We start from the raw sequence: 235,060 nt of genomic DNA on the forward strand, positions 1-235,060 counted from the left end.
TAATTATCTATTGCAATATAACAAATACCCCCCACAAGTAGTCACTTAAAATAACACCATTTATTATTTCTCCTCATTGTGCAGTGTGGGTGGGGCTCCCCAGGGATGGTTTCTCTCTGCTCCATTCGGTTCACTGGGACAGCCTGGCTGAAGCTACAGAATCCATGTGACTTTATTCACACCTTTCATGCCTCAGCTGTATGGCTGGAATGGCCGGACACTGCCTGGGCTTCTCTCTCTCCATGTGGTCTCAAGTTATCCAGAATTCCAAGTTTCTTAAGCATGACAGTAAAACAGGAAACTGCAAGTCCTCTTAAGGTGTAGGCCTGGATTCACACGACTGTTACTTCTGCATTCCACAGGCCAAAGCAAGTCTCATGGCCATCCAGAGTCACAGGGAAGGAAAATAAACCCTATCCTCTGGTGGGAAGAATAACATGCGTACATAGAGATGAAAACAATTGTTAATGGCATCTTTCAGGCAATCTACCACAGATCAGCACTGCATATGCATTATATAGACCAAAAACACATGCCCTATTCTTATCTCCTTCAGCATCAGCAGAATCTGGAAAGAGTCCATAAAGGTGGTGAGAAGTGAAACACCTTTTTATGCTGCAGTGTTAAGTGTGGGGAATGGTAAAGCTCAAGGGGACCCAAAGGGGAGATAACATCTATCAAGGAAAAGGGAGAAAGTCTTGCTTTGAGGCACGGTTCCCGATCACCTATCTAGAACATAAATCTACTAACAGCTATTATATTCATCCATTCTGTTTGTTTATTCAAGAACATTGTTCCAGGTTCAAAGAGTTCAAAGTGGTGAAAATAACAGACAAGGTCTTAGCTCTTGTAGTACTTACTTTCTAAATGGGGAAATGTAGAACATGGTAAGGGATAGAAAGATATGTAAGAGAATATCCTGCCCTTGAGGAAATTACAATGTACAGTTGAAAGTGGGGATGATAAGTAATCATGACCTACCTAGAACCAAATAGAGAAGATGGAAAGGCAAATACCATTTTGTACAAGTGGAGGGACACAAACACAGAGTACCTGCTCTGCATAAATAGCTACAACACTAACAGGACTGACTGCAGAGGTACAAATCTGAGGAAAGGAGAGGTTCAAAGGAAAATAGAGGAAAGGAGGGATCATTGTGGCCTGGGGAAGTCAAGGAACACTGCATTATGGGAGAGAGGTATTGTAGGGACCAGAGGCTTCTTCTGTGTCTCTGATGACATACTGGCAAGTTCCAGGGGTTGTTGTGTGATTAAAGGTTCTCACCAAGATGGCTTCCCTCCAAGATGGCCTCCTACTACTTGCTGAGAGAAAGGGAAAGGCAAAATGGATTTTTTTTTGTTTATTTATTTTAAGAGAGAGAGACAGAATCCTAAGCAGGCTCCACACTGTCAATACAGAGCCTGATGCGGGGCTTGAACTCATGAACTGTGAAATCATGACCTGAGCTAAAAGCAAAAGTCGATCACATAAACGACTGAGCCCCCCAGGTGCCCCCCAAATGGGGTTTTAAAATGCAGTTCTACATAAAATATCCTATTATTCAAAGGCCAAAATTGGGAGTTCTATGACAGATGTTCAAGGCCTTGTCCTTGGCTGTCATATCTACATGTTCTCCCTTGGTGATCTCACTCAGCTACATGGCTTTACATAGTATCGAAATGCCAATGACTCACAAAAGGACATCTTCAGCTCTGACATCTTGCCATACTCACATATCAACCATTTATAATCTACATACTCATTTGGAAGTCTAATAAGCTTCACATGGCCAAAATGGAATCCTTGATTTTCCCTGGAAAAACCCTGCTCCTCCTCCAGTTTCCCTATCACTTAGTGGCACCACCAGCACCAAGTTACTTAAGCCAAAACACTGGAGTCTTTCTTGACCCCTCTCTTTTTCTAACATGCCATCTCCAACTAATCAGTTGGTCCTGGTGTTTGTTCTACCTTCAGAATGGATCTCAAATTCAACTACTCAACGCTTCTTGCCCTGCACCAAACCACCATCACCTCTCACAACCTAACCCATCTCTTGCCTCCTCTCACACTTCCCTCAGTCTATTACCTACATAGATGCCAGGGCAAACTTTTAAAAAATAAAAGTAAGGTCATATAATATCCCTCATTAAAATCCTCCAATGGCTTACCATAGCAATTTAATTAAAATTCAACCTCCTAGCCTTGGCTTACAAGGCCCAATATTATTCTAGCCCTGACTCTTGCTTCAGCCTCACCTTATGTTACACTTTACCGCCCTTACAGCTCTCCAGCCACAGTGGCTTCTTTGTTTCCAAAACATGCTGAAGTTGTGGCTTTCTTGGGAACTCTACATTGCTCTTTCCCTGCCCCTCTTCTTTGCATGACTGCAAACTCTTCATTTTTTAGGTCTCCGTTCAGATGGCACCTCCTTAGAGATACCTCTCCTGACAACCTTATTTAAAGAAGCCCACAGTTAAAATTCACTAATCGAGGCACAGAGGGCACAATGATGAATAATATAACAAAGTTCTAGCTCTTGTGATACTTAACATTTTAAATGGAGAGAATGCAGAACATGGTAAGGAATATATTGTTACATGGTAAGGGATATATTATTGTTATATTCTCCATAGCATTGATCATACTCTGAAAGATATCTTAATCATCTTCCTATTTAGGTCCACCTCCCACTCTATTCAGTATACACTGGCAAAGGGAGATAGGAAAGGGTCTGTAGCTGTCTTACTCTCCATAATATTTCCAGCTTTTATGATGGTGCTTAGCATATAGTTGGATCTCAATGAATATTTGTTAACTGTATGACTGAATGTGCTTGCATATATTAAAAATTACAGAAGTAACATTTTAGTTATAAAGGAAGAATTTGTTATAGAAGAAAAACTGTTTATATACCCTTTATTCCAATCATATCCTTCTAAATCTTGACTTCCAATCCCACCCCAACATTATGCTGATGTCAAGAATTATTGGACCCCTTCATTACATTTGCCACCAGGGAAATGCACGTCAGCCTAATTACTCCACAGTGGTATGCATTTCCTAGAGGGCAACACACCTCTTTGCTTCCTGTAAAAAATGTGTTCTTTCAGGGCTGTGTTAAACATTGGTGCTCCAGCTACGGTTTCTGATAGTACTTTCTTTGTTCTTTGACATATGCAATCATGACCTAGCTAGAACCAAATAGAGATAATGGAAAGACAAACACAACTTTGTGTTAAGTGAAGGGAAACAAACACAGATTAGGGGATCTACTCTGCACGCTGTAAGATCTAACACAAACGACAATGAACCTGACTTAACAGTCTTATGCTGGGCAAATTATATAGTCCTTCATGGTTCAATTTCCTCTTTCTGTAACATCTGGATAATAGTGCTTATTCTTCCTGACTTCCTTGTGAAATATGCATTATTTTAGATCATAGAATTATGGAATGTTAGGCCCTCAGGTATCCTGGGAATCATCTAATCCATATCCAAATGTGGAAACTGAAGCCTGGTGAGGGTAAGTGATGTACCTTACCTAAGCTCATGGCTAATTACTAGCATGACTGGAACTAGAATTCATATCTTCTGACCCTTAGACCAGTGTTTTTTGTCCTCCCCTACTGCAATGTTTGCTGTTGTTTAGCTTTTCCTGGGTGTCTGTATTATCTTCAAGTTAGTTCACACAATTCTTGGAGATAGTGATAATTTGTCTCCCCCACAGTGCTTCCTTGGTTATATATATAAATATCTATTTAAAAAAAGGGGCACCTGGGTGGCTCAGTTGGTTAAGTGTCTGACTTTGGCTCAGGTCATGGTCTCACAGTTCGGTTCATAAGTTCAAGCCCTGCATCAGGCTCACTGCTGTCAGTGCAAAGCCTGGTTTGGATCCTCGGCCCCCTCTCTCGCTGCCCCTCCCCCACTCTCGCTTTCTCTCAAAAATAAATTAAAACACATTAAAAAAAGAGTAGTTGCCATCCCTCCCTGTCATAATCAGCTGTAACTTTCCAGCTACTTCCCCTCATTCATTGAAAATTTTAGCAACTGGTTCACTATCTTTCTTTCCATGTGACTCGTTTTTCTTGGTGGTGACTTCAATAAGCTCATAAATGAACTATATGACACTCTGACCACTTAGTTTACTGAACTCTTCACCTCCAATGAGATTTTTCTCCACCCACCTCAGCCATCCATTCTCGTGGTTATGTATTGTAATTCTGAATCTTGATTTTTAAGCATTCCATTGTTTGACTACTGCCTCTTGTCTTCCAGTTCACTTATTATAATAGCCTGACTCCAACCCTTCTGCAACCCCATCAGGAGCTCTGATCCTTTGGCCCCATCAGTGTTTCAACTGTCCCTTCCTCTCCTCACTCTCTTCTTCATCCAGCCTAGAATCCCTGGTCATTCACTGCAATCAGTCCTTGGTGTACATCCACAACTCCATTGCCACTTTCTTTATCACTTGCCTGGAAAAATGCCAATCCTGGTTAAAGCCAACTCTCTATCTATCTTGTTCCTACACCTAAGCAGTGGAAAAAACCTTGTTAAAACAGTCACGACTTGTGCTGACTGTTTAAACTTATGATTATAAATTAAAGGAGGGCCCTCAACAATGCCCAGTAATCCCTCATTTCCTTAGTCAACCCACTCTCGTTCTTCTAGACTTTTTTAATTTAAATCCCACACTCTCAGGGCACCTGGGGGGCTCAGTTGGTTAAACATCCCACTTCCGTTCAGGTCATGATCTCCCAGTTCCGAGTTTGAGCCCTGCGTGGGGCTCTGTGCTGACGGCTCAGATTCTCCCTCTCTCTCTGCCCCTCCCTGACTCTTGCTCTGTCTCTCTCTCTGAAAAATAAATAAACATTAAAAAAATTAAAAAAAAATCCCACTCTCAATGCCTAATACTCATTCTTACCTGATATACTCACCCACTGATATACTGGGGGAAAAAATAAAATTAAGCAAAAGAGAGGTATCAGCATCTTTTCCAATAATCTTATCTTCCCTACTTTCCCAACCTCCATGTCCTAAAATGAATGAAGTGTCCATTCTAATAAGGCTAAACTCTCTGTTGAGAGATAGTTCTTCATGTGTCTCTCACATTTGTTTTGATTCAGGCTATCTTGTCAAGGATATTTGTAGAGTGAATAGCCTGGGAAGACAGAGATAGTATCTTCCTTTGGAGCAAAAAGCAGGAATACTTACTGTCCACTATAATAAAAATAATGTCTCTCTCTGGAGCAAAGGACACGCATGTTTACTTCCCAGTGTAAAAGATTCAGGTTCACTAAGCTCAGATTTCCTTACTTGTAATGCAACCCACTGCCAGGTACAGGCATCTCCTGGCCCTCTTCACATTGCTCTGTGGGAACTGAGGCTCAGGAAATTGATATAATAAAATTCTGATCTCTGGCTACTGCTTTTACTGTGAGAGATGAAATCCTTTGTCTCTGACCCAGGGGTCTCATGTTTTTTGTTTTTGTTTGTTTTTTTGTTTTTGTTTTTTTTTTTTTTGCCAGCACCCATGAAATTATGACAGGCTGTTAGCATGCAAGGTGGATGAAATCTCATACATTGCAGAGTTCTTGATACTTTCTACTTCTGAATGACATCTCATTTCCTCTTGCCTTTTCAAGGACTTTGTTCTACAGGTAACTGCTCTTTCTTTTGCATAGTCAATTTTTCCCTTTCATCTGTATCACACCTCAGCCTATACATGGGATGTAATATCTACCACCTTAAAAGACAAAAACAGCTTCCCTTAGGCTTCTCGTTTCCCTGCAACTACTGCTCCATTTCTCTACAGCCTTTTAGAATGAGACTCCTTTAAAAAGTTGTCTTTATTCCTTTTTCCACCTCTTCACTTTTCATTCTCTTCTAATTCATTCCAATCAGGTTTTTAATTATACCATTTTTTCTGAAACCCTTCCTAAAGTTGTCAGCAACCTCCATATGGTTTAATCCAATGGCCCTAAAAAAATCCAATTTCTCTTTTTATTGGATTTAGCAGCAATCAACCAGTTGACTACTCTTTCTTTCTTGAAATACATTCTTGGTTTCTGGTTTTTCTTATCCCACTCAATCTCCTTTGCTAACTCTTCCTGCTCTACTGAGAAGATTATGAGTTTTTTGTCCTTTATTACATTAATATAGCACATTACTTGATTGTCGGATGTTAATCTAACTTTGCATTCCTGGAATAAATCCAACTTGGCCATGATATATTATTCTTTTTTTTTTTCATGTTGCTGAACTTTATTTGGTAATATTTTGTTAAGGATTTTTGCATCTTTGTTCATAAGGGATATTGGTCTGCAGTCTTTTCTTCTTGTGATGTCTTTGACTGGCTTTGGTTTCAGGATAGTACTGGCCTCATAAAATACATTGGGGAGTATTCTCTTTGTTTTCTCAAAGAATTTGTGAAGGGTTGATCTTATTTCTTCTTTAAACATTTTTTTTTAATGTTTACTTATTTTTGAGAGAGAGACACAGCATGAGCAGGGGAGGGGCAGAGAGAGAGAGGGAGACACCAGAATCCGAAGCAGGCTCCAGGCTCTAAGCTGTCCACACAGAGCCTGACGCGGGGCTCAAATTCACGGACCATGAGATCATGACCTGAGCCAAAGTTGGATGCTTAACTAACTAAGCCACCCAGGCACCCCATTCTTATTTCTTCTTTAAAACGTTTGATTGAATTCACCAGTGACACCATCTGGGCCTGGCTTTTGTTTGTGAGATTTTAAATTACTAATGCAATATCTTTACTTGTTAAAGGTTTATGCAGATATTTTGTTTCTTCTTGAGTCAGTCTTGGTTATTTGTGTACTTATAGAAATTTTTCCATTTTATCTGTTTAATTTATTGACATTTAGCTGTTGATAATATTCCCTTATAATCCTTTTAATTTCTGCAGAGTTGGTAGCAATATCTTTCTATCTTTTATAACTTTAGTAATTAGTGCCTTTTCTCTTAGCTTCTTGGTCAGTCTAGTTAAGGGTTTGTCAATTTTATTGATTTTTTCAAAGAATCAGCTTTAAAAAATTTTCTCTATTGTTTTTCTGCTATAATAATTACTTAATTCCTTCTACTTGCTTTGTGTTTAGCTTGCTCTTTGTTTTCTAGTTTAATGCAGAATCTTAGGTTTTTAAGACTTTTTTTTCTTTTATTTAATTTTCAAGTTAGTTAACATACAGTGTAGTCTTGGGCTTCAGGAGTAGAACCTAGTGATTCATCTCTTACGTATGATACCAGTGCTTCTCCTGAAAAGTGCTCTTCTTAATGCCCGTTGGCCATTTAACCCACTCCCCCACCTCCCAGCAACCCTGTTTGTTTTCTGTACTTAAGAGTCTCTTATGGTTTGCCTCCCTCTTTGTTTTTATCTTCTTTTTCCTTCTCTTCCCCTATGTTCATCTGTTGAGTTTCTCAAATTCCACATATGAGTGAAATCATGGTATCTTTCTGACTTATTTCACTTAGCATAATATCCTCCAGTTCCATCCACGTTGTTGCAAATGGCAATATTTCACTTTTTCATCACTGCGTAGTATTCCATTGTACGTATGTGTTTATATATATACATATATATACATTTCTTGTATATATGTATATGTATATATATGTACATATATATACCACATCTTCTTTATTCATTCATCATGGGATGGGCACTTAGGCTCTTTCCACAATTAGGCTATTGCTGATAGCACCACTATAAACATTGGGGTACATGTGCCCCTTTGAATCAGCATTTTTGTATCCTTTGGATAAATTCCTAGTAGTGCAATTGCTGGGTCATAGGGTAGTTGTATTTTTAATTTTTTGAGGAATCTCCATATTGTTTTCCAGAATGGCTGCACCAGTTTGCATTCCCACCAACAGTGCAAAATGGTTCCCCTTTCTCCATATCCTTGCCAACATCTATTGTTTCCTGAGTTGTTAATTTTAGCTATTCTGACTGGTGTGAGGTGGTATCTCACTATGGTTTTGATTTGTATTTCCCTGATGATGAGTGATGTTGAGCATCTTTTCATGTGTCTGTTTGCCATCTGGATGTAAGAACTTTTTTCCTATATAGGCATCTAAAGTTACACGTTTCTCTCTAAGCACTGCTTTAGATACATGCCATGAATTTTGATTAATTTTCCTTGTGATTCTTCTTTGACTCGTTGGTTATTCAGAAGTGTTTTGCTTAATTTCCAACTATTTAGTGTTTTCTCAGATGTCTTTCTGTATAGATCTCTAATTCCATTGTGGCCAGAGGACATACTTTGTATAATTTGTCTTCTTTATTTTATTGGGACTTGTTTTAGGCTATAGTATATGGTCTAGCCTGGAGAATGTTCCATATGCATGTGAAAAGAAATGTGCATTTTGCAGCTTTTGGATGGAGTATTTTATAAATATTAGTTAAGACAAGTTGGTTGATAGTGTTGTTAAAGTCTTCTATAGTTGTTCTACTATTGAAAGTGGGATATTGAAGTCTCTATTATTATCTATTTCTCCTTTCACTTTTGCCAGTTTTTGTGTCATACATTTTGGGAGATGGTTCTTTGATGTATATATAACTATTATATCTTCTAGATGTGTTGACCATTTATCAGAAACGTCTCCAATAATATTTCTTGTCTTTCAATATGCCTGATATTAATATAGTCACTCTAGGCCTCCTATGGTTACTGTTTGTATGGTCTATCTTTTCCATCCTTTACTTTCAATATAATACCTTTAAACTCAGGTGTGTCTCTTGTAGGCCTGTGACATAGAGTCGGGTCTTGCTGTTTTATTATGTTTGATAGTATCTGCCTTTTGAGCAGCATGTTTAGTCCAATCATATTTATGTACTTATTGCTATAGTCAGAATTTCTTTTGCAATTTTGACAGTTGTTTTCTGTATGTCTCATGTGTTTTTTATTCCAGTGAAGTAATGGAACCATGAAGCACTAATATATTTGGAAACTACTTAAACAATTTCTCGCTGAACAAAATATGCAGAGTACAAAAAATAGAAGAAATGACTCCTACTTCTGTTATTTAAACATAACTTTATTTAATATTGGGGTATATTTTTTTTGCAGGCTTAAAATTTTCCCTATTCAGATTTTTGCTTTTTTTGTTTTTGTTTACATAGTTTATATCATACTCTGCACACATTTGTTTATCTTTATCCTATGTAGTCTATTATATGCGTTTTCTGTGTTTCAAACACAGAGCAGCTATCACCAGCAAAGATATTTGAAGCAGTTAAGCAGAGATCTCCTTGGAAGAGCTTTTGACCAAATGAAATGGTTCTGCATGGCCTCGCTGAAACAATTACACTTGTCAAAAACTGGGTATGTTTTTGACAAGTGTATCTGGGTGCTCAGTTGGTTGAGCTTCTGACCCTTGATTTTGGCTCAGGTCATGATCCCAGGGTCATAGGATCAAGCCTCTTATCTGGATCTTTGCTGAGCATGGAGCCCACTTAAGATTCTCTCTCCCTTTTCCCCTCTCCCCTGCTCATGCTCTCTCTCTCTCAAAAACAAGAACACAATACTGGATATGTCAGAGGGTGTTTGTAAGACAAGGTATCTGAAAAGCACTTGGTACATCAGAAGTCTTGGTTATGCACTTGGTTTTTAGCTTCCTACTTTGTGAAGTAAAACAAAGGAGAGGCATTTTCTCTTGCACATTTTGTAAAATTTACCTATAAAATGGCTGGATTAAATATCTGGAGGAATGGTATGGACTATATTTTACTACTGATTATGGGTGTGTATGTGTGTGTACGTATCTATAATCTCACATGATATCAAGTTTATTGATCCCATGGTATTCTAATCTTTTATCTGCTTGTTTATTAGTTTTTGCATTTATCAATTTCTCTATGTAGTTCTAGCAAACTTTGCTCTATGTGATTAAGTGCGCATTAGTTCATCATTGTATCATGACTGTAGGTTGTCCTGGTGGATAGTTCCTTCTGTAATTACTACATGTCACTCTTTATCTCTATCAATCTTTGTTTTAAATTCTTATGTTGGATATTAATATTATTAGATGAACAATTTTTTGGTTAGTATTTTCTTGGTAGTTTTAAAAAAAAATTGCCTTTCTCCAAATGTTTGGTAATATGTTCTAACTATATAGTTGCAAATGGCACATGGCTGTGTTTCTTCCCTTAAAAACCCTGTCTAAATGTGTTTTTGGTGTCATTTTTTAATAATACAAACCATTTATATTTATTAATACCACTTTGATTTCTCTCTAGAATCTTGTTTCCTATTTATCCTTTGCTTTTCTTTCTCTTCTTTTTTGCTTGCTAATCCAGTAACTAAGTTTTCTGTAGGTCATTTTTTTCCTCTATAGATTCGGAAGTTAGACATTCTACTTCTCTAATTTTGGTGAATACCTTTCAATGTTTAATATATATCTATATCTATATATATATCAGTAATAGACTGTCATATTCAAGGCTGCCATAATCTTTTATTTTTAATTTATTTTTTAGAAAGAGAGAGAGAGCACTAGCAGGAGAGAGGGGCAGAGGGAGACAGGGAGAGAATCTTAAGCAGGGTCCACCCTTAGTGTGGAGCCCAATGGGGGCCTTGATCCCAGGACTCTGGGATCATGGCCTGAGCCGAAATCAAGAGTTAGATGCTCAACTGACTGAGCCACCCAGGTGCCCCGCCATGATCTTTTAAATAACATTTCTATATTTAGGATAATTCCCTGGTTATAAATCTCATCTTCCCAATATAAAATTCAGAACTCTGATTTCTTGCCTCCCTTGCAACCAGGATGCAGGCCTATGACATATGCTGTGCTAGCCAGAGCACCTGTGGAAATGTGAGGAATGTGAGGATACAAGCTCTGCACACAACTTTCATTTTCCTGGTGTAGGTAAAGATTAAAACATCAAGCTTATAAAGGCGGCAGTCATTGCAAAGTCCTGATGTTGATAGCAGGAACAGGGGAAGAAAAGTTGAGTTCATGGCATTTAGTGTTTGATGGGAATAGCAGCAGTTTCTTTACCATGAAAGTTCTGCTGCATGGTTTAGGGCAATTTTTTTCTAGAACCTTAACCCAAGCTTTTCTTTTTTCTTCTTACCCAATGACCCTGGAGCTGCTGAATGTCAATTTAAGAAATTCTTGCTTGAAGTCTGTTGTTTGCAACAAAGGATTTTAACCAATATAATAACTTGTGAAAGTCTGAAGTTAAGGCATATTTCACTCCTGAGTAAAAGAAATTGAGTCTTTAATTCAGAACTCCCTTTCTGCCATCATCTATGATATTTTTAAGGGCTAATATTTTAATTTCACCTGGTTTTAAAATTCCAAAATACTGGAATACAAAAAAATAATTCTGATTTAGATTAACCAATATATTTGTTAATTTGTTTATTCTTCCTTATCCCATACTTACTTACTCCTTTTGGGTTCAGCTTTTCTTATTGGAGCAAATTCTTTAGTATGTCCTTCAATGAGCATCTGTGAGTACTAAATTTGAAAATGTGTTTATTTTGTTCTTCCTTTTGAAAGATAGTTTAGCTAGGTATAGAATACTAGATTTTCAGTTATGGACTGTCAGTACTTTGAAGATATTTTCCTTCTGTCACCTATTGCTGCTTATAAATCTGCTGACAGCTCATTCCTGTCAAAATGGTACCTTTTAACATTTTCTTATTGCATTTGGTATTCTGTAATTTCACTCCTCTATACAGGTCTTAGTTTCAAAAATTTATTCTGCTTGAGCCTCAGCATTTTCTTTTGATTTGGTAACCCATGGTTTCTTCAGGTCTGAAAAATTCTCACAATCATCTCTTTGGATATTGCCTCTCCTTCATACTCTATTTTCTCTCCTCCAGAAACTCTTTAAGATGTATACTGGCTCTCCTATATCTAACCTTCAGGTCTTTGAACTTATTTTGGCTGCTCTGGCAGCTTATTATATGCATTTTCCATGTATTTCAGTCTCTATATAAAAATCATTTATATAAGGGTCATCTGGTTCAAAATTTCCTACCACATTAATTGCTCTTCTGGCTTTCAAAGCTCTCATGCATCCAGACCCTGACGTTAGTTAGGTAACTATGGGCTCACAACATCTCTGGGCCCATTTCCCAACACAAAGAGATAACTGAGGTTATTGAAAAACGTAAATGAAGTGACACATTTAAGGTACTGACAAGTTCCCCAGACATAGCAGCACACTACATAAAATTTACTGTGACTGCCTAAATCAAAGCAGTTTCCCTGGTGGTCACATCTGTATGACACCTTTCCTTCTACCATTTTAGACATGAATTCTGAATGGAAACTGTTTTCAGTTCTAAGACCTTGCTCCTTTGGACTGAGGCCTGGTCACATGAGTCTAGCCCAACTGATTAGTCATTCCTTGAAACTTAAAATTTGACATTTCCTTTTTGACTATAGAGTACTTAAAATGTGAATAGAGCTGCTGGCTGTAGTAAAAGAGGATGAAAATGACATTTTAAGAAGTGTGTGTGGGGGTGGGGGTGAGGGAATGGGTAGGAGAGATTGCTGACCATTCAAGCTCCTGGCTTCATTAGCTTTGATGATATGGGATTTTTCAATACTATAGATTCCTTTAATATTTGAATGTTTTATAATAGGGAGGAATAACCTTATCATAAAGATTTGAAAAATTTTATCAGAATCTGAACACAAATCTTACTTCATTGTATTATTCAATCATATCAATTTTTTATTCTTACTTTCCAGAATGATTGTTATCCTCTCTCCAGCTTTGGAAATGTAGTTGTAATAACATTATATTTGAATGGTCCTGCAGAATTCCCACAGCCTTTCCTATCATTATCTTATTTGATTGTGTGAGATGAACAGGCCAGGTAATGTTAAGATTAATTTTTACAAATTGTGAAATTAAGACTCAAGTTATATGTTGTTTAGGCCAAAGAAGGGTGGAAACTGAGCTAGATATTAAGCATTCTCTACCAGAAGAGCTCAGAGCTTACCATTTGCAAGACTGTCAAAGATGACACATTATAAAATATTTTCACTAATTATTTTTCATTAGGATTTTCAGGTAACTTCTGAAAAGTTTCATTAGCTCAACTGTAAAGCCTATTAAAATGCACTCTGTCCACAACTTAAATTCATACTCTCAAATGCACTTGTGTTCTCCCAAAAGTTAATCTTTGCCGTGTTGTGAATCAAGTTCCCGTTGTGCTTTTAAATTTTAGAACTTTAACCTGGGGAAGATATTATTGAGAGGGAAGTTGGGGAGAAGGGGACATATTAATTCCTGGCTAGACATCCACAGTGCTTAACAGGTTCACGTAGGAATGAGGGTAAATTCTTACACCCCTTGACTAAGAACTATGTTGGGTATAGCCTGTGGGTAATTATTTACAAAGGTGACTTGTAATCACAAAGTAGTCTAGTAATATCATCACACTTTTGTTTTGGAAAATTCAAATGCTTTCACAACCTAACTCATTCACACTCACTGAACTGACAAGGAGTGGCTGAATGACAAATAATATCTGCTGAAGTTATTGAAGTATAGGGGAGTGAGATACTGAAAATAATACAAAGCAAGAATAGTTTAGCTTCCTTTTTAGCCTCAGCATGATTGCTACCTCTTAGGAGAATCTTTCCATTTCAAGCAGAAAATATAATTTATGATGAGGATTGTTAATTTTCGATAAGAAATTGTTTCTATGGAATCAAGGCATTGATATGTCATAGAATATTGGAAGGATCATACTATTAATCAGCAGTCTTCTTCATTTTGCACTCTGATATTTTCATTTTCTATGGGGCTAAAGATAAGCTTTTTGTTTTAAGCACAGCATTATTATAAGCTGACAGTCCTGGCATAGGTCCCCTTTTCTCCTGACTGCCACTAGACTCAAATCGATCCTCTAAATACAGTCCGTCCCAAGAGACACAATTGATGTCGGAAAAGAGGACTTTTTTAAACCGAGCCTGACGTCACACATTTGTGCTCTAACCATCTGTACCTTTTATTAACCAGGGGCTGGAGCCGCCCAGGCGGACAGACACAGGCGCACAACAGCCTTCTCCCACACAAGCCTGGAATGGCAACAGTGTGCTGCTGCCTTAGAAAGAAAAGCCGTTTCAGAACTGTGGGGTGGCGTGGGGGTGTGTGTGTGTGGCAGGGTGAGGGAATCATTTCTCTTCTTCTCCATCCAAGGATGCTATTTATTGGAAATCCAGCACATCTTTTATTTTTTTTTTCAATTGATTTCTCTCGAGTGGGAGGCAAAACCCTTCAGATGCAAGAGAAGAAAGGGGAAAAAAAAATGCAAGCCGGGCAGGAGGATTTTGGAGAACCACAGCTTTGCTTCGGATTGGGACTACAGGCAGAGAAAGACTCCAGCCAGCGTCCACAACCTGTTTGGCCTGCAAAGATGCCGCTGTTCCGCCCCGAGTGCAGCATCGCTCCCCTTCCCCTCCCCCCTCCCTCCGGCTCCGTGCTGCCCCTGGGAGGGCAGCAGCCCCCAGGAGTCACCTCTCACTCCCTGCCGTGCCCAGTCCAAGTCCGGAGGGGCGTGTGCTAGGGAAGAACACTCCTTCTCCTTCGACGCGCGAGACCCGGGGAGTTTACGCTCCCCTGTAGCCCCCTCCTTCTGGCCTTGCCCACAGTCCCCGAGAGGGCAGCAGCCTCCTGGTGAACGCCTCTCCCCCCACTCGTGTGACTCCTTCTTCCTCCCCCAGCCCAGGGGCTCATTCTCACTCTCCCTCCACGTGTGCGTCCGGTTCGCCTCTCTCCCGTCGCAGGAAGGCAGCAGCCCCCAGGTGCCCACCTCTCGCGCCCCTTCCGGCCCCTCACCCAGTTCCTTCAGCGTCCTCTAGCTTTGGGGAGCGTCCGCACTCCACCTCCACGTGCGAGCCCAGGGCCGTTACCCCGCTTCCAGATACTCCCCCCCCCCCACCCCCGCGCCACCTCTAGCCAGGGCTCCGCCCACCGCGCCCGGGGCGCGCGCCCAGGAGTACCTGGCCACCCCTCCCCCGGCTTGGCGCCGCTCCCCTCCCACCTCCCCCGCCCCGCGCGCAGTAGCTCGCAGCCCACCCCTCGCAGCTTCCTTCTCTCCGCCCCCTCCCTCTCCAGGAGGTGGGGGGGGGCACGAACGGGCGCGGTGGCGTGGCCAATGGGCGCTCGGCTTACTCTGGCCTCTCCCCCGCGCAGCCGCCAATCGCGGCGGGCGGTGGTGGTAATATTGTGGAGTGGAGTTTGGATGCCGCCGCTGCCGCGGGCTGGAGCGGCGCGGCCGCGGGGGCTGCCAGGGTATTTCGGGAAGGGGGCGTGAGGAGGCGGCGGCTGCGGCGGTGGGCGGCTGTGGCTGCGGCAGCGTGTGGAGGCAGCTGAGAGAAAGAGAAAGAAAGGAAAGAAGAGGGCGGGGGAGTACTCAGGAGGAGGCGGGACCGACCGGGCTCCTTACCTCTCGGTAGCGGCGGCGGGCGGCCCGGGAGGCGGCACCGCCCCCTGCCCGCGGACTCCTCAGCGCAGCCAGCCGCGGACCCGCTGGCTCCGGGCAGCGACCGAAGCTACGGGGGCGGAAGCGGTGGGCCGGGGCGGCGGCGGAGGCGACCGCCATGGCGTTCCTCAAACTCCGTGACCAGGTAGGTGAGGGGCGGCGGGGCGGGATCGCGCCGACCGGAGAGGAAGGAAGGGAGGGAGGGCGGCGGGCCAGCTGTGTGGGCCGCCCGGGCGCCCGCTCGGCGGGGTGGGCGCGGGGGAGGCTGGGTGCCGCCCCGGGGACTAGCGCGCTGAGGCCGGGCCGGGGACCGCGGGCGACCCGCCTGTCAGCGAAGCACCGGCCGGGTGAAGCCCACGTGCGGCTGGGGGGCTCGCCGCCGTCTCCGGTCGCCGCCGCGTGAGGGGCGGGTCCCGCGCTGGCCGCCTAGGCGCCCGCGCCCGGCGCGCTGCCGGGTGTGCACCTCCTCTCTCCTGCCAGGTGAGGCTCGGGCCTAACAGGTGGCTTTCCGCTGCCGGGCGGGAGCGGTGCTGGCGGCCGTGACCTTAGGTCACGACCTTGCTCGCCTGTTTGCTTCGCCGGATAGTTTGAGGCACGCTCTCTCCGGGTTAAAGTCGGTTGATTCTGCTTCGGGACTAGCTATTCAACCTGCAAGTTCCTAGACTTGTTTTCTTTTGACGTTTAGTGCACCATTTTGGTTACTTTTCTTGACTTACGAAGAGCTGGTCGAAGAATACCTGAAGTGCCGAAAAGAGTAGTGACTCTTTCGCACTGAAGAAAAAAATTGTGTCTAGGAACGAAATGGCAACTATATCAGAATGATTTGTACACCTGAAAATATGGAAATAAGGGTAAGAAGGCTTTCAGGCGGTGCAGAGGCTTCCAAACATTTGTGTCTCTTTAAGAAGAGGGAAATTAACGTATGAAATTTACCGAGAGGCAGTAGACGTAATAGTGCTGAGAATTTATTTTTGCCATTTGTTTTTTTTTTTTTTGAACAGAAGGTACTGGGCAGATTTGAAGGGAAAGTAACTTACATATATTGGGAAACTGTTCTTAAAGTGCGTACCCCTTTTTCAGAAACAATGAGGAAAAACTTGAGATGTCTTTTTTAATATCATCTCTTAGTGAATACTGTGCCTTAAATTCTGAATCTTGGTATCATGAATTCTCATTTCATAAATGAATTTTGTTTTCTTCTTAGGCCGTTGGCTTAACGCGTGTATCATTGGGTATCAGGAAGGTTTTAGCTGGTGTTAGCATCGTCAGGAATGATACTTTGAAAAACTCTCCTGTTCAGTGAAGTTTATACATTGTATTTCAAGTGATAGAACAGCATTGTCCATTATGATAGCTACTAGCCTACCTGTGGCAACATAAGTTTTAATTAGTTAAAATTAAATAAAATAAAAAGTTCATTATTCTTAGTCTTGGCAGCCACATTTCCAGTGCTTGGTAGCCACATGTGGTTATTGACTGTGGTATTGGACAGCACAGATACAGAACATTTATATCATCAGAAAGTTCTATGGGATAGCACTGTTGAAGAATAACAGGTAAAACATAACTAATTCCTGTATAATCAAGTCATGATATACTCTTAAAGGTGTAAAATTCAAGATCTAGATTCTCTAATCTTTACCAATCTAATGGCACTTTGTGCTTCCCTAGGTTATAGCTGAAGTAATGATTGATTTTTATTTTGTTTCTAGTCCTCCTTTTTGAAAACGTTACTTCTGCGATTTGGATCATAGCGCGCATTAGGAATTTGGTGAACTTTTAGGAGATTATCTCATTTTATTCACCATCAGGTTTAAACAGAAACAAGTTTATGTTGGGGCACCTGGGTGGCTCAGTCGGTTGAGCGTCCGACTTCGGCTCAGGTCACGATCTCACGGTTCGTGAGTTCGAGCCCCGCGTTGGGCTCTGGGCTGATGGCTCAGAGCCTGGAGCCTGCTTCCGATTCTGTGTCTCCCTCTCTCTCTGCCCCTTCCCCGTTCATGCTCTGTCTCTCTCTGTCCCAAAAATAAATAAACGTTAAAAAAAAAAAAAAAAAAAGAAACAAGATTATGTTTTCAGATTGACATAAAGTCTACTTGCACCTTTGCATTTGTGTATTTAGGAATTGGAATTATGAAATAATTGTGATGCTTCTCCAGTTTTATATAGTATCTGTTAATACTCAGTGGTAGTGATGATATGTAAAATGTCACCTGTAAACTTAAGGCTACTTGGACAAGTTAATGAAGTGACATAGCTCAGACGGGAAGAACGTTGAGGTTTACCTCTAAACTACAAAGTAATTGACTCATCTGGTCTCTCTTTTGGAAGACTTTGAGAAATGAGTTTGATTTGCCTATTTCAAAGGGAATAGCCGCTTTTATAAGTCATCTTGTATGTTGATATTTTATTGGCTATTAGAAATGAGAGTAAAAATGAAATGGAATACAAATATAATTTTAACCTACATGAAAAACAGTTCAGGTAGATGAATTATTTTATTTGGGGAAAAGGAGCTGACAGTGTAGATAAGTACACATAATTTTAAAGCTGGAAGATACTTAACCTAGCATTTAACTCCGTCCTCATTTACATTTGGGATAGGAAATAGTTCAACCTACTTTTTTTCTATTATTGCCATATTTACCTTGTATTTTGTTCTAGCTCTGCAAATACAACTATTATAAGTAGAACCTATTAATGGATAGGAGTTGTTCTTTGTGTGCATAAGCATCAGGTGGGTTCTAGATGGTTTAAATATAAAATCAGTGATTAAATAAAGCAGTTTGTTTTCATGTCTGGTAAATCTGGATAAGACAGCTTTCCCCCTTTCCATGGCAATACCTAATATGGGGGTAAGAACAGGATTGAGTTTTCAGTTGGACACCAAATCTGATTGTACCATTGCATTCATGAATTGCAATTATGAAGCAATTGGGATGCTACTCTGGTTTTATATAGTATCTGTTAATACTCACTGTAGTGATAATATGTGAAATGCCACCTGTGAACTTTAGGATATTTGGACAAGAACTTGGACTAGTGCATTATTCTTTGTTAGTAGATGAAAATAATTTTTAATTGTAAATGAGGCAAAAATTGTTTTCTCTTTGAGGACTAGAAACATGAACTGTCCCCTCGATTTTTTTCACATTAAAGTGTTTATACAGCATGAATCTCTTACAATTGTAGGATTTTATTCAACAGGTATCACTATCCAGATTTTTATCTTTGCAGTTAGCAAAAATGTAATCATATGATTATATTTAAATTAAAAAAATATATTTTTCAGCTTTATTGAAATATTGACATATAACATGTAAGTTAAAGGTGTACAGTGTGATGTTTTGATACATACCTATAATGCAAAAGGAATACATAATAAGGTTAGTTAACACCTCCGTCCCCTCCCACAATTACTTTGTGTGTGTGTGTGTGTGTGTGTGTGTGTGTGTGTGTGTGTGTAGATAAGGTCTACTTTCTTCACAGCTTTGAAGTTTGTGTGTGTGTGTGTGTGTGTGTGTGTATGCATGCATGCACATATATATAATGCAGTATTGTTAATTGTAGTTGCTTGCTGTAGTTTAGATCCCTAGAACTTCTTTATAGCTGGAAATTTGTACCTCTTGGCCAATTACATAATTACATTTTAATTTATCAGAAATGATTCATAGTCTGCCCTCATAAGAGAGAGAAGACTGTCTTTGTTCAGACTGTGTAGGGTAACAAACTCACAATTGAGAAGCTAAATGGTAACTGGCCCTGGCTTTAGCACCTAGAAGATAGTAGGGAGTGATGGCGATCATGGCAGATAGGAGCAGGTATATTAGCTGCTGCTTATTAGCTCCAGGACATTGTTACTGTGCAGGTGTGCCTACTATTTTTAAAATACCAATTTTCTTTAGGAAGTTAGAGATCAGATACTTATGAAAAAAATCTCTCTATAAGTATTGGTAGGTAAGTTGGTAGTTACCATTGATTAAAAAGTTAAAGTTGTAGTTTTACAAATAGGCTGGTAGGGGACCAGTTTGTAATCATGAGTTTAGCTTAGCTTGAGAAAACAAACTACAAAATAAGATTCTTATTTTAAAAGAGCAGTTTTCTTTCAGATAAAGTAGTTAGAATGGTCATAAACTTAAAAAAAATAAGATGTAATGCATATACCATAAAAGTCATCCTTTAAAGTGTACATTTCAACCAAAGCAATTTTGAGGGGGAAAAAAAAGGCTGGAGGTATCACAATCCCAGATTCAAGATGCACTGCACAGCTGTAATAACCAAAACAGTATGATACTGTCACAAAAGTAGATACATAGATCAATGGAACAGAATAGAGAGCCCAGAAATAAACACTTGCTTATTTGGTCAATTACCATATGACAAAGGTGGCAAGAATATACAATGGGTAAAAGACAAACAACAACAACAACAAACAAACAAAAAAACAGAAAAGGCAACCTACTGAATGGGAGAAGATATTTTCAAATGATATATCTAATAAGGGGTTAATATCTAAAATATATGGAGAATTTACACAATTCAGCATTGGGGAAAAATCATAATCTGATTAAAACATGGACAGAGGACCTAGGTAGACATTTTTCCAAAGAAATACAGATGGCCAACAGATACAAGCAAAGATACTCCACATCACTCATCATCAGGGAAATACAAATTTAAAAAAACTGAGATATCACCTAACACCTGTCAAAATGGCTAGAATCAAAAAGAAAAGAAACAAGTGTTGGTGAGGATGTGGAGAAAAAGGTGTGCTGGGAACGTAAATCGGTGTAGCTACTGTGGGAAACTGTATAGAGGCTCCTCAAACACCCCCCCTCCCACACACACACACAGAGGAATATTAGTCAGCCATAATAAAAGAACAAGATCTTGCCATTTGCAGCAACATGGGTATACCTCGAGGGTATTATGGTAAGTAAAATAAGTAGGCAAAAGACAAATACCATATGAATTTCACTTACATGTGAAATTTGAAACAACCAAGCAAACAGAAATCTGAAACAGTCCCATAAGTAATAGGTGGTTGCCTGAGGGGAATGGAGTGGGGGATGGGCTAAAGGGGATGAAGGAAGTAGGAGCTACAAGCTTCCAGTTACAGAATGCATAAACTACAGGGATTTTCATACAGCATAAGAAATACAGTCAGTAGTATATAATAGTATCATATCACAGTACCATCATTGTAATGGTAGCTGCACTTGTGACGATCATAGCATAATGAATAGAGTTGTTGAGTTGCTATGCTGTATATCTGAAACCAGTGTAACATTGTGTGTCAGCTGTACTTCAATTTTAAAAAAACATTCAATAAGTAACACCCCCAGAAAAGTGTGCAATTCAGTAGATTTTAGTATAGTTGCAAAATTGTGTAGCCATTAGCAGTTACTCCCCATTTTCCCTTACCTCTAGCCCCTGGGGCATGCTGATTTACTACTTTCTGTCTTTATGAAGTTGCCTATTCTGGATATTCATATAAATGAAATTATACACCATGTGACTTTTTATGTCTGACTTCTTTTACTTAGTATAATATCTTTAAGGTTCATCCATTCATGTAGTATGAATCAGTTCATAAAATTTGTATCATATTAAAGAGTTTCTTTTAAAAATTTCTATACTTTTATGTTGTTTTATTGCTTCTTGTAGTGTGCACATGTGTAATCTGGGATGTTTGTTTCTATTTTTTGAATTTGTTTTAAAACTGGAGTTAGACTTTGTTTGCAGTAGCACTAAAGGATAATAGTTTTTATATTTGGATTATTTTTGTGTAGGAGCCATCTTTGTGTTCTCTTTTGGGTTAATGGTCATTAGGTAAGGATTCTTGATATGTTGAAGGGTTTTTTTTTTTTTTTTTGAGCAGGGTTAGCATATATCAATAAATAGATATTGAATGGGTGAGAATAATTTGACTGCTGTTTTGGATAGTTAGTATGCTCTCACTTGATCAAGTATCTACTTAGGGTAGAGCATTTTTTGACCTTTCAGTAGAAAAAAAAGATGATCCTAAAAAAAAAATCTTATAATTAGGGGTACAGAATATGTGAAATGCATGAAAAACACTGAGTGCTTATATATCCAAGTATTCTCTATTGAGTGTTCCCTTGCATTGTGTTGGAGACTTTGGGGCACACAAAGGTACAGTAGCCACCATCTCTGCCCTTAAAAGTCTTATTGGCTAGAAAAGGAGAAATGATACATAAATGCACAGTATCTGAAACACTTCACCTGAAAGGGTTTATAGAGGTTGAAGAAAGCATATGGAGCATGTTATTTGGAAATGTATCTAACAGTTAAAAAGTAAGTGTGTCTTGTGTTTACTGGGTTTTTGATGCCTTGTATAGTAATAGAACATGTAAAGTTGTAGAACATAAAAGATGTAGATAACATGTTTCAGAATTCAGAAAGGATCAGGTGATCTGGTTGTAGGTGGAAGGAAACTTTTATGGCAAGGGAGGTATTTGAGGTTCACAGGATTTGTTGAAAGCAAATACTTGTGAAGGAAAGCAACAAGAGAGAACTATGAAGGCAGGCCAAAAAAAGAATACAGTATATCTGTCTGTGCTGGGGTACTGAGGAGATAGATCTGATTGGTGTGGATAGTTGGAAAGGATGGGAGATAGATCAGCTAAACTAACAGTGACTACATTGTGAAGTACTTTGAATACAAGATTAAGAAGTTTGGACTTGATTGGTAGTTGAGGGAAGTTCTAATAGGTGGGCTTTCTTAATCTAAGGTCTGTGAAGGGCTTCTGGAGGAATATGCATATATGTACTTAAGAGGTGTCATAACTTTTATTAGAACCTGTGAGGAGTCCACAACACCCACAAGTTAAATAGCCACTATGTTATGGGTTTTAGAAGAGTGGATTACAGAAGACAAACAGGAACACCCAAGACCAGTTAGGTGGCTACTGCTATCATTCAGAACATATGTAAAACATTTTAGTGCAAGCCAAGTACATTAAGTAATAAGCAGAAGTTTGAATGGGAATGAGTATATCTTTAAAGGATCCTCATAGCTATATTAATGACTCACTTAAGTATACAATTAAGAGTGTCTTATATTTATATGACACCTGACAGTTTTTTGTTGCATAGTTCCACTAGGGTAAATTAAATATGAAAATGCAATTAATGTTGATTATGGTAGTAAAAAAGAGCAGATAATCTAAGTGGTTAAATTTGGGTTGTATTAGGTTTTCTTTCCAGTATTGTATCTTATTTCCTTTTTATTTTTCTAGTCTAATGTAACATTTGTATTCAGTGAATACACTCAACCTGGGTTGAAGTGAGACGCTCATGGAGACAGTTTTGTGCCTGGGAAGAATACATTAGGGTAAAGTCTTTTTGTTCTGGAGATTGTATTCTGTGGACAGTTCACATCAAACACACACAGTGATACTGAATCATATAGTTATACAGTGCTTCTCATTTAAAGCAAATATTAATGAAATCTCCAGTTACTTTAACCAGTAATGTTTTAAAATGTAACGGTACGTTGGTATACAATGGTTAAATGTACTCAAGTACTTCAAGTTTAATTTCTACTCCTACTCCTTGGTCCCAGTTCTTAGTTAAGTGATTCATCCACCTTCCTTATATGATACTGATTTTTTAAAAAAGGGTTCTTCTGGGTGCACCTGGGTGGCTCAGTCGGTTGAGTATACAACTCTTGATTTTGGCTAAAGTCATGATCCCAGGGTTGGGTGATTGAGCCCCTTGTCAGGCTGAGCGTGGAGCTTGCTTGGGATTCTCTCTCTCTTCCCCTCAACCCCTCCCCCCACTTGTGTGCATGCTCACTCTCTCTTTAAAAACAAAAATTAACATTAAAATTGAAAAGAATGAAGAATTCTTCTCTGTGTATACTGATTGGCATGCAAGGCAAAGTCTGGGTAGAACTACTACTCCCACAACTTTAGTGAAAAGTTCACTTTGCCTAGTAAATTTAAGTTCAAATTCTTAATTGTGATGGTTTATTTAAATTTATTTATTATAAACTTAAAGGTATATCTTTTCTACTCTTAAGGATTTAAGAACACAGATAATATTAAAACATACAGCATGTGACAGTTAAAATATTTAAAAATGAAAATCAGAAAGCAGTTGCTTATGAAATACCTACTTGTTCAGAAGCCTAGAATGAGAATTATTATAGTTTATTACTACATTTAACTTTATTTCTTGTTACCTAAGGTACCAGCCTTCCCCCCCCCCCCCCAGCTTTGTATCTTATAATAGGAAGTATAAATTAGTCTGGAGAGGCAGCCTTTTCTCTTGCATCATTTTCTGGATTAAAAAGTTTGATAGCCTTTTCTTTTTTAAACAGTTTTACTGCAATATAATTCACACCAATTTAAGTTGTACAGTTCGGTGATTTTTAGTATATTCACAGAGCTGTATAAGCATCACCTCAATCAATTTTAGATCATTTCTAGTCATACTGAAAAGAAACCTCTTATCCCTAAACTATTATTCCCTCAACCCCCCATCCTTCGTAGCCATAGACAACTGCTAGTCTGTCTATTTTCTGTCTCTATATATTTACCTATTTTAGTTAGCATGTTTGTAAGGCTCATCTGTATTGTAGCATGTGTCAGTATTTTTATTGCTGAATAATATAATATTACATTGTATCATACCACGTTTTACCTATCCATTCAGTAGTTAATAGGCACTTGGATTATTCTCACTTTTTGGCTAGTATGAATGATACCGCGAGAACATTTGTGTACAAATGTTTTTATGTGGACAAAAGTTTTCATTTCTCTTGGTGCTTAGAATGGACTAGTTGGGTCATATGGGAACTCTATAGCCTTTCAAGGAACTGCCAGACCATTTTCCAAGAGTGGCTGCACCATTTTACATTCCCACCAGCAGTGCATGAGGGTTCCAGTTTCTCCATATCCTCAATAATGCTTATTATTGTTTATCTTCTTTCATTGTTTAGTCATTCTAGTGTGTATAAAGTGGTATCTCCTTGTGGTTTTGATTTGCATTATGGCTAATAATGTTGAGCATCTTTTCATCATAGCCTTTGCCCAGTTTTTTAAATTGGGCTATTTGTCTTTTTATTGTTGAGTTGGAGTTCTTTAAATATTTTAGATACAAGTCCCTTATCAGATATATGATTTGCAAAAAATTTCTCCCATTCTGTAGGCTGTCTTTCTGCTTGCTTGTTAGTATTCTTTGAAGCACAAAAGCTTTTAATTATGAAGTCCAATTTGTCTGATTCATAGGGTTTTGACTAGGGAGCCTACGTGGGTAGGGTATGCAAGAAGAGGAGTTGGCTTGAGGGTGAGATGAATTCAGTTTTATATACGTTTAGGTCCTAGTAGAACAGTTAATTGGAAAAGTTGTTATAGGAGGCAGTTAAATGTGAGGCTGGGCTCAGAGAAAAGTGTTTTCAGTAGTAATAGAGGTGAATGAGATCACTTAATGGGAAAACTTCATGGCCTAGGAGAGTATAATGGAGAATATGGAATGCGTGGAGGAAAGGAAGCCTGAGAAGAAGCTACCAGAGTTAGGAAGAGAGCCTTGAGAGACTGATCACAGGCCAGAGGAGGGAGGAATTTCCCAAGTTGTACCTGTGTTGTTCTCTTAGGCACAAAGTCTTGATTTTTCCATCACTTTTCAGGTTTCTTTTTATCCAGCACATTGTTGTAAACTTTCCAAGGAAGTATTTTTCCTATTTGCCCCAATTTGTTTACTTCCTAAGCCAGTAATTCCTAAGTTGGGCATACATCAAAATCAGTTGGCCAGCTTTAATACAGGATTTTAGTGTCCTACGAGACATACTGAATAAGAATCACCTGGGGTAATGTCCCAGAATCTATATTGTAAAACCTCTTAAGGTAAAAAGAGTGGTTTACTCTTCACCAAGCTTGTTTCCTTTTCTCTTGGATCCCAGCTAACTTATATTTTCCAGCCCCTCTTGGATTTGGGATGGCCATATATGATTGAGATATGGCCATAGGAAATTAAGCAGAAGTGTTGAGTGTTTCTTCAGACCTGGCAAATACAAACCTTTCTTGAACAATCCTCTCTTCTCTCTTCTCCTCTCTCCTGCTGGCTGGGTGTTGTCTGCCAAAGCAACTTTGGAATTGATGGGTCCAAGGATGCTGAACTTCTGTCAGCCTGGGTCATCTCCAGCCTCCTCATGCCCACAGCTGATCATTAACATGGATTTTTGGACTTCATGTAAGCATGAAATAAAAATAAGCTATTATGTCACACTTTGGGATTTATCTATTATAACATCCATTGTTACTTTAGTCAGTATACCTCCTTAGCTTATTAACCACAAATTCTGTTTTGGGATCCATTGCCCTTGGTTTATACTGTTTTGCATTTTAAAACTCATTTATATGGTAAGTTAGTCTTCAGCTATTGACTTCCAGACCTTATACATTAATATTGTGTTTTCTTTGTAAAAATTTTCATGGAAATGATTATAATTAACATCCTGATTATTTTATTATCTAACAAACATTTGTATGCCTGCTATCTGCTGGCCCTTGATACTAGGGATTCAGCTGTGTATAAAACATGGTCTCTGTCTTCTAGTATGGAATAAGATGGAATTAGATAAGGGCAATTATCTTACGTGTGCTTTGAGAGCATCAAGGGAGAAACGGCAGATTGAACCCAGTTGTGGAGTTGGGGGTTCTCAAAGTTATTTTAATGGGATTTTGTTTACCCATGTTCCTTTTGTAATCTTGTTCTCTCTTCTTGTTGGTAGATAAGAGCCATACATAGCCTATATAAAATATCCTTTTAGAGGAACAAATAATACAAGTCAATTTTGGTAGATTTGTGTTACATGTGGGTATTTTATTTGAGTGTATATTTTTTCTTTCCTTTTTTTTTTCAATTTTCTTTAATGTTTGTCAATTTTTGAGAGAAAGAGAGATAGAGTGTGAGCAGGGGAGGGGCAGAGAGAGGGAGACACAGAATCTGAAGCAAGCTCCAGGTTCTGAGTGGTCAGCACAGAGTCCATGCAGGGCTTGAACTCCTAAATTGCGAGATCATGACCTGAGCCAAAGTCAGATGCTTAACTGAGTGAGCCACCCACCCAGGTGCCCTTTTCTTTTCTTTTCTTTTCTTTCTTTCTTTCTTTCTTTCTTTCTTTCTTTCTTTCTTTCTTTCTTTTAATTTTTTTTTTAACGTTTATTTATTTTTGAGACAGAGAGAGACAGAGCATGAATGGGGGAGGGTCACAGAGAGAGGGAGACACAGAATCTGAAACAGGCTCCAGGCTCCATCCAAGCTGTCAGCACAGAGCCCGACGCGGGGCTTGAACCCACGGATCGTGAGATCATGACCTGAGCCGAAGTCGGACGCTTAACCGACCAAGCCACCCAGGCGCCCCTCTTTCTTTCTTTTTATTTAGTTTGAGAGAGAGAGACAGCGTGAATATGGTAGGGGCAGGGAAAGAAAGAGGGAGAGAGAGAATTCCAAGAAGCCTCCACACTGCCAGTGCAGAGCCTGACTCGGGCTTGAACCCATGAAACTGTGAGATCCTGACCTGAGCTGCGACCAAGAGCCAGATGCTTAACCTTAGACTGAGCCATCCAGGCACCCCATGTGTATATATATTTTCTTAATCTCTACCACCAGGAAAGAATAGAATACTTTATTTAGAGAACTGCAAATCTTAGTCTTGATGCAGATTATATTGTTAAACTTTTCCTGGAGTTAACTAAAGTTGTTTTTTTTGTTGTTGTTTTTTGCTTTGTCTTGTTCTTAAAGAAATACTATATGTTGTCTTTTCTTTTTGAGGGAACTTTCTGATTAGAAATGGTGAAAGTCAGAAAGGACCTACTTACTATTAGTGTTGTATTCTTATTAGTGTAAATTAGGAAAAAGTAAGATAATTCAAACAGGACTTTGAAAGATTTGTGTGTGTGTGTGTGTGTGTGTGTAAACAGGTAAACAAGAGCCTTCTATATTGACTAGTTCTCTGAATGGTGAGAGACTTCCTCCAGTTTTTGAAAGCTTACATGCTAGGCAGTGTGTAGTTCCAAAGTGTTACACTGGGTCATGCTAAGGGTGAGAAGAGTGTCTCTGGGAGAACTAAAAACAGCTAGGCAAGCAACGACCACATCCTGAAGAAAAGGAGTTGAACTTGAGGGTTGAAAACACCTGGTTTTTAAGGGATGTAAAAGCAAACTGCAGCATCAGGAGTGAGCAGTGGAGTTGAAATCAGATGAATAGATCAGAATAGCATATGTAGTATTTATCATGTAGATCCAATAAGTAGCCTAATCCAGGGTATAGGCAGGTAGTTAACAACTAGCATGTCTGTTAGAACTTGAATGATTCATACAGAGAAGATGTCTGAAATCAAAGGACTTCAATAGATGAAGCCAAAGGGCTATAACCTTTCAGACCTTCTCATTTGACACTGTAGCAGGGACAGGGAGAAGGAACCTGGTAGGAGTATTTCCCAATTTAGAAACATCAAGAGGTGTAAGTGAATACAGTATAGATGTACTATAGAAATGTTCTGGAACATTGTATACATGTTAAATAATGGTTCATCCACTCATTTAATAGTGAGCAACTTTTCAAGGCGCCTGGGTGGCTCAGTCAGTTCAGCGTCTGACTCTTGATTTTGGCTCAGGTCATGATCTCATGGTTCTTGGGTTCGAACCCCACATTGGGCTCTGCGCTGAAAGTGTGGAGCCTGCCTGGGATTCTCTGTCTCTCCCTCTCTCTCTGCCTCTCCCTGTTCACACACACACACACTCTCTCTCAAAGTAAATAAACATTAAAAAATTTTTTTAAGAGAGCAACTTTTTCTATTTTAATGAAACTTAGGGTAAATTACTTTAAATATAGAGTCTGTTAATAAAACAAATTATCCTTCAGTTTATCTTTTACCATAAAGCTGAAATTGTATATATCACCTTAAGTTTAGACATACTGGCTGTTCAACTATTATAGATGGTCAGTTACACATGGATTATTTTGGATGTCCTGGTGCATTATTGGCTTTAGAAACTCCTTTGTTTTGGCTATTGAATTACTGCTTTTAAAATGTCACTAAACAACCTATTTGTATTTTCTTTTCCTTACCAGCAATTTCTACTTTTTAAGACTTCTATTAGACTATAAGATTCCATTGTGAAGTCAAATGAACTTTTTTACCAGCTCACCTTGTAGTTTCTTCAGCATCTTGGAACCACAGTTTTGAACATGGAATTTCTTTTCTCTGACTACAGCAGCTTCTTTCGTTGTTGGTTCTCTTACTTCCTCACCCTAGTGAACCTGAGCTTTGCTGTATTGGAACCTGCTTTACCTAGTCCACTGGGTTTGCTTTGGCCACAAACTGGCCTAATGAGAAGCTTTGACCTCCTGGTTTGAGCAGTACTGGTTAGGGTAGTGTTTTCTGAAGCATGGGACAACTTTTACTTGAGATTTATTGTGGGTGACCTGTCTACTTTGATTACCAGATGTTGACTGATGCTTCCTTGGTTCCAATCCAGACTCATGAGTATTTCCTCGTATCCTGCTTCGTTCTCACTTTCCTCTTGCCTATTCGGAAATCTCCCAGCTCACTCCATTGCAGCCTTTCGTGGTAACTGTTCTGTAGGTTTCATTTTGTCCTCTTCAACACCCTTCCCTCCTCCCTTCAACTATCACCCCATTCCTAACCATCTTGCTGCTTTCATTTCTGTTTTTCCACCTCTACCTCCTTTCTTTTAATCTTTTTTGACCCAGCCTCTTGAACCTCAACTACAAACTTACAGTCTCTTGCTCTTCATCTGTTTTCTGCCTTTTACAACTTGTCCATTTTTCCCCCTCCCACACCCTTCTCAGGCTGGATCCTTTCCTCAGCAAGCCTTGTTTCTCAGTGGGAACTTTCCCTGCAGTTCCTTCCCTTAATGCTGTTATCATGTCAGTCTTATGTCTGTCCTCTAGGTTTTATACTCCTGTCTTTAGCCTCAGTGTCACCCTTTTACTTTGTAGCTCCATTCTTCCCTGCAGCTGTGTCAGGCAAGGGAAGCAAATGACTTTAAGAAAAATGTTAAGTAAATAATAGTGGATGTCATCATGCATGGATACGGCAAACACTGATGATAATCTTAATTGAATGTCTGAAATGGTAGAATACATGCTTTTAATTCTGGCTCATTAATTTATCACCTCTGTGACCTTGGGCCAGTTATTTCACTTGAATTTGAGCTTTCTCACCTAAAAAGGGAGATAATAGTGTCTGTCTCACAGAGTTAATGAATTAAGATGAGAGTGTATAAAAACTCTAATACATAGTTAGTATTTGCTAAATGGTAGCTACTATTGTACTGAAGATGACTTTGGCTTGAGTGATCTGGGCAGCTCTACCTTTGTCTTACTGTGTGATGACCTTGGGCAAAGAAGCTAAATCTGAGCCTGAGTTTGGTTGGTTGGTTGTTTTAACATCTTTTTTGAGATATAATTGACATACCACAAAATACACCCATTTAAAATATACAGAGCAGTGTTGTTGTTTTTTCTTTCTTTCTTTTTTTTTTTTTTTTCTTTTTTTTTTTTAATTTTTTTTTTTTTTTAATTTTTTTTTCAACGTTTATTCATTTTTGTGACAGAGAGAGACAGAGCATGAACGGGGCGGGGCAGAGAGAGAGGGAGACACAGAATCGGAAACAGGCTCCAGGCTCTGAGCCATCAGCCCAGAGCCCGACGCGGGGCTCGAACTCGCGGACCGCGAGATCGTGACCTGGCTGAAGTCGGACACCTAACCGACTGCGCCACCCAGGCGCCCCCCTTTCTTTTTTTTTAAGTAAATTCACAGGGTTGTGCAACCATCACTGTAGTCTTAATTTTTTAACATTTTTGTCGCCTCAGAAAGAAGCCCCATACCCAGCAGTCACCCCATTCCTCCTAAATTCCCACCTACTCCCTTCCCCCTGCCCTGCCCTTCCCTTAGTCTTAGGCAACCACTAATCTCCTTTCTGTTTATATGCATTTGCTTATTCTGGACACTTGATATAAATAGAGTCATAAAATATGTAATCTGTTATGATTGGCTTCTTTCACTTATAAGGTTTTCAAGTTCATTCATACTGTAGCATGTATCAGGAGTTCATTTCTTTTTATTGCTGTATTGGGTTGTTTCTACTTTCTGAAAGAAGTAAAATGGCATGGCGATATCTTCATTTAATTGTGAGAATTGTGGGTATGTTGATAAAGCATGTAGTATGTAGTAGCTCAATTAATGATCACTTTACCAAACAACTTAAATTCCTGTATTCCCTTGACTTTCTCAGTCAACTAATCAATTACTTCTACAATATATATTCTCTTATTTTAGCTTTGGGACCACTAAAATTGGTGAGGAAAGTAAGGAACCCAAGTTGAATACACTCCAGTTTGCTGATATCTAACTTCAGTTGCACCTTCAAAGCTGCTTAATCCTTAGCATTTCTTTTCTGTGTCCATTAATCTTCATTTCTAACTTCTCCATTTTAACACGTAGTTGTGTCTCCTAATTTACTAAGAGAAGTCTCTTTACCCATGGAAGCTTTCTTATGGATCTCCTTCCTTATTGCACATGCTTTATTTCTGCACTTTGCTTTTTCCCTCTATCTTCTTTTTCTTATTTTGGCTGAGAGAAATGAATATACGTTTTTCTTTCTCAGAGCATTTTTTTTTCTGCTGTAATCCTAATCATATTCTCATCTGTGATTTAAATGTATTATTTCTTATTTTTTCATATTTTTTCACTTTCTCTCCCTGCTCTCACACATTGCTATATATTGGTGTCTGGATGGACACTACCTGTTAATCAAGATTCTAATACTCAGATTGTGCAAAACCAGGTAAGCAATACGTCTTGCAGAATTCGGCCTTAACAAGTGTTACTTATGTTTGAGTATGCCATATGTTACAATATAACTTTTAAAATATTGCTTACTTCATTGTAAAGCAGTAAGTCAAGGTCATTTGAGTTGAAATTTTTTGATTAGAATAGTGAAAACATTTTCCTTTTCATTGTCTTTTGTTAAGGTTAATTACATGTAATATTTTAGAAAGAGTATCCTTTTATTATTATTCCTGGAGACAAATCTGACCCACCCTTCAGGTAGTCTTCTCTCTGAACCACATTGATTGTAAAATGTGCTGATTTTGTATAATTGTCATTGGTTCCACATTCCTGTGTCCCTAAGCACCCTGTTGGAAAATCTTCCTTTTTACCCAATTCAGTTCTCTCCAGCTATAATTCAGTTATTTTCTGTTCTGTTGTCTATAGTAAGGATCCTGTGTGGCTGATCAACCTTTCAAGTTGGATTCAAGGACCTGGCAATTGGTTAGACCAGTGGTTCCTTTTTTAAAAACAATTTTTAAGGTATAATTTACATACTATAAAATTCATCTGTTTTAAGAGCACAGTTCTTTTAGTAAATTTAAAGAGTTTGCACTCAGCACCACAATCCAGTTTTAGAACATTTCCATCACCCAAAAAAGATACCTGTTTTGGAAAACATCAGTTCTTCTCCTAGTGTTATTCTCTTATTCTCATACTATTACCACACTTGTCACACTAATGACACCAGATGGGTGTCCTACAATTCAACTCAATTTTGACACTGGTGACCTGGAGAAAGCATCAGGTTCCATAGGTTAAGGACTTAGTCCCACAAGACGCCCCCCCCCTTCCCCTACTGATGCCAGTTGCAAATCCAGGTTATCTATCACCTGTGCTTCTGACTGACTATAAATTGTAAGTTCCCAAGTAATTTGTTAGAGTGGCTCACAGAACTCAAAGAAACATTTTACTAGCTAGATTACTGGTTTATTACAAAAGGATATAACTAAGGAACAGCCAAATGGAAGAGATGCATAGGGCAAGGTATGTGGGAAGGGGCATGGAGCCTCTGTGCTCTCTGGGTATGCCACTCTCCCCCAATCTTAATGTGTTCACCAACCTAGAAGCTCTCTGAACCCCATCCTTTTGGCTTTTAATGGAGGCTTTGTTACATGAGCACAATTGACTAAATCATTGATGATTGAATTTCCAGCCCCTCTCTCCTCCCTAGAAGTCAGGGGTAGGGGTAGGGATGTGGGTGGACTGAAAGTTACAACCCTCTGATCACCTTGGTTGGTTATCTTGAGGTGGTTTCCAAAAGTCACTTAACATAACAAAAGACTTATAGCTCACAGCACTGGAAATTCCAAAGATTTAGGAACATTTTTTTAGAAGAGTTTGTGAAGGACTAGTATAATTTTTAATTTAAATATTTGACATAATTCAGTCATGAAGTTGTGTAGGCAAGAACTTTTCTTTGTGATAAGCTTTTATTTTATTTTTAAAAAAAATTTTTTTTTCAACGTTTATTTATTTTTGGGACAGAGAGAGACAGAGCATGAATGGGGGAGGGGCAGAGAGAGAGGGAGACACAGAATCGGAAGCAGGCTCCAGGCTCTGAGCCATCAGCCCAGAGCCTGACGCGGGGCTCGAACTCACGGACCGCGAGATCGTGACCTGGCTGAAGTCGGACGCTTAACCGACTGCGCCACCCAGGCGCCCCTGTGATAAGCTTTTAAATTACTAATTCAGTCTTGTAGGTCTATTCAGATTTTTTATTTTTAAGTTTAGGTAATTTGTGTTTTTTTAGGGAATTTGCTCATTTTATCTAATTTGGCATAAAGTTGTTCGTAGTATTACTTTATAAACTTTTTAATTTACCTGAGGTTGATAGTTTTGTACCCCTTTTCATGTCTGACTTTAGTTATTTGTCTCCATTCTTTAACTGGTCAGCCTAGCTAAAGGTTTGTTAATTTTGTTGGTCTTTTCAAAGAACCAATTTTGGGTTTTGATTTTTATCTTTTCTATGGTATTGATTTTCCTTCTAATATTTACAGTTTCTTTCCTTCTGCTTGTTTGGGTTTGGTTTGCTTTTTTTCTAATTTCTTAAGATGGAGCTGTAAACTTCCTAGGAGTTTTGATATATTTTTTTTTATTAAAATTTTTTTAATGTTTATTTTTGAGAGAGAGAGAGAGAGAGAGAGAGAGAGAGCGAGCACAAGTGGAAGAGAGGGGGAGACAGAGAGTCTGAAGCAGGCTTCAGGTTCTGAGCTGTCAACACAGACCTGACTGGGCTTGAACTCACAAGCCGAGCTGTATGATCATGACCTCAGCTGAAGTCGGATGCTTACCTGACTGAGCCACCCAGGCGCCCCTGTTTTGTTTTTGTTTTCATTTAGCTTAGAATCTTGAGATTTTTGTCTTTGACCTGTAGGTTATTTAGAAGTGTCTCATTTAGGGGTGCCTGGGAGGCTCAGTCGGTTGAGCGTCCGACTTTGGCTCAGGTCATGATCTCGCGGTACGTGAGTTTGAGCCTCGCGTCGGGCTCTGTGCTGACATCTCAGAGCCTGGAGCCTGTTTGGGATTCTGTGTCTTCCTCTCTCTCTGACCCTCCCCCGTTCATGCTGTGTCCCTCTCTGTCTCAAAAATAAATAAACGTTAAAAAAAAAAATAAAAAAAAGTCTCATTTAATATCCAGACATTTATGGATTTCCCAAGTTTCTCTCTCTCTCTTTTTTTTTCTAATTCCATTGTGATTGAGGAATATTTTTTGTATTCGTCATACCATTTTTTCCCACATTTTTATAACAATTTATTTAACTAAGAAATCCAACATCATTATTTGAATTATAATCCATACCAGAATAATGAGTAAGATAAGTTACATACTTTTTAAAAAAATTTTTATTATTGAAGTATAGTTGACATATAGTATTCTATTAATTTCAGGTATACAACATTGTGATTTAAAAATTCTATACGGGGGCGCCTGGGTGGCTCAGTTGGTTAAGCGTCCAACTTTGGCTCAGGTCATGATCTTGTGGTCCGTGAGTTCGAGCCCCACGTTGGCCTCTGTGCTGAAAGCTCAGAGTCCAGAGCCTGTTTCAGATTCTGTGTCTCCCTCTCTCTCTGACCCTCCCCCATTCATGCTCTGTCTTTCTCTGTCCCAAAAATAAATAAACATTAAAAAAATTAAAAAAAATAAATAAAAATTCTATACGTAACTCAGTGCTCACCGTGTTAAGTGTGGTCACCATCTTTCACTATACAACATTATTACAGTGTTATTGACTATTTTCCCTATGCTGCATTTTTTTATTTCTGTGACTTCTTTTATAACTGGAAGTCTGTACTTCTCAGTCCTCTTTACCTATTGTGCCCATCCCCCATTCCCTTTCCCTTTGGCATCCATCACTTTGTTCTCTGTATTCATGAGTCTGTTTCTTGTTTCTGTTTCTTTGTTTGAGATTCCACATACAATGAAATCATATAGTATTTGTCTTTGACTTATTTCACCTTGTATAACACACTCTAGATCCATCCATGTTGTCATAAATGACAAGATCTTACTCTTTTTATGGCTGAATAATATTCCATTTTGTATATATGCCACATCTTCTTTATCCTAGGTTACTTCCATATCTTGGTTACTGTAAATAATGCAGCAATAAAAACGGGTGCGTATGTCTTTTCAGGTTAGTGTTTTCATTTTGAGGGGGGTAAATACCCAGTAATGGAATTACTGGATCCTATGGTATTTCTGTTTAAATTTTTTGAGGAACTTCCATCCTCTTTTCCACAGTGGGTGCACCAATTTACATTTCTATCAGTAGTGTTCAAGAGTTCCCTTTTCCCCACATCCTTGCCCAAACTGGTTATTTCTTATCATCTTTTTTTTTTTTTATAATGTTTGTTTATTTGTGAGTGTGGGTGTGGGTGAGAGAGAGAGCCTGTATGCATGGGCTTGCAAGAGCAAGTGGGGGGGGGACGGGTAGAGTGAGAGGGGGACAGAGGATCCTAAGGGCCTCCACACTGGCCCCAGAGAGCCTGATGCGGGGCTCAAACCTGTGAACCGTGAGATCATGACCTGAGTTGAAGTCAGAAGCTTAACTGACTGAGCCACCCAGGTGTCCCTCTTGTCTTTTTGATACTGGCCTTTTCTGACTGGTATGAGATACTTCATTGTGGTTTTGATTTTCATTTCAAGTTTTTAAATTTGAGATTTGTTTTATGGACCTAGCATATGATGTATCAAAAAGAATGTTCTGTGCATGCTTTAGAAGAATGTGAATTCTGCTGTTGCTGGGTAGAGCCTTTCACATATGTTGGTAAGGTCAAGTTGGTCAATAGAGTTGTTTAAATTCAGTATTCTTCCTGATTTCCTGTTTACTTGTTCTATTGTTTAATTGCCTATTTCTTCCTTCATTTCTTTCATTTTTTGCTTACCTTATTTTGGGTTATTTTGTTAGGTGAATATGTTTACATTTACTATATCTTCCTGTTAAATTGATGCTTTTAATATTATAAAATAACCCTCTTTGGAAAAAAAATAGCCCTCTTTGTTCTCAAGCAACTTTTTTTTTTTTTTTTTTTTTTTTTTTACTGAAGTCTATTTTGTCAGATATTTTTTGAGCTACTCCAGTTCTGATGTTATTGTTTGCATGTTATATCTTTTTCCATCCTTTTAATATATTTGTGCCTTTGAATCTAAAATGTATCTTGTAGATGGCATATATTTGGGTGTTGTTTTTTTATCCATGTAACAGATATGTCTTTTTAATGGACTCTTTAATCCTTTCCTGTTTCGTATTATTTTTGAAATAGTTGGGTTTGCATCTCCCATTTTGCTTTTCGGTTTTTGTATACCTCATGTATTTTTTTTGTTTCTCTTTTATCACCTTTGTGTTTTCTTTTTAGCATTTAAATTTTATAACTTTTTAAAATTATACTTTCCTTTTTTTTCCCAATCCTTTTTTTAAAAATACTCATAATTTACATCCAGGTTAGCATATAGTGCAATAATGATTTTATACCTTTCTTAGTGTTTGTTTTAGGGATTACAGCATACCTTAGAATTTATCACAGTCTACTTCAGATTAATACTAATGATGCTCAGTATATAATAAGTTCACTTATGTAATAAAGTGGACAATACAGTGTTTTGATTATTGCTTTAAACAATATATGTCTTTTATGTTTTTATTATTTTTTAACAATGTATGTCTTTCAAGGTTTTTTTAATGTTTATTTTTGAGAGACAGAATGTGTGTGGGGGAGGAGCAGAGAGAGAAGGAGACACGATTGGAGGCAAGCTCCAGGCTCTGAGCTGTCACCATAGAACCTGACGTGGGGCTTGGGCTCAGGAGCTGTGAGATCATAACCTGAGCCAAAGTTGGACACTTAACTGAGCCACCCAGGTGCCCCAACAATGTATGTCTTTTATTTTTTTTTTTTTAATTTTTTTTTTCAACGTTTATTTATTTTTTTGGGACACAGAGAGACAGAGCATGAACGGGGGAGGGGCAGAGAGAGAGGGAGACACGGAATCGGAAACAGGCTCCAGGCTCCGAGCCATCAGCCCAGAGCCTGACGCGGGGCTCGAACTCACGGACCGCGAGATCGTGACCTGGCTGAAGTCGGACGCCCAACCGACTGCGCCACCCAGGCGCCCCTGTATGTCTTTTAAAGAAGAGAAGAAAAGAGTAAAATATTTATAGTCTTTTGTAAATGTATTTTACACATTGTGTTTACCATTTCTGATCTCTGTTTCTTCTTGTGGATTTGAGTTACCTTCTGGCGTCGTCATTTCCTTCCTCCAGTGTAGCTTCATTCCCTTTTTCCTTTTTGTGTTATTATTGTCAGAGATGCTACATCTTTATATGTTATAAGCCTAATAATACAATTTTATAATTGTTTTATACAGTTACTTTTTAAATCAATATAGTAAAACATTTATTTTTAATGTATTTATAGGCATTTTTTCCTTTACTTGTAATCATCTGTGCCAGTGTTTATTTTTCATATGGATTCTGAATTACTATCTGTTATCACTTCCTTTCATCCTGAATAACTTCCTTTAGTATTTGGCTTACATCTATATCTTTCAAAGAATACATGTAAGTATTAGTGAGCCCCTCTCCCATCTTTTCAGTTGGAGACTCATATGCCTTATCTTACACACTGGTATTAGTTGAGTGAGGATTGAGAAAGGTTGGCAGGAGATGAGGCTGGAGGGGGGAAGTATGTAGGGGTCAATTCCTGGAGTATCTTATGTTCTAAGCTATGGAACTTGAACCTTATAGCTGTGGGGAGCAACTATTGGAAGATTTTATGTAGAATTCTTACGTCATACTTGAGCCTTGAGGAAAGGACTTTGCAAAGACTGGATTCTGAATGCTTGTTTAGAGATGGCAGTGACAAACCGTGGGTTGTAAGAGGAAAGTAAATCTGCCTTTTTCTCTGGAATTCTTCTTTGTTCTTTTGAGCAATTAAATGCTGTTTATATCCAAGTAGCTACTTCCTTGCAGTCATAAAATATTTATGGATTTGTGACAGAGTAATATAGTTTGTAGAGTAGGGATCATGGGAGCAGTCTGTGAAGTTTGTGAAACAACAGTTTGAAAACCACTGTTACAGGATGAAGAGATTGCTTACCTTTTGTGTATATGGAATGGAGTGTATATTGAAACATAGAAACATCTTGTGGGATCTGACCTTTTTTTTTTCTTCTCTCTCTTTTTATTCTTAAAGCTGGGTGTACCTAAGCTGTATCTTTTAGTAGTTTTTCTATGATAGGGAAGTGTTTGATCTTTTTTTTATTTGGTGCACACACACACACACACTATATGTTTTCTTTTATATAGTACTTGTTAGGAAAAATTAAAGAGCAGAAAGTTTATTCATTCTAGGTTTTTGCTACCAGTTCTTTCCAGAAGTATAAAATGAAAGGAAAAATAAATCCCCTTCTCCAGTCTTCTCAGATTCTATTCTAAACTATCCTTGTGATTGTCAACTTGTCAATTTGTTTTCACCTTTGAATAACTTGTGCAGGAGACGACCTTGTTTCTGGACTACTCTCACTTACTGCCTGCAGTAGGTTTTAGGAATGCAGGAGCTCTTTTTCTCCTTACTCATAAAGTCAATAAACTATATTTTTCAAGAGTCGAATATACTGTTTTCATTTAACTGATGGAAGTTAGAATTGAAACTACAAGGAAACTTATCTGTTTAGTCTTGAGCTTATAATTTCCCAAAGAATAAGGGCCACAGTTTTGCCCAGCACCAATCACATAGCAAGGAGTTTAGCCATATAATTATGTCACAGGCTTTCTTAAATACTAGCATGCAAAAATAACATTTTTACCTATCACATTCAATACTTCGATAATATCTTGACTAATATTGGTGGGAATGCAGGAAATTGGTCCCATTATACTGTTTTATTTCTTTGTAGCACTTTCTGAAATAATTCTGTTTATTTGTTTACATGTTTATGGTCTGTCTCTCTCTATATTGGAATGCAAGCTTGTAGAGAGTAAGAACCATATCTGTCTGTTATTTATTGTCATATCCCCATTACCTAATAGTAATGCTTTGCATATATGGTGGACACTCAAATAATTGCTGGATTAATAATGGATTCTGATTAGGTGTATCTGGAGTGGGATGCTGGTACCTATATTTTTAAAGACAAGCATCTCCACTTATTTTGAAGTGCATTCCTAAGGTTGAGAAACACTGCCTATATCTTCGTTCTCTTATGTGCAGTAATGTGTATGAAGTACAGAAGATTTATATGTACCTTTACTAAAAGATCACTGTTAGAGGCATCCTTCACTCTTGAAATTGGAAACCTGTGACTGAGTTCCCTAGAAGGAAGAGTTTAGTTTAGAACTGTTTTCCAAGTATTGTTTGCAGGTAAGACTCAGAATGGACAGTTGCTTTCCATCATCAAACAATTAAGTTTAGAGGAGGATGAGAAGATAGAGCTAAAATGAAATTTATTCCTTTTTTTAAAAGCACGAAAAGAAGGGGCACTTGGGTGGCTCAGTCAGTTAAGCATCTGACTTTTGGTTTTGGTGCAGGTCATGATCTCATGGTTTGTGAGATCAAGCCCTGCCTCAGGCTCTGCCATGTCAGCACAGAGCCTGCTTGGGATTCTCTCTCTCCCTCTCTCTCTGCCCTTCCCCTGCTTGTGTGTGCATGTGCGAGCATGCTCTTTTTCAAAATAAATAAACATTAAAAAACGGCAAGGACACTCTTCCTAGATGATTTTCCTTTAAAAAAGTGATTCCCAGTAGGAGGGGTAGGTGTATTATACAATGACTAGAGACATTTTTGATATAACTGGGCAGGGGGAAAGGATAATACTGGCATATATTGGATAGAGGTCAGGGTACTGCTAAATGTCCAACAATGAACAGGACATCCAGTCCTAACAATGAATCGTTTGTTCTGAAATGTCAACGTTGCAGAGGTTGAGAAGCTGTTCTTTAAACAGGCTGCTTGGAGAAAACATTGGTAGTTACCTTGGAGTTTGGCAGTTAGGGAGCCCGTGGAGCTTGCATGTGCGTACATCCGCACATACACACCAGGTTTTGGCCCTGGGCAAAACTGAGTATCTTGTGTAGAAAAATCTATAGGTGTGGGCTTGACTTTTATATACTCAGGAGTTTGATTGTAACTAACCTTGTGCTAGTTTGGGAGGTCCCTAAGACCACTATCAGCTTCAGTAATTTGCTAGGAGGACTCCAAGAACTCAGCAAAGCTTTTATATTCATGGTTATGATTTATTACAGTGAAAGGATATAGATTAAAACCAGGAATGGGTAAAGGCACACAGACCAGAGTCTAGGTGAGTTCCAGATATGATCTTCTAGTTGTTCTCTCCCAGTGGAGTCATGTGGGCAGTGCTTATTTCCCCCAGCAACAATGTATGACAACCTACATGGAGTATTAGCAATTAGGAGTGTTGCCACCCTGTCGAGCCTTAGGGTCCAGGCTTTTTACTGGGGGTCAGTCACATAGTCTTCAGTCCCTTAAGAGGTCAGGCTGATACTGCATGGCCTAAATCCTTCACCATAAATCACATTATTAGACTATTTGTTGTGGCCCATGTTCTCCAGGTAAACAGAGACACTTTTGCCAAACAGGACATTCCAAGGGCTTAGAGGTTACCTTCTAGAAGCTGGGGAAAGGCCAATTCTTTTTTTGCAAGGTGAAGCCTTTACTGCACACTTTGGGCCTGCTGTTTTTTTCTTTCTTTGGAAACAGCTATCCGAGTGATTCTTAGGGGGCTAGTTTAGGATGTTCTGTTATTGATCAGTAGTTTATACCTAGATCTTATATCTTAGAGACCTGTTGGTACATATAAATCTGTGGTTCTCAAAGTGTGCTTCGTGGACCTCTGGGAGTCCCTGAGATCAAAACTGTTCTCATAGTAACAGTAAAATATCATGTGCCCCTTTTACTTTGTTAACATTTGAACTAATGGTACAAAAGTCATGGTGAGTAAAACTGCTGATAACTGTTTTAGGAATCTCACCAGTGGCACCAATCTGTCTAGTCGTCTGTATCCTTTACTGCCATGCACTCAGAGCTTACCAAAACAAAACAAAAACCGCCCATTTCCCTTAAGAATGTTTTTAAGTATAATTTAATTTTATTATGCTTGAATCTTGAACATCTGTATGGTAAAATGGGTATGTACTGCACAGGAAAAGCACTTTGGGGATGGACTTGCCAGCTGAACTAGGCATTTTCTATGAAATAAATCCCTTTTTACTTGAAAGAGGAATTGACAGACTGGTTATTCAGAGTTGGATATTTGGCAAATATTTTCTTGAAAAGGAACAAAGGAGACATCATTTCGAGGAAAGCAGTTGTCAATGTTTGTTACTATTAATAAAATTTGAGTTTTCCAGAAAGAAATCAGATGTTGAGAGAATCTGTATTGTTCACCTTGAGTTTAGCAGCTTCACAGTACTTAAAAGACTTCTGATAATGTTAGTAATGATTTTAATAAGGGTAACTTTTTGATATTGTAGATAATGAAATGTGTCAAGGGTTGGAAGACCTGAATAACTCCATGAACTAGTATTTTCTTAAGGACTGATTTGTGATGTTATAAAAACACTCATGGGTCGAAGGTACATTCAGAGTGTATGGATTTCATGTGAAAAGTATGAAAAGTTTGTGGATAATAGTTTTATATTTCACATTGCAACTAGCCTTCAATAGATCCTACTTGACAAGTTTTGATGTAAAATCAAAGGAAGATACCCATAATTATCTGAAAAGGCTTTTAAAATATGCTAACATTTTCTGTCTAGTTATGAGTACAGATTTTCTTCATATTACTTGAATCAGGATAATTTATCATGGATTGAACACAGAGCATATATGAGACTACAGCTATTTTCTATGAAGCTAGACATTAAAGTGATTTGTAAAAATGTAAAACAGTGCCACTCTTCCTACTGATTTTTAAAACTTACTTTCATACAGTTATTTGTATTGATTTGTAATGTAGTAAGTGAATTCAAATAAATATTTAAACAATTTCTCAGTTTTAATTTTGAGTATAGGAGACATCAACATAAATAGCTTTCACGGACAAAACTCTTTAGGTTCATCAGTAATTTAAAAGTGTGAAGGAGTGTTGAGGCCAAAATTTTTTGAACACATGACTTCCTGAGATTCATCCCATAGATATTGTTGAACCTAAGTTTGTGTCTCTTGTGGGGTTAGGCTACCACAGGCTAGCAGGTTTAAATTCCTTGGGCTTTGGCAGAAAGTTCTGGCTTTTTACTTTTACCTGATTATATTTTTAATGTGCAAAATACATAGAATTTATCATGGTTACATTCTGATTTCATATGGCTAGAAAAGTATTATTTCTAGATCAGATGAGTGGAGAATTCTATCTGGAAGAATGACAAAAAGAATTGCAGGAAATGGTAAATAAATTATTTTCTAGAAGTTTCTAGGCAAATGATTATAGAAAAAGCATTGTATGAGAGTCTCAGAGAAACAGGATAAGATTGAGCAAGCACTTTACATATAAGAGATTGCATGCTCATGAAAAGGGGTTATGATAGAATCATTTTAATTATCGACATGCACTATAGCTTTATCTAACCATAAAGAAATAATAGGTCATCTGTTTCTGTAAACACTGAAAATAAGCTCTGTGGGTTGAGTGAATTGTTGGTGGGTTACTATGGAATTTATTTCAGGCAACATTTGGGAGAACCTTACTGAAAGTAATTTAGAAGAAAAGAGACTTTCCATGGATTTTTTTTTTTTAATCTGTACATTAATCAGGAATACTTTGATTTAAAATCCTGGTCTGGTTAAACCTTTGTAGAGGGTTAGTTTGGCTTGTTTAGGTAAGACTTTGAGAAATATCTGTGAAGTCCGTGAATAAGTGCAGTGTGGTGTGCAAAGCTGTGGAAGATTCAGAAGAAATCAGGAAGGAAAATTTGTCAGGGGTCAAGTTAAAAACTTATAGGCAGTGGTTCCCCCCCTAGATATTAATAAACTTAATATTAATAAGTTTATTATTATAAAGTATAATAAAGTATTAATATAAAGTATTAATTATAAAGTATATAAAATATAAAAAAGTATATACTTTTTTATATGTAGTACTTTTATTTAGTTCATCGTGGGTTTATGACCCCTAATCATTTCTTAGCAGGGATTAAGAACTAGAGTATTAGGAAAAGATCATAATTTGTTTTTTTCTCAAGTCCTAGTAGAAATAATACTAACATCGATATTTGTATACTTGGATGTTTTTCACTAGTTAAATGTGAGGAAATTCTGTTTTTAAAAAAAATCTTGCCTTGGGGGCTCCTGGTTGGCTCAGTTGGTTGTGTCCAACTCTTGATTTTGGCTCAGTTCATAATATGGTTGGTCACAGGATCAAGCTCCACATTAGGCTCTGCTTGAGATTCTCTCCCCCCTGCACCGTCTCCCTCTGCCCCTACCCTACAGCGCACTTGCTGTCTCTCTCTCTCAAAAAAGCAAAACAGAAACAAACAAACAAACAAAAAAAAACCCCCCACGTTTCACCTTGGAACAAAGATTTTTTTTTCTGAAGCACCTGGGTGGCTCAGTTGGTTAAGCATCTGACTTAATTTTGGCTCAGGTCATGATCTCACAGTTTTGTTAGTTTGAGCCTGTGTCAGGCTCTGTGCTGGTAGTACGGAGCCTACTTGGGATTCTCTCTCTGCCTCCCCACACTTGCACTGTCTCTGTTTCTCTTGAAATAAAAAAAGGGGGGGAATAGATTTTTTCTAATTACTGGTGTACTTTTTGGAAACATTTAAGGAGGTACTGTTAAAAATTCCATGTTTTTTTTTCTTTTATATTCTCTACTTTCTCATTTTAGATTTATATTTTTTATTCTAACTGAACAGTGACAAGAGATTTTTAGAGGCACAGGTCTTTATAAATTTTGTGTGTGTGCAATAGAATCCATCAATACTATTTTCTTCCCTCAGGTGTTAAAAAAAATTCTTATTCTAAAATTAATCAAACAAAAATACATATTATCCTAAACTGTAAATTATTTATTTATGTAAAAACAAAACATTATTTATATTTTTTATTGTGGTAAAATATACATATATAAAATTTATCATTTAAACCATTTTAAGGTGTACAATTCATTGACATTAAATACATTCACATTGTGCAGCCGTCATTACCATCTAGCTCCTCCGCAACTTTTTAATCTTCACAAAATGAAACTCCATACACATTGAATGTTAACTTTTCATTCACTTTATCCCCCAACCCCTGAACAAAATGAGGTTTGTCAAAAAATCCCCTGTCCTTGTATCTGCATAAATAAGAACACTGGAAGGGTACAACAGGAAACCAAGAAAAGTGATTATAGAGGCAGGAGGGTGGGAGGGCAGTGGTGGGAATGAGCTTTCTCAATTTTTGCCCTTTTGTATGTGTGTGGGTTATATATTTTGAGAGAGAGAGCAAACAGAAGCAGGGGGTGGGCAGACAGAGAAGGAGAGAGAATCCCAAGTGTTGGCAGTGTGGAGCCCAATGTAGGGCTTGATCTCACAAACTGCAGGATCATGACCTGAGCGGAAATCACTAGTCGGATCCTTAACCGACTAAGCCATGCAGTTGCCACTCAATTTATGCTCTTTTAATACAGTTCTGATTATTTAAAAAGATGTGACTCTATTGCTCAATGAAAATAAAGTGATAATTGCAGAAGAAAAAAAATGCCCTATCCTTTTGTGATTGACTTATTTTACTTAACATAATGTTTTCAAGGTTTATCCATGTTGTGGAATATGTCAACATATCTTTACTTTTTTTAAAAAAATGTTTATTTTTGAGAGAGTGAGAGTGAGAGCGAGAGAGAGAGAGTGGGGGAGAGCCAGAGAGAGAGGGAGACACAGAATCCAAAGCAGGCTCCAGGCTCTGAGCTGTCAGCACAGAGCCCAAGATGCGGCTCGAACTTACGAACCGTGAGATCATGACCTGAGCCAAAGTTGGACGCTTAACCCACTGAACCACTCAGGCACCCCAAAATATCTTTACTTTTTAAGGCTGAATAATATTTCAGCGTATGTATGTGCCACATTTTGTGTGTCTGTTTAATCCATCTGTGGACACTTGGGTTATTTCCTAAGTGTCCTTTTGGCTTTTGGTGAATAATGACCTAGTACATATCAATATGTTTCAGTTCCTGCTTTCAGTTCTTTTGGGTATATCGGTAAAACTATAATTGTTGGATCGTATGGTAATTCTGTGTTTAATTTTTGAGGAGATACCGTACTGTAATCTGTGCATTAATGGCTGTACCATTTTACATTCTCACCAACAATGCATGAGAGTTTCACTTTCTCTGCATCCTTGGCAACATTTGTTATTTTCTTTTTTCTTTTTTTCTGTAATTTCCATTCTAATGTGTATGAAGTGGTATTTTGTGGTTTTCATTTGCATTTCCCTACTAGTGATATTGAGCATCTTTTCATGTGCTTATTGCCATTTGCCCATTATTTAATTGGGCTGTTACTGTTTTTGAACTGTCGGAGTTCTTTATATATTCTGGATATTAACTTCTTATCAGATACATGATTTGCAGATATGTTCTGTCTTTCAGTAGGTTTCTTTTTCACTCCATTGCTAGTGAAAATTTTACTATTTCCTGCACAAAATATTAAATTTTGATTAAGTTCAGTTTATTTTTTCTTTTGTTACCTGTGCTTTTGTCATAGCCAAATCCATTGTCATGAAGTTTTTCCCCTGTTTTCTTCTAAGGATTTTTTCATAATTTTAGCTCTTGTGTATAAGTCTTTGATCCATTTTGAATTAAATTTTGTATATGGTGTGAGGTAAGGGTCCAACTTCATTCTTTTGCTTATGGTTATGCAGTTTTCCCAACACCACTTGTTGAAAAGACTGTCCTTTCCTTCACTGAATGGTCTTGGCACCCTTGTTAGAATCATTTGATCATATATGTATGGGAAGGTTTATTTCCGGGCTCTGTTCTTTTGGTCTGCATGCCTGTCTTAATGGCCGGTTCCACACTGTTTTGATTACTGTGGCTTTTGTAAAAAGTTATGAAATCAGGACATGTGAAACTTCTAAAAAAAATTGTTTTTGAGATTGTTCTAGCTATTCAGAGTCCCTTGAGATTCCATATGGAGTCTAGGATGGATTTTTTTTTTTTTTTAAGATTTATGGATTTATTTATTTTATTTTTGAAAGAGGCAGAGAGAGAGGGAGAATGAAATCCCAAGTAGGCTCTACACTGTCACTGCAGAGCCTGACACAGGGCTGGAACCCAGGAACCTTAAGATTGTGACCTGAGCTGAAATCAAGAGTCAGACACTTCACTGACTGAACCACCCAGGAGCCCTAGGATGGATTTTTTTTTTAATCTATAAAAAACATTGTTGGGATTTTGATAGGGATTATATTCAATATATTATTTTGAATTATATTGAATCTGTAGATTTCTCTATGTAAATTTTAACAAAATTAAGTCTTCCAATTCATGAACACAGATTATGTTTCTATTTATTTGTGTTGTCTTTAATTTCTTTCAGCAGTGTTAAAGTAGTTTTCAGTGTACAGATCTTTTGCCTCCTTGGTTAAATTTATTCCCAAGTATTTCATTCTTTTTGATGCTGTTGTAAATGGAATTATTTTCTTAATTTCCTTTTTGGGTTGTTGTTATTGTATTAAAAGACAACTAATTTTTGTATGTTGATATTGCATCCTGCAACTTTGCTGCATTCACTTACTAGTTCTAATATATATAGGGTGTGTGTGTAATCTTCGGGTTTTTCTGTTTGTAAAGTCATGTTGTCTGTGAACAGGGCTAATTTTACTTCTTCCTTTCCAGTTTGGATGCCTTTTCTTTTTTCGTGTGTATTACTTTTAACTGATGGAGAAATTAAATGGGATATGATATTAGTTGATTTAGAAACCTTTTTATCCAAAGACCTACTATGGAAAATATATCTTGAAAGTTTTCTGTTTTGTTCCATTGGAAAGCTTGGGGGTTTTATTTACAGAGTGATAAAGACTGCCTGCATTGCAAAGAAAATAGATTATAGATTTAAAACGGGGTTTGTTTTGTTTTTGTTTTGCTATCTCAGAAAGCCTAATCACATAGGCAGTTAATCTTCCAGTCCCTGACTTTTTGCACATTTTTTGTGTTTTCTGCTTGCTTTTAAAGGTAACTAATTAGTATCTAATTAGCATCGAATTGTTCTTTGGAGTTTTTGTTGTTAAAGATATTTGTGTAAGAGATGCCTAAAACTGACATTATAGATATATAAAATGTAAGGTCATTAAAAGCACATTGTACACTGGAAATGAACTTTAATCATGTAGGTAAAATCTTAGATGAGAGAACTGAGGCCTAGAGACAATGTTAGCTTTACACAAGATTGTAGTGTTAATTATCAGAGCCAGGACTAAAACCTTTTTACTAATTTTTCTCTTATTCTGTCTATCTGAACCATTGATTACTGCAATAGCCTGTAACTATCTTTCTGGACTTTAGACTCATCCTTTAATTTATTCTGGCTACTGAATCCAGAGCATAATATTTCTAACATATGAATATGATTAGTCGTATCAGTGTGTCAGTTTTTCATTTACTAGCCATTATCTTCGGGATAAGATTAGCATTAAATAACAGCTAAGTCCCTTACATATGTTGTCTGATTTAATTCCTTAAATTTTTTTTTAATGTTTATTTATTTTTGAGAGAGAGACAGAGACAGAGTGTGAGTGGGGGAGGGTCAGAGAGAGAGGGAGACACAGAATCCGAAGCAGGCTCCAGGCTCCAAGCTGTCAGCACAGAGCCTGATGCAGGGCTTGAACTCACAGACTGCAAGATCATGACCTGAGCCAAAGTTGGATGCTTAACTGACTGAGCCACCCAGGCGCCCCTGATTGAATTCTTTAAATAGGCCTTGCTGTTAATTATCCCAGATTTATAGATGAGGAAGCTGAGACCGGGGCCTAAATGCAGGATTGTCTGATTTCAAACTTTATGTTCCTAGGCACTATATTATGCTACTTAAGTAGGGTATTCAAGACACCTCATATTATGATTCTTACACACTTTTCTAGTGTTTGGTTGACATTTTTTTTTTTTCAACGTTTATTTTTATTTTTGGGACAGAGAGACAGAGCATGAACGGGGGAGGGGCAGAGAGAGAGGGAGACACAGAATCGGAAACAGGCTCCAGGCTCTGAGCCATCAGCCCAGAGCCCGACGCGGGGCTCGAACTCACGGAGCGCGAGATCGTGACCTGGCTGAAGTCGGACGCTTAACAGACTGCGCCACCCAGGCGCCCCGGTTGACATTTTTAACTGTAAGTTCCTTGAGGGTAGAGATCATGTCCCAGACCAAGTAGTTGCATAATATATAGTAGGTACTAGGTAAGAGTTGAGTAGATTTTAAGCAATGAGTGACTAGCACAGGAGAGTGAAAACAGCCTAGTGTGGAAAGACATGAATATTACATTGGAAGGAAAAGATTGCTCTGATTGGCCATATGCATCAAGTTCAGTCTTTGGGTTAAAGCAAAATAGTGAGAGGTAATAGAATGAGGGAAATGAAACCCAGGGAGATGATTAAAAATAGCAATTATTTGTTCTTGATACAATTAATTATATTCTTGGATTGTAAGAATTTGAAAATGAATTCTCTAATTTAATGTTTTCAGGTCTTGTGTGGTTAAGAAAGGAAGTGCCTGAAAACTAGAGACAAGGAAAGGTTACTACATTTTTCAAAAGGGGTAAGAAGATTATAAACCTTGATGTGGCTCTCAAGTGAGATTCTAGAATAAATTATTTAAAGAGTTACTTGTTTTCAGGACAGGTGAAGCACTAATCATTAAGAATTAGCCTAAATTCATTGAGCCTAACTCTTTGTGTATGAAGCTTGCTATCTTAAATGGAATGCGAGAGATTTAAGGCATACTCCTCAAATTTGCTGATAGCACAGATATGGGAGGGATAATGAATTAGCCAGGGTGGGCTAGATTTTGCTGTAGTAATAATGCCTAAATCTCAGTAGCTTAAAAATAAGAGATTTTTTTTATGTTTGTTTGTTTGTTTATTTATTTATTTATTTTTTTACCGTTTTATTTTTGAGACAGGGAGAGACAGAGCATGAACAGGGAAGGGTCAGAGAGAGGGAGACACAGAATCTGAAACAGGCTCCAGGCTCTGAGCTGTCAGCACAGAACCCAACACGGGGCTCGAACTCAAGGACCGCGAGATCATGACCTGAGCCGAAGTCGCCGCTTAACCGACTGAGCCACCCAGGCGCCCCTTTTGTTTATTTATTTTTGAGAGAGAGAGAGAGAGAGAGAGAGAGAGAGAGAGAGTTGGGGGCCAGGGGCAGAGAGAGAGGGAGACAGAGAATCCTAAGCAAGCTCTGTGCCATCAGCGCAGAGCCCGATACGGGGCTCAGTCCCATGAACCATGAGATCATGACTTAAGCCGAAATTAAGAATTGGACACTTAAACCCACTGAGCCACCCAGTGCCCCCAAAATTAGAGATTTATTTATTGCTTGTATAACATGTCCATTCTCAGGTCAGCAGAGTACTCTGCTTTGTGTTGTCCTCATTCGGGAACCTGGTCTGGAGTTTTTAACTTGTGGAACATCAACTTGTATTTGTGGTAGGAGAAAGGGAACCTGATGAATTACTTATCAACCCTCAAAGTCTTCTGTCATATCACTTCAACTCATATTTAATTGATCAAAGCAAGTTATATGCCCACATCCAACTTGGGTGTAATTCTACCATAACTTGGAAGGAAGAGACCCAGAAATATTGCTAATATCAATATCAACTAAGATGAATAAAGATATATGATGACATATTAAGCTAAGAAGATTGATTTTTGATAGGCTGATGTGATCAGCTGAATCAAAGAGAAATTGAATAGGGAGAAATGTAAGATCCTGTGTTTCCATCCAAAAATTAATTCCAATAACATATTGTTGATGGAAGGTGGGATGTGGTGAGGTACATCTTACTGGCTTATCAACACATGTGACAAAAAGAAGCGTAGTCATTGGTGCAAGGGAAATGACAAGGAGGCCTCAATTCTGACTATTCCACACCTGAATTATCACATTTCTGGCTATAGATGCATGTTCAAAGGGGAGGTACACTTGAAATTGAGTATATGAAATGAATAAGGCAAATAGGAATGTATAGCTGGGAAAATTATCCTAGACAGGAGAATGGGAGGCATCATGACTTCCTCATATATTTGGAGGTGTGCTGTGTAGAAGCAGGAATGAATTTATCATATGTCAGACTAAGAACTAGTGGGTGAAAACTGTAGGAAGTGATTTCAGTTCACTGTAAAGAAGAATTATCCTGATTTAGAGGTGGCCTACAATACTTCTTCCTGGAGATAATCAAACATCAGATTGATTCCCCTGAATTTCTGTGATGCTAAATGAAGAATACCTGTCAATATACCAAGAACTTTCATAAACACTTTAATACAATGAGTGTGCAAACATTTAGGTAATTATTACTAAAAGTGAGATTTAGGGGCGCCTGGGTGGCTCAGTCGGTTAAGTGTCCGACTTTGGCTCAGGTCACGATCTCACGGTTCGTGGGTTCAAGCCCCGCGTCGGGCTCTGGGCTGATGGCTCAGAGCCTGGAGCCTGCTTCCGATTTTGTGTCTTCCTCTCTCTCTGCCCCTGCCCCGTTCATGCTCTGTCTCTCTCTGTCTCAAAAATAAATAAACGTTAAAAAAAAAATTAAATAAAAGTGAGATTTAATGAATTAGTGAACTAGTAAAACACATCTTTATACCTACTGTATACTGGAACTATACTAGGAATTTTGTGAATTTTTTTTCTAAATCTTACTTTAGTCTCATTTTATAGATGAGGAAACTGATTCAGAGATTGTTACTTGCCCAGGTTTATTGCTGACTAGTGGATCAAGTAAGGATTTTAACCAAGATCTCTTTGATTCCCAAGACTGCTTTTTCTACCATCCCACTACAATAGATACATTGTTTTGCATACCTACCTTATTGGTGCCTTGGGTAACAGTACCACCTTACTTTTGGATTCCATCTCTCCATCTTTCTGTACCTCACCACATAGTTCTAATGGGACTGCCCAGAGTTTTCTACTCCTTGGTCACCCCCCACCTCCCTTCCCGTAGGCCAGTCAGAATTCCCTGGGAGTTTTTAACTAAAACCAGGGAAGAGAATCATCCTTCTGTGGTGATAGATGCAGAAAGATGCTGTACTTGAGAGCTGTCCATATTTGCCACTCTTTGAAGGAAGCTGGACTGCATTGAGAGAAAATGATACCTATTGTCTGACAAATGTCTTGGCTGCGTGAATGTGTGGTTCCAGTTGTTCCTGATGCCCATCTGCAATCCTTTCCTTGCCATGATTAGTTATTCCACCCTTCTCCTATTTGAGACCTCCCTAGTAGCATTAAAAAAATTTCCCTTTTTGCAGTAGCGGAAAGAATTGATTAGGGCCTTGAACAGTCCTGGTTACTTTTGACAGATGAGAGGTGGCTGCGGGGGCTATGTGCTGGGGAAACTCTCTGATAGGGAAGAAATTAACCACTGAAGAAGACTGTCATTTCAGCGGCTCTTGAACGTGCAGGGTTTGTGTGTGTGTGTGTGTGTGTGTGTGTGTGTGTGTGTGTGTGTTGGGGAAAAGTGGAGTTGTCAGCAGTGGTGATTTTTCAGAATTAATTTGTTAAAAGCCACTGGATCCATTTAACCAAATGCAGCCTGTGGTATACTGAAATCTTAGGACAGGCAGAGCTCTTCTGGTTGAATAGTGTTTGGAGCCCTGGCCTCCTCTTCCTACCTCTTTTCTGTCCCCTTCTTGGCTACTGCTACCTGAGACATCTTGATATGATCTAGAAGGATTTTTTTTTTCCTTCCTTCCAAAGTCTGCCCTTCCATAGGTTCTTAAAGACCAGAGATATAGCAGCTACTCTGGGGATTGGTGGAGGAAAGAAAGAAAATGATAGGGAAAGAAAATGATAGAGAAGGAAAATGATAGGGATATGTTTATTAAGTACTTAAAGTGTAGCGAGTACTTTATATGAATTTGACGTAAGTGGTATTCTTATTACAGTTATGGGGATTCAGGCTCAAAAGAGATTAAATGACTTTACCAAGGTCACAGGGCTAATCCCAGATCTGTTCTAAGTCTAAAATTTGACCATTTCATATAACTACTAGAGAATAGCTGCGCAGTTGTTCATGTATGTAAGCCAAAGATCAGAGTTAGTTGCATCTGACTTAATCTTAACAAAAGACCAAGGCAGGGCAAAGGTTAGGAGCAGGAACAAGAGGAAAATGGTTCTATAAAGGACTAAAAAGAAAAGAAACATGAAAATGATGATAGTCAATAGTAATAGCTAACTGGATTATGCTCAGTGATACCCAGAAAGAGTATCTCTATCACATTTCTATACAAAATGCTGTTATCAGCTAGACAGCCAAAGTTGTAAGACCTACATCTTTGCCTTAAAAAATGAATGATTCTCAAAAGATAAGAATTTTTCTCTATTTCAAAATTAATAGGAACAAACTTTTTTCTTTTCCCAAATGAAATGAATAGATATGTGTGGAGTTTCTGAAGGGTGATGACCTTGGTATTACAAACTGAAAAGCAGCTCTTTATAAGCATTAAGTAGAGTAGAGGGTAAGGAAAGGACATTGTTTTATTTCTTCCTTCCTTTTTTTTTTTTTTTTAAGTCTCTCTTAGGCAGTTTACACGGATAAGCAGACAACCCTGAAAGAAACTAGTACTCAGTTCTAAAACTTGCATATTCTAAACTAGTACTCAGTTCTAAAACTTGAATATCCTTAATATTCAAACAAACAACAAAAAAACTATACCTATATATATAAAATGGGTGCTGAGGCTTAGCATATTTTTGTTAATTTTCTGAGAGCAGTACATTTCATATGGTGTTTCTCTGTGTCCTAGGGTCTCACTGAAGTGCTTTGTGATTGGAATTGGAGTGGTGACCTGGTGGACCTCTGGGCCTGCATTCTTTTTCTTAATCAGAGCGGGGTCTGTTTTGGTTGTCATCTGTCTATACATTCTCATGAATGTGTGGGAAGGTGAAGGCATACACACATATATTAGATGAAATCATCTGAAATCTTAGTTTTGATGAAAGGATACTCTCAGATTCAAATTATATGTATCAGAACATTGTTGTTCAGTAGGGTTAACTCATTATCTTAAGTGTTCTTACATGTCTTTTTGGAATTTGCTATGTTTTTGCCTATAAATTGTGTTTGGATCCAATGTTAATGACTGTTGCAGCCCATGTCAGTGGAATTATTTTCAGTTGATGATTAGAGATGATGAATTTTAGAGTTTGTTTATAAGCTGCCAGCTTTTGTGTGATACACAAATAGTGAAAGTGACAAGTTTGGTGCAGGTTGACAAGGATGTGTCTTTTGTACATTGTATTAGTAATACAGATAAGATAATATGGTGAATCAGATTTAGTAATAGAAATGCAGAGCTTCTGGATAGAGGCTCCTCAGGCTTTGATTTTAACTATAGAATTTTGTAGAAAGGCAGCCTAAGTTCCCTAACTAGAAGGTGGTGTAATTGAACTTGAATTAGAAGAAAGACTAAAAATCAAGCTCATATCGGAGGACTATTTTTTTTTTTTTACTGTGGTTTAATGGATATGCACAAACATTTCAACAACATGGGAGATCCTAAAGAAAATAACTCATAAGCATACCAGTCTTTCATAACTGTGTGGGTCCTAATTCCTATGTATATGTATTATAGATTTCTCTCCTTCCATGTTCATGGTCTTATCTACTTGGATTGATGTAGTAGTTCTCTGACCAATCTATCCTTTTCCAGTCTTGACCCTATTTAAGTTTTTTCTTTGTTCGTTTGCTTTGTTTCTTAAATTCCACATGAATGAAATCGTATGGTATTTGTCTTTCTCTGACTGATGTATTTCACTTAGCACTATACTCTCTATATCCATCCATGTTGTTGCAAATGGCAACAGTTCGTTCTTTTTTATGGCTGAATTAACATTCTCTTATGTATATATTACCATATCTTTATCCATTCATCAATTAGTGGACACTTGGGCTGTGTCCATAGTTTGACTATTTGTAAATAATGCTGCAACAAACATAGGTGTGTATATGTATCCCTTTGAATTAATGTTTTTGTGCTAAATACCCTGTAGTGCAAACACTGGATCATAGGATAGTTATATTTTTACTTTTTTGAGGAACCTCCATACTGTTTTCCACAGTGGCTGCACTAGTTTGCATTCCCATCAACAGTGCACGAGGGTTTCTTTTTCTTCACATCCTTGCCAACATGTTGTTTCTTGTGTTTTTGATTTTCGCTGTTCTGACAGGTGTGAGGTGATATCTCATTGCAATTTTGATTTCCATTTCCCTGATGATGGGTGATGTTGAGCATCCTTTCATGTGTCTGTTGGCCATCTGTATGTTTTCCTTGGAGAGATAATCTGTTCATGCCTTCTGCTCATTTTTAAATTATATTATTTGGGGTTTTTTTTTTGGTGTTGTGTAAGTTTTTTATATATTTTGGACACCAACCCTTTACCACATCTGACATTTGCAAATATTTCTCTCATTTAGTGGGTTGCCTTTTAGTTTTATTGATTATTGCCTTCACTGTGCATTTTGATGTACTCCCAATAGTTTATTTTTGCTTTTGTTTCCCTTGCCTCAGGAGACATATCTAGAAAAATGTTGCTACCACCAGTGTTAGAGAAATGACTGTCTGTGCTGTCTTCTAGGATTTTTATGGTTTCAAGTCTCATTTTTAGGGTTTTAATCCATTTTGAGTTTATTTTTGTGTATGGCATAAGAAAGTGGTGTGGTTTCATTCTTCTTGCATGTAGCTGTCCAGTTTTCCCAACACCATTTGTTGAAGAGACTTTTCCCCTTTGCATATTCTTGTCTCCTTTGTTGAAGATGAATTGGGTTTATTCATGGGTTTATTTCTGGGTTCTTTATTTGGTTCCATTGATCTATTTGTCTATTTTTTGTGCCAGTACCATACATAGTGTTTTGAATACTGCAGCTTTATGGTATGTCTTGAAGTCTGGGATTGTGATACCTATAATTTTGTTCTTCTTTTTCAAGATTGCTTTGGCTATTTGGGTTCTTTTGTTCCATACAAATTTTAGGATTATTTGTTCTAGTTCTGTGAAAAATGCTGTTGTTATTTTGATAGGAATTGCATTAAATCTGTAGATTGCTTTGGGTAGTATGGACATTTTAACAGTATTTGTTTTTCCAGTTCATGAACATGAAATATCTTTCCCTTTGTTTGTGTTGCCTTAATTTTCTTTCATCATTGTTCTATAGTTTTCAGAGTATACTCTGCAGAGTATACCTCCAAGAGTACTCTTACTCCAAGAGTAACCTCCTTGGTTAAGTACATTTCTAGGTATTTTATTATTTTTGGTGCAGATGTAAATGGGATTGTTTTTCTTAATTTCTCTTTCTGCTACTTCATTGATAGTGTATAGAATGCAACAGATTTCTGTGTATTGATTTTGTATCCTGTGACTTTACTGAATTCATTTTATCTGTTCCAGTAGTTTTTTGGTGGAGCCTTTAAGGTTTTCTATATATAGTATCATGTCATTTGCAAATAGTGACAGTTTTACTTATTCCTTACCAATTTGATTGCCTTTGTTGTTGTTGTTGTTGTTGTTGTTGTCTGATTGCTGTGGCTAGGACTTCCAGTACTGTGTGAATACAGGTGCTGAGAGTGGACATCCTTGTCTTGTTCCTGATCTTAGGGGAAAAGCTCTTTCACTGTTGAGGATTATGTTAGCTGTGGGTTTTTCATAGATGGCCTTTATTATGTTGAGGTATGTTCCCTCTAAACCTACTTTGTTGAGAGTTTTTATCACGAATGGATGTTGTACTTTGTCAAATGCTTTTTCTGCATCTGTAGAAATGATTGTATAGTTTTTATCCTTTCTCTTGTTGATGTGATGTATCACGTTGATTTGCAAATGTTGAACTACCCTTGTATCCCAGGAATAAATTCTGTTTGATTGTGGTGAGTAATTTGTTTAATGTATTGTGGGACTCAGTTTACTAATATTTTATTGATGGTATTGCATCTGTGTTCATCAGGGATGTTGGCCTGTAGTTCCTTTTTTTGGTAGTCTTTATCTGGTTTTGGTATCAGGGTAATGCTGGCCTCATATAAGGAGTTTGGAATCTTTTCTTCCTCTTCTATTTTTTTTTTTTTTGAAAGTTTTTGAATCTTTTATTGGAATATTAGGTTGACACTAATAGACTATCTTTTACTGGCTCTCTGGCAGCCTTTTTTAAGAAAGCTTTTAAACTTATTCCAGAGGTCCCCTGTCAGAAGAACTTTATTTTATTTTTTATTTTTTATTTTTTTTCAATATATGAAATTTATTGTCAAATTGGTTTCCATACAACACCCAGTGCTCATCCCAAAAGGAGCCCTCCTCAATACCCACCACTCACCCTCCTCTCCCTCCCACCCCCATCAACCCTCAGTTTGTTCTCAGTTTTTAAGAGTCTCTTATGCTTTGGCTCTCTCCCACTGTAACCTCTTTTTTTTTTTTTTTTTTTTCTTCCTCTTCTATTTTGGAAAAGTTTGATGTAAGTATGACTCTTTAACTAATTGGTATAATTCATCTGGTCCTAGACTTTTGTTTAAGAGTTTTTTGATTAATGATTCAATTTCATTGCTGGTAATTTTCAAATTGCCTTTCTGATTCAGTTTTGGGAGGTTATATGTTTCTAGGAATTTATCCATTTCTTCTAGGTTTGTTGGCATGTAATTTTTTCATAATCCCTTATAATCCTTTGTATTTCTGTGGTGTCAGTTGTTTCATTTCTGATTTGGTTTATTTGAGTCCTCTCTTTCACCTTCTTTCTCTCTCTCTCTTTTTTTTTTCCGATGTATGTAGGTTATGGTTTATCAATTTTGTTGGTCTTTTCAACAAACCAGCTCCTGGTTTCATCAGTCTGTAAGAATGATCTTTCTTGATGATTTTTAAGTTAGATTTCAAAATTAGATTATATTTTTTGATTTGAAATTTTCAGACACACAGGATAAAATAAAATGCGATAGAAATCTAAATATCACCAGGAATAAACACATTTCATTTGTGTTTCTATAAGAATGAAATAGTTACATCTACAGCTGGAGCCCCATTCCCATTTTTCCCTGGGTAATCGGCTTGAAGGTTTTTTTTTTTTTAACATTTATACCATATTTCATATTTATAAACAATATATGCTATCATTTTTGTGTTTTCTAAACTTTTAAATGGTATATGTATCTTTTGCAACTCTCTTTTAAGAATTTAACTGTGTTGATACATTTGTTATAATCACTATATATCTCATACAAGTAAACATTTTAATTCCTTAATACTGCAGTTAGGTAGTTTGCAGTTTTGAGCTACTAGAAAGAGTGTTGGAGTAGATGTGCTGGTGTGTCTCCTTGTGTGTGTATCACAGTTTCTCTGAGGTCCGTGTGGGGCAGTAGACTTCCTGGGTCACAGCATACATACATATTCACCTTTACTATGTGATTTTTATTTTCTCCTCCAAGTGGTTATATCAATTATATTGCCTCTTTACTCTCAAACTTGTTAATAGTTGTTTTGGTTTGACTTTGGTTTTTACAGTTTGATGGGTGTGAAGTAATATCTTGTTTTAATTTATATCCCAGGTTCCTGGTGAGATTGAATATGTTTTCATGTGTTTTGACCAATTGGAAGTTTTTGTGTGAATCACCCGTTTGTTTTCTTACAGTGTAGTTGTGTGTGTGTGTGTGTGTGTGTGTGTGTGTCCGTGTTCATTATGAATTTTGTTGGTTTTGCCAAGTAAACATCTCAGTAGATTTCTAGTCTTCACTTTGTTTATGGGGTCTTGTTCAGGGCTTTTTAATTGTGGTATAATCATACTTACCAGTATTTTATGTTCTTTTTTTCCTTTCTTATGTAAGGAACCCATCAAGGTTCTAAAAGTATTCAGTTTCTTCTTAAAATTTGCAGTTTCATTACTCACTTAGTTTTCTGATCCACCTAGAATTTTATTTTTGTATATGGTGTGAGGTTCAATTTTTTTTTTCTTTCAAAATTGACTTTTCCTTACCCTTTGTTTTTCTATAAACATTTTTAAAAATTTCAAATCCCCATGAAAATTCTTGAGCTTAACTAGTATTCCATTGAAATTACAGATTTAATTTGGAAAATTGACCTTATACAATACTGAGTCTGGAAAAAGCAGATTCTCATGCAGCAGCTACCTCAAACCTTACTCCTATTGTCTCCCCATGCATTTTTCTCACAGTTGACATCAGAGAATAATAGCTTTACCTTCTCTTCATTAAATCTTGCATGAGTGTTCCTTATTGGCAGATTCCATCCTTGAATGTTTGCGGGGTGAGGGGGTGGGGTAGTGGCCTGTGGGGGGGGAGAAGGGTTCTGGGAAATGTAGTTCCAGTGTAGTTCCAAACTTCTGCCCTGTGATGCAGAGGAGACTATAGAATAGGGTATTGATGATGCAGATTCCACAGTACACAAGCCAAGCAAGCATATACAAATATGTTCCTATTTTCTTCCCCCTTTTAACATACAAGGTGGCTTGATTGTTGTATACTTTTCCCCTTAACTGATATGTTTTGGAGATCTTTTTTTTTTTAATTTTTTTTTTCAACGTTTATTTATTTTTGGGACAGAGAGAGACAGAGCATGAACGGGGGAGGGGCAGAGAGAGAGGGAGACACAGAATCGGAAACAGGCTCCAGGCTCTGAGCCATCAGCCCAGAGCCTGACGCGGGGCTCGAACTCCCGGACCGCGAGATCGTGACCTGGCTGAAGTCGGACGCTTAACCGACTGCGCCACCCAGGCGCCCCTTGGAGATCTTTTTTAATGGGATTTACATTCATAGTTTTGCTAACTATTGTCAGCTACCCTCTGCTGAGGTTGTATCAATTTATATTTCCACCCATAGTGTGTCACTTCCATTGTTTTGCATCTTAACTTTGCATCCTGCTCTCTCCTATTACAAATGCCATTTTACCTTTATTTGGTAAACTCTTTGTTGTTTAAAGACCTTGAAGTCATCCTGGCAGAAGTGATACCCAGCAATATGCATGCACATGAATATACTTAGGTCATCTTACTCTATTGTATTAGGATAGTTGTGCTTTCTCTATGATTATATCACATGTTTTATTAATTATTTATGAACATTTTCTTTGTGCCCCTTTGTAGGCATGGGCTTTTTTAGTTGTCATTGTATATACTTCTATCATAAACACATTGGGTATGTGTTTGTCTCCTTTACTAAACTATAAATCCTTTAGAACAGTGCTGTGCTAGTTCTTTGTTGGCAGCACCTAGCACGTAACAACTCTAACTGTTGGAATGAATAATATGTAATTCTAAACAGAGGGTATATGTAGCTTTCTAAACTTTTTTCATTTAGCACAGTTCATTATGCTAGATGCTTTACATATATGAATATGACTTATTAAAATCATTGTTTAGTCTTTTTGCAAAAATTGAGTTGTGTGAATACGTTATGCATTCTGGATACTAGACTCTTTCAGATACATAATTTGTAAATAGTTTTTCATTCTTTCAGGACATCTTTCCACTTTTTTAAATAGTGTCCTTTGCACAAAAGTTTTAATTTTGGTAAAGTTCAGTTTGTCAGTTTGGTGTGATATCTAAGAAACCCTTGCCAGATCCGAGGTGGTGATTTACTCTAAAATTTCTTCTAAGAGTTTTATAGTGTTAGCTTTTACATTTAGGTCTTTGATCTTTTTTGAATGTTATAAGGTGAAGCTCCAATTTCATTCTTTTGCATGTGGATGTCCAGTTGTCTCCGCACTGATTTTTGAAGAAGCTATTCTTTCCCATTGAACAGTCTTCACACCCTTAATCCAGACTAATTGACCATAGATGTAAGGGTTTATTTTCATCCTCTCAGTTATGTTCTGTTGACCTATGTATTAGGTCTGTCCTTATGTTAGTACCACAATGTTGTGATTACCGTAGTTTTGTAATAACATTTGAAATCATGAAGTGTGAGCTTTCTGTGTTCTTGTTTTCCAAGAATGTTTGGACTGTTCTGAGTCCCTTGTATTTCTGTATGAATTTTATGATCAGTTTTTCCATTTCTGCAAAAAAAAAGGCTGTTGTGATTTTGATAGTAATGGCATTGAATCTATAGATCACTTAGGGGAATATTTCCATTTTAACAATATTAAGTCTTCTAATCCACGAACACAGGTTCATGGATTTTTTAAGTTTATTTTGAGGGAGATACAGACAGTGTGAGTGGGGGAGGGGCAGAGAGAGAGGGAGAGAGAATCCTAAGCAGGCTCCGTGCTGTCAGCACAGAGCCCAGTGCAGGGCTTAAACTCATGAAATCATGAGACCATGACCTGAGCCAAAACCAAGAGTTGGACGCTTAACTAGCTGAGCCACCCAGGTGCCCCTCTTTCTACACTGTTTTATAGTTTTTTGTGTACAAGTCTTGCACCTCCTTGGTTAAATTTATTCCAAAGTATTTTGTGGGTTTTGTTTGTTTGTTTGTTTGATGCTATTGTTGATGGAATAATGTGGGGTGTTTTTTTTTTAATGTTTATTAATTTTTGAGAGACAGAGACAGAGTGTGAGTGGGGGAGAGGCAAAGAGAGGGAGACACAGAATCCGAAACAGGCTCTAGGCTCTGAGCTGTCAGCACAGAGCCCAACATGGGGCTCAAACTCACGAGCCCGAGAGATCATGACCTGAGCCGAAGTCAGATGCTTAAACAACTGAGCCACTCAGGCACCCCAGTGGAATAATGTTTTTAATTTTGGGTTGTTCATTGCTAGTGCATAGAAAATCTGATTTTGTGACTTGATCTTATATTCTGTAACTTTGCTGAATTTGTTCATCAGTTTTGACAGGTTTTTTTTTCGGAGATTCCTTAGGATCTTCTGTATATAAGATCATATCATTGGCAAATAAGAGATAGTTTTACTTCTTCCTTTTTTTTTAATAGATTTTTTTTTGAGAGAGAGAGAGAAAGAGTGGGTGCAAGTGAGGGAGGGGCAGAGAGAGAGAGAGAGAGAGAGAGAGAGAGAGAGAGAGAGAGAGAGAGAAGCAGGGCTTGTGCTCACCCAATGTGGGGCTCGAGCTCACTGAGGCCGGGTTCAGACTCACGAAATGTGACATTATGACCTGAGCTGAAGTCAGATGCTTAACCGATTGAGCCACCCAGGTGCCCCTACTTCTTCCTTTTCAATTTGGATGCCTTTTATTAGCTTCTTCTTGCTCAGTTAATCTTGATAGAATTTCTAGCACAGTGTTGAATATAAGTGGCATAAGTGGGTGTTTTGTCTTGTTCCTGATCTTAGGAGAAAAGCTTGGAGTCTTTCAATATTAACTATGATGTTAACTGTGGGTTTTTCATAAGCACTGTGGGTTTTATCATGTCAGGGAATTTCTCTTCTAGTCTATGGAGTGCTTTTATCATGAAAGCATGTTGGATTTTGTCAAATACTTTTTCTCTGGGTCATTTGAGATTATTGTGTGGCTTTTTCCCTTCATCTATTAATTTGGTATATTATATTATATTATATTATATTATATTATATTATATTAATTTTCTTTTTAGTATTTACCATGCTTGCATTCTTGGGATAAATCCCACTTGGTCATGGTTTAGAACTCTTAATATGCTGCTGGATTTTGTTTGCTAATACTTTGTTGAGGATTTTTCATCTGTATTCGTAAGGAATATTGGTCAGTAGTTTGTTTTTCCTTGTGATGTCTTTTTCTAGGTTCGGTGTTCTAGTAATGTTGGCCTCAAAAAATGTGGATATCCATTTGTTTGAGCGCTGTGTGTTGAAGAAAGTGTGCATCTGTTGTCTCTCTTTCTGTTTTGAGAAGGATCCACGTTAACTTTCCTTTAAATGTTTGGTAAGCTTCCGTCAGTGAAGCCTTCTAGTCCTGGGCTTTTCTTTGTTGGAAAGTTTTGAATACTGAAACAATCTCTTTGTCTGTTCCAAGTCTGTTTAAAGTTTCTGTTTCTTCTTCCCTTACTTCCCTTACTATATAGCTGTATTTCCTTAATATAGGTCAATATTATTTTCTTCTTTTTTCCTGTAGATTTTATGACTGTATAAGCAAGTATCTCTCTTACTCCCCACCTTTTACACAACAGATAGTATACTAGATACACTGTTGTGCATCTTGATTGTTCACTCTACTTCCAGTATCTTGAGTTCATTCCCCATCAGTACTTAAGGAGTTTATACATTCCTCTGGCTGCTTAGTATTTTATGGTCCTATATCCTGTTCCCTGTTGACATCTAGGTTGTCTCTAATCTTTTGCTAATGCAAACAGTGCTGCAATGAATACCCACCTACTACAGTGCAGTTGTGCAGATTTCGTAGGTTAAGGTCCTCCACAGGACACTTAAGACACTATATATAGCTCCAGGGTTCCCAGGCCACCCATGGCTTCTGACCAACTGGCTGTAAATTTGGGGTTTCCCATCATCCCCTCATGTTCAATAATTTGCTAGAATGATTCCCAGAACTCAGGAAAGTGCTATACTTACGATTACAATTTTCTTATAGAGATCTGAATCAGCAAAAGAGATGCGTAAGAGGAGGTCTTAGAGGGTCCCAAAGTCATAAGTCTCTATGTCCTCTGGACATGTCACCCTCTTAGTATATGGATACTCACTTGAGCTTCAGTGTCAAGATTTTTTATGGAGGATTCACTTTATAGGTATGATAGATTGAATCATTTGTTATATGATTAAACTCAATTTTTAGCCCTGTTCCATGAGGTCAGCTGGTCAGGTTATTATGACATGGCTCACAGTCCAAGCCCTCTTATCACATGATTGTTCTTTTCAGCATGGCCAGCCCAGTATGGAACAATCTAGGGCCTACCATGAGTTACCTCATTAAGCATAAACCCTGATATGGTCTAGGGGCTCACCATGAATAACAAAGACACTTGTATCACTCAGGAAATTAATTACTAGGTTTTAGAAGCTCTCAGGTACCCAGGACAAAGGCCAGACAAATTTTTTATTATTTAACACTTACATATATTACTTTGTGTGCAGATACATCAACTATAAGATAAATTCCTCTTCCTCCTCCCCCTTTCTTTTCCCACTTTCACATGATTTAATAACCAAAACCAAGGAAAGCTATATTTGAGAAGTCTTTCTCCCACTTTGAGTCCCACAAATAAAACTTGTGCAACCCATTCCAAATGAGTATCTATGTTTTCCTTGGTATCCTTTATGTTTTTATATGCAAATAAAAGCAAATGTATAGGTCTTTTTCTCGACTGTATAGATTCTAATGTAACTTGCTGTTTTTTCTCTTAAAAATACAGAAATACATTTCCAGGACATATGAGTAGAATATGCATTCACAGTTTGATATCCAATCAAACTAGAACCTGAATAGTTTCAGACTTCTTGATCTTTGCCAGTTTGAGAGATGAACAGTGGTTGATTCGTGTAGCTTTAATATGAATTTCTGTTATGAAATTGAACATCTTTGTATGTTTGCACATTTGTGTTTTCTTTTCTATGAATTGTTTCTATTGTTTATCTAGTTTTTAGTGGAATGGTTTTTCCTTTTTAATGTTTTTAAATGGTTAAATCTATGAATTTTTTGTGGCTTTCTAAATTTTTGTGTCTTCCCTATTATTTAAAAAAATTTTTGGGGGCGCCTGGGTGGCGCAGTCAGTTAAGCGTCCGACTTCAGCCAGGTCACGATCTCACGGTCCGTGAGTTCGAGCCCCGCGTCAGGCTCTGGGCTGATGGCTCAGAGCCTGGAGCCTGTTTCCGATTCTGTGTCTCCCTCTCTCTGTCCCTCCCCCGTTCATGCTCTGTCTCTCAGTGTCCCAAAATAATAAAAAAACGTTGAAAAAAAATTTTTTTTTTAAATTTTTGGGGCGCCTGGGTGGCGCAGTCGGTTAAGCGTCCGACTTCAGCCAGGTCACGATCTCGCGGTCCGTGAGTTTGAGCCCCGCGTCGGGCTCTGGGCTGATGGCTCAGAGCCTGGAGCCTGTTTCCAATTCTGTGTCTTCCTCTCTCTCTGCCCCTCCCCCGTTCACACTCTGTCTCTCTCTGTCCCCAAAATAAGTAAAAAATGTTGAAAAAAAAATTTAAAAAAAAAATTTTTTTTAAATGTTTATTTATCTTTGAGAGACAGAGACAGAGTGGGGGCAGGGGAGGGGCAGAGAGAGAGAGAGAGAGGGAGACACAGAATCTGAAGCAAGCTCCAGGCTCTAAGCTGTTGGCACAGTCTGATGCAGGGCTCAAACTCACAGGCCATGAGATCATGACCTGAGCCGAAGTCAGCCGCTTGACTGACTGAGCCACCCAGGTGCCCCATTCCTATTAGGTTATTTTAATAAAACTATTGTGTGTCTTTTCTTTTATAGTTTTTCTCTTTTTTATTAAGATGTAATTTAGCTGTAGTAAAATTTACTTTTTGGTATACAGTTTTGTGATATCTTACAAATGCATCTAATGACTACTGAAATTGAGATATAAAACATTTCCATCATCCCTAAAAATTCAGTTGTGTCCTTTTGTATTCATCGCCTCCTAAGGTCCCCAGCTCTTGGCAACCAGTTTTCTCTGTCCTTAAGGTTTTACTTATTGTGAAATGCCATAAGAAATTGATTAATTATGTAGCCTTTCATTTAGCATACATGTTGTTGGTGTGTTCAGTTATTGACTGCTTCTTTTTCTATGACAGGTTGTTTTCTATTACATGGATTTACCACAGTTTATTTTCCTACTCTCTAGTTGAGGAATATTTGGGTTATTTCAAGGTTTTGGAGGTTATGAATAAAGCCAATATAGTGTTCGTGTATAAGATTTTTGTGAGCATAAATTTTTATTTTATTGGTTTTATATCTAGGAATAGGTTACCGAATTATGTGTTAATTATATGTATAACTTTAAGAAACTGTCCAGTCATTTTCCAAAGTGGCTGTACCATTTTGCATTCCCAACACTAATGTATGAGAATTATAATTGCTCTGCCTCTTCTCCAGCATTCTGGATTGTCAGGTTTTGTTTTTTTGTGTGTTTTGTTTTGTTTTGAGAGACTGCAAGGGCTCAATCCCACTACCCTGGGATCATGACCTGAGCCAAAGTCAAGAGTCAGATGCTCAACTGATTGAGCAATGCAGGCGCCCCAAGTCAGTTTTTTTTTTTAAGTCATTCTACTAGGTGCATAATAGTATCTCATTGTGCTTTAATTTGAATTCTGCTAGTGTTTAATGTCTGTATATCGCCTTTTGTGAAATGCCAAACTGTTTACATCTTTGCCCATTTAAAAAATTGGGCTTTTCTATTTTTTTTTAAAATGTTTATTTATTTTTGAGAGAGAGACAGACAGAGTACAAGCGGGGAAGGGCAGAGAGAGGGAGAAACAGAATCCGAAGCAGGCTCCAGGCTCTGAGTTGTCAGCACAGAGCCTGATGCGGGGCTTGAACTCACAGACTGCAAGATCATGACCTGAGCCAAAGTCATCCGCTCAACCAATTGAGCCACCTGGCACCCCATGGGCTTTTCTATTAATGAGTTATATGAGTTATTTATTTTGGATATAAATCCTTTGTTGTTTTGTTTTTTCCTTGCCAATGTCTTTTCTGGTTGTTCCAGACCATTTGTGGGGAAGATTATTTTTTCTCTGTTGAATTGCTTTTGTGCCGTTGTCAAAAATCACTTGACCATGTATGTGTGCATCTATTTCTGGACTCTTTTGTTCCATTTTATCAGATCTATATATCTGTCTATCTTGCAATATCACATTGTCTTCGTTACTATAGCTTTCTAGTAGTGTGAATCCTCAAACTTTATTCTTCTCTTTAAATATTGTTTTGGCTCTTCTCTGTAAATTTCTCCTTTCCATATAAATTTTTGAATCCATTTATTCATTTTTACAAATACCACTAGTATACTTTGATTGGGATTGTGTTGAATCTGTAGATTAAATGTGGAAAAATTGACATCTTAACAGTATTGAGTCTTTGAACCCATGAATGTGGTATCTCTTCATTTATTTAGGTCTTTGATTTCCTTCAATATTTTATAGTTTTTAGCATACAGATTCTGCATATATTTTTTAAATTCATAAACTTAAACATGTCAGTTTTTGGGGTGCTTTTATAAACGCTACTGCTTTTAAAATTTTGATTTCCACTTCATTGGTAGTATGTATAAATATAATTGTATTCCATGACTTGGCTGAACTTACTAGATATGGAAACTTTTTCAGAGATTCCATGGCATTTCCCACATAGATAATCATATGTGCTAATACAGGTAGTTTTCTTTCTTTCTAAATTGTATGCCTTTTTTTTCTTCTTTTAGCCCTATTGCAGTTCTAGGGCTTCCAATATGATACTGAATAGGATTGATGAGAGCAGGCATCCCTGTCTTGTTTTTTCCCCTCAGGGAGAAATCAGTCCATTTCCTAGTATTTTTATAGTTCTTTTAACACATACATTTCAGTATAATGACCATTTAGGAGAAGAATGCTATTAATTTTTTTCCAGATGGCTTCCAGTTTTCCTGATATCTTTCATTGACTAGTGCACCATATGTATGTATGTCCATGCCCCCCCCCCCCCATGAACTTCTGTCAGAGCACTTATTGCACTGCTTTACTGTTTACTTTTTACTTATCTTTTTTTCTTAATAGAAGATGAGCATTTTGGGGCGGAATAAGAAATGGTGCCTCCCCTCAAAGAACTTACATTGTAAATAATGGGTATTAGGTTAGACCAAATGAAATTACCATTTCTAATATTTAACCTGTAAAATCTTATGTCTAGTTGGGACCCAAACAGTAAAACAAGAAAAGAAGATGAAGATTCTCTTATGCTAACAAGGTCTAGTTATCAGTGTGAGAAATGTTAGTGCATAAGAAATTGTTCATCACTGTTGTGTGCTTATAAGCAAAGCCCAGAACTGAATATACTGATGTAAATGGGATATAACCCCTGCCCTTGAAGGAGATACTTTCTCTGTGGAAGACAGTGTCTTTACAATATTCAAATGTAGACACATATATCTGTCCATATATGTGCAGATTTACTCTCATTTTGAATATACTTGTGATCTTAGGTTCATACTTCTCAGTGTCTTGGACTATAAGACACTTTGGCAGTGATTTCTATAAGTTACTGAGAAGCTTGACATAATTTTGTGTGTGATAATTTTATGTGAAAAAATACATAAATTGTTCAGTTTAATGTGACCGTTATTTCAGTTACTTGGTATTTTGTAGATTTCCTTTTGGAATAACTTAATATTTTAAAAAAGACAGGCTTTAAAAAAATACAAAAAAAAAGGCATTAGGGAAATCATAATAGAAAAATAGAAAACTGTTTTATATTATAACATAATATGAAAATATACTCCAGTTTTTGGTGTAAATTTTTATAGTAAATTATATATGGAGGGAAACTATAATATTTTTGTGTTATATATATTTGTATAATACTTAGGCTTTCAAGCTGATCTTTTACTACTCTATAAGTCTGGAAAAAAGAATATGTGGGAGACTTTGCGTAAACTTCACGAAGTCAGAAACTACTCTTGTTTACTGTTACATTCCTTGTACTTAGCACATAAGTAGTTATTAACCAATGATTATTGATTTAGTATTGATTAGAGTAAGAGAATGTAATCTTTACATGAAATTTGTTGATTTTAGTTAATAGGAATGAAAGTTATTATAATCACATGTTGCTTGATAAGCATCAAGAGAGTTGCATAGTTTTTGAGGCAATTAAATTTTATTTATAAATCTATAGTAACAGAAGACTATTTTCAAATAATCTGGAATTTGCTCTTGGTATTGTTTTTAACTTGACTATTAACAAGATTAAAATACAACTTTTAAAACCTATAAAGCACCTTTTTTTAAAGTTGAAACTCTTCTTTAAAATACATGACTCAGAGAAGACTACCTTTGTGTTAGTAGTAATAATACAGTAGCAGTACACAGGAAATTTACTTTTCTTTGTATTTACTGCCACCAAATGGCAAATTAATAATATTACTATGTCTGTTATATTAACACTATAAAAGACCTACTAAAGGTAATGCCCCTTTTAATATTGTTTTGGCAGGGTTAATTTGTTCCAGAAAGAGTTTTGACAACGGAAGAAAAAACAAATTTTAATATGTTTAGAACTGTAGCTAGGGGCACCTGGGTGGCTCATTTGGTTCAGTGTTTGACCTTGGCTCAGGTCATGATCTCACGGTTTGTGAGTTCAAGCCCTGCTTTGGGCTCTGTGCTGACAACTTAGAGCCTGGAGCCTGCTTCAGATTCTGTCTCAGTCTCTCTGCCCCTCCCCCCGCTCATGCTCTCTCTTTCTCTTTCTCTCTCAAATATAAATAAACATTAAAAAATGGGGAAAAAAAAAAAAAAGAACTGTAGCTAACCTTTTTCTAGCCAGAGTAGATACAATGGTTTCTATAAGGCATTAGAGCAAAGCAGAAATCACTATGACAAAGATGATAAAAACTGGTAACTCAAACCTAATAAGAAATAAATTTGACAACATATTTTTATGCAGGGAATTTAATTCTGACCTTTGTTCTTTCTAGGTTATCGTATCTGAGAAAGATGGTTCCAGAATATTTTAGGCCTAATTTTATTTGAAGATAAGCCATTTCACTAAAAATGGCTATTAAGATATCCTGGAAAAATTGTTATATAAGAGTGTAAAGAAACAGAAGCAACCCAAATGTTCAGTCTTAGGAAATTGGTTAAATACTTTTTAATTTAATGTTATATAGTTATTGAAAGTGTAATAGAGGCATATTTAACGAGATGGATGAAGGTCCATGTGGTTAAATGGAGAGCAATGGGGAGAAGCAAGTTACTAAACAGTGTATTCTCACAGTTTTTTAAAAAGTACATTTACCTTTGGGAGATACTATTGTGATTTCTTAAATTTATGTATTTCTTTTTTTTTTTTTTTAATTTTTTTTTCAATGTTTATTTATTTTTGGGACAGAGAGAGACAGAGCATGAACGGGGGAGGGGCAGAGAGAGAGGGAGACACAGAATCGGAAACAGGCTCCAGGCTCTGAGCCATCAGCCCAGAGCCTGACGCGGGGCTCGAACTCCCGGACCGCGAGATCATGACCTGGCTGAAGTCGGACGCTTAACCGACTGCGCCACCCAGGCGCCCCAAATTTATGTATTTCTAAAATGAACATGTTTTTAAATGTTCAGAAATTAGATAGATTGAATATTTTATACTTCATAGACAGTTTCTTAGATTAAAACATCCCCATGGAAGCACTTATTATATATTCATTTATTATAGTGAATATATTTGAATAGTTTTGGGTTTTTTCTTTTTGAATGATGAAAATGTCTTCTTGCAGGCAATTTTGACTCAGCCCACTTTTTGAGTCTCTTCTAATTGGTTCATATATAAATGAAACCTTTATAAAAACTGCCTTGTTGGATAGTTTAATAATTTTCTTTCTTGACAGAAGGGTAAAACTTCTGAGTTAGTAGGTTTTGAATATTATCTAATAATTCAATGTTTTGTTAAGGTGCTAGTTATTTTTATAACATAGCCCTTCATTTCTAGGGTCAGCATATTCTTGCTTTTGATATCTGTTTTCTGCCACAGGCCTGAGATTGGAATTGAAGCAATACAACTACTGCTTCCACCAGAGGAAAATAGTATGGGAATTCCTATTATGGTAGGTTATTTTCCAGTAGTCTCTCTGCAGTAATATAGGCAGCTCTCTTAATGTGTTAGTTTGTTGGTATTTATGCCTCATCATAAATTAAGCATAGCTTTTCTACATAAATCCTTTGTTGTAGACATTTTGTTTAGAAGTGTGGTGGTCCCTGTATTCCTGGAAAACTTATTTATAACTTAATTTGAATAGATTTTCAGTGGAGGGGCTTAAAAATCTGATTTAAGATCTCGGTGTTGTAGTTTGAAGAAGAGAAATATGAAATAGCTGAAAATAATGGTATTGTAGTTAGTTTCTTTTTTTAAACGAGTAAATTACTAGATGTTTCATTCTTGTCAAGTTGTATGCATCCCTTTGCTCATAGCTCATTCTCTTACATGTTACATGTTTGTGGTGCACTCTGTAAACGTCAGCCATTCATTAATCACTGGGGAAGCAGTTATGTGAGTGACTCTCATGTTTTTAGTGAAAGTAGTTTAAAAATCTCACAAAACCTAGGAGTGTTAGACTTGAGGTGCTTGTGAAGACAGTAGAAACTGGTTTGGTATCATTGGCATTGTTTGTTAGGCTTCTTATTTGAAATTCAAACATACCGAAAAGTTGTGTAGAAAGGAAAAACCAATGGCCCAGTAAGTGGATTCTTTACTATTATCAAGTTTCACTTGCTGTACTTTCTGTTAAATATTTTTGCTCCTAAATGGTAGTACCATTAGATATTAAGTAGACTCAATGCAAAGTTGTTTTATGACAAAACAAATCACCCTTTCCGGGTTTTTGTTACAATTTGTTCTTAGTTAAAATTTTCTTTGTTTTTTTAAAAAAGAGGAAGTGAATAGAACGCTATTATGTTGAAAGCTGAAAGATTTTGTCCATCTGTATTCTGGTAGGAGGGGAAAGAGTATTGGGAAAACGTTAGTTTGTGTTCCTCAAATTGGAATAATTTTGATGACATTAAAGATTCATATTCTCTTGAAATTTTGAATTCTGTTTGAACTAACCAGCTGTGACTCTTTACCTGGCCTTTCAGAATTATCTACTAAATTATCACTTAAACACACACACACACACACACACACACACACAACACAACACACAACACACACAGGATGCCTCTCATTTGTTGTTACCTGGATGGCTTTTGCTGGCTAGAATTCCATTGGAAACACATCCCTTCACACACCTTATTTCTGTTGTTTATAAATCATTTTCTAACTATTAGCTCAATAAAAGCTTTGAGCCTTGAAGTACTCCTATCCTAATTCAATCAAGGATTTGAGTAATGGGTAGGCAAGACAGAAAAAGGAAAAAGTGTCAAGATAGTAAGGATAAAATTTGATTAGAAAAATGGCAACAAATAGCAGACATCATCAATATCATATGGCTCATTTTTTATTTCCTGATAATGTGTGTTAGAGATCATGCAGTCACAAATTCAACTACTTTTGCTATATGATCATTGTGTAAATTGTAATTTTCATCTTTTACCACTAGATGGTGGTTTTGCGTTGGTTTCTGCAGACTGTCTAAATTTACATATTATTTTAAAATGCATCATAAAGAACAATGAAGTTAAATTTTGATAGTGATACAGTTCTTCACATAGGCAAACTAGTTCAACATAACCATTATTTGTGATATATATATAGTAATTATTTTTAAAAAGATAAATCAGTATGTATGAAATGGTTAAGAGCTATGCCTGAGCATAATTTCTTTCTTTCTTTCTTTCTTTCTTTCTTTCTTTCTTTCTTTCTTTCTTTCTTTCTTTCTTTCTTTCTTTCTTTTTATTTAATGTTTATTTATTTTTGAGAGAGGGAGAGACAGAGTGCAAGCTGGGGAGGTCCAGAGAGAGAGGGAGACACAGAATCCGAAGCAGGCTCCAGGCTCCAAGCTGTCTGCACAGAGCCCGACGCGGGGCTTGAACTCACGAACCGGGAGATCATGACCTGAGCCGAAGTCGGACGTTCAACCAACTGAGCCACCCAGGCACCCCAGCCTGACCGTATTTTCTAATACAGTCTTCAGTCCACTACCTTAGAAACATTTTAGATGTTTTGTTTTTTTTAGATGATACTGTAATTTAAATGGCACCTAAATAAAACACCATTTCCTGATTTGTAATGTTAGAAAATACATACAGATAGCTCAGGCTTTTAAAATTGTTTTTGATGATCATTTTCTCTATCTAGTAGCCATCCATTAAAGTCTTTTATTTCACAAATAACACATTGAAATTCTCTTTTGTTGGTAGCCAAGTGACTTTTAGTTATCCTGCTTGAGCAATTTGAGTTGAGGTAGGATTGTAGAGTTTACTTGGGATTGTAACAAGGTTGTAGAGATCCCAGTTCAAGGGAATAATAATCTTATGTAATAAAGCATTTACTTATGTTTTAAAGAGCAAAGTAAGTACAGAGTCTAGAGCATCAGTGTCTCTAAACACCTTTTGCTTAGGCCTTCGTTCTCCAATTCAGTGTTATTATTTCCTTTTCTCTTCTTTAAAGGATTATTTATATGAGAACAAAATTATGAAAACAGGCATCTTAAATTACCCTTTGCATTCTGCTCTTCACTAGATATTTGATAGCTTTTGAGGTATGAATTGAGAGGCAGTTCTAGCCCAGCAAGTTTCAGGTCTCTGTAGCTCTGCTCTGCATTCAGTGCTAAGTGGTTCTAGTCCCTGGAGCTATGGGTATGGAGCTGTTAAATGGCTCTGGCTTGGGAAGTTTGCTTCTGAACAGTCAGTCAGTCTTCATTTAGGCACTCTTCAAATTTTGGTCCTAACCTCTGTTACTTTTTGGAATGTGAACTTTTGTCATTTAACCCTTGTAGAAGTTATTTTTCTTACCTCTAAAGTAGTGATCGGGTTTAGCAAATAAGAATCATGAAAGAATCATGATAAGAATCAGAAAAAAATAATTATATGCACACAGGAAGGAAAGAACAGAGTACCCATAATCCTGCCACTGAGTTTAATTAATCTGTTGTTACTTAAAAATCTTCTGATCATTATTTAGCATAATTAGAATATATTTTATATATTGTTTCACTTAATACTTTTATGAGTATTGTTTGTCCCATATTTTTAGAAATTCTTTAAAATTTTGTTACTAAATATCATTCAATTTTATTGTATGATATATACTGTGTTTTAAATCGTTTTATTCAACATAAAATTAGTTTTATTGTTTTGTCATAAATGATACTTGAGTAAAATCTTTCATGCAAAGTTTTTTAGGCCTCCCTTTTCCTTGTATTTACACTATTGTAAGAAATGCTAGCTTAAAAAATTTGAAAGACTTATCAATGCTATTGACAAGAGTTGGCAAACTTTTTTCCCAGAAAAGTCCCAAGTCCCAGTTTACTCCTTTCGTCATCCCTTGTAGTCCCTAGGTTGGACAATAACAGCAGCCTGCTTTGTTTTCTGTCTTTAATACTACCTCATTTTTAGGCCATCATTTACACTGTATGCACAGTAAGGCTTTAAGATATAATCTGATTATGTCACTTTTTGACTTAAACTTTTTTGGTGGTTTCCCCAGTACTCAGGTTAAAATGTATATACTTTAATGTGGCATCCAAGGCCCTTCATGATTTAGCCCCTGATTTTCCAGCCTTATTGTAATGCAACCCTTCTATGTAAGCAGGTAGGAAGGGAACATTCTAAGCAGGGGGAACAGCATATTCTGAGGCACAGCTACAGGAAACGACATGGTATATTTGAATTGCACCAAGTACATTTATATATGTGAAACTTAAAGACAAGATAAATGGTGGATGTCTTTAGTGTATTTTAATAAAACTTAGTGACTAAATAAAAGGCAAATAATATTTTAACTATGATTTAGAAAGTAACTGGTGATAAAGAGAATTATTAATCAAGACTCTTGGTTACGACAAAAATCCCAACTCAAAATGATTTACATGCAAAAGGAAATTTACTGGCCAGGCAGAGCTAGATCCAGGACTTGGTGACAGTAGATTCCCCATCACCACCCACCCCTTTAACATTTTGTCTTTTTTTCTCTCCTACAGGCAGTTTAGCTTACATTGTCCTTAGTTATAATTATACAAGAAAAGAGAGTATCTTTCCTGACAGCCTTGGCAGGAAAGCAAGTCCTAAGAAAGACCCTATCTGGCTTTGATCATATGTTCATCCCTGAATTAGCATGTGACTAGGAGTAAGTGGTCTTCTGGCCATTCCTGGGTCTCTTGTATATCTTTGGACCAGATGAACTCCCGAAAGGAAAGCATTCTTGTGAAAGAATCTGTGTTTACTAGAAGGATGGATAGAAGTGGAGAAAGGAGAACCAGGAATTGAGAGACCAGTTAAGAGGTTTTCCGGGGCACCTGGGTGGCTCAGTTGGTTGAGTGTCTGACTTCCGCTCGGGTCATGATCCTGCAGTTCGTGGGTTTGAGCTCTGCGTTGGGTTCTCTGCTGTCAGTGCAGAGCCTGCTTTGGATCCTCTCTCTCTCTCTCTCTCTCTCTCTCTCTCTCTCTCTCTCTCTCCCTCCCTCCCTCCCTCCCTCCCTCCCTCCCCCACTCACTCTCTGTCTCTATCAAAATAAATTAAAAAAAAAGTGGTTTTCATAACTCAGGTTGAGGACTTAAGTGGGTCTGAAATAGATCACTGTGAAGAAAGTTCAGGAGGATTTTAGGTAAAATGCCTAGGAGTGGGTGACCAATTAGAAGTGGGAGATGAAGGGGGCGCCTGGGTGGCTTAGTCAGTTGAGCGTCCGACTTCAGCTCAGGCCATGATCTCATGGTTTGTGAGTTCAAGCCCTGCTTCGGGCTCTGTGCTGAGAGCTCAGAGCCTGGAGCCTGTTTTGGATTCTGTGTCTCCCTCTCTGTTCCTCCCCTGCTCACACTCTGTCTGTCTGTCTGTCTCTCTCTCTCTTTCTCAAAAATAATAAACATTAAAAAAAAGAAAAAGAAGTGGGAGATGAAGTGAGAGTAGGCTTCTAGATAATTCTTTGTGTTCTGGGCTACTGTATATATATGGTGATGCCATTACTATTAACCAATCTGGGAAGGTTAGGAAAAGAACACTTTGGGGGAGTGGACTAGAGATGGTAAGTTGATTTTTGACATGCTGAGTCTGAGATAATCTAGAATATGGAGGGTGGAAGTTGTGTCTGGAGGTTAGGATTGGAAATAAAGACTTGAAAGTATCAAATATGATGGCTGATATTATAGATGAGATTGTCCAAGAGGAGGTTATTAGACAGGGGTAAGAAAAGTGGGCTGAAAGAAAAGCCAGTATTTAAATATGGATGGTGGAAGAAAAGTCAAGTGGAAGGGGCCAAAAAAGAAGGTTTAGAAATAGAGGTGAAAATTTTATGCAAGGGAGTTTTTTTTTTAATGTTTATTTATTAATTTTTGAGAGAATGAGAGAGAGAGCAGGGGAGGGGTAGAGAGAGAGAGAGACAGAGGGTCCGAAGCAGGCTCTGTGCTGACAGCAGAGAGCCTGACACAGGGCTCAAACTCCCGAACTATGAAATCATGACCAGAGCAGAAACCAAGAGTCAGATGCTTAACCCACTGAGCCGCCCAGGCGCCCCTGGAAGATAGTTTTAATAAAGATCATTGGTATCCAGTATTATAGACTAGTTGAGAAAAATGCAGATTTTGTAATAAGTTACCACTGGTGACCTTAGAGCAATTTCACTTGAATGGTGAGTATGGAAGTCAGATTGCAGTAGGGTGAAACAAGGGTGAAACAAGTGGCTTTGAATACTTTTTCTTCTGTGAGTATAAGCTCCTTCCCAATGACTGCAAAGTCATTAAGGTATGGTATCTGGCATGTGAGAAGTGTTTAATAAATGGCCACGAATAACTGAAAGATCAGAGAGGAAAATCAAAGGTACAAATATCTTTGAAAGTAAACCAGAAGAAAGTTGAAGGAACTCATCCTTGCTGTTCTCTTTCTCTCTCAGGTAGAAGGCCAAGACATAGTGTCTCCCTAACTTGCTTACCTTAGAGCATAGCTGTGAGGAAGCAATGTAGGAATAGATGTGAGAGCATTCTTAAACTAGGAACTGCTGAATCAAATGGAAGGGAGTAATACTTTTCATTTCTGGCATTTTAATTTTGAAATCAGGGACTTCAAATCAGATGCATTTTGGTTCTCACCAACTCAGAACCTGTTTGCTTCCTTAACAACTGCTAATTTAACGTCTCTTAGATGTGTGATTTGTAGGAGCTAGGCTTTGGAAACAAATGGTCCTGGGTTAGAGTCCGTTTTTCTCTACTTGTTAGCCATGTAATTTCCAGTGTTTTACTTTTCCACCTCAGAGTTTTATCTGTGAAATTGGAAGTAGAAATTACTTGACAGACATGTTACAACTGAGTACACATAAAGTACCTAGAATTGTCATAGGTATTCACATTACCTGGGATGTTCATCCTAGCCTCATATGTTCAGCCAGCCTTGTTCCATCTTCACATAAAATAATGCTAGGTAAAAAGTACTATCTTATATTGAACCAAATCTAATCTTGCTGCTTGTTATTATTATTCATTGATCTAGTTCTTATCTCTAGACCTGTGCACATTTGGTATCTCTTCACAGTGATAGCACTTCAGATATTTTAACACTATCATATTCTCCCTGACTCCTTTTCAGACAAAATACCTTCAGCTTCATTGACACTTATGATACGGTTTTTAGATCCACCATCATCCTGGCTTTAAATGTGTTCTTGTCTCATTACTCTAGATGTAGTTTGACCTATGTCTAGGAATTAGCCTGACCTTTCCTAGAGGAGGAAAATGAGATTAATGAGAAACTTTTTTTGAGATAAAACTTTAATTTTAATGGGTCAAAATTGAAGTGTAATTTTAATATTTCATACACTAAAATATACTCTTATTAATGGCATTTATAAAGTGATTGCCTTTAGTCTGCTTTAAGATAAATTACTTGTGACTGTTTTTTTCCCCTTTTAAAAATAAATCTCTATAGCCCTCAGTATTATCTAGCACTAGTGTGTTGTGATTCATTAACAAGAATGAGAAAATAAACTGTTTTCTTAAAGTTTATTTATTTATTTGGAAAGAGAGAGGGAGAGAGAGAATTCGATTGAGGGCCTGATCTCATGAACCATGAGATCATGACCCAAGCTGAAATCAAGAAATCAAGGGGAGCCATCCAGGCACCCCTAGTAAAGTAAACTATTGAAATAAAATGTCAAGATTCAGTTTTTCAGTGTAATACAAAGCATACTATTTGTTGTCCATTCACCAGCCATCACCCACTTCTTTCCTTGCAGGCCCCCAGTTTTGTTTGGTTGGTTACTCCTCTTGTACATGACTTGGAAAAGTCCTTAATAGTGTAAAGCTAATCCTCCTCTACCTAGTAGTGATTTGTTTAGGAAAGAACATAAGAACCAAGACTGGTCACATGTCAGGAAAAGTCAGGTTAGGTAGCTTCTAGGAAAGTCTTCCTTGCACCTAAAACGAGAGACACAGCAGGAAACTTCCCTTTCTGCTGGGCAACAATATGTGTCTGATATGATGGCCTTGAAGTATGGCAGGGTATCTGTGACTATGAAGGGAATTATCCTGAGGGCCGTACTGAGTCTGACCGAGAAGACTCAGCCAGAGCCTAGATGTCAGTCAGTTACCTTAGAACCACCATAATTTCACTTCTTGTTGTTTATGGTAAGTTTCTTTATTGTTTAAACCAGTTGACTGTAACATGCTGTTTTAGTTTAGTTTAGGGTAGCCCTAATGTTAAAGAACAAAATATTTGAAAGTCTGCTATACAGAAAAGTAGACACTTTGTGGAAGGCCCATTAAGATATAATGATGAGCGGCGCCAGGGTGACTTGGTTGGTTGAATGTCTGTCCAACTTCAGCTCAGGTCATGATTTCGCGGTTTGTGAGTTTGAGCCCCACATCAGGCTCTGTGCTGGCAGTGCAGAGCCTTCTTGGGATTCTCTCTCTCTCCTCTTTCACTCAAAAATTAAAATAAACATTAAAAAACAGAGATGTAATGATGAGTCTCATTAATTTTAAGATCACATTAGAATAATATTCGGGTCAAAAACTTCATGGGTATTCTCAACTACTGAATGTTCAGACTATGAACAAAACAGGCAAAAACATTTTTGTACTGCAGTAACTGATGCAGATTTAATTACCCAGTTGGTCATGAGTTGAGCTAATTATCAATTCTGATAGGGGCCCTTTCTTTCCATTTAAGAAGTTCAAAATTGACTACATCTAAAGGAATTGGATGTTGTCTTACTCTGAAGTAACATCAAGTTATAAGCATGGCTTTTTGCAGGTTTATCAACGGCATGTCTTATTTATCCAAAAAAATTCCATGCCTGATACACATTAGAAACACCCTTTCCTTCTTTTAACAATAGAAGCTATTTTATAAAATTTTAGATAGCACTTTTAGTAAAGGGAGCTGAAGAATATGAAAAGTGTTCTTTTCTGAGTCATCACTTGGACTTTAAAATAGTTACAAGTTTTAGTATTTTTGTCTCCACCCTTCTACAGTTTAGAAAGATGTGAATCATTTTCTTTAGTATTTCCCAAATGATAGCTGCTTTGAAAGGGAAGTGGTGTATGTGGTCCCAGTTTGTGTGTGAAATAACTAGCATACACTTTACTTACTGATTTTACTGCACTTTGTGGGAATCCCTTGGACGTCTCACGTAATTATTGGTTATAAACGTAAACATTGGGTAACCATAGCAACTTATTCTTAAATTGAAAAGTTTCTCCAGTTTTTAAAGGGATATTATTTATCCCAGTGTCACCACATTGTAGAAACCAGAATGAATTGCAAATAACCTCTCCTTAGTTTTTTTTTAAAGGAGGGCAGAAATTCAGCCTGTTTAAAAATCGTACACTCTGCTAATTTGCAATAGTGGACATAAGTTGTCTTTGATGCAGTTGCTGAGAAATAATTATGTAAATAATAACATAAAATTGTATTTCAGAGAATGTGCTTATCCTGGGCCTGGTGGGACATAAGTCATATGCCAGAGATTCTGCTAGTTAACATACATCCCAGCCAAAAAATTATACTAATAAGAGATCAAATAAGGTGTTTAGCAGTAACACAGCTTAAATAACTAGTTCATTCTATCCTTCAGTCTGATAAATACTTTTGCTTAATTTCAAACTACTTCTTGAGGTAAATCAAAATTATGAAGAAAATAATCTAACTTTTAAAAATGTTGCTTAAATACAGTACTACATACTTGACAACAGAATGGTTTCCTCCCCTTTTTCTGTTACTTTTGGCATACTGAGTGTACTCTAGAAAACAACCTAAATTGTTATATTCGTCTTGTTAAATTTTTTGCTTGCATACTTTTTGAAGGAAATAATTATTTCTTTTAAGACTCAAATCTAAAATTTTTTTAATGTTTATTTTTGGGAGGGGGGGAGAGACAGCACGAGTGGGGGAGGGGCGGAGCAAGTGGGAGAATCTGAAGCAGGCTCCAGGCTCTGAGCTGTCAGCACAGTGCCCGATGTGGGGCTCAACTCACGAGCCATGAGGACTCAAATCTAAAAACAGTCATTTAAATATTGATTTAGACCTTAACGTCTTGTGTATAACTCTTGAATCTCTACTCTTTTCAGGAAGTCCATTCCATTTCCTGTCTTAATTGAAACTGTGTTTTCATAAGTACATTCTTCTCCAGAGGTCTGCTCAAGTATTATTGTTCCTCTGCTCATAGCCAGTATATCTTGGGAATGTGTGTGTGAGTGTGTGTGTGTCTGTGTGTGTAGGAGAGAGGGAAGCGGCGTCAGCATTCTTTCAGTCGTCCACTATAGCTATTGAATGTTACAAGTCTACCTATCTATAAAAAATCTTTTGAAGCACATGCCATCTGGCTAGGTGACTCCTGTTTTTTGTTGCTATTGTCTGTCAAATCTCACTCCACAGTTCTGCATCTGGGTCAGAGTTATATCAGTTATCTACATGATTTCATTTCTTTGTAGATGACATTTTGAATATCATACTTCCCAGTGTACCAACTTCCACACCAGCGATACTCTCCACTTGGCTCTAACCATATACTCCACTAAGCACATCCCACAATTTGTTTCTTGTACTGAAACTACCTGCACTTCTGTATTTTTATTATTATCAGCCTAGACCTCATGACCCATTACTTTCAGCTGCTAAACATTCACACTTACTCCTTTTCAACTTTATACTTTCACTTCCACTTACCTACATCAACCCTTCCTTCTTGCTTCAGAAGACAAAGATCTTCTCTTCATAACTCAAGGTAATTTTCCACCTCCATACTACAACCCCCTTTTTTCTGCATCTGTGAGATCTTCCTTCCCCAGTTATTCTTTTTGTTTGTTTGTTTTTTAGTTATTCCCCGTTTTTAATCTTTTCTTTTTTGACGATACTGTCTTCTAATCTATGAACACAGGATATCTTTTTGTTTATGTCATTTTAATTTTTTCATCCATGTTTTGTAATTTTTTAATGTACAAGTCTTTTACTTTTCTAGTTAAGTTTATTACCAATTATCTTATTGTTTATGATGCTATTGTAAATGAGACTATTTTCTTAATTTCCTTTTCAGATAGTTTATTCTTAGTGTATAGAAATGCAACTGATTTGGTTAATATTTGTATCCTGCACTTTTACTGAATTAATTAATTCTAAGGTTTTTGTGTGTGCAATCTAAAGGGTTTTGTACAAAGTTTATGTCTTCTGCACACAGAATACTTCTTTCTTTCTGATTTGGATGCCATTTATTTCTTTTTCTTGCCTAATTGGTCTGGCTAGAAAATTCAGTACTATGTTAAATAGAAGTAATGAGAGAGTGCATCTTTGCCATGTTTCTGATCTTAGAGGAAAAGCTTTCAGTTTTTCACCACTGAATTTGTGGACTTTTCATATATGGTCTGTATTATGTTAAGGTACTTTCCTTCTATTCCTAGTGTGTTGCAAGTTTTTATCATGAAAAGGTGTTGAATTTTTTCAAATGTTTTTTTCTGTATCTATTGAGGTGATTGTGTCATTTTTTTAATCCTTCGTTCTGTTAATACCGTGTGTTAACTCATTTTTGTATGATGAACCATGATTTCATGTCAGGCATAAGTCCCACTTTGTCATGGCGTATGATGTTTTTAATGTAATGTTGAATTTGGTTTGCTAGTGTTTCGTTGACACTTTTTGTATCTGTGTTTGTCAGGAATTCTGTTTTCGCTTATAATTTTCTTTTTTTGTAGTGTCTTTGTCTGGTTTGGTATCGGGGTGATTCTGGCCCATAAAATGAGTTCAGAAGTGTTCGTTTTCAATTATTTTGGAAGAGTTTGAGAAGGATTGGCATTAATTATTTAAATATTTGGTATAATTCACCAGTAATGCCATTTGGTCCTGAGCTTTTCATTGTTGGAGGTGTTTGATTACTGATTCAGTCTTTTTCTATTCATGATTCAGTCTTTGGTAGGTTGTATGTTTCTAGGAATTCATCCATTTATTTTAGGTTACTCAATTTCTTGGCATTATAATTGTTCATAGTAATCCCTTATCCTTCCCACCCACCCCTCCGCCCCTTCCCCCCTTTCCTGTGGCATCAGTTATAATGTCTCATCTCCTTTTTCACTTTTGGTTTCATTTGAGTTCTCTGTTTTTCCTAGTCTAGCTAAAGTTTTGACAATTTAATATTTTCAAATAACCAATCCAGCTTTTTTCCCCTTATTTCATTTAGTTCTGCTCTAATCATTATTTTCTTCCTTCTGCTAACTTTGGGTTTAGCTGCTGCTTTTTCTAGCTCCTTCAGGTGTAAAGTTAGGTTATTTGAGGTCTTTCTTTTCTTTTTTTTTTTTAGTAGCTACCATTTTTATAGTACAAGATGTTTTAAGCCCCTTTCATGTGTTCTCAACAATCTTATGAGGCTCCATCATTATTCTCACTTAAATTTGGGGAAACAGATACAAAGAGGCTATATGACTTAATAAAGGTCACACAGCTAAAAAATATTGGTAGAAAAGGAGAGGTTTACTTTTTGCTCTTTCTACTTCCCATTGTTTGACTTTTTTCTTTTCCTGCAAAGTATCATCTGAATGATAACTTATGCAATATGGTTTCAAAGTTGGCACTTGTAACTATAATGTTATCTTTATTTTGTGTGTAATAGTTGTTCAATAAGTGTTTATTGAATGAAGAAATGAATGAAAGTATGGGTGAATGAAATGACCCCAGAAATCTGGAATAAAATTCCAGAGACCTAAGTTTAGTGCCAACCCTGTGCCTGACATTGAGGTCTTTCTTTTTTAATATAGGTGTTTATCAAAATAAACTTCCCTCTTAGTACTGCTTTTTTTACATCCCATAAGTTTTGGTATGTTGTGTTTCTGTTTTTGTCTCTAGATACTGAGATATTTCTAACTTGCCTTTTGATTTCTTCTTTGATCTGTTGGTTTTTCAAGAGTGTGTTATTTAATTTCCACACATTATTTTTCCAGTATTCCTTTTGCTATGGATTGTTAGTTTCATTCTGTTTTGGTCAGAAAAGATATTTGGTATGATTTCTTCTTAGAATTGTTGAAATTTGTTTTGTGACCTAAGATGTCAACTTATCCTGGAGAATGTTCTTTGTGTGCTTGAGAACAATGTGTATTCTGCTACTGTTGGGTGGAATGTTCTGTTAAGCCCATTTGGTCTATAGTGTTCAAGCCAACTATTTTCTTGTTGATTACCTGTCATATGTTCTATCCATTATTGAAAATGGAATATTGAAGTCTGCTACTATTATTATTATATTGCTGTCAAGTTTTCCCTTTAGTTCTGTCAGTGTTTGCTAAATCTATTTAGATGCTCTAATGTTGGTGTGTGTATTTCTCTTCCTAGTTTTGTCATTATATAGAGTCCTTTGTCCCATTTGACACTTTTTGACTTAGAGTCTATTTTGTCTGATGAAGTTTAGCCACACTGTTCTTTTTTTTTGTTACCATTTACATGGAATACCTTTTCCATCCCTTCACTTTCAGCCTACATGTGCCCTTAAATCTAAAGTTAGTCTCTTGTAGACCACATAGAGTTGGATCTTTTTTTTTAATGTTTATTTATTTATGGGGAGGGGGAGAGGGAGGGAGGGAGAGAGAGAGAGAAAGAGGAAGAGAGGAAGAGGGAGACAGAATCCCAAGCTGACAGCACAGAGCCTGATACAGGGCTCAAACTCACAAACTGTGAGATCATGACCTGAGCCGAAATTAAAGAGTCGGACACTTAACCAACTTGAGCCACCCAGGAGCCCTGGATCTTGGTTTTTTAAAATCCATTCAGTCATACCATATCTTTTGATTGGTTAGTTCTTTTTTGAAAATCAAGTTCTTTAGCCTTCTACGTGTTTATCTTGATCTTTGCCTTTTTTCCCCTTAGCCCTTTTTGGGTTAAATATTATCCAACTTACTCTTTTCTCAGAGCCAATTTTATTGAAGAAATCTAATCGATGGTCACTACCACTACTTTTGGTACCTTCCTTTCATGAATCAACCTATTCTTATCAGAAAAGGGACATAAAGTTATAAAATACCAGAACTGAAAACAACTTGATCAATTTCATTTGCTTCAACAGCAAAACAAAGGTGCCTAAAGAAATGAAGTAATGTGCTGACAGATAGCTAGTCAACTTTTGTTAACTTCAACTTATGAATTCTGTATGGAACCCTAGTGTATGTGAAGAGACCTTTGAATACTGAAGAAAATGGGACCTAAGAAGTTCATGTACTTTGTTTCATATGAAAATAATGTTGTTGCCTTCAAGCCAGGGCTAATACTGTGAAAAATTAGAGAGATGTATGTGATTTTAGGGAAGAAACAAAGGGGAAAAGAAAGAGAACTAGTGAACCATTCAAGTTATGACAGAAATATTTAGGAACAGTCAACTAAGGCTGTTGTGATTATTTTACTGTGAAGCAGTCTAACAATAACAGTGTATGTTCATATTATTGACTCCGAGCCATCATAAAAATCGATGTTCTTTTCTGTAAGACAGTGATGTAGGTAGCATATTTTAGGTTTCTGTCTAGAACAGTTAAACTTTTAAAAAATTAGTCTTTATAGGTCTAAACCAGTGTTGTGTAATACGATAGTCACTAGGCAGATATGGCTGGCTAATGTAACTGAGGAACTGAATTCTTGATTTAGTTTAATCTAAATTTTAAGAATACATGATTTAGTTACTGGAACTTAAAAAATATGTTTGTGGGGTGCCTGGGTGGCTGACAGCTCAGAACCTGGAGCCTGCTTCAGATTCTGTGTCTCTCTCTTTCTCTGCCCTTTCCCCACTCATGCTCTGTCTCTCAAAAAATGAGTAAATGTTAAAAAATATATATATGATTGTAACAACTCAGGCACATGTATTTACATTCTCAACTGTAAATTTTTTGATCTCTAAATACAGATCTGTTATTTCCAATGAAAATTTAATGTTCACATTGAGATATGCTTTAAGTATAAAATATGCAACAAATTTTGAAGGTGATAAAAAATGTAAAATATCCAATAACTATATTGATTACAAGCTGAAATGATAATATTTGGGATCTATTTAATTACATAAAATACTGCTATTATTAATTTTCACCATTTTAAAACATTTACTAGAAAATTTTAAAGTATGTGGCTTATTTTTTATTTCTGTTTGGCACTTGTCTACTCTTTGAGTAACTAAACTATTAGTCTGGCATTGTAAATAGTTTTTTTTTAATGTTTATTTATTTATTTATTTATTTATTTATTTATTTATTTATTGGGAGGGAGAGAGAGAGAGAATGTGCACACTAGTGGGGAGGGGCAGAGAGAGAGGGAGAGAGAATCCTAGGCAGAGAATCTGTGCTGTCAGCTGTCAGCACAGAGCCTATTGCAGGGCTTGATCTCCCCAACCGTGAGATCATGACCTGAGCTGAAATCAAGAGCCAGTGCTTAACTGACTGGGCCACCCAGAAGCCCCTGTAAATAGTATTAATGTTAAATAAAACTAACAAATAAAATGGTTTGAACGATTTTCTTAGAAATGTAATCGTCAAGAGGAGGTTTTGGTTAGATATTCTAGCTAGTTGACTGTTGGTTTGAGAAAGCACCCTTCCAATAAATCAGGAAAAAGTAGCAACAATGAAGTTTATGAACAGTTTCATAAAAGCCATCATTTTTTTAAGAGAATGGACAATTAGAAGATATCTTTATGTACCAATTACAATTGTTAATATGCTATACTCTTACCAATGACTTAATTAGTAGCAGGTTTTTCTTATACTTCATATTTAGGTCTCTGTATATACTACTTTTTACACTACTTTTTACTATCACTTGTGTTCTTGTACTGGTTAATTTTTCTTGTGTACCTCATTTAGGCTATATAAGGTCTCCCCCTCCCCCCCCCCCCCCCCCCGCTTTACTGAGGTATAATTGACCAGTAAAAATTGTATTACTTAAGGTGTACAATGTGATAATTTGAAATACATATCCATTGTGAAATGGTTACTACTATCAAGCTAAAAGTATGTTTATTAATACATCCGTCACCTCTCATAGTTACCTTTTTTGTTTCTTTTGTGGTAAGAACACAAGATATACTCTCAGTAGATTTGAAGTATACAGTACAGTATCGTTAACTGTAGCTGTATGTATAGATCTCCCAAAGTTACTATTCTTAAAACTGAAAGTTTGTACTCTGACCAGAGTTTCCCCATCTCTACCTTTAAGCCCCTGGCAGCCACCATTCGACTCTCTTTTTCTAGGAGTTCAAGTAAGAGGAATCATACAGTATTTGTTTTTTTGTTTCTGGCTTATTTATGCTTATTTTATTAGCATAAATGTCCTCTGTGTTCATCCATGTTGTAGGAAATGGCAGAATTTCTTTGATTTTTATGGCTGAATAATACTCCATTGTGTATACATACACATTTTTTTTTTTTTTATCCATTCATCCTTTGACAGACACTTAGGTTGTTTCCATATCTTGTCTTTGTGAATAATGTTGCAATGAACATGGGAGGGTAGATGTCTCTTTGAGATACTGGTTTCATTTTTTTTGGATGTATACCCAGAAGTGAGATTGCAGGATCTGATAGTAGTTTTATATTTAACTTTTTGAGGAAGTGCCATACTGTTTTTGATGGTGGTTGTACCAATTTACATTCAACCAACAGTGTGCAAGGGTTCCCTTTTCTCCACATCCTTATCAACACAAGAGTGCCCTTTCATGTACCTGTGGCCATTTGTATGGCCTTCTTTAAAAAAATATTTATTTAGGTTTTTTGCCCATTTAAAAAAATAAGGTTATTTATATATTTTTGCTATTGAGTTGTATGCGTTCTTTATATAGTTTGAATATTAATTTATTATTGGATATATATGGTTACAGATAAGATATTTTCTCCCATTCCCTTGATTGTCTTTTTATTTTGTTGATAGTTTCCTTTGCTGTGCAGAAGCTTTTTAGTTTGATGTAGTCCCTTTTGTTTCTGTTTGCCTTTGTTGCCTGTGCTTTTGGTGTCATGGCCAAAAAATCATTAGATTGCATAAGGTCTTTGAATGTGGAGATGATATATGGCATTTCATAATCTCTTGGTGTGTGTATAGTAGAGTGGAAATGTTAATAGGAAATATTTGTTGAATTAGTTGCTATTGTAATTTTGAATGTTTTAGATTAAGGTATTTTTGCCAAACATTTTTTAGATTATTTCAATGTACTGAATCTTGGGTAATATGGAACCCAATCTTACCATCCTTTAGGAACTTTTTTATACTCCTCTTTGAATTTAGACAGGTTCAGGATTGTTAACACTTTGTTTTCAAATCATGAGAGTAGATGTTAAGATACATATTTTGGATTAAGATTGGAACCGACTTAGAGCTTGAAGCGTCCTTAGATATGATAGAACAAGTCTTATTACTCATTTTAATACCTTTGGAAACTGAAGAAGGCCTAGATTGCTTAAAGTCTTGCAAGCACTAGTTGCTTGCATAAAACACCTAGGAGTTGTTTGTGGTTACCATCTTCTCCCTCACCCCTAAATCCGGTCTATTAGCATGTCCTATAAATCCTATTTCTAAAATATATCTCAGTCTCTGCATTTACATGCCCAGCATCCTAGTTCAGATTACCCACTCTTTGGATTATTTCAACAGTCTCCTGGATTATTTCAACTAGTCCTTTGGCTTCCTTCTTCTCCTCAAATTTGTTCTCTACACTGAAGCCACATAATCTTTTTAAAGCAAATCATCATGACTGCCTAGCTTAAAAATTTCTAATGACTTTCCAATCACTTAGGAAATACAGACTTTATAACTTGGCTTACAAAGTTCTGTATAATCTGAGTTTAACTGTTTCTCCCAACTACATCTGCTCCTCATAGTTACTCATAGTTGCTTACTGCAGCCATGTGGACCTAGTTTTTTTCCAAGAAATTTTTTCCTTCTACAGTTTATTGCAGTTTGCAGTATATAATATTTATTTGTATGTAAGCTCCATTAGAATAAGGATTGACTGTTTATTCATAATTTTGTTTCCTTAGGCTAGCAGAAAGCCTGACACATAGTAGATGATGAATAAATACAGATGAATGGATGAGTCATTGTCTGACTGGATGTTACTGAGCCTCTACTTTCCATATATAAATTGGATAATAGTATCCACAAGACGTGATTGAGGATTCAAGGAAAATATTTGTGATAAATATGTTTCCTTCTCCCTCCACGGATTAATATAGTGGATTTGTTTTTTGAGCTGTTTTCTGGTTAGTTATTTCTATTTCAGTTTGTTGCAGTTAATGTTTATAATCCATTTTAATTTTTGAAAATTTAAGTAGCTATACTGTACTGGAGTATGGATCATTGATTGATGATTGGAGGAAGAGGAAGATTACCACTTAGTGTTAGTTTCAGCTCTGAGTAAAGAGACTCAAAAATCACAAAGACTTATACGAGGTGGAACTTCTCTTTGTAACATAAGAGCTGGGAAGTGGGCAGTCTAGGGCTTTTATGGCAGTTCTGTCCCACAAAGTCCTCAGGGACCCAGATCCCCTCTAATATACTGTTCCATCACCCTAGACTCTGGTCCTTATTTGGTTTAAGATGGTGGTGAGTCATCCATGTTCCAGGAAGCAAGGTGGATATACCATTTGTCCTTGTAGGAGTAGGCAGTTTTCTGGAAGCCACACAACACCTCTACTTAAAATGCTGGTCACAACTTTGTCTTGTGGCTTCTAGCCATAAGGGAGGCTGAGAAGTATAGACATTGTTCTAGGAGGCCCTGTACTTACCTAAAAATTAAGTCTTCTGGCCAAATGGAATATGGGAAGAATGGATGCAGAATATAGATAGGTCGTAGTAGAACACATCAGAGTAATAATAGGTAACATTAATATATGTTAACAATATGCAGTATATGATAGTATTAATGGAAGGGGTAACAATTCATTATACCATTATAATATACCAGTGGGGTCAAACCACTTGAGATCATTGGATAACATTGGTTGTCAGCCATTTTGGAAGTATGGTTGGGTAAACATTTAAAAAGTGGTCTAGTTTGTAAATATATTACATGCAGAGAGTTAATTTGCATGTATTATAAGGATCTTGAATTCATCGTTTTTTAAATATGTAATGTCATTTTTTCAGTGGCTGTACTAATACTGAGGAAGCTAACCAATAACCTAACAAGAGCTATTTAAGATTTTTTCCCCCCTCCTCCTCCCCCATTTTCTTTTAAAATCTGTTCATAGGATTTTTCTAAAATATATGGACAGATGAGGCCTAGCTCAAGAAGATTGTTCAGGATTCTTGAACTATGAGAAATGTTTCTGAAACATGGTTTAAATCCATTTCTTACCATCTCTCACCACAAGCTTTTTATTTTTCAATACTAAGACACTAGCGTGCTCTGCTCTATCCACCCTGAGTAAAATTCCTATCGATGATAATCAATATGGAGGTCACAGATTTTCAAGAGATAAGATAACTTTGGATTGAATCTGTATGCAGAAAGAAAAAATCTCATGTGTCCGGAAAACTTTTGGTGTAACAAAATTAGGAACCAAAAAAAAAATCTTTTGCGATGTTAAAATATTTTATCGTTAAACAAAGGTTTAAACCAGCTTTCCATTATGTGATTCTGTGAAGAGTAGGAGTAAGCTGTTGATAGGATACATTTTAGTATAAAGAATGGAAGGATTATGAAGTTGTCAGAATTGTAATTTATTGGCTTATTAAAAACTTAATTTGGCTTAAAAAGTAAATGCCTCAAGATAAAAACCACATCCCCTTACCATTGTTCAATTGAAAAAAAAATTGTTGAACTTAAGTTTGCACTATCTTTGTCAGTAATTTTTTATCATAAATACTTTGTACATTCCTAATGTTTTAAATAGTTACCTGTTTTTTTTTTCCTTTAAGATGTGAATTCCTTGTATTAGGGGTCTGTCTCATTCAGTAGAAGATTTAAAACAGTGCTATATGGTGCTGTTAACTTAAATAATAAAAAATAGTGCAGCAATTATCTCAGTTTTTTCATCTTCCTTTGATTATATTGGATATCATGGGCCAGGAATTTTTTTTTTTAACATTTATTCATTTTCAAGAGACAGAGCGCACGAATGGGGGAGGGGCAGAGAGAGGGAGACACAGAACCAGAAGCAGGCTCAGAGCTGTCAATACAGAGCCCCATGCGGGGCTCGAACTCACGAACTGTGAGATCATGACTTGAACCTAAGTCGGACACTTAACCGACTGAGCCACCCAGGCACCCTAATGAATTTTTTTTTTTTTTTTACATTTTTTTTTAAGTAGGCTCCATGTCCAACGTGGGACTTGAACTTACCACTGTGAGATCAAGAGTCTTGTGCTATACTGACTGAGCCAGCTAGGCACCTCATGGGCCAGTTCTCTTTTCTTAGACTGTAAAGTACAGTGAATGTTTAAGAATGGCAAAACCCATACTCCTACTTCTTGCCTAAGTTTACTCCTTCCTCCCCTCCGTAATGCTTACTTAATTCTTGTTTGGTTATTCCAGTGTTAAGACAAGCTTCTAGCAGTCTCTCCAGAAGCCTGGAAAGGGTAGGGTGAGGGGAGTGTACTTAGCAACTGAATGAGATCTCTAGAGATTAGTCTGAATCATCTCACCAGTAGGGGGAGAAATCGACAGTAGTCCTCTCCTCACTACCTTCACATGGGAAATCATTCTACTCCCCTAAATATCCATAATAATAAGATTATCTACATTTTATTTTAAACTTCACTCTGAATAACACTATAAAGTAGATTCTGTTAATGTTCTTTATTAGATGTTGAAGTGAGACCGAGATTAAGTAACTTGCTCAAGGTCACGGTTAGGTTTGTTAGTGCAGAAACTGGATTAGAACACAAGCGGTTTGGCTTACAAAGCCTACATTCTCAATCACTGTGCTATTATTGTATTCCTCCTAGGTAAAAAATCTCTGAAGATTATTATTCTTATTTTATAAGTGCAAAGACATTTAGGCCCAGGGCATTTAAGTAGCTTGCCCAAGGACACAACTAATAAATAATGGAATCAGAATTTGAATTCCAGGTAGGCTGACCTCCTGAGGCCTTAATTTTAGCTGTCATCCTGTATCATTGGTTTATATCCTGTCAACTTCTGCATTTTAAGTTGCTCAACTTCTACACCTTAATGCCTCTTGTGTTTTTGGATTAAAGTAAGTGTGTATATATATATACACACACTCTTAATATATACACATGAATCCCCTGTTGTCTTTATAATTTTACCACTCTATTCCAGAGTCTTGTGACATAATAGAATTAATTTCATTGAAATTGTTTACAAGTGGGAGAAAGTAGAAGGAAACTGTGTGTGTGCGTGTGTGTGTGTGTGTGTGTGTGTGTGTGTGTGTGTGTGTGTGTGTGTAAACATAGTCTCTGCCTTCAAAGAGCTTGTTCTCTGGCTGGGAAAGACCTAAGTACGGAAGTTGACCTAGAACAAGAAATAGGATGTACCTGCTTAAGTCTAAGTAGCTGAACTTACACATTGAATACTTTGGAACGAGTTAAAAGTGTCTGTATAAGAAGAGATTTTGTTTGGGGTGCAAAAAACCCCTGAAGACAGAATATAGGATATTGTCACCGCAGTGATTTAATTTTTACATATTTCATATATCAAGATGATATTTTTGAGTTAGTCATGTGGAGATAGTTAACATCATTTTGTATGCAAAAATATTTGCATGTCTTTAATTTGGCTTAAAACCATTTTGCTTACTTTAAAATACAACTCTGCAAATTGTTAGCATATTTCAGTATCTTGGTACAATTATGTTAGGATTACAGGTTCTTTAATAGATTGATATTTAATGGTTTTTGTTCTTAAATTCTGGCATTTCTTATATTATCCATATCATGTGGATTTTTTTTTCTTTTTGTGTTTTGGTAAGTAAATTAGCTTAAACACATGAGGTAACACTAGCCCTGAAATACCCATTTAAAAATAACTTGTTTAAGAGTATTATGACAATAAATAGTATATTCTTTGTTACCTTAACTTTTCATAGCCATTATAGGTTACCTGTTTTTTAAGATTACTTTGACAATCTGGGGCGCCTGGGTGGCGCAGTCGGTTAAGCGTCCGACTTCAGCCAGGTCACGATCTCGCGGTCCGTGAGTTCGAGCCCCGCGTCGGGCTCTGGGCTGATGGCTCAGAGCCTGGAGCCTGTTTCCGATTCTGTGTCTCCCTCTCTCTGCCCCTCCCCCGTTCATGCTCTGTCTCTCTCTGTCCCAAAAATAAAAAAACGTTGAAAAAAAAAAATTTAAAAAAAAAAAAAAAAAAAGATTACTTTGACAATCTAGTATAGGTTGCGAAGATCTTGAGAGAGTAGTGGGGTGGGGGTGTGTGCACAAGTGCGTACACTCAGTGGAAGCAGACTAGATTAGAAAGAGCATGTGTTTGGAATTAGACACAAGTTTAGTAATTTGTATGACTGGATAAAATACTTAATTTTTGAGTCAGTTTTTTTCCCTCTATTATATGGAAACATAGCAAGGTTATTGTGAGTTTTAAATGAAAATGTACAACACTTATTAGCACATCGTAAATGTTCAAAAATAGCTATTATGTTCCTTAATTTAAAAAAAATGCTAGTTGATAGGAGAAAGAACAAAAATTGAAGGGAAACCATAGTATTTGTAATTTTTCTGTTAGAAAATAACTCGCATGCTTAATAAATAGAGAAAGAAGGGAAAGCTTACAATAGATTGGTTGTTTTTGACACTTCCTTGTAGCTTTGGGGAAATTAATTTTATAGAGGAAGGAACATCTGACTTTTTTATGTTACCTCGTGCCTTTTTGACATAGAGAAAATGAATACTTAGGGCATTAAACAATAGTTTTATGCCGCTATTTAACGGATTTAAGGCTTTATTCCATTTCCGGATGGGAAGGTGGAATTATTTAATTTCTTCAGTGAAATTCAGATGATCCACAGAAGCTTAGAGCTAGGATTTTTACATTATGAAATTTTTGGTTTTTTCCTTTAAAATATGACATGATTGATTAAATTCAACAACAGAAATTGTAAATCTTAAATTTCTTTGCTTAAACTTTTTTGCATTTTTGAAAATAAATGCATCTGGTATATTAAAAATGATCTTGGTAAAAAAATAAAATCTTAGATTTGTGTTTTTCTGTTATCATAAAATATTTCTCCATCTCTTTTATGGGTCCACTGCAGACATTCTTATTGCAGTTGTCATTTATAGGGTTAAACATTTGCTATATTGTAACATACGAAAGCACTTAAGCTGTTTGGAATTGTTTACTTGCTAAAACCAGTGTTAGTCAGCAGAGGCAGTACACCAGATTTCCTTGTGGCTTTTAGTGGAAAATGTTAAAAGCGCACTCATTTTTCAGTTATAGAATTTTTCAGTTTGATCTGGATTAGTCACAGAACTGGCATGAACCTTCTAATTGTGAAGGCTGTCCAAATGCACTATTTTTTTCTCCTGCTAGAGGAAGTTACATCCCCGAGCAGTAGCTCAGATCTCTGGTAAGTGTAACATGTGAGCATTACTAGGCATTTCATCCTGCGGTTCTGCAGTCTTTGCTATTCAGACTGTTGCTCAGTTGGAATGCTTCTGTGGGGCCGATCCTGAGGTTCTGTAGATATTTTTTAAGGACCTACCTATTTGGAGGTATCAGTGGCCGTTTTGCAAGATCATCTGGGGAACAGGAAAGCATCTGAAATCTACTGAAAAGGATAACTGTAGCGGTTTTCACAGTGGAAGGAAACTATATTGGCACAGAGCAGATGATTGAATAAAGTAGTTGGCTCAAAGAAGATGCACAGTCTGCTGTTTTTTCCTGTGAATGAAGACTATTTAATGGAAGCTGTATTCATGTGGAGATCAAAGGAAACACTGGAATGATAAACTACTGGGCTTTTCTCTCTCTTTTCTTAAATGAAAAGCCTGAAGCAGTAATTTGAGCTCAAATGCCTTCTAATTCCTTCGCAGCCTGCCTGTTCCGTTAGGATCCTCTGCTAACACTATTTCTGCCTGGTGCTGTGCCCTTTTGCTGGAGCAGCCACAGACAACTGCCTGATGGAGAAAGAATGAACGCTCTGCCTTGCTTATGCTATCGATGGGAATAAAGCTATCTGTGTTTCTTCTTTATATGGGATATCTGGATTAATCAAGCTGTATTCTAGTACCAAGAGTCCTATTGTCTCTTGGGGTCTGACTCATCGCATGTAAATGTACTGCAGCTTTGCTATTAATGCAGAGTGTTGTTGTTTTTTTTCTTTCCCAAACACAGAAAGAATTGTCAACCTCTGAGCTTCATTTTAAGAATTTATGCTGAGCTCTAGATATTTTTTTTTTCCTCTGGATAGTATCTGCTTTAAACCAGAAGCTGAAGAAATGAAGACAAATTAGAAGTGGAAACAGAATAGTGAGATTTTTTTTTTTTCCCAATTATAAGCAAGTCAGCTACTGGTAACTATATGACCTTGCAGGCAAGAGTGGGTATAGCTATAATCCTCTCTGTCACAGTAGTTGTTTCTCATTTCATCCTGTATTGTGTGGTGTTGTCACCCCAAACAATAATCTTTTTATGCAAGTAAATTTCTGTGAGACAGAGAGCAATATGATTATTTTGGAAAGGGAAAAATATTTTTAGATGAGCTTGTACTGGACTCCGTTTTAGTTAGTGACATGTTGATATGAAATTTCTTTTAAGTATTACAGTAACCCAACAGAAAATAACAGAATTTTGTTGTTTTTAGGAAGTTATGTTATGTAGTCATAATTTTAAACTTCAGTTTTTCTGATAGTACTTACTAACTTTAAAAAACCAGCTGCGCTGTTCAGAGAATGATCCTAAGTGTTGTACAGAAGAGGAGGAAAAACTATTTGTGCTCTTCCAACTGTGACTTTTATCACATAGCTTGGAATTTAGTGTTTTAAAAGAGCGAATGAGTCGAGTGTGTATTGTTGTTTTGGAGGAGGTAGAAGATGAATCTCCTGCATTCATTTCTAAATTGCCACAGGAAAATAAATCCCTACATTCACCACCACCTTCTGGAAGTGTATTGGTAAGATATGAGAGTTTATGTTTATTATCTTCTACTGAACTAATGGGGTAAATTTTATCTTTTAAGAATAAACATAAGGTGGCTTCCACTAGTTTTATTAAAAACCCAAATAAAAGCAGTATAGGTATGTAAATATGATGCAGTATTACTTGTGTATAAAATGGACACAATTTTGGTTTTTACTTCTTCAGATGTTTAGCTAACATTCTCAGACTTTCCTTACTATGTATTACTCTCTTACAAAGACTTTTTAAAAAATAATTTGAGAATTGTAGTTCTGGCAACCACGTTTCTGTTTTCATTTTGTGGTTTTAAAAAATGATGTAATGAGAATGAGGAACTGTATGTTTTAGGAAAGGTTTACTACTGCTAGCAACACCGAGGCACAACCTTTTCTGTAATGAATTTTATGTATTTACATGCAGCACTTTTATATGAAAAAGAATCAGACTTCCTTAACCTTATTTTTAATGCTGTTGTCAATTGGTTTGTTTGACTAGTATAATATGATACCTTATCAAAGAGACTGTTGTTGATTAAGAAATTGTTATATTTAGACATGCACGTGTTTGCCTCTTCGTGTTATTCAGGTATTTGCTATTTTTTGGTCTTTGAATAGTAGTGATTTTCATCAATTGCCAGATTTTCTTTCTTCGGATTTAAATCTGTATAACAGGTAATGCTAACCCATGCAAGTTATTGAATGCCCCAAACAGAACTTTTCAAAAAGGCCTGCCTTCATGGGCATCATTGTGGCCTGGCAATGGCTTGTTTGACAACTTATGTCCCACAAGTAGATGTTGAGATGTCACACTTGTATTTGGAAGAGACTTTGTTTTTTACCATGTATATAAACAAAAGGCTTCTACTCAGGTTTGATTGTGTTTATTGTACTACCTAATTTTGGCCATACTAAATTGATTTTTTTTTTTAATTAGGCCTTTTTTATTCAAGGAGGAATCCTGTACTTTCATACAATTTGACTCAATAAAAGTATTGGTTAATGTCAAAAACAAATTATTGTTGCTAAAGAGAAGAAAAATTTTAGGATTAAAAATTATGTGGAAATATCTTTAGAATTATCCATGCAGTGTGATTAATATTTTTATTACTGTCTTGTATTTTAGCCATCACTGGTGCAAGCTATATTTAATGGAGATCCTGATGAAGTTCGAGCACTAATATTTAAGAAAGAAGATGTTAACTTTCAGGTAAAACAATGAATTCACTGATACTGGCCTTTAAATCTACTTATAAAAACTCTTTTCTAGAATTATGATTTTGTTAAAAAAGACGTAACAGTTCTGTAACAGTTGTTTTAAATGAGGGCAGAGGGTCTTGAAGTAATTGCCTCAAAAGAAGGGGACTGGGTGTATATTCAGGGTAAAAACTAACACAAGAGGACTAGGAACCAGTGAGGGTCCTTTGTTTCCACAGCTTTTTACTTGGGAATATTTTACAGAAAAGTTGAAACAATATTCTGAATACCCACATACACTCCACGTAGATCCAGCAGTGAGAACATTTTGCCACATTTGCTTTCCCTCTCATATTTACACATATTTTATATATAGACACATACGGTTTTTTCTTTTGCTGAATCCATTTGAAAGTAAGTTGTAGACATCGTGACATTTGACTGTTAAATACTTGTATGCATTTTAGATGAGGGTTCTTTTTTGTGAACTCTAAAAGACATTTCTATTAAGTTTATAATATATCTGATTTGATTATGAGATCGAATTTGTTTTCTGTAAATAAGTATGGTAAGCATTATACAGAGACTCATCTGTTTGAGCCTCTCAGTAAAGAAAGACATATTGTTTGAAAAGTCTCCAAACTGAAAGGTGTAGTGGATTTGACATTCAGGATTGACATGAGAGACAGTTTTATACAGATTGGGCATATGGATAATTTTCTGTTTCTCTAGTGGCCAGTAGTTTCTTTAATTTACTGAATTGAGGCTAAAGATATATAATTTACTATAGTAAGATCTAATTCATTAATGTGTATATTTTTACGGGAAACATGTTGACAGTACATTCTTCATACATAATTCAGTCCTCTGAATTATTGTGGTGAGGGGGTCATGATTCATAAAGTTGCCATAGCAACACCAAAACAGATGACCTAAAATGATTGGTAGTTCTGCAAAAGCCTGCAAGGTCATCTCAAGCTCTCATCTTTCTTTCATTCTTTCATACAGTACTACTGTGATAATGTTAAGTAGATATAAAAAGTATTAATCTTTTAAAAGTTGGATTATCCAAATAAATTTAATCTTTAGCTAAAATGGTTCATTCTAACATTAGAGTGATCAAAATGCTATTACTACATTTTTTTTAAACCTTCCTAAATGAATTGCCTTTAAATTTATATTTATTGGAAACATGCACCTAATTCAGGATATATTTATTTATTTTAAATGGAGTGCCTTGTTACTTTACCTAATTGGGGTGTTCTGAAGAGTCTATTTTTTTCTTAGGACAGAAAATAGTTACAGGGGTATAGAGTTAATGAAAAGGAAAAAAATGGCTTTCTGTTCTGTTGAACTCTAGTTTTTTGGGTTTGTTTGCTAGTTTTCTTAATAGTACTAACAAATCTTATCTTGGTGAGAAAGTTTGGACTATAATGCTACTTACCATGATTAATTTCCCTGTCATTATGAAGTCTCATAGCCAACACTGTTTTCTGCTGTATTGATCAAATTATTTTAAATTTTTAAAAATTACTCAGAATCATCTTGAGCATAAGTTTATTCTACTGTGATGTCCTTGGAATCTATTGTGTATGTGTCATTAGTGTGTCACCCCCAAACATTTATGATTTTTAGCCTCTACTTATAGATTCCTTTCTTTACTTGCTTTTAACCACCACTTCTTTTTTTTTTCAATATATGAAATTTATTGTCAAATTGGTTTCCATACAACACCCAGTGCTCATCCCAAAAGGTGCCCTCCTCAATACCCATCACCCACCCTCCCCTCCCTCAGTTTGTTCTCACTTTTTAAGAGTCTCTTATGCTTTGGCTCTCTCCCACTCTAACCTCTTTTTTTTTTTTTTTTCCCTTCCCCTCCCCCATGGGTTTCTGTTAAGTTTCTCAGGATCCACATGAGAGTGAACACATATGGTATCTGTCTTTCTCTGTATAGCTTATTTCACTTAGCATCACACTCTCCAGTTCCATCCACGTTGCTACAAAGGGCCATATTTCATTCTTTCTCATTGCCACGTAGTACTCCATTGTGTATATAAACCACAATTTCTTTATCCATTCATCAGTTGATGGACATTTAGGCTCTTTCCATAATAACCACCATTTCTTAACATCTCCTAGCTGGTGCCCTTACTGTGACTTAGGGCAGAACTAAAAGGTTAGTACTTCAAATCAGTAGGCTTTTCTTGAGGGTGGGTGACTTCAGTAGTCTTCAGTGATTCATGGGTTTTTGACCAGTTATTCTACAGTTGCTTTTACGTCTTTTCTCATGTGACTCTTAGTAGTTGAGAGTATTGTCATAATTTTACAATTTGTTAAATCTGTGATCTGAGTTAAATCTGTGATTGTTGATAGGTAATAAAATATGTTTAAGTTTTATGTCAGTGTGACAGTGGTGTTTTTTTAAAAATAATTTTATTTAAATAAGTAATTGAGAATAACATCTCTTTGAAACTTACAGTTTTTGAAGTTGTTTTTATCAGTTTTTAGAATGGGTATACAAATTCAGATTTGTTTCTGTACTGTTAAATGAACATTGTATTTTTCTAGATTTATTTTAGTTTCTTCAGTCATGTCCTGAAGTTTTGGATACTGTGAATCACCAAATAGCATTTTTCTTAGTAACATACCTGAATTGATTTTTAACAAAACTCTTAATTTAAAATACATGTGTATTATTTGGTTGAGAAGGAAGTCTTCTGTTGTAGAGGCTTAGGTAAGATGATTTCACTAGAAAATGCTGGAGTTCTGGTGGCTCGGTTGCTTAAACGTCCAGCTCTTGATTTTGGCTCAGGTCATGATCTAACGGTTCCTGAGTTTGGGTCCTGTATCGGACTCTGCACTAGCAGCGTAGAGCCTGCTTGGGATTCTCTCTCCCTCCTTCTCCCCTGCTCATGCGTGTGCGCTCTCTTCTCTCTCTCTCTCTCTCTCTCTCAAATAAATTTTTAAAAATGTTGGAGTTTCATATTTGGAGGCTTTGGGCCACAAGTAATTGAGTGCCTAACTAAATACAGGTTTATTGCTTTTATAATAATTTACTCTAGAGCAAGGCAGTTTGGTTGGTTAAGATTGTACTGTCAGAGCTCTGGGTGAGTGGCTCTGTGAGGCTTTCAGCTTTCTTCTAGTAGAGATGACTGATGCATTTTGTGCTTATGACACACAGCCAAAGAAATGGAAAGGGGACTCTCCCTGTAAGTTTCCTTTTTCTTTGTATTTTTAATCAAGCAAAACTATCTTTTTCCAAATCCCCTCCAAACTCCCCCTGAGATTGGATTGGTTACTGGCTTACTCTAAACCAATCCACCAGCAAAGGTAGAATGGGATTAGCGTTTTGCTTAGATTAGTCATTGTTTTTCACCTGGTTCATCCCCTGGGACAAGAATAGAGGCTTATCATCACTGGTTATATTACCATTCCATATGTGGAGAAAATTTGCATTTTCATAGGAAGGCCTAAAGGGGAAATAGTTGTTTGGGTAGTAACCTAATAGAAGATATTTGATTGCCTAGAAGCAGTTGAAGTAGCAAACTTTTAGAAAAATAAGTTACCTGGTTATGGAAGAAACACTGTTAATCAAAAAGGTGCTACTGTCAAAAATTTATGAAAGCAGAGTGGTATGTATATATAGTGTAAAGAACAATTGGAATTTAAGTTATTAGACCTAAGTACTCCTGTTTTCTTACCTTATTGCCTATATATACTACTTGAGCAAATCCATTTAAGTTCTTTGAGGCTCTCTTTTGTTATAAAATGTATGGATTACAATAATGGCTTTCAGGGTGTTTGCCACTCCAAATTTAAGATGCTCTAAGGTGTGCCTGGGTGGCTCAGTAGATTAAGGGGTTAAGCATCCAACTTGGGCTCAGAACTCAGGTCATGATCTTACATTCATGAATTTGAGCTCCACATCAGGCTGTCTGTTAGCATAGAGCCTGCTTTGGAGCCTCTCTCTGCCCCCTCCCCTGCACGCCTCTCAAAATTAAATCAGATAAACATTTTTAAAAAAAATTTTAAGATGGTCTAAAAATTCTGAATGACCTTGAATGACCTCCTGCTTTTGCCCAGAAGGTTTCATTTGTATTTCTAAATATATGTAGCCAAAATAATAATTATTATTATTTCCTTTCCCGAGGATTTAGTAAAACTTAATGCCCTATTGTAGAGTCCAAATAATTTAGTCTAAAATATCAATAACATATTTCAGAGGAAAGGTCTGACTTTGTCAGAAAATTATTTCTACACAAAGAAATTGTTTTCCTGTGTCCAGAGTGATAGAAATTGGTGTTAATTATAGAATTTTATTTCAGAGACAGTGATATGCCTAAATCTTTTTATGTTATGATTCAGTTCATACAACAATCTTGTAATGTTGGTAGGTTAGCATTTCCATTCCACTAATAGATAACAAAACTACAATTCAGAAAGGTTAAATATCTCCAGGACCAGTAAGTATAGCAGGAACAGGAATTTGAACCCATGTCAGACTTGATAGTAACTGGGAAAATAAAGTAAATTGGAGAGAGAGAAATAGTTTTTTTCTTTTGTCAAATAGTGCCATAAAACAGTAATGGTTCAGAAGTGGATTTTCCCCCCAAAAGTTAGGTTGATTCTATGGACTCCTATCTTTTAAACTGTAATTCAAATGGATTCCTAATTTTCATGATACCAAGTGCTGTTAATGTTAGCATTGCAAATGAGTGACTACATAAGCCTCCCTGATGTCTTAATTTTTGGCTGGATAAAAATGTCATTCAAGATAATACCAAACTAGAGGTAATTATAATTTAGCCAATGCTGTTCTCAGTATTCAAAACAGGAATGCTTAGATTATGAGTGACCCTTTTTAAACACAAAAGAGTTGATTTAAGAGCTAGTCAATAAGTAGAGCTTCCCTATATCTACCATATAACTTAGTATTTTTGAAAATGCTATCTTGGATATTTTATTAGCTTCTGAATTTAGCTTTGTCATTCAAAGTATTTTGGGATTGATTTGCCAAAATAGCCTTCCAAATTATTAACATCTTTAAGCTTTCAAAAGTACTTTCTGGGATCATTGAAATGATGTTGATTTTACTTTGTCAGATGAAGTGCTCAGCAAATCTATATATACACATCATACAAACATCATTAGTTTTCGTTATTATAATAATATTGTTGGCAGTTAACACAAAGTAGTAAACCCTGAGTTTACACAGGTTGCCTGAATTCTACCCACCCCCATCCTTCACTGTGTTCTCTAGTCTTTTCTGGAAATTAACAAGAAATGCTCTAATCTTTAACCAGTCTTTCTTGTGGCCACATGTCACTTCTGCTGGCTGTCAGTATACCACACTGTTGGTGTTCTAAGTTCTTAAAACCTCTTCACTCCGTTACTTGAGGTCATGTGCACTCTCTGCCCTAAAATTGTACATGTGCACATGGTCTTTTTTAGCTACTTACAGTAATTAGTAATGGAACCTGTGACCAACCCTTCAACCCCTTCTCAAGCGTACCCACCCAACTTCTAGCTGGCTTCCATGGAACATCGAGTAGTAAGGGGGGGAGTGAAGAAGAGCAAGGAACCAACTCAGTAAACACCCAGGAGAGAATTCCTCTATAGTTTATAGGTGCCTAGAGATGGCACCTCTCCTCTATTCTTGCCAGTGCTTCTAGCATCTAGCCTCAGATTTTTAAATTTTCTTCACCAATGGTCAGTTTTCCCCCAAGATCTTAAATGAGTTTACATCCTGTCATTGTGACTATAAATGGCTTTGGAAGATTCTGAAACAAAGAAGGTATTATCTAATGAAACTAGCTGTTTTTGCAGCTAGAGACTGATGGTGACTTATTTTTATATTCCATTCATGTATTGTTTTTTATTTAGCATATACACATTCTGCATCTTTCATTTTTCATCTCCAGTATATTTGGGGAATATATATTGGGAATGTAGTATATTAGTCCATATTAGTAATGAGAACTTCTCATTTTTCTTTATAGCCACATCATTTTCTATTGTTTATAATGTAATTTATTTAACTAGTCCCCTTTTAGAGAGCATTTGGATTATTTTAAATCTTGCTAATTGGAAATAAATTGAGATCTTTTCACCAAGAAAACAAAAATTCTGCTTCAGTGGACATGCAAAATTTTTGGAATGTTTATATTTATTATAAATTATTAAATTATCATCTTTCCAAATAGACTAAATGTCCTCTTAGTTCTTTGAAGCAATTTTACTGGACATGTATAAATAAATAGATGTTGGGTAAACAGTGATATGTTTTTTTTTAAGTTTATTTATTTTGAGAGAGGGAGAGAGAGAGTGTGCACACATGCTCAGAAAGGAGCAGAAAGAGAGGGAGAGAGAGAATCCCAAGCAGGCCCCGCACTGTCAGTACAGAGCCCAGCGCGGGGCTCGAACTCAGGAACTGTGAAATCATGACCTGAGCTGAAACCAAGAGTCGGACACTTAACTGATTGAGCTACCCAGGTACCCCAACTGTGATATTTTTAATAAAGATCAGGTACTTTTACTTGCATAGTCTGAAATAATGCTGATGAGTTTTTATACTTATAACTGTATATAAGTAATATGTTAGGTAGTAAAACAAAAATGGCATAAATTCTGTCCAAAATTTTAGACAGAGCTAAATTGGTCTGTTAGTCTCAGCTAGTACCTCAGCCTTTTTTTTTTTTTTTTTTAGGTTTTAGTGAGGTATGATTGATATACAATGAATTACATATATTTAAATTACACTGTTTCATAAATTTTGACATATGCATATACCTATGAAACCTTCACCATAATCAAGGTAGCTAATGCTTCCATCACTTCCAAAAGATTCCATTTGCCTCTCCATAACCTCTGATTTGCTTTGTATCACTACAGATTAATTTGTATTTTCTAGAGCTTTATATAAATGAGATTATACAATATGTCTTCCTTTTGTCTGGCATTTTTTCACTCAGCATAATTATTTTGAATCTCACATGTTGTGGCATGGTATTAACAGTTCTTTTCTGTTGCTGAGTAGTATTCCATTGTAACTATAAACACAATTTGTTTATCCACTTAACTATCGATGGACATTTGAGTTGTTTCCCATTTTCATCTATTACGAATAAAGCTATGATGAACCTTTCTGTACAAGTCTTTGTATGAATATAGGCTTTCCTTTCTCTTGGGTAAATGTCTAGTGGTGGAAAGGTCAGACCATATGGTAGGTATCTATATGTTTAACTTTTTAAGAAATTGCCAGCTGTTTCCAAATTGGTTGTATCATTATACATTCCCACCACCAAGACATGAGAATGCCAGTTTTTCCACATTCTCACCAATATTTGGTAAGGTCAGTCTTTTCTAATCTTAAAAATTCTAATAGATGTGTATCCATCCCACAGTGTATCTCATTGTAGTTTTAATTTACATTTCTGTGATGACTAATGATATTGAACATCTTTTCATGTGCCTCTTGGCAATCTGTATATCCTCTTTGGTGAAGTGTCTTTCAAATGTTTTTGCTAGTTTCTTTGTTTTTTTTTTCCCCCTTAATTGGATTGTTTTCTTGCTCTCGAGTTTTGAGAGTTCTTTGTATGTTCTGGATACAAGTACTCAATCTGTGGTTGTGTTTTCATTCTCTTAAGAATGTATTTGAAGAGCAGAAGTTTTAAATTTTGTTGTTGTCCAGTTTATCAATTTATTCTGTTATGGATTGTGGTTTTGGTGTTGTATCTAAAAAGATCTCTATCTCCGCATCACGTAGATTTTCTTTGTATCTCCCAGAAGTTTTGTATTTTACATTTAGATCTACAGACTATTTTGAGTTAATATTTGCATATTATGCAGGGTATATGCCAAAGTTCACTTTTTTAATATGTAGATATATTCAGTTCTTAGATACTTGTGGAAAAACAAGACTATTTCACTGAATTGTCTTTGTGTCTTTATTAAGTCAGTTGTTAATGCCAGTGCCATACTGTTGTGATATGGTAGCATTTTATAATAAGTCTTGAAATCATCAACTTCTTTCTTTTTCAAAATTGTGTGAGTACTTAGTGTTTTTATATATATTTTAGAATCAGCTTGTCAGTCTCTGGGGAGAAAATTGGATTATGTTGATCTGTAGGTGAAGTTGGCAAAAATTAACATCTTAACAATATTGAGTCTTCTCACCCAGCTCTCCATTTATTTAGGTCATTTTTAATTTCTCTCAGCAGATTTTGTAATTTCACTGTGGATGGCCTTTTTACATACTTTGTTAAATTTATATTTTATAAATTTTGTTCTTACTATAAATGGTATTTAATTCAAAATATGTTAAATATCCAGTACTGCTGAGGTAAGTTTCTTTTTGAGTACTCTCTCCAGTGCTCCAGGAAACACAGGTTTTTCACCCTGGCTGGCAGGAACAGATTACTTCCCTGTATGCAATCCAGGCACTATTCCTTCAAAATCCATGTATCCTCACTGGTGATGCTATCACCTCCAACTTGGCAAAATATATTTTTTTTACTGTGTGTGTGTGTGTGTGTGTGTGTGTGTGTGTGTGTGTGTATGAGAGAGAGAGAGAGAGAGAGAGAGAGAGAGAGAGAGAGAGAATCTTGCATATTACAATGATTATGGTCTTCCAAAGGATTAAACTATAGAAATTAGATAGATACACAGTAGTAGTAAAATTTCATGAGGGCAGTTAGGAAAAATAAAGTATCAAAAACCTCCTGGATTAGGATCATAAGGAGAAAACGGTTGAGAAGCACTACTTTAATTGCTTTAGATGCTTCTTTTCACCAGACTTGGGTAGTATTTTTATACACTTGTGCTGCTCAGTACTTAGTTGAGTATACAAGTGCATAATCTGAAGATCTCTGGCATTTTCTAGCTGTACCATCCTCTCTCTGTTACTCTGTCCTGAGAATTCTAGTCCCTATTCTCCCCAAACTGTGGCATTACCTTACTTTGCCTTATTCTAATAGGACCTGGTATTGATATGTAATTTTGGGAGCACCTGGCTGGCTCACTTGGTAGAGCATGTGACTCTTGATCTCATGGTTGTGAGTTAAAGCCCCATGTTGGGCATGGAGCCTACCTAAAAAAAATAATAAAATAAAGATATGTAATTTTGGTGTTTTATTTTTTTTACTGGGAAGAACAAGTAAATCTTAGCATAGGAATATCTGTTTACTGCTAAATTTATAGAAGAGGATAAATTCAGTGTTTAAAATAGGATTCTTCCTATTGTCTTTTTAATATTACTACTGATAGAGCAATGTGTGGGTTACAACATGAATTAATACTTACATTCTAAACTTCCTAAATAGAATATGCTTGAGGGCAAGAACCATGCCTTCCATTTTGTAGGATAGGTAGCACTGGAAAGGGATCTTAGAAATTAAGTGGTTATATCATCTCTATTAAAGATGAGACAAAACTAAAGTCTTGGAGTTTATTTGATTTGGTCACTTATATTTAGCAGAGATAGCATAAGAGCCTAGTTTTCTTAATGTCCAGTTTGTTTTCTGTCCATGTTGTCTCCACTGGTTTGTCACCCCTCAATTCTGCCTAGTGGTTTCACATTACAATAAGTTTCTTAGCTTTTGTCCTATAGCTATTAAGTATGTAAAGTCTTAGTAAATACCTGCTAGCTTAATTTGGTATAACTTGGTATGTTGGTCCATTCCCTTGAAAAATTATGTGCCAGTTACTGTGCTGGGTACTGGGGAGACAAGTCTGGTTATACATACTTTTTCCCCCTATTCTTCCCTGCTCTTTCCTGACTCAGGATATCGCTTGTGCCCATGTTGTCTCCAATTCAATCTTTGCTTCATCTTCATTTTCTCTTTGTTCTTTAGGTTACCCCTGATAGTAGGCAGAATTCCTAAGATGGCCCACAAGAATCTTACTCCCCCTCCATGTACATATCCTGTATAATTTTCTGTACTGTAAATATGATAGGATAGCACTCTTGTGATTACTTTATAACGTTTGGCACAGTTGACTAGGAAGGTGAGATTAGCTGAGTAGACCTGACCTAATTACATGAACCCTTTAAATGTGGACCTAGGGGCGCCTGGGTGGCTCAGTCGGTTAAGCAGCTGACTTTGGCCCACGTCATGATCTCACAGTTCATGGGTTCAAGTCCTGCATCGGGTTCTGTGCTGACAGCGCAGAGCCTGGAGCCTGCTTTGGATTCTAGGTCTCCCTTTCTCTCTCTGCCTCTCCCTTCTGCCACTCACACTCTGTCTCTTTCAAAAATAAATATTAAAAAAAAAATTAAATGTGTATCTAGAGTCAGAAACAAAGACAGTAAGGGATTTGATGTGAGGCAGGTTCTGTGTTGCTGACTTTGAACATGGAGGGGAGCCTCATGGTAAGGATTGGGCAGTCTATAGGAACAGACAGAGGGCAACTTCTGGCTGACAGGGAGAAAACTGGAACCTCAGTCCAACAACCACAGTGAACTCAATTTTTACCTAAATGAACCTAGAGGTGGATTCTTCCTTAGGTCTCCTGGTGAGAACATTGCTCACTGACACCTTGATTTCAGCTCTAAGAGCGTCCCTGAGCAGAGAACCCAGCATACCATGCCTGGACTTGTGCCCTACAGAACTGTGAATTAATAAATGACTGCTGTCTTAAGCTCCTAAGTTTGTGGTAATTTGTTATGCAGCAATGGAGAACCAGTATTAAGACTTACATATATATCTCTTTTTCTGGAACACCTTTCTTGGTCTTCCAGGATGTGTATTATGGCAGCCTAATAGATATCCACAGCACTCTGAACTTCTTGTTTGTAGCACTCATGTTAACTGACTTGTGTCTTGTTCAGTACCTTTAACTCTCTGGATATAGGGACCTGGTTTGAATTATTCTCTGTATTTATACCCAGTCTGTGGTGAATAATAGCCATTTAAGAAGTGTCAGAAGGGAATGAATAAAAATAAGACATAGTCCCTGACTTTGACAAGCTTATGATCTAAAGGTGTTTGGCTATGTTGTGTGTGGGTATTCTTGCTTGTGTTTGTGTATGGAATGTTTTTGGGTTTTGGTGGGTAGGAACAGTCAGCTATTAGTTGCCCAAGTGCAAAGTGAGTTAAACTGGCTTCTTTCCATGGTCGTTTTGCCTTACAACTCCTTCAGTACTTATTTAGACAATTCAAATCACTTTGACATAGGAAGGGTGAGTCAAGCAAGGAAGGAAAGAAAGGGAGGGAGGGAGTGAAGAAAGGAAGGAAAGAAGAGAGAAGGAGGGAGGAAAGGAAAAAATGTGTGCTTGAAATGCATGTGGACAAAGGCACTCTTCTGTAATAACTTTATCATTTGCAGTATTCTCTTGATGATCTGTCAGAGCATTGACTTTAAAGAGACAATGAGATGGGATATTCTACCGAGTTGTCAAGGGGACTAAATCCCATCTTGCCCCCAATGCTCAGGAATAGAAGTTGGTTCTAGGGAAGGCATTTAATAAAGTTCTTAGTGTTAGTTTCCCTGACCAACTAGAAAGCAGCTTTCATATTATTGTATTAACGTCCAAATCATCATCATTAAATAAAAGTAAAGTTTGCACAATTGCTGAACACACAGCACAGAAGCAGCACAGGAAATGATGGGAACTTCATAGGTGAAGAGGAGATGCTGGAAGCTGCCAGTCATTGTTAAAAGCTGCCTCATAAGCCAAGTGTATACTTTTTGATAACATGGGGTTCACTCTTCATGTTGCCAGAGCAGTGCCACATATGAACAAATCTAAATAGCTGATATATTGGTAATTGTGCATAAACCAAGGTACCTGTAATAATCAAAAAGAAGCCCAGAAGAGAGAATTAAAGAAGAACAAAAAACAGTGCATGATGGTACGGGCTGCAGTTTTAAGGATGAAGGATCCCAAACAGATTATTTGGGACATGGAGAAATTGGATGAAATGGAGCTTAACCCAGTGCAGCAAACAGTTAAATGAGAAGGTGCTGAAGACAAACGTAAAAAGCTGCGTGAAACCTTTTAACGTATTCTACAACTCTGTGGAAGAGAATCTGGATATTTACAAAGAATTGAGAAAGCTAGAAGTAGAGTATGAACAGAAGAGGGCTCAACTTAGCCAATATTTTGATGCTGTCAAGAATGCTCAGCATGTGGAAGTGGAGAGCATTCCCTTGCCAGATATGCCACATGCTCCTTCCAACATTCTGATCCAGGACATTCCACTTCCTGGTGCCCAGCCACGCTCCATCCTTAAAAAGTCCTCGCCTATGACCTTCAACGCAGGTAGTTTCTATACTTCCTCTTCTTGGACATGGTGTTCCACATTTGCCCCCTGGCAGAAAACCTCCTGGTCCTCCCCCTGGTCCACCACCTCCTCAAGTCTTGCAAATGTATGGCTGTAAAGTAGGCTTTGCTCTAGATCTTTCCCCCTCATAGGTGGGATGAAGACATTTTATATAGTCCTGAACTTGCTCAACGGGGTCATGATGATGATGTTTCCAGCACCAGTGAAGATGATGGTATTCTGAGGACATGGATCAAGATAAGCATGATGACAGTACTGATGACAGCGACACTGATGGGTCAGATGGGAAAGTGAAGGGGCTGAATTTGTGCACTGTGATGATAATGAAAGAGACAACAATGAAGAAAAAAAGTCAGGTCTGAGTGTAAGATTTGCACATATGCCTGGAAAATCAAGGAAGAAAAAGAACATGAAGGAGCTGACTCCTCTTCAAGCCATGATGCTTCAAATGGCAGGTCAGGAAGTCCCAGAGGAGGGGCGAGCAGTAGAAGAAATTTCAGAGGATGATGATGAAGGTGATTCTGATGATTCTGAAGCAGAAAAGCAGTCACAAAAACAGCATAAAGAGGAATCTCTCTTTCTGATGGCACATTTCCCGCCTCTTCATAGCAGCAAGCTCCCACGCAGTCTGTTCCTCCTTCTCAGATACAAGCACCTCCCATGCCAGGACCACCTCCTTTTGGACCACCACCTGCTCCACCTTTACAGTCACCTGGACCACCTGCTTGGCCTTCCTTCTGGACCACTTCCAGGAGCTCCTCCATTCCTGAGACCATCTGGAATGCCAGGGCTCCAAGGGCCTTTACCTCGACTTTTACCTCCAGGCCCACCACCAGGCTGGCCCCCTGGCCCTCCCTCAGGTCCACTTCCAGGTCTGCCTCCTGGCCCTCCTCTTCAGGGACCCCCACCAAGGCTACCTCCCCCTGCACCTCCAAGTATTCCTCCACCCCGTCCTGGCATGATGTGCTCACCTTTGGTGCCTGTACTTGGACCTTCCCCACCTGGGCTTTTCCCACCAGCTCCCTTGCTGAACCCGGGGGTTTTAAGTGCTCCACCCAACTTGATTCAGCAACCCAAGGCGGATGATACAAGCGCAGCCACCATTGAGAAGAAAGCCACAGCATCCATCAGCCAAGCCACGGATCACCAATCCCTAGGCGGAGATTACTTGATTTGTGCCCACTGCAATGAGGGTACATCAAGAGAACAAAGGGACCGCTGCTGCTCCCCAGAGAAAGTCAGAGGATGATTCTGCTGTGCCTCTTGCCAAAGCAGCCCCCAAATCTGGTCCATCTGTTCCCATTTCAGGGCAAACTAAGGATGATGTTTATGAAGCTTTCATGAAAGAAATGGAAGGGCTACTGTGACAGCTTTTTTTTTTTAATTTTTTAAAATGTTTATTTTTGAGAGACAGAGCACAAGTGGGGGAGGGGCAGAGAGTGAGGGAGACACAGAATCCCAAACAGGCTCCAGGCTCTGAGCTGTCAGCACAGAGCCCAACACGGGGCTTGAACCCACAGACCATGAGATCATGACCTGAGCTGAAGTCGGATGCTCAACCCACTGAGCCACCCAGGCGCCCCTGCTGTGACAGCTTTTAATGCCAGAACGGGTTTCTATTCGCATGAGTGGTTCATGGGGAAAGAGGCTCGTATTAAACTTAGTGAAAGAGCTGCCAGGGTATTTTTAAATTTCATTTCAAGAAGTATCCTAAAATTTAGCCTTGTTCAGAATTTATTGCATATAAGAGAGAGTTATTTCATTCAGAATAGATTGGTTATTGAAGCCAGGCTGTTAACATCTATTCCCTTCTTACCACCATTTTCATCCCGTTTGTTTCCCTTCTCCAGTTCTTTGGCAACATGGTCAGGGGATCTTTGTTACTTATTTGTTTTGATTCTCTTCTTGTGTGCTATTGGCACTGGAGTAGAGATTTCTGAAAAAAGTTTATTTTACCCCATCTTGCCTTTTGTGTTTGACCTATTTTAATATTTTCTTGTAAATATTTTGTAATATTTTAGTAAAATGGGTTGCAATGTCATTTCCTATTACAAATCAAAATATGTGGGAAGAAATTGTACAGTTCTTTGATTAAAATTGTTTCCCACTGACCTAAACTTTGAGTGTTTCATGGAATAAATAAATAAATGTTTGACAAGAAAACAGCAACAGCAACAAAGTACCTGTAATAGCCAGAGTCAGATTTGGGAAAGGAAACAACTTGTCCCATCCCACCCAAATCATGTAGTCACAAAGAAAACATATTTTAATTACATAATCTTAAATTACCTAGGATGAAAGTGAGTGATTTAATTAATAATAGATTAATTACTAAATGAATAAACATTTTCCATAAAATTACAGTGACACATCTTGAGATATGTTTTTCCTTATCTTATTATAATTACTTGTTGTGTAAAACAGGTAAACAACATAAATATTTTAAACTAATAATGTACCATTATTTTCTTTGGTAGTTTTTATACAGAACTAATGATTTGAATATTAACCACAGTGATTTAAATCATGTTCTCTTGTGCAAGCTCAATAAATTAATAATAAAGTTATTTTAGAATACATTTATCTCTGCATATGAGAAAAATATGATTTGTGAAATGCTTTATGTCAAGTTTTTATCATTAGTTTGGAAGATAAATGTGTACAGTGAGGGTTTTGGGTTTTGTTTACATAGAAGCTAGATTACATTAATTTTTTTGTTTGGGTTTTTTAAGATTGCCTTACACAAATTTCTGTCAACATAATTTCTGTTTTTATTCTTAATTCCTTTGTAGACCCAAATTGGTGGTTGGGGGAAGGGCATGGGTGCAAGGGGTGAGTAGTTTTCTTTTTCAATTTTCAGGTGACTTTTTTTCGTTTTCATTTTGAACATTAGCTCAAGAGAACAAAACTTGCCCAACCAACAAAGAAAGCTACTGTTGTTCTTAAGCTGAAATACCATATTAGGTCCTGTGTCTTCTGCCAGGTTTTTATATGCTTTTCCTTTTAGTTCAGTTGTATTTTAATTGATATTTTAGACAAGTGATTGAACACTCATGTTCAGTGTTTTTTCTCCTTTCTTTTAATCTTTTAAAAATTTAAAAATTTTAAAAAAGATTCTTTGAATCTTTTAAAAAAACTTTAAAAAATCTTTTAAAAATCTTTTAATACTCAAAAATACGTAAAACAAATGTAGACTATAATGAATTATTAAATGTAACCTCTACCCAGATCAAGAAAGACAATGTTGCTATTGCTACAAAAGCTGTCTTGGTGCCCACTTTATGATCAGAAGTATTTATTCCCATCCTGCAATATAGGCATTACTATGACTTGTATGATAGTCTCTCTCTGTTTTCTTTTATAATTTTGCCATTTAATCTTTCCTCTCCAAACAATACAATTTAATTTTGCATATTTTTAAGTTAAATGAATCTTGCAACATATATTCTTTTGGATCTGGGTTCTTCTGCACGGCACTATCTTATTTCAAAACTTTACCCGTGTTATATGAACCTAAGATTATTCATAATATTCCGCTGAATGCATGCACCACAGTTTATCCATATTCTGCTGTTGATAGATAGTTGTTTCCAGCTTTTTGCCTATTATGAATAATGCACCTATTCAGAAACGTGCCTCTGTTGCACATGAGCATGCATTTCTCTAGGATATATGCCCACTCAGAATTTCTGATATATAGGCTCTGCATACGTTCATTCAGCTTAAATGAGAATGCTGTATTAAGCAATTTATACTCCCATGAAAATTGTATGAGATTTCTTTTTGCTCCACATTTTTGGACTACATCCTTTTTGTTTTGTAGTAGTTAAAACTTTGTTTTGTTATGTAGTAGTTAGTGTGTCTCATTATTTGTACAAAGTTTGAGGTTTTTTTGATGACAATGTCAAATACCTTTTTTTTATATGTTTATTAGACATTCACATAGCCTCTTTTATCAAATGCCTATTAAATCTCTTGCCCATTTTTCTTTTGAGTTCTCTTTCTTTGCTTATTAATTTACATTTCTTTATGTATGCAGAATATGAACCTTTTGTGAACTGTGTATGTTGCAGATGTCTTCTCCCAGTCCAGCTTGACTTTTCACTCTTGTGTCATTGAACATGAGGTCTTAATTTAATGTAGTCAAATTTTTCAGTATTTTCCTTTATGGTTAATGCTTTTGAGCTTTTTTTTAAATTGTTTATTTTTATTTTTGAGAGAGAGCAAGACAGAGCGTGAATGGGGGAGAGGCAGAGAGAGAGGGAGATAGAATCCAAAGCAGGCTCCAGGCTCTGAGCTGTCAGTACAGAACCTGATGTGGGGCTTGAACTCAAGAACTGAACCACAAGATCATGACCTTAGCCGAAGTTGTACGCTTAACCAGCTGAGCCACCCAGGCGCCCCTTCATAGAAATTCTTGAAATCACACTGTGTAAGACCCCCACCCCCCAACTATGTTCTTTTCACTCAAAATTGCTCTGGCTGTTCTAGTGTCTGTGCCTTTCCATGTAAATTTTAGATCATTAATATCTAAAAGGAATCCTGCTGAGATTTTGAGTAAGATTACATTGAATCCATAGATCAAATTGACATCTTAGCAATAATGAGTCTTCTAATTCATGAACATGTTATCTCTATGTAGGTTTTCTGTAAGTCTTTAATGAGTATCTTACAGTGAACGTATACGGATCCTGCAAGTTTTTATTAGATTTATACCCAAGCATTTTCCTGGCTTTTCTTTCTTTCATTCTTTTGTATTGTAAATGTAAAGTCTTTAACATTTTTAATTTCCAGTTAATTGCTAGTATGTGGAAATACATTTGCTTGTTGTATATTGACCTTGCATTCAGCAACTTTTCTAAACTCATTTTTGGATTTTTTACAAAAAATTTTCTTGGGATTTTCTCCATGAACAATATGTCATTTATAAATAGAGACAGTTTTATGTTTTCTTTCCCAATCTATATGCCTTTTGCTTCTTTTTATTCTTACTGACTTAGGACTTCCAGTATGAGAATGAATAGGAATGACGAGAGTAGACATCCTTGCCTTGTTTCTGATCTTAGAAGGAAAACATTTACTCTTTCACCATTAAATAACTGGTATATTTCTCACGCCAGTCAGAGTCGCCAAAATGAACAAATCAGGAGACTATAGATGCTGGAGAGGATGTGGAGAAACGGGAACCCTCTTGCACTGTTGGTGGGAATGCAAATTGGTGCAGCCACTCTGGAAAACAGTATGGAGGTTCCTCAGAAAATTAAAAATAGACCTACCCTATGACCCAGCAATAGCACTGCTAGGAATCTACCCAAGGGATACAGGAGTACTGATGCATAGGGGCACTTGTACCCCAATGTTTATAGCAGCACTTTTAACAATAGCCAAATTATGGAAACAGCCTAAATGTCCATCAACTGATGAATGGATAAAGAAATTGTGGTTTATATACACAATGGAGTACTACGTGGCAATGAGAAAGAACGAAATATGGCCCTTTGTAGCAACGTGGATGGAACTGGAGAGTGTGATGCTAAGTGAAATAAGCCATACAGAGAAAGACAGACTCCATATGTTTTCACTTTTACGTGGATCCTGAGAAACTTAACAGAAACCCATGGGGGAGGGGAAGGAAAAAAAAAAGGTTAGAGTGGGAGAGAGCCAAAGCATAAGAGACTCTTAAAAAGTGAGAACAAACTGAGGGTTGATGGGGGGTGGGAGGGAGGGGAGAGTGGGTGATGGGTATTGAGGAGGGCACCTTTTGGGATGAGCACTGGGTGTTGTATGGGAACCAATTTGACAATAAATTTCATATATTGAAAAATAAATAAAAAGAAAAAAGAAGTTTGCAGCACTCTCAACAATAGCTAAATTATGGAAAGAGCCTAAATGTCCATCAGCTGATGAATGGATAAAGAAATTGTGGTTTCTATACACAATGGAATACTACATGGCAATGGGAAAGAATGAAATATGGCCTTTTGTAGCAACATGGATGGAACTGGAGAGTGTTAACGCTAAGTGAAATAAGTCATACAGAGAAGGACAGACTCCATATGTTTTCACTCCTATGTGGATCCTGAGAAACTTAACAGAAGACCATGAGGGAGGGGAAGAAAAAAAACTGGTTAGAGAGGGAGGGAGCCAAAACATAAGAGACTCCTAAAAACTGAGAACAAACTGAGGGTTTATGGGGGGTGGGAGGGAGGGGAGGGTGGGTGATGGGTATTGAGGAGGGCACCTTTTGGGATGAGCACTGTGTGTTGTATGGAAACCAATTTGACAATAAATTTCATAATAAAAAAAAAAGTTAAAAAAAAAAGTTAAAAAATAAATAAATAAATAACTGGTATATTTCAAGTTCAAGATTCCCCCCCCCCTTTGATAGTAGCTGTAGAATCTGAAACTTACATGATTTTAAAGTTCTACTCTAAATTAAGTTTTAAGGTTATGAAATGTATAATTTACGAGTGTTGCATATTCAGATTACCTTTATTAAGTTGGAATATATGCTTAATTTAACAGTTAAATATCATGGTTATAGACAGTGTATGTGCATATATTTGTGACAGTCTAGATTTATTTTTCTTCAAGTTGTTCCTGTATAAAATGTTACCACTGCTGTAGATTAATACTTAAAGTTGAGTGAGGGCATGTTTGGGTAGCCTCATTCAGGTATTTGTTTATTAATGGAGTGAAATGTCCTGCCACTCCAAGGCACTAATTTAGTTTTTTAAATAGTTTGATCAAAAAAAAAAAGTTTGATCAAGAAGTGTGAGTAGTGAAGCTATTTGTTAGATGTATCTTACTTGTTTACTAGCCATAAACTGAAAGTGTTAGTAATTGGTTTAAATATATAAATCTTTCAGTTGCATGTATAGTCTTGTAGACAAGAATGTGGTATTTTTATGCTAAAATGATTTGTCTTATGGTAGGTTCACCTGTGTTCTGATTCTTTTCTAAGAAATGAAAATCTCTCACTCTTTTTCCCAGACTTTGTAAGTATTACCTACTTGTAACTAACCCAAATAGAGAGCTGTAGAAAAGAATATTAAGATTGCCATATTGTGGAAAAATTTTCTAGAGTGGGACCATACTTCTACAGTTACGTAAGGGTGAGGAATCCCTTGTTACTGGTATGATTTTTAAAAATACATTATTTTCCAGAATCTAACATATGTTCAGATATTTAGAGATAAACACATGCACATGAAAAATGACTGATTGCTTACATCACTGTTGCTGTTAACTTATTTAAACTCCAAGGAAGTGAAGAGTCCAGAATGTAAACAGCAAGAAGGACCTTGATCTGTAAATCAGGCAAACTAGACTCTAGTCTGTCTTTCAGTAGTTTAGCCTCTCTGAGCCCTGTTCTTCTCATTTGTAAAATGAGGTGATTGAACTTGCTCTCTAAGGCTATTTCTATCCCTAATATATTACTATGACAACTCATTAAACTATTATATTTGCTTTCTAAATTATATCACTTAAGTCTGGGTTATTTCACAACAATTTGGGGGGAACGGGAGGATATTTCAGCAGATTTAGTTAAGAATCAAGTTAATGGTTCCTTTTTTCTTCTGTTACCCTTTTCAGTGAGTGGTAACAATATTGATTTGAATATTTTCTCTAGGTGTCTTTCTTGTTCTACTTTTCTTACACACATCAAAGGCTATATAAAAATCACAAAGTGGCAGAAACTTTGACTATTTTGTTAGTGCCCATTTGTTTCCCATTTTCCTCTAATGCGCAGAGCTCTGATTTTGTTTGGGCATCTGATCCCCCATGTCACTGGAAAATGATCCCCTTCCTACCTCCAGGGTGTCATAATCAAGTGGTTGATGTAGGCATAGCAGGTGACACAAGACTGGACAATGAGAAGTGAGAGAAAGTTACATGGATGCCTTGGGGCAGTTTCCTCACTGATTAAAAATAGACATAAAGGACACTTCCGGTTTCTAGTTCCATATGTAAGAAACTTGGAAGTCGCCACTCTGTTCTAACAAGTACAAAGCTGAACAGACTGAAAATTTAACAGCTCTTCTTGGGTCCATAACAGCCCTTCTTGTGACCCAGGGCAAACCACTGCCCCTAAGATCGGATAGACACAAACGAACATAGAAAGCTGAGGCTTGAAGAGCAGACTCGTGAGTAGCAACTGCTCAGGAATCAGTGCTGGGAAGGAAAAACTGAACTTTAATTGACAGATTGCTGAAGGTTCAGTGTGGATAATTCTGAGAGTTGAAAACACCAGGGGATCCAGTCACAGGCCACCACAGTATTGTAAGGTTTACCTCCAGGAGCCGAATGAGGTTCTCACAGTAAATATCAGAGAAAACCCCTCATGCTTCTAGCAGGGGCCCGGGGTGGGGGGGTGGGGAGCATTTTGAAATATGATAGAGCACTCCGTCCTTTTTTATTTTTTAATGTTTTATTTATTTTTGAAAGAGTGCAAACCAGGGAGGGGTAAAGAGAGAGGGACAGAGTATCTGAAGTGGGCTCTGCGCTGATAGCAGCAAGCCTGATGTGGGGCTTGAACTCTTAAACTGTGAGATCATGACCTGAGCTGAAGTCGGATGCTCAACTGACTGAGCCATGCAGGTGCCCCCAGAGCACTCTGTTCTTAACAAGGCCTGCCCTCTGGGGGAGACTAGTTAACCAGAGGCTGACTGACTCTGGAGGAAAGGAAATACCCAACTCCAGCCCCCTCTAGCTATTCTGTCCCACCTGGAGGCGGGGGAGGGTGGCTGGGAAACACTTGTGAAGTTCACAGACCAGAGGTATAAGCTCACTAAATAAAAAACCTAATCATAGGACACTTCCCCTCCCCTCACACCTCACAACACATTAATTATGAAAGGCCTATTTACAGTGGTTCCTTTTACCCAGTATATCATGTCTGGTTATCAAGAAAAAATTAGAAGATATATAAAAGGCAAAAAGCACAGTTTGAAGAGAGATGGAAATCCTAAGAAAGAACCAAAAGGAAATGCTAGAGATCAAAAACAGTAAAAGATAAAAAAAGAAAAAGTTTTTGTTGAACTTCTTAAATAGACTGGACATAACTGAAGAAAAATCTCTGAGCTAGAAGACCTAACAATAGAATCCTCATAAACTGAGAAAGCAAAGAAAATAAAGACTTAAAATAACAGAGTATCTATGAGACAACTACAGAAGGTGTAACCAACTTGTAATAGGAATCCCAAAAGGCAAAGGAAGAAAAAGGAGCAGAATAAACATTTGAAACAATCATGACTGAGAATTTTCCCAAACTAAAGACCCTAAGCTACATATCCAGGAAGTTCAGAGAACACTAAGCAATATAAATATAAATAACACAGCTACAACAACAAACAACAGCTAGGTGTATCATTTTGCAAATTGTAGAAAACGATAGAGAAAAAATACCGTACCTATAAAAGAGCAAAGATAAGAATTATATTCAACTTATCAGAAACCATACAAGCAAGAAGAGAGTGGAGTGAAATATTTAAAAAGGTAAAGGAGAATGGTGCCTGGGTGGCTCAGTCAGTTAAGCATCTGACTCTTGATTTTAGCTCAGGTCATGATCTCATGGTTTGTGGGTTTGAGCCCTGTGTCGGGCTCTGCACTGACAGCGTGGGGCCTGCTTGGGATTCTATGTCTTGCTCTCTCTCTGCCCCTCCCCCTGCGCTAACTAGCTCTCTCTCATAAATGAATGAGTGAATGAATGAATACATAAGTGAAATAAAAAGGTAAAGGAGAATAAAGATTTTCTTAAGCAAATAAAAATTAAAGAAGTTTGTTACTGGTAGACCTGCCTTGTAAGAAATGTTAAATGAAGTTCTTACATGGAAGGAAAATAATACAGATCAAAAACTCAGATTTACATAAGGAAGAGAATTGAGTATGTCAAAGTAAAATGAAAATAGTTTTCTTATTTTTAATCTAATGTATAAGCTTGTTTAAAGTAACATTGTATTATGTGTGCTTATATATGTGTATATATATGTCCTACGTATATACAACGTGTATGTGTGTATACGCACATATATATTTTTTTCATTGTTTATACTTCTATGTAAGTGAAATGGATGACAGCAATGATACAAGGGACAGGAAGGAGAATTAGGATTAATTTGTTATTAATAAGACATTGCCTATTAAGTGGTATCGTGATATTTGAAAATAGATTTGGATTAGTTGTGAATTTCTACTGTAAACTCTAGGGCAACCATTAAAAAAATTATTTTTCAAGTATAACCAATATTCTGAGAAAAGAAAATGGAGTCATACTACAGGCTCAGTTAAAACCACAAAATGCAGAAAAAGAGTGAAGGATAAAAACAGGAACAAAAAATGAGGGAAACAAACAAAAATGTAGCAAATAATAGTAGATAATAATCCATCTGTATCACTAATGCTCTGAGTATACCAGTTAAAAGAGATTGTCATTAGTGGATCGTAAAACAAGACCCAATTATATGTTGTTTTTGAGAAACCTACTTTAAATAAAAAGAAATCTATAGATTAAAAGTAAATGGATGATGAAAAATACGCTAGCACTTATCAAAAGAAGGCAGGAGTAGCTATATATACTTCAGACAGAATAGACTTCAGAGCAAGGAAAGTTATCAGGGATAAAGAAGGGTGTTAAATAATAAAAGTGTCATTTCTTCAGGAAGAAATAACAAACTTTAATGTGTATGCACCTAACAGCAGAGTATCAAGTTATGGAGATAGTATAAACATGAAGGGTTGGTGGGGGATGGAGATGAACAGGTAGAACACAGAGGATTTTTAGGGCAGTGAAAATACTCTGATAATATAATGATAGATAAGTGTCATCATGCATTTGTCCAAACCCATAGAATTCACATCATCAAGAGTGAAACCCAAGGTAAACTTTGGATTATGATGTGTCAGTGTAGGTCCATCACCTACACTGTACATTGTAACAAATGTATCACTCTATTAGGGGCCGTTGATAATGGTGGGTGCTGTGCACGCCTGGAAGTAGGGAGTATATTGGAAATCTCTGTACTTTCCCTTCATTTTGCTGTGAATCTAAAACAATTGTCTCTTTTTTATATAGTTTTTTTCATGTTTATTTAAACATTTCTTTAATGTTTATTTATTTGGCGGGGGGGGGGGGGGGGGAGGCGGGAGGGACAGAGAGAGGAGACACAGAATCTGAAGCAGGCTCCAGGCTCTGAGCTGTCAGCACAGAGCCTGATGCGAGGCTCGAACTCACAAACTGTGAGATTGTGACCTGAGCCGAAGTTGGTTGCTTAACTGACTGAGCCACCCAGGTGCCCCAACAATTATGTTAACTAAAAAAACATTTTTTTAATATAAAAAATAAGAGCACAAGAGAGGAAGAGATGGCTTTTTTCCCCCTGCTACTGGCTGTTGTTTGGGGTGAACTAGCTTGGATGAGCCTATACATTGGTTATGTGGTTGTGGTTGGCAAAGTAGAAAGGTAGAATTTCTTACACCTGGATGATGTCTTTGAGTTGCTAAATCAACCAGTTTTGCCCCTATCCTGTATAAGAGTAAATCTTATTTTTAAACCATTTTTTTAAAATGCTTATTTTTTTTGAGAGAGAAAGAGTGTGAGCCAGGGAGGGGCACAGAGACAGGGAGAGAGAATCCCAAGCAGGTCTGTGCTGTGAGATCTGTGAGATCATGACCTAAGCCAAAATCAAGAGTTGGACACTTAACTGTCTGAGCCACCCAGATGCCCCTTAAACCATTTTTAGTTAGTGTTTTTCTTTACTTGGAAAGCTACATAGAATACAATTAAAGCACTAATTGTAAACATTAATTTTGTGTCCTGATAGTGCTGCTTTAAAAATCCCATTAATACAGAGTTGAACTAAGAGAATAATTTTCTCCCTTTTCCTGCCTCTCTTTCTCCTTCCTTATCTCTTACTCCCCTTCCCTAGCTTCCCTAGAGTATGTTGATTACAGTGTTCTTTGTAAAATAACTGAGGGGTCATGTAAAATCTCCTTGTCTACTATCATCCAAAGTGATTGTTACTGTCAAAAACTAAACTCTTGCAGTTACTTTACATTTTGAATTGTGCTTCTGTTTGACTTTAATTTTTATCTGTCTTAGGAGTTTTGACCATGAGTTTGATAAATTCAAGCTAGGAAATGTTTATTAAACATCCATTGTATTGTTCTGGGTTTCTTAAAGATTGGATTACCTTTGTTGTAGTGAAGAGATTAGGATTTATGAAGAATCCCTTGCCATGTGTAAGATATGTTATTTGAGATGAAATGTTTTTGTTTTTTAGTTTAACCAAAAGAATTAACTGATTCATTTATATTATTTAAAACATAGCTGATTATATTACATTGTTCATTGGTAAATTGTCTGGTAGAATTATTATTGCTAAATTTTCAGAAACTTAGGAGTTTAGACATACATACCTATGCAGCGTCTCTAGTATTTAAATATATACAATCCTGATCTCAATCTAGCTAATACAGCTTTTCTAAAGGGATGAAAAGAAAGGTAGTATTCTTTATTACCTGATTGTTCCTTAGCTATTCCTTTTCCTTTCTGTGTGACTATAGAAAGGGAATAGAGAAACGCATCATTTATAAGTTAGTGATAGTTCTGTCCTGTGTCTAAAAGTAATAAGCTAGATTTCAGCTTCCTTAAGGTGTGGGGAAACTCTGCCTCCAGCTTAAGGTGTGGGGAAACTCCACCTCCAGCCCAAATTGCTGAGCAGTTTACTTGGAGCAGTTTTGCTGCTTTCAAAGACTCTCAAGAGAAGCCACAACTGGTCCAGCTTCGAATAGATAGGGATTGAATGGACTGCTTACATTTAGTTGTAGTTGTTAATTATAATTGTCAATAGAACATTTTAATGAAAAGCATGAGTTTGGAGGTAGTTTCCTCATCTTTAAAAATAATATGGTAAACTATACAGTAAGTTTGCAAAATAAAACAGCTGTTTCAAGTGCTTTATGCAATGCCTACCACAAAATAAAGATCTGTAGGGTTGCCCTCATTTTCTGAGAAACTCTCCCCATTCCACATAGTTACTGTGATCAGTATGTTGATATTGTATTTTGTACATAAAATATAACTTCTTTACCTATTCTCACTTGATTGATACATGAGTAGGATCTAACCAAAATAGAGTCAATCAGAATACTATTTTAGGATTTGGAATTAAAAGACTTCTCTTTGGACTACTGAAGTTCTAAGAGTAAATCTCAGGATCTCTATGGATTTTTTTTTTTTTTTTTTTAAACTATGAGGAAAAGTGTTGTTGGTGAAGGGGGGAGAAAAAAGCCGATACATGGAAAAACAGAGACAAAAAGTGGTCCTGAATGTGTAAAGTGCTTGATTTTAGTTCTTATGGTCTAGCCGTGCCCCTTCCTTACCTAAATTTTGTTTGTTTGATACCCAATTCCATGAGGCATTTCACTCTTTTTAATAAGTCCATTTTGCCTAAACTAGTTTAATTTAGATTTCTGTCACTTGCACCCAGTAATATCTAATACCTGTATTAAATAAATAGTAACTATTAAGGGCAATTAGAGAACAAGACAATAATGTACTTAGTTGAAACACTTTTTATTTCAAGTTATATTAGTCTGCTAAATGCTAATGATTTTTCATGTCATAATCTGAAACTTTAAGTTTCCATAGAGGTTTTCATAATATTTCTTGGGAAAGAGCGATAGCATACGTTTTAGAACTGGGTTTTAATTCATTGATGAAGAGTTGTCTGTACCCAGGAATTTGGATAGCCATCTCTTAGAGGCAGTTCTAGAATGTGCTTTGTTCTAGGACCCCAAAGTCAATTATAGAAATCTTCTACAACCTATAATACATTAGAATATCATGATTCATGGCAAATTTTCTTCATTAATATTTTAATTTATTTAAACCTCTCTAGTGCCTATGAGGTATATAACTTTGAGTCAAGTACTATATGGGCATAAAATTAGACAACTTATTTTCTCTAGATATTTATTACTTAATAATGAAGCCATGACATAAACCCAAAATTGAACAATAACCAAAATGTCAGCTGTGTGGTACAGATGACAATGTCATAATAGGGAACACAGAGTGATTTGAGTGTACTCACATGGTCTTGAAGCCTTGGTAAAGGAGATAGAACTTGGGCTGTGAAGACTGGAAGGGATTTGGGTAGGGGAAAGACATTCTGGGCAAAGGGAACAAAGGTGAAAGATGACAATGTGCCATTACTCATTCTGTTAATAGAAATTAACTATTGTGGTTCCAGCTATAGGTTAGTGGCTTTTGAATATCAGGTTATAGAGGTAGAGTGGAGATGATTGGTGGTGGTCACAGTCACTACAGGGATTGAGCAGGGTAGCTAATGAATGTGAAATTGCCTTCCAGGTTTGATCTGCTAGCAGGTAAACCGGTTGGATCTCTAACGTGATTTGAGGATGAGAGGATAAGGTTGGAGGATAGTAGTGAATTTAAAAATAAAACATAATCAGGGCACCTGGGTGGCTTGGTCGGTTGAGCATCTGACTCTGATTTCAGCCCAGGTCATGGGATTGAGCCCTGCATCAGGCCCCACACTGAGTGTGGAACCTGCTTAAGATTCATTCTCCCTCTCCCTCTCCCTCTCCCTCTCCCTCTCCCTCTCCCTCTCCCTCTCTCCCTCTCCCTCTCCCTCTCCCTCTCCCTCTCCCTCTCCCTCTCCCTCTCCCTCTCCCTCTCCCTCTCCCTCTCCCTCTCCCTCTCCCTCTCCCTCTCCCTCTCCCTGATTGTACTCTGTCTCTCCCTAAAATGAAATTTTAAAAACTAAAAAAGTAAATAAAACACAATTTAAGGATTGTTCCAAACAGCTCTAAGTATACAAAGTACCACTTATGTACCAGAGTAAGCTAGAGTTTTATTTGAAGCAGCTACAGATATCCACCAGCACCCTACAGAACCATATCCCAAGGCTGAGGTTCCTTGTGTGCAGTTTTGAGAACAGCCAGGCCTTATAACTTATTTATGAAAGGGTAAGACAAGATTGGATCTGATAAAGTCCTAGGTAAGTTCAGCTGAACTCTGTGGACCACAAACAGCATTGGAAGTTAATAGCTGACTACTATACATGGGAGTTTCAGTCTGATAGTACAGATAAAAAAGAAAGGGAAAAAAATTACTAAGAAAATTTTGATTAAAATTTGGTAAGAAAAGTGAAGTCAGGCCACAGAATGTTTTGAAGGAGAATTATTAGTTTTAAGCAGACCATGGTGCTTAAAGCTCCCGTGCATAATGGAACATTACAAATAGAGGCTGTGTAAGAAGTTAGGAGCCCAACTGCCTGTGTTTGAATGTTGATTCTGCCACTGCCACATGATCTTGAGTAAGTTCCTTAAACCTTCCTGTGCCTTGATTTCTCTATCTGTAGAATAAGGAAATACATTGGTTCCTTAACCCTGCAGGGTAAAGTGCTTGGGGCAGTCCTAGCAGAAAGTAAGCACTAGATAAGTGTTGATTGTTGAGATTTTTAGGATTATTATTCTTAAGAGGTTACAACTAATATATATAAACACTTTCAGTTACTGGACAAGGACAGAATTACAGAATTGAGTCCTTGCTATGAAAGTCATGGTTGAATCCATGTAAGTGGATAAATTCTCACAGTCTCTAAGTATTTCTTGTACAAATGTTCTGTTTCACTTTCACTTTAGCATTTCTGACTTTTCACTTTTTGGTTTTCCTACCCTATATGTTTCCTCTCATTCCAACCTGATCCTGAAATCTGCTTTATATTAAAAGCTCCTACACAAAATATTGAGAATGTACAAGTACAGTTTTAGTTCCCAGATTTTACTTAAGATACTTCCCCTTAGATACAATCCTTTTCCTGACCTGTGCTTGGGATCTACCATGGATTCCCTTCTTTCTCACAGCCTCATTCCCTAGGTTGTCCAATCTTGCTTGCCTATGTTTTATAGACTCCTTTTGGAGCTCACTATAACACAACATATAAACCAAAATATAATAGGATTTTTCTGAATACTTTTTTAAAACTTTAAAGAAATTATAGATACATCAGAAATTGCAGAAGTGATACAGAGAGATCCTTTCTTTCCATCAACCAGATTCTTCAAATGTGGTGACATCATACTGTGCGTTATTAAAACCAGGAAACTGATATTGGTACAATACAACTAATTACAGAATAGACTTCTCTTGGATTTCACCAGTTTTTTTGCATTCATTTATTTATTTTGCATTCATTTATTTGGCATTGTCTTTATGAATAATCATATGACATTTTGTCACATGTGTAGATTTGTATAACTACCAACATGTTTAAGATACAGAACTGTTGCATCACTGTGAAGAACTCCTTCACGTTCCGATCACTTGCGTATCTCTTTTGTATGTACCAGCTCAGCATATTGGCCCAACCCCAAATTGTTAGCAACCCCTGATCTTCTTAACCCATCTATTGTAGGCCATCTTTTTTCAGGATTATTGTTTGTAAGAGTTATAGCTATTTTTTGTTTGTTCTTATTTGGGGAGTGTGGGCAGTTAAGTTTTGGTTGCCCTAATCATGTGCACAAAATATTTTTTCTGAGTATTTACATAAGAACTGTAAGAAAAGTGTACTTCAAAATATATGATCAAATCTATGTGATCAAAGTTAATATTTGTTGTTTGAGTCTAGTGTATATATTCAATAATTCTAGTTGGGATTATTTTAAGAATACTACATTGAGATGCAGTGGTTTCTTAAAAAACTGACTTCATATCTGAGAAACATTGTTTTTGTAATGTGTACCTGGTACTTGTGAAAACGCCTGGGATATTAAAATATTTTTAGGATTTTTAATAAATAGCTTTTCAGTTGGTATAAATGTTATTTTTAATTTTTTCCTTTTTTACTTTTTGAAACATGTACATGGTAATAACTCCAAACAATACCAAAGGCTACAAATAGTGAAAACTCTTTCTCACACTTTAAACCCTAGTCCGCCAGTTCCCGTTCACCCAGAGGTAATCACTCTATTAGTTTCTTGAGTATCCTTCCAAAGATATTTTATGCATAATCAAGCCAAAGTGGATGTAGAACCTTTTATCATACAATTGTTCTAAGCCTGCATTTTTTCATTTAACACTGTGCTTTAAAGACTTTTCCATTGATAAGGAACATTGAGGTCTGCCTGTTTTTTTTAAAATGGGGGCATGGTGTGATATTAGGATTTATAATAAAAAGTATATATTTGGTCTCTGTTCCCATTTCTGGCAGTGAGCTCCTAAAAATCCTTGGAATTTCCTGTGAGAGAGCAATGAAAGATGTCTTTTTTATGTAAATGAAGTGACTTTTGGAAAGCTTAGAATGAGGGCTCCTTGCCAGTGGAGCCAACCTTGTGATTAGAGGGTGGGGACTCTCAGTCCCCTTTTCCCCCAGTACCACTGCCTCTGGGGAGTGGATTAAGCTTAGTTGCCAGCAGGTGTTGATGTTTATCAGTCATGTCTACTAAGGAAACCTCCATAAAAGTCCCAAAGGAGGGGGTTTGGAGAACTTCCAGGTTGGTTGACCAGAAACCCTTACACCTGCCACTGTGCTGGACCTGAAACACTACCAGGATTAAAGTTCTTTGTTCAGCATCTCACTCTATGTTTCTTTTCCATCTGGCTGTTGATTCGTACCCTCTAATGTCCTTGTAATGAATTGGCAGTCTAGTGAGAAAAACTGGTTTACTGAACCCTGTGAGCACTGTAGCATGGAGGGTGTCAGGGGAACCTTTGATTAATAGCCATTTGGTTAGAAGAAGTACAGGTACACAACCTGGACTTGCTATTGGCATTTCAAGTGCAGGGGGAGGTCTTGTAAGACTGAACCTTTAGCCTATGGGATCTGATGCTCTCCCCTAGTCTGAGTTGAATGGTAACACCATTCTGTATTGGGGCTTTGCTTAGATGTGTGGAGGGAAAAAAACCTACACAATGAAACTGGATGTAGAACCCTTACATGGTATTTCACTTTATGAATGTACAACTAGAAGTTCTCTCATCTGATAGCTTTTATAACTGGTAGTTAATAAGTTTGACAGAGGGAACTATAAAAAGTGATCTTTGGGCTTTTTATTGTAATAATGTTTACTTGACAGCCATCTTTTTTTTTTTTTTTTTTTTGTAATTGAGCTGAGGCTTTTTTGTTGACAATGTGGATTCTGCTGTTCATCGTTATCTTCCTTGTATAGACCCTGCCCCCAGTGCATTATCTGTAACCCATTTTGGGTTTCTTTAAGTGGTGTGAGAATTTAGACACTTAAGAATCAAACTTAGAGGGAGCCTGGTTGGCTCAGTCAGTTAAGCTTCTGACTCTGGATTTTGACTCAGGTCATGATCTCACTCTTTGTGGGATTGATCCCCAGGTTACGCTCCGCGCTGACAGCATGGAACCTGGTTGGGATTCTCTCTCTCCCTCTCTCTACTCCTCCCCTGCTTGTTCTCTCTCTCTCTCTCTCTTTCTCTCTGTCTCTTTTTCTCAAAATAAATAAACATTAAAAAAAGAATCAAACTGGGGCGCCTGGGTGGCGCAGTCGGTTAAGCGTCCGACTTCAGCCAGGTCACGATCTCGCGGTCCGTGAGTTCGAGCCCCGCGTCAGGCTCTGGGCTGATGGCTGGGAGCCTGGAGCCTGTTTCCCATTCTGTGTCTCCCTCTCTCTCTGCCCCTCCCCCGTTCATGCTCTGTCTCTCTCTGTCCCAAAAATAATAATAAAAACGTTGAAAAAAAAAAATTAAAAAAAAAAAAAAAGAATCAAACTTAGGCCAAAACTGCCCATTTGTTGACTATTTGCCTTAGTGATTCATTTCTCAGCCACACCCAGTTCAGTAGCACTTTTTTTGATAGCTTACCTTTATTGAGTCTTTATGTGATATTCAGTCTAGTGATCATAGAAACAATTTGCTTTTCCCACTCCTATTTTATCAGCTTAAATAATACTTAAATTACATAGTTATGATTGCAATTTGGACGAACATTTGTGGTAACAAACACATCTTATCCTTGATAAATAGACACCCAGTGGTGGGAATAAAAGTGGTAGCCTAATAGTCAAAATACACCGTGTGCCAGAGTCCTCATTAGTTTTACACAGGAAAACAGAGTATCGATTAATCATGTGAGTCAGTTAAATGAAGGTTGGTTAAGAGCTTCTTGTGTTTCATTTTAGATCGCCATTCGCCTATTGGTGGGCGTTTAAATTGTTTCCAGCATTTTGCTTCCTACAATAATCAATAAATATACTTAATCATTTTGTTTGCATATACATAGGAATATCTTTATCTAAAAATTCCCTGAACTAGAATTAGTGTGTACAAGGGGATAGTCATTTTTTCATATTAGTAAATTTTGCTAGAGGGAAATCTTAAATATTGTGTAATTATCAATACTTAACTATCGTAAAGTAAAATATAGGTAGATTTATTTCTTTTAAAATTATCCAATGTGTTCCTTTTTTCCTTTAGTTTGATTTGTAGAGAGGAAAACTATGTTCATGAGTCATAAAATACATGAATAGTATTCAATGCATTGAGTCATAGAATTCCAGACATCTCTCACACATAAATGACTCACTTTGTGTGTGTGCTGTGTGTGTGGTTTATCCTTTGCAATAGATATGTTTCTCAATTTGAGTAAGTCTGATCATATTTAAACACTCTAGGGAAGTTTGCTGTGTTAATGATTAATACTGAAAAGCCTTAAACCAAGGATCCTTTTATTAAAATGACTAAATTAGGACTCAGCTTTGAATAAAGTCTGAGATTTTAGTGGCTCTAATGTTGGTTATCAACAACTATTCAGTGATTTCTGTGCAAAGAATTCTGTTTGGTGGGGTATATACTGGAATAAAAAACATGATCTTATGGAAATTAATTGTGGTTAGAGAGACATGAGCTCTTATCACTAAACAATTTTAATAGCCACTGTACCAACCTCCCGTTACTGAAGCATCTGTTAATACCTAAATGATAAAAAGCAGTATCACAAATGTATTAAAGTTATATGAAAAAGCCAATGAAGAGCAAGTGATAAATACACACATTTTTATAATACCTTTTTATATGCTACTGTTAAACCTTTTTTGGACTGCCTATTAATATTATTTTCATCTCTCTTTTGACTAGCAACTTTTTTCCCAATTTATTCTCAATTGTCCGACTATTCTTTCTTAAAGTATTTGGGGTATTGCCAAACTAGAAAATTATTGCATTGTGAAATAAACTTTTTCTTAAAATTTGAAAGCTATCATATTCTAATACGGTAAGAGACACCAAACCTCTTTAAGTGAGAAATTTATTGGGGCAGCTGGGCGGTTCAGTTGGTCGAACCTCCCAATTCATGATTGCAGCTCAGGTCACAATCCCAGCGTTTGTAGGATCAAGCCCTGCGTTGGGCTCGGCGCTGAGCATGGAGCCTGCTTAAGATTCTCTTTCTCCCTCTGCCCCTCTCCCCCACATGCATGTGCTCTCTCAAATAAATAGATAAATAAATAGGAAATTTATTTCTCCTAATAGTATAGGAGTTAGTGGTCCAGGTTTGTAGAGCAACTCTGTTCTATAGAAGATCATTCAACATCTAATTGCTTGATAGTCTTCTAGTATATTGGCCTAACCTCTGTAGAATCAAAGCTGGCTCAGTTTCACATCTGCCTTCCAGCCTGTGGGAAGTGGGAAAGTATTAGTCCTTCTCTACGGTGGTTGTCTGCTAAATTAAAGATGACCTGAAAGTTGTGTCTTTACTTCCACCTTACATACCATACTGGTCCACACTAAGTAACAAAACCTAAAGGCAGACTAGGAGTATATTCTGTTACTGCATGGGTAAATAACCAGCTACGACTTTATTCGTGTGGACAAAAGGGAAAATAAATAATGGAAAACAACTAACAGTCTATCACAAAGCTGTATCCAAAAATTTGGGTGTAAATTTCAGAATAACTCTATGTAAATAGCTTTCTTAGATGCAACCAAGTCAGCAATACCCTTGTAACTTTAGATGAGGTGTAAACATGAATTAAAAATCCCTGAATGTCACTTTACCCCACAATCTTGCTTCTGAAACTGGAGATCATTGGTGTTTGAGCAGGGGAGGTACATGATGCCTTGCATTAGTTGTAGCTTCTCTTCTTGAAGGAAGATTTGGAAGACTATGTATTTTTTAATGACAGTATAATTAAATACACTGTTACATTAGTTTCAGGTGTAAAATGTAATGGTTCAGTAGTTTTATACATTTCTCAGTGCTTATCAAGATAAATGTACTCTGAGTCCCCTTTATCTGTTCCACCCATCCCCCAACTCATCTCCTCTTTGGCAACCACCAGTTTGTTCTCTGTATTTTAGAGTGTGTGTATGTTAGAGTGTGTGTATGTTGGTTTTTGTTTTTTTTGTCTCTTTTTTTTTCTTGGTTCATTTGTTCAGTTTCATAAATTCCACATAAATTCATATGATATTTGTCTTTCTTTGCCTGACTTACTTCACTTAGCATTATTGCAAGTGGTAAGATTTTAGTCTCTTTTTTTTTTATGGCTGAGTAGTAGTCCATTGTGTATATATGCCACATCTTTATCCGTGTATCTATGGATAGACACTTGTGTTGCTTCCATGGTTGTATGTAATGCTGCAGTAAACATAAGGATGCATATATTTTTTGGAATTAGTGTTTTTCTTTTTTGGAGGTAAATATCCAATAGTGGAATTGCTGGATCATATGGTAATTCTATTTTTAATTTTTTGAGGAACTTTCTTAATGTTTTCCACAGTGGCTGCATTAATTTGCATTCCCACTATCAGTGCACAAGTGTTGCCTTTTCTCCATATCCTTGCCAATACTTGTTATTTCTTGTCTTTTTGATTTTGGTGATTCTGACAGGTGATATCTCATTGTGGTTTTAATTTACATTTCCCTGATGATTAGTGATGTTGAACAACTTTCCAAGTGTCTGGTGGGCATCTGCATGTCTTCTTTGGAAAAATGTCTATTCAGGTTCTCTGCCTATTTTTTAATTGGATTGTTTGTTTGTTTGTTTGTTTGTTTTGGTGTTGAGTCATACAGATTCTTGATATAGTTTGGCTATTAACCCCTTATAGGATAGATCAGTTACAAGTATCATTTCCCATTCAGTAGATTGCCTGTTTGTTTTTGTTGATGCTTTATTTTTTTTGCTGTGCAAAATGGAAAAGTGTATTTTTTTTTATGTTTACAAAGATAGGAATATATTTTAGAGCCACAAACAAAATTGGCAGGAATTTTAAGAAAAACCTTATGACTGTTTTAAGGGATAACTTCAAATCCCCAGAGAAATATTCTGGGGTACCTGTGGAAACATTTTGATAGGCAAAACTTTTGGTTTGTTAGGGTTTGTTTTATTTAGTTAGGTTAACAGTTCCAAACTATGTAAAATTGTGGAAATGTATTGAGGAGGAATAGGGTGAAGTAAAAGAAATTTGCATTCGTATATCAGCAGCATATAGGCATCTTTATTCAAAGAAAGCCTAAGAAGCTATTTCTCTGTTCACCTTAGGTTTTATTTTTGCTGTACTTTATATTTAAGGCCAAAATATTTTTTCAGGTCTTTCTTCTCCTAGCAAGGAAATATTTTGTTAATGGGACTTGCTGACTTAGACTAGGGTTGTGGAACTTGTAAGTTGGTAGTTCATGGTTCTTCTTCATTTAAAGTACACTGAAATCAAGTTTATATTAAAACTTAAGTTCCACATTTCCTTCTTCTCACAGGACAATGAAAAGAGAACTCCACTGCATGCTGCTGCCTATCTTGGAGATGCAGAAATCATTGAACTGCTTATTTTATCTGGTATGTAAAGCTCTATATAATAAGAGCACATGATGCATATTTTTGTCATAATTAATGTTTATCAAACCTAGTTGACTATTTCCTTATATTTGTTTCCTAAGCTGAAACTTGCTTGTTCATTCTACAGCTGACCTTCTGTCACGTGCTAGGTCCTACTGTAGTGCGTAGAGTACATCAGAGAGCAAAACAAAGATTACTGCCCTTCTGGAGTGTATACTCTAATAAGGAAAAACAGGCTATAAATACAAGTAAATAAATGTTATAGCATGTTAGAAGATGATAACTGCTATAGAAAAATAAAAAGGTAGGTGAGAATTATGGGGTGAGATGAGCAGTATATAAGCTCAGGCAGTACATCGACTATTCATAGTAGGCCTGATTCACCGTAGAGTAACTGGGAGACAATTGCAGTTCTTCAAGGGGAAGGTGATGTGGCTCAGACCAAGTGCCGTAGTGGAGATATTGAGAAGTGGTAGTAATTTGATGTATTTTGAAAGTGATGGCAGCCAGGTGTCTATCTGTCAGTAGCTTCTATCTAACTCTTTTTGAGGGCTGGTAAAATACATTTTAGGAACTTGTACTTTATTGTACAGATCAGACGGTCTGTCGTCAAACAGAGCTCAGAGTTCAGATATATTTTTGTTGTAGCCAAGTTATTATAAATTATATTTGTTGGAAAAGGATGCACGTGCTTGAATTGTGCTTGTGTTGTCAAATTGCGATATATACACAATGCAATTGGAGAAATAGTATCATTCATTTAATTTTGGGGAGTAAGACCACTGAGAGAATTTTTGAATGAAGATCCCAATTCAATAGCCTAAATAGACTTTTGCCATTTTATAAGTTTATGAAAGTTTTAAAATCTGGGTTTTATAACAAATTGTATGCTTATATAGAATTAAATAGAATTAAATATTGACCCAGCTAATATTCTTTTTTATTGAAGTATAATTAACCTACAATGTTATATTAGTTTCAGGTGTACAACAAACACATTACTCAGTGCTTCCCAGATGATATTCTTATATTAGTTTCTTCATGAGTAACTTCATCACAGATGCACTTCCTTGAAGATGTCTGTTCCTCTGTGAATGCTAGCTCCCTAGTTTCTAGCTTAAATTTACTAGAGATAAGAACGGAGGAGGTACAAGAGAAAAATCATATTTCCTCTTAATTAAGGTTTCTACTATAATAATATGAATTGATGGATATAGGTTTATATATGGAATTTTCTTTACAAACATTTTCCAAGAAACAGTTTCTTTTTTTGTTAAGAAATAGGTATGCTACAAACAGTACAATTCCTGCTAATTTAATGTCTAGGACTTTGGATAAGAACTATATTGCTAGGTTTCTAATTTTAACACAGAATTCTGTTTATTTACTTCACATTTTAATGCAAAGATGTTATGACTTAACATGGAGGGTTCTTTTTTCCCATTTTTAATTTTTAACCTAGGAGAAACTTTTCAAATGCTCAAAGTTTGACTTAATCCCTGGCTTTTAAAGTGAATGCACCAAGGATTTTTAGCTACCTATAGAAGGTTGACTTCCTTGTCTCTGTATTATATAGTCAGATGAGCCTTATGATATGATAATATCAGATAGCAGCTTCAAAATAATAAACATTTGAGAGGATGCTTAATTTCTTTTGAATAGAAATAATGTATAAAATTAACCACCATACATTTATTAAAAACTATTTCAGCTTGTCTTTGAAAAATACTTTTATTACTATGTTTTATCAGTTTCATGGGTAATAGTTCATATAGTTGTATTTATAGTTTTCAGGATAAAAAATTACATTTTTACATTAACCTCAAACTATTATTTCCTGGCTCCAAATTTCCTTTGCCTTCAGTTTCTACTACTCTCCCTTTTGCACATTCTGCTCTAATGCCACTGGCCTTCCATTCTGGGTCTTTGAACTGCTCCTTCTTTAACCTCAAACTGTCTTTTCTCAAATAGCCACGTGATCTTACCTTTTTTTATGTCCTTGCTCAGATGTTACCCCCTCGGGGAAGTGATGCCTGATCACTGCCACCACCGCCACCACCCTTTCCCTCTCCTTTGTGTTAGCTTTTTTCCTAGTACTTATTATCTGATATTCTTTTAAAATTTTGCTGCTTGTTTCCTATCATTCGCTCCTTACTAGAATGCAAACTCCAAGGCAAGGATGGATTTAGTCAGCTTTGTTTTCTAACATATTTATTCCCAATACCTACAATAGTTTTGGATACTTGTTGAGTGAATGTGTGGTTATAGCAATATAAGTTTAGGCTCTTCACATTTTGGTCTCAGTTTCCAAGGTCTTTCGTGGAAGTGAGAATGGGAGAGGTGGGAATGAGGTAGGAATGTGGGGGTGCAGGGTAAGTGGAAAGCGAAAGAACACAAATGATTTGTTTCCTATGGATGCAACTCAAGCTCTTCCTTAGACTTTGTTTCTCTTCAGACAACCATGTAGGCTCTAAGAAAAATAAATAAAAACTTACTTGGATCTGGAATAAAATGAGTTGGAATGAAATCCAAGGCTAAGTTTCTACTAAACCAGAACGTCCATTTTCTACTTACAAATGAAAAAAAAGTAAATGAACCAGGCTCTGTGTTGCCAGGAGAAGCACAGCAGATAGTATAAAGAGCATAGATTCTGTGGCCAGATAGATTTAGGTGCAAATCTTAGTCCTACCTCTTAGCACCTTTGTGAACTTTGGGAGGTTATTTAATCTCTCAGCTTTAACTTCCTCTTCTGAAGGAATTTATAAATTTATATTTATTTTTAGATTTAATATTTTTATATATATTTTAAAATTTACATTTTAAATATAAATCATTTATATTTCTAATATAAATTTTATAGGTTTGAAGCAAATGAGATGATGTTATTAAGATACCTAGAAAAAGTTCCTGGTACATCATAGATAATTAAAATTTGGGCCATTATTTTTTTAAGTTTATTTATTTATTTTGAGAGTGAAAGAGAGAGTGGGGGAGGGAAAGAGAGAAAAATCCCAAGCAGGCTCTGTACTGTCCGTGCAGAAGCCTCATGCGGGCTCGAAGTCACAAACTGTGAGATCATGACTTGAGCCGAGACCATGTTGGACACTTAACTGACTGAGCCACACAGGAGTCCCTGGGTTATTATTTTTTAAGCACTCCTTCTTTCTTTCCTCAACTTTATTTTGGTCCTGCCAAATAAATAAATAAATTCCTGATATCAGGAATTACCTTTTTTGTGACTTTTAGATATAATCTCCTAAAAATTCTCCTCTCCCCATTGTGTAATCCACTCACATTCTGAAATGATTAACTGGAGGAGTGACTTGTGTATTGGGGAAATACAGACAAGAGTTTATTTCCACAACCAAGAAAGACAAAGGTTGAAACAAAATAGACTGTACACAGAGTATTCTTACTCAATTCTAGAATCAAAAAAAGGTGGAGAGGGGGGGCTTTAAAACTATACAGAAGGGGTGTGCCATGTTACTGAACAACCAATAGGTGAAAAAAAGAAATAAAAGAGCAAAAAATATCTTGAGACAATTGAAAATGAAAATATACCAAAACTTACGAGGTATAGCAAAAGCAATTCTAAGAGGAAAGTTCATAGCAGTAATTGCCTGCATTAAGAAAAGCGAAAGAACTCAAACAGCTTGGCTTTTCACCTCAAAGAACAAGAGAAAGAAGAAAGTAAGCCCAAAGTTACTAGAAGGAAGGAAATAACAAAGATCAAAGTAGAAATAAATGAAAATCTAAAAACAATAGAAAAATTAATGAAATTAAGAACTTTTTTCCCCCCAAAAGATAGGCAAACTGTTAATGAGACTTATCGAGAAGAAAGGAGAGTTACTCAAGTTAAGTAAGATCAGAAGGAGGAATCATGCCAACTGATCCCACAGAAACAAAGGATCAGGAGCGCCTGGGTGACTCAGTCGGTTAAGCATCCGTCTTCGGCTCAGGTCATGATCTTGGGGTTCATGAGTTTGAGCCCCGCATTAGGCTATGTGCTGACAGCTGCGAGCCTGGAGCCTGCTTCCAATTCTGTGTCTCCTTCTCTGTCTGCCCCTCCCCTGCTCACACTCTGTCTCTCAAAAATAAACATTAAAAAATATATATATATGAAGGATCGTAAGCGACAATGAATAGTTATATACCAACAAATTGGACAACCAAGAAAAAATGGATAAATTTGTACAAACATACAACCTACCAAGATTGCATCATGAAGAAATAGGAAATCTGAACAGACCAATTACTAGTGAGGAGATCGAGTCTGTAGTCAAGAACCTCCTAACAAAGAAAAGTCAAGACAGATGGCTTCACTGGTAAATTCTACCAAATTTTAAGGAAGAAGAAGGAACACTTCCAGACTTCTTTTTTTATGAGGCAAGCATTGTCCTGATAACAAAACCAGACAAGGATACTACGAGAAGTGAAAATTATAGGCCAGTATTCCTGATGAACACAGATGCAGAAATCCTCAACACAATATCAGTAAATCAAATTCAATAGTACATTAAAAGGATCATACACCATTTTCAAGTGGGGTTTACTGCAGGAATGTAAGAATGGTTCAACATCTGCAAATCATTGGGAAGCACCACATTAACAAAATGAAGGATAAAAATTATATGGTCATCTCAGTGCAGTAAAAACATTTGACAGAATTCATCATCCATTCATGATAAAAACACTCAACATAGTTAGTGTTCAATCTAATGAAGGTCATATATGACAAACCCACAGCTACCATCATACTCAACAGTGAAAAGCTGAACATTTTTCCTCTAAAATCAGGAACAAGATGAAGGTACCCACTCTCTTCACTTTGATTCAACATAATCCTGGAAATCCCGGGCAGAGCAAATAGGCAAGAAAAAGAAATTAAAGACATCCAAATTGAAAAGAAATAAGTGAAACTATCTCTATTTGTAGATGACATGACATTATATATAGAAAACTGTACAGTTCACCAAAAAACTGTTAGGACTAATAAATTCAGTAAAGTTTCCGGATACAAAATTAGTATACATAAATCATTGTGTTTCTTTCTATAGATTGATAATGTACTATCAGAAAGAGAAATTAAGAAAACAGTCCCATCAAAAAGATATAAAGTGCATCAAAATGAGTAAGATAGGTAGGCATAAATTTAATCAAGGAGGTAAAAGATTTGTATACTGAAAACAAATAAGTCATTGATGAAAGAAATTGAAGAAAATAAAAATAAATGGAAAGATATTCCATGCTCATGAATTACAAGAATTAATATTGTTAAATCTCTATACTACCCAAAGCAATCTACAGCTTTAATGCTTGCAGTCTTTATCAAAATTCCAATGGCATTGTAACAGGAGTAGGAAAAACAGTACTGAAATTTGTATGGAACCACAAAGACCCCAAATAACCCAAACAGTCTTGGAAAAGAAAAACAAAGCTAAGGGCATCACATTTTCTGATTTCAAACTATATACAAAGCTGTAGTAACCAAACTAGTATGGTATTGGCATAAAAATAGACACATAGATCAGTGGAGCAAAAAGAAAGCCCAGAACTCAATCCATGTGTATATGATAATTTATGACAAAGCCAAAAATATGCAATGGGTTAAGGGCAGTTTTTTCAATAAATGGTGTTGGGAACACTGAACAGTCACATGCAGAGAATGAAACCTTACCACTGTCTCCTACCATATACAAAAATCAACTAAGAATGGGTTAAAGACTTGAAACCATAAAATTCCTAGAAGAAATTGTAGGGGGTAAGCTCTTTGACCTCAGTCTTGGCAGTGATTTTTTTGGATTTGACACCAAAAGCAGAAATAACAAGCAGGGACTACATTGAACTAAAAGGTTTCATTCAGTACAGCAAAGGAAACCAACAAAATGAAAAGGCAATGTACAGAATGGGAGAAAATATTTAAAATTATGTATCTCATAAGGGATTGATATCCAAAATATAGAAAATTCACACAAATCAATAGCAGAACAATCTGATTAAATTTTGGGCAAAGGAACTGGAAAGACATTTTTCCAAAAGAGACCTACATATGGCTGACAGATACATGAAAAGATGCTCATCATCACTATTCATCAGGGAAATGCAAAGCAAAACCACAATGACATATCATCTCACACTCATTCGAATGGTTTTTATGAAAAGGATGAGGTGGAAAGTTTTGGCAAGAATGTAAAGAAAAGGAAAGCCTTGTGTACTGTTGGTAGGAGTGTAAATTGGTAGAGCTACCGTGGAAAACAGTATGAAGGTTCCTCAAAACATTAAGAATGGAACTACCTACCATAGGATCCAACAATTCCACTTCTGAGTGTATACCCAAAGGAAATGAAATCACTATCTAGAAGAGATATCTGCACTCGCGTGTTAATGGCAGCATTATTCTCAATAAGCAAGACATGGAAACAGCCTACATGTCTGTCAATGGATGGATAAAGAAATCGTGTGTATATATACACTGGAATATTGTTCAGCCATAAAAAAGGTAACTTGTCAATGATCCAACAAGATGGATGGACCTTTAGAACATTATGCTAAATGAAATAAGTTAGAGAAAGAGAAGTAATGCATATTCTCACTTATATGTGGAATCTGAAAAAAACTGAACTCATTGAAACAGAAGAAATTGATGGTTGCCAGGTTGGGGGAAATGAGTATAGGCAGTGAAAAGGTAGGAACTACTAGTTATAAGTAAGTTCTGGGGATGTAATGTATAGCATGTTGACTATAGTAAACAATAATGTATATTTGAAAGTTATAGGAGAGTAGATCGTCAAAAAAATTTTTTTTTAACTATTTGAGGTGATGGATGTTAACTTATTGTAATTTTTTCACAATATACGTTTCAAATCATGTATATTTTAAACTAATACATTGTTATATAAGTCAATTACATCTTTTTTTAATATGAAATTTATTGTCAATAAGTCAGTTTTATCGCAATAAAACTGTGAGGAAAAGTATAAATATCACTCAATACAGTAGTCTCCAAATAGTATACTTTAAATCTGCAAAAGTAGACTTTAAGTTTGTGTAGTGGTGCTTTAAGAGTTCTACTTAAATTTGGTGTGAAAGCTGTGGTTGTTGAGGCCCAGGTTAGACTCTGATTTCCATACCCTCGATTTCAAATTCTGTGTCCATCAAACAACTTTATAATCATATTGAATGAACTTTTAATAAGTTTACTTAGGAAATTAGAATTGAAACTAGGTGTTTGACCTGATCGAGTCTCTAAACAAAGAAGAGAATGGAATACATGGAGAGGAGAAAGTAGGCAACAAAAGTAGGCTAATCTGTTCATGTTAGCGGTGAAAACTGTTAACATAGAAAGTTCAGGGCAGATTGCTCCTGCCTTTCATATTAATAATTAGTGACATTTTGGGGCGCCTGGGTGGCTCAGTCAGTTAAGTGTCTGACTTTGGTTCCGGTCATGATCTCGGGTCTGTGAGTTCAAGCCCCACATCAGGCTATGTGCTGACAGCTCAGAGCCTGGAGTCTGCTTTGGATTCTGTGTCTCCCTCTCTCTCTCTCCCCCTCCCCCACTCATGTGTGCGTGCACGCGCTCTTTCTCTCTCAAATAAACATTAAAAAATGAAAAATAACAATAATTAGTGACATTTTATCGTCATAATGATGGGGGGATGGGCATTAAAGAGGTACTTTTTGGGATGAGCACTGGGTATCATATGTAAGAGATGAATCACTGGGTTCTACCTGAAGCCAGGACTACAGTGTATGTTAACTAAATTGAATTTAAATTAAAAAAATAATAATCTTAAGAAAATTAATGTGAAACAATCCCCATTTAGCTCTTGCATTATACCAAAGTCATGATATGCTTCAATAAAAACACAATAAAGTAAATGCATTAGTTTTATATTATAAAAACTACTTTGGTGTTGATAACAAGGTTATTTGTTGCTACATATTTCTCTGAAATGAAAAATGAATAAGATAAAAAGGTTGACATCAGCCTATAGTCCTGTCCTTCCATGTTCGTGTTTGGATTTTGATTGTTTTCTGACTTCCTATGGTGGGAAGTAGGAAACCGTGTTCTCTAATTTGTTTCACTCTTGTGTTTTCATTGTCAAGAATTATGACTTTATGTTCTATTTTGTAATCAGAATTCCCACTGTTTTCACACGTACCCCCAGTCCTTATCCATTGCTTCTCTAGCCCCAGGTTTTTTTCTTTTTGTGTATCTCTTGGTTGTATAGACATCATCAAGTTGTTGGGGGCTGGGTGTTTTTTTGTTGTTGTTGTTATTTCTTTTTTTTTTAATTTTCAGTAAGAGCTCATTCTTATTTATTTATTTGGGACTGTTCTTATTTATTTATTTATTCTTATTTATTTAGGACTGTTGCCTTTTTTATTTAACTGAAAGGTAGATTGGCTACTTATAAAATTCTTGATTCATGCTTTCTACTCTCAACTTTATAGATGTTACTTCAGTATCTTCTAGCATTAAATGCAAGTCTTGGATCAGGCTCTTCTCTGCTGACCATTTCCATCTCCCCACTCTCCCCCCCTCCCCCACCCCCACCTCCACCCCCCTACCCCCCCCTGCCCCCAATACCACCTCCACCATTATGGTCACTTCTCTTTTGCCTGGATGCCTGTAGGATTCAATTCTTTATCCTTAAAATCCAGTACTAACTTACGCAGGCTAAATCTGTTGATTATTTTTGCTGGGAAATGTCAGTATGCACTTCTAGCTCTGAAATTTAGATTTTTTTTTAAAGTTTATTTTTACTTATTTTGATAGAGTGATAGAGAGTGAGCAGGGGGGTGGGGGCAGAGAGGGAAACAGAATCCCAAGCAGGCTCTGCAGTGTCAGTGCAGAGCCCAATGCAGGGCTGAAACTCACGAACCGTGAGATCATGACCTGAGCCAAAATCAAGACTAACCGACGGAGCCACTCAGATGCCCCTAAAACTTAGATTTTTATTTCATGTTTATTGTCTACTGAATCTTTGAATATTTTATTTCTGTGTTTTTCTGTCAGTAAATTTTTTCTACTGTATGTTTTTCTATGAGCTTTTCTCTGATTGTAATTTTATCTTTTCCTTTTAGTTTTAGGTTATTGTCCTTCATTCATGCATCAAATATTTAATGAGCGTGTCTGTGTATCAAGCACTATTCTAGGTGCTGTGGGTAGAGCAGTAAATAAAATAGATGGAAGTCCCAGCCTTCATGGAGTTTGTTTTGATGGAGGAGTAAGAAGTTAATACCTATAGCTTGTCTTGTAAGTGATAATTGCTATGAGAAGAGTAAAGCAATAGTATATTGGGTGGGGATCAGTTCCTGTTTTATATTAGGTTATTAGGAAAAGATTCAGTGTTATATGACATTTGAGCAGATAAATGAAGGAGATGAGGAAGCAAACCTTGTACACCATGCAGATATTTAGAGGAAATGGAGAGAACAAGACCAGACACCCTGAGGTGGTGGCATGTTTGGAGGCAAGTGCAAAAAACAGGAAAAGAAGTGGAGGAGGTAGCAAGGTTCCAGATCATGTGTGGCCTTATAGGCTTTGGCAAAGACTTGGTTTGGCCCTTAAAGTGACGTGGAAAAGCAAAGGAGAGTTTTTGAGGGAAGTGACCTGGTCTGATGTAGGTTTTTGGACTGTGGTTCAGATTCCTGGCTGTGTTTTAAATCATGTTTATTTTACCTTCTGTAATTTCTAGGCTTTTATCTATGATTGTCTTATTTTCCTTCTTTCTTGATCTCTGCCAGCTCTCATCCCTTTGCATTGTTTTTCCTCTGTCTTGGAACTCTTTAAGGTCTCTCTTCAGAGCTTACTTTCTCTGAGGTTGTGTATAGAGTAGTTTATAGATTCATCCTCTGCTTTCCTGGGATAATTTCTTTCAGATATACCTATTGACTGTTTGCTCAGTGTATTCTGTTCCCATATATATTTTCCCTAGTGTCCCATGCCGCATCTTTATGTATCTTTGAAGAATATTCTTCTCTCTGGAACAGCTATTTGCTAACAAATAGAGTAGGCAGGGGCAAAAAGTGAGCATCAGTTAGGTTTGTTCCAGTAGCTCTCACGCTAAATGGGTTTTCTCAGTCTAGCAGAGGAGCTTCCTTCAGTTCTTTGCGTACTTCATGTCATTACCTCCTTAGATCACAGGTCCTTAGGTAGTCATCTGCTGGTGTTTGGCTCTTACCCTCCATCTTCATTTGGGTCAAAAATAGTAAAGATGCCTGGTTGGTCCCTCTTTTAGAACTGCCCCACTTTGTTCTTCTGTATTTTGAAGTTAGAGTTCTGTGAATTACCCACATACTGCTGTAGATCATCTAAAAGATTGTTAGAAAGAGGTTCTGGGACACAGCAGGGAAAAAAGGACAGATGCACATACACACAAACACATTCTTTTAGAAGACTCCGTGGCCTTCCCCAAATCCAAAGAAGCTTCATTTGGTATCCTTCCTTATTTTGGTATAGATTTCACTGTATTTGGTGGAAATTTTCATAGTTTGGTTTGCAGGTGCAACTGTTTTCTTGTTGTATTAAGGATGTTATTTCCTCATATTCTCTTTTATATTTTGGTTAGGTTTTTTGTTAAGAGCAAAACTACGGACTCTCTTTAGCCTGCAGTCCAGAACTAAATTCATTGGAAATCATACATTTATACATGATGCACCTCCAAGATTTTTGGATGAGGGGTATCATTCTTTTTAAAATTTTTTTTTTTTTCAACGCCTATTTTATTTTTGGGACAGAGAGAGACAGAGCATGAACGGGGGAGGGGCAGAGAGAGAGGGAGACACAGAATGGGAAACAGGCTCCAGGCTCCGAGCCATCAGCCCAGAGCCTGACGCGGGGCTCGAACTCACGGACCGTGAGATCGTGACCTGGCTGAAGTCGGACGCTTAACCGACTGCGCCACCCAGGCGCCCCGGGGTATCATTCTTGACGTGTTATGTGTAATCAAACAAGTAAATCCTTCTGTAGAACCTATAGTAACACTGGAGTCTAGTGGAATTAACTTCACAGTTATTATTTTTTGAGGTAAAATAGTAAGAGGAAACTTTGTGCTCTTACTACCTTTCAAGTACTATTCTAAATTTACTTTTTCACTCTTAACTCTGTGAAGGTATTATTATTATAGAGAGGGAAACTAAGGTATTTAGATATAATAACTGTCCAAAAGTTACTCTGCTGTAGTCTTGCTCCCCTCTTCACTCTGCCCCCTCCACTCTGCCCACTGACTTAGCAAAATTTGTGTAGATAATTACTTTTAGTGAAGAACTTCTGTTTTAAGGACTAAATTTTCTTGGCTACAAACTATATATATACTTTTATGACAGCTATTCATTTAATGCTTGTATTTAAAATTATAGGTTTAGCAGTACCTCAGACTGTTTCTAGTGTGTGATTAACTGGTAAATGACTGTGTTGTGTAAGTCAAAAATTCATTTGGTTAGTCTGTTGTAGAAAATATAGTCCTTAATAAGGAAATACGAATATTACATTTTTGGTATTAGGAATTAGACATAAAGTATGTGGCCCTTGAAAACCTTCATTGCTGGTATATTAGCTTGCTAGGGCTGCTATAAAAAAGTACCACAAGTTGAGTGACTTAAACAGCAGAAATTTATTTTTTCATAATTCTAGAGGTTAAAAGTCTGAGATCAAGGTTTTGGTGGCATCACTTATTATGAGGCTGTGAGGGAAGGATCTGTTCTAGGCCTCTCTCCATAGCTTGTAGATGACCATTTCTTTTTGTGTCTTCTGTCTGTACATATCTGAGTCCACATTTCTTCTGCTTGAAAGGATACCACTCATATTAGATTAGGGCCCACCTTAATAACCTCATTTTAACTTATCTCTGTAGAGACCCTGTTTTCAAATAGGTTTTCATTCTGAGGTGCTGGGTTTAGGACTTCAACATATGAAATAGGGAAGAGTGGAGGGGACACAGTTCAACCACACGGTATCTGGTGTCCATAATACCATCATAAATGATACAGTTCAGCAGCTTTTGGATTTTTTGTTTGTTTGTTTTTTAGCATTGCAGGTGGAAAAGTGGAAATGTAATTGTTTTTTGCTTATTCCACTCCCAACCTGAAAACAGAATCTGAAGCTTTTACCACTGCTTATGGTAGGCAGCCAAAGGAAAGCATTATTTCCAGTTTGAGAAGAGTAATGAAAGTGTTTGGCTCCTGGTCCAGCTCACTGGATTTGGACAGTCTCCTCTGAAGCTTAGGAGTAGCAAAGAGAATTATTCTCTGTAAGGAGAAGCTTGAGAATATTATTAGTGGGAGTACTTATAATGATTATAAACACCTTGACAATAGAAATAACTTTAATAATACCTACTATCAAGTACTTAGCCTAGCTCAGAGGTCAATAGACTTTTTATGTAAAGGGCCAGACAGACACCTGGCAACTACTTTTAATTCTACTCCTCTAATGTGAAAGCCACATAGTTAACATTGTAATAGGTGTAGCTGTATTGCAGTAGAACTTTATTTACCCAGTAGGTGGTTGGCAATCTGTGGGCTGTAATTTGAAGACACCCTGGTATAGATTATGAAGATGCTACCTCATCTACCTAATGTTAAGGTAGGGCAAGGTATTTAATAAGTATGAAATAATTCATTCTGGGTACCTGTTTCAAAATGGAATAGAATGTTGTAACTAGAAATGGATCATACAGATCACTTAGCAAAACCCTTGTTTTACTAATAACTGAGTTTTCAAATCTCAGAGAATTGGCACATTTTGTTGACTGATTAGGGGAAAAAACAGATGAGTTGAGACCTAGAGTCAAGTGGGATGCTCCTGATCTGAGTTCCTGACCTGTGGAACCCACTTTGTGGAAACAGGAGCTCCCTCTGCTGTTTCAACCTGGGCCCCATCCTCCCTCGCCCTCTACCCCATCCTCCATGTACACAGCAAGGCATAGGAGACAGGGATTATGATTAACAACGTGAAGGTCTGGGTTGTGGGGAACAGCCCCCCAGGTCACACAGCCTGCTGGTTACAGAGCCATTATTAGATCACAGTTCCTGCTCCCCGGCTCCTTCCACTAACCCCTGACTGTCTCTTCATGAGTCCAGACCTCTCTTCAGCTACACTGTTGTCTAGAGCCCAGAATAGACTGATGTAAGTAAATCAGATTTTTAAAAAAATTATTTTCTTGTTTATCTTCAAATGAACTGGGCATTTGCTTAATCTTGGAAATCTTACCTTAATTTTTTTTCTTTTATAAACTGTCAGAGTACATTTTTATATATATGAATTATTAAATGAAAAGACTGTGTGAAATGAAAAGAGAAGCTGGTTATCTGAATTTTTCTATATAATCATTAACTCTGGTATCAAATGGATACAATCTGTTTTGGTTACCTTGCAGTTGTTTTTTGTTTGCTTGTTTTCTTTTTTGCTTCTAATATTGCAGAAATCTAATCACATTTCTACTCTGGGAAGATGGATCCAAATTCAGATATTTGACATGGCATATGTGCTGGCTGCTTATTTATTATCTTAAGGGAAGGCTCATAGATTTCCCTTATACGTGGATTTGTGGCGGCAGGGGGAGTCTCGTAAAGAAAGTATTTGGTATACTATTGGACATAACTGTCTTGGATTTAATGAAATGTGCTTCTTGCACTGAGAGATTTTCTGTAAATGTTGGTTTGCAGTAGTCAGTCAGTAATACCATTCTTAAATTCCTATCTTAATTTTCTTCAATTTCTCAGCAGTTCTTCCTCTTACCCGAGGGCCTCCCAGTAACCTAACTTCAACACTAGGGATGGAGCTGCTGTTATATATTCTCTTCTGTTTTGATGATTAGGAAATAGTAAAGGAATTAATTCTTTCTTGGTGATTTAGAAACCACAAATATTATACTCTGCCATGTATAGAGTATGTGGTGTAGTCACTAGAGCTGTTACATTTTGATTTTCTCTCTTTGAAGGCTGTTTTATGTTTTAAGTTGATATGATCTTTTTTCCTCTGTCTCCATCTTCATTGTTAGCCATTGTGACTGGTTTTCAGCTATTAGACTAGTAAACTTTACTCTAGAAATATATTTTCCATTAGTGGAATGACTTTGTAGTTTGTGTTTATGAATATATAGTTAATTTTGGAGCCGTCTGTGTAGAACAGAAGTCTGGTTACCTTCACAATTCTCATAAGATGATTTTTGGGAGCCTGGCCATCTGAAGTGTGCCGCCATGCTTGTTGCTGTTACTCCATTTTCATTTTATACCCACTGCTGCTCTTATAATGTGCATTGCTATGCCGTATTTGCCTGTTAATATGTAAAGCGCATACTAATTAATGGATGTGGGCAGGCGAGATATTTGTTCTGTTGGTGTCCTTAGAAGTAGTTCAACCATTTCTCCTATACTTGACTTTTAATTTCCAAGGAATTAAAACATTTGATTAATGCTATTAGAAGAAACACATGGTTTAAACAAAAGATGAGTGTCTTCTGAAAAAGATATGATCAGATGTCTAAAATTCAATGGTGCTCATCTTCCTTCAGATAACTATCTTTAGAATCTACAAAGAACAAGCCAGATTTTTTAATCAAGTTGCCTGTTACATTAATAGCAAGTAGTAGTATTTTGTATCCTCAGTAAACTATCAGTGGATTGTTACAGTCACTCATGTTTTTTGATAAATTAACTTTGAATTTGTTATTATGGGGCACCTGGGTGGCTCAGTCGATTAAGTGTCCGAATTTGCCTCTCAGGTCATGATCTCACAGTTCATGAGTTTGAGCCCCGCATCAGGATCTGTGCTGACAGCTCAGAGCCTGGAGCCTGCTTCCAATTCTGTGTCTCCCTCTCTATGCTTCTCCCCCGCTCACGTTCTCTCTCTCAAAAATAAACATTTAAAAAATAATAAAAACAATAAAATTTGTTATTAAATGTGAAGAGATGGGGCACCCGAGTGGCTCAATCAGTTAAGAGTCAGACTGGCTCAGGTCATGATCTCACAGTTTGTAGGTTCACACTCCACATCAGGCTCTGTGCTGGCAACTCAGAGCCTCCTTCAGATTCTGTGTCTCCCTCTCTCTCTGCCTCTCCCCCACTCTCTCACCCTCTCTCTCTCTCTCAAAGAGAAACATTAAATAAACATTAAAAAAAAACATTAAAAAAATAAGTGAAGAGAAAGAAAGACTACTTAATTATCATAACTTAAAGTGGAAAAATGGTACCAGCAGAGTCTTTTACTTTGGTCTGACAAATGGCCATGAAAATTGGATTTTCGTCCTTCAACTGTGTATGTGATAACTGTTCCAAAGAAAGACAAACCTATCTTTACTTTCTTCCTAGTTACTTTCCAATTTGAAGCACTTGAAGCCAAATTCTTGGAATTTTTTATGGCCATTCCTTTTATTCCTTCTTCAGTACATTTCTTTTTTTTTGTTTTTTAGTAAGTCATATTTCAATTTTATTTTAAAAATTTTAAATATATATTTAAAGGTATGTGGTACAGTGAAGTTGCCTTTCTACCCCAGTCCTCTATCACACAGTTCTCATTGTACCCCACCACCTACACAGATGTATAGGCAACCACTGTTATTAATGTCTTAGTCTTCCTCCAGAGTTTCCTTCTGCATATAAAGCAAATATGAATATAGATATTTATCTTTTCCGTAGATACTTATCTCTTCCATTTTCTACATAAAATTAAAGAATATTATTCAAACAGTTCTCACTGCTTTTTTCACTTTTTATTTCTCAGATCTTTATCAGCACATAAAGATTCTTCTCATTTTTCATGACAGCCACATTCTATTTTCCTTGTTAATTAATATCTGCAGCCAGACTTTTGACCCTTCCCATTTGCTGAAGGTCCATAATCAGGCCTCATTCTTTTCTGCCTTTGTCCAGAGTACTTGTCTTTTCTGAGTGTGTCACTACCTTTGAGGCTTTAAGGCCAATTCTTGCCTTTCAACTATGCACATAAATAAAAAATTGTAGAGAGAGGTACAAGGATAATGGAGAACAATTGAAATTCCAACCAGATAAATGGGAGAATGAAGAAGCCTAGCTTCTATATTGCCCCTTTATTGTCTCTAAGGACTCTAACCTCCTAACCAGTAAACATTTAAAATGTTTGCACTATCTACATGATGATTTTTGATGATCTTACACAAAATAAATGCTGACTTTATTGTACTCAGGCAGTCTGTGTTTTAACCATTTTGGTCTCCCAAGAGCCTAGCAGATGGTTGTTCAGATGTGTATTACATGAATATTATACTACTCTCTGTAGCTGTTCTTCATTTTGCTGAGCCCCTGTCTTTCACCCAAAGCCTAACTGAACAATCATGAAAAGCTCTCATGTTCTTGATTCTTTCAGTGTCCTCACTGTCACTGCTCAGAGTTTAGCTACTCTCAGAATTTCAACTTCTTACATTTGTGGATGGTTTTATACACTTACATTTCATTTCATTTTTCTCTCACATTCAAGACTTTTAAATCTATTCTAATATACATGTATTGTGTGTTTATCATGTTAATCTTTGTAACAAGGTATTAGGAGATCTGCTTTATAGATGAAGAAACAGGTTGAGAGGGATCACGCAGCTAGTTAGGAACCCATAGCTAGTAGTTATTAGAGCTGTAACTTCGAGTCACTTGATTATTCCCTGGAACCTCACACTCAAAACATACAGTGTAAACATTAGACATCTGAATTTAGCCTTGGTTCTACTATACTTTGATGTTAAGCTATCCGCCGTACCTGTGTTTCATCATCTAGAAAATAAGGAGTTTGGACTAGATATCTAAAGGCCTTTCTTACTAGCTAGTAATGATCTTGGATATAAATATAGGATTGTTTATAGTGTAGGACCTATTGCCAGTCCCTCTACACTTTTAAGAGCTGGGGCTGTGTGTTTTTACTTAGATATATACTGATGCTACAGTTTGGTTGCTGCTTCTGTTTGGTTGGGATTTAGGTACAAAATCAGTGGATTTTATATAGCCAATAGATTTTTCCCTCCTTTTTTTTTTTTTTTTTTTTTGGTCTCACTAAATGTATTTATATTCTATTAAGGATAATTTTTATCCATTGCCAGTGACTTTTTGTAATTTTTTTAACGTTGATTTATATTTGAGAGAGAGAAAGAGAGACAGTGTGTGAGTAGGGGAGGGGCAGAGAGGAGACAGAATCTGAAGCAGGCTCCAGGCTCTGAGCTGTCAGCACAGAACCCGACACAGGGCTCGATTGAACTCACAAACTGTGAGATCATGACCTGAAACCAAGTCTGATGCTTAACCGACTGAGCCACCCAGGTGCCCCAGCAATGATTTTTAAATAACTGTACATAGTTGATATTTTTGTAATTATTTAAACCTTTAGGTGTAACCCAGAAAGACATGTGGGTTCATTCATTTCTTTCTCAGTTTTTTTTCCTTAAGTCGGTAGCCATTGTATCCATTTTACACAGGAATACCTAATGCAGTTTTTATCCTCATTGAAGAACTATTTTGATTTTATATTGCTTTATACCATGATAGATTCTTAGTAAAGAAATGTAATGAAGACTTTGTAATGGTCTGCGTTTTACATAGGAGTATTCTTATTAAGTATTTGACTTTTTTAAGACACGATTTAAAATGGGATCTTATTTTTACTTTAATATGCTCTGTATAAAGGTGCTTTTCTAGTCTATATATAAAAGGATGTTTCTTTTATTTTTAATAAAAAGAGCTAATACCTTATTGGAGAATTTTGTTTTGTGATTTAATGGTAATTTATTAGCAGAAAGTATAAAAAAATGAAGTACTACTTTTTCAGTTGTTACTTACCCAATTTGGACTATATATAACTAATATTTCAGGAAATTTATTTAAAATATTTTATGTAAAATATTTCAATTTATTTTTTTCTTCTTGTTGCAGGAGCTAGAGTTAATGCCAAAGACAGCAAATGGTTGACACCTTTACACAGAGCAGTTGCATCTTGTAGTGAGGTATGAAATTTCTCTTAGTAAATACATCATATATAAAAACATTATAAGTAGGCCTGCCTGTGAGCCCATATTAAAATTCTGTGTTTTCACAAGTAGGAAAAAGCAACTGAAAATACCTAGATTGGTTATTTGACTTTAGAATTTGTACAAACCAAGTTAAGTGTTCCCCATTTCTCTTTTGTGACTAAGGTCTCTTGAAGAGTCTGAAATAGCAAAGAATAGAAAACCCTCCTTGTATATGTCCTACAAGAGAAATTATTTGTTATCTTATAAAATCCTCCTCAATCTTATCTCTACTGGACAGGCTGCAGAGGTTCTGCTGAGTGTAATCAAGAAATAATCTCAGCAGTATATAGCGATTCATTGAAGTATCGTTTGGTTAAATACTGAAATTAGCTTCAAAAACATTGCTCGATCTCACATTTTACCAGTTCTAAATATATAACCTAAAAATTCTAGGTGTCTTATGGGGAAGAACAGCTTCTTCTTATTTGTAACCCTATACTATTTACTCTTCAAGATAACTGACATTTTTGGAGAACATTCATTTTTATGTTTTTCATACTTCTAGTCCTCATGACATCCTTGTAGGATAGATATTTTGAGGGAATTGTAGTTCATCATTTGCCAGAAACCACTCAACTTTTGAGTAGCAGAAATGGGATCAAAACCTAGACCCTCTTTTTTCTGTCATTTTACTTTGTCTAAAATGTATTCGGTGCATTTTAAAAATGCATTGTGTCCAAAGAACTCTTATCTCTTCACTTTTCTTTGTATTTCTCATTATGAACTACATCTTGAACCCAGAACAAGAATTAAACAAGTGAAGAGAAGTAGAGGGTGAGCAGCTGGGAGGGATTTCAAACCCTGCAACGTGACTGCGGCAGTCTGTTAGCTGTAGCCTCCTAGTTGGGAGGAACGGGAGGGAGAGAACCGTGGGTGGTGCACTGGAGCACATCTTACCACATCTGGGTCTGTGATGTGCTGTAGCTGCTGGAATGTGCAACTTGGATCTGGAGAAACTGGCTACAGATCTCACTTGCCACTTTCTAGCTCTGTGATCTTAGGCAGATCTGGGGATTATCATGAAAACTAAGACATTAACCAAAATATTTTGAATTCTGAAATTCCTTGGTAATGTTAAGTTTGTGGTTAGCCCTCTTATAAAGAGTTTCTGTAAACAAGGCAGTTAAGGAAGATAAACATTACTGTCATTGGGACCTATTAATAAGTTAGTCATACCTATCCAGTTTTTAGTATGACCCTTGGGAATATGATTATTAAAATTAATGGAGTTTTGCCAAATTAAGTCATAAGGGACACTTTGCATATTTGTAGAGATTGTAAAACAGACCAGAAATTCTTAAGGTAATTAATATTAGAGGAAGGTTGCAGGTTCTGCCCAAAGACTTAACAGCTGATATTTAAAAACCATGTACTTAGCCTGAACTTACAGGCAAGCTGTAGGTTAGAAAGCAGTGATCTTAATAAGTTTCTTGAGTATGCTTTCAGCCTAAAAATTACTGGGCTGTGTAGTAGTATTCTTTTGTAGGAAACCTAGTCAAGAATACCAGTTGCACCCATGTTCTTTTCATTTTTTCTACTACATCCTGAGAGCAAAAGAGTGCTGTACTTAATTTCATTGAATAAGGAAATATAGCCACAGAAGGGTGTGGAAAAGACAAAATTTTAGGCAGCTTTGGTTTATGTTTTTGAAGTACTGTGAGAGAAGAAAGCCCTAAAGAGGGTGCCAATCCTCCAAGGCCTTTGGAAGCTAACACCATCATAGAACATAGTGGAGAAGTTAATTCGTCACAAAGAGGATGCCTTAGTGCTTAATTCCTGCACTTTACCTGGGTTGAGAAAGGCTCCTTTGGGTTACAAATCCTAAACTCCTCACTCTCCCTCGGTGACATGGCTTCCACACACCTCATCGTATTGGCTGGCTGACTCATCTCATCTCCAGTGGTGATTTGTGACTGCCATTCTTCAAGTCGGAGCATACAGTTTAGCTCTCTCAATGCTGAGTATTCTTCTGAATAAATTGATTACTGAGTATTAGGGCTTTTTGTGTGTTCTTGTTTTGGTTTTTTTAGCTTGTTTTTTTTTTAAGAAGCCACATCACACTGCTAAATCCTCTGGAAGATATACATTTACTTTTTTAACTTTAGGAATTACATCTTAGTTCTGTCAAGACCCCAAATTTATATTATCACATGAGATATTAGCAGTCCCTCCCACTATTATATTTATTTGCGAATGTGTTAGCCCTTCTTTTTCCCATGCCTGACTTAAATCAATGGTAAGAATTGCTTTTAAAAAGGCAGAGCCACAGACAGCAGTGCTGTAGAAACTCTTCTAGGTGGACCCCAAGCAATGAATAAATACTCTTTGGACAAAATTATTTAACCTTTTGTCATCACCCCATATGTCATAATTTTATTAAAATCTGTGTCATAGGATATTTAGCTGAGTTTTTTCTTAAAAAATTTTTTTTAATGTTTGTTTATTTTTGAGAGAGAGAGAGAGAGAGAGATACAGAGCATGAAAAGGGAAGGAGCAGAGAGAGAGAGACAGACAGACAGACAGACAGACAGACAGACAGAATCTAAAGCAGGCTCCAGGCTCTGAGCTGTCAGCACAGAGTCCAACACAGAGTTCAAACCCATGGACCATGAGATCATGACCTGAGCTAAAGTCGGTTGCTTAATTGACTGAGCCACCCGAGTGCCCTACTTAGCTGATTTTTTAAAGTCAAGGCACACCTGGAGTATTTCTTACACATACATAGCCTCTAATAATGGAAAAATTGGAATTAAGGTTGCTATGGTAATATTTATCATTAGTGGAACCGTATATACCTTTTATTATTCCTATATTATTTTCTAAATACTTATAATGTGCTGATAATATGATCTAGAGTTTTACTAGTTCTGACAACAGGCTTATTGATTGTAATTTCTAGAAATCCGCGTGTTTGGTTTGGTTTAATGTCTCCCTCCAGTCTGTAGAGATTTGTTTTTTTCTGAATTTTCAAAGATTATTGCTATTGTGATCTGACATCCTATTGTGAATGATAAATGGTGGATACGTTAGTCAGCTTGGGTTGCCATAACAAAATATTATTGACTGTGTGGCATAAACAACAGAAATTTGTTTTCTCATAGTCTGCAAGCTGGAAGTCCCAGATCAAGGTCCAGCAGAGTTTCTAATGAGGGCTATCTCCTGGGCTTTGCAAACTGCTACTTCTTACTGTATCTTCACATGGTAAAGAGAAAGGAGGGGGGGGATCTTTCTCACTTCCTCTTCTTCTAAAGTATCAGATCAGGTTGCCTCCCTTATGATCTCATTTAACTTCAATTACCTCCCAAAGACACTGTCTCCAAATATAGTCACACTGGGAGGTGTTAGGGCTTCAACATATGAATTGTGGGGGAACACAATTTGGTCCATAGCAATGAACCCCTTGTTCAAACTTTGGTCTGTCTTGATTCTAGGATCTTGGTAACTATGTTTATAGCGTTTCTTAGGTGCCGTCTTACCCACCCTCACCTACCATTAACTGGATTTATTCTTGCTTTTCAGCAAAACAAAAAAATAGTTTTGATTTTTCTGTTTCTTGCTAATGGAACATAAATATTCTCCATACTTTTCAGAAGTATACACTGTGAATTCCAGAGTGGGAATGAATAAGGGAAGCCTGGCACTTATTCCCACTGTTTGCCTAACTTAATCCAATTATAAATTCTTCATTTTGTTTTTAATTATTTTCTATTACATCCATCAACATATCTACTAACATTTCCCAGGATAATGTTAGTTTTATCCTCCAAATCACAGTATACCCTTCTTGAGTTGGAGAATTCTGATGGTGTGTTTGTACCACTTCCTGTCTGTATCCTTTTCTTTATACTCCTTTTTTTCATTGAAGTATAATTTACAGTAAATGAACACATGTGTAGTCGGGTTTGGACACACGTATCCACTCATGTAACCTTTTTTCCCAATCAAGATATGGAAGATTTCCATCACTCCAGCAAGTTACCTCATGTCCCTTTCTAGTCAGTCTTGCCTGTCCCCGAGGCAACCACTGTTCTGATTTCTTCCACAATAGAATAATTTTGCTTATTCTAGAGCTTTATAAAAATGGAACCATACAGTATGTACTCTTGTATCTTGACTTCTTTTGTTCAACTTAATACTTTTTTAAGTTTTGTTGTTGTTGGTTGTCTTTTGGTTTTGGGTGTTTGTTTTTTGAGAGCAGGGGAGCAGAAAGAGAGAGAAAGAGAATCTCAAGCAGTCTCTGTGCTGTCAGTGCGGAGCCCAACTCAGGGCTTGATCTCACGAACTGTTGAGATAATGACCTAAGCCAAAACCAAGAGTCAACCAGGGCCCCCAACTTAATATTTTTGAGAGTCTTCCATATTACGTGAATTGAATGTTCATTCCTTTTATTGCTGAAGAGTATTTCATTATATGGATGTACAATAGTTTATCCATTTTCCTGTTAATGGCTGTTTGCATTTCTGGTTTGTGGCTGTTATGAATAAAACTACTGTGGACATTCTTGGATGGGTCTTTTTAAATTTCTGTTGGGCAGATAACGAGTGGAATTGTGGGGTCTAGAGTAGGCCTATACATATATATACGCACATATACATGTATATGACTGGCTGACTTCCTTAGCAGATTGATAGGTTACTGGGCCTCTCTCTAGCCTTTGTCAGTCCTGTTAATAAGTATTTATGCTGTTTCCCATATTTCAGACAGTTCTGATTACTTTTTATTTGAAAGGCCTTGAAAGCTATGTGTGAATCAGAGATGATAGTATTTTGTTTAGTCTTCCTCGCTACTTACAGTTATTTGACGCTTTCGAACACTTTTCATGTACTTTTTTTTTTTTTTTAAGAAAACCAAGGGTCATTATTACTAGACTTAAATAGTTCTACCTGGTAAATGAACTGAGATGATTTCTGTTCTGGGCCTTTTTATTTCATACATAGTTCGTCATTCATCTGCCAAAGATAGGATTATTACTACAAGGAAAAACTTCTTGCTAAGTTTAGTTCTGACTATATTGCTTACTGTAGATTGCATACTGGATTCCTTAGTATCTAGCCATGAGGCCAGTTTATAGATGTGTTGTGAAGTTTTCCTTGTGTTTCTGGAAGACAAATCCCTTTGGATACTAAGCTCTTAAATTGCCTGTTAACTTTCTCACCAGTTAGCATCACAGCATCTGTTTCTTTATTTACCTGTTGGTCTGTTTCTCTCCAGATCCTAGTGATTTCTCCTTTTATAAAATACAACGTGTATATTAATTTGGGAGACAGTATGTTTTAAATTTTTATGTATTTATTGTCAAAGTAATAATTCTCTTTAAAACTATTTAGAGTATAAATTAATTGTATCTTGCCATCTAGAAAAACGAGAACTGATGAATGTTTTTAAAGAATATTTGTTAGTATTTCTTGCACATTTTAATGTTGGTATGCCTTTAATTGGACAACAGAAAAGGGCAATGTTTTATCTCATTGCATTTTATAATGGCTCTGAGTAGTACTGCCTTTAGTTCAGAATATTTTATTTTCTTGAATAAATCCGACTCATTTATAGCAGGTTCTGCCAGACTTTTTATTTCCTTAGGAAATTTTAATTCCTTATATATATTATATATATATATATATATATATATAATTCCTTATATATATTATATATATATAATTTATATATGTAGTATATAAATTATATATATGATTCCTTAATATATATAATATATGTATATATTATATATATATAATTTCTAAAACTGTTAACTCATTTGTCTTTTGTAACTTTTACCTTCATATGTTTTAGGAAGCAGTGCAGGTACTTTTGAAGCATTCTGCAGATGTTAATGCTCGAGACAAAAATTGGCAAACCCCTTTACACATCGCTGCTGCTAATAAAGCTGTAAAGTGTGCTGAAGCTTTGGTACCTCTTCTAAGTAATGTAAACGTGTCTGATCGAGCGGGGAGGACCGCATTACATCATGCAGCTTTTAGTGGACATGGTGAGGTAGGTAGTGTTCAGTTAGATAGTGATTCTCTCTCCCATCATCCTCCCACTCACCAGTCTAATTATTAATGAACTTGCCCTTTTTAGCCACTCAATCCATGGTAGCAGCAAACAGAAATATCCGTCTTGCTCATTTTTGTCTAATTTTGCCTTTAGCAAACCCTCGACTTCTTTTCATGATAAAATTTGTGATACAACATTCTCAAATTTTGAAGTTTACGTATCAGATATAGCCCTATACACTTGAATTTCATGGTCAAAGGACAACAGAAGATGAAGGAGAGCACTGCCAGCTAAACACAATGTGAAAAGTATGTTCTGGCATTGTGGAAAAAATAATCCAGAAAGATAGAGCAGTTTCATTTTGCTCCCAGAAAGATAGTAAAAAAGGAAAACAGAGATTAGAAAATATTTTCTTATCATTTATTATCAATGTTTAGTCAAGAATTCTTTGATAACAGACCATGAAAGGAAATAATTTAAGAAAATTAATATTTAGTTTTCTTTTCTTTCTCTTTTTTTCTTTTTTGAGAGAGAGAGAGAGAGAGTAAGCACAAACAGGGAAGGGGCAGAGAGAGAGGGAGACACAGAATCTGAAGCAGGCTCCAGGCTCCAAGCTGTCAGCACAGAACCCGACGCAGGGCTTGAACTCACGAACCATGAGGTCATGATGTGAGCTGAAGGTGGACACTTAGCTGACTGAGCCACCCAGGCACCCCAGTATTTAGTTATCTTCTACAACAATCATTGCTTCATGTTAGATATTGTCATGGTAAAGAGTAAGGTTTATGTGTACATAAAAGACTTAGTAAAGAAGGGAATACAGAGTAACAAAAAAACCTTTGAGGCCAGCTTGCCCATCCTTCATTTTTGTTGCAGACACAGAAACTCAGAGATAAAGTGACATTCCCAAGATTCCATGCCTGAGTGCTAGTGGCTGCAGTGTTGTTTTCACTGTTCCTCTGTTTTTGCAACATAAAGAATCCTTGCCTTCACTGCAGTTAAGGTCACAAGATACGTCCCCTTTTTTGGAACATGGAATGCCCTTTCCTGTGGGGAAACTTATCATAAATATGGTTAGACAGAATAGAAATCTATGAGGTACTACATCATGAGGTAAGTAGACTACCCAGTGACCTTTGGATCTAACCGTATTATAGATACTACATTTGTGTTTGAATTAAATTTAAGACATTTCTGGGATAAGAATGCACTTTACATCTTAACAGCACTTTGGGCTATTAAAAGAAATAAAACCTGTTGTTAAATATTCCACCTTTAGACTTCCCATATTTGTACTTCTTTGTTCATAAAATACCAGGACAGGACACAAAAGGGCATCTTTAAAAGATACTAATGTCTGACTTCAATAACGTGCATTGTAAATCTTTTTTTCATATTTTGTCCTATTATTTATTGAATTATGTTAAAGGGTCTTCACTGTTTAGTCTACAACACAAATTCAGTGCCACAGAGATTGAGATGAGTAGTCATCATAAGGGATATTCATGAACAGTTCTTCTTCTGAATTTTGATGAAACTGTGTTTATTCTTATTACAGATGGTCAAACTACTCTTGTCTAGAGGTGCCAATATTAATGCTTTTGACAAGAAAGATAGACGGGCAATTCATTGGGCAGCATATATGGGTATGTATGTTTTAAGTTTCATTTTTTGACATTATGTATTCAGGAAAATTTGTACATTTTAGTTCTTGCATTTGATATAACATCTGTTTTTAAGGATAGTGAGAAGTTACACCATATCTAAATTTGCTGCCCAAGTGGACCCAGCCTGGTAGTGGGGGACATTTCAGGTCCAGTTTTCTTAAAGCTGTTTGAAAATAATTCTGTTTACTTTTAAAGGGAGAGACATCCTAGACACAAGTCTGGGAAGCATAATCTTAGTTGGTGGTTTACTAGAAGCCCATTCTTATATCCATCCTTGTTTTCATGGGAATATTAAGATAGAAGTTATGAAGATGCCTTAAGAAGCCTATTATTTTGGGCCACTGGGTTGAATAGGCAACATCGTGTTTGATTTCTACAACAGTAATTTCACAGAAAGAAACTAAGGCTTAGAGTGTAGGCTTTTCTGCTGTGACATGTATATGTTCTTGAAAAATCTTGGGATTTGCAAAATTGCACCCCACAACCTGACAGAGCTCGTGGGAAAACAGTCTTGGGGTAGACTACCCAAAACCAGGCAACCAGAGTACTAACAGAAACATTAATTGGTTCTTAAGGTGACTTGGACAGCTAGAGTGCAGGCAGATCTTGAGCCTACCTCAAGATATTTTTAAGTGCACAAAAAGAACAGGCTTGTGGGTGCTAAAACCATGCAGGTGGAAGTAAATCTCTAAGTATAGAGGAAGTACAACCTGCCACGAACCTTGCAAGTCCTACAAGGCTAGGGTTGTACCTCTGGGAGGAAGAGCTGGATATAGACATTCATTTTTCAAGTTTCTCAAAATAAAACTGAAAGCACTCTTCCTCCCTTTGTAGCGATGGAGCCTCAGAATTTTTTCTCTTCTCTGCAAAAGGTTATAATTCTCCTTCTGCTATTTTGGCTCCTCTGGCTTAAGAAAAATCACATATGGATTGACACCTTATGTGTAATACTAGAGTCATTCCCTGATTTTCCATGCATACTACCTAATTACAAAGACATTTAGCTAGCCACCCTTCTTATAGGCATAGCTTATCCTCAGGACTCCCTGCTCTTGGTTTTGTCTTTTCCTGTTTCTGACATAAAAATAAAAAATTAAAGGAATATTTGATGGAAGATTATTAATTTTTAAAACTATATAAAATTGTAAAATATGACATTGGAAGAAAATAAATGAGCTCAAACCAGTTGTGTAGATAACCCCAAGGTCCAGCATTTTTTGCCTGTAGTAGAAAAAACCAAAAGCAGCAGAATCCATAGTGAATAGCAAGTCTGACCTTTAGTGTGAGTATAAGGAATGATCAAAAATGAAGGTTCTTGAAGGTTAATATCCTTGTCAGATGTCCCTGTTTTGAAAGCCAGATGCTGAACATTTGGGCTTCTGGTATTTCTCTCACACCAGAGATTCATGCCTCTAGTTATATCATGGGCAATTTTCTTCTGTAACTTGAACGTAAAACATCCAGAAGCCCGTCTCCTGTAGCATCTGGAAGTCCCTTCCTCACAGCCTGTCTATTTTTCATATTTTAAGTCTTGGGGACTTTTCTGAATATTCTTCTGTAGCTTATCCTTCCAGATAGTTTTAGAGCATCTATTCTGAATGATTTGGTACACCTTATGTTAAAGGGTTTAAACATGAAGCAGAATTCATCAGGCCTCTTACCTCCAAAGAATTAAGCTAAGAATTAACTAAGCAGTTGTTTTCATGAAATTGAAGGCCAGCAGATTTTGTGGGTTGCCTCTAATTGAGCTCCCAGAATAGCTGGGTGTGTATATCTCAGGAGCCCTCCTTTGATAGCTTTGTTTTCTTTGGTGCACTGAATGTCACTTTTCAGGCCAGTTGTGGATTAAAAAAGGTATTCTGTGTTTCTTGGGCCTCATTTAATTTTTGAGCATAAACATTCAGGGATTTATAATTCTCCTTTCCCTATCTCTTTCAGCATGGAAGAAGAAGAATGTTGACACATAGTTTCTAAAACTGTTCAGCTGTTCTAAGCATTCAGGATTAAAGAGAGCTAAACATGTAAAAGTAGGGAGCTATTGACTGGTCTAATAGATAAGCCCGGTGTCCAGGTCTTTGGCCCTACTAGGGTTATATTCAGAGAATCTGTCAGTATTTGTGAAAGAGACATTAAAATTACATGTAGTCTTCTTATAATCTATTTCTCACAAACTTCTTATTTGCCCTGGACTTCTATCCCCTGGTTGAAGTTCCCCTTACTCTTCTCTTAGGCTCTACCATTTATCCCTATGCTGTTACTGAATTATGTGTCAGTGTTTGGCAACAATATCTCTATCCCCGAAGAGTTCATCATATCCCCCTCCCTACCCTATGTTCACTCTGACTGTGAACCTCCATTGATATCCCTTTTATACACTCATCTTTTCTGTTGCTTTCAGTACTTTTAGCAATATTCAGCCAAGTTCTACCTCAAATCACCTTACCATGATGACTTTGACATAGAAAGTACTGAATAAATATTAATTACCTTGATTAGCAACTCATTCCCGAATTTCTTCTTAAAGCAGTGCATAATTTGAATGAATATGAAATAGTATTTTTTTCTCCTTCCTTTCCTTTTCATAAAGACTTACAAATTCTGATCACAGTTCATTTTCCTTATTTTTACACAGTCATGAACAAAAGAAAAATTCAGGGAATTTTTCAAGTAAAATCATGTATACTATACATGTCCAAAGAATGCCATTTTCTAAAACTACACCTAGACAAATTACATGAAATCTAGTCTTCCTGGTAGCATAAGTCTATAAATTGACAGGGAGGACACGTACTTGTTCTGGCCAGGGCCACAATGTAGGTAGAACAAATATCATTTATTTCATTCTGGAACTTTATTCCCTTTTTCCTTTTAAATAAGTCACCCTCAAACTGGCTGTGGAGAGGCCCCTTTTTTCATATTTTCAGTGGTTCAGTTAAAGGAATTTATCCATATTTCTGAAATGTGCTTAAATAAGTATTTGTCAGTTTTAAAATTGTAAATTTGCCTATGCGTAGCCCCTTTTCAAGTTTTATTGATGTTAGGAGAAGTTCATACTTCCTGGCATCTACTAGTTTATATGCACAATTAATACGTTCTGTGCCATTTATATGAATGATGTTTTGGTTTTGAACAGTTTTTCTAGTATGTTAGTATTATGAGCCTTTTAGTCTTAAACATCAAGAGAACTTTGTTTCTTTTTGGTGTATTAGTGAATAATATGCATTTGCCCAGTTGAAAAGCTATGTTTATGTGTGAGGCTTCTAGGTACTGATTTTCACACGTTACAATAAATGCAAGTAGCTCTCTTTCTAGAGCCATAGATCAGAAGGTAATGTGTAGTGAGTGATCTTTGGGCCAGGTGATACTCTTATGTGATAATTACATTTGATTTGGCACCTAATGATTTGATAGATATTCCTTTGGTTTTTTTCCTAAAAATATGGTAGAGATTTCTTATTGAGATGGGGCAAAAATAGCTGAAAGTATCCACTTTAGTTGGTAATTTACATATAAACAATTAAATCTACTTGATTCTTTGTGCATCTTATAACCTGGCCTAATTTTGTCAAGGAAGAGGGGCCTATGTTTGAAAGCCTCATTTTTATAGTTATTAACTTTACATATTCATTCCCTATGAAGGGATATAAAAAAATGGTGTCATGAACAATTTATTTAACAAATATTTGAGTGCCTATTTGTTTATAACACTGTTATCAGCCCTGTGGAATATACCTTTGCCTTTGAAAATATATATTTGGGAAGCTAATACATAAAAGTAATTAGAGGCAATTAAATAAATAATGATTCAAGTTTAAGAACCATCAGAAGGTATTATATACTTATTAGATAGTATTTACAGGTATGTAGTGCTTTTGGCTTATAAGGCTTCTAGGGAAGAGAGATAACGGGGTTGATCAGGGAAGATGGGAACTGATGTGGGCCTTCAAGGGTTAGTAACAATCCTTGGAAAGAGACATCCAAGCAGAACATTCCATGCAATGAAGGAATCCCATGAAAAAAGGCACAAGGATGGGAAGCATTATGGGAGGAGGAAAAAGCGCTGTATAATCTAACCTGATAAAGACCAAGGAGATATAAAAAGAGAATAGTGGTTCTCCTTCTTTCTGGATACATGTCCCCCTTCCTGGCCTCCTTGTATGGTATAGTGGGGCCTGGTACTAGTTCTGACTAGTGAATTGATAGCAGCATCACCTCTGGACCAGAGCAGTTAATTGCTGATTCAAGATAGATTCTGCAGTCTATTCCTCCTTTTGGTACTGGCTGGCCACATGCAAGGTGGTGTCAGCTATATGAACCTGGGTCCTTGAGTGACTGAGCAGAGCCCTCTGGCCAAGCAATCATGGTGATGATGAGAAATAAAACACCACTGAGATTTGGGAACTGATTTTTAACCACAGCACACATAACCTAGCCTATCCTAATTGATACAAAGGTGAATAACAAACTAAGTTGATTAAAGACATCTGGTGGAAGTAATAGGGGAGAAGAAGTCTTTAACCACATGTTCTAAAGAGTAACATTTTAAAGAAACCCAAGCCCATGTCACTCCCAGATTTTCAAGTATAAGATTCCACTAAGGCAGAGAGACATAAACTTATGTGTTATATCAGACATAAAAAGCTAACTTCAAAACTTGAATGTGTTGGGGTGCCTGGGTGGCTTAGTTGGTTAAGTGTCCGACTTCGGTTCAGGTTATGATCTCATGATTCGTGGTTTTAGCCCCACATCAGGCTCTGTGCTGACAGCTTGGAGCCTGGAGCCTGCTTTGGATTCTGTGTCTCCCTCTCTCTGCCTCTCGCCCGCTTGCGCTCTCTCTCTCTCTCTCTTTCTCTCTCTCGCACACACACACACACACACACACACAAAAGTAAATAACATTAAAAAAAAAAAAAACTCGAATGTGTTAAAACAACCTTGAAATCAAGATCTAGACAAACGGAGGGTTATAGATTGTAAGGTTGTCACCGGATAAAATACTAAATACAATAGTTTTCAATTACTTACCGCTGTCAAGATTTATTGAAATTATCTGAATACTTCTTTTTCTTCCATCCTTTCTCTGGTTATAACTTGATTTATTGGTGACTTATGCATTATTTATTAATTTGCATTTTTACCTTTTTTTAAAAGATACCCACGATTATATTTCATATTTTCCATATGCTCCTCTGCTTTTATTTTTTTCTCTTAAACACATTTTCAGGTCACATCGAAGTAGTGAAATTACTTGTGGCACATGGAGCTGAAGTGACATGCAAGGATAAGAAGTCTTATACACCTCTTCATGCAGCAGCCTCTAGTGGAATGATCAGCGTGGTCAAGTACCTTCTGGATCTTGGAGTTGATGTAGGTATATAGATTGAGCAGTATAAATGAAGGAGGCATTTTATATGTTTGTGATTACCTCGTTGGCAGAATTTATTTCAAACTTAAAAGATAATTTTATACAATAATATTTGTCTTTTAATTAGATATTTATAGTTCTTTACATAATAATAGTGCACTAATATCTGATCATGTAATTAGTCAAAGTATATTAAGAGGTAAAGTACATTCCAAAGGGGAATGGACGATGCAGGTTTTTCTGCTTCATATTTCAAGCCCTGTAGCTCCATTTTAGCCATGGAAATGAGCAGATCAGACACACCTGGATTATTTTTCCTAAATGGCTGGGTTCTACTGTTAGTCTTACTTGCTTAGTAGTTAGTCTAGTATTCCCATTAAATGACTGTAGCAGTTCACATTACAAAATAATGGCAAGAGCTAGGCAGGAAAACTCAAGGCTTCTTGCCCATCAACTATAAGTGTTCCTTACTGTATAAATCTGTTTGGTTAGGAGGGTTGTTGCTTTATCAGAATGTATTTGATTTCTGAATTGAGATAGCTAAGAATGCCTGTCACTTTCACAGGCCATCCTTTAAGCACTTGTGCTTATATACCTCTCTTAGTATATTTATTTTAGGTACAGTTTTGACAAACTCATCTGATTGTTCAAAATAGATTAAAAAGAGCAAATTAGAAGGGAGCACCTGGGTGGCTCAGTTGGTTGAGCATCTGACTTTGGGTCAGGTCATGATCTCACGTTTTGTGAATTCAAGCCCCATGTCGGGCTTGTTGCTGTCATTGTGGAGCCTGCTTCAGATCCTCTGTCCCCAGCCTCTCTCTGCCCCTCCCCTCTTTCAAGCTCTTTCTCTCTTGAAAATATATTTTTTTTTTTTAAAGAACAAATTAGAAGGAGAGAGAGGGTTAGGCTCTGCCAGAGGGAGGTATTTTATTTTTTTTATTATTATTTTTTTTAGTTTCACATAAAATTTATTTTTTTAATATTGAATATAATTTATTGTCAAAATGGTTTCCATACAACACCCAGTGCTCATCCCAACAGGTGCCCTCCTCAATGCCCATCACCCACTTTCCCCTCTCCCCCATCAACCCTCAGTTTGTTCTCAGTATTTAAGAGGGTCTTATGGTTTGCCTCAGAGGGAAGTGTTTTAGATCAATTATAAAAACAATAAAATGTAAATGGTAGTCTGGTTGGACAAAGAATGCAAGGCAGAATTGTGGAGCTGAATAGACTCAATTTAAGGATTATATGAAACACTGCCTGAAGCAAGCAAATAGTTACTAAATGTGTCAGGATTGTGAGAAGTTGCAAAAATCCTAATGTTGTTAAGTAGGGTCCTGTAGAGTATGAACAGATAGAAGTTTTATTTCAGCTCAGCAGTTCTATAGCTCTGTTTCACATCCATTCTAGTGCAGTTTTTAAAATTTCTTTTATTGACAGTAGAATAACATTTGTAAACCATGGTGACAGAGCATTCTTCAAAATAAGCGGTCAGACTTAGAGCTGTTTAGTGACATGTGGCCTCCAATTGCATAATTTATTAGTTTCCCAGGGCTGCCATAACAATTTACCATAAAGTAAGGGACTTAAAACAACAGATTCAATCTCTCAAAGTTCTGGAGACTGAGGGGAATCTATTCCATGTGTCTTAGCTTTTGGTGATGAAATCTAGGTACTTTGACCAAAGTTAAGTGTTCCTTTTTCACTTCCTTCAGTTTCTGTTCCCAGAGATTTCAGAAAAGAAAGTGTAAAATAGAGTTGTGGTAAGTTGGGGCCAACTTCAAAGTTAGAGGGCACAGTCTCCACACAAGACCACCCTTACTTCCAACCAACTACAAGTTTGGAGTGTTGCCCAGAACTACCTTCGGGTTTGATAATTCACTAGGATTCAAAAAATTTACTGAAAACTATTATACCCATGGTTTATTACACAAAAAGATACAAATTAAGATCAGCCAAAGGAACAGACACATAGGGCTGGGCCCAGGAGTATTCTAAACACAAAGCTTCCATTGTTCTCTCCTGATGAAGTTAGGACTCCCTACTCTCCTAGCATCAGTATATGAGAATATGCTCATGGTATTTGCCAACCAGGAAAGCTCACCGTAGCTTTGTTTTCAGAGATTTTATTGGGGCTCCATTACATAAGTGTGATTGGTTGATTGATCAGTTACCCACATGGTTGATTTCAGTCTCCAAGTCCACTGATAACAGCGCCAAAGCTCCCCCTTCTCCTCAAATGACACAGTTGGTTTATGTGGCATGGTCAGATCCTGCCCTTACACTATTGACTGTGGCCAAGCCTATTCTGAGATCCAGTGTAGCCAGCTCCCACCCTAAATAAAGGACCCTTCTATCAAGTATGCCATAGATTACCTCCCAGAAGACAAGGGCAAAGGCCATATATGTCTTTGGACAAAGGTCTGGTTCTTTACACAAAAGCCATATAGAGGCACCTGGGTGGCTCAGTTGGTTGAGCATCCAACTCTTGATTTCAGCTCAAGTCATGATCCCAGGGTCATGGGATTAAGCCTCCATCAGGCTCTGGGCTGAGTGTGGAGACTGCTTAAGATTCTTACTCTCTCCCTCTGCCCTTCTCCCCCACTCACATGCTTTCTATCTCACATGCTTTCTGTCTCTAAAAAACAAAAAAAAACGAAAAAAAAACTATAAAGCATTCACCTATTTTATTAGAAACAAAATGAAAAAGAAACGAGCTGCAAGAATTACTTCTCAACATTGAGCATATTCGTTTGAACACATTCATTTTATTACAACGTCAACATGTAAGGCTGGAAAATATCTAGACTCCAACTTTGTTGCAAAAATGAAGTAGAAAAAGATGCCACTCATTGTTTAAAATCTTAATCTTCATTAATAACTTCAAGTGAAAAGATTGAAAATATGCATGTTATTCAGTATATCTCAGAATTTTCAGTTTGCATTAATTTGTCATGATTCTTAGATTTAACTCTTACAACTGTCCCTTACTTTGAAAGCTTTTAGAAATACGTTTAGTTTTCGTTTTCCTAAAATCTCTCTCTCGAAATCATTGAATGTTGTCATGAAGCAGACATTGTATGTATAAATTATATTCCTTGAATGTACAAAATCTATTTCACACCAAAATGCTTTTGTGAATATTCATTATTTTAAAAGAACTTTATGATTATAAACCTTATCTGTGTATTTATCCTTGTTTCTCACTTTAATAATTTGATTGCAACCACAACAGTGCTAAAATAACCTTCATTCTTGAAGCAAGAAGCAAGACTGCTTCATAACATTGAGATTTTTTTTCTTCCAATAGATGAATGAACCAAATGCCTATGGAAATACACCTCTTCATGTAGCCTGCTATAATGGACAAGATGTTGTAGTGAATGAACTTATAGACTGTGGTGCTAATGTAAATCAAAAGAATGAAAAAGGATTTACTCCTTTGCACTTTGCTGCTGCATCAACACATGGAGCGTTGTGTTTAGAGCTTCTAGTAGGCAATGGGGCTGATGTCAATATGAAGGTATGAAATAAAATCAGAATCCATACTATAGTATTTAGGAGTTGGGTGTTTAAAACAATATCGATAACAAATACCATTCAGCAATAAAAAGGAACAAAATACTGATAGACAAAAGATCACAGGTGAATCTTAAAAATATTATGCTGAGTCAGAGCGCCTGGGTGGCTCAGTTGGTTGAGCGTCTGACTTCGTCTCAGGTCATGATCTCATGGTTTGTGAGTTCCAGCCCCACATCAGACTCTGTGCTGACAGCTCAGAGCCTGGAGCCTGCTTCGGATTCTTGTCTCCCTCTCTCTCTGCCCTTCCCCTGCTCATGCTCTGTTTCTCTCTCTCTGTCAAAAATAAATAAACATTAAAAAAAATATGCTGAGTCAAAGCTTTACACAAGACTATATATATTATTCCCATTTATATGAAGTTCTAGAACAGATGAAATTCCATCTATATTGGGTTCCAGATTCTGTAGTGGAAATAAAACAGTTGCCCCTGTGAGGAGGGATTGATGAAAAAGGGACATAGAAGAACTTTCTGGGGTGATGATAATATTCTATATTTTGACAGGCTTTATATTATATAAATAAGCATTTGTCAAAACTCATGAAATAATACATTTAAGATTTATGTGCTTCATTGCTTATAAATTTTCCCTTAGGAGGTAACACACCAAGCTGATGTTGAACCCTAATTAATGATATGCATACCAACCTATTTAGACATATCTGCGACTTTTGAAAAACATGAAATAATTGGGTGGATGGCAGGGTGGACATGCTGGTATATGATGATGCGCTTATAGTAGAATATTAGTGATAGAATTTAGGTGCTATGTATATGGGTGTTCACAGTAATCTTTCAACATTTCTGTTTTCAATTTTTTTTTCAATTTTATAAAAATTGAAAGACCAGTATCAATGTGTTACATGTAAGGAATAGCTGTTTTTTTGTTTTTTGGTTACAGTTACTTTTAGGAATGAGCATTTGAATTTTGAAATACGTGAGAATTCTGGAGCCCCGATAAATGTACTGTCAGTATATAATTCTATGAGAAGCCACATGCAGCCACAGTTTTGAACATCACTACTTTATAATGTGTAATCATCATTTTGATTTTTCCAAGATATTCTCATTGATTCTGTGTTAATTCATCAGTTCATTATTTGAGTATTTGCCAGTCCATATCTTGTGTTATGAAGAAAAGAAAAGCACAAAAAAAAATTGAACTGTTTCAGATTAGTGAAAACATTGAACCTTAAAATGTGTTTTTCAGAACTTTAATTTCTTAAGATTTCATCTTTTGTGGGTATGATGAGCCAGTGTCCTTCAGACTGGTAGAGAAAAGAATCCATTTTCTTATGTCTCTTGACTTTAGATAAGCCTTTAGTGATGCCACTGACTTCCTGTCTGACAGCTGCAATAGCAGCAAGTCCATATATAATTAGGTCTTTGCTCTATAAATTACCCTCTCAGCTACAGGACAAAATTTATGCGTACTATACTTAAGGAAGGAAAGGATATGATATAAGGTATCATAAAGAACTGTTATATATATGCTTAGGTTTATTTTTTTATTTTTATTTTTTAAATGTTTATTTTTCTATTTTTGAGAGAGAGCAGGCAGGGGTGGGGCCGGGAAAGAGGGAGAGAGAGAATCCCAAGCAGGCTCCGTGCTGTCAGCACAGAGCCGGACATGGGGCTCGAACTCATGAACCTGGAGATCATGACCTGAGCCCAAGTCAAGAGTCAGATGCTTAACCGACTGAGCCACCCAGGCGCCCCGTATATGCTTAAATTTAAAATACCTGATATATGTTTCAAGTTTCCAGTTCTCAGTCATATTACATACTAAAGTTTTTTTTAATCATCTAAAAAATTGCTAAAAATTTTTGATAATAAATTTGAACTCCTTGTTTTGGTTTGAAGAATTCCTGCTGTTTGGATAATTGGGGACCAGAACAATATCTAAACATTTGTGAAGGAAAGAAATTTGTTAATTGTTTCCTCAAAAGCCTAGTAATATTTTTTTTTTAATTTTTTTTTCAACGTTTTTTATTTATTTTGGGACAGAGAGAGACAGAGCATGAACGGGGGAGGGGCAGAGAGAGAGGGAGACACAGAATCGGAAACAGGCTCCAGGCTCCGAGCCATCAGCCCAGAGCCTGACGCGGGGCTCGAACTCACGGACCGCGAGATCGTGACCTGGCTGAAGTCGGACGCTTAACCGACTGTGCCACCCAGGCGCCCCAAGCCTAGTAATATTTTTTAATACAGATTAGGTCTTAACATTCCTCAAAAGATCACAACTGATTTTTTTTTTAAATTTTTTTAATGTTTATTTTTGAGAGAGAGAGAGCGCGCGCACACGTGCTTGCGCACAAGTTGGGGAGGGGCAGAGAGAGGGAGACACAGAATCCGAAGCAGGTTCCAGGCTCTGTGCTGTCAGCACAGAGCCCGAAGTGGGGCTCAAACTCATGAACTGTGAGATCATGACCTCGAGCCTAAATTGGATGTTTAACTGACTGAGCCACCCAAGCGCCCCACAACCAAATATTTTTAGTCTCTGTGAGATGTGTTTATGATCAAGTGACTATAGTTGAATTATCTTTTGTGTGTGAAATATTAAGGATCATGGCTTACCTATATCATTAGCTATGACACATGTTTTAGTTTCTGTTGTGCTGTCTTTAAGGAGTAAAAATTAGGCTTTTTATTTATACAATGCCATTTAGACATGAATATTGAATATAATTTGATGATAGATCACTTGATTCATATGTCATTGCCTATGTAGCTGACTCTTGTTTTAACTCTATTTGTGATTTGTTTTAACTCTGTTTTCTTTTGAAATATAGAAATGAGAATTAGTCCTACATGAGGCTCACTTACAGTGTAATGCTTAGACCAGTGGTCCTATTTGAAGCTACCTCTTTATTGATTTAGAAAAAAACCAATGGTGGATTTTATACACCACAAGGGAATTTTTTAGCAAAGCAATTGAGATGTGGTGGTTAAGTAGATTTTAAGGCAACAACCTATGATGTTGGTTTAGAAATAGATTTCATAGGGGCACCTGGGTGGCTCAGTCAGTTCATATCTGACTCTTAGTTTTGGCTCAGGTCATGATCTCACGGTTCATGTGATCAAACCCGCATGGGGCTGCACACTGACAGCACAGAGCCTGCTTGGGATTCCCTCTCTCCCTCTCTCTGTCCCTCCCCCCCCCCCCAAAATAAATAAATAAAAGTTAAAAAAGATAAAAAGAAATAGATTTCATAAAAGTTGCCTTAATCTTGCCTAGGGATGTACGACATCCCATTTAAATGCGATTGTGCAGCTATCTTCTAGCTAAGTTCCTTTGGAACACAATTCCCATGTTGTTAATGACTTCTAAGGTACCTTCCAGATCTGAAATTATATAAAAATTATTGATAGCTATATGCTTTCAACCAATAAGAATGTATATTCATTCAAGAATATATCTTCATTCCAGACACCTGTGTTTCCTATCATTGCCAAATATAGTGCCTATCAAATTGTTGCTTGATTAAGAAGCTAATAAGGCTTTGACACTTGCCTTACATTATAAAAGATTCTACTTGGTGTAGCCCTCATATTCTCTGTATCAAGTCATCTCTCTCTATTTTGGTGTTTCTGTCCCTGATCAACTTGTGGATGACTAGAAATTGGAATGTGAATTTAGGCTTGAAATTATTCAGTTATTCATTTATAAGTTTTTAAATCGGCTGTCTTTCAAAGTACTGCATAGAGATAAAGTGAATGGAGTTTAAAAAGCAATATAGGTCTGTTTTTTTTTTTTACCTTGCTTTACATGAGCCCTACTGTGTTGATTGTATCACTGAAATGTGTATCTTCCGACTTAACCTTATTCTTAAGAATAAATATTGGTCAGATAAAATACCGAAATATTTTATTTAAAACTTAAATCTAGGAAGTAGTATGTGTGGCTTACTGACTGTTGTTGCTGTTTATGGTCACCTGTGAAACCAACTCTTAGAATGTTGGTAGATCTTTATTTTTTGTTTAAAACTCCTAATTTGATTCTCAAATTAGTTAAGGTGACTTAAAAAAGAAATTTACCCATTGTCTCCCCAATTCAGAGGGAAATAAATGTGCCCTCCCCCTTCTTAACATGGCTTATGGTGGACTTTTCAGTTGGTAATCTGAATTTTTTTCTTAGTATATTTGGAATACTTTTTATAATCAGTAAGTATATAGAAAGTAAAAATGTTAATCCAGTGCCACCTATAGCCTTATAGTATATAGTAAAGGACTGCATAATAGCTATGAGACCTTGTTACATTTCTTAACCCCATGGCCTATAAAATCAGGTCAGTAGTATGTAACTCATAGGGTTTTGAGAAGTAAATGACTAATGTATATGAAATATTTTAAAACTGCCTGAAACAGGGGCGTCTGGATGGCTCAGTTGGTTAAGTGCTGGACTTAGGCTCAGGTCATGATCTCATGCTTTGTGAGTTTGAGCCCCACATCGGGCTCTGTGCTGACAGCTCAGAGCCTGGAGCCTGTTTCAGATTCTGTGTCTCCCTCTCTCTCTGTCCCTTTCCTGCTCTCACTCTCAAAAATAAATAAAGATTAAAAATAAATAAAAATAAAAAATAAAACTGCCTGGAACATAGTGCTTACTATTTATGTAAATGTTAGCTATATTTCAAAGTTCATCATTTTATGCACTCAAAATATATATTACAGTTTAGTTTGTTTTTTTTTTTTTACTTTGTTTTTTTCTTTTGTTAAAACATGTCTGTCTATAGGTAAAAATTAACATTACAAAATTAAGATATGTTGGGGTGCTTAGGTGGCTTAGTTAAGCGTCCAACTCTTGATTTGGGCTCAGGTCCTGATCCTCCCAGTTGTAAGATCAAGCTCTGCATCAAGCTTGTGCTGACAGCACGGAGTCTGCTTGGGATTCACTCTCTCCCTCTCTCTCTGTCCCTCCCCTGCTTGCACACTCTCTCTCTCTCAAAGTAAAGAAACTTTAAAAAATCAAGATATGTTATATAGGGAACATTTCGAAAAGATACTACAAACTAGAATCCCTTTATTAAAATGCTTTTGTACTTTTTGTTTTGTTCTTTTCTGGTTGAAAGAATAACAACTGGTACATTGATAAAAACACCAAACATAACAGACACTGGTATGTTATATGGGTGTTTTACAAAGATTATTCTATTTATTCTGTACCACAGACCTATGAGGGAGAGGTAATTTGTGTCCACTGTCAGTCGAGAAGTGAAGGCTCAAGATGGTAGGCAGTTTCTCCTAAATCTTGCTGTGGTAACTGGAGAACTGGGATTCAGCACAGCTCATTGTGACTCCAGAGCCTACCTTGTTTGCTTGCTTGTTTTGTTTTGTTTTCCCTCCTGTGCACACACTGCCTGCAAAGGTTTGAAAGTTCTTTGAGATAAATTGCCAATTGGATGGCTTGTTTGCTTGAAAAAATTAATATAAAATTATGGAATCAAATATATATAAGTAATTATGAAGTTCGTCTAACACTCCATTATTATGACAGGAGCATTTCTTAAGGAGATCTGCATTATACAGTTTTAGTGTAAACTTAGGACACTTGCCACATTTCAGTTTGGAAGAAAAAAAAAATATATATATATATATAAACATACATACACAGAAGGTATGCTGAGTATTGCTGAGGGATTAGGAATTGCAAAATATTTTCTTTCTTTTGTTACAGTCATATTGCATGTTTTGACAAAGTCCTTTCGAATTTCAGAACTTGAATATTAAATACATACATGCACAGCCAGTCTGATTAATTTAAGTCATTTGAGAAAAAAGCTATTTGTTATCAATAATTATGAACAAATTAATAAAGTGTTCTAAATGAATTATAGTGGTGGAGTTAATCCAGATATTCATTTTTTTCTTTATTGAGGAGGGATTTAGCATTTCTTAGAATGAAAGAATTGTAGCAATGTGAATTTTTGAAATGTGGGAAACACATCCTAGCTGTACCACTACTGATTATGTGACCTTGGTTGAATCATTTAACATCCTTGTGCTTCAGTTTACCCACCTATGAAATAGGAAAGATATTAAGATTATACCGTATCTACCATGCATAGCTTTTTATAAATGGTAGGTATTGAGGGTTTTTTGTATATTTGTGCTTTATAATATCTGTACTTTAAAAAAAAAAAAATTCTTGGGGCACCTAGATGGCTCAGTCAGTTGAGCATCTGACTTTGGCTCAGGTCATGATTTCATGGTTCAGGAGTTCGAGCCCCACGTTGGTCTCTCTCTGTTGGTGCAGAGCCCACTTCAGATCTTCTGTCCCCATCTCTGCCCCTCCCCTGTGTTGCACATGCTCGCTCATGTGCACATGCTCTCTCTCAAAAATAAATGTTTAGGGGCACCTGGGTGGCTCAGTCAGTTAAGCGTCCAACTTTGGCTCAGGTCATGATCTCACCATCCGTGAGTTCAAGCCCTGCATCAGGCTCTGTGCTGACAGCTCAGAGCCTGGAGCCTGCCTTGGATTCTGTATCTCCCTCTCTCTCTGACCCTCCCCTGTTCATGCTCCGTCTCTCTCTGTCTCAAAAATAAATAAACATTAAAAAAAAATTTTTTAATAAATGTTTAAAAATTAATTAATTAATTAAAAGTTCCTAATTTTGAACAGCTTGAACTGTTCTGCCTCCATAAGCTTGAACTAAACTTAATGTTTGAGTAATAGTTTTACAAAATAAAGATGTGAGAGGACATTCAGAATAAAACTAAGGATTACATATGACAGATGTAATAATAATTTTAAATCTCTTTTATTTGATTATTTCAGAGCAAGGATGGGAAAACCCCACTGCACATGACTGCCCTCCACGGTAGATTCTCCAGATCACAAACCATTATCCAGAGTGGTAAAAAGTATTTCTGTTTGTTTTTTTTCTTACATGTAGTAAAAACATCCACAAAATGAATGGTATTGTGGAATTGTTATAACAGTCTATATATTTTTAATATTTGATTTCAGATCTTATGAAAATCAAATAATAAAGAGTACAAAATGCCATGTATATGTATCTTTCACAATTTGTTTTTCATTTATTTTCATTTTGTTTCCCCTGAATTATAAATATAATTTCTCTAGCAGTTAGTGTGGGCTTTTTTGAAGCATTGCTGAATAGAAGACTTTGCCTTTCCATCACAGTTTGTATTACACGTTAACAAAACTCTGTTGCATGTATCTTTTTTCCCCCTTTGAATGTTTTGAACTATTTTTAGGATTTTCATTTATTTTCTGAATTTATATTCTTTTGCATTTGAAGTAGCACTAGCCAAGCTAAACCTTTAAATAAAAACTCTTCAGTACATTACTTTAGTGTTTGCCAAGCCGTGTTCCAAGCAACTGTTAGTAGTCCTCAAAATAATAGCTGTTACGGTTCTGCAAAGAAAAAGTAGTAGTTTCATGATCAAATAATTCCTGAAGCATTGCTTGCAATCTTGATGACACATGGAGTTTGCACATTAAAGCTCTGACGTCTTGCTCTAAAGAACTATGTTTACTTTTGTTTTAATACAGTGGTTTCCAAACTTACTGGACCCCAGAACCCTTTTGTCATTTTAAAATGTCAAAAACGTATGCTTAGTTTACCAAATTGTTTTAAGTGTAAGATCTATAACTGCAGTGCCTGGCCCAATAAATGTCCTATGAATGAACTCTAGTTAGATCTCTATATTCATTAGTTTATGCTTGAATAGTGTTTTATGTTACTTTCCACGTAACAGATATGACTTAATATTAGTCCACTATCTGATGGTATGCTATTTATTGCAGGAGCTGTAATCGACTGTGAGGATAAGAATGGAAACACCCCTTTGCACATAGCAGCAAGGTACGGCCATGAGCTGCTAATCAACACTCTTATTACAAGTGGTGCTGACACTGCAAAGTAAGTACTTAACACAGCGTTGATAGCTGTGATGACTGGGAAACACAGATGGCAGTGAATTGTAGTTTTCTAGATATTTCAAGTAGAAGTGTGGATTTTGTGCCCAATATGGTATTCATTGCTTGAGCTTTTTCCCCTTTGTGTTGATGATGTGCTACAATAGATGTTTAGTATGATTTCATTTGGTAAGGCAGCATAGTGTATTTTTATGTTTTTTTTTTTTTACCCCAGTTCATTCTAGATTATGAATAATAAGCAGTTTTGGTTAGAGCTCTTCATTGTTTTGATCTAATTATTTGTAATCTAAATGTAAATAAAAGACCTAAAAATGTTTATATGCTGAATGCTTTCCCTTTTCATCCAAATACTACTACCTGTAGGTCTTTTGCCCCCTCATTTGGTGGGAACAGCTCGCTTTGTTTTATAAAAGTTTCTATAAAAGATGTTGTTAGAAAGATGGATTCTCTTGCATGTTCTGCAAAAGTAAATATCCTACTGAAGTTGATGTTTATCATTCCTTTGTGTGCCTTTATATTTTTATTACATTTTATTACATTTATATATATTCATTAACATGTTTTAAGCCTCCTTGTAAACTTTCTGTAACTGTGATGCCACTGTACACTTTTTGCAACTTTTTTTGATTTAGCCACGTAGATAAAATTCAGGCTTTTTCTTCACATTTCTACAAATACCTCTAGTTCATTCATTTTATAAAATGTAATTATTTATAAAGAATTCAGTTTATTCATTCGACTTATTTGCAAACATAAGTTGCTTCCTATTTTTTATTGCTACAACAATTACTACAGTGAACATTCTTGAACGTTTTGTGTCGTGATAATGATTCTCAATAAGAGTGAGGCAGGGGGATTGAATTTCACACCCTAGGCCCATGTCCAGAGACATTTTTGGTTGTCATAATTTGGTAGAAGGATGTTACTGGCATCTGGTGTGGGTAGAGCCCAGGGGCACCCTGCTGAACATCCTGCACGCACAGGATAGCCGCCACCCCACCCTCCACCCCCCCACATCCAACAAAGTTCATCAGGACAATAATGCCCTGGTTGAAATATCCTACTCCTGGAGGAAAATTGCTAGATAATAAATAAGCTGCAGTCACCTTTAGCCTTTTGCCACACTGCTCTTCAAAGTGTAAAAGTTTGGACTCTATCTTTTCACTGTAGCTAGTTTCTTTGTCACTTATTTAAATGACTATATTATTCTTGTATTGAGGTTACTGTCCTACTTATTTTAGGCGTGGCATACATGGAATGTTCCCCCTCCATTTGGCAGCTTTAAGTGGTTTTTCAGATTGCTGCAGGAAACTTCTTTCTTCTGGTAAGTGGAACCATTGCAGACTGATTCTCCTTTTTTTTTTTTTTTTTTTTGTCTCCACGAAATCCCCCAAAATTTAATCTTTTTATCCTGCTTTCCCAAAATTACTTGTAGATATGTCCAAATGTGAATCATTTATTAAGTCCTCTTAGAAGATGTTGGGTTCTTTAATTTTAACATTCAATTTTCTCTTCAGATCTGGGAAAGGTTTTGTCTTTCAGGGATTTCCTTCTTTCTGTTAGTGGGGGAATGGGTTGTAGAATATTTCTAGAGCAGTTTCTGTTCGTTGGATGGTAGTATTGTCCCTTTATGCCTAGAAACAGAGTATCTTCATTTGCATGCTCCTTTTTTAGGAGCTGATAGCCATTCTATAATATCTCCCAGGTTTGTGAAATTATTTATACCATATCTAATTACTGTGTTAAAATACCATAATCATAGTCCGTTTGAAACAAAACAGGGTCTATAGCTTTCTATAAATATTACAAAACTATGATCCTTATTAAATGCATAGAATTACTGAATATATATGATTTCATTGATTTTAAAGGATAGTCTGTTTCTCAGAGTGTTGAAGTTGAACATATTTTGTATGTTAATACTCACGATTACCGAAAGAATTACGGGAAAGTTTCAGTGAAAATTAACATTTTGTGTGAGACAACACTTCTTTTTTCTTAGTAATTTTTTAAGTTAATTCTACTTTAAGTCTTTAAAAGTTTGTGTATTTCCACAAGTATTCACAAACCCATTTATCTATGAAAGAGAAGTCTAAAATTTCTCCTCAGTGTTAGAAATAGTCCACAGATAGCAGAGCACCTATGGCTTCTTTTAAAAACAACTTTACTAAGAGATAGTTCACATAACATACATTTCACCCATTTAAAGTATATAGTTCAGTGTTTGTTGGTATAGTCGCAGAGATGTGTGACCATCACTAGAGTCGGTTGTAGAACATTCTCATCCTCCTGTTAGCAGTCAGTCCCCATTTCCTCCTGCCTCTCCCTAAGCAATCATTGCATTCCGTCTCTATAAATTTGCCTGTTCTGGATAGTTCATAGAAATGGTCACCCAAGATGTGGTCTTTTCTTTCACTTAGCCAAATGTTCTCAAGGATCATCCATATTATAACATGTGTCAGTACTTTGTTGTTGTTGTTGTTTTATTGTTGAAGAATATTCCATTGTATCCTGTGGCGCTTTTTTTTAGTGTTTATTTATTTTGAGAGAGAGAGAATCCCAAGCAGGCTCTACGCTGTCAGCACAGAGCCTGACCTGAGGCTCAATATCATGAGCTATGAGATCATGACCTGAGCCTAAATCAAGTATTGGATGCTCAACCAACTAAGCATTGTATCCTATGGCTTTTAAACAAGTATGCCAGCACTTGTCCTAAAACTCCCAGTCCTCTAGAGGCATGTTTTGGTAGTATTAGACATTATTAAGCTATTTTCAATAATTTTGTGCCTATTTTGTAATTCAGTTTTGTTTGAGATTGTGGTGTATGTGATACTTGACATTTCTTGACTTAGAACTTTAGTATGAAGTAACATATCTATGATACTATATAAGATATATCCATTTTTACAGGATTTGACATAGATACCCCAGATGATTTTGGCAGGACCTGTCTACATGCAGCTGCAGCTGGAGGGTATGTTAACAAAATTTTTACTTTTTAAAGAAGAAGGTAGTTGGTCATGCCAGTTTTTTCTCTTCTCTTTGTTTCTCTTTATTAGTTCTGAGCTGCCTCAAAATAGAAAACAAACTGTAATAAGAGTGGTTTGGGAGAAGAAAAGTCCAGAATAGTAGAAAATGCTTTTTTTTTTAATCTTCCACCTGAGTCATAAATTGTGATTGGGAGAGATGGAGCGAAACTGTAAAAGGAACTATTGCTTTCTATCAGAGAAAAATTATTTCTGGATAAGTGAAAAGAATATATGTCTTCAAATGAGAGCCAGCAAAACATTTAGAGATGTTTTGAGTAATATTAGTGTTCTTTGGGAAAGTATTTGGGGGTTTTTGGTCATAATTTTAGGGAAAAAAGTGTTGATGGTTTGTGTATGTCTTACCTCTACTCAGGGCTAATATATAGAAAGAAGAAAATTTGAGATTGAAAGATTTTGGACAAAGTTTTAAATACTACTCTGGGAAAATAGGCTGTTGGTTTGAATAAACAAGCTTCAGTTAAAACTCTTGGTCTCTGAAGCATGCTGCTAATCTAATGTTTCTGATCGTTTAGATCCTAAATCTATAATAAGCCATTTAATTCATGATGGTTTATCAAAAACATCATTTATAAGAATTTTATTCCTGATAATAATTCCTTAATAATTCCCAGTGGTTTCAGATGACAAGTGTGCTGAACCTGCCACTAGGTCAGTCTCAGTTCCAGAGATGGATTGTGAACTATTATGACTGGGTCCTCTTGTTCTTCCAAGGTCACCAAAGAACCTTCCAGTTAAAACCTAGCTTCCATGTTACTTGCCTCCACAGAGAGGGACAAAAGAAAACATGAGTATCTGATCACTTGGCAGTCACAGTTTTTATTGTAATGTAGTAAGTTGATGTTCTGGTTTTTGAAAATGAAATTATAGAAATATCCACACATGTACTCCCCTGTAATTTTAACTAAGGAAACATCTAAGCAATTATAGTATAGGAGAAAATAAGGAAAGCATCTTGGAATGTTATCTGTGTTATCAGGTTTAATTTTTTTTTTTGCCCATTTTCATTTATTTTGGTATTAAAAACCACTTAAATTTAAACCATTCCATTAAAAGCATGTTGTTTGAAGTTTGTTTTAAAGGTTCCTAAAAACTCTCAGGAAGACTACAAATGTGAACTTTCTTTTAAATAGCGGTTAAACGTGATTCGTTTGTTATTTCCTATCAACGTGCTGATCAATATGTGTGTACCTAACTTTTAAAAATTCTAGATAAGGTGAATTTTAATGTTTTAATTTTTATAAAATATAAATCATGTTATTCACTTTACCTTCACTTGAATGAAAGCATGCTTTGATACTTACTTAAACCTACCAATTTCATTTTAAAATTATTGACAATTAAGTCTTATAACTGTATTTTCCCATCTAGGAATTTGGAGTGCCTAAACCTTCTGCTGAATACTGGTGCAGACTTCAACAAAAAGGACAAATTTGGGAGGTACAGTGTGATATAGTTCCTCTATAGAACGTAATTAATGTTATTTACTTAATGATTAGCATGATCTTCTAACTGGCTTCTGAGAATTAACTGAACAGTTCAGTATCATTTGCATTGTGATCACGATTGAGAAGCCCAAATAAGTCAGTAACTTCTAAATACTCATTTTTACTCACAGTCGTCTTCCACTTGGGCCCCTGCCACAGCCCCAGGCTACCAGGTCTACCTTATGAGCACCTCTGTATATCTTGGTATCATTCCTCCTCCTCCCATATTTATACCATGAAAATGTAAACCCCCATGGTGCCTGAGTTCCTTCAAGAAACTCATAAGACCCAGAATTCAGTAATACATTTCTCCTTCCCCATAAGTCATTTCATTGTCATTTCCCCTATGGGGAAATAGGTTATAAATATATATGAAATTTTTGTTCTCCCGTGTAAACATACACACATAACAACACATCCACACATACCCCTTCATATGACTGGTAGGAAAGCACCTGTGAAGTGACAGTCTCTTTGTAGTCTTTTTAGCTAATCCTTATTCTCACTGTGTAGCCCCAGGCCTCTTTGTGACTAGCATTTATGGTAGCAGTACTTATATCCACCACGACCTGCGAAGTTATTTAGAGTAGGAGTTGATACAGCATGTGCTAAAGCCATACAGGAAATGATGGAAGGCAGTTCACATTGGTTTAAAAAACAGAAGTGGAGGGGTGCCTGGGTGGCTCAGCCAGTTAAGTATCCGACTCTTAATCTCACAGTTCAGATCTTGATCTCAGGGTTGTGAGTTCGAGCCCCATGTGGGACTCTGTGCTGGGCATGAAGCCTACTTTAAAAAATAAAAGTGGCAGTGCAAAAAAGGTTGTGTGTCTTGAGAATTATATCAAAGTACATGACAAGAAAGTGTGTGTCAGAAGGAAATATGTGGATGTATGTCAGTGCATGTGATGGGCCAGTACAGAAGTAAACAGAATTATGTACAGTAGGGAATCAGAAATGCACAGAAGAAAAAAAACTACTTGACTCCATAATTACTTTGAGGAATAGACTGCTCTCATAGGCTTACTAATAGAAAGAACTAATGACCTGCAAAATCAAAAATCACTTTGGCTTTGCAATGCAATATTTTTACAGCCAATTTGCTTTGATAATTGTACTGTAATCCATCTTGTATTAGTTAATTTGTAGTACTTGAAGAGTTTTTTACTACAGATGCAGAGAGGGCCTCGGAAGCATATTCTGAGTTTAGAAGCTTGAAAGTAATTCAGGGTTAACTGTATTTCTTAAAATGCTATTACTACAGTATATTGTTATCCAATAAAGTAAAATAATGTTTTACTGTCATCTCACTCAGTAAATGTTTTAGAAGAAATTATACCATGAAGACTCTGGACTGTATTTACCTTCACTTTGTTTTTTTTTTTTTCCTCCTCCTCCTCCCCCTCCTTTTTTTTTTTTTTTTTTTTAATTTTTTTTTTTTTTTCAACGTTTATTTGTTTTTGGGACAGAGAGAGACAGAGCATGAACGGGGGAGGGGCAGAGAGAGAGGGAGACACAGAATCGGAAACAGGCTCCAGGCTCTGAGCCATCAGCCCAGAGCCTGACGCGGGGCTCGAACTCACGGACCGCGAGATCGTGACCTGGCTGAAGTCGGACGCTTAACCGACTGCGCCACCCAGGCGCCCCTTTTTTTTTTTTTTTTAAGTGAAAAGTCATGGGATCATCATAGAGTTGTAATCCAAAGACTAGGGACTCCTAACTTTAGTAACATTCTGTTGCATTTCAGTAACTGAGACGAAAATGGCTACAAATAAATATTCATTCTTTAGAAATTAAAAACAGTACTCTAACTCTTCTGAATAGTGAACAATGTGCATTTTTTGCTTAAGAATCCTGTTATTACTGTGCACCTTTACTGTATACTTTACAACTGGGCTTTCTTTTAAATGCTTCTATATTTCTCTTTATTCTTCTACTGAGACAGGAGTAGAAGTTTCTTCTACCTCTGTACTGCAAAACATTTTATTAGTATAAGAAAAGCCTTGTTAAAATGAAAGTTTTGAAGTTTCTGAGCAGAATATGAAGGTGTCTGTGATATACTCAAAAGACTAGAATTGTTACTGTGGGGACCATGAAATAATTTAACTGTGTTTCTGTTTTATTCCCTATTCTTAGAGGTTCTCTGCCATCTTACTTTCTTCTACTGGCTTTCTGTCCAGCCCTCCAAAAGACTTAGTATATGGCAGAAATCAATCTCAGGCTCACTATAAATACATTATTTGTAACTGGGTCAAGTAAGAGTAAGCTCTTGTTTACTGGTATATGTCCCTGGCTTTTATTTTTCTGATATTAACTTGGGCACAAAAGATCTCCACTTCACTATGCTGCTGCCAACTGCAATTACCAGTGCCTGTTTGCTCTTGTGGGATCAGGAGCAAGTGTGAATGACCTTGATGAAAGAGGATGCACACCCCTGCACTATGCAGCTACATCAGACACAGATGGCAAGTAAGTATCATGTGGTGAGAATGAAGGATTGTTTCTATAAACCAGCATCTTCCATGTGGATGGCTGTTGGTTTTTTATACAATTTTATATTTTCTTTTTGTACTTTTTTTTAGTCTCTGGTTCGGGAAATAAATTGGTTTCATAATTATTCCTAAATCATAGTTTACTACCTATTTCTACTCAGCAACCTGCCTTATTGACTGGTCTGGTAGAAGAAAGATAAAGGCCTCTTGTCGTCCTCTCTGCCAAAAGCACATCTTAATATCACCTCCGTGTTTTTTCCCTCTGACTTCTCAGAGGCAGCAGCCTTGAGTTTATTGTAGGGAAAGGGAAAGAGAAGAGAGATGGACAATGCCAACAAGAAGATGGGGCAGAGATTGGAATACCAGTATCCGTCAGAGGTTGAGATTTTATATTTGTAAGAGACCCTTATAAATTGGTATCCAATAAGGGAGTAACCAAACGCAGAATCTGACATGTAGTTGTTGCTAAATATTACTTAAATAAGTAAATGAGATAATAGGCTAACTAAATATTGGCCAAGAATGACTGAATGAGAACAAAGGATTGAGAGATGTGTAAATTATTTTTATAATTAATGTTCAGCTAAAGTTGATCAGAACTGTTTATAGTACCTTATATATATTGCCTTCTTGGAAAAACATAACCTCCTTGGAGACCGTGATCTTCAGTCTGTGGTATTCTCCATGTGTCTGGGTCAGTTAAGAGCAAAAATAACCTTAAGAAAAAATAAATAGTGATTCTTAGTGAAGGATTTTATAAAATATATGTCAAGGAAGTTTTATTTAACATAGAACTATTTCTTTGGTTTTTACTATTTGCTTTTTACCCTCAAAATAAAAAGCATAATTTGATGGTATTATTCACAAATGTTAATTTGTTATAAATTTTATAACTGATATCAAAGCCATTTCTATCAGTAGCACTTTGTTATGTTGGTTTATATCTAAAACTCTAATCTTGAAAGCACTAGTAAAATGTACTTTTTGTTTACAACAATATATCGCTTTGTACAATTTCATATATACCCAGAATAGTTAGGTACAGATAGATTTTGGGAGAAGTTAAATTATTTGACTATGTTTTTAGGTAGTGGCTCTTCAAAGAAAGAAAATCTATGGTAAAGACTTTGTAAATAAGAAAGTATTTTGGTAAATTTGGATAAAATAGATCATCCTCTGATTTATAAATTTTGTACTTTCAGGATTCGATTTATAGATTTTCTTGAAATAGGTTATGCCTAAAATGACTATATCACTACCAATAATCCTTTACCACTGCTCCCACAGACTGGTTATTGGGTGTTGCTCAGCAGAATCTACATAAATTCCACTGAGAGGTCACACACATAAACACACACACATGCACATTGAGATTACCCAAAGTTCTCCTGCCCTTAGAAAATTACATTAAATGTTAATTCTTGCACAAAAATCAAAAGAGCAACAGTGTTCAGCCCATACTGTTTAGGATTTGTGGTTTTATTTTAAGCCAATGTACTTTTTCTTTAGAGGTGTACTACTACTAAAGTGAATTAAATCATTAGTTTTCTCATGTCATATCAATGGTTTAGAGCCATAGCTACTAATATTTATTGCTTAAACGTTTTAATTCTCAGTGTCTACACCAAGCAGCCTAATGTATAGAAAGAACATGAGCTTTGGGGTCCAAAAGACCCAGTCTAAATCTTGGAGTTTCTATAGTATACCTCTTTGAGCCTGAGCAAGTAATTGCCAAGCAAAATCTTCTTTATCTGTAAGATTAGAAAGAAATGTACTTCTTAGAATTGTGGGGAAAACTGAGATCATGGGTATAAAAGAATCTAGCACTGTTTCTTAGAGCCTCTGTTTCCTTAAAGAATCAGAATCCCAGAGATCCTGTTTAATGCCATCATTTATTGACTCAGTGATTTGTTCCCTGAGAACTTTGTGGAAGCTATAAGCCACAGTAACCATTTTAGGATACCAGAGGCATCCTTTCAATAAGTGATTGTTTTGGAGGCTTAAACAGTAGCATTAAAGATTTATTTTTCTAAGTTGTGCTCATTTAATTCCCAGGTATAGGTCGAATAATAAGAGAATCTGGCATGATTTCATATATAATTCTGGCAAAGCAAGTATGAAATATTTTCTAAAAGAAAACACAAAATCCCATAGTTTCATATTACTATTATTCAGTAATATGTGTCTGTTGCTTTGTTTTTTTGATGATGACTTACTAATTTCCTATCAGCACCCCCAGGGAAAGTAATTTATATTTTGGAATTTTTGATACCTGACATTGGTTTTCTGCTATCCAAGAGCGATATAAGTATTTATAACTCTCCTCTGCCTTAATGTCCCTCTATCTTCAGTTTCAATAAATATTAGAAAAATACGTAAAATCTTTCTTGACTCATTCTACTCATTCTTTTAGTCACCCCCATTGTCCTAGTGTCTGCATTCTTTATAGACAGTCATGACTCAAATACATAGTTGCTGTCACAAGAAACATGTACTAAATATTAATTTAATGTACTAAATATTAATAAATAAAATTCTCTTTGCCAGTTGAAGAGAAATAGGGCTGTCTTTGAGCAAGATGGTTAAGGATCTCCTCCATACCCATGTGGTATGTATAAGAGAAGGAAAAGATTGGGGGGGTGGTTTTTTCTGATTATACATAAAGAAGAAATCCTCTTCATGCCTGTTCTCCTGAGATAACCACTATTAACCTGAATATTTCTGTGTGTGTATGTAGATCATTTCATGTCCATCATAGTCTAATCAAAGTTAAAGCCTTGGTATGTGCCTTTCCTTAGCCTTTTCTGTGTTCATGTAATTGTATATAAATGTTTTTATGAGTATATATATTTCACTGAGATCCACTTCTAAGGTGATAGTTGGCATTTTTCACAAAAATGGCATATTTTGACTTCTAATATCATTGTTTTGAACTTTATATAAATGGCATCATACAGTTCTTTGTGTAGAAGCTTTATAATCCTTAGATTTCTTCCCAAGTTACTTAATACTTTTATTGCCAAAATAAACCTATCTTTAAATTTCCTTTTGTTGTGGTACAGAGAAAATACATTTAGCTTTTGTACATGACTTTATATTCAGCAGGCTTGTGTAACTCATTTTGAAAATGTATGTAAGACAACATTGGGTTTGATAGTGGCTCTGCTACCTGTTGTGAGACTCGGGGCAAGTTACTTCACATCTCTCTACCCATTTTGTCTGTGAAATGGGGGAAATAGTCTGACCTAACTCAAATGGCCAAATAAGGTGTAGGATATCTGAATGCCTAGAACAGTATCTCTAATCTTCCGGTAAAGAATAGCTGTATTTTTTAAACTATGCTTGATATCTTTTTCTTTTTTCTTCTTTGATAAGAACAGACACTATTATACACCATAATGGGAGAAAATAGAGGAAGGAGGGCCTCTGGGAACAATGCCACATTCCCTGCCCTGGGCTGAGTGGGTCTTACCAAGAGCTCTGACCAGCCATGGGACTCATGGGTGGTAGGGGAAGAGTTCGAAATGTACTCTGGTTTAAATTATGTGCTTAACTGGAATGATACTTAATTTGTCTAACATATTAAATGAAGGAAACAATATGTAACAGTAAGAGCAGTTTATTACTTAGCTGTTTCACCATGAATATTGCTCCAGGTTTTGCATACAGCTTATGTTAAGGGAAAGAGAGATTAAAGAGAATATTCATCTTAAATTTTTTGACTTGTATAAAATCAGTGTGTGTGCTAATTTACAATTTCAGAAAAAGAAAAATTAGACTTTCTCCCCTCCATTTTATTTGCAAATTAAATGTGAGGTCCAGATATTCGAGATCACATAATTTGTGGTTCAGTATTTTGTAAGCACCCAGGTTAAAGTATCACTCTAATTCATTAATTCATGTGCTAAGGCATTCGGTAGCATGAAAGGAGCACTGGATAGAAAGAAAACCTAAGGTCTAGTCCTTGCTTTGCCATATGCTAGCCAAAAGATTTGGAACAAATGATTTGATTTTCGTGAGCCACAGTAATTTTTCCAGTTGTTAAAGGTAATGCTCATCTCACAAAGTAGTTAAGAAATTTTATATTGCTTAGCAAAATCTAAAAGGCATGCCAGTAGAAGGAATTTTATCATTTTGAATCAACCGTTAGCCTTTGTTTTGTTACAGGAGACCAATTATCTGAATAATGTGAATGTAAAAAATAAATAATATGATAAGAACTACCTACTGTATCTGTAACACTTAAATTATTTGAAACCATTCACTGCTTGGAAGGCAGCTACGCTCACCGCTATACCACCAACACTGCACTAATGCTGTATATTTAGACTAGTCACTATGGATAATGCCTTGAGATGTGCTTTCCTACTTCAGAAAGTAAACATGAACTTACCTACTTGTTTTGCCTTCCTTAAATAAATCTTTTTTTCAGTACTCATATATCAGCAAGTTATCTTAAAATAGTTTGTTCCACGGATAGAATCTTCCTGGTACTCAGGTCTCGGGAGAACTATTTCTGCTCTCTCGCTCTCTCTCTCTCTCTCTCTCTCTCTCTCTCACCTAGAGAACTTGATTAAAGATAGATATGCCCTTGTGTGAAATGTTTGTGCCTGCAAAGCAGTGAGACTGTCCTCCAGCCCTGCAGATCTTTTATGCATTCCAGTGAGCATTGACCTCTGAGTTGGATACCTAGGAAAACTGGATACAGTTTATGCCCTGCCTAGAACAATTTGTACAGGCTCCTCAGAGCTAATTTATGAACACCAAAAAATACCAGTCTTCTTACCTTAGAGTCAGATTGAGTTTGTTTGTTTGTTTTAATCACAATGATACCCAGTTCACCATGTTTGACTAATAATTTTAGCTGTACATAAATATAAAAATCCCACTTAAAAGCATAGACATTTGCTACCATTGAGGATAGTATAATAAATATAGATTCTGCAAGTAATTCCTAGGGGACTGAAAGGATTTTAAGCAATTCAGTATTAAAGAAATAAGGGTTGGCATTGAAAAGAATAGCCTGGGTAGATAATAGATAATATAGATAGATAAGAGATAGATGATAGTTATGTGTATGTATGATATAGTTACTGAAAGACCAATTACATTGCTTTAGAGTTTTGTTTTTGTGTAACTTCAGTATGCTTTTGGAAACTCGAATTTTTTCATAGTTTTTTTTTTTATTTTTTGTGTATATTTAACATACAGTGTTAAATTAATTTCAGGTGTACAATTTAGTGATTAAACTATTCCATACATTACCCATTGTTCATCATGACAAGTGCACTCCTTAAGGAAACTTCAATTTTTAACAAGGAATATTTGACTATAAATTGTCCCCCAGTAGTTGTATTAATATTTAGTTAATATTGCAGTCAGTATTGCAATATTAGACAAATTATCAATGAATAATTATGAACTTGGAATTTGAGCCTGAATGGAGTTTAGCTTCCTTAGTTGGATTTCTGCTCTATCCCCCATCTGTCAAATGAATAAACAGAGGCCATTTCACCATAAAGTTGAAATTTCTATTTGATTTGCTCAAGATCACTAGTATATAACAAGTTCTATGGACAGATCATTTAATTTGTAATTCAGTGCCCTTTGTTGCTGCAGTAACAATAACACGTAATAAAATTGTAACAAGTCATGAACCATATGATGCCTTTTAAAATTATTTTTCTCATGTTTTAATCGCACAGAAACGAAGTAAATCTACCATGGGAAGGTCTTTCTTGTTACCACCATACCACTTTCTACTGAGAACACCCTTCTCAGTCCTCTGATTCGAGATCATTGAAATCTGACCTTGTTTTCCTGAGATTTTTTTTTTTATATCCTTTCTTCAGCTTCCTAATGAGATCTTACACTCACTGTGTGTTCCAGATACGTCAGCAGTAATATTGCCAACATTGGATGTTCACCACCACTAAGTTTAATCCTGTCAGATATTGTTTGAGTGGAATAGGTGGTGCCATACATAGTGACTGTGTAAAAGACAGCCCGCAGGTACACTGAGCTTATTGACAGACTCTGGAGATACTCACTCTGAATGAATTTTCTTCATTCTTATGAACATTTTGCTTGTATTCTTACGATAGTTACAGTCAATGTCATTTAAAGACAAATTTATGTCGTGTAGATATATTTATGATTTTTACATTACTCAAGAAAAGAATTGTAAGAAATTGTAATTGTAAAAAAATAGTTTTTAGTTGCAGGCTGTTTTAATCCTTGGTAAAATGCAAGATTTAGAATTTTGAATGTGTTATTACTATATATAGGTGCCTGGAATACTTATTAAGAAATGATGCAAATCCAGGGATCCGTGACAAGCAAGGATACAATGCAGTTCATTATTCAGCTGCTTATGGTCACCGTCTATGTCTTCAGCTGGTAAGATTCCTGAATTCTTGTGGAAGGACTAATGTGATTTTATATTCTAATAACATATGAAAATGAGAATAAATGAATCAAGATACAAACTCTATCACTTTTTAATATTTTTAGAACCTATATACCTCTTAAATTCATACTTGCCTCAGTATCTCGCATTCCCTTTTCCCTTTCAAAAAGAAAGGAGAGAAGGGGAAAGTGGGTGATGGGCATTGAGGAGGGCACCTGTTGGGATGAGCACTGGGTGTTGTATGGAAACCAATTTGACAATAAGTTTCATACTTAAAAAAAAAAAAAAAGGAAAGAAAGGAGAAAATTAAATCTCTGGAGAGGGCTACTTATGTCCTTCCCTTATATTACCACATCACATTGGTGTAGCATTTCTCTTCCTTTAAATAAATGTTTTCTAGAAATTTCTAAAGAACTGTAACCATGTCTTCTGTGAGAGGAGGCCTTTTTTCCCACATATTTAGAGTTCTGAAAAGCCCGTTCTTTTTACAGCCTCTCCTGGTAGGGGAGACAATACTGCAAAGGAACTTTTTATTTCAGTTATGGTCTCATCCTTGAGTATATGCACCATTCACTCCATTTTGCCAAATCAAAGACAAGTTAAAAGATTCTGAAGTGTGTAACAAATGCTTCAAGTTAAAGGTTTCTTTATTTAGATTTACCTTATAAATTGTATTAAACTTCACTTCCCCTCAAAGAGAGTGAGTATTAAAGATTGAAAAAGCAGGTTGACATATTCAATATAGCACTTAAAACCTGCTATCAGAAATAACAGGTATTTTCTTAGGTTACTATGTATCTTGTAGACTAATATCTTAGACCCATGCATGTAGATTGTGGTCTGTTATACACTTGTTTATTTAAAAGACTCAATCTTGGGAGACAAAGGAAGCACAAGTTCAGAATAGAATTTAACAGAAGCCTTGTATAAATAGACCTGTAGTTAACATTTATCTCTAATATATATGAATACTTCCTAAGCTAAATATTCTTATTTTAAATTTTATTTCAGATTGCAAGCGAAACTCCTTTAGATGTTGTAAGTAATAATCAATATCCCCTTTACTATTCAGAGTATTATTTCTTTGCTCTCACTAGAGCTGAAGCCTGTTTTACACATTCCTAAGAACAAACATAGTGACAGAAATCATATGTGCAGGGGATGGGAAGGGGGTTCTTACTTGATGGTGAGTAAATAGCATTTCCCTCAAGCTAGTTTATAGCCCTCCCTCAGAGTTCTTATTCTGTGGTACTTACCACACATGCGTGATGATCTATTGTGTAAGGTTGCTGAGTGGAGTTTTTCATAATATAATGGACTAAGATTTTAAAATATAATGGTTCAAGTGTCAATTTTTACTCTAAAATTGATTTAAACTTGGGGGAGAGGGAGCAGGAATAACTGCTAGAATATATCCAAAAGTACCATTTCTGACATTTCAAATGCTTTTCCTTCCCAGTTAATGGAAACCTCGGGGACAGACATGCTGAGTGATTCAGACAATAGAGCGACAATAAGCCCTTTACATTTGGCTGTGAGTACTACCTTCACAGCCAACTTGATGGCTGGTTTACTGAAAATACCTCATATATGTTTGTTTGACTTAAACTAGTACCCATGTATGATGGTCCATGTATGATGATCATGAAATTAAAACTTAAGAATTTTTTTTAAATTCAGAGACTTCTTGAGTTCACTTTGTTATGTTTTGTTTTATTAAAAAAAAAAAATTGTGGTCTTTGGATTTCCCCCAAAGGCCTACTCTAAGGGAGAGAATATACCTGTGATGTGAATTTAAAAAAACACTGCCCTAAAGGAATGGCTTCTAACTTGCTAAACAGAACTGTATTTTCTGTGGTATTTCTACAACTTTTTGCTTACTTTTTGATCTTAGAGCACTAAGTGTGTGCTCACTGGTCCTTCAGTTACTCATGCTATAGGATTTGGGGCACCTGGATGGTTCAGTCAGTTAAGTGTCCACTCTTGGTTTTGGCTCAGGTCGTTGTCTCGCAGTTCATGAGATTGAGCACTGTGTCTGGCTCCATGATGACAGTGCAGAGCCTGCTTGGGATTCTCTGTCTCCCTCTCTGTGCCCCCCCCCCTCAAAAATAAATAAACTTATAAAAAAAAGAAACCTCTGAATTTTTCCTCTTACTGATTAGTCCCTAAGAGGAGAAGGTTAGCGAAGTATAACAATTCTTTAAATCAAATGTGGGAATGAATTACTTTAGGAAATTTCAAGTAGGGCCCAGTCTAGTTCTTTTTGTGCTACAAGAAGAGTCTATTTTTGGAACAGAGCACATTAACAGTTGCTGGGGGTGAGAAAGAGACTAAGAGTCAGGAGACTCCGATATAGTCACCGGCCTTTTGGGAGACTTCTGGTTTTAAATATAGTAAAATGCTTATAAGGAGGGTGTATACTTAAGTTAATGGATCACTACAAGTTCAGTGATCCATTTAATTGTTTCTTCTTATATATGCTATTATTTTTTATAATACTCTCCTTGCGTATTTCATAACACCAACACACGTTCATTGAATTTTCTTGCCCTTTTCCTCACTAGTACTTCCTGCCATTTCCTAAATAACTAGGGAGGCATGCTGCAGCTTCTTGCTTCCTTGCCCTGTGGATCTTTGGAAATACTATGTACTCTCCCAGACGTGCCCAGTAAATAAGTCCTGTGAAAGGGCAGAGCCAACGTGGAGAAAACAACCATTTTACTGTTGGTGGCGAGAGATGCAGTCTGAGCAGATGGCAAGGCAGTTCTTCCTGCTCCGTCACCACCATTCTTACACTAGCACTGTCCCTTCCTGAGCATCTACTAGGTGCCACACTAAGCATTTTGCCAAGTTTATGAATACGTTACTTCAGAAACTAGGTTTTTTGTTTTGGGGTGGGGGGGGGTTGCTAGGTTTTTACTCCATGGCTATTATGAATAGTGGTGCAAAATATGAACATGGCTATGCTAAATAGTGGTTTTAAGCTGAAATGGAACGAATTTTGTTAAAATTTAGTAAATTAGGCTCAGTGAACTGTGATTATATCACCACTTTCACATTATATATCTGTTCCTAGGAGGTTTTCAGAAACAACTCGAAGTGCTTTTTTACCCTTCCAAACTCACCCCATCCAACACCTTAGTGCTGTGAAAACACACCAGCTTGAGGCTTAAGGAAACTGGTCTTGGTTCTTATCTTTGTACATACTGTGTGTACAAATTCGTTGTCTCAGTCCTATACAAGGACATCCTGACGGGAGGCTCTCTGGCAACTCGTCATGGCTTCTTGTCATCCTTATTGTGTCTCTTCTTGTTATACACTCCTAGTGTCTTATACGTATGCTGTATCTCTCACATTTCTTTCTGTTAATAGCATCATCTCATTGACCAGGTTATTACGGAACAAGATTAGATGTGATCCTAGGATGGTAGAGTTCCATAATCTCCAGTTACTTTAATCTTCAAGGTGGTCAAGAAACTCTGTAGGTGGTGAGAAACATCAAAGAGACCAGTAAGGCCCAGAGCAACTTTACCTCTTTCTGGTACTTTCCGACATTTTCTGCAAGAAATAACTTTACAGCCCTTTGCTGCAGTGTGGGGCCCATTTCTGGCTAAGTGGATGTTTTCAGATTTAGCTCAAGTATGGTACAGTTTTACATTTTTCAGTTCCCAGTGAAAAGTTCACCTGTGATAACAGACTGCTAAGCTGTAGGTCTGAATGGTGTCAGAAATGACTTGTAAAAGTCCTTTAGCTACAAAGTGGTAATATGAGTGAACTAGAGACAACATTCCTTTTGTGCCAGAACTGGGTCTTGTTAATTGCTTTAGGTCTTGCTCAGCATCTAGTCCAACGAGAGTAATAGATGTTCAGTTGATATGTTGGTTTTTGAAATGAATTACCTGGAAAGCTTCTTCCTCAACTGTGATAAAGAAGAGGACTTCATTTTGACAAATCTTTAAAAATTTTCGTGTTCTCTTTGTACAGCTAAGACAGAACTTGGCACATGGCAGTTACTCAAGCCAGATTTAGTCTGTCTGTTTTTGTGCTAAAACAAATGTTTATTTTTTTAGATATAGCATGTTATGAGGTAAGGATAGTTACTTTAATTTGAGAAATCAGAAGACTTAAGTATTAACTTCAGTTGCTGGCCATCTCTATAATTTAAGTATAGTCAAATTTTATCAGGGAGTTAAGTGGAGCACTGAATTGTGATTAAGAACACAGGCTTTGAGGGGTGCCTGGGTGACTCAGTCAGTTAAGCGTGCGACTTCAGCTCAGGTCATGATCTCACAGTTCGTGAGTTTGAGCCCTGCGTCGGGCTCTGTGTTGACAGCTCAGAGCCTGGAACCTGCTTTGGATTCTGTGTCTGTCTCCCTCTGTCTCTGCCCCTCCTCCCCTGCTTGTGCTCTGTCTCTCTCTTTCTCAAAAATAAATAAACATTAAAAAAAAAAAAAAAACTTTTAAAAGAAGAAAAAAAGAACACAGGCTTTGGAATTATAGACTTAGGATGAAAGTTTTAATTGGATCTGTGTTACACTTTCATTGAATGCTATGAATCAGAAAGTTGTATACTAGTGATAAAATCACCTGTCATTTGAACATTTATTTTCTGCAGTATACCTGTTCTCTAACATATACTCTAACATTGTACTATTTGGTTATTAGAAATACTTACAGTTAAGTTTTCTGGATTCTCAATAATGCAAGTTTTGTATTATCTCAAATATAATAATAATGTGAAGACAAGTTTACTTCCTTTGTTTTCAAAGACATCTGAGAAGTCAGTCTAAATATGTATTTTTTTTAATTTATATTTTTATTTATTCCTAGGCCTATCATGGTCACCACCAAGCACTGGAAGTGTTGGTACAGTCTTTGTTAGATCTTGATGTGAGAAACAGTAGTGGAAGAACACCCTTAGATCTTGCAGCCTTTAAGGGCCATGTTGAATGTGTGGATGTACTCATTAATCAGGGAGCCTCCATTTTAGTAAAAGATTACGTTTTGAAGAGAACACCTATACATGCAGCAGGTATGTCAAATATTACGCATGATTTTATTTACCACTTTCTATCTAATATTCTTTTCTTTTTCAGTTTTTCGTATGTTATACTCCTGGTAATTATTTTAATAATCTTGACTTTGAAAGGTCGAATGATTTTTCTCTCAGGGAAAAGCCAACAGCAAGATTATAATTGCTTTAAAAAATCATTGTCTACCTTAGAAGTTGGATTTATGTAATAGTCTAACTTCTGAAGTACTTTATCAACAAAACAATACAATATTTTTTACTTCTTTTTGATGGAAATTATTTTGGATTAGTATGTGCTTTCATTTAACGGTTGACAATTTTGACTTATTGTACCAGAGTACTACATTTAACGTGTATTCACACAGGAGTTATAGAGCACCTACTTTATGCAAGATCTACTCCACGGTGTGATTTTGTGATGTTGCAAATGTGTCAGAATGCAAAATTGTGTAACCATGTCATTGTGAGGACTTGGTAGCTGTGTATCTCTAGCAGATACAGATTCCTGACTCTCCACAGGAATTACTACAAGTCAGTATTCATTTTAAATAACTAAGACTAGGGGTGTCTGGGTGGCTCAGTCGGTTAAACGTCCAACTTGAGCTCAGATCATGATCTCAGGGTTCATGAGTTCGAGCCCCGCATTGGGCTCTCTACTGACAGTGCGGAGCCTGTGTCAGATCCTCTGTCCCCCTCTCTCTACCCCTTCTCCTCTCTCTCTCTCTTTCTCTTTCTCTTTGAAAAATAAAAGCATTTAAAAAATTAAAAACTAAATACATAAATATATAAATAAATAAAACTAACTTAAAAAGGGGTAGGAGGTGCCTGGGTGGCTCAGTGGGTTAAGTGTCTGACTCTTGATTTCAGCTCAGGTCATGATCTCACAGTCCTAAGATCAAGTCCTGCCTCAGGCTCTACACTGACAGCACAGAACCTGCTTGGGATTCTCTCTCTTTCTCTTTCTCTCTCTCTTTCTCTTTCTGCCCCTCCCCTGCTTGTGCTCTCTCACATTCTCCCTCTCTCTTACTCTCTCTCTGTCTCTCTCTCTCAAAATAAATAGACTTAAAAGAATAAAACAAATAAGACTGGTCCACTGGAAGGAATCCTAGCCAAGTATTTTTTTTTCACCCCCCACTACTGAATTTTGCAGAGGATTTAACTTACCTTAAAACCTTACTATTTTCTTCTTTATGTGATTAGATACATTTCACTTAGTCTGTTTTTGTAGAGTGATTTTTAAGAACCACATTTTAATATGGGTTTTGAACTTCTAGTCCTTTAGGAAACTTGCCTTTTTGAAGACTAGGTAGGTAGGTAACACCCTCTGTTGCTCCAGAGCAGCCTTTCAGAAACTGTTAGATCTTTAAGCAGGACTCAAAAACAAAAAATTTTTAAGTGGAATAAAATGCCTATAAATGTGTGTATATTGTTATATGGTAAGAATTAAGTCAAAATGCTGCCATTTTCTGTTATCTTATTCTGAAAAAGAATGAAGTTATATATCATTCTGCAACTTGAAAAATTATGCCGTAAGCACAGATCATTTGAAGAGCTGATTTAAAGCTTTTATGGAGTGGTTTGCACTCTTTATAGATAAATATTGAACCAAGACACTAGCCAGTCCCTCAGAAGTAGCTAACCAATGTCATATAGTCTATAAATTCTATCCAGTGAAACAGCTGCAGTTTACTGTTGGTGCCAACCTATTCAGTAAACACAAGCTTTGGTTCTACACATGTCTTTCAAATTAGGAGATTGCTAGGGAGTACTGTACTCATAAGTCATGAAGAGAACACTGTGATCTTTTATTTTTTTTCTGAAAGTGAGCCAGTTTTCTCCAGTGGTACTATGCTTGATATTTTAGATATTGAACTTAGAAAACACAAAAACTCCTCAGTAGCTGCTGTGTACTGAGTGCAAGTGAGTCACTTAAAGAAACGGTGGGCTGGGACACCTGGGTGGCTCAGTTGGTTGAGCATCCAACTCTTGATTTCAGCTCAGGTGATGATCCCAGGGTTGTGGGATCGAGCTCTGAATTGGGTTCTGAGCTGAGCATGGAGCTTGCTTAAGATTCTATTCTATTCTATTCTATTCTATTCTATTCTATTCTATTCTATTCTATTCTCTCTCAAATAAATAAATAAATAGCAGTTAAAAAAAATAAAGAAATGGTGGGTCAAACAATTTCCTCCACACATCCCCAGGTGGGATGCTTCAGTGACAGCTGTTATTGATTACTATGAGAGTTGCTGGCTGAGTGTGGCATACAGATGTGGAGTGATGTTGTTACCACAAATCTTAATTGCTATTAGAATTTAATATAGCTGTTAGAAGTTACTGTAGAATATTAGGCACCTAGCTTGCTTTCACTAATTTGTCATTTCGAGGCGCTTGGGTGGCTCAGTTGTTTTAAACATCCGACTTTGACTCAGGTCATGATTTCGTGGTCTGTGAGTTTGAGCCCCATGTAAGGCTCTGTGTTGACAGCTCAGAGCCTGGAGCCTGCTTTGGATTCTGTCTCCCTTTCTCTCTTCCCCTCCTACACTCCAACGCCCACGCGCGTGCGCTTGCTCTCTCAAAAATAAACATTAAAAAATATTGTCATCTTTTAATTAGGAAGAATAGTGACAGATATTCCTTTTTGCATCATTACGTGACTTACATATTTCTTTCAACTTCAGATTTTATGATATTATGGGAAGGACCTGAATTTTGCAGAGGATTTAATTTACCTTAAAAGCTTATTATTTTCTTTTGGTTATTTCTACTTTATACCATTGCCCATTTTATGTATTTGGACATATAAATGCATTCTTTAGAGAGATCATTTTTTCTTTTATTGTATATGTATCAGTTGGAATTCTCATAGTACCCAACTAAAAGGTGGCATAAGTGACAAGAGTTTTAACCTCTTACATAAAATGTTCAGAGGTAGAGTCAGTTCCAGGATTGACTGATTCAGCAGTGGTATCAGAACTCTCTATTATTCTCTTGCCTTTGCAGTCATGGCACAGAATGGCTACTGCTTCTTTACGGTAACACCTCTGAAATCAGGAAAAGGAGGAGGACTTGTCATTATCAGGGATAAAAATATTTCCCAGAAGCCTTCAGACTTAGCATCTCAGTGGTCAGAACTGGATCAGCACTTATCTTGGAAGCTGTCATTGGCAGAGAACAGAGTTGTGATGGACTTGATCTAATCATGGTTTCATCCCTTGGCTGAAGGCATTCCCTTGACCACATTGCCACCACCAAAACCAGATAAAACGAGCGTTATAATACCAGGGCAGATGGTGAGGGATGGCTATGGCCATAATTAACCATGAGGAATTGATACCTGTAGTCAGTTTCACCAACAAAGGCAATATAAAACTTTGTATCTATATATTTTTCTCTTAGACTATTAAATTCAATGAAACTATTCCACAGTTATATCCAGAAAATGTGCTCTATGATAGAAATTTTCTATTTTATCATTATAATTACTGAAATTTTAAAATACCACTTTACAGCAACAAATGGTCATTCAGAGTGCTTACGGCTACTAATAGGAAATGCAGAACCACAGAATGCAGTTGACATTCAAGATGGAAATGGACAGTAAGTTTTAATAATTTTTAAATTATTTTCAAGATGTGTGTTAATCTTCATACTTGTAACCCTAAAAGTCTGTCATACTATGTAACTGAGTAACAACAGATACAGTTTTCTCACTTTAAGTATACTTTAGAAGTTGTATCACAAAAAGGCATATTTAGAAAACAGGAGTTTGTTTTTCATGGAGTAGTCTTAAGTTGTAACGCTGAACCTATTATTACTCTTGTTGCTCAGGACTCCTCTGATGCTGTCTGTTCTCAACGGGCACACGGACTGTGTTTACTCACTGCTGAACAAAGGAGCAAATGTAGATGCCAAAGATAAATGGGGAAGGACAGCATTGCATAGAGGGGTAAGCAAAAATATTCCCATTGCCTTTCAAAAATTTCTTAGGATCTCCTTTTGCCTAAAACTGAACTAGGCTATGTTTGTTCTTCTTCATTAAATTTCTCCCAGATAGTCTTTACTCTTTCTTTTAGTATTACAGTTTTTGAGTGCGAATTTTAAACAGCTGTAAAACACAACTTAATCCAGGAAACAGTAATGTTGGAACAAAATTTTAAAAACCTAAGACCTAAGTAGAATTAATGTCAATTTTACTTTTTCTCATCACAACTATTTTCTTACACATTTTTGTCTTTTTCACCTTTGAACCTTTCACCTTTTTACCTTGTTTTCACTGATTTATAAGTTCCTTTGTTCCTGTTTTTTGTAATATGTGTATTTTGACAAAGTTAATGCTTTTGATAAACTTTTAGGCAAATTTCAATAAAAATATTGAATTACTCAAAAAATGATAAATGCTTTGATTGATGGTAGAATATGGGAAATACGGACTTCAAAAGTTTTTAATTAGCAAAAATTGGCATGTTACCCAAGATGACATATTCAACTACCTGCAAACAATTTTTCTTTCAGGCAGTTACAGGCCATGAAGAATGTGTAGATGCATTACTTCAACATGGTGCTAAGTGCTTATTTCGAGATAGCAGGGGCCGGACACCTATACACTTATCAGCTGCCTGTGGACACATTGGTGTTCTTGGAGCCCTTTTGCAGTCAGCAGCATCTGTGGATGCAAATCCAGCCATAGCAGACAATCATGGATATACAGCACTTCATTGGGCTTGCTACAATGGTTAAGTATACACATGCAAATCTACATTAAGTACCATTAATGCACCAAGTAGAGACAAGAAACTCTAGTATATAGCACTCTGATATTCATGAATATTTGTAAGGCAAAATGTAAGATCGGTAGGAAGCATAGACATCATCTACTACATAGTTCTAGCTTACTCCTATCCCTTGTCATGCTAAAGCCAAGACATTAGTTTGTCAAAGATCTTTTGAGATAAGCTTTCATTAAGTCTGAATTTTTTCTAAATCTTTGCTTCAACAGGTATTTTGCATTTTTAACATACTTTTATAACATGTGTGATGTCTTTTGTATAGTATGCTTGTAGTTTGATTATGTTCTTTTACTTTCTAAGTGCACTTGTGTTAGGCAAAAAAAGGTGGAGAAAATGAAACTGTATCACATTCTGAACCGAAATCTGTGCATGTTTTCAGAGCATATTGCGAGATAAGATCCTTATGTCAATAGTAACATGTATGCTCAACATTTTAAGGGAATAAAATTCTAGCAGATCACAGAAGTAGAAACTTCAGAAACTTCTATTGTTAACTTCGCTGCATAGTTAGAACACACATACTTTTAGCTTCCTAGAGGCTCACAGCCAGATACTCCTTTTATAGGTAAGCTCACTTCACTCAGAGAAGTATAGAGCTATGTTTAAGGTATAAATGTTCAAAATGGAGTTTGGCTTATGAAATATCACTAAAATAAGTAATGAGGCGTGTTGAGAGAGAATGATTTTTGCCTTGTGTAGGGCCACAGATTTGATCATGTTATAAAATGCTAAGATACATGACATACATTCCAGACATCAGTTCTGTCAAATTTTGGGCTTTGGGCTTAGCCAGGGATATGAAGATTTTTATTTGTTTTGAATTTCATTGCAGCATTCAGATTACTATTAGTTGTGAGGAGCATACCTAGAAAAAACTAGTTCATAATCATAACAACTTTCCCTCAAAATGTTAAGAAAATATAAATTGCCTCTTGATATAAATGTTGACGTGCTTAAAAAAGTTAAGTATAGTATCTGTTCTAAAATTCAGCTGTCTGCTTTATGAGAGAGTTTAGGTTTCTCTCTTTCTGTACTGTGCTGCTTCATCGTTCTTCATTGGAGCCATTTTGAGGTTTTTGTTTTTGTTTGTTTTTGTTTTGTTTTTAACTTATTTTGAGAGAGATAAAGAACAAGCGGGGGAGGGAGGGAGGGAGGGAGAGAGAGAGAGAGAGAGAGAATGAATGAATGAATCCCAAGCAGGCTCTGCACTGTCAGCTCAGAGCCTGATGTGGGGCTCAAACTCACAAACTGTGAGATTATGTATGACCTGAGCTGAAACCAAGAGTCAGATGTTTAACCTACTGAGCCACCTAGGCACCCCCTACTGGAGCCATTTTGACAAATAATGTTATTGAGTTATGGTAAAAGAAGAGAAACCTGAATCTTGCAAAATTATAGTTTAAATGTTTTCATAAGTATTTTATAGATGCAGTATTTGAATGCTTATATTAATCCTTGTGCCAGAATTGAGAGTTCTAATCTTTTGCTGTGCGAAAGTTTTGATCTCTTCTTAAGGATTGTTCTGTGATTGCTGTTGGGCATCCATCATCTCTGGGTACTGATGGTACCATCAAAACTTGAATAGTTCAATGTATTACTAATTCACAAGCTTAGTTTAGTCAGTTTCATTTTTACTGCCTCAGATCCCTAGCCAGAACAGTTTTGTTGAAAATTAAAACCTTTGGGATTTTAGATTCTCTTTTTCCCTTTTAACTCAGTAAAGTTGGTATTTAATGAGTAGAGTGAAGTGGCCAAATATTCAGGCTGAAGTCCAGAGTCAAAAAAGATACTGTATTTTGCCATTGGAATTTGATTTGTTTTTATGATGTAACTTGACATCTTCGCAAGTAGAGGAAAACCAAAACCATCTAATATAGTAGGGATACACCTTATGGATGTGAATTTTATTTAAGAAATGAAAGTGTTTTGAAGCAGACTTTTATTGCTTGATTTTTTTTTTAAACATATCAGAATTAACCATTGGAAAAATCACACAGTAAGCTATCTGTCCTCAGGCAGAGTATTTAGTGTGAATACATTGCTGTAACTATCCTTTGGAGAGTTGCTGTCTAGTACATTTCTTATCAGATCTTTATGAAGAACATGGTTTCCCTAAAGTGAATTCCTGCTGTATTACTGCTGAATTTAGACTCTAAACATGTTGTGTACAAGAGACAAAATAGACAAAATTTTGCATGAGCTTCATGCCTGGTTGCCATTTAAGGATCGTAACAGATGTGTCTAATTTCCAGACTGTAGCAAAATTGTGATGATTCTGAATTGAGCTGGAATGAATTAGATGTGTATTGGCTATATGCAATAAGAGACCATACAGACAGTCTAAAATTAATACCATATTTATAGCCAAAAGCCTATTTTATAGTTTGGTGTTCTGAGAGTAGAATATATAAAATGGTTTTACTTCCGCTAGTAATTATTGTATAGCTAAAAACAAAACTGGATGCACTCCAGTAGACCAGAAAACAACCTTTGTCTAAAAATTAAAATGGAATGATGACAAAGTATTAAAAAAGAATTGGTTATACATGCTAAGTTTTAGAGTTCCAGATTTCCAGTTTATGTAGTCATTCAATCACAGGACACTCTTAAGGGTATTTATATTATCCCTTTGTTGCTTTTAAAAATTTGTAAATTTTTGTGAAGCTCTATGTATCCTCAGAATATCCCTCTGAAACATGAAGAGACCAGTTTTTTCATCCTTCCATAAACAAGGACACAAAGTGATGAGTTTTCACCTTGATATGATTGCTGGAGATAATCCATAGCCCAGAACTGTGTCTTTGCAGTATGCAGTCTGCTCAGATAGTGATTCTCAAACCTTTCAGTCTCAGGACCTGGGAGTTAGAACTATTAATATTTACTATATTGGAAATGAGAACAGAAATTTAAGAATATTTATTAATTAAAGTAATCCATCAAATGTTAATATAAATAACATTTTATAAAAAACATATTTATAATATAAATAACATTATGAAAACATTTTATAATATAAAATAACATTTTTTTTTTAATTTTTTTTTCAACGTTTATTTATTTTTGGGACAGAGAGAGACAGAGCATGAACGGGGGAGGGGCAGAGAGAGAGGGAGACACAGAATCAGAAACAGGCTCCAGGCTCTGAGCCGTCAGCCCAGAGCCTGACGCGGGGCTCGAACTCCCGGACCGCGAGATCGTGACCTGGCTGAAGTCGGACGCTCAACCGACTGCGCCACCCAGGCGCCCCTAAAATAACATTTTTATAAAAAATAACCTCTTTTCAAAACAAAAAAGAATTTTAGAAGAGTGGCAAATTTCTTTACAGGCTAATTCAGAACACTAGTTATCAGTGGTACCCCAAGGTTCCCCAGACCCACACCTTGAGAACTGCTATCTAGGAAAATAGGAAACCCTTAAATCTATAATGGACAAATTTCCATGGCTACTTCTTGGTAATGAGTTGACATTTGGAGAGAATGAAAGCAAGGCTTCTCTGGGTGCCTGGGTGGCTCAGTCAGTTAAAGCATCTGACTCTTGATTTCGACTCAGGTCAGAATCTCACAGTTCCTGATACTGAGCCCCCTACGATCCCTCCCCCCCCCCAACACACATTCCCGCCCCCCAGTGGCAGGCACTGCTGCTTGGGATTCTCTCTCTTCTTCACTCTCTGCCCCTCCCCCACTCATGCTCCCTCTCTCACTCTCAAAAATAAACATAGGGACACCTATGGGTGGCTCAGTGGGTTAAGTGTCCCACTCTTGGTTTCAGCTCAGGTCATGATCTCACGATTCATGGGTTTGAGCCCCAGGTCAGGCTCTGGGCTGACAGTGGAGAGCCTGCTTGGGATTCTCTGTCTCCTCCTCTCTGCCCCTCCCATGCTCGCCTCTCTCTCTCTCTCTCTCTCTCTCTCTCTCAAAATAAGTAAAACATTTAAATTAAATAAAATTAAAATTAAATAAAAGCCTTCTCAACCTCAGCATTATTGGCATTGTGGGCCAGATAACTCTTTGTTGTGAGGGACTAACGTGTGGATTGAAGGTGTTTAGCAGCATCCGTAGCCTCTTTCCCACTGTATGCACTCCTTTACCCCATCCTCAGTTTTGGTGAGCAAAAATGTCTCTAGACATGATTAAATGTCTCCTGAAAGGCAAAATTGCTCCAGTTGGGAATCCCTGGATTAGAGAAAAGAACTGACAGAAGATGAAACAACTACAGATTTCCTAAAACATACTTTTCCTGGTAAAAACAGTTACAAGATAAAGGAAGATCTTGGGTGCCTGGCTGGCTCAGTCGGTAGAGCATGCAACTCTTGATCTTGGGGTTGTGAGTTCGAGCCCCACATTGGATGTAGAGATTACTTAAAAATAAAAAAAATATTTTGGGGTGCCTGGGTGGCTCAGTTGGTTGAGCGTCTGACTTCAGCTCAGGTCATGATCTCACGGTTCGTAAGTTTGAGCCCTGTGTCAGGCTCTGTGCTGACAGCTCGGAGCCTGGAGCCTGCTTTGGATTCTGTGTCTCCCTCTCTCTGTTCCTCTCCCCCTCATGCTCTGTCTCTTTCTCTCAAAAATAAATAAATATTAAAAAAAATTTTTTTAATAAAAAAATAAATATTTTTTTAAAATAAAAAAGGATGCAACCTTTCATTGGCAGCAATTAGTACAGCAGTTGGGGTATTTTAAAACTAAAACCCTGCTTTGAAAATTGGGTAAAGAAAATCTGAGGTTTGGGTTTTTCCTTGTCTTCAAAGTTGCTATTAAAAGTGTGAGCCTGAAATCTAGCAGTAATCCATATACTTGTCCTTCAGCCCAGCAATATCATTTCTAGGAAATTGTCCTACAAAATTACTTGAGTTTTTTTTTTTTTTTTTAAGTACTGGAATGTTTCATTTACAGTATTGTTGGTACCATAACAAAAACAAACCAGCAGTCAAAACACATAATTAGAAATTAGATCATTTATGATAGACTTTAATACTGTGAAGTTTTTCCAAACATTGAAGAATACAATTTCTTTATATGCTACTTTGGAAGGATGTATACAATTTATTAAGTGAAAAACAAGTTGCAGAATTAAAAATTTACATAAAAGTTTTAAAAAGAAGTGCATGTTTATGTGCATGTAGTTGTATATGCCTAGAAATTTTCTGGAACTGTTAAGATAATAGTAGTTATAGTCTAGAAAGTGGAACTGGAGTTGGGGGTAGGGATAGGGGCATGTACTTTTTCCCTCCAGACACTTCTGTAGTATTTGAGATTTTATCATTAGCTCATTAGTAAAATCAGAAAATATTTAAATTTTGAAGTTAATTATGCTGTATAAGTATGTTAATTTTAAAGTTCTATTATGCTATAGAAATATGACTTTAAAAATGACTGGAACTAGTTACTATGAAAAAGATAGAGACTAATTTTTTTCCCCATAAAACAAACATTTGTTGTGTCAGTTTATTACTGCTTATAGCAGTTAATAAACTGCTATAAAATTATAAGAAGCTTCTGAATTTCAGGTCTTGAGGTTGTGCTTTGGATTTCAAACTCCTGGAAATGTGATGTTTAACATATTCATTGAACTCTAGTTATTTTAAATCCATGTAAAGTTTTTTCTTATCTGTGTTAGGGATGTGTGGGTGTATATGTGGGCACTTCAGTATCTTTTTTGGATTTTAATATCCAATTCTCATTTACTTATTTAGGTCATGAGACATGTGTAGAACTCCTTTTAGAACAGGAAGTTTTCCAGAAAATGGAGGGAAATGCTTTCAGTCCTTTGCATTGTGCCGTGTAAGTAAAGGCAGATGAATTATATTTGTTCTTAACTATTTACGAAGTGCACCATCGCTGTGAGTGACCACTGTGCTACCTTACACAGGATAAATGACAACGAAGGTGCTGCTGAAATGTTAATCGATACATTAGGTGCCAGCATCGTGAGCGCCACAGATTCAAAAGGAAGGTAGGAACTCCACTGTGTAGGAAATAGTTTGATTTGCAAAAGGAAAAAATTTTTACTAGTGTGGAAGAATTTGTAGAGAACCCTTTATTAACTAAAAGCTGATTTTTATATTTGCAAGTATTAATTATAAAATCTTAACTATGTTCTCATTATAAAAGACTTTCTTATTTTTATTATGATTTTTAGCCAGTCTTCCTCTTTAAAACTTTAAAATATAAAGATTTCCCTTTTTTTAAAGGTATGTTTATTACCCAGAGGTTATCGTTAATAAAGTTAGCAGCTTTCTAAATAGGAATAAAGACTGAAGGAAAGTCCAGTGGTTGCAATGGGTGGCAATACTGGGTCAGGATTTATTTCCTTTATTTCTTTAATGATGTAATTTTTTTAACAGTTTTATGTTATATTAGATTAAGGGCCTTTTACATTATCAGAAATACAAATTACTCTGTTAGAAATTAGTAAGCTCCATTAAACCTATTTGTATCCACGCAATGATTTTATAGCCTAATATGTAAACCCTTGAAAATTGCTTATCATAAATTCAGGAATAATTTTTTCGAGAGTATACAACCTACAGATTTAGTGAAGTCTTCCCATTTCTTTGCATTACAGAACCCCTCTCCATGCGGCCGCCTTCACAGACCACGTAGAGTGTTTACAGCTGCTGCTCAGCCATAATGCTCAAGTCAATTCTGTGGACTCTTCTGGGAAAACACCTCTCATGATGGCCGCAGAAAATGGACAGACAAATACAGTTGGTAAAGAAAGCGGTTAAGGCTTTTATTATTATAATGCTATGTTGCTTATGTATGTTTAACTTATGGAAAACTTGGATCTCAAACCTTCTGATTCTATTGAATCTGCCAGTTTTCTCCCCACCCCTGAGATTTAAACCTTTATTAACCTGCTTTCAGCCCACATTTTTATCTAGGGCCACAATGTTTTCATTTGCCCTTACTGACTGAACAGTCCACTGTGGCAAGGCAGTATAGAATAGAGGTTAAGACACTGACTCTGGAGTTAGATGGACTGCATGTGAGTCCTAGCTCTGCCAATTAAATGACCTTATGCCTCAATTTTTTAATTTTTAAAGTTGAGAAAAATAATAGGGGCCTACTTTGTAGAGTTACTGGAGAATATGAATCCAGGGCACTAAACTCTCACAGTTAGTTGCTGTTGTGTCTGTGCCTTAGACAGTAATGTGACCATATAGTGTGTACATGGTATATTACAGTATTTTTCTTGTCCTTAAACTTTCACTAGAGGGATATTTTTGCTTTGTATCTTTCTCTATAGTGAGTTTATTAGTAACCCAAGATATATGTATTCATAAACATAAGATTTGATGCAATTTTCCTCCCAGAGATGCTGGTTAGCAGTGCTAGTGCAGATCTGACTTTACAAGATAACAGTAAAAACACCGCCCTCCATTTGGCTTGCAGCAAGGTAGGTACTCATTTTAAGGATATGTTTTCATTGTTAATATCAACAATGGCATTTAAAATTTTTCCATTTCACTGAAGTGAACAGAGCTAGAGATCGAACCTCTGTAATGATCTGTAACCTCTTTAACCTCTGTAATGACTGACATCAGATTTCTTGAGAAAAAAAAGAAAATATTGTATTAGTCACCCTGATATATGAAAGTCTCCAGTGGGCCAAGTAAGTTTTGGAGTATAAGCCTAAATGTAATTATTATCTTCCTTTAATCTCTCCAATCTTAAATATTCTTGTCCTCTGCCCTAAGCCTACTCCACACAAATATTTAAGGCATAATTAGCCAAGAAAATTCATGGCATTTATATGGTGATGTACATATTGTATGGACTAGAGTTGAGGTTTACTGTATTTGTAAATTTATCTTTAATGATACCTAAGTTTTTAAGAGTTATTTGCCATAATTTTAGGGTCATGAAACTAGTGCCTTGTTAATACTGGAAAAGATAACAGATAGAAACCTCATCAATGCAACCAATGCAGCCTTGCAAACGTGAGTATTTTCATGTCTGGTATAAACCTTGTGGCCTAGAATTATAAAAATGATTAATAGTTATTTTTTTCTAACATGGGACTATTGGCATCAGTCTCAGTCACAGAAGCAGTTAAAAAGTAGAGTATCATTTTTATAATTGACAAAATTCATTTCTAAAGGCATCACAATTAAAAGGCTTATTATTTTAAAAGTTTTTGGACTGAAACTTTATAATGGAAAATACTGTGGATTTTTTTTTTTCTTGATCTGATTACCCATAATTTTATGAAGAAAAGTAATACTATTCTGTGTGTTTTGTGGAAATGAACCGGAATGATATGTTATTTGACACCAGCAGTAAATGAGGTAAAAGCTTTACATGTGTCTGTAAACTAGAGAGATTTCAGAAAGAATCAAGTTCTTAATGTGAGCAGCCATCTTTCAAGTGACTGCTTAAGTCTTAGACATACATCTCCATGTTTCTCTTCTAATTTCTGTTTGCTATTCTACTTTGAGTCTTGGTAAAAACAAAAAACAACAACAAAAAATTCACAATACTGGTTCCCATTCACATATCAGCCATATCTCTTGAGGTTCTAGAAACTAGTCATGGAACCTGTAAATTACTTTCAAAGCCTATTGGAATTTGTGCTATTGAAATTTACGACTTTTATTGTATATCTATTATATGCATTTGCCAACTTCATTTCTCAAAACAACCACTTAAGAATGCAGTTTAGTTAGTAAAATCTTTTTAAACATTGAGTCTTAGAAGGAAACAAGAGGTATTGGTAAAAGTGAATTGCTGGTGAGGCCCAGTGTTATGCACATTGGCAAGATTTGACAGTGTACTCTGCATGCTGATTTTTTGTCCCCCATTACCATCTTTATTGCTGTTAGGACTGGGTGCCTCAATTTTGTATCTCTGGGTCATCATAACTTCGCAAAAGTGCTCCTCAACAACCAGGATTGAGAGAGAGAGAGAGAAGGAGGGGGGGGGAGGGAGGGAGAGAGGGAGAATGTGCGTGCATGCACATGCAAGGCCTTGTACCTATTTGTGTGTACATATATACATTTTTTCCTCTAGACCTCTGCATGTTGCTGCCCGAAATGGGCTAACGATGGTGGTTCAGGAACTTTTGGGGAAAGGAGCAAGTGTGCTTGCAGTAGATGAAAATGGTAAGTAGGTTCTGTATTTTCTTTCCTTAAACTGTATTTTACTAGAAGCTCTTATCTTTTGATCCATATTTGAAGTAAAGTAAATGTGGATATTTTTTATTGGTCACAGAGAACAGCTGAAATTAATATTGAATAGTGCTTTGTGGCAAAGGGAATAAGGGCAAGAAAAATAAGAAAAGTCTGTCTAACAGATGAACTTCGGAATTTCACTAACTTTGGTTTAGTGTTACCACCTTTGTTCATCTTAGTATTCAAAGAATTTGTTCTGTCAACAAATACTTACCAAGGCCCTAAAGTTAATCTTCCTACTAACTCATTAGATCCTATCCCCTTTTGCCTACTTGAGACTATCACTTTAGCAATTCTTCACTTTGTGTCCTGCAATAAGGACCTTTTGTAGGAGTCTTCCTAGATTATTCCCATCAGTATATAAACATTATTTCCCTCATCTTAAAAAATCTTCCTTTAATTTACTTCTGCAGCTACTGCCATATTTGTCTTCCTCTTTGCAGCAGAATTACTCAAGTGTTGGCTTTCTGCTATCCCCATTTCTTCTCCTCTTTCATTCTCTCCTATGGGCCCTCCGGTCAGACCTTTGCCCCTACCACACCGCTAAACTGTCTCAAGATCACCAGTGACATCAGAGTTTGGCATAACTGATTATGCCTTTCTCTTTTTCTTTTCTTTTCTTTTTTTTTTTTTTATAGGAATAAGGGTTTTAATAGGGAATTAAAAATAGACAGGAATAAGGGACTAACTGGGGATGTGAAGGTTGCAATCTGCCATAGCAAGTGTCTGTGGCAAATAATCCAAAGAGTCTCCATATTTCCCTTTATACTGCACACAAAGGTACATGGATAAATAGGTACAGATTACTTTAGGTCAGGGTAAGAGGGAGATTACAGGGGTGCCTGGGTGGCTCAGTTTAGTGTCTGACTTTGGCTCAGGTCTTGATCTCATGGTTTGTGGGTTTGAGCCCCGCGTTGGGCTCTGTGCTGACAGGTCAGAGCCTGAAGTCTGCTTCGGATTCTGTTTCCCTCTCTCTCTCTCTCTCTCTCTCTCTCTCTCTGCCCCTCTCCCACTCATACTCTGTCTCTCAAATAAGTGTTAAAAAAAAAAAAAAAGGAGATTATAGTATCCTTCTTTAGGTGAACCCAGTCTGCCTTCATCCACAAATACATGGTTCCTTGAATTAATAACCAGGTGAGGGTTTGTAATTTGGTATTTTGATGGTTGGATTAAATAACCAGATTCAGTGGAACCAAAATTTTTAATTTTTTATTTTATTTTATATTGAGGCATAACTAACATGCAATATTAATGTTAATTTCAGGTATATACTTTTTTCTTAAAACTCTTCTTTACTTGGCTTTCAGGACTTCATACTTCCTTGGGGTTTGTCATATGTTACTAGCTACTCCTTCTCAATTTCTTTTGTGAAGTTTCTCCCTCTTGTGCCCAATTTCTTAATATTGGAGGGCTCTAGGACTCAGTCCTTGGTTCTTTTTCCTTTCCATATCTACCTCCAGTCATTTGGTTCTGGATACTACCTACATGCTGAGAATTTCTGGATTTGTATCTGTAGCCCAGGCCTCTCATAATCTCTGTGGAGATATGATCCATTTGCAGATCCAGCTGCCTAATTGACAGTACTGTATGGATGTCTAATAAACAGCTCAAGCCTAACCTGCTCAGAAGTTAACTGATTCTCCTTTTCCCTGCCAAGCCCCTTCTCCCCACAGCCACCTGATCTTAGTCGATGACAATTCTCATCCTTATAGATGCTCAGGACAAAAACCTGGAGTCATCCTTGACTTCTCTCTCTCTCTCTCACCTGGTGTAGTGTCCTTCATATACTATTGATCTACCTTCAAAAAAGGCCCACTTTTTTCTCTTCTATTCTTACCGCCCTGGCCTGGATCCTTTTAAAATATGTGAGAGTCTTCACTTACAATGATCTACAAGGCCCTACATGATTAGTCCGTGGCCATATTATCTCTCTGACCTCATCTCCTGCTCTTCCTTCTCTCACTCCATTCTGCCATGCCAGCCCCTCTGCACACCAGGAATGTACACGCATTGTGATCTTTGTTCTGGCTATTTTCTCTGCCTGGAACACTCTGTCCCCACTCAGTCTTTGACTAAGTCCCTCACCTGTTTCAAATCTTTACTCAAGTTTTATCTTCTCATTGAAGCCTATCCTGAACCTCATCTGTACTGCAACCTGCTATAGACAGCTACCATAGCATGCTTAGTCCTTGTTAACATGCTCTATTCTTTCCTCTTCCTTTTTTCCATAGAGCTTATCTTCTAATATATTGTATATGACTTACTTTTTTATTATGTTGACTGTGTGTCTCCCCACTAGAATGAACATAAGATAAGCTCCATGGGGACAGGGAATCTATATCATTTGCATACGTTGTTACATTTTGAGTGCTGAGGTGAGTGCCTGGATATAGTGATTATTTGTTGGGTGAGTGATTGTGCCAGGCGCTGTACTCAATTCTGAAGATAACGATGTAGAATAAGACCGTCTACTTCCTTGAATGGAGTATAAACAGGCTGTTAGAGTGCCCTGGAAGTGGTTCGTTTGGAATAAACTTAAAATGCATTGCAAACACATAAGAGAATCTTTAGAGTCTTGCAGGATCAGGGAAGGCATCCCCAAAAAGCAACTCATAAGCCAAAATCCAAAGGACAAGTAAAAAAAGTAGGGAGAGAGTGACGTGTTTAAAAATCTAACAGAAGACACTAACTATTGGAGTTACACCAGAGTCTCTTAGATCAAGTGGCAAAAAGGATCTGTGCACTAGGAAATTAGCAGTTAGTCTGCTAGATTAGAATGGGAAAACAAATTAACATTTATAGTTGAGATAAGGTAGTGACCAGAATTATGGTAGAAGCACTGGAGATGAAAAAATGTAACTGTTTCTAGAGATCTTATGATGGGACTCACAGGGACTGTGTGAGGGAAGAGGTCTCACACCACCTACCTTCAAGTGCTGTGTGGATGGAAGTGCTGTTGTTTAAGATTAGAAAGTAGGAGGAAGAGCTAGAGCTAGACTCCCAAGTGGATAATGGGACATAGGGATCTGGAGCCCAAAAGAAAGATCTAGATTGGACATAGAGATGTGGGAATCATAAGTGTATGTAGTCGTGAAATCCAAAGAAGTGAATGCTCTCACCTATAAATTCAGACCTACATAGCTTTTTTTTTTTTTCTTTATGTTAATTTATTCTTGAGAGAGACAGAGACAGAGAGAGACAGAGAGAGACAGAGCACAAACAGGAGAGGAGCAGAGCAAGACAGGGACACAGAATCCGAAGCAGGCTCCAGGCTCTGAGCTGTCAGTACAGAGCCCGATGCAGGGCACGAACCCACAAGGCATGAGATCATGACCTGAGCCGAAGTTGGATGCTCAACCGACTGAGCCACCCAGGCACCCCAGACTTACATAGCTTTAAAATAAATTTTCATTATCAGTAAATTACATTTCTGGAAACATATATAGTTATACTATATATAGTTTAAAATGAGGAGCCTAAAATGCTAACCGTATATGTTTGGCCACATTGTGAGACTCTGAATCAATAGCTAACATTCAAATCTTTGTTGATCATTTTGAAGATTTTATATATTTTTTTTCCTTATAAAGAAATACAGGGGATAATATAACATAATAATGAAGGTCACCTGTGACCACCTGGGTATCTTCTAACACACTTTGCAATGTGAAATAGTAATCATGGTCCAAAGTTGATATGTCATAGCAATATATTTCCATGGATTTTCTGGAGGAAGCGCAATGTTTTATACTTGCATGGGATAAATTAGACCCTCGTCCTCAGGCAGTTTACTTCTCTTACTTTTCTCTTTAGCTGACCATATCAACTCCATGCAGATGAGAGGAGCCTGGTTTTCATCATATTCCAGCTATAAAACACTCCTGAGATGCTCTTCTCCCCCAATCCCTACTCATCCAAGGGATCATGGCCTATCTAATGGGTCGCTCTGACTACAATACAATAGGTACCTTCAGACTTTCAGCAGAGCCCTTGAAAGAAGTATGGGCATTGAAGCACTCTCCTACACATTTTGAGTAAACAGGGTTTAATTTAAAAATGCACATGTGGGGTGCCTGGGTGGCTTAGTCAGTTAAGCTTCCAACTTTGACTCAGGTCATAATCTCAGTTTGTGGTTCAAGCCCCTCATCAGGCTCCGTGCTGACAGCTCAGAGCCTGGAGCCTGCTTTGGATACTGTGTCTCCCTCTCCCTCTGCCCCTCCCCCGCTCACACTCTGTCTCTCTCAAAAATAAATAAGTATTTAAAAAAAATTTTTTTTTTTTTTTAATTTGAAAATGCACACGCTTCAGTCACTCCTGCCAAGCTTGTAGGGGCACCAGCTGTTCCCTTCAGCCCTTGACAAAGGGAAGATTTATGAAGGGGAAAAAACAACTTTTTTTTCCTGAAGGCTAATACAGCATGGATAAAAATATATAGGAGGGAATGGGAAAACAAATTAACATTTATAGTTGAGATACCACCAGAAACCACCAAATGCCGGTAGTTAGAATGGATAACTAAACCATGGTATAATCACAATAGTGGAATGTATAACAGTGAAAATGGTATATACTATATACAATACCATGGATAAATCTCACAGACATAATGTTAAGCAAAAGAATCAAGGTATAAACTAATATATACTGTGTGATTCCATTTATATTAAGTTCAAAAAAAGTCTAAACTATAGTGTTTATGAATACAACTAGAAAGGAAAGCATAGCCATGTTTATTACCACATCAGGTGTTTATTACCAAATCAGGATAGTGGTTACCTCTGTGAAAAAGAAAAAGGGTAGTGATTAGTAAGGAACATGGGGTCTCCTGGTATGCTGAGAATATTCTTTCTTAGTCTGGATGGTGGTTACATGAATGTTTTTTTATAAATCATTTAGCTATTTAAAAAGCAAATACGAGGGGCGCCTGGGTGGCTCAGTCGGTTAGGCGTCCGACTTCGGCTCAGGTCATGATCTCACAGCTCGTGAGTTCAAGCCCCGTATCGGGCTCTGTGCTGACAGCTCAGAGCCTGGAGCCTGCTTCTCATCCTGCGTCTCCCTCTCTTTCTGCCCCTCCCCCACTTGTGCTCTGTCTCTCTCTCTCTCTCTCAAAAGTGAATAAATGTTAAAAAAAATTTTTTTAGGGGCGCCTGGGTGGCGCAGTCGGTTAAGCGTCCGACTTCAGCCAGGTCACGATCTCGCGGTCCGTGAGTTCGAGCCCCGCGTCGGGCTCTGGGCTGATGGCTCAGAGCCTGGAGCCTGTTTCCGATTCTGTGTCTCCCTCTCTCTCTGCCCCTCGCCCGTTCATGCTTTGTCTCTCTCTGTCCCAAAAATAAATAAACGTTGAAAAAAAAATTAAAAAAAAAAAATTTTTTTTAAATAAAAAAAAATAAAAAAATAAAAAACAAATACGAGTTTACAAAATATATACAGCTGGCCCTTGAACAACATAGGTTTGAACCACATGTCATTTAATAACATGGATTCTTTACAGTACTATAAATGTATTTTCTTAGGACTTTTTTCTCTAGCTTACTTTCTTATAAAAATACAGTTTATAGTACATATAACATACAAAATATGTGTTGATTAACTTATGTGTTATTGGTAAGGCTTCCAGTCAACAGTAGACTATTCAGAGTTACGTTTTGGGATGTCAAAAGTTACACACAAATTTTCAGGGTACATGGGTGGCTCAGTTGGTTAAGTGTCCGACTCTTGATTTCGGCTCAGGTCATGATCTCACAGTTCATGAGTTCCCAGCCCCGCGTCAGGCTCTGCATTGACAGCGCAGAGCCTGCTTGGAATTCTCTCTCTTCCTCTCTCTTCCCCTCCCTCGTGTTCTTGCTCTCTCTCAAAATTTTTTTAAAAAGTTACAGATTTTGAACTACGCAGGGGTCAATGCCCCTAGCTTCCCACCACATTGTTCAAGGGTCAGCTTGTACATATATGAGTGTGAAAGCTAAAACATGAGTGTATATAGTAATAGGGAAAACTGTGTCCAAATGTGCAACAAAAATGAAGCTGTATATTAAAACTTTAAGACATTTGCTGCTAAAGTTCCATATGGGGTGATCTAAACTGAGCATCATATTGTGTGCTCTCCCCATCTTCTCTTTCACTTCATCCTCAGGGTCTTGTACCAGCCGGGGTACCAAATGTTTACTTACTCAGTTTGTTGATACTTTGCAGTGCCTTAAGGCTAAGCTTAGTCAGTCTTCTAACGAAAGAAACAGTTGAAAGCAAAACATTTGTTTTGGCTTAGGAGTTTTTAAAGTTTACCTGTTTTGGGGCGCCTGGTTAGCTCAGTCATCCAACTCTTGGTTTTGACTTAGGTCATGATCTCAGTTCATGGGTTCAAGCCCTAGGTAGGGCTCCACACTGACAGCATAGGGTCTGCTTGGGATTTTCTCTCTCTTTCTCTCAAAATAAATACATTAAAAATAATAATAATAAAGTTTACCAAAAAGTTGATCGATAGCCAACTGTCTTTCATTCAATACCCATCTTTGGGTGCCTGATCAGTGCCTCATTCATGAATGTGTATACTTTTAGGTTTCTCAGCATGTAAACTCTTAAGTAACTATAAATTAATGATTAAGATTCTTCCGGCATTCTGAAGGAAGCTTTATCAGTCTGAGGTGTTTTTGTTTTTGTTTTTGTTTTTGTTTTTAAATTCTAGCTCAGTATCCTCTGTGAACTCAGGTGGATATGGTTTAAGTTTTGGGATCTTGAAGCAATCACCATCTCCGGGCCTCAGTTTCTTTCCTCTTCTGTAACATAACTAAGGTCTCCTCTCATACTAGATTTCTATGACTTTTCTCTTTTCTACTGAGTGGAAATTTTCTAAATCGTTTTAATTAAACAGTTCATTACAAACCAGGTAATTTAAAACATGTCTGAAATTGAAGGCCATTTGAGCTTATTTCCTTATATCCATGCAGTGGGTCTCAGGATGTCTAATTATTTAAATTTTATCTTTAATTCTAGGCTATACCCCAGCTTTGGCCTGTGCTCCCAATAAGGATGTGGCTGATTGCCTGGCTCTCATTTTGGCCACCATGATGCCTGTCTCATCAAGTAGCCCTTTATCATCCCTGACATTCAATGCCATTAACCGTTATACCAACACCTCAAAAACAGTCAGCTTTGAAGCCTTGCCCATCATGAGGAATGAACCTAGCTCCTATTGCAGTTTCAACAACATTGGCGGGGAACAGGAGTACTTATACACCGATGTGGACGAGCTCAATGACTCTGATTCCGAGACCTACTAAGAGGCTGAGCCAGAGGTCTAAGTGAGGAGTTCTGACGCTAACGCTTCAGATTGTGCTTTTTCAGGAAAAAGGCACTTTCTTATTCACGTACAAATTCAACCTAAAAGGAGAGATCACAGAGTGAGCAAGTATGAGAAATGTGATACATTAGGAAGAAGAGTTTTAAAGGCAAGTTTTGCAAAAGGAACTTCTAGAATCTTGAAATAGACTTGACCAGAGAAAAACACTTTGATGTCAAGTTACTTTGTGGAGTTGTTTAATTTGGTTTTGCAGTGCCAGGAATAATTTGGGACACTGTGCACCCTAATCTGCTTACACAAGCAACACTATTCTAAAAGAAGAGATAAGGACACTAGATTAAAAATTTACCAATAAAACTACAACTAAATTTAAGGGCAATAAAAGTTTGGTATAGTAGGCATTATGTGCACAGCAAATTGCCAAAGGACCAAGTAACTTAAAAGTTTTTTAATAGAATGCCATTTTGTGGAAACTGGAATAGGTGAAATGAGACATTATCTAAACCAAACTTTAATATTTCTGAAAATGAAGCTGAGATTTGGTTTTAAACGTTGATTTTTTTTTTAAGAAAACATCTGAAAGCCTTCGAATACTGTATTAAACCATGAGAGAAAGCAGATGTATTTTTACATTTTTTCTTTTACATAAAAATTTAAAAATTCCAACTTTTATAATATTAGAATTAAAAACCAGCTGACTGAGTGCAGTCAGGGTGAAAATACTGGTGATGTTGACATGAGATAGATTGGAGTCGGGCTGTTGTTGCCCACTTTTGAATGGTTTAGGTTTAAAATTGAACTATTTTTGTTTCAAAATGTAAAGAATTTCTTAGAAGAAGAAAATTTCGTGAAATCAAAAAAGTAGATTATTTTCACCCTATTGCAGCTATATGGTCCTGGGAAATGGAGTTTTCAACCTCACTACTTTGGATGGTACAGCTTTGTCTCTTATGTTACTTTTGTGCCTCCACAATGGATTGGGGGATTTTTGTTTTCACTGTTTGGTGAATAATCAAAAGAAAATCCCTTGTTATTGATACGTTAACATCATCGGGTCTCTTGGAAGGCATTTCTGTATTGGGTCCTATTCAGATTTAAACATGCTACTACTTGGGGAAGGAAGCAGTTGCCTGCCGAAATGGAAGACTGCCTTTCAAATAACAGAAAGGCTGATGTTTAGGTTTTTAAATAACCATTTATATGGTTCTGCTTTTACTGTAACTGTCACTTTCCCAGTAAGAATGATTTCACGTATGTAGGGGGTGTTACAGATCTGGGTGAAGTTCCATAAATTTTCACAGAATGATACCCAATTTCATTTTATCCTTTTTGTATTGTGCAACTGGAAACTTTATGACATTGTAAATTATCAGCTGGTTTTTCTGAATATAAAGTGTGAAAACACAGAACAGTATTTTGATCTATTTGATAATTTTGTGGGGTTTTTGAAGAATTAATGAGCATGTACATAGAAATAGTGACTGCTTGAATACTGTATTTACTTGCACTCTTTCAGTACATCAAGATACCTGTATATTTTAGAGTATAATAAAACACAGATGTGAGTTGTATTTAATGAATAATGTATTTGTATCTGTGCATATTACCTAAAAATCTATAAAGTTTCTAGGGCATTGACTACTAGATTTTAAGCATTTTTTTTCTAAAATATTTACAGAAATTATAAATGTAATCCTCCATCTTTTCTTTATAATATAAAGAAGTCATAATGGACCCTTCCTAATTGTTAGTGGTAGGAAGGTGAATATGCATTTTAAAGACAGTGGACTACATTTTCTATTGTACCTTTTGAAAAAAATGAAAAAAAACTCAAGAGGATTCTAAAAGTATACATATGTGTGCTTTCTCTTTCCTTTTAGGAATTCTCTTCTGAATTCCCTGAGGGAATTTTCTAGAATCTCAGAATTGAAAGAGACCTGAGGTTCATCCAGTCTAACCTCTTAACAAAATGCAGGAGTCCCTTCTACAAGGGTGATCTTTCCACCTTGAACACTTCCAGTGACTCTACCTCACCAAGCAGTCCATTCAGTTGTTGAGCAGCTCTAACTGTTAGAAAGGTCTTCCTTAGATGGAGTTGAAGCCTCCCTCCCGGTAACTTCTGTCCTTGTGCCCGGGTCTGTCCTCCAAGAGAACGCTGAGAACGTTGGAAGGATGAATCTTACGCCCTCTGCCATGTCTTCTCTTTTACAGGCTGTTTGACTTACCTGCTGAAGTGATTTCCAGAAGGACTCATTAAACACACTGTTAGATTTACCCATCTAATGAAATCCAAGGTGTAGCTATAAAGTAACAAGCTGTTTTTAATTTCTCCTCACACACACCAAAACTTAGATCTTGCATCACTTTATGTAAATGATGCCACTGCTGAAATTGTTTGTGAGGTGGTTATTTCAATTGCTTGCCCACTAGGAAATCTGTTTCCTTGCTTTGTGATCGCATTTTGTGATAGTCTGTCCCCAACTGATCAGCCATTTCTTTGGTCTGAACGTAATGAGGGGAAATCCCAAGCTACTGGTCCAAATAGGATTTGAGCAGCACTAGTATGGTTGGAGTACATACACGGACAGCTTCAGTGAATGAACACAGGGCCACAGTAAGTTCCTTTACAGTTACACCTTGTATGTTAAAAGCATTCAGGCCCTGCTCTGAAGTGGTTTTTATCCTCATACAGAATAGAAGAGCCTGTTTGCTTTTTTAACTTCTGCATGGAAGATGACATCTGAAATATCTGATGTGTATTATAGTAAAACCAGCTTCTGCTCTAGAACTACTTTGGGGGAAATGGTGGTAATAGCAAATGACTTCCTTTAACAAGACACTCATCTCAAACAGTGCCATTTAGTTCAGGAGATCTCTAAGTGTAGCTGTCAATTTGGGGTTTAATTTGGCTTATATTGGACCTTTTAAATGAAATAAAGTTTTTTAATGCAATAAATCAAGTGTCTTTCATTTTTACGTGCAAACTTTTTTTTTTTCAAACTTCTTTATCTTTTAATGGCTAATTAGTATTCTGACTAGTTTTTACCCTTCTTTAAAAACTTGACTTCTCACAAAAGCTGTTTTAGAATTTAGATGAGCCTAATGGGGTTTTTCAAATATTCACTCAACAAATATTTATTGCTTGCCTGCCATATACTTGAGGGTGGGGATGGGCAGAAAGTGAACCTAGAAGGCGCGGTGGTATCCTCTAGGAGTTCTCATCTCATCATGGAAAGACATATACCTGAAAATAGAAAGGACCAAAGTATAATTGAGATGAACTGCTAGGGGAGGTCAGAGAACAAAAGGAAGATCAAAACAGGCTTTCTGGGAGAGATGACCTTGAGACTGGACATGGAGGAACAGCTATATTTTGGGCAAGTGGAGAGAGGCAAATATTAGCCTAGGTGAGAAGAGCAAAATCAGTAGTTTGTAAAATGGCTGGTGAAAGGGAGAGGATGGAATAGGTGTTAGCACTTAGCACTCCAGAGCACAAAAAGACCGTGCAGACCTACAAAAGAGCTAATTATACACATGCACGGAGATGAGCTACAGAAGTGAGAACAAATAGATATAAATAGGTGACTGGAGGAGCAGGCAAAAAGGACTTTAATAACCTTGCTCAAAATCATCTTATGCTGGTAATGATAAGTCAAAATGCCTGTACAGTGTTTGTCATGTACGAGGCGAGGTTGTAAGAAACTGAAGTACATCTCTTAATCCACGAACTATCCTATGAGGTAGGTACTATTAATAGTACCATTTAACAGGTGAGGAATGAGGCAGAGAGGTGAAGTGACTTTTCCCCAGAATTGCCTGGCCAGTAATCCCTGAAGCCTAAATTTAAATCCCAGCAGTCATTTCCATTGTCTGTGCTCTTATCCAACTAATGATCTCTAACATGCTTTCTGGTCTTTGCTGAAATTGGTGACTTTCAAGTTGGACCACATTCCTGACAACTCAATTATGTAAGTTCCTTGCAGTGTTATTCTCCTCCGTCCCCAGTTTTAGAAGAAACATAAATGTGACCACGACAGATGTTTTTTGAACATCTGCTCTGTACAGAAACTGCTAGGTTCTGGGCATGTTGCACTGAAGGAAAAGGGAACAAGATTTGCCCTTGCGATGAGTCTAAGAGAATGATACGTACTTAGGTTTCAGTTGCTATTGCTGCCCCAAATCTGCTCAACTTAAAATAATCGTTCTCACTCATGCTTTTGCAGGTTGGCTGACAGGCTTGGCTGGGTGACTGCTTCAAGCTGGAGATCTGGCTGAGCTTGACTACTTGCCATGAGTTGAGCTCGGGTCTGCTCCATCTGTGTTCTTCGGACTTGGACTAGACTGCAGAAGTTGTCCAGAAGTTCTCAGTGATGATGACAAAAGCACAAGAAGGCAAGCCTAATCACACAAACACAGTTTATGCTTCTGCATGCGTCACATGTGCTAATACTCCACTGGCCAGAGCAAGTCACATGGCCAACCCCAGCCTCAGTGGGATGGGGCCATTTGGCTCTGCCCACTGGGGAGAGATAGTTTGAGTTCAGTCCCCACAATTCACTTAGCCCTGAAATGATGAGTCAACCAGTCTGTCATTGTTTGCAATTTGTCCATGGGCATTCTTGGTAGTCTTTTGTTTTCTGGCTCCTTCCTTTCTTGTGGTCCCCCTTCTGGTGGTGTAGGTGGTTCAGATATAAAACTGGGTAGCAAAACTTTATTTTGAATTGTAAAGTTTTTGACAGTGCAGAACTGATCAGTTAGGTGTTGGATTTGCCCTTTTCCAGAGGTGGAGAAGTCAACTCTTTGCCTACCTAAAACTCCAGAAGAATGTAGTACCAGTCCCCTTTTGGATCTTAACTGTGACCATCCCTTTCAAACCAGAGCCCAGTCTAATGGAAGATAGAAAGTAAAGCTTGGCTAAGTGACTTACTTTTAAGGCAAAAAAAAAAAAAAAAGCTAGTGTATAAAGTGCTCCACTCTATCTAGATCATTTCTCCATCTCACCCTCTCCAGCACTTGTGTAAGTCTCCATTTCTCCACTTCATTTTTCTTTTTTGTGTTCTCATTTCTTTATGGTTATTTTACTCTCTTGCACTTAAGATTTTTAGTGGTCTTCTCTCTTAAATTAGGACTGAAATACAGGCTCAAGTGCTATTTCCTTAATTAGAAAAGCCAGTAGTTTAATCTTAAAATATTTTCTTTACCCTTCTCTAAACTTTAAGAAAAACTGCATTTTCACTTTTTTTTAATATTTGTTTATTTTTGAGAGAGACAGAGTGTGAATGGGGGAGGGGCAGAGAGAGAGGGAGACACAGAATCCGAAGCAGGCTCCAGGCTCTGAGCTGTCAGGACAGAGCCCGACGTGGGGCTCAAACTCACGAACCGTGAGATCATGACCTGAGCCAAAGTCAGACATTGAACCGACTGAGCCACCCAGGCGCCCCACATTTTTACTTTTAAGGTCTATTTAGCCCTTTAGCAAACACTTCTTAAGTACATATACTGTGACAAATACTGTTTAAATACTGGAGCAGTACCAGGGATACAATAATAAACCTGGTGAGGTCACTGCCATCAAGAAGCTCATGTTTTAGTTGGGGAGACAGACAAGAAAGATGACAGAACGTGATTACTCTGTAAAGAAGGATTTGTGAGAATAACTGGATAGGAGGGAGAGGTCCTTGAGGATAAAGAATGCTTTGCCATTTGTGCACCAGGGGATTACACAAAAATTCTGATGTGAGACACAGATTTTGCTGAGAAAGTGGAAGAATGTTGAAGTAACAAAATAATAAAAGCAGGAAAGGATAGATTGAGAGGGTGAGCTAATCCACAAAAGTAAACCAGGGGATTCTGCTGAGGCTAACTGACCCAAAAGCATGTCATAGGTCAACCTAGGGATCGATTATCATTTGATCTGGGTTGATTGAAAGTGTTTCTTAGATGCCTGCTGGGTCAACCTTCCCCAGTCCATGGCATGTAACTTGCTTCACCTTCCAACTAAAAATGAAGATGGGCACAATGCTTAAGGTTGGACAGGTTAGCACTAAGCTCTCAAACTTGAACTCTATGCTAATGTAATAGTTGGCCACCCCCCCCACCACCACCAAAATGGGAAGTTCATTTCTGGTACCCAAAATAATAGCGGGTGCTATGAGTAACACTGTCTCAGACCTAGTAGAAATAATCAAAGTGCATTTTTTATGTTGATAGGTAAGTTTTTTACATGACCTGCTTCTTGTATAACCTGCTTTTGAGCCCTTATGTCTGCCACAAAGATGACAGGACCCAGCACACAGGAGAGAAAAGTAGCTTGTGGTTCTGATATTCATGGTAAGAAATGCTAAAATCTGAGAAAATGTGAATGAGGAGAATTCAAGGGATAGGAGATTCTGTTGAAGGCATTTGTCTCAGTCCACCTCTAGGTAGCAATAAATGTGTAGGCATGGGAAGAAGTCTGTCAATTGCCTGCAGTTAGGCAACTAATAGGATTAGACACTAAGTGGTCAAATAGCTTTTACTAACTGATGTCAGTGAAAATGGCAGAGGAAGGACCTGTAAGAACAGTGACCGTTGTGACATTTTAACTTGCTCTAATGCCATTCCTCATTCCAGCCCTGCAGTAGCAGATGGCTAACAGTCCACATTCCCAATGCAGTCTATTGGTCACCAGAGAGAACAAAACAAAGCTAGAGCTCTTTTGAAGCCTCATTCCCAAAGAGATGCCATTGTTTGGCCTGCCTGATGGTTTCCTGGAATACCTCATTTATAAGGCTGTCTGTAGTTGAACTAACTCAGAGTGGACCCAGTGTAAAAAGTACTCTCATTGGAGGGGTGTTTGTTAAAAACATTTATAGGCAAGACTCTTAATGTTGCACTTGCCTTAGGTGATTGATAAGAGCTGAGTCAAGCAAATAGACTAACCAAAGAGTTGAAAAGGAAAAGCCGAGGGAATCGATATCCACAGGAGCTTTGACAAGCTCTTACATAGTTCTAGGAATCTAAAATGTTATATGCACACACGGGCTGTTGCCACCTGTGAAAGACCTAAGGCCACCCTAAGCTCTCACCTGTGGCTAATTTTGAGGCTGTACAAACAAGTGGAAGCTAGTTTCCAACTGCTAGGCTGTTAGGAAGGCATACCTTAACACATACACACACAGCCCCTTGGCAAAAACTGGGAAATTTTATGTTGTTGTGGTTATTGTTGTTGTTGTTACGGGGGTTTGAGGAAATGTCTAATCATTAGCCAGCTGCTAAGCTGAGTAAAAAATTTCATTGACCACACATGGCAAAATATGCAGACTTTACAGAATTTGTTATTCTATTCATTCAGAATTCTGTAACAAGTAGCAATGACAGCAAATCTGGGGAGGGAGATGAATCTGATTTCCAGAACTGTGTTATATTATTTAAAATGTCTAATTTTCAACAAAAGGTTTTGATACGTACAAAAGGTATGTATGGCCCATACACAGGAAAAACAATCAGTAGAAACTGTCCTTCTTCAAGGACATAGGGCTTACCAGACAAAGACCTTAAATTATGTTCAAGGAGCTAAAGGAAGCCATGTCTAAAAAATTAAATGAAAGTATTTTTGAATGCCTCACTAAATAAAGATATCAATAAATTATTTAGAAATTATATTTTAAAAAGCAAATGGAAATCTTTGATTTGGAAAGTACAATAAATAGCTGAAATAGAGGGTCTCAATATTAGATTTCAGTAGGCAGAAGAAAAAATCAGTGAGCTTGAAAATATGTCCATTGTGAGTAGCCAGCCTAAGGAATGTGTGTTGGAGGTGGGAGAGACTCACAGAGAGACCTGTGTGACATAATCAGACATACCAGCATACACATAAGGGAAAGCCTGGAAGGAGAAGAGAAAGGGGGACAGAAAGAATATTTGAAGACCTATGACTGAAAACTGACCAAGTTTGAAAAATGTTAATGTACGAATTCAAAAAGCTCAACACCAGGGGCTGCCTGGGTGACTCAGTTAAACATCTGACTCTTGATTTCAGCTCAGGTCATGATCCCATGGTTCATGGGATCCAGCCCCGCATCGGGCTCCATGTTGAGCATGGAGCCTGCTTGAGATTCTCTCCATCTCTCTCCCCTCTCTCTGCCCCTTCGCCACTCACACTCTCTCTCTCAAAATAAATAAACTTCAAAACCAAAAACAAAACAAACAAAAAACCCCTCAACACCAGGGTGACTGGGTGGATCAGTCATTTAAGCTTCCAACTGTTGATTTCAGCTCAGGTCATGATCTCATGGTTGTGAGGTTGAACCCCATGTCGGCCCTACACTGGGCATGGAGCCTGCTTAAGATTCTCTCTCTCCCTCTTCCTCTTCCCCTCCCCCTCCCCTGCTCACACACACACTCTAAATAAATAAAATCTTTAAAAAAAAAAAAAAAGGTTCAACACCAAGGAGAATAAATTCAAAGAGATCTAATGTACGCACGTTATAAGCAAACTATCAAAAGACAAAAAAGAACCTTCAAAGCAGAAAGAAACAACTATCACCATGTACAAGGAATCCTAAATAAAATTGACAGCTAGTTTCTCATCAGAGTCCAGTGGAGATCAGAAGGTAGTAGGTTTGACCTATTCAAGGTGCTGAAAGAAAAATGATATCAATCAAGAATTCTTTATCCAGGACAATTACCCTTCAAAAATGAAGGACAAATTAAGACATTCTCTGAATAACCAAAACTGAGAGAACTTGTCACTGGCAGACCTGCCCTACAAAAAATACTAAAGGGAGTCCTTCAGACTGACGAGAGAACATTAGACAATAACTCAAATGCACATGAAGAAATAAAGAGCAGCAGTAAAGGTAACAGCAAAGTAAATTTAAAGGACAATATGTAAATGTATTTCTGTAACTCTTTTTTACTCCTGTCTGATTTAAAAGACAGCTGCATGGGGTGCCTGGGTGGCTCAGTCAGTTAAGCATCTGACTTTAGCTCAGGTCATGATCTCATAGTTTGTGGGTTCGAGCCCCACGTTGGGCTCTGTGCTGACAGCTCGGAGCCTGGAGCCTGTTTCAGATTCTGTGTCTCCCTCTCTCTCTTCGCCCCTCCCCTGCTTGTGCTTTCTCTCTCTCAGAAATAAATATTTAAAAATAAATAAAAAATAAAAGCTGCATAAAGCTGCAATTACAAATTACGTTGATAAGGACCATGTGTGCATAAAAATGTAATTTATGACAGCACAAAGGTACAGGAAATAGAGCTACATAGGAGAAAAGATTTTGTATAGCATTGAAATTTTGTTTTATTAATCTGAACTAGATTGATACAAATTAAGGTGTTAATTGTAATCCCCAGGACAAACACTGAGAAAATAACTATAAAATATAAAAGAAATGACAATGAGAATTAAAATGGTACCCTAGAAAATATCTAACACAAAATAAGCCAGGAATGGAGGACTAGAGAAATAAAAAAGATATGGCAGATAGAAAACAAACAGCAGATGTAAATTTTACCTTATCAGTAATTACATTAAATGTAAGTAGATTAACTCTATAATTACAAGATAGAGATTAATAGAATGAATATAAGATATCAATTATACGCGGCCTAGAAGAGACACGCTTTACATTCAGTGACACAAGTTGAAAGTAAGAAGATGATAAACAACCATGTAAACAGCAACCAAAAGGGCTGGTAGTGACTGTACTCCTAAATAACTAATGGGTCAAGAAATAAATTAGAAAATATCTGAGATAAATGAAAACAAAAGTACCACATTCCAAAACTTATGAGATGCAGTGAAAGCAGTGCTTAGAGGGAAATCTAGCTGTAAACAGTAAAAAGAAAGAAAGGTCTCAATTCTGTAACCTAATCTTTGACCTTAAAAAAAACTAGAAAAAAGAAGTGCAGACTAAACCCAAAGCAAGCAGAAGAAAGGAAATAATAAATATATTATAGCCGAAATAAACGAAGTAGAGATTCAAAACACATTAGAGAAAAACCAACAAAACAAAATTGTTCCTTTGAAAAGATCAACACAGTTGATAAATCTGTGGTTAGAATGACCAAGAAGAAAAAAATACTCACTGAAGTCAGGAATGAAGAGGGGGCATTCTACTGACTTCATAAAAATAAAAAGAATTATAAAAGAATAAATAACACAAATTATTACATACCAACACATTTGCTAACCTAGACAAAATGGACACATTTTTAGAAAGACAAATTATCAAAACGGTTTCAGGAAGATAACAGAAAATCTGAGTAGACCATAGCAAGTAAAGATGTCGAATTAGTAATAAAATATTTCAAAAAGAGAAGCTTAGAACCAGAAGACTTCAGTGGTGAGTTCTGCAAAACATGTAAAGAATTATCAATCTTTCTTTCAAAAACTTTTTTTTTCTTAAAGGAGTGGAAGGAACACTTCCCAGCTCACTCTATGTGGTTGATTTTAACCTGATACCAAATCAAACCAAAGTATCACAAGAAAAGAACACCACGGACCGATATCCTTTCTGATGATAGATGTAAAAAATCCTTAACAAAATCCTATCAAACTGAACCCATCACTATCTAGAAAGCATTGTACACCAGGGATATCTCTTACGAATACAGATGTAAAAATCACACACAAAATACTATCAAATAGAATCCATCAATCCATAAGAAATTATTATACACCTTGACCAAGTGGGATTTATCCAAGGAATGCCAGGTAGTTTGAACATACAAAACTAAGTCAATGAAGTACATAATATGTTATCAATATAATAAAAGCGAGGAGGCACTAGATTGTCTCTATTGATGGAAAAAATCATTTGACAAAAATTCAACTTCTCAATGGTAACAACAGAAGAATAGGGAAAACTTACCTGATAAAGAGCATCTATGAAAAACCCACAGCCAATATCATACTTCATGATGAACAACTGAAAACTTACCATCTTAGATCAGGAACAAGACCAAGATGTCCACTCTCATGACATGTATTGAACATTGGACTAGAGGTTCAGGCCAGAGCAATTAGGAAAAAAAAAGATACCCACATGGAAAAGGAAGTTAAACTATTTGTAGGTTACATGATCTTGTATATAGAAAGTCCTAAGGAGTCCACCAAAAAAGTGTTACTGCTGATAAATTTGGCAAGATTGCTGGATACAAAAATCAGTTGTGTTTGGGGGCACCTGGGTGTCTCAGTCAGTTGAGTGTCTGACTTTGGCTCAGGTCATGATCTTGTGGTTCATGTGTTCAGCCCCACATCAGGCTTGCTGCTCTCGCCCTGTCAGCACAGAGCCTGTTTCAGATTTTCTGTCCCCCGCCTCTGCCCCTCCCCTGCTCATGCCCTCTCAGAAAAATAAAACATTTTTAAAAATCAATTGCATTTTTATACACTTGGCAATGAACAATCCAAAAATGAAATGAAAATTCCATTTATAATAGCATCCACAAAAGTAAAGAATACTTGGAAATAAATTTAACAAAAGAGGTATAAGAGTTGTACCCAAAAAATATAAAACCTCACTGAAAGAAAGTAAAGAATACCTAAATAAATGGAAAGACATCCTGTATTCATGAATTGGAAGACTTAATGTTAGAATAGCAACATTCCCCAAATTGATCTATCACATGAATGCAATCCCTGTGAAAATTCCATTGTCTTTTTGGCAGATACTGGCAAGCTGACCCTAAAATTCATACGGGAGGGCAAAGGACTCATAATACCAAAACAATTTTAGTAAGAACAAAGAAGACTCACACTTCCTAATTTCAAAACTTACAACAAAGCTACAGTTATCACGACAATGTGGTACTTGCTTTAGCTTAATGATAGACATATCTAGAGATCAGTGGAATAGAATTAAGAGTCTAGAAATAAACCCATTCATCTATGGCCAATAGATTTCAATTAAGGGTACCAAAGATTCCTGCAGAAGGTGCCTTTGCTCAACCCCTCACTCACCCACAGGCACCATCTTCTGGATCCATAAACCCATACCAAAAAGGCAGCTGGGACCATCCACACCTGAGAAGGGGTGTTTATTTGAAATATAGAAAGTCCACACTCTTGCATAGTGCTTGCAATATGCTTCATTACTGATGTTAATGATTACATGAAGTTGTGATAAGAAAGAGCCTAGTTAATTCATTGATTTACCATGCACACACTGCCTGGTTTCAAAACCTGGCTCCTACAACTGAGTGGGCTTGAGCCTGTGGTTTAACCTTAATGTCTTTGTTTCCTCTTCTGTGAAATTCAGGTAATATAGATCTCTGTCTCACAGAGTTATTGGAAAGATTAATTGAGTCACTATGCCCAATAATAATAAATAAAAACTATCAATATTGCAGTCTCCTTTGAGGTAGATTTAGAATGTCACAGATTGTTTTACATTCTTCCCACCAATGGGTTGTGTCTATGTTTCTTCCCCTTGAATGCAGACGGGCTCTGTAGCAACTTTACCAATAGGATATGGTAGAAGAGCCACTGCCCCAGCCTTCAGAAACTGACAACTCCCCCTTCCTGTCTCTTCTAACAGATGTCCTGTTAGAAGTCTATTTTGAGACCACCACGCTGGAGGACCACATGGAGAGACCCAGCAGAGCCTGCCAGCTGCCCCCATCAGTGTGCCAGGCATGTGAGTGGGGGAACTATCTTGAAAGTGGGGTTGCCAGCCCTAAACCATTCCAGCTTGAGAGAGACCGGCTGCTACACACCCGAGTCCTTCCCAGATTCCTGACACACAAAGCCATGAGCAAATTGAAATGGTTATTTCAAGTCATTACATTTCGGGGTAGTTCTGTTACTTAGCAGTAATCACAACACTGATTATGAAAATCTAAACACTAAACAAATGAATGAGTTGGAAGGAGTGGGTAGTCTCTAGCCTAGGGAAACGATGACTCATGTCAAAATTAGGTCCTCATTTTAGTTGTTTTACAAAATACAAGAGTTCCTGTCATATGTGGGTGCTGTTTATGTCCTTATTTACTCCTAGAAAGGACACAGGGAAAAGAGTCTCCAAGGGTGTTTGAACTGAAATCAATGAGTTTAACCCCCTTTTACGGATGGGACCTTGGGCTTGGAAAAAGGGAGAGAAGGCGCTCCAGGTCACACAGCAAGTTAGGAGGAAGCTAGGCCTGCCTCTGCACCCTTAAGCCAGAACTTTAAAAATACTATTTTATTTCTTCGTTTATTTATATTTTTGTTGTGCTACCTTGCAGGAACAAATCTATTTTGTGACACATCCATTTTACACATTCAACAGACAGTGCCCATGTCCCTAGGAAAAGTCTGAAACAGAATGTTATCAGGGCCTGTGGAATGTAGGAGCCAATTTTGGTATACTAGTCGCAAAACAATGAAAATCTTCACCCTTTTCAGATTCATTTGTAATGCCAAAATAGTGGCTCTTATTGTATCTTTTTGTCTCTATATTCCATCAACCCACTAATTATCCTTATACATTTCACACTCACTGTATGATGATTCACTCCACCCCCCCCCCCCCCCCCCAGTACTCAGCACATTATGATTCAGAGGACACATCCTTCTTTGTTTTTTAGGTTTGGGGTGTTTTTTTTTTGTTTTTGGTTTTTTGTTTTTGTTTTTATTTTTTTTCAATGGTGGCTGAAAAATTTGGACTGCAGCCATTCTTTGATGATGTGTATTTTACTGAAAACAAATGCCTGTCTGTTATCTGTGAATACAGGGTTCTTTTTCTCCGTTTGTTTTGACATATTCAGTAGTCTTCTAAAAACTGATGCAGGATTATATTAGAAAATATCAAACTTAAAATGGATAATCCCAAATAATTACTTTTTCCCTTCAATTACTAGTTAATTTATTATAAATTTTAAACTATTTTTCAGAGCTTCTTGGTGAGTCCTCATGGGTGGTCATGAACTGTGACTGTCTCAGGAAGGAGTGGGGTTTCTGAAAACCCCATCAGCAGCCAGAGGAATCACTTAATTGACCGTGCCATTCCCCTGCTTAATACCCTCTAACTGCTTCCCATATAAACTCAAACTCCTGCCATGGCCTACCAGGGCCTGCATAACCTGAAGTTTGACAAACTTCTATGGTTGATTTAAATCATTCTGACTGTCATAGGTAACAAACCACTTCAAAATGTAATGGCTTAAAATAACCACTCATTTTGCTTATGAATCTGCAATTTGGTCAGTGCAAGGTGGAGGAAGCCAACCTCTGCTCGGCACGCTGGGGCTGTTATCTGAGGGCTGTGGGATCTGATGGTTGAGAAGCTGGCTCTGCTGTCATATGGGAACCCAACTGGGGCTGAGAGTTGAGGACCTCAATTTCTCTCCACATGAATCTCTCCATGCGGCCTTCATTTCCTTGGAGTGTGGTTAGGTGCCAAGAGTTAAATCCCCAAGAAAGAACCAGACAGGAGCCATATAAGTCGTTCACGACCTAGATTTGGAAGTCATGTCTGCCACACTGTGTCACATCTGCCACACTACATTCATGGAGGCAGTTATGAAGTCCTGCCCAGGGTCAAGGGAAGGAGCATAGATCTCATGATGGGGAATGCCAAAGTTTTGGAGGAACAAGCAGCACTGGAAATGTTGCAGCCATTTTTGGAAAATAAATTACCACAATATGCTTTACTGATTTCTTTTGGGGTGTGTGTGTGTGTGTGTGTGTGTGTGTGCGTGCACGCACACATGCGTAAATCCCATGTTTAAATGAGCCTTAGGTGGTAAGCTCTCTCTAAAGGTAATAGTCTTTTCTTATGTGTTTACAAACTGTACAATTTCTAACACAGTATTTTATGTGCAGCTAACACTTAATTTTCACACCTGATTTTATGAGCTGCAAGATATTCATAATTGAGTCAATAATTTTTAAAGACTTAGAATCCCCAAATATATCTTATCTTAAAATCACACTGTACATAATTTTATCTTTATTTGATTATTCAGGAATCATTTTAGGAACCCTACAATTCTTTGAGATCAATAGATACCACTTTCAACATTCCAGTACTCAGAGAAAATGTAAATGCTGACCATTTACAGGTTCTGTAGGAATATTTAGAGTGTGGAAATGAGAAAGGCAGTGTCTTTACTTTCAGTGTAGTAGTATCTTTAGTTATCACATCAGGACCCTATGGCAATAAACTCGGGACTCATAAGATAAACTACAAAACAAGTCTTGAAGTTAAAGGGCACAGCATCAAGAATTTCATTCTGCCAAATCAGGTGGTAATATATCAGAAATTTTAAACACTGAAAGTATTGATAAAACCAATCATCTGACTTGCATGGAAGGTTTAGTACAGGCATGTCCAGTAAGCATAAAAACAAGCAACCATCTTATATATTTTATTCAAAATGTTGAAGCACCAGATTAAAAGATTTCAAAAGCATTCCATGCCAGTTTTCTTCCATTGGAACTGAATAAAGGGATCATACTGAAAATATCTGCAGATTGGGGCTCCTGAATGGCTCAGTTGGTTAAGCGTCCAACTTTGGCTCAGGTCATGATCTCGCAGTTTGTGAGTTCGAGCCCCACATCGGGCTCTGTGCTGGAGCCTGGTTTGGGTTCTGTGTCTCCCTCATTCTCTTCCCCTCCCCCACTCACACTCTGTCTCTCTCTGTTTCTCAAAAGTGAATAAACGTTAAAAATTTTTTTTTTAATTTTTTTTTTCAACGTTTATTTATTTTTGGGACAGAGAGAGACAGAGCATGAACGGGGGAGGGGCAGAGAGAGAGGGAGACACAGAATCTGAAACAGGCTCCAGGCTCTGAGCCATCAGCCCAGAGCCTGACGCGGGGCTCGAACTCAAGGACCGCGAGATCGTGACCTGGCTGAAGTCGGACGCTTAACCGACTGCGCTACCCAGGCGCCCCTAAACGTTAAAAATTTTTTAAAAATATCTGCAGATAGTTTCCATAAGATTTCTGCATTCCCATGAAGCCTTTTGTGAACTTTCAAAGTTACACACAACCTGATGCAAGGCAATTCCTTAACTATAGATCATATTTTCCCCACACTGATTTGTCTTTGATCAAAGAAAAGTAGAGTAATGTATTTGGGTGACAAAAAAAGTCCCACAGAAAGGGGAATAATGGGTTGAAAACTAGCATGAGGATAGGAGAGAAGAGTGTTCTGAACTGGTCATTTGGAAACTAGCTATGCCTCGGTCCTGGGGTGGGGATTCCAGGCTCTAGCTCTGATGCTAGGATACTGGTTTAGCCTTGGGCAAAGCACTTCCCATCCAAGCCTCAGTTCTCTCTTCTTTAAAATGGACACACTTGCCCCTTTCAGAGAACTGATATGGGGAGCTGATTACTAAGGCGTGCACACATGCTTTGAAAAATGCACAGCACTGGAGTAATGGTCTCACACTTGATTAGGATCACCTGAAAGCTTATTAAACACAGATTGATGGGACTTGTCCCCAGAGCCCAAGAATTTGTGTTCCTAACAAGTTCCTAGGTGACGCTAGTGCTGCTGGGTTGGGACCACCCTTTGAGAACCACTGTCTGTATGATGCCAGGCTGGGGGGACGGGGCGGGTGCGGGGAGGGGGGCGGAGGGTTAGGTAATTCTGGAGACAGGAAGATTTTCCTGGCCACTCTCAGAATGCCTCTTCTAGAACTTCCAATTTCAAAGCAGCCAACATCTGCTCATTGTGGGCCCCTCTTTGTGGTTTTCTCCCTCCATTTGAGAATATTGCCCAGGTGCACTTCACTCTTCAAAACCATGAGAAAAGAAAGGTTATTTCTGAGCTAGTCCAGCAGATAATAACTACTAGTAGCACTTGTATCATATATAGTGGGAGAGAGACCTGTAAAGGGGCAGTAGTCAGGACAGCTGGAAGATGGAGCATCAGATGCATTGGAATTTTGGCAGGGGATTGAGGTGCTGTCAGGAAGATTACTGCATTCATTATCGTTGCGTAAAAAATTACCCCCAAACTTAGAGGCTTAAACCAACATTTTTTTTAATTTTCTTTTTTTTAAATTTTTTAAAATGTTTTTATTTATTTTTGAGACAGAGAGAGACAGAACATGAACAGGGAAGGGGCAGAGAGAGAGGGAGACATAGAATCTGAAGCAGGCTCCAGGCTCTGAGCTGTCAGCACAGAGCCTGACACGGGGCTCGAACTCACAGACTCTGAGATCATGACCTGAGCCAAAGTCGGATGCTCAACCGACTGAGCCACCTAGGCGCCCCTAATTTTCTTTCTTTTTAATGTTTATTTATTTTTGAGAGAGAGAGAGAGAGAGAGAAAGAGAGCATGAGTGGGGGAAGGGCAGAGAGAGAGAGGGAGACACAGAATCTGAAGCAGGCTCCAGGCTCTGAGCTGTTAGCACAGAGCCTGACCCGAGGCTCAAACTCATGAGCTGTGAGATATGACCTGAGCTGAAGTCAGATGCTTAGCTGACTGAGCCACCCAGGTACGCCTAAAACAACAAACATTTATCTGAAGGTTTCTGAGGGTTAGCAATTCGAGAGTGGCATAGCTAGGTTGTTTTGGCTGAGAGTCTCTCAGAAAGTTGTAGTCAAGACATTGGCCAGGGTGGCAGTTATCTAAAGGCTGGACTGGGGCTGGAGGATCCACTTGCAACACAGCTCACTTATGGGGCTAGCGACAGGAGGCTTCAGTTTCTTGCTAAATGGGCCTTTCCATAAGGCTCCGTGAGACATGGTAGCTGGCTTTCCCCCGAGCAAGTGATCCAACATGGAAGGTAGGCAACCAAGACAGAAGCCACAGGATCTTTGATATCTAATCTCAGAAAATAACAGGACATTGTGTCTGCCATGTTCTAGTGGTCACATAGAACAACCATGGAACAATGTGGGAAGGCACCACACAAGAGTGTCCATAGGGATCAGTGGGAGCTATGTTAAGACTGGCTACCATGGTTATGCTCATTAAGAAACCTGTTTGTCCACAGGGCTGTCTCTTCCCTGACTCCCTCTCTCAAATGAACTTGTTCATAAGCTCCCAGAATGTGTTGGGAGCATCATGTGCTGCAGTTTCCTCCCTACACACTCCCCCCTTCTCCATCCTGTTGTGTGACCGTAGCACTGACTTCTGCAGACAGCACCAGCTGCACTTTCTTGTTCTCTGCCTTGCTGTTGGGTCCAACCAATAGGAAGCAGCAGCAGGTGATGAAAGGGTAGCAGAAGAGAGAAAAGACATGGTACTTCTTGGCTGGCCTCCTTCTGTGTAAGATCACTGTAGTCTGCCTGGATCTCCCTTCTAAAGGCTGCAGCTCCTGCCGGGATGCTCTCTCCATACAGCTTCCTTCCCTCCCCTGATTCTGTAACCACTTGAGCCCTTCATACCTTCAGGCCTGGGAGGCTAATGGCTCCTGCTGTTGCTAGCCCCTGAATATTGGACTGCCCTTTGCAGGCTTCCCTATAACCCCTGCCCACACCTGTGTAAATTGCTCTGTTATTACTCCTCTGTGTTAATGGGGTGTGCAGTCTCCTTCCTGCTATGACCCTGACTGCAACAGCATGTAACTAGCGTCAGAGAGAAATTTATGCTCAGAGGAAGCAGGCCTGGTGGACATCTACTGTTTCTGCCCAAGCATATCCCACCCACCACCCTGCCTCAGCGTTCCTTTGCGGATCCAGCCCTGCCCACTTCCTGTGTCTTGTCAGAGCCATGCCCATGATCCCTCACTCTCCAGGTGGGCCTGGGATTCGCTGCTGGCCAACAGGCCAATAAGAATATCATGGCCCTCTGAACAGTGATTGGGCATGTGGCCCAAGGCAGGGCCAGGAAGGCTCAGTTCTGGGACTTTGTGAAAAGAGAAGCTCTTTCCTTAGGGGTTGCTAAAGCATCAGATGACGCCTCGGGCTGTGGTGGCCATTATCATTACCACTATATGGGGAGTCTGTCTGGGAAGGAAGCTGATAAAGAACGCCAAGTACAGACATACTACATACACCCATACACACACAGATGCTGTTCACAGACTGTTTCAGCTCCTGAATCCAGCCATGCCTGAAGAGATCTACTCTGTAGACTCTTCAGTTACATAAGTCAATAAATGATAATTTTTGCTCAAACCAAAAAAAAAAAAAAAAAAAAGTGCATGAAAGAGTTACACATACATGACTCCTAGCAGCTCATTGATCTATTGGTAATTTTATTTTTAACCGTTTGTTAGATATTTACTTCAATGCTAGAAAACTTTCAAAAGAGAAAAAAATCGTTGTTCTTTTGTTGTTTCAGCCTGTCTAAACGAAATAAGCATGCTTGGTGACTGCTCATTCATTCATTCACTCATTCATTCAGCAACCATGTATTGAGCCCAGATTTTAAAAACCACAGAGGGGTGCCAGGAGCCATACACACAAAGATTAGTAGCACATGGACTGTGTTCTCAGATGGCATCTCCATAGTCACGGTGAAGAAGATGCAGATTCCAGCACCAGCTCTAATCAGCACATGGGCAGTTCACTAGCATCTCTGTCTTATCTGCAAGATGGCCATATCAAGCCTTCTTTAAGGCTCATGGAGAAAGTTAAGGGAGCCATTTATGTGCCACATCCAGCACAAAGCTGTCACTCACTACAGGGCAGATACTCTCGGCGCAGCTCACATCCTGGCAGAGAAGACCTGGATAAGTATTATGGCCCGATGGGGAAGGGCTCTGGGAACAGGAAAAGTCAATTCGGTGGAAGAAGATTCACAAAGTGCTTGTCATGGAGTGGACCTTCAAGGATGGAGGAGTTTCCCCATCAAAAGAGGCATTTTAGCAAAGACAACATTGCTAAGGCCATGTTGTGCTCAGCATATCAGGGAATTGAGAGAATTTGGCCATGGCGGAATCAGGGAGCTGGATTCATAGTGCGGGGTCAGCGTGGGGCTCAGCACAGGCAGGGGGCAGGTTGTGTAGGGTATGAACTTCAGGGAGGTGAGGAAAAAGAGAAGCAGGATTTGGACTGAGGGGTTTGGTAACCAGCTTCAAGATGGTGCCCAGTATCCTCACCTCCTGGCCTGTGTCCTGTCCCCTCCTTCAATGACCAAGGCTGATCTGGGTAAGCCAAGAAGATAGTATGGAATGATAAAGTGTGACTTCTGAGCGTGGGTCATAATAGACACTGTGGCTTCTACCTTGGTCTCCCTTGGATCACTTGCTCCATGGGAAGCCAGCTGCCACTTTGGACAGCCAAACAGCCCTACAGGAAGGACCCTGTGTTGAGCAACTGAGCCTCCTGCCAGCAGCCAGCCATGTGGCTGCACCAAACTGATGGGTAGTAGTTTTCTAGAGCTGCCATAAAAAAGTACCACCAAATGGGTCGTTTAAAACATAGAAATTTACTACCTCATAGTTCTGGAGGCTAAAAGTCCAATATCAAGGTGTTAGCGGGGCCATGCTCCTCCTGAGACCTGTAGGGGAGAATCCTTCCTTGACTCCGCTAGCTTGTGATGTTTCTCAGTAATCCTTGGTGTTCCTTGTCTCATGGATGCATCCCTCCACTATGCCTCTGTTGTCACATGGCTGTCTTCTCCCTGTGTGTCTAAATCTTCTCCTTTTCTTATAAGGACACGGGTCACATTGGATTAAGGGGCCACCCTATTTAAGTGTGATCTCATCTTAATTAATCACATCTACAAAGACCCTATTTCCAAATAAGATCACATTATGATGTATGGGGGTTAAGACTTCAACGCATCTTTTTGGGGAACACAGTTGTTGATAACGTTCTCCACCTCCAGTGAAGCCTTCAGCTGACCACAGCTCCAGCTCACATCTTGACTGCAGCCTCATGAGACCTTGAGCTAGAACAACCCAGCTAAGCCACTCCCAGATTCCTGACTCATGGAAACTGCGTGAGTTAATCATGTTCACGATTGCTTTAAGCCACTAAGATTTGTTATGTGGGAATAGGCAATCAACCAATCAACACAAGGAGGAAGACATGGCAGTAAAAGACCAAAGGCCTCCACAGCAATCCTACTCAACAGATCTTCATGTCATATCAGCATTTATTTTAAATCAGAGCCTTTTTATGCAACATTTCATACTGCTAAAACTTTTTTTTAAAAAGTTTTGCCTTGGGGCGCCTGGGTGGCGCAGTCAGTTAAGCGTCCGACTTCAGCCAGGTCACGATCTCGCGGTCCGTGAGTTCGAGCCCCGCGTCAGGCTCTGGGCTGACGGCTCAGAGCCTGGAGCCTGTTTCCGATTCTGTGTCTCCCTCTCTCTCTGCCCCTCCCCCATTCATGCTCTGTCTCTCTCTGTCCCAAAAATAAATAAACGTTGAAAAAAAAAAAAAAGTTTTGCCTTATGTACATTCACTTTGTTGAGAAACCATTTGTTCATCTAGTGGGTGATTGGGTGTTTGAGCAGTTCTGAGTTTCACTGGGAATCCATGCAGCTGTCTCAGATTTTCCCTCTCTGGGCAGAGCTCCGGTGCCAGGCTGGCTGGCTGGTCTGGGGTCAGGTGCATACTCCCGGTTCAATGCGTGATGGCCAGGGGATGGGGCCACAAGGTACAGAGCAGGGCCACCTGTGGGTAAGGGGTGGTCCGGGTGGGTTTCCCTCAGCAGGGCCATGGGCAGGTTGTCTCTCCCTGCAGGAGGGGGCGGTGGGCACCAGCATTGACAGTCTGTGATCAGGCTGTGGATTTTGCCTTCTCTAGGAACAGGCCTTTTTAAGTCCAGTGTGAACACAGCTCATTGTGCCTCTCACTTCCTCTGTGAGGAAAGCCACAGACAGGCACAGCTGCACCTACATGAGAAACCACATGGACCAACTGACTTCCCCCAAGTCAGATTTGACCAAAAATACATTTGATTTCCTGCCTCTATGTTATGGTCAAGATTACCATTTGTTTCCTTGAATTTCAGGATTACAGTTCACAAAAGCATGTCACAACCATTAGTCATAGGTGTTTTTTTTTTTTTTCCTGAAAATGATTCATTTTACTCATTTTCCCATCCTCCTCTTTGTTCTGCCAGCTGGCAGCTACTTCTTTTTATTATAAAAATAATTTTGTGTTACCCCCATCATTTATATCTTCCCTCATTTCTACTTCATAAACAATTGGTTCTAACTTGTCAATAGAAAGTAACTCAGGGAAAGTTCTAGGTGCTCTGTTCAGAAGGGCAGAATGTGTATCCAGCAGGTGCTTCATAAGTGCTTACTGGGTGGAGTAGTTCCACCAAGTCTGTATTTAGGTCTACTGTCTCTGTACGTCTCTTTCTCAGGCTGACTTGAAAACTCTTGGCATGAAGCAACAATATGCATTTTTAAGATGATTTCTATTTCCCTGGTGTTTGGGGCAGGGAGCTAAGTGGGTGGCAGACAGCCACATCCGGAGAG

At 37.1% G+C, this 235,060-nt stretch overlaps 1 protein-coding gene across 5 annotated transcripts; it reads left to right on the top strand.

The window, feature by feature from the left end:
* The first annotated feature begins 15,238 nt into the window (after positions 1-15,238).
* On the top strand, positions 15,239-215,718 carry ANKRD28 (ankyrin repeat domain 28). Of its 5 annotated transcripts, none has more exons than XM_047098956.1 (29): positions 15,239-15,612; positions 69,564-69,636; positions 95,329-95,412; positions 130,423-130,501; positions 148,397-148,467; positions 154,324-154,524; positions 156,086-156,173; positions 161,419-161,561; positions 164,870-165,082; positions 171,915-171,993; positions 172,911-173,025; positions 174,284-174,366; positions 175,953-176,016; positions 177,461-177,529; positions 179,902-180,042; positions 186,353-186,464; positions 187,486-187,512; positions 187,934-188,008; positions 191,305-191,506; positions 195,019-195,106; positions 195,338-195,455; positions 196,022-196,241; positions 201,989-202,076; positions 202,165-202,248; positions 202,861-203,006; positions 203,612-203,694; positions 204,156-204,238; positions 205,308-205,399; positions 212,456-215,718. In XM_047098956.1, exons 2-29 carry the CDS (start codon positions 69,619-69,621, stop codon positions 212,740-212,742), a joined length of 3,153 nt encoding a protein of 1,050 aa, XP_046954912.1. In that variant the 5' UTR covers positions 15,239-15,612; positions 69,564-69,618; the 3' UTR covers positions 212,743-215,718. The 5 variants fall into 5 exon arrangements, with proteins under 5 accessions (XP_046954912.1, XP_046954911.1, XP_046954913.1 ...); XM_047098957.1 differs by lacking the exons at positions 15,239-15,612; positions 69,564-69,636 and adding exons at positions 92,739-94,201; positions 209,282-209,432 and having other exon boundaries at positions 212,456-212,522; XM_047098955.1 differs by lacking the exon at positions 69,564-69,636.
* The last annotated feature ends 19,342 nt before the right edge of the window (positions 215,719-235,060 follow it).

This window comes from Lynx rufus, unplaced genomic scaffold (assembly GCF_022079265.1).
Source record: "Lynx rufus isolate CCGP_SWC_20201006 ecotype Redwood Valley unplaced genomic scaffold, mLynRuf1.p SCAF_5, whole genome shotgun sequence".
NCBI classification, from domain to species: domain Eukaryota; kingdom Metazoa; phylum Chordata; class Mammalia; order Carnivora; family Felidae; genus Lynx; species Lynx rufus.

Bases quoted from the DNA above. Each gene is read 5' to 3' on its own strand.
- ANKRD28 (XM_047098954.1), top strand. From the start codon at position 94,082: ATGAGTCGAGTGTGTATTGTTGTTTTGGAGGAGGTAGAAGATGAATCT. The intron at 174,367-175,952 runs GTAAGTGGAACC...CCATTTTTACAG, and splicing joins CAGGAAACTTCTTTCTTCTG to GATTTGACATAGATACCCCA. The intron at 202,077-202,164 runs GTAAGTAAAGGC...TACCTTACACAG, and splicing joins AGTCCTTTGCATTGTGCCGT to GATAAATGACAACGAAGGTG.